Raw genomic sequence first — 284294 nt, forward strand, 5'->3', positions numbered from 1 at the left:
TTACCCACCTCCAGTCTGTCCCTCCTCCAACACACACATACACACAGCCACCAGAGTGTGAGTTTCCCATCTGCGACCTGGATCCTGCTCCGGTACTGCTCTCTGCACAAAGCATTGCACACAGATTATACTCCTACCTCATCACACACAGCCTCCAAGATCAAGTCCTGCAGTTTCTCCCATGACCATCTGTCCCCTCACTCTGCTCCCACCACAGTGACCTTGCTGTGGCTCACGTATGCCCAGCTCATGCCTGCCCTGCAAGTGCATTCCTCTCTTTGGAACATTCTTTTCCTAGAACTCCCTGTGACTTCCACTTCCTTCATTCAGGTCTCAGCTCATAGGCCCCTCCCCAGAAAAGGCTTCCTGTGCACATGGTCTAAAATATACCCCACCACTCTCTATCCCCTGCCTTCTTTATTTTTCTTCTTACCAGTTAACCTCCCGGGAATTATACTGCCTAGTTATTCCTTTATTTTTACTATCTTGCTCACTGCTCACTTGCTCTGTGCCCCAAATGATGCTTGCTACATAATTGGCACTCTATAAAGAACTGATGGAGGAATAAGTAAATCAATAATGAAACGAACTGATTTAACACATGCATGTTCAGGGGCTCTTCAGTGTCAGAGGCTGTGCAAGGCACTGAGGTCTCAGACATGGAGCAAGTGGACAAGGAAGGGTTCCTGTCCCCAAGGAGGCTGATCATTGTGTTGGGGAGACATGGACCTGTGTTCGCAGGAGGCTCAGAGTGACATGTGCAGCTTGTCAAGGATGAGTCTAAGAAGATGGGGTGAGGGTAGAAGATCCATGGGTCCTTGGAGCAAGGAGTTGGATTTTAGGGGTATCAATGTCCTTTTTTTTGGAGACAGAGTCTTGCTCCATCCCCAGGCTGGAGTGCACTGGCAAGATCTTGGCGCACTGCAACTTTTGCCTCCTGGGTTCAAGCGATTCTCTTGCCTCAGCCTCCCGAGTAGCTGGGATTACAGGCGCGTGCCACCATGCCTAGCTAATTTTTGTATTTTTAGTAGAGATGGGGTTTCACCATGTTGGTCAGGCTGGTCTCGAACTCCTGACCTCGTCATCTGCCTGCCTCGGCCTCCCAAAGTGCTGGGATTACAGGTGTGAGCCACCGTGCCTGGCCCAATGTCCCTTTTCTGAAGAGCTAGCAGTTCTCTGTCCTTTCTGGTCCCTCAGCCTGTTAGGCCAACACAGGGGCCCATAATCATGATGAGGGCTCTTGGGTCCCCAGCTTCTATGAAAAGTCATGCTTATAGAGTAGGTGACAGCCAATTCTTGCCGGTGCTAGAATAAGGAAGGAGACTGACATGATTCTACTCAGAGGAAGCCGAGCCTTACCCAGTGGATGCAAGGCCCAGCCTGAGCGAGCCCTGTGGGTAACTTGGCATTCCTCAGGCCATCCTTTGGAAAACCCCATCTTCCCCACTTCCCCTTCAGCCTTCCAGCCTCACAAGGCAGGCCGTCCATGGCTGCCCACCCACTGCAGCTTAGCGTGAGTGTCGCCAGTCTTCTCCTTCTATGTAAATGGTATGATTAAGCTGGAGGGCAGAGATAGGAACCCTGAAAGAAGCCCACTTCCTCCAGGAAGCCTTCTCTGCTTTCTCAGTGGGAGTGCTTCCTTCTTTCCCTTGCCCTGTAGCACATGCCTTCCTCCTAGTTTGTTTATCCATGGGTCCATACGTCCATCCATCCATCCATCCATCCATCCACCCATCTATCCATCCAACAAACATTCATCCAGCACTTATTTACACTAGTGACCAAGAACATGGTCCCTGTGCTCCAGAGCCTACAGTCTAATAAGGGAAATAATTATTATGCAACTAGTTTCAGGTTAACAATTTAATTATAACTGTGATAAATGCTCTGCAAGAGATGTATTTGAACCCACGGGGAGACATTAGGTAGAAAAGACTTCCCTGATGAAGGAATGTTTCACCCAAGACCTCACTGTCCGCTATGGTAGCCAGTAGCCACATGTGACTATTGAGCCCCTGAAATGTGGCTAGTGTCACCAAGGAACTGAGGGTAGATGAATAATTTTATCAAAACAAAATAACTATTCTGTGGCAGGCCCTGTTAAGGCCAGTCCAAACTAGTCTGGTTGAAAATGCCAACAATTACATCTAGTTCAGCATCCACCTCCTCCCCTCACCCCAGCCCAATGCTGCCCCCGAGTCCCTGCTGAAGGATCTGGAAGGGATGGAGGTAAAGCATCCTTTTGTTCCTCCTCCTTTCCCTGAATTGAGTCTGTCTATCATCTGGTGTGTTAGGGCCTGGGAGGGAAGATGGAAAACGAGGGACCTTTTACCCAACAATGCTCTGTTCATTATGCTCTGTTCAACAATGCTCTGTTCACTATGGCTGGACTCTGGAAGCCAGCTGCCTCCTAGGGCACAGGTGTGGATTCCTAGGAGGATCCTGCATGTGTGGGTGTGCCCGTGTGTGTATGCTGTGGGGGTACACAGTCTGCTACACAGTCTCTCTTATGCATGATCTGATCCAGGTTCATAGCTCCCTGCTAGAGTCCATGCTGCAGTCTCTTACTCCTAGGCCAGTGGTCATCTCTCTTGAGTGGGATGCTCTAAGCTCAGCTCCCTCCTTTCAATGGGGATCTCTCCATGGACCTCACCCCCTTGCCACTCTGCAAGGAGGAAGCTTGAGCTGCTGCCCTGCCATCCCGTCCCTCTACCCTGCCATCTCTTTTCAGTTCCTTTTTCTCTTGCTCAGGGCAACATCAAGGTGGATCAACAAATTCACTGTTGCTTCAGGAGACACCTGGAAAAAGAGAAGCCAGCCTCCTCCTCCTGCAGGCACCCAGTATCTAGGAGTCATTTTAGGGTACCTTGCTTGGCTGGGTGGTGGTGGGGAGTTGTGAGGTTGGGGGGAGTTTCTGTAACAACCTCCCCCAGGCTGACAACTCCTCTCTATCCTCTCCCTCCACTTTAGCTGAGTGTACAGACCCCAAAAAGATGGGATGGCCGGGGAGCAGGCCAGGCTTGGCTGCTTTGTAATCATACCTGGCCCCAAAGGTTCATTTGTTATTACCGAGTATCTATTCTGTGCCCAGCACTGTGTGGCTGCTGGTTACAGCCATGAACAAAGATCAGTAGTCTTCAGGGAAAATCATTTATTTTTCATGAGGGAAGTGGATAAAAACAAATAAGTATACATCAGGGCTAACCATTGGAAAGCCAAGTAATGCAGGGTAAGTAAATGGAGAGACCAAAGGGAGAGGTTGTTTTCATAGGGAGGTCAGGGAAACTGGTGGCTGTGTTTCAAATTCATGTTTCCCCAACTTGGAGCCTAGTAGACAATTCTGGGCCACGGGTAATCCGTGCTGCCATTGTGCAAGCCTAGTGAAGCCACGAGGCAAGGGTTGGGTTTCAAAGTCTAGGGTCTTTCTTGGTTGCACGTGGTTGTGTATGTCAAGGCTCACTTCTCAACCCTCTGGGCCCATGTCTGATCCATTCTGCATTCCCAGAAGCCGTGTCTGGGTCTGGGACAGGGCAGGCTTTTGACGCTGCTTGTTCAGCATGGAGGAGCCTCCAGGAGAAGGGACATCAAGGTTCAGCCTATCAGAAGCCAGCTTTGTGGCTTGAAGCTTGAGGCAGAGCTCAACCACTTCCCTGTCTTGCTCATGGGGAATCAGAGACAGTTGGAACCCAGTGAAAGGCTCCAGATGCCTCCCTGGCTAGACACCACAGGCCTGAAGGTTTGGGGCTTGGAAGGAGGCCTTGGCCACAGTGACCACTTCTCTCACTGTGGCTCAAGCCTCTGCTCCAGGCATGGCAGGGAATGGGGTGGGGTGAGCAACTGGGAAGTATAAGGCCTGCTCCAGGCTGTCAGAGGCTGGTCAGTGGCTCCTGGGCTCTTTCAGGGCCTTATCCAGTGGTTGTCACCGGGAACAGACCAGGAGCACTGTGAGTCTCTCACCATGGCTACCACACCTGGGTGGGCCCTGGGCTCCCTCCTGCCCACCCTTCTGCTGGGACTCACAGGTGAGTCCTCATTCCTGTCCAGAGAGACCCTCAGGGCAGGCAAGGAGACCCCCAGGAATGACCAAATCCAGCCACCGTGTCTTCCTGAAGGGAGACAGGCTCAGAAGATGTGACCGAACTGTTTTCCTGCCAGTCAGGTGCTATTTTTCATCTTTTCTTCAATGTAGACCTTGTGGATAAAGGGAGTTGGTGGGAGCTGGGGGATCAGAGGAGGAAGTGAACTAAGGGTGAGGGGCTCAGGGGAGGTCAGGAGGTAAAAGGAGAGCCTACCTCCCAGTTTTCCTGATGTCAACTCTAGTCTGGGTGGCTACCTGTTCTGGATCAGAAAGGGTGTAAGGGTGGAAAAGACAGACAGAGAGAAAGAAAGAGAGAGAGAAGTTGCCAGAGTGATGGAGCCTCCAGCATTGGAGACATGGAAGAGTCCTGGACCCAAAGTCAGACCGGCCTTCTTACCCTCCTTCCTTAGCCACTGATAGGCTATGTGACCTTGAGCAAGTCACAAGACCTTTCTGAGTCTCTGCTTCCTCTTCTGAAAGTGGGGACAATAATACCAGCCTCCCATAGCTGGGATGTGGAGGAAAAGAAGCATACAAGGCTGAAAGTGTTTTCTGAACCACATGGTGCTGTGTGCAGGGTGGGTGATAAAGGCAGAGCACAGTCCAGAAGATACCAGAGCTGTGTGCTAAGAGGATGAGTTCCTATGGCCATCTGCGCTGCCCTCTGCCTGTCATCCTGCTTGTCATTGGTTGTTTATTTGCCTTTCCCCTGCACCTGACCAGATGCTTCTCAAGGGTAGGGATCCCGTCTGACTCATCTCTGTGGTCTCAGCACCCAACTCCTGACCTGGTGCAGAGCAGGGGCTCAGGGAATGCTGCAAAGACTTGGGGAGGTTCCTGCTCCAGAGCTCTGCAGGGCTGTCCTTAGGAGGAGGGGTGAGTCTCATCCTGCAGTTTTCCTGGAAAAATTCTGGGAGACAGATCTCAGGTTATACCCCAGAAGCAGGAAATATTTTGTCATAGTCCTAGCTGTGTGTGAGGGTAAATGGAGCTGCTTCTCATGGAGAGCGTTCTCTGTCACTGGAGGTAAGCAAGCAGACGACGGGGGTCTAGTGAGGTATTGATGGGAGGGACCCGAGTAGGAAGGCCAACCATCCCTGTTGGGGTGATTCTTGACTTTACATTCAAGTCCTTATAAACTTACATCCACTGTGGAAATCCTGATTCATCACCATTCCCTTCCTATCCCAACCCGGTCTTTCTCCAGTTCTTCCCATCTCAAAACGTAGAGCTACCACTCACACAGCTGCTCTAGAGAAAACCTGGGAATTGTTGATCCATAATTCATTCTGTCCCTCACCCCCTATCCTGCCCGTCACTGAGTCCTGTGGGCTGTATCTTCCAAATGTGTCTCGAGTCTCCTTTTCTCACCACCCTAATCCAGGCTACCATCACCTTGGCCTGGAGGCCTGTACCAGCTTCCCCACTGATCACCCTGCTTCCATTCCTGCCACCCTCCTTCCCATTCTCCGCACAACCCCAGTTATCCTCTAAAAAATGTACATCAGACCACTTTGCCCCTCTATCAGAGTCTCTTCTGGTTTCCCATCACTCTCAGAATAGAATCAAAATTATCACCATGGTCCCCAGGCTCTTCTCACTCTGGACCTCTTTGCCATGACACTAGGGTCCTACAGACTTCTTGGTTTCTCAAGCCCACCAAGCTATCCCTGCCTGAGGTCCTTCTCTCCTGCCATCCCTGCTGTCTGGAATGTCCTTCCTCTGTCCCTTCCCATGGCTGGCTCCTATTCATTCCTCGGTTTCAGCTCAATGATGTCACCTCCTCAAGGAATTCTTCCCCAGCTGCCCTTCTAGAATAAGTCCTCCCCGTATTCTCCATCTGTGCACTCTTTGGGTTTTCTTGAGGGCATTGGGCTCAGTCGTAACCACATTTGCATTTGCTTGTTTTCTTGTGATCAAATGCTGATGTGCTGTCTGAAGACGGAACCAGACACAGCACATAGTAGGTCCCCGGGCCTGACATGCCTCTGGTGCCACTGGTGCCTGTGGGGTGTGTGCCACCCTCAGTGTGCAGTCACAGTTGCTCTTTCCTTAGCTGGACAGCCCTTCATCTCTCTGACTGGTCCATCTCAGAGGACAAGCCCTGGAGACTCGGTGCCTTTCAACTGTACTGCTGGCCCCTTCAACTCCAGGGACTTCTCCCGGGACTTCAATGTTACCTGGTTGAAGGACAGTGATGAACATCCAGCCTCAGCTCAGCGCCTGGTGCCTGACAATGAAGGCAATGACTTCATCACCAGCAAGGCATGGGTGACACTGACCCGAAAGGATGTCTCATCTGAGATCACCTGCGAAGTCACCCACAGGGCCCTGGTAGAGCCCCTGAAAACAACCATGAATCTCTCCCAAGTGCTCCGAGGTGAATGGGCAGTTGGGTGGGGTGGACATTAACCCTGGAAGCATCCAGCTTTCAGGAGTTTTACCCAAAGCCTAATTTCATAAATGGGGAAATGACATTCCTCACTGATTTCTGATCGTGTGTATTGTGGCTATAATCGCAGGTTCCAGGGGCTCACTGTCTGGGTTTTAATCCTAGGTGTGCCACTTTACAACTTGTGGGATCTTGCGAGTTATGTGACTATTTAATGCCAGTTTCTTTATATAATAGGAATAAGATGAGGACCTACTTCATAGGTGTCCTGTGAAGATTAAATGAATTATTCCTTATAAAACACACATAATGGTGCCTGGCATGCAGTAACTTACTTATGAATGTTTCATCTTGTTATTATCTGGTCCCAGACTCCCTTTCTAAACATCTTTGTTCTATTAATGTCATTGTTACAGTTTTTTTTAATTAAAATGTTTATTATTCATTTAATAATAATGAATATCCACTGTATGCCAGACACTGTGCTCAGTGCTGGGGATGCAGCAATGAGCAAAATAAAGTCCCTGTCCTCATGGGCATCACCTTTTAGTAATTCTTAAAATTACATTTTCTGATATGAAATATTTCAAAAATACAGAATATAGCAGACACCTCTGTATCTTTACCCATATTTAATGAATATTAACATTTAGCCCTATTTGCTTTACATTGTGCATACGAGAAAAAATTATTTCTTTACAAAAAGGCGAGAGACCTTGAGGCTGGTCCCTGGGAGAGGGAAGCGTGGGTGGCCACAGGCAGGGGCTGATTTCACCAGATCTTACTTCCTATTCCTCTGTCTAGTTGTCCCCACCCTGAAGATCACCACTGAAACCTCTGGGACCCGTGTACGTGTGCAAGACAGAGTGAATCTCACCTGCCACGTCCTTCACTTCTATCCCGCCCACCTGCGACTCACCTGGATGGAGAACAGGCGCATGATTCAGACCCTGGTGTCCCCTCAGGCCACCAGAAATCGAGATGGGACATACTCTCTGGAGCACACGTGGCAGGCAGAGGTCACGCCGGAGGAGCGTGAGTTTGCTTGCTGGGTCATCCACGATGAGCAGCCCCCACTCAAGGCCAATGTCACCCTGCAAGGTCAGGTGCACAGGCAGGGGAAAGGTGGGTGCAGCCTCTGACCCAGCCCCTCTCGACATCCCCTGTGGGCAGCATGGCTGGGGAGGGTCGGAGACTCAGGGCGGCATCAGGTGATGGTGAAGGATAGAAGGATACCCTCAGCTGGTGATACAACTCTCATGTATTCGCCCCCAAACTCCACTCCTTATGCCTTTCTCCACACCCTCCCCAAGAAGAAAGGGTGGGACTCCTCTTCCCTAATTCCATGCATTCTTGATGTTGAAAGTTCTCCATCTTAACACTTGACTGAAAGAAATGGCAGAGATTAAGGACTGCTGAGCACCAAAGTGCCTTATAGAAAGGCTATTAATCAAGACTGGCACAGTTGAAAGTTTCTGGATGGCACCTTTAAAGAGAGGCCAGAATTCTGAATTCAGCTGGAAAGGAGGGTCTGTGCAGGGCTTTACATGGGGTCAGTGCAGGCCCTTACACAGGGTCAAGACAAACCCTTACACAGGGTCAGCACAGGCCCTTACACGGGGTCAGGACAGGCCCTTACATGGGGTCAGACAGGACCTTACCTAGGGTCAGTGCAGCCCCTTACATAGGGTCAGGACAGGCACTTACATGGTGTCAGGACAGGCCCTTGGAGTCAGTGTAGGCCTTTACCTAGGGTCAGGGCAGACCCTTACACGGGGTCAGAACAGATCTTCCTCCTCCTCTCCCCTTCCTTTTCCCCCTCACTTTCCTTCTCCTTCCATTCTTCTCTTTTTCCTTGTCCTCTTCACTTTCTCCCTTTTTTGAGTGTTTTTTTATATTACCTTTTTTTTGTTTGTTTTCTTGTTTTTGTTTTGTTTTTTTTTTTTTTTTTTACACTTTGATTTTAGGTTCAGGGCCCATGTGCAGGTTTTTATACAGGTAAATTGTGTGTTGGGGGAGTTTGGTGTACAGCCTCTGTTATTTTTTGACTTTTTAATAATAGCCATTCTGGCTGGTGTAGGATGGTATCTCATTGTGGTTTTTATTTGCATTTCTTTAATGATTTAGTGATGTTGAACATTTCTTCACAAGCTTGTTTGCCACGGTTATGTCTTCTTTTGAAAAGTAGCTATTCACATCCTTTGCCCAGTTTTTAATGGTGTTTTTTTTTTACTTGTGAATTTATGTAAGTTCCTTATAGATTGTGGATCTTAGATCTTTGTCGGATGCATAGTTTGTGAATATTTTCTCCCATTTTGTGGGTTGTCTGTTGGCTCTGCCGATAGTTTTTCTGTTGGGCCTTGCCTTCCGGAATCTCCTCTACCTCTGATCTCTCTCACTCTTTCTGTCCTCAAACGATTTTCCCCACAAGAGGGAGATGTCTGCTGGCAGTTCAGATTTAGAGAGCGCGGGCTGCTTTCCTTTGGTCCAGCTTGGACCAGCTTGGGAGAATGAATTACCGGTCCAGAGTGGGCCTGTTGGGTGGTGGGGGCAGACAGTGTCCGAGAGGGTGGGTGGAGGTTATTAGGATTGGCCGGGCCTGGCGAACTAGGAGTAAGCCAGCATATGGACTCACAGCTCTCCAGAACCACATGAAGCCAGAAAGGACTGTCCCTTTTGGGCGGTGAGGGTGTTTGCCTCTGTGTACGAGTATTACAGTGCAGGCCACTGCCAGAGCAAGGGTGGACGGGTGCCGGATCAGCAACAACAGCCCATCTTCCCACCAGGGCCTTCTACCTCCCCTTCTCTCTCTCCCTGACGGAATTGGCCTCTATCTGGCTGCTGTAAGAATTCTTAAGGAGAATGATCCCCCTCAGCTTTCAATTTCTCCGTGCCTTTTTGTCTGTTGTCCAGCAGAAATAAGAAAAACACTCACCCAGCAGGGCACACAGGTCTGGTTGAAAAACTGGAAACTGGTCCTTTCTGATCAGAAGCAAGTTACAATATTTCTTTATTGACTCATGCTGGGTTTTTCTTCTCTTATTTTTCTATTTTGCCTGCATACAGTCTATCTGGCCCACTGCTGCAACATTAACCCCCTGGGAGCATCCTTTTGATTATATGGCTCCCCTATGTAGCTTTGTGGGGCCCTGTACTCTGCAGGGGGAAGGGCAGCCCCTTCCTTTTCTGGCATTTAGGCCCCTTTCTATTTGGTGTTAACAAAGCATTGCAGCTATCCTTCCCCAACCTGGCTCATAAATGCCTTCATCAGCACCCTCATCTCTTGTGCACTCCCCACTCTGTGTCTCTGTTCCTACTGGCTGACACCCGTAGAGTATTTACTGCACACTAGGCATCCTCAAATATGTTATCTGAACCTACAACAGAGCCCAGAGCTAGCACAGGGACCAAGGTCTCAGAGGTTCCAAACAGCATAGCTGGGGTTAGAATGCAGGCATGTCTATTCAAAAATTCAATGTGTTTTTCTGCATTTTTCTTTCCTATCCTGCCTGAGAATACAAAGCTTAGTGTTATCTCAAGTCTCTTCTCTAATCTCAATTTTAAATGCTCTATTTCTGATATTTATTTCTTCCTGAATTGTGTGGTCTTATCTGTCCATATCGTTTAGTTCTCACAATTGGTACTTAAACTACAAGGGTGTTCTGAAAGTCCCCTAACCTGGGGTTTTATTCCATTTACACCCATCTTCCATGATTAGACTCTCACATCCTTGAAGCAGGGACTGGCTCTTATGTTTCGAGGTGGCCAAACTTTGGAGTCAAACAGATCAGTGTCCCCGGTCATGTGACCTAAGACAAAACAACTCCCTTTCTTTTTTTGAGATGGAGTTTTGCTCTTGTTGCTCAGGCTGGAGTGCAATGGTGTGATTTCAGTTCACTGCAACCTCTGCCTTTCAGATTCAAGTGATTCTCCTGCCTCAGCTTCCCAAGTAGCTGGGATTACAGGCACACACCACCACGCCCGGCTAATTTTGTATTTTTAGTAGAGATGGGGTTTTACCATGTTGTTCAGGCTGGTCTTGAACTCCTGACCTCAGGTGATCCACCAGCCTCAGCCTCCCAAAGTGCTGGGATTACAGGCGTGAGCCACCGCACCTGGCCACAACTCCCTTTCTGAGTCAAGTTTTCCTTCGGTGCAATGACAATTCTTGCACCCACCTCAAAGAGCCCTGCTTAAGATTCTTTTCCTTGACTCCTGCCTGGCATCTGGACAATAGGACCCATAGCAAGTTATCTGCAGTGACTGTAGTCTCCATAGTGCCTAGCCTAGAGCTGAGCTGCAAGCAGGACAATATTAAAGGTCATTTAATATAGAACCAACTGTGCAGAAGTAGAGGCAGCTATGAAGTAACGGAAAAAGGCCTTGACTTGGAGTCAGAACTCCTGGGTTACAGTGTCAATTCTGTTCACTGTGAGGCCCTTGGATGAGTCACTAACCCTCCCTGAGCCTTTTCTTTATCTGTTAATATTAAAAATACGATTAATAATTCCTTGGAAGGTCATTGTGAATATATGGTGCTGATGGTTACCGTTTATATAGTGATTACTGTATGCCACATATTCTACTTAGTTACATCCCTTAATTTATTAATTAACTCTTAGAGAAATGCAAATCAAAACCACAATGAGATACCATCTCACACCAGTCAGAATGTCAAGTATTAAAAACTCAAGAAATGACAGATGCTGGCGAGGCCATGGAGAAATAGGAATGCTTTTACACTGTTGGTGGGAATGTAAATTAGTTCAACCATTGTGGAAGACAGTGTGGCGATTCCTCAAGGATCTAGAACCAGAAATACCATTTAACCCAGCAATTCCATTACAGGGTACATACCCAAAGGAATATAAATCATTGTATTACAAAGATATGTACATGCGTATGTTCATAGCAGCACTACTCACAATAGCAAAGCAGTAAAATTAATTCCTTGACACAGAATCAACCCAAATGCCCATCAGTGATAGACTGGATAAATAAAATGTGGTACATATACACCATGGAATACTGTGCAGCCATAAAAAGGAATGAGATTGTGTCCTTTGCAGGGACGTGGATAAAGCTGGAAGTCATTATCCTCAGCAAACTAATGCCGGAAGAGAAAATCAAACACAGCATGTTCTCACTCATAAGTGGGAGCCGAATAATGAGAACACATGGACTCAGGGAGGAAAACAACAGACACCAAGGCCTTTTGCAGCGGGTGAGGGGAAGGAGAGCCTCAGGACCAACAGCTGATGTATGCGGGGCTTAATACCTAGGTGACGGGTTGATAGGTGCAGCAAACCACCATGGCACATGTTTACCTATGTAACAAACCTGCACATTCTGCACATGTATCCCAGAACTTAAAGTAAAATAAAATTTATAAAAAGAAAGAAAAGAAAAATATACTTCTCAAACCTAATGGCTAAATAAACAAAGGAAGTCTGAATTTAATTATACTCCAGATATCAAAATGAGATGAATAATTGTTATAAAATTTAAGCCATTCTTCTTCTTTAAAAAACAAATCATCCCCATTTTGCAGATGAGAAAACTGAGACTCTGAGGGTTAAGTTGCTCGGGCTCCAGTGGAGAGCTGGAAACGTAAACTTGGGTTGAGTGAGATCCTAAAGCCTGTGCTCCTAACTTTTCTCTATGGTTCTAACGTCTTCTCCATGACCTGGCCTCTGAGAAGTGAGGTTCTTTTCCATTTTCAAAGACCGAGGGTATGGCTGAGTGACAGTAAGGGGTGCTGACCGTGCAGCCTGATTACCTGGCTAAGATCCTAGCTCTGCCACTGACTAGTGGACCTTAACAAGTTATTTAGCCTGTCTGGCCTCAGTTTCTTCATCTGTGAAATGGGAATAGTAACAGCTCCCACTTCTGAGGGCTGCTGTGAGAACTCAGTGACTTAGGGAAGAGCCTGTAGGCAGGGTAAGTGCCAACTGAGTGTCCACTATGCAGTATCTGTAGGAGTTTACCTCCTTACAAACTGCTGTTGCCCATTCTACAGTTTCATTGGCCTCTGATACCAGATTCGGAAACTGGTTCCTATCAGAACATAACCTTTACATCTTATGAAAGAGGAAGCAATGGGCTTTTTGGCAGATGCTGTGTATTTGTTCACACTGGGGTTCAGGCACTTCTGTGCCCTCTCATGGGAGGGGTCTATCCTTGCAGGCCGGAGTGTGCAGCCTTACAAGTTGCAAGGCCCCCTTCAGCGATCTGAGCCCGGCACAAGGATCCGATTGACCTATACGTCCTCAGGGTTTGCAACACACCAGGTTACTGTGACCTGGCTTAAAAACAAACATGAGCTCCCAAACCCCCAGACCAGCATCCAGTACAGTGGACACACCTACAATGTGACCAGCAGTGTGCTTGTCCTGCTGACGGATGATGATGTATTCTCCCACGTCATTTGCCATGTTGAGCAGAAGTTGACGCTGTTTTTCCAGAAAACCATTGGCCTGGACCAGTACCTCCGGGGTAAGATCTCTCTCTCTGCTCAGCTGAGGCAGTGCAGAGATGGGGTGGGGACTTCTCTGAGCCTCAGTTTCCTCAATGAAAAATGAGGAAGAACCCTCAAAGATAAGCAAGCACATCCCTTGTTTGATTGAGGCAAGAATTTAGTGAAATAATACCTGTAAAGTGCTTAAGACAGTGCCTTGCTCATACTAACTACTCAGAAGTGGCAATTGTTGTTGTTAATTGGTATTATTAATTATAGCACTTCTCAGAACTCACTTCTTTCATCTGTAAAATGGAGACAGGATATCTTCTGGGAATTCAATTTTATTATTATCATTATTTTATATGAAGAAGATTTGGAGGGCTTGGGAAACTAAATTCTAGGGCCTATGATGTCTTTAGATGGTTTGAACCAATGCTTGGCTGACACGAATTCCATGAGGTCATAAGGTATCATGCCTAGAAGAAATCTTAATGCTCATTCCATTGTTCTGACAACTGTAAAAGTCAGAGAAGGCAAGTGAGTAGTCCAAGCTTGCATAGCAGTAAAATTAATTCCTTGAAAGTATATTGGACTTTAAAATCTACAAAATATGTCTCTCTTCATTTTCTCGTTCACAAAATAGGGGGAGAAGTGTGCTATTAGGAAGTAAACACATCTTATTACATGGAGGAAGATATTGGTAGTAATGTCTCAAACATTTACAGCTCACAGACAGTAAAGCACACTCGTGTGAATGGACTTTAATGTGTAGAACTGCCCTATACTGCTTGTGCCATTTGTGGGTTACAGAAGGTAACCGAGGCTCAAAGAAGTGAAGGCTGCTTAAGGTTGTAAAGCTGGTGAGTGAGAAACCTTGGCATGAATTCCAGCTTCCAACTCTGCTCTATTTACCAGTTATGGGATCTCCTGCAAGTTGCTTGTTTTCCCATCCTCAGTATCTTTGTCTGTAAAATAGAGAAATGATAGTTCAGGGATTCTTCCTTATCTGAGTACTTATTATGTAATTCTCTGGAGCTAGGACAATTGTGTTGAGAAGCAAAAGTTATAGAAAATACAAATTTTCAAAAATAATTGATTACATATAAAATTAGCTCCCACTCCAAGCCCTTCCCTATTCAACACTGCATGCATCTCAGGGCTGTGCTTCCTCTCATGGAAATATCTTTGCGGCTGTCTTTATTTGAATTCTCCTGAAAGCAAAGCCTGAACCCAGGACTTGGGGGCAGGTGGTTGGAGGGTGATGCTGAGAGGTTGGGATGGGGGCAGGGGCAGGGAGAGAGATACTAGCTTTGCAGGGAGTCAGCCAAGAAAGAGTGAGTTATTGAGCTGGGTGCCCCTGTGGACCACTGGGGCCCAATGACACTGGATACCCTCTGAAGAACTGGGTAGAATATGCCTGAGAATTGTCTCATGAAGGAGGAGAGGTGGGGATATGCCTGCAGTGGGGAGGTGGCATTTCATGTTTACAGAGAGAAATCCGAGGCGGAGAAGAGGAAAGGGTTTTGGAAGCCCAAGGTGGGACTCAGTGTGAGCGGCACTGCTTTGCACCACTGCAGTGAGGTCAGGCAGCTGGGAGAGGAGGCGTGGAGCCCAGAAACCCTCTGCCATAGGGTTGGTCTTGCCTTGATTGAAGTGTGGCAAACCTCACACTATCTTGTGCAAATTGAATCCATATTCATTGCAAAGTGCAATCTGAGATCTTGCAAAAGTTGTAATTCAAGAAGTTGAGGCAGGTGATATTGGGGAGCTGCAGGGATCATAGGCAAAGCCTTTGACTGTTAAAAATGGAAACATAATAAGAAAAAATTCATGATGCTAATGATACTGTGGGCACTTCAAAAGAGAGCATTTCGATGAATAGAGCCCCCTATGAAAATCGATAGGACACTCAAATAATTTCAAATGATTTTTCAAAATTACTCTTTAATGATTGTGTGAGATTTGAAATGAAGGATTTGTTGGTACTATAGTATAAATTCTGAGAAAAAACCATTCCAGCCTCCGTCCACTCCTAACACTTATTCTTCTAAGAGTTGGTGCCTCTTGGCAATTATATTCTATATTTATATGCAAATACACATTAAGTAAATTTTTAAAAATTTAAATGCTTTTCAAGATGACGTTCCAACCAATTCCTTTTTTACAATTTCTATGAAATTGAGGCCTAATTTTATATAGGCTGCTTCTAAGTGGAACTTTTTTTTTTTTCTGATACCAAGTAGCTTCAGTGTTTACATTATTTGGTTTTGTGAGAATTAAGTAAGAAAATGCATGCACACTGCCTCAGACATTGACATTCAGGGGATGGGAGCAGTTGTCATCAGCTGTGCTCAGGCCTTTGTCCTCCCAACACTGGCCCGGACACCAGACAGCCAGGAAAACTCATTGGTGGTTGAAATGGGCCATCTCAGCCTCTTATCCGTTTTTATATTTTTTTGGTCCTTGCCACCTTCTAGAACCCATGGCAGTTGTGTGGAGGCACCTTACCCTGCCCTCTTCTCCACGGGCACTACCCCAGTTACCAAGATTTCAACACCCGGAGTCCTCCATTCTCAGGCCTTGCTCTTTTCTTCGTGAGATCCCTGTCCTCTCCTGGTGTGCTGAAAGGGAAAGACTAAGTTCAGGTAATAAGCTCAGGGAGGGTGTCTGCCTCAGCTGCCATTAGCAACATCACTGATAAAATTTTACAAGTCTGGATAGGTTGAGGATGAGAAAATAATATTTGGGAGTTGGATTTCTGTAACTCCTTCAAATTGCACTACCAAAAGAGTTGCTTCCTCTACCTGAGACCAAGAGCTGAAATCTCTCTTAACTAGGCCCATGAGAGCTGATCTGACCTCAGAGAATTTCATAATTTTAGAGTCTTAGAAACAGAGGGAAAGTGACTGGCATAGGTCTCACAGTTGGCTATGGTATCAGTGCAAGGACCAGAATCCGGATCAACCAACCCTTAGTTTAGTGTTAGAGCTGCATGGTGTTGTGTGTTCATAAGAAGTCTACTGAAATATTTAGTGTTTTATAAGATTTCGAATTTGTCCAGTTTTCCTTATTGTGAATACATTCTATTGCATAGCTGAAAATCTGGTTGAAAAAATTCTAGAAGTCATGAGATCATAACTTTGGAAGCCTAGAATCATAAATGCTTATAGCCTTGTAGTTTGGGTGTTAGAACAGCATAAAGGTAAAACCTGCTGTCTCTGGTGTAAACCCACCTTTGCTACTTGTGCCCTCAGGCAAGTTACTTAACCTCTCTAATCTGAAGCTCCTTCCTATGTGCAATCTTAATATGTTGGATTCTAAGACTTAGAGTCTGTGAATCTTCAAATCTTAAATTTATCTAGTCATAGAGTAAGTTAAATGATTTGTAGCTTCTTCAGTGGAATTCATACCTCATCTTTTCATCTTTAATGGTCAAAGTGAAAAAGAAAAGAAAGATTAAATGGCTTTCATCAATCCCATCTAACCATCCACTCATCCATCCATCCATCCATCCATCCATCCATCCATCCATCCATTCACTCATCCATCCACCCACCCATCCATTCATCTATCCATCCATCCATCCATCCATCCATCCATCCATCCATCCATCCATCCATCGCATGCATTCACTCATGAATTTGCACTGTCATTCAATCATGCATTTCCTTATATGTGCATTTGTTAACCAATACCTAAAATATTCCTCTGTGGCAGGCTCTGGTTAGGCCTAGGCAGATGACTTCATCCTCAAGGAGCTTCCAGGCACCTACAGATGGCTTCCCACAATAACTATTTGTTTTCTCTGGGCTTTGTCAGTTCCCCCTACAGTGACAGTGTTCCAGTCTTCCACCTCCTCCAGCTTGGTGGCCGTTACTTGCCTCGTGCAAAGATTCTATCCACAAAACGTGCACCTCACCTGGCTAGAGGATTGCCATACACTCAAAGGCACTGAGCAACCGACATTCAAGAAGAATGATGATGGGTCTTACACCCTGGAAAACCTGCTGCTGGTGAATGCATCAGTGCAGGGGCCTGAGCGGGTGCTTACCTGCATGGTGGAACATGAGGGACAGCCTCCCAAACGGGCCAACCTCATACTGTCCACAACAGCCCACACCGCTTATAAGCCCATTGGGAGCACAGGTAAGTTCATGTCTTCTTCTATGAGCACCTGGGGTCACTTCTGTATCCTGAGTGGATTTCAGAAGGTACTGGGAGGAGGGAGAGCTTGATAATCAGTGAGGTCTTATCCCACTTGAGAGTCTGCGTTTCCTTAAATAACCGGAATGGTTTCTGGCTGGTGGATTCCTTTAAATCTGGCCATCCTGAAAAGTTCTTTAATTTCTGTGGAAAGAGTGATCTCCTGGCTCGATCTCCTTCAAAATTCCCAAGAGAGAGTTCAGCTTAGTGCACTCACTACTGGTGCTTCTGAGGTGGTTGTCAGCAAGGCTGTCTTGTTTAAAATATTTGTTTCAGTTATATGGAGGTGAGCTTGCCTGCACATAAAACCTGCTTGCATGATGTCTGCTTCAATGGTAGAATAGGCTCTTCGACTTGATTCTTGCACAGGCACTTCACCCCTGTGTGCTTCAGTCTGCTTATCTGTAGATAGCGTCTAAAAAAGGTTCCTAATTCATCGTCTTTATGAAGATTAAATGAATTAATACATGTAAACTTTACATACGGTCTACAATAAATGTCAGCTATTGATACCTATTATTTGAATTCAGGTAAGATTATTTTAAAATTTAGTTTCCAGTAGTTACAGCTTTATAAACTTAGGCAGCTGAGTCAATTACCTTCCCATAACCTCAGTTTACTCATCTAGAAAATGGTGCTAACGATACCAAACTCTTAGGATTGTAGCAAAGTTATATTAAATGACCACAGGCCTTTGGGACTTGGAGCTGATTATATTATACTTAGGTTTGTGCCTCTAAGGCCTTGCACAGTGGCTGATATGTGTCAGATATTCAAATCAGCATTTGTTGAGCCAAATTCAAGGTAAGGCTTATAGGTCAAGGTCAACTCTTATTTCCAAGAGAGAACTAAATGTAGAGAGAAGACATGGGTTTGGAATCAGATTCAGGTGCCACCTGCAAGCTCTGGAACTTCTTGACTACATGACCTCAGAGAAGGCATTTAAACTCACAGAGCCCCCATGCGATGGCTCCTTTTATCCTTTGGCATTTAGGTCCAGAGATGCCCGCCCTTATCTTTGTGGTTTTCCTCCTGGGCCTCAAGGTGCTACTGGTGATGAGTTTCACAGCGACCTACATCTGCAGGAGGTGGAACCTGTGACAGGTAAGCATAGGATGGGCCTTAGTCTTCAGGAGTGGGTGACAGGCTGGCAAGAGGCCTACAGGGCAAGCCCACAGTCACTGGGGCCGTCAAGAGTGATCCAGCCTCAAGGGAAGGTTGTGAACACTCTTTATTTTCTCCAAATGTTTTTTGCGATTCCCAGAGTCTTTCAACTCCATGCATTGTGTAGTGCCTTGGAGGTGGAAAGGTTTCAAATTCTATTCTTTGGAACCATGGAGATGGGGGTAGGGGAGATCCAAGGTGTGGTAGTGGTATGAATGTTGAGACCCAAACTCCAGAGTCCCCCAGTACACCGTTACATGTTTCAATTTTCATATGATATATTTTGGGGATGCTAAAATCAATGAATAGAACCTATTCAAGGGACTTGGAGGTTCTGACTAGTGGCAAAGATGAATGTGGATATGGGAGAGAGTTTAGAATCCAGAAAGTGGCGTTGGGGTGTAATGAGTAGGGGCCTTACTTCTGATCTGTGCCACGAATCCAGACCAAGCAGAATACCTGCCATATAGTAGGTGCTCAATAAATATTTGTGAAATTAATACATGAATAAACAAACACATGAATGAATGATTTTTTTTCTCTACAGCCCCTGCATGCCCTGTGATACATTACTTCCAGCCCTCTTGAAGGGGTTCAAGCGGGGAGAAGCTGCAAGGACTTATAGGTCACTAAAGACCCCTTTATTCCGTCCCTGCCACCACCATCGCAGACACGCTCCCTTCCGCACACCCTTCTGATGTTCCTTCCCTCAGAGCTTTGGAGCTGAGTCAGGGACGGATTTACTTCATAAGGATTCCAGGGATGTCTTGACCCTCATGTACTGAGCTTCAAATTGGCCCTGCTTCCACACAAGAGAATTAAGCTGATCAAGAAAAGAAGTTTCCATTCTACCCTGGTCATGAACAATCCTTAATTTTCAGAGCAGTTTTTACTTTTGTGCAGGGTTTTTGAAAATATGATTTCATTTGAACACACATATATTTTGAAATCACTGGTAAGTTGCATGAGCATTTTTATCTTCTGAAATGTACAGAAAAAATACAAGCCATACCCAAGCACCTACCATCCTATCTTTTAAAAATAGTAACATTTGCCATTGTAATCTTCAGTTCTAAAAAAAAAACACTGTTCTGAATTTGTTTATCATTCTCAAGCATGACTTTATAACTTTATAACATATGTATAAATCCTCAAGCAATGTATAGTATAACTTTTATATTTTTAACATTATATAAATGCTATGATACTGTACACAGCACTCTGGAACTTTATTTTTTATGCTTAACACAGTTTGTGAGGTTTCTTCCTGTTGATATGTGGAGCTACATTTTATTCATTTTGCACTGTTCTGTGGTCTTCTCTTGTAAGAACATGCCACAATGTATCAGTTCTTCTCAAGATAGATGTTGAAGCTTCATTCAGTGCTTTGCTAGTACAACTTTGCAGCCAACATTCTTATATTTGTTTCCCTGGGGATGTGTGGGAGAGTCCGCCTTGTTCCTCTAGCTTGGTGCACAAAGCTGCAGTATTGGTATGATTTGGGAGCTTTTGTTACATAAAAAAATTTTCCAATTGTTGCTTAAGTTTTACTCTTTCCATTTATCCCTTTCATCTCGCTATATCTGTCTCTCTCTCTCTCTCTATATATATATATAATATTTTTGAATGTTTATTACATTTTTAAAATAGATACCTTTTAGGAAGTTAAAGAGTTAAGGAGTTTTCCTTTCTTCCATGCTGATATTAACATCTTTTAAAATCAAACAAAAGCAAAAGAAATCATCACCAGCAGACTTGAATTATAAGAAATACTAGTGGACACCCTACAGGCACAAAGAAAATGACACCAGGTGTAAATCTGGATCCACACAAAACAATGAAGAACAGAAAAAGTAAATAGATGCATAAATGTAAAAGACATTTAAACAAAACTCTATAGATGGTAAGTGAATGTTTAAAACTAAAAATAATAATAATGCAATGTGGATGTTATGATAATAACGCATCAATATCATATAATACCTGAAACAATGGCACAAAGGCTGGGAGCGGGAGTTGGATGTACACAGCCAGAGTATTCCTGTACTATACACACAGTGGTATAAATATGGGGACTTCTTTTTCAGGATCACTGTATAATTTTATATTTTTCATGTTGTCTTTTATGCCATTTACAAACAGCTTTGTCTTTTTAATATAAACCTTGTGCATTTTTATTAAATTTATCTTTTTAAGACTTAAATGTAAGATCTGGAATTACAAAAAGAAGAAAACTTGGGAAAAGCTCTTCTGGACACTGGCTGAGGCAAAGACGGAGTCTCACTCCATCGCCCAGGCTGGGGTGCAGTGGTGTGATCTCAGCTCACTGCAACCTCCACCTCTCAGGTTCTAGCAATTCTCCTGCCTCAGTCTCCCAACGAGCTGGGATTACAGGCACGTACCACATCTCACTATATTTTTCTGGTGGTGTGTGTGCACACATGTGTGTATGCATTACAGATGGTAGGAATCTTATGTGTTTTACAGGTGGTAGGAATCTTATCTTTTTTCTAGAAGGATTAATTATCCAGCACTCCCTGATGTCCACTACCACCTTTGCTGTATAGTGAGTGTCTATAAATCTGCGCTTCCTTTGATGAGCTCTTTGTTCCGCTGATCTACTTGTCTAGCTCTCTGTCAATACAGGCAAATTAAATTGTGCTTCACTTTACTGCACTTCACAGATACTGCGTTTTTCGCAAATTGACGGTTTGTGGCAACTCTGCATTGAGCAAGTCTATTGGTGCCATGTTTCCAACAGCATGTGCCCAATCCGTGTCTCTGTCACATTTTGGTAATTCTTGCAATATTTCAAATTATAATAATTATTATATCTATTATGATGATCTGTGATTAGTGATCTTTGGTGTTATTATTGTAACGGTTTTGTGGCTCCACAAACCACTTCCGTATGAAACAGCACACTTGATGGAAAAATGTCTTGTATGTTCTGACTGCTCCACCTACTGGTCGTTCCCCCATCTTGCTCCCTCTCCTCAGGCCTCCCCACTTACCCTGAGGCACAGGAAGACACAGTGACCCGAAATTAGGCCAATTAACAACCCTGCAACGGCCTCTAAGTGCTCAAGTGAAAGCGAGAGTTGCAAATCTCTCACTTTAAATCAAATCTAGAAATGATGAAGCTTAGTAAAAAAAGGCTTGTCCAAAGCTGAGACAGGCTGAAAGCTAGGCTTCTTGCACCAAACACTCAGCCAGCTGTGAATGCAAAGGAAAAGTTTTTGAAGAAAATTAAAAATACTACTCCAGTGAGCACATGAATGATAAGAAAGCAACACAAACTTATTGCTGATGTGGAGAAAATTTCAGTGGTCTCGATAGATGATGGAACTAGCCACAACATTCTCATGCAGTATCTCCAAGGTATGCTTGTATTTGACTTAGCATAGCTCTACAGTAAGTTTTGATATCTTTTGGGAAAATCATTTCACCTTTTCTTATCCAAAACTGTTGTGACTATTCTTGGCCCAAGTGCATTTTAGACTCACTTTATCAAGTTTCATGACAAATCCTTTTAGATTTATTATTTGATTCCACGGAATTCATATATTATTTTGGAGACATTTACATTTTTCCAGTATTAAGCCTTCCCATTTATGGGTGTGGTATACTTCTATTTATTTAGGTTTTCTTTTATGAAGTTCAGTTTACAATTTTACAGTTTTTTTCTCTATAATGGTCTTATGCATCGTTAGCTAGAGACGCCTTTAATATTTTCTAGTTTATGGAATCTTTAAAATTTATTATTACTTTTTTCAGTGGTTGTTGACTACTGAATAGGATCGCAATTGAGTTTTGAACATCAATCTTATAGCTGAAAAGCTTATGAAATTCTCTTACTAGTGCTAATAGTATGGATATTCTTTCTATATATAACTCCCCCCCCCTTTTTTTTAGATGGAGTCTCTCTTTGTTGCCCAGGCTGGAGTGCAGTGGTGTGATCTTGGCTCACTGAAACCTCCGCCTCCCAGGTTCAAGCGATTCTCCTGTCTCAGCCTCCCAAGTAGTCGGGATTACAAGCGCATGCCACCACACCAGGAGACAGGGTTCCACTGTGTTGGCCAGGCTGATAGTGAACTCCTGACCTCTAGTGATCCACCCTTCTCACCTACCAAAGTTCTGAGATTACAGGTGTGAGCCACCACACCTGGCCTTTATGTGTAACTCCTATAACATTCATCTAATGATCTAAATTAGTGTTTATCTTTGTCAAAGTTACATGTACACACTATTTAAGAGTCAAATAAATAGTATATAAGTTTTACATACAAAAATTGGAGTCTCCCTAACATCCAACCATGTTCTATCTCCCAGAAGCAACTATTCTCAACTTTTAATGGATTATCTTAGATTGTTACTGCCATATCTCATATAACATGTTTATATCACCACTTCTTCATTTTTCTGTAATAGGCATTATTTTTGACCTCCCATGATTGCAGATGGTAATATAATGCTCCATCATTGCTGATTTAATGCCATACATGAGCACTTTCTATTCCCCATCAACTGAATATGATTATATAGTAATTTGGGATACTTTAAGAGTCAATGTCTATATTGTAATAACTGTTTGGATATTCTTTCTGTCTCTTTCTTTCTTTCTTTCTTTCTTTCTTTCTTTCTTTCTTTCTTTCTTTCTTTCTTTCTTTCTTTCTTTCTTTTTTTCTTTTTGAGATGGAGTCTCACTCTGTCGTCCAGGCTAGAGTGCAATGGCATGATCTTGGCTCACTGCAATCTCTGACCCCTGGGTTTAAGCAATTCTCCTGCCTCAGCCTCCCTAGTAGCTGGAATTATAGGTGTGCACCACCACGGCTGGCTAATTTTTGTACTTTTAGTAGAGATGGAGTTTCACCATGTTGGCCAGGCTGGTCTCAAACTCCTGACCTCAAATGATCCACCCACCTTGGCCTCCCAAAGTGCTGGGATTACAGACATGAACCTCCCTGCCCAGCTGAACATTATTTCCAGCTGAGTCTGGTAATATTCCCAGCTTTTGCTTATGTTCAGTCTCTCTTGTGGATGTTTGTGTAATCACCACTATAGTCAAAATACAGACAATTCCATAACCATAAATGTCTCCCTGGTGCTACCTCATTATAGTGATACCCACCCTCACCATACTAAGTCTGGCAAATGCTAATCTCTTCTATATCCCCATAATTCTGACAATGTTATGTAAATGGGATCATACAGTATGTAACATTTTGAGTTTGAGTTTTTCACTCAACATAATACCTTTGCGATCCTTACAAGTTGTTGCATATATAAATAATTTTTTTTTTATTGCTGAGTGGTATTTTACTGTATGAATGCATACTGTTTGTTAGCCATTCACTTGTAAGACAAATTTGTCTTACACTGGTTGTTTCTAGGGTTTTGCTGTTACAAAAAAATCTGCTACAAACATTTGTGCACAGTTTTTTGTGTGTACATAAGTTTTCATTTTTCTGGGACAAATGCATGGGAGTGCAATTACTGGTTCATTTGTATAGTGAGTGTATGCTTAGTTCTTTTTAAGAAGTTGACAACCAGTTTTATAGAGTGGGTGTATTACTTTACATTCCCACTTGCAATGCATTAGATATTCAGTTTCTCTGCATCCTAGCCAGCATTTGGTATTGTCACTATGTCTTACTATAACTGTTCTATTAGGTACATAGTAATAATATCTCACTATGATCTTCATTTGCATTTTCCTGATGGTTAGTGATGTAAGCATCTTTTCATGTATTTATTTTCTATCTGTATATCCTTTTTGGTAAAATATCTCTTTATGTCTTTCACCCATTGTGATATTGTGAAATATATATTTGGTCTTCAACCCTGTTTCCCACCAGGCAACTCCTAAAATCCTTAGACTCTCCAAAAAGATGTCTTTTTGTGTCCTAATGAATTGACTGATGGCTGGGAGCACCTATGTAGCTTCAGGATGGGGACTGGTCACCTGAAAGACCAATTTTTAAAGAGACAGGGGACCTGAAGAGTAAGCTGATCAAATGATTTAATCAATCTTGCCTACATAATGAAGCTTCTGTAAAAACCCAAAAGGACTGGATTCAGAGAGCTTCTGGACAGCTGAACACATGCAAGTTCCTGAAAAGTGCTGCACCTGCGGAAGTCATGGAAGCTCCGTGTCCCTTCCCCGTTTCTGTCCCTATGCATCTCTTCATCTATATCCTTTATAATAAACCGGTAAACTCAGTGTTTCCTTGAGTTCTGTGTGCCACTCTAGCAAATTAATTAAACCCAAGGAAGAGGTCATCAGATCTCTGATTTATAGCCAATGAGTCAGAAGCACGTTCCTTGCAATTGGCATTGGAAGTGGGGAGAAGTTCCATGGGACTGAGTGCTCATCCCCGTGGTATCTGACGTTACCTCCAGATAGATAGCATCAGATTAGAATTGGATTGAGGACACCCAGCTGGTGTCTGCTGCAGAATTGATTGCTTGCTTGTTCGGGAGGAAGAAATCTCCCACATTTGATCACAAAGTCTTCTGTGTTGATTGTTGCTGTATGAGTGCAGAGGAAAAACAGTTTGAGTTTTCCCACCTTTAGCCACTTGCAATGGAAGTTTTTGTCTTGTTTTGTTGTTTTTAATTGTTGAGTTTTGAGAGCGATATCCTAGATTTGAACCCTTTGTCAGATGTGTGGTTTGCAATATTTTCGCCTGGTCAGTAGCTTTGTTTTCATCCTTAACATGGTATTTTGGAGAGTGAAAGTTTTAAATTTTGATGAAATCCAATTTATCAATTTTTAAAATTGATCATGCTTTTGATGTAAGGTCTAAGAATCTGTCATCGGGCCGGGTGCGGTGGCTCACGCCTGTAATCCCAGCACTTTGGGAGGCCGAGGTGGGTGGATCACGAGGTCAGGGGTTCGAGACCAGCCTCACCAACATGGTGAAACCCCATCTCTACTAAAAATACAAAAATTAGCTTGGCGTGGTGGTGGGCGCCTGTAATCCCAGCTACTCAGGAGGCTGAGGCAGGAGAATTGCTTGAACCTGGGAGGTGGAGGTTGCAGTGAGCCAAGATCACGCCACTGCACTCCAGCCTGGGCAAAAGAGTGAGACTCCATTCAAAAAAAAAGAATCCGTCGTCAAGCCCTAGATCCTGAAGATTTTCTCCTAAATGTTTTGTAGTTTTGTTTTATCTTTGAACCTATGATCTATTTTGAGATAATTTTTGTGTAAGGTATGGTATGAGGTTTAGGTTGAGGTTCATTTTTTGTTTATGGATATCCAGCATCTTTTGTTGAAAAGACTTTTTCACTTGCGGAATCAATCTTTCCTCCATTGAACTGTTTTTGCCACTTTGAAAAATCAACTGTCTGTACTTGTATGGGGCTGTTTCCAGGTTTTCTATTCTGTACTATTGATCTATGTGTCTGTTCCTCCGCCAATATCACAAAGTTTTGATTACTACGTCTTTGTCATGTCTTAAAATCAGGTACATTGATTCCTTCCATTTTATTCTGTTTTGACTTTTTAAGTTCTCTTTTTTTACCGTTTGTTCATATAAATTTAATAGTCTTATGTATATTTACAAAAATATGTCTAGAAATCTGATAGAAATTGTGTTAAACCTGTATATCAATTTGGATATAATTGACATTTTTATTATGCTGAGGCTCCCAGTCCATGGATACAGCATGTCTCCCTGTGATGGTTAATTTTAGGTGTCAACTTGATGAGTTAAGGGATAGCCAGATAGCTGGCAAAACTTTATTTCTGGGTGTGTCTCTGAGGGTGTTTCTGGAAGAGACTGGTGCTTGAATCAGTGGACTGAGTAAGGAAGACCTGCCCTCTTCTAGTGAGGACGGACACCATTCAATCAGTTAAGAGCCTGGATAGAACAAAAAAGCAGAGGAAAGGTGAATTCGCTCTTTCTTCTGCAGCTGGGACACCAGTCTTCTGCCCTGGGATATCAGAACTGCAGGTTATCTGGCCACTGGACTCCAAGACTTATACAAGTGCTATGAGATTCCCCAGTCCCAGTCTCTACCTCTGTAGAGTCTGGGGCCTTCAGCCTCTGACTGACAGATATGCCAGCAGCTCTCCTGGTTCTCAGGCCTTCAAATGCGGGCTGAGCCACTCCACCAGCTTCTCAGGTTCTCCAACTTGCAGACAGCATATCGTGGAACCTCTCGGCCTCCATGATCTCACACGAGTCAATTCCCATAGTAAATCCCACCTCATCCATCTATTGATATACATATCAATAGATATATATAAATCACATCTCATCCATCTATTGATATATATATATCTCCTATTGGTTCCGTTTCTCTGGAGAATGCTGACTAATACATTCCTCTTTATTTGAATCTTCTTTGATTTCTTTCATCAGTGTTTGCAATTTTCAGCATGCAAGTCTTATATATGTTTTGTTAAATTTGTACCTATTTCATTTTTGAGCAATTTAAATGGTATTATATTTTAAATTTTGGTTTTCATGGGTTTATTGCTAGTATATAGAATTAAAGTTAACTTGGCTGGGCATGGTGGCTCATGCCTGTAATCCAAGAACTTTGGGAGGCCAAGGCGGCTGGATTACCTGAGGTCAGGAGATTGAGACCAGCCTGGCCAACACGGTGAAACCCCGTCTCTGCTAAAAATACAAAAATCAGTTGGGCATGGTGGCATGCACCTGCAGTCCCAGTTACTCAGGAGGCTGAGGCTGGAGAATCGCTTGAACCCGGGAGTCGGAGGTTGTGGTGAGCCAAGATCGTACCACTGCACTCCAACCTGGGCGACAGAGTGAAACTCCGTCTGAAAAAAAAGAATTAAAGTTAACTTTTTGCATGTTGATCATGTAGTCTATCACCATTCTGAACTCATTTATCAGTTCTAAGAGTCTCTTCTGTAGATTCTGTAGAATTTCCCACAAAGGCTATTATGCCATCTACAAATAGAGACAGTTTTATTTCTTTCTTTCTGATATGTATGCCTTTTATTTCCTTTTCTAGCCTTATTGCCCTGGCTAGGACTTCCAGTACTGTACTCAATAAAAGTGGTGAGAGAGGAAGAAACACTGACTGAGAAGTCATGGTGAGGCCAGGGCCTATCACTACCACTGCTGCCACTGAACATCAGAGAAAGTCAAAAGGAACTTCAAGTGCCAAACACTGAGCCTTATCTAAAAGCCAAAAATAAATGCCCAAATCTACCCAAGAGAATGTTATCAATCATGCTATTTTGCCTGTTAAAGCATAAGGCCCATCAGCATTAAGCTCCAGGCCAGACCAGGCAATATTACAAGGTCCCAGAAGCCAAAGTTGGAGCCACTAAAACTGGGCCAAAGGCTGATTTCAGGATGTGTTTCTTCTAATACAAACCATAAGCCTCCAGGGGTGTTGACAGCGGCACAAAGCTGGATCATTCACCATGGAAGAACTGTCAAGAAAACTCATGGGGTCACTTAATGCACAGGATTTGAAGACTACAAAGCAGCAGTTAACATATCAAGGAATGCTAAGTGTACAGACTCCATAGGAAACACCTGCACTGAAAATTAATCTTTGGTTAGCTTTCTGAAAGAGATTAATGAAGAGAATTTGCCTCATACCTTGTCAGACCCTAAGAGGAAGCCAGATTCTCAATTATGTACCATAAAGAAGTTAAAGAATAACTTTCATAATTGAACCAAGAACAATTTGGTTCCTAAACAAGCCATGGGCAGATATTGAGTGACTAGTGCTGCCATGAAAGACAGAGTTAATAAACAATTTGTTAGAGAAACACAAGTCAAGTTTCTATCAGTAAAGCCATAGCAACTCTCCCAAGGAGATCTTGCAAGACTTGGAGAAAAGACCCCAAGACAGTTCCCTCTGTCTTTGTTCAGACCCTTAGTAGGACTCAAGCATTAAAAAAAAAAAAAAAAAAAAAAAAAAAAAAAAATTAATGGTCAAGGGTACAAAGGTTAATAGGGTTAATTATTAAAAACCGTGTATAAGTTAGTGAACAGGAAGTCAAACATATCAAAACCAAGACATACTCCAGTTTGTTTCAGGGAGGATATAGTAACAGACATTTAAACATTAAGCAAAATCAGCAGTCCATTCAACATTGTTTTGGGCGTTGGTCGTGTGTACTGCAAAAATCAAAAGCCACAAGCCAGAGGCCTAGTTTGACAGTTGGCAGCTTAAATTCAGTCATTCTCAGCACTCATGGCATAAGAGCAAATGGAACTAATGGGGACAAATGCCACAACAGCTTACAACACAAAGCACAGGCGTTGGACTTCCAGTTGAAAAAGGCTCTTCCATTTTCTAAACAAGAGAGCTCCCCAAACTCAAGCTGGTGACACAATCATGAAGGGAAAAGGAGTCTCAAAAGAGACCCAAATGAATCCAAATACTGAAAAGAAGACAATAGCAGAGGATCAAAGGAAACAACTGGAAGAATAACAGAAATCAAAGGGGAAAATTTGTAAGTGGCCTCCTATAACACGTAAAACAGAAAGAAAAATAATAGAGAAAATAAATATGCTGGAAGAGCATTGAAAAAGAAGAGGAAGAAAAGAAAGCACAGCTTCAACTGCTCAATAAAACTAACAACACTCTGACGGCATATGTGCAGCTCATTGAAAGGGGTGTGGTTTTTAATGAAATATTTGCCATATTGTCCAGTATTCCTGAGGCCAAAGAACTGCTAAATTCTGGTTCTACAAAGCAAACTTGTTAGCCAGTCAAGGCACCTACGATGCTATTGGGCTATATGAAAAGGCCATTACAAAGGGGGCAATACCAACACAAGTGTTACAGGAAGTTGTTCTTAATATTTTGCAAGATCCAAACAAAACCGTGGAAGGAATTACCTCTGACTTTTTAGTTGCTAAGACTGATATGACATCAACAGAAGAGTTGGCCAAGAAGATGGAATCTGGAAAGTCTTGTTCCTTTCCAAAACAGAACCAAACAAACAAAAAACAAAGCAACAGGTTATAGCAACACCCCCAATAATGAAGGCATAACAGGATAATCATCCTGGTATCAAATTGTAGATCGCTCTAACCCTGGAATAAGTGAAGTGGCAGAATTGCAAGACATGAAACTTATCACTCCTGTATGGTGTTCGGTGGAGATGAAACAAGCAGTATCCAACTAGCTGGAAAGACTGCAGCAATGCAATTTAGTAGTGACTTCCCTTGACGAGCTATTAGGAGTGAAAGAAACACAGCATTTTATGTTTTATAAAAGTGAGATTTTGCCTGTAACATTAGAGTTTCAAATCCTTGAATCATAATTTCTGGAGGCTTTTTTTTTTTTTTAAAGGTGTTTTAGACCCTCTGAGCTAAGAAATGCCCTTGTTCAAGTGACCTGGAAAAGAATGTATAATAGGGAGGCATAATGGATGCAGAAGGTTATGTATGGCCTCTCAGGATTTCAAGTAATTCACCTGGCTTACTCAGGTTTTCTATACCCACAGGAAAGTCTTTGGTATATGTGTTTAAGACCCGTAGTTTGCCACAGTTTTAGAGTGTACATAAATTTCAAACTATTGAGAATCAATTTATCCCATAAGTATGGTAAAAATTTGTACTTTGTTGATGTACTTTAACCCCAACATAGTTCTTTTTTATATTAGAAGGTTGGTGCCACAGTATGATGGTCTTTCCTTTCTGCATCCACCTTAGCAGGGAGGGTAAGTCCTTTCAGGGTGGAAGAACTGAGCTTTCACACTGGCTTGCCAGGCTAGGTGGGACATAACAGACCACCTGGTTCAAATCTCCTCACTTGCAGATTAATTTATACTAGGTTTGTCTTTGCTCAGAGCCTGCAAATGACATTTATGTATGATCTTTGATTTCTGTCACAGTATCCCTGTAGATGAACCGTAATCCTTTCTGTGCCAGGTCTCCTGGAATGAAATGCAATCTTGAATTGGGGTGGTCATCTGGCTCTTTTGGTTTATATTCAAACCTAATTTTGCATTTATTATTCAGAAATGCTCAAAATAAAAACAAAAGGGGCAAGAGAGAGAGGTGAGGAGGAGAAAGGGGTGAGGACACTGCTTCTTCATTTCAGTGCTTTGATCTGCCAGGGGACAGTGGCCCGAGAGGTAATGCAGGAGACTGTTATAAGTTATTTTTTCTGAGCAACTGCTCTAGGAAAGGTAAAATCAGAGTCATCATGGTAACATAATATATAGAAAACCCTGGTCAAGATATTTTAAATTTTAACTTTGTGAATATTTAAGTATTATCCTTTAAACAATCATTAGTATTTTGTTTATTCCTGCTTTTAAAGAGTGATGAAAGAAAACATTCTTATCTGTGTCCTACCTAGGGAGAAAGGCTTCGATCTTTCATCATTAAGTACATTAGCTGTAGCATTTTGTTTTTGTAGATGTTCTTTCTTTAAAAAAATTTTAGTTGACACATAATAATTATACATATTTATGGTACACAGAGTGATATTTTGAAATATGCATACAAAGTATAATGATCAAATTAGGGTAATTAGGATATCCAGCATTTCAAACATTTATCATTTCTTTGTGTTGGGAACATTCAAAATTCCTTCTACTCTCTTTTTAAAAAATGCAATAACTTATAGTTTACCATATGCACCCTACAGTGCTGCGGAACATCAGAACTCATTTTTCATATCTAGCTGAAATTTGTAACCATTCACAAACTTCTCTGTATCCTCCCTACCCCTCTACCCTTCCAGCCTCTGATAACCATAACTCTCTACTTCTATAGGCTCTTTTTTTTTTTTTTTAAGCTCCCACATATAAGTAAGGACACGTGGTATTTGTCTTTCTGTGCCTGACTTATTTTACTTAACAATGTCCTCCAGGCTCATCTATGTTGCTACAAATGACAGGATTTCTTTCTTTCTTTTTTTCTTTAATGGCTGAGTAGTATTCTATTGTGCATATAATACCATATTTTTTAATTCAATCATCTGTTGATGGACATTTAGGTTGATTCCACACCTTTACAATAGTGAATAGTGCTGCAATAAACATGAGCATCCCTTTGAGAAACTGATTTCCTTTCCTTTGGATAAATACCCAGTAGTAGGATTCCTGGATTGTATGGTAGTTCTTTTTTTAGTTTTTAGAGAAGGTCTTTATACTACTTTCAGTAATGGTTCTACTAGTTTACATTCCCACCAACAGTGTGTAAGAATTTCCCTTTCTTCACATCCTTGCCAGCATTTGTTATTTTTTGTCTTTTTGATAATGACCAATCTTAGCTGGGGGGAAATATCTCATTGTGGTTTTGACTTGCATTTCCTCATGATCAGTGATGTTGAACACCTTTTCCTGTATTTGTTGCCCATTTATTTGTATGCCTTCTTTTGAGAAATGTCTAGTTAGATAATTTGCCCACTTTTAAATTCGGTTATTTGTTTTTTGGTTAAGTTGTTTGAGTTCCTTGTGTATTCTGAATATCAGTCCCTTGTTGGGTGAATAGTTTGCAAACTTTTCTCCCATTCTACAAGTTGTCTCCTCACTCTGCTGATTGTTTTCTTTGCTGTGCAGTAGTTTTTAGTTTGATATAGTCCTATTTGTCTGTTTTGTTGCCTTGTTGCCTGTGCTTTTGAAGTCTTAGCCATAAAATCTATGGCTATAACAATGCCCTGAAGCAGTTCCTCTATATTTTCTTCTAGTAGTTTTACAGCTTCAGGTCTTACATTTAAGTCTTTAATCCATTTTCAGTTGATTGTTGTGTATGGTAAGAGACAAAGGTCTAGTTTCATTCTTCAGCATGTGGATATCCAATTATTCTGACACCATTTATTGAGAAGATATCCTTTCTCTGATATATGTTTTAGGTGCCTTTGTTGAATGTCAGATGAATGCACAGATTTGTCTCTGGGTTTTCTATTCTGTTTCATTAGCTTATGTGTCTATATGCCAGTACCATGCTGTCTTGGTAACTGCAGCTTTATAGTATGTTTTGAAGTAGGGTAGTGTGATATCTCTAGCTTTGATTTTTTGCTCAGCATTGCTTTGGCTATGTGGGATCTTTTGTGATTCCATACAAATTTTAGGATTTTTTTTTCTATGTCTGTGAAGAATGTCATTGGTATTTTGATAGGCATTGCATTGAATCTGTGGATTGTTTTGGGTAGTATGATCATTTTAACAATATCAGTTCTTACAATCCACGAGCATGGGATGTTCTTCCACTATTTTGTGTTCTCTTAAATTTCTTTCATCAGTTTTATTGTGGAGGTCTTTCACCTCCTTGGTTAAATGTATTCCTAGATATTTTATTTTATTTTTATAGCTATTGAAAATGGGATTGCTTTTTAAATGTGTTCTTCAGCTATTTATTGTTGATGTATAACATACTACTAATTTTAATGTTGATTTTGCATCCTGCGACTTTACTGAATTTGTTTATTAGTTCTAAGAGATTTTTTGGTGGAGTCTTTAGTTTTTTTTCTATATATAAGATCATGTCATCTGCAAAGAGGGACAATTTGACTTTTTCTTTTCCAATTTGGATCTTTTATTTCTTTCTTCTGCTTGATCATTCTGATTAGGACTTCCACTACTATACTGAATAGGAGTGGTCAAAGTGGGCATCTTTGCCTTGTTCCAGTGCATAGAGAAAGAAAGGCTCTTGGTTTTCTCCATTCAGTAGCTGTGGGTTTGTTATATATGGTCTTTATTATGTTGAGATATGTTCTTTCTGTGCCTAATTTGTTGAGAGTAAGCTTTTATTTTGAAGGGATACTGGATTTTATTAAATCCTTTTTTCTGCATCTATTGAAATGATCACATGTTTTTTGTCTTTCATTCTGCTGCTGTGATGTATCACATTTATTGATTCATGTGTGTTGAACCATCCTTGCATCCCTAGGATAAATTTTATTTGATCAAGATGTATTATCTTTTTGATGTGTTGTTGGATTGGCTTACTAGTATTTTGCTGAGGATTTTTGTATCTATGTTAATCAGGGATATTGCCTGTAGTTTTCTTTTTTGTTGTTTCCTTGTCTGGTTTTGGTATCAGGGTAATGCTGGTCTCATAGAATGAGTTAGGAAAAATTCCCCCTTCAATTTTTTTGAGCAGTTTATGAAGAATTAATGTTAGTTTTTTATAAGTTTGGTAGGATTTAGCAGTAAAGCTTTTCTTTGTTGGGAGAGTTTTTTATTACTGGTTCAATCTTGCTACTTGTTACTGATATGTTCAGATTTTCTGTTCCTTTCGGGTTCAATCTTGGTGTGTTGTATATGTCCAGGCATTTATCTATTTCCTCTAGGTTTCCAATTTGTTAGCATATAATTGTTCATAATAGTCTATGATGATCCTTTGTATTTCTGTGGTATCAGTTGTAATGTCTCCTTTTTCATTTGAGGATCCAGTCTCACTCCCCTACATGTGGCTTGCCAATTATCCCAGCACCGTTTGTTGAATAGGGTGTCCTTTCTCTACTTATGTGTTTTTGTTTGCTCTGTCAAAGATCAGTTGGCTGTAAGTATTTGGCTTTATTTCCTGGGATCTCTATTCTGTTACATTGGTCTATGTGTTTATTTTTATACCAGTACCATGACCATTTTACCTCTTTTTATATTTTTTGACTTAAAGGCTATTTTGCCTAATATAAATAGAGTTACTCCTACCTGCTTTTGGTTTCTATTTGTGTAAAATATCTTTTTTCATCCCATCAATTTCAATCTATGTGTCTTTACAGGTGAAGTGAATTTCTTGTAAGCAGCCTGTAGTTGTGTCTTATCTTTTTTATCCACTCAGCTAGTCTATGTCTCTTAACTGGATATGTAAACTGTTTACATTCAAGGTTGTTATTGATAGGTGAGGTTGTACTCCTGTCATTTTCTTATTTGTTTTTGATTGACTTGTACATCCTTTGTTTTTTCTTCCTTTCTTACTGGTTACTTTTGTGATTTGGTGGTTTTCTGTAGTGACAACATTTTATTTCTTTCTTTTGTTTTTTCATTTGTCTATCTACTCTACCAGTGATGTCTATACTTTTGTGTGTTTTCATGATGGTAGACATTTTCCTTTAACTTCCAAATGTAGAATTCCTTTAAGCAGCTTGGGTCTTGAGAGGTGAGTGAGATCAGTGTGAATTTTCTCGCTGAAACAATGTAGTCACATGAACAACAGGCAGCTCCTATACTAGGCTTATGGCCTGTAAGGGCCAAGAGGTTCTCCTGTGGCTAGGATTACAGGTGTCCACGGTAAGAATGTGCGTCACCATGAATTTCTTGCTTACCATTTTCCCACAATGGGGAGTTCTTCCTGGAACTGAGCTGATCCCAGCCAGGCCAGCTGCTCACTTCCCTTTCCTTCAGTGCCTCAGAGGGTTCCTGTCACTTCCCTGATGAATTCCAATGTTTTCTCTTAGACACTCTATTCAATATGTGGTTGTCCACTCTCTGTTTTGATCTTTCTTTGTGAAAGAGGTGAGTGTTGGGCATCTCTAGTCAGCCATGATGTCTCCTTGGTAGATGTTATTTATCACGTTGAGAAAGTTCCTCTATAATATCTAGCTTTCTGAGTTTTTAATCATGAAAGGGTGTAGAATTTTGTCAAATGTTTTTTCTAATAACTTAATAGAGTCATCTGATTTTTCTGCTTTAGCCTGTTATTGCAATGAACTATACTGACAGATTTTCAAACATAGAATCAGCCATGCATCTTCATTCTGCTCGTTTGGGGTTTATTTTGCTATTTTTTCCTAGGTTTTTATTTTATTTTATTTTTTTGACACGGAGGCCCACTCTGTCACCCAGGCTGCAGTGCAGTGGCATGATCTCAGCTCACTGCAACCTCTGCTTCCTGGATTCAAGTGATTCTCCTGTCTCAGCCTCCCGAGTAGCTGGGACTACAGGCACCCACCATCACGCCCAGCTAATTTTTGTATTTTTAGTAGAGATGGGGCTTCACCATATTGGCCAGGCTGATCTCAAACTCCTGATCTCAAATGAGCTGCCCACCTCCAAAAGTGCTAAGATTACAAGTGTGAGCCACCGTGCCCAGCCTCTTTCTAGCTTTTAAAGGTGTGAGCTTCGATTATTGATTTGAGATCTTTTTTCTTAATGTAAGAATTTAGAGATTGAAATTTCCCTCTCAGCATTTCTTTAGCTGTATCTCACATATTCATTTGTGTGTGTGTGTGTGTGTGTGTCTAGATCACAAGAAATTTGAAAATAAATAATACGCTGCTAAATAACCGAAAGGCTTTTGTGCAGACACATTTGTTTTTATTTCTCTTGGGTATTCTCTAGGAGTGTAATTGCTGGATCATATGGTAATTCTATGTTTAAACACCTGAGGAACTGCCAGATTATTTTCCAAAGCAAAAATACCATTTTAAGTTTCCACTACCGTATAAGGGTATCTCATTGTGGTTTTATTTGCATTTTCCTGATTATTCATAACATGGAGGATCTTTTCATATGATTTTGTAGAAATATCTACTTAGATACTTTCTCTTTTTGAAAATTGAATTATTTGTATTTTTATTATTGAGCTGTAAATGATTATCTATCTATCTATCTATCTATCTATCTATCTATCTATCTATCTATCATCCATACTAGTTCCTTCTCAGATATTATAATTTGGAATATTTTCTCCCATTCTGTGAGGTATTTTTTTAACTTTATTATCCAAGGTCATGAAGATTTATCCCTACATTTTCTTTTAAAAGATTTATAGTTTTAGCTCTTGCATTTAAATCTTTGATCCACTTTGAGTTAAATTATTTATATTGTATATGTATGTGGCTATCCAGTTGTCCCAGAATCATTTTGAAGAGACTATTCTTTCATCATTGAATGGTCCTAGCATGCTTGTTGAAAATCACTTGACCATACATGTGTGGATTTGTTTCTTGACTCTCAATTACATTCCATTGATATGTATGTCTATTTTTATCAGTACTGAATTTTCCTGGTTACTATTGCTTCATAGTTAAGTATTTCTTTGGATATACCCAATAATGAGATCGCTGGGTCAAATGCTAATTCAATTTTAAGTTCTTTGAGAAATTGCCAGACTACTTTCCATAATGGCTGAACTAATTCCCATTAGCAGCATATAAGTATTCCCTTTTCTCCACAACCTTCCTAGCATCTATTTTTTTAACCTTTTTAATAGCAGCCGTTCTGATTGATGTGAGATGGTATCTCATTGTGGTTTTGATTTGCATTTCTCTAATGTTTAGTGACAATGAGCATTTTTTCATATGCTTGTTGACTATGTGTATGCTTCTTCTGAAAATTGTCTGTCCATGTCCTTTGCCTACATTTTCATGGGGCTGTTTGTTTTTTGCTTGTTAATTTGTTAAAGTTTTTGTAGATCCTTGATATTAGGCCTTTGTCAGATGCATAGTGTGCTAATATTTTCTCCCATTCTGTAAGCTGTCTGTTTACTCTCTTGATAGTCTCTTTTGCTGTGCAAAAGCTCTTTAGTTTAATTAGGTTCCATTTGTCAATTTTTATTTTTGTTGCCGTTGCAACAAATGAAATATTTACCAGGCCCTATATCCAGAATGGTATTTTCTAGGTTATCTTCCAGGGTTTTTATAGTTTATAGTTTTAGATTTTACATTTAAGTCTTTAATACATCTTAAGTTGATTTTTGTATGTAATGTAAGGAAGAAGTCCAGTTTCAATCTTCTGCATATGGCCTGCCAATTATCCCTTACTAGGCAGTTTTTGTATGAGTTTGAGTCAATCTAGTTATTAGATGAACAGTACCCTAAGTTTGGGTACTGTTAATGCTGCATTTACTTTCAATGCACCCAGGCTTCTAATTCCTCTGTTACCTTGTGTTCTGGATGGGCTTGTTTGCAGGAGATTTTTCTCAATGGGTGCTTTACCCTCTGCTTTAGGTCTTTCCTTTGCATCTCCCCTTTGTCCTTCTTTTTATCTCCCCTTTATCAGTAGTAGACTGCTGTTACTTATTACTCAGGACCTGTTAACCTGGTTAGGGCGGGGTGTGTGTGCACAGGGAGCTCTGTTGTTATGATTCAGTCATAGTCTTAGTCACTATGGTCCAGGGTTGCAGAAGTGGAGACCTCTCAGTGGTCCTTCCCTTGGGCATCTCAGTAGGAGATCTCTAATGGTTTAGGCCCAGGACATTTTTCTATCCTTTCCCCAGTGGTACAAAAGGATTTTCTTTCTGCTACTTTATCTGAGGAAAAGCAGATTTGCTGTTCTTTCCAGCTGTTTAATGTTTTGTTCCATATGGGAGACAGTTGTGAAGGGTCTGGGAGGAGCTTCGGGCTTTTTCCAACAGTAGCTGTTGCTCACATCCCCTAGGTCTGTACCATGAAGGAACCTTTCTCTGAACTCTCATCCTGATCCATCCTTTCTGAGAATCCAGTAAAGTCTGTGGAGAAGAGCCTGCATGTACATGTAAATTTCTTTTATGTCCATGGCTCTCTGGGGTTCTGTATTCTCATGTTAGCCCACACATAGTCACTTCAGCAATTTGGCAAAAAAACTTTGAATTTTTCTTACCAGTTTATTTGGTGTCCAGCCTCTGCCCCAGGGAGGCATTTGCTCAAGTCTCACGTCTTCTTGGAGGCATCTGTTTTCCTTTAGATTTCAGGTTAGCTAATTGCCCTGCAACTTCAGCTCTGTGATCTGTTCAAGAAAAGATTTTATTTTGTAGATTATACAACTTTAAATTTTTGTTGTGAGAGTGGAGATGACACTCTTTCTGAATTTTATCATCCTAAGCAGAAGCTGAATTTCCCTGGATGTATTTTTAATATAGAGCTCATAGGATTTGCTAATCTATAGAGTGAGAGAGAGAGAGAAGTCAGGGATGTCCCCAAGATTTTGAGCCTAAGAGACTGGAATAATATATTGCCGTCAAGTGTGTTAGAAAAAGCAGCACATGGAACACCTTTGGATGGGGAGATCAGGAGTTTAATTTTGAACATGTTGAGTTTTAGGGCTGTAATTGGAAACCCTGTTGTCTCTCATAATACTTCTGTTTCTGAGTGTGATGCTTAAAAATCTTCTCTGTTCTTCAAAGCTCCACCTTTAGATAAATAGCATATTTTCTAAAGGAAAGTCTCCCTGCACTTCCAACAGGATTGCAAATGAATAATAAGGGTCTCCCCCATCTCAAGAAGGAAGAATAATGAGGACCTTCAGACATGCATTCATGAAGGTGGCACATGTTTCTAAGGACAGGAGTCTGGTTTCTTGAATATTTCCTCAAGAAGATAAGTTGCTATGTGAATAGTGAAATTTTGTTAGAAGCAAATATTTCTATTGTCTTCACAAGTTGAGAAGGTCAAGGATAGTTGAGCCCATGGCAAATACCTCCAGGACCTTAGACCACTTAAGCAGAACATGGGAAGAGGCTACAAAAACAAGTTGTGCCTGCATTAGCAACCACCCACCTCCAACCTACATAAGAAGTTGAAAAGTACAGAGAAGCAGGGAAAGGAAAGATCTTTGGAAGGAGTCGTTAAGGGCTGTAGCAATTTTCCTCCCGTCCTCAGGGTTAGGAGTAAGGGGGAAGCACCTGAAACCAAGCAAGAGAACGTTCGGACAACACTTCAGAGATTTTGACACTTACACCAAGGGTTTGGGAGAGCAGAAGGGTTTGTACTGGAAGCTGTAGCTCCAATGGCCTAAGGCAGCAAAACAAAGAAAGAGGCAGGGCTGCACTGGGGGCAGCTGCACTTCCTCCAGTGGTGAGAAGTTCAGAATTCATTTGTAGAAGTTCCATCTCATTATACATGACTCTTCTATAAATACTGAGAGTCTCCATCATTCAGCACAGTTTTCTGTGATGTCTGGCCACATCCCAGTCACTTCAAGGAGTCTGATCCATGTCGTTACAAATATCCCAGTGAAGGGCAAAATACAGCTTAGTTCATGATTTTTGCAAGTGAGAATGGAGTAAAAGCTAATCAGATCCAAGGTTTGGTTATCATTTGAACTCAACATTATGTTCTTGTCAACTGAAAAAAGAAAAGAAACTGATAAAAGACAACTGATAAAAGAAAAAGAATTTAGGCATGCATCTTGCCCAAGCAGAACTAGTTTGGAAGGCTTTCAGGGAAAAGGCTTCTTAGAAGCATGAGACCAGAATGGGGAGCACTTGTGTATACATTTCCACTTACGTTTTTCCATTTTCCTTCTCTAATATCTTCTTTTGTATCATAATTGCTTCTCTTTATAGGCACAGACTCAAAGATTAGTCATTACCTTGGACTTAAACTTTTTTTTTTCAAATGTATACATTTATAGGTTACTACCATTTTTCAGTGGCCTGAGGAAATCTATTTTGAAGTAAAGTAATGCCATAGAGTATTTTATGTACCTTCATTGTCTTTTACTGCCTTGATGAAGCCAGTCACGGCCCCAACCCACTCTTATTTTTTTTCCTTAAGCAGATGAAAGGAAAGCTGCCCTTATTTTTTCTGGAAATCTATCTTCTTCTGACATGTTGGAGGGCTTATGTATTTTGTTTTATTCTTGTTCAAAGTCTTTAGCTTAAGCTATGTCAAGGCTGTCTATAGCAGCTGACTTCTGCTTTCTGCTGGGTCTTCAATTCCTGTTCCTCCTGCCACAAAGAATGGTTGCTGATGCTACTTTAGAAAGTGAAGTCATTTGCCTTTTCAGATAAAATAAAGACAGCCCTGAGGAGACTGCAGAATCTTTTCACATGGTGAATATAATAGGAAGAAAGGAAGGGAGGGAGGGAGAAAAAAAAAGAAAGGAGGGAAGGAAGGAAGGAACAAGAGAAGAAGGAAGGACGGAGGAAAAAGAAAGAAAAAAGAAAGAAAGAGAAAGAAAGAAGAAAGAAAGAAAGAGAAAAGAGAGAAGGAGGGAGGGAGGGAAAGAAAGAAAGAAAATGAAGGAAGGAAGGGAAAGAGAAAGGGAAAAAGAAAGAAGGAAAGAGAGAAGGAAAGGAAAGAGAAAGACAAAGAAAGAAAGAGAAAGAAAGAGGAAATAAAGAACTAGAACTTTCTGTCTGATAGAAATAGACACTGCTCAAGGAGGCCTGGGTGTGACTGTGACACAGGCTCTGGAACCACAGGATAGACCAGTGAACTCCTTTTTCTTGCCAGGTGAAGTCTGTAAGATTTTGATTCATATATGAGCTGGAATAGAATTGTGCCTTCAAATAAGTGACTTTTCTAACTTTAGGTTATACATGGTGTGATACTAACTTAAAAATAAGTGCATTTTCCTTCAAAGAAACTGTTTCTTACATACAGCAATTTGTAGCTTAACAACAGTGGGGTTCTTGGGTGTCTTGTTTTGCATTCCACAGGTAAAGAGAGCTGAATTTAACACTGGTTGCAAGAAAAAAATGCACAAGTGCATTTTAATTTCTCAAATTTCTTTTCTTGGATATGTAATTTTAAGTATATATGACACCAATTTAATAAATATCCTATACATTGCCTATATATAAGGCCTCTTCTGGGGAATTTGGAAGTTACCGATGTTTTTAAGCAGCGTCAGTTCTCATGAATGAAATAGCTTGTGTACAGGATGATGAGCTATTCATTAAACATAATCATTGTGCAGGGAAGTAGCAGGGGTGGTGTTTTGTTCAGAGTTTGTATCAAACTACCCATTCTCTTAGGCTTAGTGTTCTCAACAAATGACTATATTTATAACATAAAATGTGAAGTTGTTTTGTAATTGGAAAAGGGGACAAAAACATGTGCTGCCATTAGGAAATATCCTTTCGTGTTCAGCTCTGTCATAATTTTTTTTAGCTCAATTAATCTAACTGTATAAAATCTTTGTAAATTATGACAACTGTACCTTCTGTTTCAAGTGGTGGAATGGTGCAGCTTATTTGGATGCAGTTATAAATCAGGCACACGCAACAACCAAGTCCAAATGCATTTCTCGTCACAGGTTTCTTAATTTAGTAAGAACATTATTTTTATCAATATAAGTAATTTTACCTTAAGTGTTGCACTTGTCAACTGAATTCAATATTAATCACAATAATGTCAAATGCTTAAACTACCAGAGTGAATTTCCAAAAGACTCTTGATTTCATGAATTAAATGAAAAAAATTAAATCATGATTTTCTATTTGAATCTCCTGATGGCATCATTTAACTGTTGACTTCTCTTAATGGAGCCAACACATTAACAACCGTTGCATCACTTTTCATGTGTGCATAAAAAAAACTTGGAGAAAGTAATGAGTATAATTAACTTAGAAGAACCGTCTTTTGATCTAAATGAAGTCATGCTTCATAGAGTAATATGTAGGCTCACCTTTTGTAGCCCTCATTTTAATCATTATCTTTTAGCACCATCTTCTTAATGTAGCTATTAACTTTTGAAGTAGATGCTGATGGTTCTCGTGATTGGCAATCTGTGTCTTCTGATTTCCATCTAATCAAGCTTTTCCTAGGCTGCTGGCATGAGACTGCACTTTGCTTTATCATTGAGTGCCCCTCATGCTGTTCTCAAAAAGGAGGGTTAGCTACACTGTGACCAACTGCTAAAAAAAGCATTTTGCTCACTACACATATATCTCACAGCCTGTAAGGTGAGAGCATGGCAGAAGCTGCAAGTACAAAGTGGAGGTTTACTAAATCCACCCCAGCTTCATTTAATGCAACTATTGACAATAATACTCTGTTAAAACAACAACAAAAAGGACAAATACCCAAACAAACAAAACATGAGGACAACAGGTATAACCCGAAACTGTTCCTGTGAAACCAAGGCATAGGCTGCTCCATAGCTGATGATAAGGATGCCAGCTCTGTGGATTAACAAGTGGGAGGGACCAAAGGAATCCCAGAGGGAGAGGTTGGCCTTGGAGAGGCAAGAGAAATTCTACAATACTGGATAAGAAAAAGTGTCAGTAGGTCCACAGCACCTGGAAAAGCCAGAGATCAGTGATAGACAACATGCAGTAAGATTCATTCAATGCTTAGCAATTTCCTGTTGTTTGCCAAGCATCAGGTATGACAATCAGTACCATTTATTCAGCATCATTACATAACAAACACTTTATTTTATTTAATCTCCACAAAGGAGTGCAAGGTAAGTATGGCCACTTCTGGTTTACAGGGGATAAAACTGAGTCCAGGAGGGGCCAACTGACTTGCCCAATTCCTGGCCACTCCCTCCTGTTCTGGGCATTTCTCCTCTGCCTCTCCCCATTTCTCTGCCTACATGAGGAGCAGATGGGAATGGTGACCTCACATGTTAAAGGGCTTAAAATCTGTGTGACTGTCTCTCCCACAGAGGTCTGATCATCGTTTTCTCCTCCCGTCAATTCTCCTCCCTTTCCAAATGACCCCTCCAAAAACACATCCTTGTTTAACTAAACCCATTTCCTCTACTGTCAAGAGAGAGGAAATGGATTTTGATCATGTTGCAAAAACGTCAGGGGTCCACAGCATACTTTGCATCTGATTCAATTTTATGTTTTATCATTTTATATTACTAGAGAGACTTTGTTTTTACTTTTTTTTTTTTTTTTTTTTTTTTTTTGAGGCGGAGTCTCGCTCTGTCGCCCGGACTGGAGTGCAGTGGCCGGATCTCAGCTCACTGCAAGCTCCGCCTCCCAGGGTTTACGCCATTCTCCTGCCTCAGCCTCCCATGTAGCTGGCACTACAGGCGCCCGCCACCTCGCGCAGCTAGTTTTTGTATTTTGTTTAGTAGAGACGGGGTTTCACCATGTTAGCCAGGATGGTCTCGATCTCCTGACCTCGTGATCTGCCCGTCTCGGCCTCCCAAAGTGCTGGGATTACAGGCTTGAGCCACCGCGCCCGGCCCGTTTTAAAGTATACTTTAAGTTCTGGGATACATGTGCAGAACATGCAGGTTTGTTACATAGGTATACATATGCCATGGTGGTTTACTGCACCCATCAACCCATCATCTACATTAGGTATTTCTCTTAATGCTATCCCTCCCCTAGCCCCCCAGCCCCCGACAGGCCCCGGTGTGTGATGTTCCCCTCCCTGTGTCCATTTGTTCTCATTGTTCAACTCTCACTTATGAATGAAAACATGTGATGTTTGGTTTTTGAACAGTTAGTTTGCTGAGAATGATGGTTTCCAGCTTCATCCATGTCCCTGCAAAGGACATGAACTCATTCTTTCTTATGGCTGCATAGTATTCCATTGTGTATATGTGCCACATTATCTTTATCCAGTCTATCATTGATGGGCATTTGGGTTGGTTCAAAGTCTTTACTATTGTGAATAGTGCTGCAGTAAACATACATGTGCATGTGTCTTTGTAGTAGAACGATTTATAATCCTTTGGGTATGTACCCAGTAATGGGATTGCTGGGTCAAATGGTATTTCTGGTTCTAGATCCTTGAGGAATTGCCACACTATCTTCCACAATGGTTGAACTAATTTACATTGCCGACAACAGTGTAAAGGCGTTTCTATTTCTCCATATCCTCTCCAGCATCTGTTGTTTCCTAACTTTTTAATGATCGCCATTCTAACTGGTGTGAGATGGTATCTTATTGTGGTTTCATTTGCATTTCTCTAATGACCAGTGATGATGAGCTTTTTTTCATATGTTTGTTGGCTGCATAAATATCTTCTTCTGAGAAGTGTCTGTTCATATTTTTCACCCACTTTTTGATGGGGTTGTTTTTTTCTTTTACATTTGTTTAAGTTCCTTGTAGGTTCTGGATATTAGCCCTTTGTCAGATGGTAGATTGCAAAAATTTTCTCTTATTCCATAGGTTACCTGTTCACTCTGATGATAGTTCCTTTTGCTGTGCATAAGCGCTTTAGTTTAATTAGATTCCATTTATCAATTTTGACTTTTGTTGCAATTGCTTTTGGTGTTTTAGTTATGAAGTCTTTGCCCATGCCTATGTCCTGAATAGTATTGCCTAGGTTTTCTTCTAGGGTTTTTATCATTTTAGGTCTTACGTTTAAATCTTTAATCCATCCTGAGTTAATTTTTGTATAAGGTGTAAGAAAGGGGTCCAATTTCAGCTTTCTGTATATAGCTAGCCAGTTTTCACAACACCATTTATTAAATAGGGAATCCTTTCCCTATTGCTTGTTTTTGTTAGGTTTGTCAAAGACCAGATGGTTGTAGATGCATGGTGTTATTTCTGAGGCCTCTATTGTGTTCCATTGGTCTATATATCTATTTTGGTACCAGTACAATGCTGTTTTGGTTACTGTAGCCTTGTGGTATGGTTTGCAGTCAGGTAGAGTGATGCCTCCAGCTTTGTTCTTTTTGCTTAGGATTGTCTTGGCTATGCAGGCTCTTTTTTGGTTCCATGTGAAATTTAAACTATTTTTTTCTAATTCTGTGAAGAAAGTCAATGGTAGCTTACTGGGAATAATATTGAATCTATAAATTACTTTGGGCAGTATGGCCATTTTCATGATATTGATTCTTTTTATCCACGAGCATGGAATGTTTTTCCATTTGTTTGTGCCCTCTCTTGATTCCTTGAGCAGTGGTTTGTAATTCTCCTTAAAGAGGTCCTTTACATCCCTTGTAAGTTGTATTCCTAGGTATTTTATTCTCTTTGTAGCAATCGTGAATGGGATTTCACTCATGATTTGACTCTCTGTCTATTATTGGTGTATAGGAATGCTTGTGATTTTTGCACTTTGATTTTGTATCTGGAGACTTTGCTGAAATTGCTTATCAGCTTAAGGAAGTTTTGGGCTGAGACTATGGGGTTTTCTAAATATACAATCATGTCATCTGCAAACAGAGACAATTTGACTTCCTTTCTTCCTGTTTGAATACTCTTTATTTCTTTCTCTTGCCTGATTGCTCTGGTCAGAACTTCCAATACTATGTTGAACAAGAATAATGACAGAGGGCATCCTTGTCTTGTGCTGGTTTTCAAAGGGAATGCTTTCAGCTTTTGTCCATTCAGTATGATATTGACTGTGGGTGTGTCATAAATAGCTCTTATTATTTCGAGATATGTTCCATCAATATGTAGTTTATTGAGTGTTTTTAGCATGAAGTGGTGTTGAATTTTATCAAAGGCCTTTTCTGCATCTATTGAGATAATCATGTGGTTTTTGTCATTGGATCTGTTTATGTGATGGATTACTTTTATAGATTTGTGAATGTTGAACCAGGCTTGGATCCCAGGGATGAAGCTGACTTGATTGTAGTGGATAAGCTTTTTGATGTGAGGCTTGATTCAGTATGCCAGTATTTTATTGAGGATTTTCGCATCAATATTCATCAAGTATATTAGCCTGAAATTTTCTTTTTTTGTTGCATCTCTGCCAGGCTTTGGTATCAGGATGTTGCTGGCCTCATAAAATGAGTCAGGGAGGTGTCCCTCTTTTTCTAGTATTTGGAATAATTTCAGAAGGAATGGTACCAGCTCCTCTTTGTACCTCTGATAGAATTTGGCTGTGAATCCATTCGGTCCTGGGCTTTTTTTGGTTGGTAGTCTATCAATTACTGCCTCAATTCCAAAATTTGTTATTGGTGTATTCAGGTATTCAAGTTATTGATTTAGTCTTCGGAGGGTGTGTGTGTCCAGGAATTTATCCATTTCTTCTAGATTTTCTAGTTTATTTGTGTAGAGTTGTTTATAGTATTATCTGATGGTAGTTTGTATTCCTGTGGGATCAATAGTAATATCCTCTTATCATTTTTTATTGTGTCTCTTTGATTATTCTCTCTTTTCTTATTTATTAGTCTGGCTAGTGGTCTATTTTAATCTTTTCAAAACACCAGCTCCTGATTCATTGATTTTTTAAAGGCTTTTTCATGTCTTTGTGTCCTTCAGTTCTGCTCTGATCTCAGTCATTTCTTGTCTTCTGCTAGCTTTTGTATGTGTTTGCTCTTGCTTCCCTAATTCTTTTAATTGTGATGTTAGGTTGTCAATTTTAGATCTTTCCTGCTTTCTCATGTGGGCATGTAGTGCTATAAATTTCCCTCTAAACACTACTTTAGCTGTGTCCCAGAGATTCTGGTACATTGGGTCTTTGTTCTCATTGGTTTCAAAGAACTTATTTATTTCTGCCTTAATTTTGCTATTTATTCAGTAGTCATTCAGGAGCAGGTTGTTCAGTTTCCATGGAGTCACGCAGTTTTGAGTGAGTTTCTTAATCCTGAGTTCTAATTTGATTACACTGTGATCTGAGAGACTCTTTGGTATGATTTCTATTCTTTTGCATTTGCTGAGGAGTGTTTTACTTCCAATTATGTGGTCAGTTTTAGAATAACTGCTATGTGGTGCTAAGAAGAATGCATATTCTGTTGATTTAGGGTGAAGAGTTCTGTAGATGCCTATTAGGTCTGCTTGGTCCAGAGCTGAGTTCAAGTCTTGAATATCCTTGTTAATTTTCTGTCTCATTGATATAATATTGACTGTGAGGTGTTAAAGTCTCCCACTATTACTGTGTGGGAGTCTAAGTTTCTTTGTAGGTCTCTAAGAACTTGTTTTATGAATCTGGGTGCTCCTGTATTGGGTGCATATATATTTAGGATAGTTAGCTCTTTTTTGCATTGATCCCTTTACCATTTTGTAAAGTCCTTCTTTGTCTTTTTTGATCTTTGTTGGTTTAAAGTCTGTTTTATCAGAGACTAGGGTTGCAACCCCTGCTTTTTTTTCTTTCCATTTGCTTGGTAAATCTTACTCCATCCCTTTATTTTGAGCCTATGTGTGTCTTTCCATGTGAGATGGGTCTCCTGAATACAGCACACCAATGGGTCTTGACTCTTTATCCAATTTGCCAGTCTGTGTCTTTTAATTAGAGAATTTAGCCCATTTACATTTAAGGTTAATATTGTTATGTGTGAATTCGATCCTGTCATTATGATGCTAGCTGGTTATTTTGCATATTAGTTGATGCAGTTTCTTCATGATGTCTATGGTCTTTACATTTTTTGCAGTGGCTGGTACTGGTTTTTCCTTTCCATATTTAGTGCTTCCTTTAGGGGCTCTTGTAAGGCAGGCCTCATAGTGACAAAATCCCTCAGCATTTGCTTGTCTGTAAATAATTTTATTTCTCCTTTGCTTGTGAAGCTTAGTTTGGCTGGATATGAAATTCTGGGTTGAAAAATTTTTCTTTAAGAATGTTGAATATTGGCCCCCACTCTCTTCTAGCTTGTAGGGTTCCTGCAGAGTGATCCGCTGTTAGTCTGATGGGCTTCCCTTTGTGAGTAACCTGACCTTTCTCTCTGGCTGCCCTTAACATTTTTTCCTTCATTTCAACCTTGGTGAATCTGACGATTACATGTCTTGCTCTTCTCAAGGAGTATCTTTGTGGTGTTCTCTGTATTTCCTGAGTTTGAATTTTGGCCTCTCTTGCTAGGGTGGGCAAGTCCTCCTGGATAATATCCTGAAGTGTGTTTTCTAACTTTGTTCCATTCTCCCCGTCACTTTCAGTTAACCAATCAAATGGTGTAGGTTTGGTCTTTTCACATTGTCCCATATTTCTTGGAGGTTTTGTTCATTCCTTTCAATTCTTTTTTCTCTAATCTTGTCTTCATGCTTTATTTCATTAAGTTGATCTTCAATCTCTGATATCCTTTCTTCCACTTGATCAATTCAGCTATTGGTACTTGTGTATGCTTCATGAAGTTCTTGTGCTGTGTTTTTCAGCTCCATCAGGTCATTTATGTTCTTCTCTAAACTGATTATTCTAGTTAGCAGTTTCTGTAACCTTTTATCAAGGTTCTTCTTTGCATTGGGTTAGAGAACATTCTCCTTTAGCTCAGAGAAGGTTGTTATTGCTCACCTTCTGAAGCCTACTTCTGTCAATTCATCAAACTCATTCTCTGTCCAGTTTTGTTTTCTTGTTGGCAGGAGCTGTGATATTTTGGACGAGAAAAGGCACTCTGGTTTTTGGAATTTTCAGCACTTTTGTGCTGGTTTTTCCTCATCTTCATGGATTCATCTACTTTTGATCTTTGATGTTGGTGACCTTTGGATGGGGTTTCTACTTGGGCATCCTATCTGTTGATGTTGATATTATTGCTTTCTGTTTGTTATTTTCCCTTCTAACAGTCAGGCCCCTCTTCTGCAGGTCTACTGGAATTTCCTGGAGGTCCGCTCCAGACTCTTTGCCTGGGTATCATCAGCAGAGGCTGCAGAACAGCAAAGATTGCTGCCTGCTTCTTTCTCTGGAAGCTACATTCCAGAGGGGCACCTGCCAATGTCAATTGGGACTCTCTGTATGAGGTATCTGTCGACTGCTGCTGGGAGGTATCTCCCAATCAGGAGGCATGGGGGTCAAGGACCCACTTCAGGAGGCAATCAGTCCCTTAGCAGAGCAGTGCTGTGCTGGGAGATTCGCTGGTCTCTTCAGAGCTGGTGGACAGGAAAGTTTAAGTCTCTCGAAGCTGTGACCACAGCCACCCCTTCCTTCAAGTGCTCTCTCCCAGGGAAATAGGAGTTTTGTCTATAAACTCCTTACAGGCTGCTGCCTTTCTTTCAGAGATCCCCTGCCCAGAGAGGAGGAATCTAGAGAGGCAGTCTGGCCACAGTGGCTTTGCTGCGCTGTAGTGAGTTCTGCCCGGTTCGAACATCCTGGCGGCCACCTATTCAAGCCTCAGTAATGGCAGATACCCCTCCCCCAACCAAGCTCGAGTGTTCCAGGTCAACCTTAGATTGCTGTGCTGGCAACAAGAATTTCAAGCTAGTGGATCTTTGCTTGCTGGGCTCCATGGGGGTGGGATCCACTGAGCTAAACCACTTGGCTCCCTGGCTTCAGCCCCCTTTCCAGGGGAGTGAATAGTTTTGTCTCACTGGCATTCCAGGTGCCACTGGGGTACAAAAAAAACCTGGAGCTAGCTCAGTGTCTGCCCAAGCAGCCGCCCAGTTTTGTGCTTGAAACCCAGGGCCCTGGTGGTCTAGGCACCCGAGGGAATCTCCTGGTCTGCCGGTTGTGAAAACCATGGGAAAAGCATAGTATCTGGGCCGGATAGCACCGTCATGGCATAGTCTCTGGTAGCTTCCCTTGGCTAGGGGAGGGAGTTCCCCAACCCCTTGTGCTTTACAGGTGAGGCGACACACCACCCTGCTTCTGCTCACCCTCCGTAGGCTGCATCCACTGTCTAATCCGTCCCAATGAGATGAGCTGGGTACCTCAGTTGGAAATGCAGAAATCACCCACCTTCTGTGTTAGTCTCACTGGGAGCTGTAGACTGGTGCTGTTCCTATTCAGTCATCTTGCCAGCTGTTTCCCTTTGTACTTTCAACGTGGTGAAATCTCTGCAAAAGTTCCTTCTATGTGAAGATTGTTGCTGGCGTCACATTCTCTGGGACACCAACACTTTGTTTGTCACCACTCCTGTTTCATTTATTTCATTTATGGTAAGTTTGCCTTTTCTAAGTCCCCCTGGTGCCCATCTGAAGTCTCTTGAATAGTAACAGGGTCTACAATGCCATTGTCAGCTATTTATACTTCTATAACTCCACTCACACTCAATTTGACCTTCACGTCTAGCATTTTCACTTTTCATTTCTTCACTGCATTTTCATCTTTGTTGTCAAATCTCTCTTTCAATTATTTGTTTCCCTAAAATGTTATGTGGACTCATCACTGGCAGAAGAGGTCACAGTCTTGTTAGCCTGTGCCCCCAGAATGGCTCCAGGGGACTGGAGTTGGGTCCTTCCCTTCCCCATGTTAGGCTTTGATCAAACCCCAGCAGGCTAGGCTCTGGTAAAATAGTTTCTCCTGGGAACTGGGCATGGTAAGAATGAAGAACACTCTGGTGTATTTCAAAATGCTTCCTTGTTCCTCCCTGGAAACACAGGTGAGCGTTTCTCTCATATTCACTTAGAGGCCCTAATCAAGCTCCAGGAGGTAAAACTCACAGAAGCGTGGGACCCCCTGTGTTTGGGTCCTCCTGGAGTTTGTCACTCAGACTGATCCACACCAAGCTCTAGCAATTCTTCAATTACAATGTAGGCTTTCCTACCCCAGCACTGGTTTCTATGGAGGTTTTGGATTTAGGAGATTGTGATTTTTTATATCCTCCTGTCTAATTTCCAACCTGGGGGACAGTGGTTTGCCCTGTGACCTCATTTCACTGATAGATTTTAAAAGAATTGTTGTTTGTGATTTGCTCAGCTTGTTACTTGTTGGCTTGAGGGACTTTGTGCAGGGGTCATCCAGGAGTTTGGGTTCCATTCCGAAAAGCAGCTACAGCAACAGAGCCTCAATCTTCCCGCACCTAGAATCAATCTCGGAAGATCCAAACTCAGTCCTTAGGTGCAGCGCTTTCTGGATCAGGGCTGTCAAATGAGGAGGGGCCACAGGACACCTGGCATGAGAAGACTGCCTCTGGGACAGGCTTTAGGTTAGTCAGCCTTTCTCCAGTATTGGCTTGAGCTCTGCAGGCCTGGGAACTGCAGACACAAACATCAGCAACTTCCCTGCAGTGGCAACCATGTCTGCTTCCTCTTTCACAATGGAGGACTGCACCAGTCTCACGGCCGTTAGCTCCCACAGCAACTTCCCTCCTCGGACATCATGACAGGCAAGGTCCAGATCACAGAGGACAGGGCGTCTCCATGCAGATATTTGAAGAGAGCAGGCAATGTTCATTCTTGTCTCCCAGCCCACCTGGACAACCCCTGCCTCATTCTATGCTACTGGGACTCACAGGTGAGTGCAGCCTGCTCTACACAGGTGTATTTCTACATGGTGTCTTCTCACTCTCTCAGCCCATCTCACCTGTTCCTATAGATTTCCATTTAGGAGGACTTTCTTCTCTCCCATCCTTGCATGAGACAAGATTCAGAGCTCCTTTTCCATTAATGTCTGTGTAGACACTTACTGGGATGAGACTCGCTCTAGTTATAGTGATTCCCCTGAGGCCAAGCCTACACCATGACCCTGGTGCTAATAATGACTTTGTGGTTATAAGGCTGGACACATGACCCACACTCATTATGTGGTGGTACCTGCACACCCCCCAGCCATTGACCAGGGTTGTTGCACTGCATCATAAATCCTTGAGGGCAGAGAGTCTGTTTTTTAAAACTATTACTATTACCAAAACACTACCTAATAAGAATCATATCTAACTTCTGGAACACAGTCAGCTGTTATTAAGTGACTTGCATATATTAATCCATTTTATGGCCGTAACAAACCTATGAAGTTGATATGATTATTATTTCCATTTTAGGGAACTGAAGAAACAGAGATGTTAAACAAGTTCCCGTAGGTCACACTGCTAGGACTGATAGAACTAAATTCAAACCTAGAAGTTCTGATTCCTAAGCCCATAAGCTTAAACTGTGCTCTTCTCAAACATCCACCAACTCCTCACTTGTCCCACAGCCTTATCTCATTATCTACACCTTGTGTCATGAGTGCAGGGCTAAATTTGGTGGAAGGAGAATTTTAGCTCATGGTTTCCCAGCCTCCTGTTTCTCTTAAACATTCAGGCTGTATCTGTACTGCGCAAAGTCAACTTAAATTTGACACTCAATTATCCATATGATTTTCACAAAATTGTTTCACTCATATAAGCATCTGTGCATCTAATAGATCTTTATTGAAAGACTGGAGTTCACAGGAAGTTGCTTTGCTGCTCCAAGTACAGATTCTGCCAAATTATTGAAACTATTCTATCAATATTTGAGTCATATATTCCAAATTATAGTTTTGGAGGTATAATATTTTGTGACTCATATCTTCCAGGCTAGCTGTTACTTTCATAAAAGGAAATATTCCTCTTTCAACCATTTGTACTTTTTGCCTCAAATTATACTTCTTAAGATATTAGTATTTCTAGCACAACATTTGCAAAGTATGTTATGGTATTTCTTTTGCTATTGCTATATTTATACCTGTTCACATTACTTTGTTTGGGTGTGTCTCTCTGTGCTGGGTCCTAGGAGATGGCCCCTGCATGATGACCCAGCTCACTACTTACTACTCATTTATGTATAGTCAGCTGCTCAACTGATATGGTCTGGTTCTGTATCCCCACCAAATCTCATGTAGAATTATAATCTCCAGTGTTGGAGGTGGGCCTGGTGGGAGGTGATTGGATCTTGAGTGTGGATTTCCCTCTTGGTGCTGCTCTCATGAGATCTAGTTGTTTAAAAGTGTGTAGTACCTCCCTACTCTCCCTATCCCTCCTGCTCTGACCATGTAAGGTGAGCCTACTTCTCTTTCGCCTTCTGCCATGATTGTAAGTTTCCTGAGACCTCCCCCGAAGCCGAGGAGATACAAGCCTCATGCTTCCTGCAGAGCCTGTGGAACAGTGAGCCAACGAAACCCCTGTTCTTTATCAATCACCCAGTCTCAGGTATTTTTGTGTAGCAATGAAAGAGCAAACTAATACGTCAACCTATTTATTTTTAAAAACCTATATATATGTTTTCAATCCTCTGCTTTGTTACATTTCCAAGATACCTGTTGTACTTCATGTCTGCCTATTCTTGTTTTATACATGGTTTGTTTTGTTTTATGGATTTGCTTTTTTTGTCACGTTTATAGGTTATTAAATATTCTAATCTTGAAAACCTTCTCATTTTATTTTATCACGTGTTCTCAGGTGTGAAGTTCTTTTTATTACTGTTTTATTGTTTTTGAGTTATTGTTCTTGGATTGGTTAACTATCCCTCATGGTGCTGCTGTCCCCCAAATCTTTAGTGATTTCTGCTTGCACTGCTGTCTTTGCAGGAATAATTCCCCACGTGTTCATGGGTTATCAGGGCTTTGTGAAGCATGGCACCTGCCCCAACCTCACTGTGGGGACTGCTTCTGAGTCTATGGCTTCTTCACTGCTTACTTCTACAGGGATGTCCCTGTAGAGGACATCCACTAGATGTCCTCTAGTGCAAACATTAAAAGTGAAGGCTGTGGAATGTGACAGCCTATGTCTCAGTCGAAAAGCTGAGTGATCTTGGGCAAACTTGCTATTCTCTGTGTGCTTCGGATTTTCTCACCTCTAAATGAAGGTTAATGGTAGCACTTACCACAGGGTCAGAGTGTTGAACTAATGAGGTGACTGACATAAAATGCTGGATACCATGTCTGGTGTCCAGGACATCTGCAAAAAATAATAGCTGCTACTATTCCTTCATGGTATATAGAGACTACTTTCTTGTTTTAAAGTGTAATTAGACATTGATTAAGGTAATTTTATCATTTTTTATATTCATTTCTGTGGGTATGAAACAGGAGGTGAAGATTTCACTCTCTGCACATCTGCCACATAGAAAAAGAAATTTGGATGGAAATATGATAATTTGGATAATTTCATTTGACAGTTAATTCTGAGAGATGAAGGACTTCAAACCCAGTGTGTGACGGGGAGGGTTCCATGTGGGCCTTTCTTAGTCATAGATGATGAAGGAGAAACCAGTTCTCCTAACAGGGTAACTGTTCTAAAGGACAAGTGTGGCAGAGAAGCAGTGAATGCTTTCTGTACACAAAATATTAATATAACCATAATTTTTTAGTTATAATTAATTATGAGGTGAGCATTCAGTATGGTTTATATTATTCTTACCATATATTTACGAGGTACATGTTATAACCTCTATTTACATATAATCAAACTACGGCTCAGAGAACTTAGGTGTCTTGTTTAAAGTCACACAGCTCGACATTGTGAGAGAGGAATTCATTTATGCATTGACAAGAAGCAGAGTGTAGAGAATCCAGAGGGAGCAACTGATCTCAGAGTGGCAGGGATATTTCAAGTACACCATATAAGCCAGGTCTCAGCGGCCTGGAAATCTCGGAGAAAGCCACTGGTGGGAAACTCAGCATGCAGTAGGGATCCATTAAAAAAAAATTGAGTTCCTTCTCTTCACCTGGCTCCATGGTATCAATAATGACCTACTGGGTTTCATGTGTGGTATAGTCATGATCTCCTTTAACATCCACAAAAACACAGCAGTGAAAGACTTATCATTTGCAATCTGGAGAGCAAAACTGAGCCTAGGAGGGCCCAGTGACTTCATCAAATCCTTAACACACCCTCTTGGTTGGAGTATTTATTCTTTCTCTCTCTTCACCTCCAATCTGAACGCAGTGTTGGATGGAATAGGTGCTCTGTGTGCCAAACAAAGACTATTGATGTGACTGCCCCAGGAAATTGCCTACCATATTCTCCCCCCATCATAACCCTATCCCCTCTCCATAAACCATAACCTATAACCCATAACCCATAATTCCCACCTCAGCCCACAAAGCATATCCTTATTAACCTAAACCCACTTCCTCTTCTGGAGGAAGTCAGGAGATGATTCCTTCTGCTGGATGCAGGCACATGAAAGTGCTAAGCTCCCAGATTAGACTGAATTTGGGCTAAGTTTTGCCAGTTATATTGATAAAAGTTTGGAATAGGGAACAATTTCAGAAACAGACCTGGTTCCTCTCAAATATTGAGCAGTAGGTTTTGTGAACCCTTCTCCTGCCCCAAACTGAGTAGCACTTGGTTGAGGCTGGTGCAGAAGAAGACAACAAGCCAGCAACATCCTAGGGTCTTGAGATGGAAAGTTTAGAAAACAGTTCCTAATCACAGGTCCTTCTTGGACTAATAGCCCCAAATGGTGAATCACCAAGAAGACCTGAAGATGATGTTAGGAGCCATGTGGAGAGAACATATGGTCAAGGTGTGCAGGAAGCACTATTTCTGCTAAGCCTGTCTGATTCTCCTGAGAATGGAGCATGAGTAACTGTTTGCGTTGTAACTGCCTACTGTGCCTGATTTCTATTTCACTGTTGTACTCTATCACTGCCACTTCCTCTTGAATCAAGGGAGGTAGTGCTTGTTTTCTCTCCTCAGAGCAGTTTGAGATCTCCCCAGCACAGATGTTTGGACAGAGCAGGCTCCTGAGGTCTCCAGGACACCCATCCCAGCCTCCTGGCCCCACCCTCCTGGTCCTTTCCTGCTGCTGATTCTGCTGCTGGGACGCACAGGTGAGCACTGCCTTGAGCTAGAACCCTTTCTGTCTGCCTGCAGGGCCATAGCCTGCCCCTGGGCTTTCAGGGATTCCAGACAAACACAAGTGCTGCCAAGGTAGGCCAAGGACTGGGCATTGTCTGAGAGCAGAAGATCAGGAAGCTTGAGCACTTCCTCTGTGGATCTGCAGCTGGCTATCAAGGGATGGAATCAGGTGATCCTTCAACCAGCACCATAATTAGTTACATTTTTTATAATATTTCATTTGACAAACACAGAGGAATCATTATTTAAATCCTTACCAGTCTTGAGGCTCCAGGACGCAAAGCCATCTCCCCAAGGCCACAGAGTGAGCTGAGAGACAGCCTGACAGGGTGTGTGGCTCCAGGCCCAGCCCTCTGTTCAGCACCCTGAGGATGTGAAGTCTGAAACAGTGCCTGAGTTGGGCAGGGGAGCAGTGTTTCCCGGGGATATTCAGCCACTGTCCTTCTTCAGGATGCTGCATACTTTGCCCTCTGTTCCCCCTGCTTCCCACTCCTCTGTAATCTCAGTGTTACCACCCACTTTTTTTGTGCCCTCTTCCTCTTTAAGAAGGAATTTGCTGCTTACTGGGCCCTGTAATCCTTTCCTAGGGCTTGCATAACAAAGTACTACAGACTGGGCAGCTAAAGTTACAGACATTTACTTCGTGCACTTTTGGAGGCTAAATGCAATATCAAGGTGTTGGCAGGGTTAGTCTGCACTGAGGTCTCTCTTACTGGCTCGTAGATGGCCATCTCTGTCTGCTCTGTGTCTTATTACGTGGTCTTCCCTCAGTGTGTGTCTGTGTCCTCATCTCCTTTTCTTCTGAGATCACCAGTCATATTAGATTAAGACCCACCCAAATGATCTCATTTAACTAAATTGCTTCTTAAAGACTCTGTCTACAAATGCAGTCAAATTCTGAGGTTCTGGGGACTGGGGCTTCAACACATGCATTTTGGGGGACACATTCAGCCCATAACAGGTAACACAATCTATCTTGGTTCTCTCTACTTTACCATGGGGAATTTATTTTCCCTTCCCCAGGACAGACAGGATTGGAGGACCTTTCCTGGTACAGCCTGAGAGAACCTGGCTCACAGCTCACAGACAGGCTGCCTGTCCTCATGTCCCACTCAGGCCATGGAGCTGACCCCAGAATCATAGGACTGGGCACAGCAGCCTCCCTGCCCCCCACTGGCCCCTGCTGTGAGTCACCTCACAGGTCCTAGAGGACAGGATTCTCACTTTTCAAATTATTTTTCTTATGTATACACTTTACCCAAATGACAGTGGTAAGAGTTCAGCAATTGAGCTCTTCCTACTAGCTAGACATAGTTCTTAGCATTTTGTGTATTTTAACTCTACTAATCCTCACAACATCCCTATTTGAAAGCTACACCCATTAACTCCTATTTGCAAACAGGGAATCAGGCAGAGGGAGGAACTTGTCCATTGTCCCCTACCACAGTCAGTGGAGCAGCTGGGTTTCAAGTCCAGGTCGACCAGCTCCAGAATTCATTCTTTTAGCCATGTTATGCTACTTGTAGACATATTAGCACATGCAGGGAAGTAAACATAGGATTAATCATCACCCATCACACCAGTCAGAGATACTCAGAGTTAAAACTCTGGTGTATATACTCCCAACATACGTTACAAATGTGTTGGATGACTTCTATGTGCCAAATATTTTACTGAGATTTTAACAGGTTTCATAATTTTATTTAATGTACAAAACATCTTTATATACTATAATGACAGAACAAACTTTTATATATATTTGTGAATGCGTGTGTATATATACATACATGTGTGTATAAGTGACTGTAAGTGTACATACATGTACATAAGATTTTGCTTTTATCATTGTCTTTTTATTTGCAATGAAATTTTTCAGAAAAGAAATTTATTTTTATTTGAAAAAAGCATATGTACTTATCATGTACAGCATATTATAAAATATGTGTACATTGACAAATGACTAATTTGAGCTAATTAACATATGCATTACCATACATATATATCACTTTTTATAGTGAGAACTTATGAACTCTGCTGTCTTAGCAATTTTCAACAATGCAATTCGTGTTATTCACTCTAGAAACTATATTGTACAATACATCTCTTAAATTTATTTCTCTTATCTAAGCTAAAATGTTGCATCCTTTGACCAGTATCTCCCAACTACACCCACTCCCCTGCCCCAGGTAACCACCACTCTACTCTCTACTTCTTCTTTTTTTTTTTGAGACAGAGTTTCACCCTTGTTGCCCAGGCTGGAGTGTAATGGTGAGATCTCAGCTCACTGCAACCTCCACCTCCCGGGTTCAAGCAATTCTCCTGCTTCGGCCTCCCGAGTAGCTGGGATTACAGGTGCCTGCCACCATGCCCAGCTAATTTTTTGTATTTTTAGTAGTGATGGGGTTTCACCATGTTGGCCAGGCTGGTCTCGAACTCCTGACCTCAGGTGATCCACCTGCCTCAACCTCTCAAAGTGCTGTGATTATAGGCTCTACTCTCTACTTGTATGAGTTCAACTTTTTTAGATTCTGTGTATGAGTGAGATCATGTGGTATTTGTCTTTCTGTGCCTGGCTTATTTCACTTAGCATAATATTCTTCAGGTTGGAAATGACAGAATTTCCTTCTTTTATAATGCTGATCAGAATTTCATTGTGTATATATACCACATTTTCTTTCTCCATTCATCTGTTGACAGACACTTAGGTTGATTCCATCTTTGTTACTGTAAATAATGCTGCAATGGACATGGGTGCAGATATTGCTGTGACATGCTGATGTTATTTCCTTTGGATATACACCCAGAAGGGAGATTGCTGGATCTAATGATAGTTCTATTTTTAATTTTTGGAGGAAACTCCATACTGTTTTCAATAATGGCTGTACTAATTTACATTCTCGTCAACAGTGGGCATGGGTACTCTTTTCCCCACATCCTCTCCAATGCTAGTTAAATTTCCTCATTTTGGTAATAACCATTGTAACAGGTGTGAGATGATACCTCACTGTGGATTTAATTTGCATTTCTCTGATGAAAAGTAAGATTGGATTTTTTTATATGCCTACTGGCCATTTTAATGTCTTCTTTTGAGAAATGTCTATTCAGATCTTTAGCCCATATATTAATTGAGTTGTTGTCTTATAATTGAGTTTGAGTTCTTTATATGTTTTGTATATTGACTCCTTATCAAATGTATAATTTGCAAATATATTTTTCCCATTCTGTATGTTGTCTCTTCACTCTGTTGATTGTTTTCTTGGCTATGTATGTAATCACACATTCATTTCTATATCCACGAGAAACGCACATGCAGAAGCTTTTTAGTTTGTTGTAATTCAATTTGTCTACTTTTGCTTTTGTTGTGTGTGCTTTGGGGCTCATATCTAGAAATTGATTGCCTAGACCAGTGTTACAGAACTTTTCTTCTAGTACTTTACAGTTTCAGATCTTACATTTAAGTCTTTAATCCATTCCAAGTTGATTTTTATATGTGATATGAGATGAAGGTCCAATTTTATTTCTCTATACATGGATATCCAGTTTACTCAATAACATTTTTGAAGAAATTGACTTTTCCCTATTGTGTATCCTTGAAACTTTTATCAAAGGTCAATTAACTGTAAATGTGTGAGTTCATTTTTATGGATTTGTCCCATATGGCATTTATTATGTTGAGGAACAATCATCCTATATGTAATTCATTGACAGTTTTTATCATTTAAAAATGTTGAATTTTGTCATATGCATTTTTGGACCCTGTGTTGAGATGGTCATATGGTTTTTGTCCCTCATTCTGTTGATGTAGTGTATCACATTGAGAGATTGCTGAATGTCTAACCATCCTTGCATTCCTGGGATAAATCTCACTTGACTATGTGAAACACACACAGGATTTTTAAAATACTTTTCCTATTATTCCCTTCTAACCTTTTTTTAGTCTATATGAAATGCACATTAAAGAGATGTTTGGTTTTCCCTGTTGCCCACACTCTCTCTTCTTTTTTACTTCTCTGATCTTACCCCTCAAAGTCCCCCAATCTGTTAAGGTAAGCAACAGACAAGCAAACTTCTGTCTTGGTGAAATGCATAGTCCCTCAAAATAGAACTTCTGTGCATTGCTGTATTAGTGTTCCCACTTTCATGAAGGGTAGGGGTGAGGAAGAAAGAAGTGGATAAAGTTACAGAAACTTCTGCCTATAGCATCTATGTCTATGTAGTAACTATATCTATAGTTTCCTGAAGCTTCCAAACTTCAGGAAATCTACTGAGTAAAAATTTTACTTTCCTTTTTTTTTTTTTTTCTGACTCAAGGTCTCACTCTGTCTCCCAGGCTGGAGTGCAGTGTTGTGATCTCAGCTCAATGCAACTGCTGCCTCCTGAGTTCAAGCAATTCCCATGTTTCCACCTACTGAATAGCTGGAACCACAGAGATATGCCACCACCCTCAGCTATTTTTTTAATTTTTATTTTTAGTAGAGATGGGGTTTTGCCCTGTTGGCCAGGCTGGTCTGAAACTCCTGACCTCAGGTATCTGCCCACCTCAGACTTCCAAAGTACTGGGATTGCAGGCTTGAGCCACCATGCCTGGCCAACTTTATAATTTTTGAACACCCTCCACGTGGCAGACACTGTTGGAAACGTCTTACAGCTCTTACCTTCGATGATCATCATATCCAAGGTAGAGATTCTTGTCACCCCCTGCCCCCCACCACACATACACATAGATAAGGAAAGAGAAGCACAAAGCATTCCAAGGACACTCATTGGTAACTGGCAGAGCTATGATTTGAGCTCAGGCACTCTTCATCTAGAGATCACAGGTTTCATCATTACTCTTCCCGAACACTTCTGGCCCTAATTCTATTCCATGAAATTTCTGCAGCTGCTGCTAGTGTGAGTGTGTGCAGGGGTGTGGTATGAGGAAGAGGATGTCTTGTTTTCTTCTCCTGGGCTCTTCTGCTTTCTGTGTGATTGCAAACTGATTTTTTCTTCACCAACTCATCTACATGGGAAATTTATTTTCTCCAAATTCAACTGGAAACAATCCATTTAAAATAAAAGATTTCAGTCTCCTAAGACAGTATCCCACTGAGCAATTCACACATTATACACATATTTATTGGATATCTACTGTGTTCCAGGACCTGACATAGAAATGTGGGATGCACTGGTGAATAAAATAGAAATAGTGGTTTCCCTCTTGTTCCTTATATCCACTGGAGAATGACAGTAACCAATATCCATGATAAATAGGTAAATAAAATAGTAAATCAGACAGTGAATAGTAAATAGATAGTGCAAAAAACAAGAAAGTATGAGTATATATTTTTTATAATTTTGAATGTTTTCATACATTCCTTTTATTGATTATTTTTCTCATAGGAAGATAGCCACATCTGTCAAATGCTTTTCTGCATGAAATGAGATAATCATGTGTTTTTCTCTTTATTCGATAAATATGGCATATTACATTGTTGTCATTTATTTACTGAAATATCCTTGGATTGCAGGAATAACTACTATCTGCTCATGGTATATCATCCTTCTACTATGCTATTCAATTCAGTTTACTAGTATTTGGTTGAGTATTGTTGCATTAACAAACCTAGTAGCAATAATGCCAACTGTCAACAGAATGGTGTGCAGCTGCACCTGGCGGTGATTTAATTTTGTGTTCTAGTGGAAGTTTACGTTCCAATGGGCTTCATATCAGATAAGCAAAGCCTGGATGTGGGACAATTTACGGTTAATGATTGCAACAGGAAAGTATGCCTCATAGAGCTGTACTCCAGACCAGGAGATCCCAGTAGGTAACCAGACATTCATTGTTTTAATAGAGTATAGCATGAGGCCAAGTGGAGCATTATTTTTGCATCAAAAGCCCTGGAGAAATTGATGGCTATCATGAGTGGTGAAGAGACTCCAACAGACATGAAAGAAGTTGATGAAATTTATATAGTGTAGGTATTTTTGTTTGTTTGTCTATTCGTTTGAAGGCACTAACAAGAGTATTGTTTTTGATGATGTATAAAAGAATATGTTGCCACTAGCATTTAACAGAAACTTCAAGGTGTTGGATTATATGACATTAATAAGTATGTCAAATGAATCTGCTTTAAAAATGTTGATACCAATGTAATGTCATCTCTGCGCTCCTGAAGAAAGGTGGATGCCATTATTGATATTGAGACATGATCCCCACTTTAGGATGGATAGTCTTGGTAGCATTCCCAAAAGGCAACACAAAGCTGAAGAAAGCAGAGTACAAGAAAGCCATCAGGGTAATAGCTCTTCCAAGTGGTAGAGCCCATCAGAGTAGCAAATTAGCAATCCATGAGCATTCAAAAGTTATCTCTTAGGAACTTTCCACCCTAGCTTAGAATGATGCCATTCTCATTGCCATTAGTGTTGAAAATGGTAGAGTAAGTCCTGCTGATTGGGTCTACAAAGAACACTCTAACATGGCTGTGAAAACTTCATTTGGAGAGGCATATGAAGATGAACAATTTATTCTACTCACAGTTCCCAGAGACTGGGGTATGGCATGCCAGATAGGAAGCCATATGCAAGGAGCTTCCAGGAAACAGGCTCAACCAAGCAGATGGGGAAGCAAGAGAGATTGGAACCCCAGGCAAGTGTCTTACTGGGAGTTAGGGTGGAGGACACAAACAAAAACCATGATGGGATTTACTGGTATGTTTTAATGTCACTACTTTACTAGGTCACAGTAGAGGAGGACAAAAAGGGGAATTGTGGCAGGGACCAGTTTTATCACACTGCTGTACCTGGTCATTTGGTAGGATGCTCACAGCTTGTTTCAGGGATGTTGAGGCATCAGAAAAATATGAATTTTTTTAATGTACACCTAACTAGACATCTTTGTTTCTTCATACTTTGAGTGCCCTATAGCATCCTTTCATTTCCACCTGAAGCACTCCTTTTAGCATTTCTTGTAAGTAAGGTTTAGCGGTCATAAACTCTCACTACACCAATTGGGTGTGGTGGTGGGTGCTCGTTTTCATGACCTGATGCCACCCCTTCTACAGATCAGGGAAGTTTGGGCCTGGAGACATCATGCTATTCACTTAAGGATCCATGGCTGAGGATTTATCTGAGAATATCTTAGTTTCTCTCTTGTGTTTGAAGGACAGTTTGCCAGGTGTAGAATTCTTGGTTGATAGGGTTTTCCTCTTTCAGCATTTTAAACATATCATTCCTCTGTCTTATGACCTCCAGTGCTTCTGATAAGAACTCAGCTGATAATCTTATAAGGATCTCTCGTGTGAGAGGAATCGCTTCTCTTTTGCTGCTTTCAGAATTCTTTCTTTAATTGTTGACAGTTGAATTATAATGTGTCTTAACGTGGGTTTCTTTCTTTCTTTTTTTTTTTTTTTTTTTTTTTGAGACGGAGTCTCGCTCTGTCGCCCAGGCTGGAGTGCAGTGGCCGGATCTCGGTTCACTGCAAACTCTGCCTCCCAGTTTACTCCATTCTCCTACCTCAGCCTCCTGAGTAGCTGGGACTACAGGCGCCTGCCACCTTGCCCGGCTAGTTTTTTGTATTTTTTAGTAGAGACGGGGTTTCACCATGTTAGCCAGGATGGTCTCGATCTCCTGACCTCGTGATCCACCCGTCTCGGCCTCCCAAAGTACTGGGATTACAGGCATGAGCCACCACACCCAGCCTAACGTGGGTTTCTAAGACTTTATTGTTGAGTTAAATTTGGGTGTCCTTGGCATCTTAAGCTTGTAGATTCATGTATTTTATCAAGTTTGGGAAGATTTTGTTCACAATTTCTTCCAATAATCTTCTGCCCCTTTCTCTCTTCCTCTTTTCCCTGCTAGAACTCTAGTAATGTGTATTTTTATCAGTTTGATAATGTACCACCATTCCCTTAGATTCTATTATCTTTCATTTTTGTTGTATCTATACCTCACTCTCAATAATTTCAATGATTTCATCTCCCAGTTTCCTGATTTTTTCCCACCTGCTCACTTGTTGGAGAATCCCTTTAACAAACTTTTAGTTGTAACACTTTCAACTATTAAGTTCTCGTTTGATTTCTTTTTATAATTTCTCTTTATTAGAGTTCTTATTTTGTTACTGTATCATAATTCTGAATTATTTTAGTTGTTTGTCTATTGTTTCCTTTAGCTCTTTGAACATGTTAAAGACAGTGGTTTTAACATCTTGGTCTAGTATCAGGGTGTGCCCAATGTATCACATGAGTCCTTACAAGAAGGAAGAGGCAGGAGATTAGGAGTTAGAGAAGCACATGTGAGGATGCAAGCCAGAGGCTGGAGTGATGGGAAGATGTAACTATGAGAAAAGAAATGTTACCAGCCTCCAGAATTAGTAAAGGCAAAGAACAGAGACTCCAGAAAACATATAGCTGTACTGATACCTTTTTAAAAATTGTGTATATCTGAGGCAGGAGAATGGCATAAACCCGGGAGGCGGAGCTTGCAGTGAGCTGAGATCCAGCCACTGCACTCTCCAGCATGGGGGACAGAGCGAGACTCTGTCTCAAAAAAAAAAAAAAAAAAAAAAAAAAAAAAATTGTATATATGTAAGGTGTACCACATGATGCTTTCATATACATATACATAGTGTAATGATTATTATAGTCAAGCAAATGAACATATCCATCATCTCACATAGTTACCCTGCATGTGGGTGTGTGTCAAGAGCCCGTGAAATATACTCTTTAAGCAAAAATACTAAACTCAATACAATATTATTAACTCTAGTTGTTGATATATGGCATGTTCAATCTCTGGACTTCCTCATCCGACCTATCTTCAATTATGTATCTTTTGACCTGTATCTCACCATTACCTCCCTGCACTTCACCCTGGTCACTATCATTTTATTCTTCACCTTTACTTACTTGACTTTTCTTCTTTTCTTTTTGACTGTAATGCAGTCACACAACTTTGGGCTTCTGAACTCCAGAACTAAAATATGATATATTTCTTTTGTTGTAAGACACCAAGTTTTGGTAGTTAGTCACATCAGCATTAGGAAACTTACGCTATGGGTGAAAAACTCCCAGGGGCTTAAAACAATGTTATTTCCTTTTAAGCTGCATTTTCATTGTGTATTGGGGATTTTGCATGTCACTGTCGTTCAGGAATCCAGGCTGATGGAGCAGACCCCATTAGAGCCTTGTGGGTCTCTGTGGAAGGGAGAAGGTGATCCATAGAGGTTCTTGCATTTGAATGCCCAGTCCACATATTATACCCATCATTTCTACTTACAACTCAATGGTCTAAAACAGTTACATGGCCTCAGTCAATGAAATGGTTCAGAAAGTGAAACACTCCATATAGCCAGAAAGTGATGGCAAAAATATTTAGCAAAGCATGACACTTTCAAGGAGGGCTCAGGAGCTCCATACGGGTCCTCAACCCAAAGCTGTATCATAAAATCGAACCTCTCTATGCCTCATTGTCCTCACTTCTAATACAGTCTCATGTTACAGGCTTGTTGTGAAGGTTAAACGAGATAATATATGCAGTGGGCTGAGCTCAAGCCCTGCTCCTGATGTGCACCCAATCAATGAAAGTCTTTGATACACATGAGGAAACACACAGGATCATGTAAAGATGAATAAATGACTGCTTTGTTGTGAAAGTGAAAGCTAAGGAGGAGTTGCAGGTGATTCAGCCTGAGAAGTTCATGTCAGTCGCAGCTGGAGAGACGTCCATTCTGCACTGCACTGTGACCTCTCTGCTCCCTATGGGGCCTGTCCAGTGGTTCAGAGGAGCTGGACCAGGCCAGGAATTAATCTACAGTCCAAGAGAAGGCTGCTTCCCCCAGGCAACAACTATTTCAGACTAGACAAAGAGAAACAACACGGACTATGTTCGAGGAGCTAAATAAAAGCTCCTCAAACAGAACCACTGACCAGAGAGCCGGCATTTCTCCTTTTCATCAGTTTCCCAAAGGCTCAGAATGCACCGCATATTCAGACACTAAAGCCCATTGGTGGTTGGAAAAACTCTTCCAAACACAAGCCCTATCATTCCTTATTGATATTCCATGTCAGGACATAGAGAGTTGTTCCACTCTTTAACAGCTGCAGAATACTCCAATTTATGAAAATATCAAATTCGCTTTACAGTATTCTGTTGATAAATATGTAAGTTGCTCCCAATATTGAGCTATTAAGACAATCCTGCAGTGGGTGACCTTGTACATGTGTTATCCTACTCAGGTGACAAATGCCCACTGGAAGTGGCATGGCTAGGTCAGAGGGTGTGTGTGTTTTCATATATAAGAATACTACCTAATTTCCTTCCTAGATGATTAGCAATCAAGGCTCCTAACAACCCTTAAACACAGATGGAGAAGGTAGCTTTATCCTGGTTTTGCACTTATTACAGATAAAGACACAAGTTCCCAGCTGATGTGTTCCCACCCTAGGCAATCACGTCTAGTAAGTGGCTCAGGTGTGACCCCAATCTGCTACCTCCTAGTAAAGTGCTCACTCCTCTTTGTCTTATTATCAGCCTAATTGATGCCCTGGATGAGAAAGGAGGGAGGCAGGAGGGAAGCAGGGAGCAGCAGCTGTGCCAGAGTCTCCTTATAACCAGTGCTAGGAAGGAGGAGCCATTTGTTGCTTCTTTTAACCCATTTAGAAAGAAAAACAAAGTGCAGCTCCCTGCCAGAGCTCATTTAATTTTACATAAACATGCTCTCTGAGGTTGAAGTAAATCTGACTGATATTCAATGTGAAAATAAAATATAAAAACTGTTCTTGGAGTTATTTCTAAACAGAACTTGTCTCTAATTCTAATGTAACATTATATACATTTCTGTTACATTAGGATTAGAGACAAGAGTATTCTTGGGGCAAACAGAGTATGGGTTAAAGATGAGGCACTAAAGCTCAGAGAGGACACCTGAGAGGTGAGCAGGTCAGGGAGCCAAGGTCTGATCCCCACCAGTCTGACTCATAGCCCCTGTCTCTGCAACCCTCAACTATGCTTTTTAAAGTGTGAAGAAATGCTCCAACCTCATTCTAAATTCTTGCATTGCTCTGTTCTACAGCAAAAAGCATTCAACACAAAACAAAACAAAACATAAGTCCTGTAGGGGTAGGAGGGGCTGGCTTTACATTCTCTTCAGAAAAGTTCTGCAGATGGCTCATTCTATGTCAAGCCTGTTCCTAAAGGACAGGTCTCAGCACACATGAAGTATTTAGGACTCTTCCCGCGTGTTGTGCTGTTTCTCCTTCACTGAGCAGCATCTGTGGAGAAAAGTCAGGCCTCCTGCAGCCCAGCAGAGCATGTGCCCATCCCTTCTTGGTGCTGAGGACTAAAGATGAGGAGATGAGGTATTTTGTAGTGGGTGAGTGGGGCCACTGTGAGCAAGAGTTTCCATTCTCCCCTCGGGCTATCAGGAGCCCACAGTGTTTTATGGCTACAGGGTATCTGGGACTGGGTATCCAGGAGGCAGGCTTCTCTCTAGAATTGCATGAAGTCAAGAATCTCAAAGGGACAATTAGGTGTGCGGTCAGTGTTGGGACTCAAGAATTCAGGGCACTTACTTGCTCTGTTAATGGACATAAGTGATTGGTGGGACACAGGAGGTGCCCACTGGGACACACGGAGGACAAGGAGGCAGTGCCTTCATTTCTCTCAGCCTCAGTTTCCTCATCTGTAAAATGGTGATCATCACGACTCCTTTAGGAAAGGGGATAGGATTTGAGGTTCTCTCTGTAAATCACCTAGCACATTGTAGGCACCCCTAAATCAAGCTGTTATTTCTTGTTGTCTTGGGCCACTCTTGCCTTCCCTTGAGTCCTCAGTTTCCCCATCTGTGCAATGGTGATAATCATGCACCAAACCCCCTCTGGGTTCTGTGAAGATGGAAGAGGATGTGCACAGCGTCCTGAATGGTGGTGGTGTTCAGGTTATTACTGAGTTTCCGCAGAACAGTGGTTAGTGCGGGGCAGACAGGAGCCCAACTGCCTGGGCCACTTCCGGGCTCTGGTACTTCCTGGCTCTGTGACCTGGGACAAGGTGCTCTACCACAGTGAGTCCCAGTGTCTGCACCTGTTGATGATGACACTGACCTCACAGACTGGGGACAGAGACTGGAGGAGTGAAATCCTATTCAATGCTCATAGCAGCACCTGGAGTGCAGTAAATGTTCCATAAATGTGAACTATGTGATGCTGAAGCTATGAGACCTCAGATGGGTCAGTGCTCCTCCAGGCCTCAAGGATATATGGGGTTTGGGGTGGGGTCTGGCAGCTTTCGATCTTGGCTGCTCGTTAGAATCATCTGGGAAATTTGAAAAATAAAAATTTAATCCAGCCCAAGGCTCCCTCCTTAAAAAATGCCAGTTTAATTGGTCTGACGTTAGCCTGGGCATCCAAAGTTCTTAATGACTCCAGAAGATTCTAATACACAGCCCCCTAGCAAAAGTGGTCCCCCATTTTGCTGAGCATTGAGAGCAGTTTTTCTGGGTGTGGATGCTTCAGAACAACATGGGCCAGAGACATCTCAGAAGGCCCCAGTGGCCTGGCCAGGACCCGTCCCATGGAGCAGGCCATAGGGGCTGAGGAGGAGAAGCCTGGTTTAAGCTTCAGGTCCCAGCCTCAGTGTTGGGAACAATTTCAACATGTTTGTGTTTAAACAAGCACTGGAATCCCAGCAAATACTCACTCCTCAGCCCCAGGATCCTCCCTGCCCCCCACATACCAAGATGTCATGGAGAAGTCTGTTCCCTATGCCTTCCAAAATGCTTCCAGCTTCTGTAAATAGTTCCTCTGGAGAGAGGCATCTGTGATGTTGTTTGTGTTTTGAAAGCCAATTTGCCAAACTTGTTTCCTGAGGGGACTGTTCAGTAAAGGGGAGAGAATCCTCACTCGGTTTCTGCTCCTATTGTCATTTGGGTTTGTCATGAGCTGCAGGGAGCAGGGTTTCTTTGTTCTTCTGCCTAAAGGATAAATGTGTAGATTCAGAAGCAGTAATGACCAAACCTCCTGATAACAGTCACAGGGGTCATTTGTTAAGCACCTACTACATGCCAGGCTCTGTGCTTTTCATTTGTCTTCTCTTATCTTACCAGGGTGGGGTTTGTATCCACTTTTGGCCCTTGGCCAGCCAGGCCTCCTCTCTGAGCCTCATCCTATAAAGGGGCTCACACGAGGAGCCCCTCACATGGATGGAGGGGGATTAAAAAGATTAAAGAGAGGTATAGAGGCAGCAAGCGGCATTGGGCTCCCATAATTGGAAATTGATTACAGCCTGTCATCCCGCTAGGGTCCCCATGCTGGTGGTGTCTTGATAACTTCTCTTGTTCAAGTGACACCCTCCTTCCTGTGCCCTCAAAATGTTTGACACATGTTAGGGAGCAGGTTAATATGTGCAAAGGCAAATATGTGTGATATATGCTTCCTGGTGATTGTTGTAGAAGAGGTAGGGTAGTAATTAGCAATTTGGAGATGCCCTTTAGGACCTGTCTATGGAAAGAAATTGCCCTCATTTTTCTGATTCTCTAATCTGTGTGCTTTCAGGACGCAGGATGGGTTCCTGCCTGCTTAGATGGCCTGGGTCTGTGTTTCTTGTAATTAACTAATGATGAAAAAAGTAACCACCTTTGGCTTTCTCAGTACTCAGTGATCTTGTTTGTCAATCCAAACCTGACCCAACTGAAGACCCAGATTCCAAAAATGCTCCGTCTTTTGAAAGGCAGCACTTGGCACAGATTAGGCCTGCTAACAACAACAACAAAAATATTGGCAGAAAGGCCCAAAGAAATAGCATTTATTCGAGAAATAAAGAATTGTACTTTGTGTACACAGTCAGAGAAGCGCTGAATACAGTCTCATACGGCGGTGCAGGAAAGGTTTTGTATAGGGGATTTTCAAAAAAGTTGGTTTTAGAGAGAGTTCATTGGCTGGGCAAAAATTCTAAACTGCAAACCTGTTTTCATTGGTTACTTAAAGTACTCCAGGATGAGAGAGATCAAAATCCCACGTACCTTGACTTCAGTTGTTATTCAGATCTACAGCAACATCCTGTGGCTTGACCTTTAGCAGGTGTAGGTGCAATGCTCTTACAAACTCTTGGCTCTACATTAAAGCTTTAGCCTTAATTACTTCATTTTCTTTCACAGATCCTGCTGGAATATTTGTGAAAAGTATGAACTATATGGAACACATTAATAAATACCTAAGAGAGATCTCTGTGTATTCATGAAATTTGGGTTAAAGATAGAACTTTGTTCACTTATATGAAGCATCCTCTGTGTTTGATCCAAAGCAAACAGTGCCCCATTTAATCCTCACTGCATCCTGGGAAGCAGAAATGCTGTCCTATTTTACAGATGAGGAGCTGGGTGTGTCAGGCCACCTGTCTCCTGGGCTGAGCAGCCTGGTTCCAGCTCTCACAGTGGCACCACTTCACCATTGTTCCCTGTATTGGCTTCTGTAAATGCCTCTCTTGTTGGAAACAGGCCCCCCAAAATCTGGCTGTAAACTGGCCCCCAAACTGGCCATAAACAAAATCTCTGCAGCACTGTGACATGTTCGTGATGGCCATGATGCCCACACTGGAAGGTTGTGGGTTTACCGGAATGAGGGCAAGGAGCACCTGGCCCACCCAGGGTGGAAAACAGCTTAAAGTCATTCTTAAACCACAAACAAGAGTATGAGTGATCTGTGCCTTAAGGACATGCTCCTGCTGCAGATAACTAGCCAGACCCATCCCTTTACTTCGGCCCACCCCTTTATTTCCCATATGGAATACTTTTTGGTTAATCCATAATCTATAGAAACAATGCTTATCACTGGCTTGCTGTCAATAAATATGTGGGTAAATCTCTGTTCAAGGCTCTCAGCTCTGAAGGCTGTGAGACCCCAATTTCCCACTCCACGCCTCTATATTTTCTGTGTGTCTTTAATTCCTCTAGTGCCCTGGATTAGGGTCTCCCCAACCCAGCTGGTCTCGGCACTGTCTGAGATTGGTGAACTCTCCAGGGGAGGCAGGCTAGGACCAGTCAATACACAGAGGGAGACTAATCAGTAACTTTGTTCCTGTGCCCAGATTGGTGGAAGTCACCCTGTTTAGAGAGAACTTTCTCCAGGGGAGGCAGGCTAGGACCAGTCAATACACAGAGGGAGACTAATCAGTAACTTTGTTCCTGTGCCCAGATTGGTGGAAGTCACCCTGTTTAGAGAGAACTTTGAACTCAAGTCTGGACTTCCTCACCTCTCACAGCCTTTCCAGCCTGGTTTGTAAAATGAGGACACCGCCCTCTCTGTATTATTAGAAGGATTAAAAACTAATGTCCATGAAGGTTCTTAACGTGTCACACGCTCATCATTGGTGATGGTCATCTCAGTCATGTCTCCTGTTTTTCGATGCTCCTTTTGTAGCCAAACCCTTTGCTCCCGTGGTATCATGCACTGCAGTGAGGACCACAGCTGAGCACACAGTGAGCTTCACCTGTGAGTCCCACAGCTTCTCCCCCTGAAACATCACCCTGAAATGGTTCAAAAATAGGAATGAGCTCTCGGGCTTCCAGATCAATGTGGACCCTGCAGGAGAAAGTATGTCCTACAGCATCTGTAGCACAGCCAGGGTGGTGCTGGCCTCTGGAGACCTTTGCTTTCAGGTCATCTGTGAGGTGGCCCATGTCACTTTACGGGGGGCCCTCTTTGTGGGACTGAAAACTTGTCTGAGGCCATTCGAGGTAGAGAACCCTCACTCCTAGCCTCACCCCATATCTGGCTGCCAAGTCTGCTCCTCCCCTCTGGCTTTTATTCCAGGGCGTGGATTTCCTGGAATCTAATTCCTAACTGTGCTGGTCACCTTCCATGCACCTAGATGTACTGGTCACTTACTATCATTGTCATGGCAGCAGCTAGATGTCTACCCACAAGGTGCCAAGCTCTGTGCTAGATAGTTTCATTTATTTCACCAAGAGCAACTACAATTAATGAGCACCTGCTATGAGCCAAGCTCCTACGTGCTTGGTGATTTCATTGATTTTGCTGCAGTTATGACATTTCAACTGTATGCCAGGGGTTGTGCTTGTAGATTTCACTTATTCTTAGCCTAGTAGGAGCTACCAGTCCTTGAGCACCTACTATGTGCTGGGTGTTATGCTTAATAATTTCACTCATATGCAAAGAGCACCCTCAATGTCTGAGCACGTGCTGCCTGCCTAGCACTGTCCTGGTGATGCCCGCACTGTGGTGGTGGGAGCTACATTATGGAGCCCTCCCTGTGATCTGTCTGTGCCACAGGGTCAGAGCTTCTGCCCTGTCCTCTTTCAGTTCCACCCTTCTTGGATATTACTCAACAGCCCATAAAGGCAGGGAACCAGGTGAACCTCACCTGCCAGGTGAAGAATTTCTACCCCTAGAACCTACAGTTGACTTGGTTGGAGAACAGAAACGTGTCCCAGATAGAAACAGCCTCCACCCTCACTGAGATTAAGGATGGCACCTACAACTGAACAAGCTGGATCCTGGTGAACATATCTGCCCACAGGGATGATGTGCTCACCTACCAGGTGGAGCATGGTGGGCAGCTGGTGGGCAGAAAAGCCTTGCCCTAGAGGTCTCAGCCCAACAGAAGGAGCAGAGCTCAGAGGCCACTCTTGGTGAGGTTACTCCTGGTTTTAAAATTTTGTCTGTTTCCTTCATGTTAACAGTAATAGTCATGCTTATTATAAAATAACCTAGAAAATGTATACATATAGAGTAGCTTTTTAAAGTCAGCTGTCTACCCCAAATCTCACACTCCAAGAGTCGCCATTACTAAGAGTTTGATGCACAACTTGGTAGATCTTTTGACACAAACATATATTAAAGGAGGAAGAGGGATACAGGGAGATCATCTGTTCATGGAGTCCTGTGTTTTGCCTTCTGTCTCAGACGGTTACTTATGTTCTCCATTCCTTGTCAGATCAGCCTTCCTGCTGTTCTTTCTCTGCCTCATTTTTGTTCTGTCCTAAACTTTTCCATCACATCTGCGACCTCATCCCAGCAGACTCTGGCATCTGCTGTGTGAAAATCAGAAAAGGCATTTAAGACTGGACCAGGCCCCATGTGGACCATGACTGGTCACAGCATGAGCCTCTTCTGTGTCCTGATGCTGATATTTGACTAATAATAATCACGACATCCCTCTGCACATTTACTACGTGCAAATTTCTGTTCATCTATACTCTCCTTTCCTGCTTCAAACATCCAGTTTTTTGAGACTCTGTCTCAAAAAAAAAAAAAAAAAAAAAAGAAAGAAAGAAAAAGTTTTACCAAAGGGAAACTCAGAGCTTGAGGAGCAATGGGAGATGTTGAGACGTTGTTGAAGATGTCTCCTCATTAGACCAGGAGATTAGTCTAAACGAATCAAGGTAAATCTGAGTCGCTGAAGACAGGGCCAGTATCAGCCTATACAGCAAAACTGTGCTAATTAGAGAAATATTCCCTTCTGCTAGGCATTGTCCCAAGGACCTGAAGTTGGCCGATACTCCCCTCTCTTTGACCAAAATATGTCCTGTTTCCCTCTCATACAATACCAGGAGGGGTCTCTGCTCCAGAAGACTTTTCAAAGGCTCAGATTCCTCCTGCATGCCCTAAGGCATTAGCCTCATCTGCTGGGTCCATGCTGGGTCACTGATTTGTCCATGTCCCTGCCTGCTGGAAGAGTGAAGACAGGAATTGGAGGACAAACAATTTCCCCTATAATCAGAGATGCATGGAAGGTGCATAGTCACGTCCACTGCTCACTCAGTCATGCATGCACCTGCAGTTGCAAATGGAGTCCATCCTGGGTGATCTGATGATTGAGGACGTTTTCCTACAAGTTCAATATTGTTATCACAGCTAATAAAATTAACAAAAATTTCCTGATATCATCTAAATTGGGTATATTTTACAATTTTCTCAAATCTCCTTCATTCCTGTTTTGTGTGTGTGTGTGTGTGTGTGTGTGTGTGTGTGTGTGCTACAATTGGTTTTAATTCCTCTTTAATTTTTTGGTAAAATATTCCTGTGAAAGGCCGGGTGCGGTGACTCACGCCTGTAATCCCAGCACCTTGGGAGGCTGAGACGGGTGGGTCATGAGGTCAAGAGATCGAGACCAGCCTGACAATATGGTGAAACTAAAAATACAAAAATTAGCTGGGCATGGTGGGCACATGCCTGTAGTGTCAGCTACTCGGGAGGCTGAGGCAGGAGAATCGCTTGAACCCAGGAGGCAGAGATTGCAGTGAGCTGAGATCATGTCACTACACTCCAGCCTGGGCGACAGAGCAAGACTCTGTCTCAAAAAAAAAAGAAAGAAAAGAAAGAAAAAGAAAAAGAAGAAAAAGAAAGAAAGAAAGAAATATTCCTGTGAAAATATCTGGTCTTCAAGAAATATTTTCAGAAGTGTTAAAATTATCAATTCAATTTCCTTAACATGTTCATGCATTTCATAACGAGGGGGATACATCCTGAGAAATGTGTCATTACCTTGAGGGAGGATAGGTGGTCAAAGAAGTGACCATGTTCTCATGATGCAGCAACAGTGGTGGTAGAACAGTCAATACAGTAAGACTCAGCACTGGCATTCTAACTGAGCTGATTAAAACAAAGCTATCTATAGTAGGGATTTCCCCTCTGTGCATTTTGATTTTACCTGTCCTCAAACTGACCCTTTTCTCATTATAATAGTAAAAAACACATCCCTGGGTGGAGTTTTAAGATGCTAATGAGCTATGCAATGTATGAACAAGCATGTACAGCTACTGCTCAGGTGCACCCAGAGGACTGCCCAGAACATGCTTACTTCTAACACCTCTTTCCACCTCCTTATGAATAATCATTGAAGACTCCCATAAAGGGAGCCTCGCTGGTGCCAGTCTTTGCTGTCTTATCCTTATGAACAGCCCATCTTGAATCCTCTCTCTCTCTCAGTAAGTACTGTCTATTCTGCACCTTTCAAAATATTATTTTCCTTTTGCAGTAAATTACTCTATGCTGCATCTCCTTTGCTGTGTGTCTCTTGTTTAAATTCTTTCAGACTCAGAAGACAAGAACCAAGGTCTCACAACAGCTTTCAACAAGCTAATTTGCTTTTGGTGTGACCATCACAGAGTGTACTTACACCAACCTAGAAGGGATAGCCTACTATACACCTCGGCCATATGGTATGGCTCCTTGCTCCTAGGCCACAAACCAGTACAGCATTTTACTGTACTGAATACTTAGGCAATTAGAACACAGTAGTATTTGTGTATCTAAACATTTCTAGCCAGATATTTTGGCTCACACCTGTAATCCCAGCACTTTGAGAGGCTGAGGCAGATGGATGGCTTGAGCCCAAGAGTTCGAGATCAGCCTGGGCAACATGATGATACCCTGTCTCTACAAAAAAAGATTAAAATTAACTAGGTGTGTTGATGCACACCTGTAATTTCAGTTACTTGGAAGGCTGAAGTGGGAGGATCACTTGAGCTCAGGAGTTAAAGGGTGTGGTGAGCCACGATCACACCACTGCACTCCAGTCTGGGCAACAGAGCAAGTCTCTGTGTCAAAAAAAAAAGTAAGTAAATAAATATTTCTAAACATTAAGAAGTGCAGTAAATGTATGGTATAAAAGACTTTTTTAATAATTTTTTAAAAGATTTTTAAGAATGGTGCACCTGTATTGGGCACTTCTCATAAATGGAGCTTGCAGAACTGGTTGCTCTCGTTAAGTCAGTGAGTTAGTGGTGGATGAATGTGAAGTCCTAGGAAATTACCCTGTGTAGACTTTATAAACACCATACACCTTGGCCACACTGAAAGTATATACATTTTTTATTTTTAATTTTCTTGAAGAGCTGGGGTCTCACTGTGCTGCCCAGGCACCACTCACAGGTATGACTCCACCGCTGATCAGTACGACAGTTTTCACCTGCTCCGTTTTTGACCTGGGCTGGTTCACTCCTCCATAGGCAACCTGGTGCTCCCTTCTCTTGTAGGAGGTCAGCACATTGATTCTGAACTTAGTGTACACACTCAGTCCAGAACTTCTGGGCTCAAGCAATCCTCCTGTCTCAGCCTCCTGAGTAGATGGGACTACACACACGTGACACAATGCCTGGTCTAGGCTATGCTAAATTGATTCTTTAAATATTTTGCCTTGTTCAATAATATATTAACCTTAGCTTGCTGTAAAATTTTTATGTTATAGTTTTTAATTTTTTAACTTTTTTACTTGTTAGTAACAACACTCAGCTTAAAACAAACACATTTTATAGTTGTACAAAAATATTTTTTTTTTACATCCTTATTCTATGAGGCTTTTGCTAGTTTAGAACTTTGTCTTTTGGTTTTCTTTTTTAATCTTTCTTTATTAAAAACCAAGACATCCCACATATATTAGCCTGGGCAAACACAGGGTCAGGATCATCAATAGTGCTGTCTTCCACCTTCGTGTCTTGTCCCACGGGAAGGCCTTCAGGGACCACAACCTGCCTAGAACTGTCATCTCCTAGGAGCACAATGCCTTCTTCTGGAATCCCTCCTGAAGGACATGCCTGAGGCTCTTCTTGAGGAGGCATCACTCCTTTCAGAAACAAGTCCATGGCTTCCTTGCATTGTATGAATACCTGAGTACTAGCTCTCTCCGCCCTCTCCTTCCAGTAGGAGAGCCTGGCACTGGGAGATGGGATGACTGGGAAGAAGGAGCCTCTTTCCCCAGCTTCTGCCTTGGGTTGGATCCAGGGCAGGACTCAGATTCAAAAGTTTTGGAGCCTTGTTGGGTGCAGGTAGCCTTGAATGGGGTAAGTGGAGGTCTGTCCCAGGTGGCCCCTCTCATGGCTCCTCCTGTCTCATGATTTCTAGGACTCATGCCAGCTCCTACTACCCCACTCCTTGTAGCTCTCCTCCTGGACCCCAGGGTGCAGCTGGTGGTTGATGTCTCTGCCATCTAACATCCACTGAAGCAGAGGACTGACTATAAGTGTGGGGACAGAACGGCTGGCCAAGGGTTGCCCCATAAGGGCAAGGCCAGCCGGAGAGCCCAGCTCACGTGCCATGCAGCATCAGGTTCAGTGGAGTTTAGAGAAGGTAACCGAGCTTCCTCCACACCCTCAGGAGTCTCAGGAAACCCTCTAAGAGGCTCCCAGCCCCAGGAAGTGTGTGGGTGCTGCAGGAAGTGGGTTACAGCAAGGCTGTTCAAAGGTGTCCACAGTGCCTTAGAGGCCTATGCGGGAAGTGAGAAGAGGGTGCCAAGTGAGGGGCAACTCTGTGGGTGGTCCCTGACAGGCCGTCTCTAGATTATTTGATGCTGAACTCCATTCTAAGGAATCCCCACTGTAATGTTGAGAAGCCCCAGATGGGCAACTCTGAAAGCTGTTGCTGCTCTGATCCTCTGAGTGCCTGCGTGGAAAGGATGCGGGAAGGGGCGCCAGGACTTAGGAGGAGGACTGAGCTGGCACAATCCTATCTCAGAGCTGCCTGTCCAACCACCACAGACCTCTCAGGAGGAGACCAGCACCAGGAACATAACAGGCTCTCCGGAAACATTTCTTGAAGGATGAGCAGATGATTAAACGTGGACGTGTTTCCCACAGCTCCTTCCTTCCTCCCCTGCCACGTGGAACCCTCAGTTTCTGCCACCTTGATGCCCTAGAGTGCAGTCTTCACACATGGTACTGAGAAGGGGCCAAAGAATGGGGCTCTGGGCATTGACTCACAGCATCCCCCTAGAATGTGAGAAACACACTAAATCTGAACGCACCAGGATTCCTCGCATCCATCACTTTGAGACAGGCCATAAACCAGACTCTCTCCAGCCTTTCAGTAGTTACTCTGTCTTCTGGATTCCCGCCTACTCCATCTCCCCAGCCTTGTTGAGGTTCTCTATGTCCCCTGAATACCAATGAACCCCCATCCCAGTTTTAAGGAAAAAGACAATTCTCTTTCCTCTTTGTTTAAGCATCCAAGATAGTTTGAATATTTGTTTCCTCTAAATCCCATGTTGAAATTTAATCCCCTATGTTAGAGGTAGAGCCTGAAGGGAGGTGTTTGGGCCATGGGAGCAGATACATCATGAATGACTTGGTGCTGTCTGCAGTAATAATTGAGTTCTTGCTCGATTAGTATTCACAAGATTTGATTGTTACAAAGAGCCTGGCACCTCCCTCTTCTCTCTCTCTCTTTCTTCCTCTCTCACCATGTGATGCCCATTCCTCTTTGTCTCCCACCATGAGTAGAAGCAGTCCAAGGGCCTCATCAGAAGCAGATGCTGATACCATGCTCTTGTACAGTCTGCAGAACCACAAGCCAAATGTATCTTTTCTTTATAAATTACCCAGCCTCAGGTATTTCTTTACAGCAACACACATGGACTAAGACAGTGTCCTACTCCTCCCACCTACAAAGAAAGCAGTTCTCCCTCCTCTCTCTGGGATGGAAACACTAGTTGTTTCTGACAATCTGCAACTTTCCTAACCCTGTTGCTTATGGCAGGAATGCTGTGACAGTCCAAAAGCTTTGGAGTCCTCCTCGATTTCGTTTTCATTTACATGCAATATTCATTTCTGCTTCAAAATGCTTATGTCCACTGGTGAGATGACAAACGTATAACAGTTGACTCTTCAAAAGGATAAAGAAGGCTGATTTATAACGCTTGCCAATTTTGGTAGTGTAAATACTCCCAATATGGCCAATTTCAAGCTTCCAACAGTTTAGCAACCGGATTGCAAAATTCCTGAAAGTTTGACAATTGGCTCTCTTGAATCAGCCCAAGCCTGCTCCAGTATACCACTGAGTTGTGTTTATAACCTGTGTGCTTCTCACCTCCATCACTCCTTCCTGGTCCCAATCAGTATCATCTCTTTCAAACTGTTGCTATCGTCTCTACTGGATTGCAATTTTCAGTCACAATGATTTTTTTTGGAAAAGTCAAATCGTATCATTCCTCTGCTTCTTCCCCAAAACAGCTACATGGCTCACTCTCTTCTTTCCTTTAAGTAAGTTTCTGTTCAAATTTCACTTTATTAAAGACACATTTTGTAAACCACGGTTACGAAAAATAGTCATTTTCCTCTCTTATCCTAGAATTTCAGTTCCTCTTATCCTGATCAGTTTTTCTACTTAGCACTGTATTATATTACCACGTGTGCTTATTCTGCATGTTCTTACTTTGCATGGCAGTGCAGGACTGTAAAGATAACTGGAAGCCATGAAGTCCTGGAAAACAACTCTACATTCAATGGGAAAAATAATGGTTGTTCTGTGATCCTCATAATTTTTGTCAAAATATTAGAAACTGTCCTATTGTCAGTTAGAAATGTAGCAGGAAGTTCAAACAAATATTTAGTACACTATAATTCAAAGCATTAGAAACATTGAGTGTCAAATTGTTTTATTTCTTTGTAAAAATGTATCCACAGTAATTGGAACAGTGTTGCCTTTGTCTTGTGTATTTACTATATGGAACAAGCAAAAGAACAACAGGACACTCTGGTATATTTTTAAATGATTGCTTTTCCTCTCCATGTCCTGGGAGCACAAGTGAGTATTTCTCCCATATTCACTCTGAGGAGCTAATCAAGTTCCCAGAGGTAAAACTCACAAAAGTGTGGGAGACCTCCATTATTGGGTCCTCCTGGAGTCTGTTTCTAAGACTGGCCCACACTGAGCCTCAAGAAATTCTTCAATTGCAGTGCAGCTTTTCCTCCCCGGTACTGCTTCCCACAGAGGCTTCGGCTTTAGGAAGTTGTGATTCTCTATATCACCCTGCCCAGCTCCCCAGTTGACAGTGGTTTGCCCTGTGACCTCATTTTTTCTGACAGATCTAAGAAGAATTGTCGTTTTTGATTTGCTCAGCTTGTTCCTTGGTGTTGGCTTAAGGGACTTTTGCAGGGGTTGTCCAGGGGATTTGGTTTCATCCCAGAAGGTTACTACAGCCACAAGCCCTCAAATGTGCCACACCTGGAATTATGGTCTCTGAAGCTGCAAGCTCAGTCCTTAGCTGCAGAGCCCTCTCGGTCTGGGCTGTCAATGAGGAAGGGTCATGGGACCCCTGGCATGAGATGAGTGCCTCTGAAACAGAGAGCAGGCTCTGGAGCAGTTGACCTCTCTCCAGTACTAGCTAATGCTCCCCAGGCCTGGGAACCCCAAGCGCAGACATTGACAACTTCCCAGAGGTGGCAACTGTGTCCGCTTCCTCTTTCACAATGGAGGATGGTCTCAGTCTCATGGTCCTTTCTCCCTACAGCTACCTCTCTCCTCAGACAACATAGCAGGTGAGCAGATGCCCTCCTTTCCTGCAGAGCAGAGTCTGGGTTCTCTCCATGAGACACAGTCTGACAGGGCAGGCCATGTCCATCCCTGTCTCCCAGCCCATCTGGACAACCCCTGCCACTTCCTCTGCTGCCAGGACTCACAGGTGAGTGCAGCCTGCTCTACACGGGTGTATTTCTACATGATGCCTCCTCACCCTCTCAGCCCATCTCACCTGCTCCTGTTGATTTCCATTTGGGAGCATGTCTTCTCTCCCATCCCAGCAGGAGACAAGATTTGGAACAGCTTTTCCATGAGCATTTGCGTAGACCCTTATTGGGGTCATATTGATTCCCCAGACATCATGCCTGTACCATGCCCCTGGTGCTAGTAATGACTCCATGATTCTAGGGCTGGGCACATGACCTCAGCTCATTATTGTGGTACTCCACCTCTGCCAGCCACTGGCCAAGGTTGTCACACTGCATCATAAGTGCTTGAGGGCAGAGGATCTGTTTTTTAAAATTGTTGCTATAACCAAAATACTACCTAATAACAATAATGTTTAACTACTATCTATAATGATAAAGGTAATACTGAATACATAACTTTTGGGGGACAGGGTCAGATAGTATTAAGTAATTTGCATATATTGGTTCATTTAATTCCCATCACAAACTTATGAAGATGGTATGATTATTCTCTCCGTTGTACACTTGGGGAAACTCAGGAAACAGGGAGGTTAATAGTGACCCCAAGATCACACAGCTGGGACCTGTTAGAGCTGGATTTCAGACTAGGAAGTTTTGATTCCTAAGCCCACAGTCTTCCGTCTTTAGTCTTCTGGGGCATCCAGCTCCCAGTTTCTCATGTGTCCCACAGTCGTCCCTGGTTATCTGCACTTGCTGTGAGTCGGGGTGAAACATGGCAGACAAAGAAGAATTTTAGCTCATGGACTCCCAGGCTCCTGGTCCTCTCAAACATTCAGATTTTATCCATGCTTCCCCAAGTTAGCCTAAATGGAAAACTCAATTCTCCACACGATTTCCACAAAAATTGTAAGCATCTATTTACTTAGTTGATCTTTACTGAAGGATTGAAGTTCACAAGAAGGCATTTGCTGCTCTAAGCACAGATTCTGCCATCTTCCTGACACCATTCTATGTATTTTTGAGTCTTATATTCCCAATTCTTATTTTTGGAGACATAATACTTTATGACTCACACCTCTCAAGGTAATGTAGTAATGTGGCTAGGTAAAAATAGAGCAATAGGAAAAGATATACCACAGTATTGTGGTATATTTTTACCTATCCACGTTACTTTGTTTGGTTGTCTCTGTGCTGTATCACAGGAGATTTCCCCTACATAATCACCCAGTTTACTAACTTACTATTACACTTATTTATGTATAGTCAGCTAGTCAACCTATTAAGTTTTTTTTTAAATGTCAGCACTGATTGTGTTTTCATTTCCAAAGTCTGTGTTTTGGTATTTTTTCAAGACGATTGTTGTTACTTCATGCCCGCCTATTTCTGTTTCATATTAACACATGCCTGATGTTGGTTTATGAATTTACTTCCCTCTTCTTTTCCTTATAAGATCGTTAAGTATATTAATTTTAAAGAACTTTGCACATTTTATTTTTTCATATTTGCTCAGGTGGGAAGTTCTTTTGATTGCTATTTGTTTTTGAGTTACTGTTTTTCTTGAATTTGTTAGCTGCAGTGCTGTTCCTCAAATCTTTGGTGATTCTTGTTTGCACTGCCATCTTCCCAGGAATAATTCCTCACGTGATCATGGATTGTCAGGGCCTCATGGAGCATTGCACCTGCCCCAGCCTCACTGTGAGGGCTGCTCCTAATTGAGACTATGGCTTCTTCTCTGCTTTCTTCCTGAGGGATGCCTCTCCCTTCCTATGAGAGGTATCATAGTACAACCATTAAAAGTGAAGGCTGTGGAGTGTGGCAGCCTATGTTCCAGTTCTAAAAGCTGGGTGATCTTGAGCAAATTCATTACTCTCCATATGCCTCGGGTTTTCTCACCTGTGAAAGGAAGTTAATCGGTTGAGCTTACCTCATGGGGTCAGAGCAATGATTTAATGACATTACCAATGGAAAAATGCTTGGCACCATATCTGGAGCACAGGACACTCTCAATAAATGATAGCTGTTGTAATTCCTTCATGTCACATAGAGGCCAATTGTTTGTATTCAAGTGTAATTAGACATTGATTCATATATTCTTTTCATTTTGTGTTTTCATTACTGTGGATGTGGAGAAAGAGGGGAAGATTTCACCCTGTATACATCTGCCACATTAAAACAGAACTTTCAATTAAAACATGATAACATTTACAATTTGATTTGACAATTATTCATGACAGATTAAGGATCTAAAACCCACATGTGAAATAAGGATTCTGGACAGGTCTTTCTTAGTCATAGATGCTGGAAGAGAAATCATTTATTTTAACAAGGTGGCTTTTCTAAAGCACAACCGTGGCAGAGAACCAGTGGACTCTTACTGTACACAGAAAATAATTATAGCCACTTTTTTTGCTTATAATTAATTATGATTAAAGCATTCAGTATGGCTTATATTATTCCTACCATAGCTCTACAAGGTGCATATTCTAACCTTTATTTACATATAATCAAACTAAGGCTCAGAAAAGTAGTGTCTTTTTGAAAATCATACAGCTGGAAATTGTAAGAGGAGTAATTAATCTATGGATGAACAAGGAGCAGGATTTAGAGAATCCAGAGGGAGAAATTGATTTCAAGGTGGCAGGGGTAGTCCAAATATACCATATAAGCTGGGTCTCAGGAGGCCTGGGTTGCTGGGAGAAGGCCACTGGTGGGCAACTCAGCATGCAGTAGGGATCCACTCAAAAACAACATTTGAGTGCCTGCTCTTCACCTGGCACCGTGAGCATCAATAATGACCTACTGGGTTTCAGGCATGATATAGGCATTATCTCTTTAATCGTCACTAAAACACTGCAAAAAAAGACTTACTATTCCCAGTTTAGGAGATTGAAACTGAGCATAGAAGGGCCCAGCGACTTCCCCAACTCCTTGGTACACACTCTTGGTGCGAGCATGGATTTTTCCTTTTTCCTCATTTCCTATCTGAACTCAGTGGCGAATGAAATAGGTGCTCTGTATGTAGAAGAAAGGGTATTGAAATTGATGTGACAGCCCCAGGAACCTGCCCACCATAATCTTCCCTCATGATAACCTTATCCCCTTTCCAGAACCCACAATCCCCACCTCACTCCACAAATCAGTTGATTATTACCCCAAACCCAGTTTCTCTCCTGGAAGGAGTCAAGAAATAATTCCTTCTGCTGGGTGCAGGCAAATGAAAGTGCTAAGGTCCTCAAGAGACTGAATTTGGGCTAAGTTTTGCCAATTATAGGAATAAAAGGTTGGAATAGAAAATCATTTCAGGAGAAGATGTGGTTCCTCTCCAGTGTTGAGCAGGTCCTGTGAACCTTTCTCCTACCTCCAGCTGAGTGGCATTTGGTTGAGGCTGGTGCAGAACGAGACCACAAGCCAACCACATCCTAGGGTCTTGAAATAAAGACTTTAGAAAACAGTTCCTAACAACAGGTCTTTCTTGGCTTAAAAGCCCCAAATGGCAAATCACCAAGAAGACCTGAAAATGGGGTTGGGGTCATGAGGAGGGAGCACAGGCCCCAGGCAGGCAGGAAGCATTATTTCTGCTAACCCTGTCTGATTCTCCTGAAAATGGAGCACGAGTAACTCCTTGCTTTGTAGCTGCCTGCTGTGCCTGATTTGTATGTCACAATCTAGAAGCAGGTTACTGTTGCACTCCATCACAGCCACTTCCTCTTGAATTGAGGGAGGCAGGGCTTGTCTTCGCTCTTCAGAGCAGGGCCTGAGATCTCCCCAGAACAGACATTTGAACAGAGCAGGCTTCTGAGGTCTCCAAAATGCCTGTCCCAGCCTCCTGGTCCCATCCTCCTGGTCCTTTCCTGCTTCTGACTCTACTGCTGGGACTTACAGGTGAGCATTGCATTGGGCTAGAACCCTTTCTCCCTGCCTCCTGGACCTAGCCTTGCCCCTGGACTTGCAGCGATTTCAGATCAGCACAAGCACTGCCAAGGAAAGTCAAGGACTGGACATTGTCCAAAAGCAGAAGATCAGGGAGCTGAGCACTTTCTCTGTGGATCTGCAGTTGGCTACCAGAGGCATCAAACCTTGTGATGCTTCTGCCACCATCACAATTACTTACATTTTTATGGTATTTTATTTGACAAACACAGAAGAATCATTATTAAATCCTTACCTGTCTTGAGTCCTCCCACCCATTTTTCTGTGCCCTCCTCCTCTTAAGAAGTTCCACATTTTGTGCTTACAGCGCCCTATATTCCTTTCCTAGGGCTTCCATAACAAAGCACCACAGACTCAGTGACTAAACCAATAGACATTTGCTTTCTTTCTTTCAGTTCTGTAGGCTGAATTGCAAAATCAAAGTGCCAGCAGGGTTAGTTTCTACTGAGGTCTTTCTCCTTGGCTTGTAGAAAGCTATCTCCTCCATGTGTCTTAACACATGGTCTTCCTCTGTGTGTGTCTGTATTCTCATTTTCTCTTATGAGAACATCAGCCATATTGGATTAAGGCTCCTCACCAATGACCTCATTTAACTAAATTGCTTCACCCGTTTATGCCTAGTGCTCCATTATTGGATCACTAAGCTTGTGGGAGTTATTTATATCCTACTGCTCAAGGGCATCGCTAAGTTCTGATTTTTCAAATTAAAAAAATTGCAACCTCAGGCATAAATGGGTTAAAGACCTTGTCACATTCTAAGGCGCTGGGGACTGGGGCTTCAACCCATTTGCTTTGGGGACACAATCAGCTCATAACAGGCACCACAAACTCCCTTAGTCATCTTGACTTTCCTCTGGAGAATTTATTTTCCCTTCCCCCAGGCAGACAGGATTGGGATGTCTTTCCCGGTGCCACTTGGGAGAGCCCTGTTCACTGCTCCCAGACAGGCTGCCTGTCCTCACCCCTTTTCAGACCATGCAGCTGACCCCTGGTCACAGGGCTGGGCACAATAGCCTCTCAGTTGCCCAGTGGGCCTCCCTGTGATGTTACCTCACAGGTCTTAGAGGGCAAGGATCTCACTGTTCAAATTATTTTTCTTACACATACACTGTACCCAAATGACAGCAGTAATAGTTCAGCAATTGCTCTCTTCCTGTAAGGTAGACACACTTATCTTTTGCTTGTATGAAGTCAACTAATCCTCACAACATCCCTGTGTGAAAGCTACAACTCTTGTGCCCTATTTGCAAATGGAGAGTGAGGCAGAGGGAGGAACTTGTTCATTGTCCCCTACCTCAGTCCATGGAGCCGTTGGGATCAAGTCCAGGTTGACCAGCTCCAGAGTTTATCACCCTTTTAACCATGTTATGCTATGTACAGAAATATTAGAAAATGCAGCGAAGCAAACATTAGATTAATAGTCACCCATCACGCCAGTCAGAAACAACCAGAGGTAAAACGCTAGCATATGTATGTATTTCCAAAATGTTGTTAAAAATATGTTGGAATATTTCTATGTGCCAAATATTTTACTGAGATTTTTAAATTTGTAATAACTGCCATTAATGCATAAAACAACCTTACATAATAACATGATAGGCCAAACTTTTATATATATTTGTGTACACATTACATATACACATATATATATGCACATGTGCATATGCATGTACATGTACATTCACATATGAGATTTCATTTTTAATCATTGTTTCTCCAACATTTTATTTAATTTTCTGTTTTCAGTGAAATTTTTAACAAAATAAATATTTTAGTTTTATTTGACAAAAGTATATATACTTACGAACAACATATTATGAAATATGCATTCATTGTGGAATGACTAATTTGAACTAATAAACATATGCATTACCTTATATATTTATCATTTTTATTCTGAGAACTCGTAAACTCTGCTATCTCAGCAGTTTTCAAGAATACAACTCACTAAGTATAAACACCACATTGTACAATAGATATCTTGAACTTACTTCTCTTATCTAAATTGAAATTTTGTATCCTTTGACTAATATCTCCCCAACTGCACCCCTTCTCTAACTCTGGATAAATACCATTCTACTTTCTACTTCTATGAGTTCAACTTTTTAGATTCTACATATAAGTGAAATCGTACAGTGTTTGTCTTTCTGTGCCTGGCTTGTTTCACTTAGCAGAATGTCCTCCAGGTTCATCCACGTTGTTGCAAATGACAGGATTTTCCTTTTTGTAAGGCTGATTAGAATTCCATTGTGCATATATACTACATTTTCTTTCTCCATTTACCTGCTGATAGAAACCTAGGTTGATTCCATATCTTTGCTGTTGTAAATAATGCTGCAATGGACATGGAAGTGCAGATATCTCTGTGACATGCTGATGTCATTTCCTTCGGATATATGCCAGTAGTGAGATTGCCAGATCAGATAAGAGTTACATTTTTAATTTCTTGAAGAACCTGCATACTGTTTTTATTAATGGCTCTACTAATTTACATCCCCACCAACTGTCTGCAAGCGTTCCCTTTTCTCCATATCTTCTCCAACACTAGTTAAATTTCCTCTTTTTGATAATAGCCATTCTTACACGTGTGAGATGATAGCTCACTGCGGTTTTAATTTGCATTTATCTCATGAATAGTAAGGTTGGATATTTTTAATATGCTGACTTGCCATCTTAATATCTTCTTTTGAGAAATGTCTATTTGGATCTTTGGCCCATATTTTAATAGGGTTGTTTTCTTATGGTTGAGTTGTTTGACTTCCTTATATATTTTGTATATGGATTCCTTATTAGATGTATGCTTTGCAAATGTCTTCTTCCATTCTGTAGATTGTCTCTTCACTCTTGATTGTTTCCTTGGCTGTGTATAAGCTTTTTTAGTTTGTTATTAATGCCATTTGTCTATTTTTGCTTTTGTTGCCTGTGCTTTGGGGCTCAAATCCAAAAACGTATTGCCAAGACCAATGTCATGAAACTTTTCTTCTAGTTCTTATACAGTTTCAGATCTTACATTTAAATCTTTAATCCATTTTGAGTTGTTTTTGTATGCGGCATGAGAAGAAGGTCTAATTTTATTCTCCTACACATGGATATCCAGTTTTCCCAACACCACTTTTTGAAGAGACAGATCTTTCACCATTGTGTTTTCTTCATACTTTTGTCAATAGTCAATTGAGTATGAATGTGTGAGTTTATTGCTGGGTTCTCTGTTCTGATCCATTGGTCTAAATGTCTCTTTTTATGCCAGTGCCATGCCTTTTTGATTACTTTGACACTGTAGTCAATGTTGAAATTAGGCAGTGTGGTGCCTCCATCTTTGTTCTTTTTTTTTTTTTTTTTTTTTGAGACAGAGTCTCGCTCTGTCACCAGGCTGGAGTATGGTGGCACGATCTCGGCTCACTGCAATCTCCACCTCCCGGGTTCAAGCGATTCCCCTGCCTCAGCCACCTAAGTAGCTGGAACTACAGGTGTGCACCACCATGTCTGGCTAATTTTTTGTGTTTTTAGTAGAGACAGGGTTTCACCATGTTGGCCAAGACGGTCTCGATAGCCTAACCTCGTGATCTGCTCGCCTCAGCCTCCCAAAGTGCTGGGATTATAGGCATGAGCCACCATGCCTGGCCCCATCTTTGTTCTTTTTGCTCAAGATTGCCTTGACGTAGCATATCACATTTGGAGATTTATGAATGTTGTACCACCCTTGCATTCCTGAGATAAATCTCATGTGACCATGTTGAAACACACACAGGATTTTAAAAACACTTTCTTTACTATAACCTGCAACTCATTTTTTCAGTCTACATGAAATGCACATTAAAAAGATGTGTGGTTTTCTCTATTGCCCAGCCATTCTGCCTCCTTCCTATTTCTCTAATCTTACCACTCAAAGTCCCCCAATCTGTTAATATAAGCAACAGGTAAGCAAACTTCTCCTTTGGTAAAATGCATTTCCCTCAAAACTGAATTTCTGTGCATTTCTATTCTGAAATTTCCTCTTCCATGAATGGTAGAGTTGAGGAAAAAAATGTGGGGATACAAGTGACACAGATCTGCCTATATTACCTATAATTATAGTCATATTTATATCCGTATCCATATCCTTATCCTTATCCTTGTCATCTGATGTCCACTGAAGCCTCCAAGCCTTAGAAAATCTACCAGGCAATAACTTTACAATTTTTGAACATTCACCATGTGACAGACACTGTTGGAAATGCCTTACATCTTTTTCTTCATGTGATCATTATATACAAAGTAGATATTCTTGTCACATTCCCTAACATAAGAAAACAGAAGCACAAAGTGCTCCAAGCTCACTCATTGGTAACTGGTAGAGCTATGATTTGAACTTAGGCATTCTGAGGTCACAGGTTTCACCATTACTCAAACACTTCCGGCCTTGATTCTATTCCATGAGATTTCTGCAGCTGCTGCTCTTGGGAGTGGAGTGGGCGATGTGGTGTGTAGGAGGATTGTGGTTTTCTTCTCTGGGCTCTTCTACTTTCTATATGTTTGCAAATTGATTTTTTTTTTTTCATTAAGTCCTCTACGTGGGAAACTCATTTTCTGTCAAATTCCACAGACGTAAACCACCTAAAATAGAAGATTTCAGTGTTCGAGGGAAATGTCCCACTGAGCAATTCAAACATTATACACATATCTATTGGATACCTACTATGTGCCAGGATCTGACATAGAAACATGGGGTACTTCAGTAGAATAAAAAAGAAAAAGTAAGTGCCCTTTTGCTGCTTGCATCCACTGGGGAGAAAGACAGTAATCAACACACATGGTAAATAGGTGAATGAAAAAATTAATTTTTGGCAATGATCAGTACAATAAAAATAAAGTATGAGTATGTGAATGTTAATCATCTTGTGAAAGTATTCACATATCCCTTTTATTGATTGTTTTCATCATACATAGATGTACAAATTTATCAGATGCTTTTCTGCATCAAAATAGATGATCATGTTTTTATCATGATCAAAATAGATGTTTTGATCAAAACAGATCAAAATTTTATCAGGATCAAAATAGATGTTTTTTCTATTTGTTCTATAAATATGGCATACCATATTGTTTGTTTGTCATTCGTATATTGAAACATACTTGTATTCCAGGAATAAATACCACTTGCTCACGGTTTATTATCCTTCTAATATGCTGTTCAATTCAGTTATCTAGTATTTGGCTGAGGATTGTTGCATCAACAAATCCAGTAGTAATAAGGCCACTGTCAACAGAAAGGTGTGCAGCTGTACCTGACAGAAATTTAAATTTTGTGTTTCAGTAGAAGTTTAAGTTCCAATGAGAGCCATTTCAGATGAGCAGGGACTGGCCTGTGAGACAACCAGTGGTTAATGCTTGCAACAGAAAGTATTCCTCCTAGATCTGGAACACAAGCCAGTAGATTCTAGTCATTTTTTGTTAGAATGAAGTAAAGAACAAGGCAGAGAGGGGCTTTTTTGTTTTGTTTTATTTTTTGTTTTGCGTTAGAAGCCCTGGGGAAGTTTATGACCATCAGGAGTGGTCTAGAGATTCCAAGAGGAATGAAAATCATTGCCAAAGTCTCTAGAGAGAAGAGGTATTTTTGTTTGTTTGAAAGCACTAAAAGGAGTGCCTGTGATTTTAATTTGTAAGTAACATTTGTAAATGAAGGAATACATTGCCACTGGTACCTCAGAACAACTTAGAGATTCTGGATTATGTGACATTATTGTAAGTATCATATGAGTCTTCTTTGAAGAGGTTGCTATATCATCCTGTGCTCTGAAGAAATGCGGCTGTCATTATTGATATTGGAATAGGATACACACTTTAGGATAGAGAGCTTTGGCAGCACTCCAGAAGGCAGCACATAACTGTGCATAGCACAGCACAGGAAAGCCATCAGGGTAAAAAGCCTTCTCAAATTTGTGGAGCCAATAAGTAGCAAATCAGTAAGCCATGAAAAGTCAAAGTGCATCTCCTAGGAACTTTCTATCCCGGTTTAGAATAATCCCCTCTTCATTGCCACTAGTGGTGAAAATGGTAGAGTAAGTCCTGCAGGTTATGTCTTAAAGGATCACTCTACCATGGTTATGAAAATTTCATCTGGAGAGGCATAGCGGGGTAGGGCATGCCACACAGGAAGCCATATGGGAGGAGCTCCCAGGGAGAAGGCTCAACCAAGCAGATGGGGAAGCAAGAGAGATGAGAGATGGGAAGCCATTGCCTTTTCTGGAAGTCAGGATGGAGGACACAAAGAAAAAGCATGATGGGTTTTACTAAAATGTTTCAGTATCACTAGGTCACAGTAGAGGAGGACAAGAAGAGGAATTGTGGCTGGGACCAGCTTTATCACAGTGTTGTACCTGGTTTGGCAGGATGCTCACAACTTGTTTGTGGGATGTTGAGGTATCAGGTAAATACGATTTAAAAAAATTACATATAACTGGACATCTTTATTTCTTCATATAACTTTGAGTTGCCATATGGCATCCTTTCATTTCCAGCTGAAGCACTCCCTTTAACATTTCTTGTAAGCAAGGTTTTGTGGTCATGAACTATCTTAGCTTTTGTTTATCTGAGAATGTCTTAATTTCTCCCTTGTGTTTGAAGGACACTTTCGCCAGGTATAGAATTCATGGTTGACAGGTTTTTCCTCTTTCAGCGTTTTGAACACATCATCCCTCGGTCTTCTGGCCTCCAATACTTTATATAAGAGCTCAGCTGATAATCGTACTGAGGGTCTCTTGAATGCGAGGAATCACTTCTCTCCCTATTCTTTGAATTTAGTTTTTGACAGCTGAATTATAATGTATCTTAGTGTGGGTCTCAGATTCTATCCTTGAGTTAAACTTGCATTTCTTCAGTGTCTTTAAATTTGTACATTCATGTATTTTATTAAGTTTGTGAAGGTTTTGGCCGTGATTTCTTCAAATAATCGTCTGCTCCTTTTTCTCTTCCTCTTCTTTTTCCCCCTGGGACTCTAATAATGTGTATTTCAATCCATTTGATAGTGTCCCAGAATTCCTTTAGATTCTGTTCTCTATACTTTATTCCATTTTCCATCCATACCTCAGTCTCAATAAGTTTAATTATTCCACCTTGCAGCTTTATGACTTTTCTTCCACCTGCTCACACCTGTTGGGGAACCCCTCTACTGAACTTTCAATTGTTGTATTTTCAACTTCAAAGTTCCTATTGGATTTCTCTTTATAATTTCTCATTCTGGCTGTTCTTATTTTGTTAATGTGTTTATATTCCTGATGTTTTAGTTCTTTGTCCATTGTTTCCTTTGCTTTCTTCAGCATTTTTAAGACAGTGGTTTTAATACTGGATCTAGTGTCAGAGTGGACCCAATGTATCAGAAGGGTCCTTATAAGAAGGAGGAAGGAGATTAATTATTTGAGAAGGACATGTGAGGATGCAAGCAAGATATTAGTGATGGGAAGATGTGACAGTGAGAAAGGAATGTGGGCAGCCTCTAGAATTTGGAAAGGCAAAAAACAGCCTGCAGAAGACACATAGCTTTACTGACAGCTTTTAAATACACACATACACACATATATAATATATAATATATTATATTATATATAATATACATATGTGTGTGTATATATATGTGTGTGTGTATGTGTGTGTGTGTGTGTATATATATATATATATATAAACACTTCAAAGTAGAGTTCAGGAGTTCTACTCAGGTCCTCAACCCAAAGCTCTACCTTGAAATTGAATCCCTTGGCTGGGCTTGATGGCTCTCACCTGCCATCCCAGCACTATGGAAAGCCGAGGCAAGTGGATCACTTGCACTCAAGTAAGAGCAACCTGGGCAGAATGGTGTGACCTGTTTCTACAAAAATACAAAGATTAGCCTGGCATGGTGGTGTACACATGTGGTCCTAGCTACTCGGAGGCTGAGGTAGCAGGATGGCTTGAGCCTGAGAGGTTGAAGTTTCAGTGAGCCGTGATTATGCCTCAGCACTCCAGCCTGGGCAACAGAACAGGACCCTCTCTCAAAAAAAAAAAAAAAAAAAATTGAAACTCTCTGTGCCTCAGGGCTCAGTGCCCTCAACTGTAATATGACTTCATGTTATAGGCTTGTTGTGAGGGTTAAATGAGATAATACACGCAGTGTGCTGAGATCAAGTCCTGCTCCTGATTCCTGATGTGCACCCAGTCACTGAATGTCTTTGATAAACACGAGGAAATACAGGATTATGTAAGGATGAAAAAATGATTGCTTTGTGCTCCTTTCCAGAAGTGACAGGTGAAGAGGAGCTACAGATGATTCAGCCTGAGAATCTCCTGTTGGTCGCAGTTGGAGAGACGGCCACTCTGCGCTGCACTGTGACCTCCCTGCTTCCTGTGGGACCTGTCCTGTGGTTCAAAGGAGCTGGACCAGGCCGAGAATTAATCTACAATCAAAAAGAAGGCCACTTCCCCCGGGTAACAACTGTTTCAGACCTCACAAAAAGAAACAACATGGACTTTTCCATCCGCATCAGTAGCATCACCCCAGCAGATGCCGGCACCTACTACTGTGTGAAGTTTCGAAAAGGGAGCCCTGAGAACGTGGAGTTTAAGTCTGGACCAGGCACTGAGATGGCTTTGCGTGGTGAGTACAGCATGGATCTCCCTCATCCCTTGATGTGTGACAATAACTCAATAATAGCACCTTCCATTCTTTGAGCAACAATCAGGTGTGGTGGTGGGTGCTCATTTTCATGACCTGATGTCACCCCCTTCTACAGATCAGGTGAGTTAAGGCCCAGGGACATCATGCTATTGCTCAAGGTTCCATGGCTGGTAAATGATGGGAAAGACTGCATCTCCAATCTGTCTGGCTCTACAGCTCTTGTCCTTCCCAATCTGGCCCAGCCCTTTAGTTCCACGAATGAGGAAAACTGATAGATTGAGTGATTTGCCCGGGTACAGAGCCAGAGCTCACCTGCTGCCTCCAAAGAGTGCTTCTGTCTCAGGCTGGCCGAGTCTCTTCTTTATGCAACAGGCACTCACTGAGAACCCACTGTGTGCCAGACTCCACCCCGGATGTTGTGCAAACAGCAGTGAATGAAACAGCCAATAGCTCTTCCTCCACCAAGCTTACATTTTCTTCCATTCTAATGAGGAGAAATTCATCCAGGGGATGGAGAGTGTAAATCATGTTTTTCTTTATTTAATCTTCAGAAACATCACACAGGGAAGATTCCTGGGAGGCACAGATTCACTCTTCAGTCTGATGGCCTGGCGGGAGGAGATGCCAACAAGTTTGGTGTTTGCTGTGGGTCTATTTGAAGCCTTGTGTGATTTAAGGACTGAGTCACAGAGTCACTGTGGGCTCTGAGCAGAGCTGGGTCATCTCAGAATATCCCTCACCTCAGGAGAGAGGTCATACATATGGCTGGCTCAGGGGTGCCCAATTTAAGGCAGCAATAAAACCTATTTGGGGTTTCCAGCCAGAGGCCCAGAATCCTCATCCTACCTCCTGAATCCTGACATTTCAACATGGGAAAGACCTTCAGGCTTTCGGCCCAACTCCCCTTTACAGATGGGGGACTTAAGCCAAGAGATGACAGGGGCCTTGTCCACAGTCACAGGGCCAGTTATTGATGGAATCAAAGCTAGAGTCCAGGTCCAGATCAAGGCAGTCTCCTTCCTTCCCCAGCATTTGTTAAGACACTGTCTTCATAGAAGAACCTGGTGCATCACAGGTGCTAAATAAAAGCTCCTCAGACAGAACCATGGATCAGGGAGCCAGGATTTCTTTTTTCATCCATTTCCCAAAGGTTCAGCATGCACCTCACATTCAGACACTAAAACCCACTGGTGGTTGGAAAACTTCCTCCAAACATAAGCCCTGTCATTCCATATTGAGATTCCACGTCAGGACATAGAACTGCTCCACTCTTTAACAGCTGCAGAATACTCCAATTTATGGAAATACCAAAATTTATTTCACAGCATTCTGTTGATGGATACGTAAGTTGTTCCCAAACTTGAACTACTAACAATCCTACAGTGGATGGCTTTGTACATGTATCACCCTACTCAGGTGGGAGACACCCACTGGAAGTGACATTGCTAAGTTAGAGGGTGTGTGTGTTTTCATATATGAGAATATTGTCTAATTTCCCTCCTAGATAGTGTAGCAACAGGGCTTCCCACAGCCCTTGAACATAGATATGGAAGTGGCTTTATCCTGATTGTGCAGATAATATAGGCAAAGACACTGAAGTTTCCAGATGGTGCCTCCCCTGCCCAGGCAATCACAGCCAGAAAGTAGCTCAGGTGTGACTCAGATCTGCTAACTCCTAGTAGGGTGCTCACCCCTCTTTGCCATGCTCTTAGCCTAAATGACGCCCTGGATGACAAAGGAGGGAGGCAGGGAAGGGGGCCAGGGAGCTACAGTTGTGCCAAAGTCTCCTTATAACCAGCGCTATGAGGGAGGAGCCATTTGTTGCCTCCTTTAAAGATGAGGACACTGAGGCTCAGAGAGGAGACCTGAGTGGTGAGCAGGTCAGGGCGCCAAGGTTTCCTCCCCACCAGCCTGACTCACCGCCCTTGTCTCTGCAGTACTCACTCAGCTCTGGCTTTTCAAGTGTGGAGAAATGCTCCAACCTTCTCTTTGCAAACTCTGGCATTGTTCAGTTCTATAGCAAAAAGCATTAAAAACAAAACCGAGGCTGGGTGCAGTGGCTCACGCCTGTAATCCCAGCACTTTGGGAGGCCAAGGCCGGTGGATCACCTGAGGTCAGGAGTTTGAGACCAGCCTGACCAACATGGAGAAACCCCGTTTTTACTAAAAGTACAAAATTAGCCAGGCATGATGGCACATGCCTGTAATCCCAGCAACTGGGGAGGCTGAGGCAGGAGAATCGCTTGAACCCGGAAGGTGGAGGTTGCAGTGAGCCGAGATCGCAGCATTGCACTCCCGCCTGGGCAACAAGAGTGAAACTCTGTCAGTCAAACAAACAAACAAACAAGCAGACAAACAAAATGAAAAAAATAAAAAAGCCCTGAAGGGGTAAGAGGGGCTAGCTTTACACTGCCATCAGAAAGATCCTGCATGTGTCTCATGTATCAAGCCTGTTCCTAAAGGACAGGTCTCAGCACACATGAAGCATTTAGGACTCTCCCCCCGTGTTGTGCTGCTTCTCCTTCACTGAGCAGCATCTACGGAGCAGAGTCGGGCCTCCTGCAGCCCAGCAGAGCACGTGCCCACCCCTTGTTGGTGCTAAGGACTAAGGATGAGGAGATGACGTATTTCCTACGGGGTGCGTGGGGCCCATAGGAGCGAGTTTCCATGCTGCCCTCGGGCTGTCAGGAGCCCACAGTGTTTTATGGCTACAGGGTATCTGGGCCTGGACACCCAGGAGGGAGGCTTCTCACTAGAATTGCATGAAGTCAAGAATCTTGAAGGCATAATTAAGAGTGCGGTCAGTGTTGGGGCTCAAGAATTCAGGGCACTTGCTCTGTTGATGGACAGGAGTGCTTGGTGGGACACAGAAGGTGCCCACTGGGACACATGGAGGACAAGGAGGCAGTGCCTTCATTTCTCTCAGCCTCAGTTTCCTCATCTGTAAAATGGTGATCATCACGACTCCTTTAGGAGAGGGGATAGGATTTGAGGTTCTCTCTGTAAATCACCTAGCACATTCTAAGCATCCCCAAATTGAGGTGCTATTTCAAGGTTGTGTGATCTTAGGCCAGTTTTGCCTTCCCTTGAGTCCTCAGTTTCTCCATCTGTGTGATGCTGATAATCATGGCCCCCACTCTAGGTTCTGTGAGGATTGGAGAGGATGTGCACAAACCCCTAATGGTGGTAGTGTTCAGGTGATTACCGAACTCCCACAGAACAGTGGTTAGGACAGCATGGGCAGGATCCCAACTGCCTGGACCACTTCCCAGCTCTGCCACTTTCTAACTTTGCGGCCTGGGACAAGGCAACCACCACCGTGGGCCTTGGTGTCCTCGCCTGTTGATGATAACACTGACATCACAGACTGGGGGCAGAGCTGAAGGAGTCAAATCATGTAACATGCTCAGAGAAGCACCTGGAGTGCAGTAAATGTTCCATAAATGTGAGCTGTGTGATGCTGAAGCCATGACACTTCAGATGGGTCAGTGCTCCTCCAGGCCTCAAGGATACATGGGGTTTGGGGTGGAGTCTGGTAGCTTTCAATCTTGGCCACCCATTAGAATCACCTGGGAAATTTTGACAAAAATTCTTACAAGCCTGGACTCAGGATCCACCCTAAAAATGCCAGTTTAATTGGTCTGACATGGGCCTGGACATCTGAACTCTTCATGACTCCAGAAGATTCTCATACGCAGTCCCCTGGCAAAGGTCGTGCCCCCTGGGGTCGGGGCTTTGAGAACAGCTTTTCTGGGGGTGGGTGCTTCAGAAAAAAATGTGGTGGAAACATCTCAGGAGGCCTCAGTGCCCTGGCCAAGACCCCTCCCACAGTACAGGCCTCAGGACCCAAGATAGAGTTTCCGGATAAAGCCCTGCTCAGATCCAGCCTCAGTGCTAGAGGACTTTCCATCGTGAAAACATTTGTATCTAAAAAAGCACTGAAATCCCAGTACTCCTCAGCCCCAAAAGCCTCCCTGCCTCAAAACACCAAGATGTCACAGCAGGGCAGGGCCAAGATGGCTCACTGGAAGCAGTAGTAATTGGAGGCTCCCATGGAAAAGAACCAAAAAAGTGAGCAAATCCCGCAACACTAACCGAAGTATCCAAGTTCTGACATTAGAATTGACTAGGCAGCTGGCGAGACCCACGGAGAGGAAGAGCAGTGTGGTGCAGCGGCCCACCTGAGAACTGTGGGGCAGAGAAGCCCCCATCCCCTAGTCAAGGGAGGCGGTGAGTGAGCGTGCTACCTAGCCTGTGAAACCGAGCTTTATCCACATAGCTGTGCAACCCATGGATTGGAAGATCCCACTCGTGAGCCCACGCCACTGGGGCCTAGGGTCCCAACCACAGAGCCATGCAGATTCTCAACAGTCATTTAGCTAGAATCTCCTTAAGGCTGCGGAGATCCCAGGGGAAGGGGTGGCCAGGACCACAGCTGTGGCTGCCTGCTGTCTAAGCCGGCTGAGCTCCTCCGGGGATGGGCGGCAGCCAGCACTGGGACTGATCGTTGCCTAACACGCTAAGTTCCTGGGGAAAGGGAAAGGTGGCAGCCATCTCTATAGCTCCAGGCCACGGTTTTCCCCTACTGGCGCCAGGAAAGTTGGATGGCTTGTTTCCAAGAAGTATCCCCCACAGCCCAACACATCAGCTGTGGCAGACTGTGGCCAGAGTGCCTCTTCAGGACGGACCCATCCCTCCTCACTGGGTGGGGCCTCCCTGCAGGAACTCCAGCAACTCCAGAGCGGGGCTCAGGGACAGAACTCTGATCTCCCTGGGCCTGAGCCCCTATGGGGAGGGGTGGCCACAGTCTTAGTCCGGCAGACTTAGTTTTTCCTCCTGCTAGTTCTGAGAAATCTGGGCAGCCCAGATAAGTGGGTTACCCCCCACTGAAGCACACCCACTCACCAAGGGACAGTCAAAGTACTTCATTAAATGGGTCCTGCTCCCCGTGCCACGGGGTCTTGATCCCCGTGCCAGGATCAAATTCACACCTAACAATATTAAGCTTAAATGTAAATGGGCTAAATGCCCCAATTAAAAGACACAGACAGGCAAATTGGATCAAGAGTCAAGCCGCATTGGTGTGCGGTATTTAGGAGACTCATCTCATATGCAAAGACACACATAGGCTCAAAATAAAGAGATGAAGGAAAATTTACCAGGCAAATGGAAAGCAAAAAAAGGCGGGGGTTGTAATCCTACTCCCGGACAAAAGAAACTTTAAACCAACAAAGATCGAAAAAGACAAAGAAGGGCATTACATAATGGTAAAGGGATCAGTTCAACTAACTATCCTGAATATATGTGTCCCCAATACAGGAGCACCCAGATTCATAAAACGAGTTCTTAGAGACTTACAAAAAGGCTTAGACTCCCACACAATAATAGTGGGAGACTTTAACACCCTATTGTCAATATTAGATCAATGAGACAAAAAATTAATAATGATATTCAGGGCTTGAACTCAGTTCTGGATCAAGTGGACCTAATAAACACCTACAGACCTCTCCACCCCAAATCAACAGAAAATACATTCTTCTCAGTGCCACAAGACACTTATTCTAAAATCAACCACACAATTGGAAGTAAAGCACGCCTCAGCAAATGCAAAAGAATGGAAATCATAGCAGACAGTTTATCAGACCACAGTTCAATCAAATTAGAATTCAGAATTAAGAAACTCACTCAAAACCACACAACTACATGGAAATTGAACAGCCTGCTCCTGAATGACTCCTGGGTAAATAATGAAATTAGGGCAGAAATTAAGAAGTTATTTGAAACCAAAGAGAAAACATACGAGTATCTCTGGGACACATCTAAAGCAGTGTGTAGAGGGAAATTTATAGCACTAAATGCCCACATCAGAGAGCTAGAAAGATCTGAAATCAACTCCCTAACATCACAATTAAAAGAACTAGAGAAGCAAGAGCAAAGAAATCCAAAAGCTAGCAGAAGACAAGAAATGACTAAGATCAGAGCCAAACTGAAGGAGATAGAGACACAAAAAACCCTTCAAAAAAGTCAATGAATCCAGGAGCTGGTTTTTTGAAGAAATTAACAAATAGACCACTATCTAGACTAATAAAGAAGAAAAGAAAGAAGAATCAAATAGACACAATAAAAAAAGATAAAGGGGATATAACCACTGACCCCATGGAAACACAAACTACCATCAGAAAATACTATGAACACCTCTATGCAAATAAACTAGAAAATCTAGAAGAAGTGGATAAATTCCTGGACACATACACCCTCCCAAGACTAAATCAAGAAGTTGAGTCCCTGAATAGACCAATAACAAGTTTTGAAATTGAGGCAGTAATTAAAAGCCTACCAACCAAAAAAAGCCCAAGACCAGACGGATTCACAGCCAAATTCTACCAGAGGTACAAAGAGGAGATGGAACCATTCCTTTTGAAACTATTCCAAATACTAGAAAAAGAGGGACACCTTCCTGACTCATTTTATGAGGCCAGCATCATCCTAATACCAAAGCCTGGAAGAGACACAACAAAAAAATAAAACATCAGGCCAGTATCCCTGATAAACATCAATGTGAAAATCCTCAATAAAATACTGGCAAACTGAATCCCACAGCACATCAAAAAGTTTTTTTTTTTTTTTTTTTTTATTATACTTTAAGTTCTAGGGTACATGTGCATAACGTGCAGGTTTGTTACATATGTATACTTATGCCATGTTGGTGTGCTGCACCCATCAACTCGTCAGCACCCATCAATTCATCATTTATATCATGTATAACTCCCCAGTGCAATCCCTCCCTCCTCCCCCCTCCCCATGATAGGCCCCAGTGTGTGATGTTCCCCTTCCCGAGTCCAAGTGATCTCATTGTTCAGTTCCCACCTATGAGTGAGAACATGCGGTGTTTGGTTTTCTCTTCTTGTGATAGTTTGCTAAGAATGATGGTTTCCAGCTGCATCCATGTCCCTACAAAGGACGCAAACTCATCCTTTTTTATGGCTGCATAGTATTCCATGGTGTATATGTGCCACATTTTCTTAATCCAGTCTGTCACAGATGGACATTTGGGTTGATTCCAAGTCTTTGCTATTGTGAATAGTGCTGCAATAAACATACGTGTGCATGTGTCTTTGTAGTAGACTAATTTATAATCCTTTGGGTATATACCCAGTAGTGGGATGGCTGGGTCATATGGTACATCTAGTTCTAGATCCTTGAGGAATTGCCATACTGTTTTCCATAATGGTTGAACTAGTTTACAATCCCACCAACAGTGTAAAAGTGTTCCTATTTCTCCACATCCTCTCCAACAACTGTTGTTTCCTGACTTCTTAATGATTGCCATTCTAACTGGTGTGAGATGGTATCTCATTGTGGTTTTGATTTGCATTTCTCTGATGGCCAGTGATGATGAGCATTTTTTCATGTGTCTGTTGGCTGTATGAATGTCTTCTTTTGAGAAATGTCTGTTCATATCCTTTGCCCACTTTTTGATGGGGTTGTTTGTTTTTTTCTTGTATATTTGTTTGAGTTCTTTGTAGATTTTGGATATTAGCCCTTTGTCAGATGAGTAGGTTGCAAAAATTTTCTCCCATTCTGTAGGTTGCCTGTTCACACTGATGGTAGTTTCTTTCACTGTGCAAAAGCTCTTTAGTTTAATTAGATCCCATTTGTCAATTTTGGCTTTTGCTGCCGTTGCTTTTGGTGTTTTAGACATGAAGTCCTTGCCCATGCCTATGTCCTGAATGGTACTACCTAGATTTTCTTCTAGGGTTTTTATGGTATTAGGTCTAACATTTAAGTCTCTAAATCCATCTTGAATTAATCTTCGTATAAGGGGTAAGGAAAGGATCCAGTTTCAGCTTTCTACTTATGGCTAGCCAATTTTTCCAGCACCATTTAGTAAATAGCGAATCCTTTCCCCATTTCTTGTTTCTCTCAGGTTTGTCAAAGATCAGATGGTTGTAGATGTGTGGTATTATTTCTGAGGACTCTGTTCTGTTCCATTGGTCTATATCTCTGTTTTGGTACCAGTACCATGCTGTTTTGGTTACTGTAGCCTTGTAGTATAGTTTGAAGTCAGGTAGCGTGACGCCTCCAGCTTTGTCCTTTTGACTTAGGATTGTCTTGGCAATGCGGGCTCTTTTTTGGTTCCATATGAACTTTAAAGCAATTTTTTCCAATTCTGTGAAGAAACTCATTGGTAGCTTGATGGGGATGGCATTGAATCTATAAATAACCTTGGGCAGTATGGCCATTTTCACGATATTGATTCTTCCTATCCATGAGCATGGTATGTTCTTCCATTTGTTTGTGTCCTCTTTGATTTCACTGAGCAGTGGTTTGTAGTTCTCCTTGAAGAGGTCCTTTACATCCCTTGTAAGCTGGATTCCTAGGTATTTTATTCTCTTTGAAGCAATTGTGAATGGAAGTTCATTCCTGATTTGGCTCTCTGCTTGTCTGTTACTGGTGTATAAGAATGCTTGTGATTTTTGCACATTAATTTTGTATCCTGAGACTTTGCTGAAGTTGCTTATCAGCTTAAGGAGATTTTGGGCTGAGACAATGGGGTTTTCTAAATATACAATCATGTCATCTGCAAACAGGGACAATTTGACTTCTTCTTTTCCTAACTGGATACCCTTTATTTCTTTCTCTTGCCTGATTGCCCTAGCCAGAACTTCCAAGACTATGTTGAATAGGAGTGGTGAGAGAGGGCATCCCTGTCTTGTGCCAGTTTTCAAAGGGAATTTTTCCAGTTTTTGCCCATTCAGAATGATATTAGCTGTGGGTTTGTCATAAATAGCTCTTATTATTTTGAGGTACGTTCCATCAATACCGAATTTATTGAGCGTTTTTAGCATGAAGGGCTGTTGAATTTTGTCAAAAGCCCTTTCTGCATCTATTGAGATAATCATGTGGTTCTTGTCTTTGGTTCTGTTTATATGCTGGATTACGTTTATTGATTTGCGAATGTTGAACCAGCCTTGCATCCCGGGGATGAAGCCCACTTGATCATGGTGGATAAGCTTTTTGATGTGCTGCTGAATCCGGTTTGCCAGTATTTTATTGAGAATTTTTGCATCGATGTTCATCAGGGATATTGGTCTAAAATTCTCTTTTTTGTTGTGTCTCTGCCAGGCTTTGGTATCAGGATGATGTTGGCCTCATAAAATGAGTTAGGGAGGATTCCCTCTTTTTCTATTGATTGGAATAGTTTCAGAAGGAATGGTACCAGCTCCTCCTTGTACCTCTGGTAGAATTCAGCTGTGAATCCATCTGGTCCTGGACTTTTTTTGGTGGGTAGGCTATTAATTGTTGCCTCAATTTCGTAGCCTGCTATTGGTCTATTCAGGGATTCAACTTCTTCCTGGTTTAGTCTTGGGAGAGTGTAAGTGTCCAGGAAATTATCCATTTCTTCTAGATTTTCTAGTTGATTTGCGTAAAGGCATTTATAGTATTCTCTGATGGTTGTTTGTATTTCTGTGGGGTCGGTGGTGATATCCCCTTTATCATTTTTTATTGCGTCTATTTGATTCCTCTCTCTTTTCTTCTTTATTAGTCTTGCTAGCGGTCTGTCAATTTTGTTGATCTTTTCAAAAAACCAACTCCTGGATTCATTGATTTTTTGGAGGGTTTTTTGTGTCTCTATCTCCTTCAGTTCTGCTCTGATCTTAGTTATTTCTTGCCTTCTGCTAGCTTTTGAATGTGTTTGCTCTTGCCTCTCTAGTTCTTTTAATTGTGATGTTAGAGTGTCAATTTTAGATCTTTCCTGCTTTCTCTTGTTGGCATTTAGTGCTATAAATTTCCCTCTACACACTGTTTTAAATGTGTCCCAGAGATTCTGGTATGTTGTATCTTTGTTCTCATTGGTTTCAAAGAACATCTTTATTTCTGCTTTCATTTCGTGATGTACCCAGTAGTCATTCAGGAGCAGGTTGTTCAGTTTCCATGTAGTTGAGCGGTTTTGATTGAGTTTCTTAGTCCTGAGTTCTAGTTTGATTGCACTGTGGTCTGAGACATCAAAAAGTTTATCCACCACAATCAAGTTGGCTTCATCCCTGAGATGCAAGGCTGGTTCAACATATGCAAATCAGTAAACGTAATCCATTACATAAACAGAACCAATGACAAAAACCACATGATTATCTTAATAGATGCAGAAAAGGCCTTCAAAACAATTCAACACTGCTTCATGCTAAAAACTCTCAATAAACTAGGTATTGATGGAACATATCTCAAAATAAAAAGAACTACTTATGACAAACCCACAACCAATATCATAATGAATGTGCAAAAGCTGGAAACATTCCCCTTGAAAACCAGCACAAGACAAGGATGCCCTCTCTCACCATTTCTATTCAACACAGTATTGGAAGTGCTGGCCAGAGCAATCAAGCAAGAGAAGGAAATAAGGAGTATTCAAATAGGAAGAGAGGAAGTCAAATTGTCTTTGTTTGCAGATGACATGATCCTATATTTAGAATGCCCCATCATTTCAGCCCAAAACTCCTTAAGCTGACAAGCAACTTCAGCAAAGTCTCAGGATACAAAATCAATGTGCAAAAATCACAAGCATTCTTATACACCAACAACAGACAAGCAGAGAGCCAAATCATGAATGAACTCCCATTCACAATTGGTACAAAGATAATAAAATACCTAGGAATACAACTTACAAGGGATTTGAAGGACCTCTTCAAGGAGAACTACAAGCAACTGCTTCAAGGAAGTAAGAGAGGACACAAACAAATGGAAAAGCATTCCATGCTCATGTATAGGAAGGATGAATATCATGAAAATGGCCATATTGCCCAAAGTAATTTATAGATTCAATGCTATTCCCATCAAATTACCATTGACATTCTTCACAGAATTAGAAAAAACTACATTAAATTGTATATTGTACCAAAAAAAGAAGCCAGTATAGCCAAGACAATCCTAAGCAAAAAGAACAAAATTGGAGGCATCACGCTACCTGACTTCAAACTATATTACAAGGCTACAGTAACCGAAACAGCATGGTACTGGTACCAAAACAGACATACAGATCAATGGAATAGAGCAGAGACCTCGGAAATAACACTGTACATTTACAACAATCTGATCTTCAACAAGCCTGAGAAAAACAAGCAATGGGGAAAGGATTCCCTATTTAATAAATGGGGCTGGGAAAACTGGCTAGCCATATACAGAAAACTGAAACTGGACTCCTTCCTTACACCTTATACAAAAATTAACTCAAGATGGATTAAAGACTTAAATGTAAAACCCAAAACCATAAAAACCCTAGAAGAAAACCTAGGCAATACCATTCAGGCATAGGCATGGGCAAAGACTTCATGACGAAAATGCCAAAAGCAATTGCAACAAAAGCGAAAGTTGACAAATGGGGTCTAATTAAACTAAAGAGATTCTGCACAGGAATAGAAACTATCATCAGAGTGAACAAGCAACCTACAGAATGGGAGAAAATTTTTGCAATCTACCCATCTGACAAAGATCTAGTATCCAGAATCTACAAGGAATGTAAACAAATTCACAAGAAAAAAACAAACAACCCCATCAAAAAGTATGCAAAGGATTTGAACAGACACTTCTCAGAAGAAGACATTTATGTGGCCAACAAACATATGAAAAAAAAGCTCAACATCACTGATCAATAGAGAAATGAAAATCAAACCCACAATGAGATAACACCTCATGCCAGTCAGAATGACGATTATTAAAAAGTTAGGAAACAATAGATGCTGGTGAGGCTGTGGAGAAATAGGAACGCTTTTACATTCTTGGTGGGAATGTAAACTAGTTCAACGATTGTGGAAGACAATGTGGTGATTCCTCAAGGATCTAGAACCAGAGATACCATCATTACTGGGTATGTACCCAAAGGAATATTACTCATTCTACTATAAAGACACATGCACATGTATGTTTATTGCAGCACTATTTACAATAGCAAAGACATGAAACCAACCTGAACGCCCATAAGTGATAGACTGGACAAAGAAAATGTGGTACATATACACCATGGAATACTATGCTGCCATAAAAAAGAATGAGTTCATGTCCTTTGCAGGGTCATGGGTAAAGCTGGAAGCTATCATCCTCAGCAAACTAACACAGGGACAGAAAACCAAACACCACATGTTTTCACTCATAAGTGGGAGTTGAACAATGCGAACACATGGACACGGGGAGGGGAACAACACACACCGGGGCCAATCAGGGGGTGGGGGATGAGGGGAGGGAGAGCCTTAGGACAAACAGCTAATGCATGCAGGGCTTAAAATCTAGATGTCAGGTTGATAGGTACAGCAAACCCCCAGGAAACACATATAACTATATAAGAAACCTACACATTCTGCACTGTATCCCAGAACTTAAAGTAAAATAATAATAATAAAAAGATGTCACAGAGGTCTCTGTTCCCTCCTCCTTCCAAAATGCTTCCAGCTTTACCTGTGATCTTACTTGTTTTTTGAAAGCCAATTATCCAGACTTGGTGGTTTTTGCTTCTATTATCATTTGAGTTTTTCATGAGCTGCAGGGAGCAGGATTTGAGCCTTTTCTTGGTGTTTCTACTCCTCTATGTTCTGCTGCCTAAAGAATAAATGTGTAGATTCAGAAGCAGTAATGACCAGACCTCCTGATAACAGCCACAGGGCTCATTTATTAAGCATCTGCTACATACCAGGCTCTGTGCTTGCATTCATCCTCCCTCATCTTACCAGGGTGGGATTTTTATTCACTTTTGGCCCTTTGCCAGCTGGGGTCCCCTCAGACCCTGGTCCTATAAGGGACTCACACGAGGACCCCCTCGAGGCAATGAAGGGAGGATTAAAGAGCTGAGAGGTACAGAGGGAGCAGCCAGCTCCTGAGAAGCCCTCAACAAATGGGAAATGATTGCAGACTCTCAGCCCTCTAGGGATGCCCAATGCTGCTGTTGTCTTGAAGACTTGACTTCTTCAAGTGACACCCTTCTTACTGTGCCCATAAACTGTTTGCATGTGGTTGGGAGCAAATTAATATTTACAAATGCAAGTATGCCTAACACATGTTTCCTGGTGACTGCTATAGGAGGTGTAGGGTAATAATTAACAATCTGGAGACACGTTTAGGACTCATCTACAGGGAGAAACTACCCTCATTTTTCTGATTCTCCAGTTTGTGTGCTTTCAGGACCCAGGATAGATTTCTGCCTGTTGGGGTGGCCTGGATCTTTGTCTCTTGTAACGGATTAACGATGAAGAAATCACCTGCCTTTGGCTTTCTTAGAACTCAGTGATCATTGTTTTTGACCCCAAACTGGCCCAACTGAAGACCTAGATTCCAAAAAACCTTCCCTCTTTTCAAATTTGGGACTTGTCACAGATTAGACCTGCTAACCAAAAAAAATAAAATAAAATAAAATAATGATTGATAGGAAGGCCAAAGGAAATAGCATTTATTTGTGAATTAAAGAGTTGCAATTTGGGAACCCCGAGTCATGGCAGCCCTGAATAGTGCCCCATAGGGCAATGCAGGAAAGGTTTTTTACAGGGGACTTTCATAAAAGGTTATTTTTGAAAACAGTTCATTGGCTGGCAGAAATGCTAAACTGCAAACTCGTATTCTTTGGTTACTTAATTAGGACACTCCAGGATGAGAGTGATCAAAATCCCATGTACCTTGACTTCAGTGCGTTGTTATCCAGGTCTACAGCAACATCCTGTGGCTTGACCTTTAGCAGGTGTGAGTGCAATGCTCTTACAAACGCTTGACTCCATGTTAAAGTTTTAGTCTTAACTACTTCATTTTCTTTCAAAAACTCTACTGGAATATTATGAAAAGAATGAAAAATATGAAATAAATTCATAAATACACAAAGAGACAGCTCTGGGTGTATATAAAGTCTGGGTTAAAGACAGATCTGTGTTTATTTTTATGAAGCATCTTCTGACTGATCAAAAGCAAAACTTTTTCCATAGCCTCATTTAATCCTTGTTGCACCCCGGGAAGAAAAAATACTGCTGTCCCATTTTGCAGATGAGGAGCTGGGTATGCCAGGCCACCCCTCTCATGGGCTGAACAGCCTGGTTGCAGGTCTCACGGTGGCACCACTTTGCCATTGTTCCCTACTTTGACTTCTGTAAACACCGTCTCTGAGGTTGGTGAGCTCTCCTGGGGAAACAGGGTAGGACCAGTTAATACACAAAGGGAGACCAATCAGTAACTTTGTTCCTGTGCCCAGGTTGGTGGAAGTCACCCTGTGTGGAGAGGAGGACTTTGAACTCAGGCCTGGACCTCCCTCTGGGACCTTCCCCTACACTGTCTGACCTGGGGCTGGTCCTCACCTCTTCCAACCTTTGCATCCTGCTACGTAAAATGAGAATAAGAACACCGTCCTCTCCACATTATTAGAAGGATTAAAATTAATGTATCTGAAGGTTCTTAACAGTGTCACACACTCATCATTAGTGATCATCATCTCAGTCATGTCTCTTGTTTATCGATGCTCCTTTTGTAGCCAAACCCTCTGCCCCCGTGGTATCAGGCCCTGCGGCGAGGGCCACACCTGAGCACACAGTGAGCTTCACCTGCGAGTCCCACGGCTTCTCCCCCAGAGACATCACCCTGAAATGGTTCAAAAATGGGAAGGAGCTCTCAGACTTCCAGACCAACGTGGACCCCGCAGGACAGAGTGTGGCCTACAGCATCCGCAGCACAATCAGGGTGGTTCTGGCCCCCTGGGACGTTCGCTCTCAGGTCACGTGTGAGGTGGCCCACGTCACTTTGAAGGGGGACCCTCTTCGTGGGACTGCAAACTTGTCTGAGGCCATCCGAGGTAGAGGACCCTCACACCCAGCCCAAGCCCACATCTGGCTGCCATACCCACTCCCCTCTCCCCAGGCTATTGCTCCAGAGTTTGAATGGCCTGGAATCTATTCCCTAATTGTGCTGCCCACCTCCCATGCACCTAGGTGTGCTGGTCACTTACTACCATTTTATTGGCAGCAGTCATGGGACCAAGGGGACCGGTGACCTTGGCACTTGGTCACGTGCCAAGCTCTCCACTAGAGAGCTTAATTTATCTCACCAAGAACAACTACCATTAGTGAGCACCTACTATGAGCCAAGCCCCTACGTCCTTGGTGGTTGTACTGATTTTGTTACAGTTACGACATTCCAACTGCATGCCAGGGGTTGTACTTGTAGATTTCACTCAATCTTACCCTAGTAGGAGCTACCAGTCCTATGGCACCTACTGCCAGGCATTGTGCTTTGTAATTTCACTCATATGCAAAGAGCGCCCTCAATGTCTGAGCACCTGCTGCCTGCCTAGCACTGTCCTGGTGAGGCCCTCGCTGTGGTGGTGGGAGCTACATTATGGAGCCCTCCCTGTGATCTGTCTGTGCCACAAGGTCAGAGCTTCTGCCCTGTGCTGTTTCAGTTCCACCCACCTTGGAGGTTACTCAACAGCCCATGAGGGCAGGGAACCAGGTAAACATCACCTGCCAGGTGAGGAATTTCTACCCCCAGAGACTACAGCTGACCTGGTTGGAGAATGGAAATGTGTGCCGGACAGAAATGGCCTCGACCCTTACAGAGAACAAGGATGGTACCTACAACTGGACAAGCTGGCTCCTGGTGGACACATCTGACCAAAGGGATGATGTGGTCCTCACCTGCCAGGTGAAGCATGATGGACAGCTGGCGGTCAACAAAAGCCTTGTCCTGGAGGTCTCAGCCCACCAGAAGGACCAGAGCTCAGATGCCACCCATGGTGAGGTTATTCAAAAATTTTAAATTTTGTCTCTTTCTTTCATGTTAAAAGTAATATCCATGCTTGTTATAAAATAAGCTAGAAGTCTATGAATACAAAGTAAAATTTTAATGTCAGCTCCATCCCCCCAAATCCCACATACCAAGAGTCACCACTAGTAAGAATTTGATGCACAAGTTAGTAGAACTTTTGACATAAATATGTATTTAAGGAGCAAAGAGGGAGGCAGGGGGAACCATCTTTTCATAGAGTCCTTTGCCTTCCCTTATTCCTTGAGAGTTGTTATGTCCCTGTTTCTCATCAACCCACCCTCGTGCTCCCTACTTTTTCTAACTTCTGCTTTGTTTCTGTTTCATCCTAAACTTTTCCATCCACATTTATGACCTCATCCCAGTACACCCTGACATCTGCTGTGTATATATTTCAGAAAGACAAATGTAGTTTAAAACTGTACCAGGCCTGCAGGTGACCATGAATGGTCACAGAACCGAACTTTTCTGTGTCCTGATTGTGATATTTGAGCAACAATAATTACAACCTCCTCTGCAAATTTATTAAGTGCAAATTTCCATTCATCTATGATCTCTGTTTTTGCTTCAATCACCGGGTGAGTCTGGAGTTTTAAAGAAGGGGAAACCAGGACTTGGGAAGTCATGGGGGATGTTGTTGAAGACCTCTTGCCTTTAGATCAGGTGATTGGTTCAAACTAATTAAAGTAAATCTGGGTCCCTGAGGGCAAGGTCAGTATCAGCCTAAAATGCAAATTTGTGCTAGTTAGAGAAACATTCCTCTTCTGCTGGGCATTGTCCCATGGACCTGAAGTTGGCCTGTATTCCCCTCTCTATGACCAAAATATGTCTTACTTCCCACTTAGGTAATACCAAGAGGGGTCTTAACTCCAGGAGACTTTTCAGAGGCCCAGGTTCCTCCCACATACCTTATGGTGGTTAGTCTTATCTGCTGGGTCAGTGCTAAGTCACAGATTTGTTCACGTCCCTGCCTGCTGGAAGAGTAGATGTAGGAAATGGAGGGCAAACAATGTCTTCTATAATCAGAGATGTATGGAAGGCATGTGATCACATCCACAGCTAACTCAGTCATGCGTGTACACTCAGTTGCAAATGGAGTCCATAGTTGGGTGATCTTATGACTAAAGACAGCTTTACAAAACCAGTATCATTATTGTAGTTATATATATAATATATATAATATTATAATATATAATATATATTATGTTATTTCTAATTTTTAATCACTGAATTTCATAAAATTATTAAAACAATTCCCTTATATCATCTAAAATGGAGTACACATGCAAATTTTCCTCAAATTTCTATTATGACTATTTTTCTGTGCACTAAATTTGGATTTAATTCATCTTTAAATGCTTTGCAGTATTTTCCTCTGAAACACTTCGGTCTCAAGAATTTTGGGGGGTGTTTTAAAATGATGAATTCAATTTCCTCAATAGTTTAGGGTTACTCATATCACTTATTTCATATTGGGAGAGTTCCGGTAAGTGGTGTTTTTTGAAGAAGTTTGTGTCCATTTTATCTAAGTTGTCATATTTTTGTGTGTAGAATTGTTCATAATATCTCCTTGTTATCTTTTTGGTGTCTGAAGGGTCTATGGTGATATCCCCTGTTTCAACCTGATATTGAAAATATGCCATTTCTGTTTTCTTCTTCATCAGCCTTGCTATAGTTTTTTTCCCCTCATTTTATTGATCTTTTCAAAGGACCACTTTGTTTCAGTGAGCTTTTAAATTGTTTTTCTGTTTTCAGTTTATTAATTTTTTGCACTCTTCTTTGCATTAATTCCTGTCTCCTGCTTGCTTTGAGTTTATTTTGTTCTACTTTTTCTAGTTTCTTGAAGTGGTGATTTAATTGACTTGAGGCTTTTGCTCTTTTCTATGTCATTCCTTTGCCTCTGTTTATGGCTGGGGCTGGTATTGGGGGGTGGGTTCCAGGTGCCTGGCTGCAGGGCTGTCCCTCTGTCCTGAGGGCCCTAGTCAGTCTCCCTTCTTCCTCTCCCACCTTGAAATTTCTCCTATTCCTGTTCCCTGTGATGTTTCTAAGGTTCATAGTTTTACTTCTCAGGGAGGTGAAACTGCACCATCAAGACTGGATTGCATTTGCTTTTTAGTTATTCATCCACACTGGCTTGGACCAGGACCAGGGCTGCCATTTTTGGGTGCTTTCGGTTTGCCAGATGTAGCATCTTTGCTCAGGTACTAAGGCTGGATATGCATTTTAAGTTGTCTAGGCTGGCAGGTAAAGTGCAAGATGCCTTGTGATTATGTAAGTGCTGCGCCATTGGTGTGGGAGCATGGTGACAGACTGTGCACTAGGGTTAGGTGAGTGTTCTCTTTTGACTCACAGTCATTTTGCAGTTTGGCCTTCTATCTTCAAGTAATACTGAGAGCAGGGTTGTGCAGAACTTACTGTTTTGTTTTCATTTTTTATTTTGATTTGGGGAGGATATTTTGTAGAGATAAGTAGCTATGCTGCTGCAATTGTACCTGGCAGCTCCTACATCAACTGAAGATCTTTAAGTGCTTTGACCCAAATGTCCACTCCCACATCTCAGGGTCCCACAACTTCCCCATCAGGGCCCTACCCCAGCATGGCAACCGTTGAAGCTGAGATTCATCCTCCTCTGTGATTCTGCTACTCTTTTAATGATGTCCAGAGCCCAACCCTCTGTTCTTTCTGCCCTCTAGTCACAAGAGATAAGAAAGTACAGTGCTGCCAAGAAGTCCTCTTGCTTTCACAGTGAAACTTAACTCATAATCAATCACTCTTAGCTTCTCAGCATCTTTCCCCCAAAAAATTGATGCCCAGTGATAGCCATTGAACAACTTAGTCCTTATAACTACCATTTCCCAATCTGTTTCAAAAGCCTGATGCCAAGGAATTTCCTGCCTGTGGTTACACCATCCCAGTTTACTGCCAGTGAAAGTTTTATCAACTGCATCACAGCTACAAGCCATGGTGCCTAGCCCCACTCACTGCCAGCCCTGGGGTCCTCATTAAGAGCTGATGAGTATACAGGTTTCAAACTTATATTTTAGAGTCTGTTTTCCAGACCACTTACCAAGGTCAGTTTCTCTATAAGGCAGACTAGAGATGGATACAGGAATGCAGGAAGCTTCCTGAAGAGCTGTAGGGTCAACATGCCTCAGGAAATGGGGAGGCAGGACTGTAGGAGGAGGGAGGTGCTGAGCTATAGTGCAGGTAGGACAAAGACCCAGCTGCTCCTGGGGAGATCCCAAGAGCTGAGAGGGTTTTTTAATTGAGGAGAAAGGCGTGGCCCTCCTATTTTCAATTCAACCAATCTTTCTTGTGGGCTGTCCCTTAGAAGGAGGAGTGAACTTGGGCAGTGCAGCTCTCCTCAAGGGAGAAGTCCCAGAGAGCCACCCAGCCGAGAACTGCTGGCCTCTAACACCCCAGCAGCCAAAGATGCTGAGATTTCCATTTCTTCCTTAAGGACCCACCAGCACCATTTTATTTATTTAAAATACACTGTAATATCTTTAATGGTCCAAACTGCTCGTGTTAAAAATGTTGATTTTAAAAGCCCGAACTGCTCATGTTAAAAATGCAGAGTCCAAACATGTGCTTCCCCATGTGCCCAACTAACAGAAAGATTTCAGATGACACCTGCACTGGGGTGGAGGTGGCCTAGGTGACATCTGAGGCCCTTCCAAGCATGAGACCCATTTCCATGACTCACCAGGGTGTTTTCTAGCCAGATGGTTTCATTATGTCCAGCGCTCCACGGCTCCTCCAGGTTCCGAGAACACGGAGTCCTCCCCTTACTTCTGGAGCTAAACAGGGAACCTGCAACTCTCATTGTGAAGCCATCCTCAAGCCACCTGCCTACGCTTTTACAGTCATTAAAATTTCCCTGGGAAGTTGGACTTGTTTTGTTCCAAAGGATACGGTCTCATGGATCATCCTAAGGAACACTAGTGATGAGCTTCTTTAGGTTTGAATGCAAGTAACCTTGTGACCCTCCCTAAAATCCATGGGCCTCAGTTTCCCTATCAGAATGGAATGATAGTCCCTGCTCCCACAAGCTTGTGAGGGTCAAGTAAGGAACCCCGTTGCCACATGTATGAATACCTGAGTACACGCTCCCTCCACCTCTTCCCTCCAGGAGAATAAGGTGGCAACCCGGGACAGGATGAGTGAGAATGGGGAGCCTCTTTCTGTGGCTTCTGCCTTGTGCTGGAGTGAGGATAGCCAGGGCAGGATGCAGGTTCAAAGGTGGGGCATAGATGGGCCCAGACAGCCTCAGATGGGATAAGTGGAGGCGGAGGTCCCTACAATGGCCTCCCAAGTGGCCTCTCTCATAGCTCCTCCTCTTCCGTGATTTCCAGGCCCAGCATCATCTCTTACTGTGCTGCTCCTCATAGCTGTCCTCCTGGGCCCCATCTACGTCCCCTGGAAGCAGAAGACCTGACTGTAAGTACAAGGAAGGGAGGACCGACCAAGGGCTATTCCAGAAGGGTAAGGCCAACAGGGAGGCCCAGCCCACATGCCACGCAGCATCAGGGTCCATGGAGTTAAGCTCCCTCCGCACCCTGGGAAGTCTTGGGGAACCCTCTAAGAGGCTCCCAACCCCCAGAAATTATGTGGGTGGTATACGATGTGGGATGCTTGAAACGTGTTCAAAGGTGTCCACAGTGCCCTAGGAGTTTCATGGAAGCAGTGATGCGTGGGTGGTTCCTTCCAGGCTCTCTGTAGATTATTTGAATGCTGGGACTCGATGGGGTCAGAGGAATCCACATTGTAGACCAATGTTGAGAAGCCCAGATGAGAAGCTCTGAAGGCTATTTGTGCTCTGACCCTCTGTGTGTCTGAGTGGAAGGAATATGGGAAAGGGCATCAGGACTTGGCAGGATGGCTGAGCACGCAGAGTTCTATCTCAGGTCTGCCTGTCCACCCATGACAGGCATCACAGGAGACCAGCCCCAGGAACATAACAGACTCTCAGGAAACATTTCTTGAATGATGAGCAGATGACTAAATGTGGATGTGTTTTCCCACAGCTCCTTCCTTCCTCCCCTGCCACGTGGGACCCTCATCTCTGCTGCCTCCTTGCTTTCTTGAGAGGCTCAGCTTGAGAGAATGAGTCAGTGAGAAGCTTCTCTAGACTTGGCTCCAAACGCCTCCCCTCCCAAGACATCTGCCTGCCCACAGGCTCCTGTTGCTCCTTCACACAGACCTTGATGCCCCAGAGCAGGGTGTTCATTCATGGTTCTGAGCAGGGGCCATGGGACTGGGCTCTGGGCACCGACTTATGACACCTCCCTAGAATGTGAGAAACACGCCATATCTAAACACACCAGGACTCCTCCCATCCATCGCCTTGGGACTGGCCATAAACCACAGACTCTCTCCAGGCTTTCAAGAGTTATCCTGTCTTCCAGATTCCTGCCTACCCCAACTCCCCAGCCTTGTCGAGGTTCTCTATTGCCTCTTGAATACAAATGCACTCCCAAAGTGGTTTTAAGAAAATAAAAATATTCTCCTTCCTCTTTGTCTAAGGGTCCTACTCCTCACACTCAGAAACAAAGAAGCTCTCCCTGCTCTCTCTGTGATGAGAACACTAGTTCTAGCATCCTGCAGGCTTCCCAGCCCTGTTGCTCATGGCGGAAATGCTGCCACAGTCCAAAAGCCTCCTTGACTCCTGGAGTCCTCCCTGATGTCTCTTTACATCCCATATTCAAATCTGCCTTCAAAATACTTATGATCACTCGTGAGATGGTAAGTGTTTAAAAATGGACTCTCTTAAATGAAAAAAAATAAAAACTGATTTGTTGTGCTTGACAATTTCTGTGGTGTAATCACCCCCAACATGGCCAGTTTCAAGCTACTAGAAGTTTAACAACTGGATTGCAAAATTCCTGAAATTTAACGGTTGGCTTTCAGGGGCCAGTCCAAGCTTGCTGCAGGACAACACTGAGTTCCATCCCTAACCTGAACACTTCTCACCTCCACCAACCCTCCCTGTCCTGGTCAGCATCATCTCTTCCGGGAACACTTCTGTAGCCTCTATTGGCTTTCATTTTTCAGCTACAGTGATTTTTGGAAAAGTCAAATTGTTGCTTCTTCCCCAACACAGCTGCATGGCTCCCTTCATCCCTCCTTCAAGCCTCTGCTTAAGGTCACTTTATTAAAGGCACCTTTTGCAAACCACCCTGTACGTAATGTCAATTCTCCCGTCTACCCTGACATTTTAATTTCTCTTATCCTGATTAATTTTTATTTAGCATGTATTACCATAAGAATTATACCGAATACAGGCAGCCCTAACTTTTCATGGAGTGCAGGATTGCAAGAATGACTGTGCATCCAGAAACCCAGGAAAGCAATCTCCACATCCAATCAGAAAAACAGTGATCATTTTGTGACCTTTACAATGTTTTGTCAAAATATCGGAAACTCTCATACTGTCAGTTACAAATGTAGAAGGCAATAAAAAATAATAAATGAATATTTATTAGTACACCGTAATTCAAAACATTGGAAACATCGAGCGTTCAAGTATTTTATTTCTTTGTAAAAATGTTTCAAGAGTAGTTGAAAGAGTGCTTACCTCCTTCTTGTACACTTCTGATATGGAGCAAGCATCCTTTCTACCTGGGTGTTTTATCACCTTCCTAAGTTTGGATTTGTTTCTAGCACCTTAGCATTTGCATTTTCAGTGTGGTGAAATCTCTGCAAAAGTTCCTTTCACGTGAAGATTTTTGCTGTTGTCACATCCTCAGGGACACCTTCACCCTATTTGTCAGCACCCCATCCCATATCTGTTAAATTCACCTTCTCTAAGTTCTACGGGCTGCCTATCTGAAGCTTCTCAAACACTACCAGGATCTACGTTGCCTCCACCAGCTATTTATGCTTCTATAACGCCACTGACATTCAATTTGAACCTTACCTCCAGCATTTTCACTGCTCATTTATTCACTTCATTTTCACTGTGGTTGTCCAATCTGTCTTTCAATTATTTGTTTCCCGAAAATGTCACGCGGGCTCATCACCAGTTACATGAGGTTGCAGTCTTGTGTGAGCCTGTGCCCCTGGCCTGTGGATTTCACAAGTGCCTCTCAGTTTTTCCCCCTATGGTGAGACAGGATAGCTAGAGGGGACTGGAGTTGGGTGCTTGCCTTCCCCAGGTAGGTTAGGCTCTGATCAAAGTCCAGCAGATTAGGCTCTGGTAAAATAGTTTCTCCTGAGAGCTGGGCTTGGTAAGAAGAAAGAGCACTCTGGTGTATTTCAAAATGGTTCACTTTCCCCTCCCCACCCCACAGGAAGCATAAGTGAATATTTCTCTCATATTCACTCTGAGGACCTAATCAAGCTCCTGGAGGTAAAACTCACAACAGTGTTGGAGTTCCCTGTGACTGGGTCCTCCTGGAATCTGTTTCTCAGACTGGCCCACGCCAAGTCTCTAGCAATTCTTCAATTACAGTGCACGTTTTCCTACCCTGGCACTGGTTCCCATGGAGGTTTTGGCTTCAGGAAGTTGTAATTATCTATATCATTTTGTCTAACTTCCAGTGTTGGAGACAGTGGTCTGTTCTGTGACCTCATTTCTCTGACAGACCTAAGAAGAGTTGTTATTTCTTATTTGCTCATCTTGTTACTTGATGTTGGCTCTAGGGACTTTTTGCAGGGGTCATCCAGGAGTTTTGGTTCCATCCTTAAAAGCTACTACAATAACAAGACCTCAAACTTTCCACACCCAGAATTTCAGTCTCTGAAGATCCAAACTCAGTCCTTAGCTACAGGGCCCCATGGATCAGGGCTGTCCAATGAGGAAGGGCCATGGGAACCCTGGCATGAAGGGAGTGCCTCTGGGACAGACAGCAGGCCCAGAGCAGTCAAACTCTCTCCACTACTGTCCAAGGCTCCCAGGCGTGGGAACCCCAAAGTGGATATCAGCAACTTCCCAGGAGTGGCAACTGTGCTTGTTTCCTCTTTTACTATGAGGCTGCGCCGGTCTCGTGGCCTTTTCCTTCCACGGCAAATTCCCTCCTCAGATATCATGGCAGGTGGGGCTTCTCCTTTCCTGCAGGGCTTAGAGGCTGGGGTCTCCCCATGATAAACCTTTGAACAGAGGAGGCAATGGCCATAGCTGTCTTCCAGCCCACCTGGACAACCCTTGCCTCTTTATGCTATTGGGACTCACAGGTGAGTGCAGCCTGTTCTACCAGGGTGTATTTATATGTAATATATCCTCACCTCTCAGCCCATTTCACCCGTTTCTGTAGATTTCCATTTGGGAACATTTTCTTCTCTCCCATCCCAACAGGAGACAAGATTTGGAGCACCTTTTCCATGAGCATCTGTGTAGACTCTTACTGGGATGTGCCTTTCCGAAAATCACCATAGCGATTTTCCGAGGCCATGCTTGTACCATGACCCTGTTGCTAGTAATGACTTTGTGACTATAGGACTGGACACATGACCCACACTCATCATGTGGTGGTACCTGCACACCCCCCAGCCATTGGCCAGGATTGTTGCAATTGCATCATAAATCCTCTAGGACAGAAAGTCTGTTTTTTAAAGGTATTACCAAAACACCACCTAATAACTATAACATCTAACTTTTGGAGGACAGTCAGCAATTATTAAGGAATTTGCATATGTTAATCCATTTTATCACCATAGCAAACCTCTGAAGTTGATATGATTATTATTTCCATTTTATATTTGAGAGAACTCAAGAAGCAGAGATGTTAAATAGATTCCCTTAGGTCACACAGCTAGAACTGATAGAACTAAATTCAAATCTAGAAGTTCTGATTCCTAAGACCACAAGCTTAACCTTTGCTCTTCTCAAACATCTACTGACTCCTCACTTGTCCCACAGCCTTATCTCATAATCTGCACCTTGTGTCATGAGTGCAGGGCCATACTTGACAGAAAGAGAATTTTAGTTCATGGTTCCCCAGGCTCCTGGTTTTCTCAAAAATTCAGGCTGTATCTGTACTGCACAAAGTCAACCTAAATTTGAAATTCAATTCTCCACATGATTTCCACAACATTTTTCACTCGAATTGTATCTATGCATCTAATAGATCTTCAGTGAAGGATTGGAGTTCACAGGAAGTCATCTTGCTGCTTTAAGTAGAGATTCTGCCAAAGTATGGAAACTATTCTATCAATATTTGAGTCATATATTTCAAATTATCATTTTTGAAGGCATAATATTTTGTGACTCATCTTTCAGGTTAGCTATTACTTTCATAAAAGGAAACATTTCTCTTTCAACTATTTGTGCTTTTTACCTTAAACTATACTTCTTAAGATAGTATTTCTATTGCAACATTTTCAAACTATTTTGTGTTATAGTTTTTGCCATTGCTATATTTATACCTATTGTCATTAGTTTTTTTTAAATTTTTTATTATACTTTAAGTTCTAGGGTACATGTGCACAACGTGCAGGTTTGTTACATATGTATACATGTGCCATATTGGTGTGCTGCACCCATTAACTCGTCATTAGGTATATCTCCTAATACTATCCCTCTTTCCTCCCCCCACTCCATGACAGGCCCTGGTGTGTGATGTTCCCCTTCCTGTGTCCAAGTGTTCTCATTGTTCATTTCCCACCTATGAGTGAGAACATGCGGTGTTTGGTTTTCTGTTCTTGCGATAGTTTGCTGAGAATGATGGTTTCCAGCTGTATCCATGTCCCTACAAAGGACATGAACTCATCCTTTTTTTATGGCTGCATAGTATTCCATGGTGTATATGTGCCACATTTTCTTAATCCAGTCTGTCATTGATGGACATTTGGGTTGGTTCCAAGTCTTTGCGATTGTAATTAGTGCTGCAATAAACATACATGTGCATGTGTCTTTATAGCAGCATGATTTATAATCCTTTGGGTGTATACCCGGTAATGGGATGGCTGGGTCAAATGGTATTTCTAGTTCTAGATGCTTGAGGAATCACCACACTGTTTTCCACAATGGCTGAACTAGTTTACAGTCCCACCAACAGTGTAAAAGTGTTCCTATTTCTCCACATCCTCTCCAGCACCTGTTGTTTCCTGACTTCTTAATGATCACCACTCTCTCCCTTCAAAGGAACACAGCTCCTCGCCAGCAATGGAACAAAGCTGGATGGAGAATGACTTTGACGTGTTGAGAGAAGAAGGTTCCAGACGATCAAACTTCTCCGAGCTAAAGGAGGAAGTTTGAACTGTTAAAAGTGAAGGCCATGGAGTGTGACAACCTGTGTTCTAGTTCTAAAAGCTGGGTGATGTTGAACAAATTTATTATTGCCTGTGTGCCTCGAGTTTCCTCACCTGTAAAAAAGGTTAATAGTAGTGCTAATTTCCTGGGGCCAGACTGATGAATTAATAAGGTAACTGACATAAAATGCTTGGCACAGTATCTGGAGCACAGGACATCTACAATAAACACGGCAGCTACTACCCTTCATGTCATCTAGAGACTAGTTTCTTGTTTTAAAGTGTAATTTGGCATCGATTAACATGATTCTATCATTTTTATATTCATTTCTGTGAGTGTGGAGGAGGTGATGATTTCACCCTCTGTGCATCTGCCACATTGAAACAGAAATTTGGGTGGAAATGTGATGACTTTTACAATTTCATTTGACAATTACTCATGATAGGTGAAGGATTACAAGCCCAGCATGGGAAAGAGAGGCTTCTAGACAGGTCTTTCTTAGTCATAGATGATGCAGGAGAAACCATTTCTCCTACCAAGGAAGTTTTTCTGAAGCACAAGCATATCAGGGAAGCAGTGAACTCTTCCTGTACACAAATGTAATTATAGCCACAATTTTTTGGTTATAATTAAATATGAATCAAGCCTTCTGTATGGTTTATATTACTCTTACCACATCACTACAAGGTGCATGTTATAACTTCCATTTACATGTAATTAAGTTAGGGCTTAGAGAAGTCAAGTGTCTTGCTGAAAGTCACGCAGCTGGAGATTGTAAGAAAAGGAATTCATCTACAGATGGACAAGAGGCAGGGTGAAGAGGATCCAGAGGGAGTGACTGATCTCAGAATGTCAGAGGTAGACCAAGTACACCACATAAGCTGGGTCCCAGAAGTCCTGGGAAGCTGGGAGAAGGCCACTGGTGGGAAACTCAGCATGCAGTAGGAATGCATTTAAAAGCAATATTTGAGTTCCCTCTTCACCTGGCACCATGAGTATCAATAATAACCTACTGAATCTCAGGGATATATAGTCATTATCTCTTTTGATGTTCACCAAAACATGGCAGTGAGACTTATTATCCCAAGGTTAGAAGGCAAAACTGAACCTAGGTAGGCCCAGTAACTTCCCCAACTCCTTAACACATCTTCTTAGCCAGGGTATTTATTCTCCCGCCCTCCTCAGTTCCCATCTGAACACAGAGACGAATGGAATAGGTGTTCTGTGTACAGAGCAAAGAGTATTGAAATTGATGTGACTGCCCCAGGAATCTTCCCTCCAAATTCTCCCCCATAATAAGCCTATACCCTTTCCATAACCCATAATCCCCATCTCACCCCACAAAACAGATCCTTATTACCTAAGCCCACTGCCTCTCCTGGAAGAAGTCAGGAAATAATTCCTTCTTCTGGGTGCAGGCACATGAAAGTGCTAAGGGCCACCTGAGACTGAATTTGGGTGAAGTTTTGCCAGTTATATTGATAAAGGTTTGGAATAGGGAACCATTTCAAGAGCAGACCTGATTCCTCTCCAACACTGAGCAGGTCCTGTGATCCCTCCTCCTGTCCCCAAATGAGTAGTACTTGGTTGAGGCTGGTGCAGAATGAGACCACAAGCCAACCACATCCTGGGGTCTTGAGATGGAGAGTTTAGGAAACATTTCATAACTACAGGTCCTTCTTGGCTTAACAGCCCCAAATGGCAAATCACCAAGAAGACATAAAGATGGGGTTAGGAGTCATGAGGAAGGAAATCAGACCTCAGGTGGGAAGGAAGCATTATTTCTGCTAAGCCTGTCTGATTCTCCTGAAATGGAGCGTGAGTAACTGCTTGCATTGTAGCTGCTTGCTGTGCCTGACTTCTATTTCACAATCCAGAAGCAGGTTACTGCCTCACTCCATCACAGCCACTTCCTCTTGAACTCAGGGAGGTAGGGCTTGTCTTGTCTCCTCAGAGCAGAGTCTGCGATCTTCTCAGCACAGACGTTTGGACAGAGCAGGCTCTTAAGTTCTCCAGAATGCCTGTCCCAGCCTCCTGGTCCCACCTTCCTGGTCCTTTCCTGCTGATGACACTACTGCTGGGGGCACTCACAGGTGAGCATTGCCTTGGGTTAAAATCTTTTTCCCTGCCCACTGAGACATGGCCTGCCCCTGGACTTCCAGGGATTCCAGACAATGACAAGGGCTGCCAAGAAAGGCCAAGGATTAGGCCTTGACTGAGAGAAGAAAATCAGGGAGCTGAGCACTTTCTCTGTGGATCTGCAGCTGGCTACCAGAGGCACTGAACCACAGGATGATTCAACCACCACTACAATTACTTACATTTTGATATTTCAATGGACAAAGCAGAGAAGAATCATTATTTAAATCCTTACCAGTGCTGAGGCCCTAGGGTCAAACAACATTCCCAAGGCCACAGACTGAGCTCAGAGGCACCCTAACAGGGTTATGTGACTCCAAGCCCAGCCCTCTCTCTTCACCACTGTGAGGAGATGAAGTCTGTAATGGTGCTCCCTTGAGATGGCCAGTGGTGCAGTGTGTCCTGGGAATGTTCAGCCACGGTTCTACCTAAGGGTGCTCCTCACTGTGTCCTCTGTTCCCCCATGCTCCTCCCTCCCCTGTGACCTGAATCTTACCACCCATTTCTCTGTGACCTCTTCCTCTTTAAGAAGTTCCACATTTGCTGCTTACTGGGTCCTATATTCCTTTCCTAGGGCTTCCATGACAAAGACCTGCCTGCTGTGCAGCTAAAACTACAGACATTTACTTCCTTGTGGTTAGGGAGGCTGTAGTCCAAGATCAAGGTGTCAGCAGGGTTAGTTTCTACTGAGGTCTCTCTCATTGGATTGTAGAGGGCCATTTTCTCTCTGTGTCTTAACATATGATCTTACTGTGTGTGTGTCTGTGTCCTCATCTCCTCTTCTTTTGAGAATATCAGTCATGTTGGATTAAGGCCCACCCCAATGACCTCATTTAACTAAATTCCCTCTTAAAGACCCTGTCTCCCAAACTGTAACATTCAGAGGTGCTGGGGATTAGAGCTTCAACACATACATTTTGGGGAACACATTCAGCCCATAACAGGTACTACAACCTCCCTTGGTTCTCTTAACTTTCCCTAGGATAATTTCTTTCCCCTTCCCCAAGACAGGCAGGATTGGAGGCTCTTTCCTTGTGCAGCCTGGGAGAGCCCTGCTTACTGCATCCAGGCAAGTTGCCTGTCCTGATCCCTTCTCAGGCCATGGAGCCGACCCCAGAACCAGAGGGCTGAGTACAGCAGCCCCTCAGTTCCCCACTGGGCCCTGCTGTGATGTCACCTCACAGGCCCTAGAGGGCAGGGGTCTCACTTTTCAAATTATTTTTCTCACACGTACACTGTACACAAATGATAGCAGTAAGAGTTTAACAATTGAGCTCTTCCTACCACGCAGACACAGTTACTAGCATTTTGCCCGTTTTAACTCCACTAATCCTCACAACATCCCTGTGTGAAAGCTACAACTATTATTTCCTACTTGCAAACAAGGAGTCAAGGAGAGGGAAGAACTTCTCCATTCATTGTCTTCTACCTCAGTCAGTGGAGCAGCTGGAATTCAAGTCCAGGTCGACCAGCTCCAGAGTTCATTCTTTTAGTCATGTTATGCTACTAGCAGAGATATTAGAAAATGCAGGGAAGTAAACGTAGAATTAATTATCGCCTACCACACTATTTAGCAACAACCAGAGTTACGATTGTGATGTATGTACTTCTAAGTTTGTTAATAACGTGTTGGATGCTTTCTATGGGCCAAATATTTTCCTGAGATTTTAACGTGTGTTGTGATTTTATTTAACACACAAAACAAACTTATATACTATCACAATGGGTCACACTTTGATATATATTTGTGAATGTATCTATATGTGTGTTTATACATATGTATATATATGTATGTATGTATATATATTTGCAAATGTGTGTATATACGTGTGTGCATACATATGTATATGCATGTGTGCATATAAGTAAGTGTACAGGCACACACAGGAGATTTCATTTTTTATCATTGTTTCTCCAAGTTGCTAATGTCAATGAAATTGTTAATAAAATATTTTATTTTTACTTGAGAAAACTATATATACTTATCATGTATATCATATTAATGAAATATGTGTACATTTCAGAATGACTAATTTGAGGTAATTAACATATGAACTACCTTGCATGTATGTCATTTTTGTGGTGAGATCTCTTAAAATCTGCTCTCAACAATTTTTGAGAATACAAATCGTGCTATGAACTCAAGACTCCATATTGTACAAAATGGTGGAACTAATTTCTCCTAATTAAACTGAAATTTTGTATCCTTTGACCAATATCTCCCAAAATGCACCCTCTGCCTAGTGCCTGGTAACCACTATTCTACTCTCTACTTCTATGAGTTCAACATTTTAAAATTCTACATATGAGTGGCATTATGCAATATTTGTCTTTCTGTGCCTGGCTTGTTGTACTCAGCATAACATCTTCCAGGATCATTTATGTTGTTGGAAATGACAGGATTTCCTTCTTTGGTCAGGCTGATTAGAATTCCATTGTGTATATACCACATTTTCTTTCTCCATTTATCTACTGATGGACACCTAGGTTGAGTCAATATCCTGGTTATTATAAATAATGCTGCAATGGACATGGGAGTGCAGACATCTCTGTGACATGTCGATGTCGTTTCCTTTGGATATATGCCCAGCGGTGAGATTGCCAGATCATATGATAGTTCTATTTTTAATTATTGGAGGAGCCTCCATCCTGTTTTCGCTAATGGCTCTACTAAATTACATTCCCACTAGCTATATGCAAGAATCCCCTTTTCTCCACATCCTCTCCAAAACTAATTATCATCTTTTTAATAATAGCCATTCTAACAAGTGTGAGATGCTAGCTTACTGTGGTTTTAATTTGCATTTATCAGATGAATAGTAAGGTTGAGTATTTTTACAGGCCTGCTGGTCATTTTAGTTTATTCTTTTGAGAAATGGCTCTTAAGATCTTTGGCCCATGTTTTGGTTGGATTATTTTCTTAATATTGAGTCATTTCACTTCCTTACATATTTTGTATATTGACTTTTCATCAGATGTATGGCTATCAAATACCTTCTTCCATTCTGCTGGTTGTCTTTTCACTCTGTTGATTGTTTCCTTGGCTGTGTATAAGCTTTTTAGTTTGTCGTAATTTGTTCATTTGTAATTTGCCATTTGTCTATTTTGTTGTTGTTGTTGCCTGTGCTTTGGGATTCATATCCGAAAATTCATTGCCCACACCAGTGTCATGGCACTTTTCTTCTAGTACTTTAACAGTTTCAGATCTTACATTTAAGACTTTAATACGTTTTGAGTTGATTTTTGTATGTCATATGAGACAAAGTTCTAATTCATTCCTCTACACATGGATATCCAGGTTTCCCAACACCACTTTTTGAAGAGACTGACCTTCCTCATTGTGTCTTCTTGACATTTTTGTCAAAAGTCAATTGAGTGTAAACGTGTGAGCTTGTTTCTGGGCTCCCTGGTCTGATCCGTTGGTCCATGTGTCTATTTTTATGCCAGTGTCATGCTGTTTTGATTACTATGGCACGGTAGTCAATTTTGAAATCAGGCAGTGTGATGTCTCCAGTCTTTTTGCTCAAGATTGCCTTTTCTAGTCACAATTTTCTATGACTAATGTGAACTTGAGGATTGTTTTGTCCGTTTCTGAGGAAAATGTCATTAAAATTTTACTAATAATGAATTGAATCTGTAGATCTCTCTGGGTAGTATGTACGCTTTTAACAAAAGTAATTATCTAATCCACAAGCATGAATATCTTTCCATTATTTGTCTTCTATTTATTTTTCATCAGGGTTTTACAGTTTTTTGTGTGGAGTTTTTTTAATGTCCTTCATTAAATTTGTTTCTCGCTATTTTAGCTTTGTTGATAGTAATCATGAATGAGATTGTCTTACTGATTTCTTTTTCCAATAATGTCATAGTAATGACAGTAATATACATGATAAATAGGTCAATAAAATAGTAAATTAATCAGTCATGAGTGAAAATAAAATAAGGTATGTGTATATAACTTTTTTTACCTTAGAGAAGTTTTCATATATTCCTATTATTGATGTTTTTGTCTGCAAAAGATGTCCACATTTGTCAAATGCTGTTTTACATCAAATGAGATAATCATGTGTTTCTTCTCTTTCTTCTATAAATATGGTGTACTACATTGTTTGTCATTTGTATATTGAAACATTCTTGTATTCCAGGAATAAATACCACTTGCTCATTGTATATATTCCTTCTATTATGCTGTTGAACTCAGCTAGTGTTTGGTTGAGGATTATTGCATCAACAAACCCAGTAATAGTAATGCCAACTGGTAACAGAAAGGTGTGCAGCTCTACCTGGCAGTGATCTTAATTTTGTGTTTTCATGGAAGTTTAGATTCCAATGAGCTCCATTTCAGATAAGCAGAGCATGGCTCTGGGACAATTTATGGTTAATAATTACAACAGGAGAGTATGCTCCTCAGATCTGGACTCTAAGCCAGGAGAGCCCAACAGATAACCAGAAATTTGTTGTTGTAATGGAGTATAGCAAAGACCGAGAGGGGCATTATATTTGCCTCAAAGGCCCTGGGGAAAATGTGTGGCCATCATGAGTGGTTTAGAGACTTCAAGAGGCATGAAAGACATTGCCAAACTCTCTACTTTTAGGTTGATCATTTGAAGACACAAACAGGAGTGGTTGTTGCTTTTAATTTATAAGTAAAATTTGTAAAGAAGAATATGTTGCCACCGGCACCCCAAAACAACTTAGAGATGCTGGATTATGTGTCATTAATATGTGTATCACTTGAATCTCCTTTGAAGAGGTTGTTATCAGTTTATGTCATCCCGTGCCCTTGAAGAAACGTGGATGTCATTATCGATATTGGAATAGGTCTACACCTTAGGATAGAGTCTTGGTCGCACTCCAAAAGGCAACACAAAGCTGTACATAGCACAGCACAGGAAAGCCATCAGGGTAAAAAGCCTTCTTAAATTAAAGTAGCCAATCAAAGTAGCAAATCAGTAAGGCATGAACAGTCACAGGGCTTCTCCCAGGAACTTTCCACCCCAATTTAGAATGATTCTATCCTCATTGCCATTAGTGTTGAAAATGGTAGAGTAAGTCTTGCTGGTTGAGTCTTAAAGCATCACTCTAACATGGCCATGAAAAGTTCTTGTAGAGAGGCATATGAAATGGAATGATTTATTCTACTCACAGGTCCTAGAGGGGGTGGGGCATGCCACACAGGAAGCCATATGGGTGGAGTTCCACGGAGTAGCCTCAACCAAGCAGAAGAAGAGAGATGGGAAGCAATTACCTTTACTGGGAGTCATGATGGAGGACACAAAGAAAAAGCACGATGGGTTTTACTAGAGTGTTTCAGTGTCACTAGGTCACAGCAGAGGAGGACAAGAAGAGGAATTGTGGCAGGGACCAACATTGTCACACTGATTACCTCATCATGTGTTTAGGGTGCTCACAGCTTGTTTGTGGGATGTTGAGGCATCAGGAAAATATGATCTTTTTTAAATGTACACATAACTGGACACCTTTATTTCTTCATACAACTTTTAGTTGCCATGTAGCATTCTTTTATTTCCACCTGAAGCACTCCTTTTAGCATTTTTTGTAGGTAAGGTTTAGTGGTAATGGACTCTCTTTGCTTTTGCTTATCTAAGAATATCTGAATTTCTCCCTCATGTTTGAAGAACACTTGTCTTCCCAGGTATAGAATTCGTGGTTGACAGGTTTTTCCCACGTTCAGCATTTTAAACATATCATCCCGCTGTCTTCTGGCCTGCAATGCTTCTGAAAAGAACTCAGTTGATAAATCTTATTGAGGGTTCCTTGTATGTAAGAAATCACTTCTCTCTTGCTGTTTTCAGAATTCTCTCTTTGTCTTTGGTTTTTCAAGAGTTGGAATATGATATGTATTATTGTGGATCTCTGGGCTTGTCCTTGAGTTAAATTTGCATTTCCTCAGCATCTTAATTTCTAGATTTAAGAGTTTTATCCAGTTTGCAAACATTTTGGCCAATATGTCTTCAAATAATCTTCTGCTCCTTTCTCTCTTCCCTTTTTATTCCCCCTGGGACTCTAATAATGTTATTTTGATTCATTTGATTATGTCCCTCAATTCCCTTAGATTCTATTCTCTTTATTTTATTCCTTTTTTTCATCCATACTTCAGTCTCCATAATTTCAATTATCCCATCTTCCAGTTTTCTGATTTTTTTCTACCAGCTCACACCTGTTGGGGAAATCTCTAGTGAACTGTATTTATTGTACTTTCAAATCCTAAGTTTCCATTTGATTTGTTTTATAATTTTTATTTCTTGATATTATTTTGTTAATGCATGTATAATCCTGTGGTTTTAGTTTTTTATCCATTGTTTCCTTTACCACTTCAATGGCGTGATCTCGGCTCACCTCAACCTCCACCTCCCAGGTTCAAGCAATTATCTGGCCTCAGCTTCCCAAGTAGGGATTACAGGCATGCATCACCACACCTGACTAATTTTGTATTTCATAGAAACGAGGGTTTCTCCATGTTGGACAGGCTGGTCTCGAACTCCCAATCTCAGGTGCTCGGCCCACCTCTGCCTCCCGAAGTGCTGGATTATAGACATGAGTCACCGTGCCCAAAACCACTTCAAACATTTTGAAGACAGTGGTTTTAACATCTGGGTCTAGCATCAGGGCGGACACCATATGTAAGAAAGGTCCTTACAAGGAGGAGGAAGGAGATTAATGCCTAGAGAAGGACATGTGAGGATGCAAGCAAGAGGTTAGAGTGATGGGAAGATGTAACTGCAAAAAAGGAACATGGGCAGCCTCTAGAATTTGGAAAGGCAAAAAACAGAGCCTCCAGAAGACACATAGCTTTATTGACAACTTTTTTAAAAATTGCGCATATGTAAAGCGTAACACATGATGCTTTCATGTGCATGTATTTAGTGAAGCAATTGGAGACACCCAGCATCTCCTATAGTAACCCCGCACCTGTGTGTATGTCAAGAGCACATAAAATATGCTTTTAACAAAAATACTGAATTCAACACAACATTTTTAATTGGAGGCCTCATATTGTACCTTCATTCTCTGGACTTCTTTATCAACCATCTGCAATTTGTATTTTCTGACCTACATCTCCCCATCACCTCCCCCAATTTCACCCCTAGTCACCACTGTTTTATTTGTCATTACTCCTTGGTTGTACCACAGTAACATTATTTTGGACTCCTAACCTCTGCAACCTATAATATGATAAATTTCTTTTGTTTTATGACACTAAATTTTGGCAATTTGTCCCATCAGCATTAGGAAATTAATGTAATCTGATTAAGCTATGAGTGAGCAATCCCTAGGGGCTTAAAACATTGCTGTGTTTACATTTTAAGCTGAATGTTCAGTGTGGGTGAGGATTCTGCACGCTATGGTCATTCATGCATTCAGGCTGATGGAGCAAACAAACACCGTCAGAGTCTCCTGGGTCTCTGTGGAAGGCAGAGGTTAATCCATAGGTGCTATTGCAGTTGAATATACAGCCCACAAATTATATCCATCACTTCTGCTCACAACTCAGTGGTCTAAAGAAGTCATAAGGCCTTGTAGAATCAATGCAATGGTCCAGAAAGTACAACACTCCATGTGGCCAGAGAGTGGAGGATCATACATCTGCCAAGGCATGACACTTCCAAGGAGGGCTCAGGAGCTCCACTCAGGTCCTCAAGCCAAAGTGCTACCTTGAAATTGAACCTCTGTGCTTCCATGTCTTTACATGTAATACAGTCATATGTTACAGGCTTGTTGTGAGGGTTAAATGAAATAATATACAGAGTGTGCTGAGCTCAAGGCCTGCTCTTTGTGTGTCCGCAGTCAATGAAAGTCATTGATAAACACTTGAGGAAACACAGAGGATCATGTAAGGATGAAAAAATGATTGCTTTGTGCTCCTTTTCAGGAGTGTTGGGTGAGGAGGAGCTGCAGGTGATTCAGCCTAAGAAGTCCGTGTTGGTTGCAGCTGGAGATTCGGCCACTCTGAACTGCACTGTGACCTCCCTGATCCCTGTGGGGCCCATCCAGTGGTTCAGAGGAGCTGGACCAGGCCGGGAATTAATCTACCACCAGAAAGAAGGCCACTTCCCCCGGGTAACAGCTGTTTCAGACCCCACAAAGAGAAACAACATGGACTTTTCCATCCGCATCAGTAACATCACCCCAGCAGATGCTGGCACCTACTACTGTGTGAAGTTCCGGAAAGGGAGCCCCTATGTGGAGTTGAAGTCTGGAGCAGGCACTGAGCTGTCTGTGCGTGGTGAGTACAGCGCGGGCCTCCTTCGTCCCCTGGTGTGTGACAGTAAGTCAATAATTACATTGTCCACTCTTGGAGCAACAATCAGGTGTGGTGGTTGGTGCTCATTTTCATGATCTGATGTCACCCCTTCTCCGGATCACGTGAGTTGAGGCTTGGAGATGTCATGGTAGTCGCTCGAGGCTGCCATGGCTTGTAAATGATGGAAAAGACAGCATCCCCAGTCTGTGACTCTATAGCTCTTGTCTTTCCAAAGCTGACCCAGCCCTTTGGTTCCACAGATGAGGGAACTGACAATTTGAGTGACTTGCCCAGGCACAGGTCTGGACCTTGCCTTCTGCCTCCAGAGAAGGCTTCCCCCTCAGGGTGGCTGAGTCTCTTCTTTATGCAGCAGGCACTCACTGAGACCCCAATGTGCACCAGGCTCTGCCCTGGATGCTGTGCAAAGAGCAGTGAATGAAACAGCCCAAAGCACTTCCCCACCAAGCTTACATTCTCTTCCCTTCTAACGAGGAGAAATCCATCCAGGGCATGGAGAGGGTAAATCATGTTTTTTTCTTTTTTTAATTTAATCTTCAGAAACACCCCACGGGGAAGATTCCCGGGAGGCACCCTCACTGTTGAATCTGATGGCCTGGTGGGAGGAGATGCCAATAAGTTTGGCATTTGCTGTGGGTCCATTTGGGAAACCTTTGTGGGATTCGGGGACTGAGTCACACAGCCACCATGGGCTCTGAGCAGAGCTGCATCGTCTCAGAATGTCCCTCACCTCAGGAAAGAGGTCCCACAACTGGGTGACTTAGGGGTTCTCCATATAAGGCAGAAACAGTGCATATTTGGGGTTTCCTGCCAGAAGCCCAAGAGCCACATCCTAACTCTGAATTCTGGAATGTCAGCACAGAAAGGATCTTCAGACCATCTAGCCCAACCCCCTTTACAGATGGGAGACTGAAGCCAAGACATGTCAAGGGCCTTGTCCATGGTCACAGGGCCAGATAATGACAGAATTGGAGCCAGATTCCATGTCTGAATCGAGGCAGTCTCCTTCCTTCCCCTGTGTTAGACACAGTCTCCACAGAAGAGGCTGGTGCATCATATGCACTAAATAAAAGCTCCTCAAACAGAACCCTGGGTCAGAGAGCCAGCATTCCTTTTTTCATTAATTTCATGAAGGTTCAGAATGCACCTCACATTTAGGTGGTTTTCTTCCCCTTGACTCTTCTGATTTCTGCATGTATACAAGTTGATTTTTTTTTCACCAATTCACCCACATGGGTGAATTCACATGGGTGAATTTTTTTTCACCAATTCACCCACATTTTCTGGCAAATTTCATGAAAGCAATTCACTTAAAATACAATATTTATTCTCCTTGGAAAGTGTTCCACTGAGCAATCCACACATTACACACATATTTAATGAATACCTACTATGTGCCAGGACCTAACAAAGAACGTTGTTGAATAAAAGAGAAAAAGTACGTGCCCTTTTGTTGCTTGTCTCCACTGGGGAGAATGACAGTAATCAATATACATTATAAATAGGCAAATAAAATAGTATATTAGACAGTGATAAGTGAAAATAAAGTATGTGTATATGACTTTTATTATTTTATAGAAGTTTCATATGTTCCTTTCATTGATGGTTTTTGTCATAAAAAGATCTCCAAATTTGTCAAATTGTCTTCAGTATCAAATGAGTTAATCATGTGTTTCTTCTCTTTCTTCTATAAATATGATATATTACATTGTTTGTCATTTGTGCATGGAAACATCCTTGTATTCCAGAAATAAATATCGCTTGCTCATGCTGTATAATTTTTCTAATATGCTGTTGAATTCAGTTTGCTAGTATTTGGTTGAGGATTGTTGCATCAACAAACCAAGTAGTAATAATGCCAACTGTCAACAGAAAGGTGTGCAACTGTACCTGGCAGCGATTTTAATTTTGTGTTGTAGTGGAAGTTTAAATTCCAATGGGTGTCATTTCAGATGAGCATAGCCTGGCCTGTGGGGCAATTTATGGTTAATGATTGCAACAGGAGAGTATTAACCTTGAATCTGGACTCCAAGTCAGGAGATTCTAGTAGGTAACCAGTTGGTTGTGTTAATGGAGTATAGCCTAGGCCACAAAGAGCATTATTTTTGCATCAAGGCCCTGAGGAAATATATAGCCATCATGAGTGTTCTAGAGACTCCAAGAGGCATGAAAGACATTGCCAAAGTCTCTACAGAGAAGAGATATTTTTGTTTGTTAATTCATTTAAAGACACTAACAGGAGTGCCTGTTGATTTTAATTTGTAAGTAAAATTTGTAAATTAAGAATATGTTGCCATGGGCATCCCAAAAAAAACTTACAGATGCTGGATTATGTGACATTAATATGCATATCACATGAATCTTCTTTGTAGAAGTGTTACCAATATTATTGTGCTCTTGAAGAAAGGTGGATGTCATTATTGATATTGGAACAGGATCCTCGCTTCAGGACGGACACCCATGGCAGCACTCCAAAAGACAACACAAAGCTGTACATAGCATAGTACAAGAAAGTCATGAGGGTAAAAAGCCTTCTCAAATTGTGGAGCCAGTCAGAGTAGCAAATCAGTAAGTCATGATGAGTCAAAGGCATTCCCTAGGAACTTTCCACCCGAGTTTAGAATGATCCCATCCTCATTGCCATTACTATTGAAAATGTTAGAGTGATTCCTGCTGGTTAAATCTTAGAGGATCACTCTAACGTGCCCATGAAAAGTTCATATGAAGAGGCATACTCACAGTTTCTAGAGATGGAAGTAGGGCAGGCCATACAGGAAGCCATGTGGGAGGAGCTCCCAAGGAGCAGGCTCAATCAAGCAGCTGAGTAGGCAAGAGAGATGAGATTCCTGGGCAAGTGCCTTTACTGGCAGTCAAGGCTGAGGACACACGTAAAAACTATGATGGGTTTTACTAAAGTGTTTTAATGTCACTAGGTCACAGTAGGGGAGGACAAGAAGAGGAATTGTGGCAGGGACCAGCTTTAAAATACTGGTTACCTGGTCACCTGGGCAGGGTGCTCACAGCTTGTTTGTGGGATATTGATGCATGATTTTTTAAAAATGTACACATAACTGGACATCTTTATTTCTTCATACCACTTTGAGTTACCATGCAGCATCCTTTCATTTCCACCTGAAGCACTCCCTTTAGTATTTCCTGTAGGTAAGGTTTAGTGGTCATGAACTCTGTTAGCTTTTGTTTATCTGAGAATATCTTAATTTCTCCCTTGTATTTGAAGGACACTTTGCCAGGTAAACAATTCATGATTGGTATGTTTTTCCTCTTTTAACATTTTGAACTTACAATTGCTCTATCTTCTGGCTTTCAGTGCTTTGTATAAGAGCTCAGCTGAAAATCTTATTGAGGGTCTCTTGCATGTAAGGAATCGCTTCTGTCCTGTTGCCTTAAGGATTCTCTCTTTGACTTTAGTTTTCAACAGGTGGGTTATAATGTGTCTTAGTGTGGATCTCTGAGTTTATTTTTTAGTTCAACTTGCATTTCTTCTGTGCCTTAAATTTGTAGATTCCTGTATTTTATCAAGTTTGAGAAGATTTTTGACCACTGTGTCTTCAAATAATCTTCTATTCCTTTCTCTCTTTCTCTTTTTTCTCCCTGGAACTCTAGTAAGGTGTATGTTGATACATTTGATAATGTCTCGCAGTTCCCTTAGATTCTATGCTCTAGACTTTATTCTGTTTTCCACCCATACTTCAGTCTCAATAATTTCAATTATTCCATCTTCCAGTTTTCTGATTATTCTTCCACCTGCTTAGACCCATTGGGGGACCCCTCTAGTGAACTTTTAGTTATTATACTTTCAATTCTTAAGTTTCTGTTTGATTTCTTCCTATAATTTATCTTTCTTTATGTTCTCATTTTGTTAAGATATTTACATTCCTTTAACTCTTGGTCCATTGTTTCCTTTACCTCAGCATTTTTAAGACAGTGATTTTAACATCTGGGTCTAGTATCAGGGTGGAGCTAATACATCACAAGGGTGCTTACAAGAAGGAGGGAGGAAAGTAATTCTTAGATAAGGACATTGAAACATCCTTGTATTCCAGGATGTTTGCATGTGAAGATGCAAGCAAGAGGTTAGAGCGGTGTGAAGATGTAACTGTGAGAAAGGAATGTGAGAAAACTCTAGAATTTGGAAAGGCAAAAAACAGAGCCTCCAGAAGACACAGAGCTCTGCTGAAAGTGCTTTAAAAATTGTCAAAATGTAAGGTGTAAAACATGATGTTTTCATATACATATACATACACATACACATACACATATACATATACATACACATACATATATACATATACATATGCATAGTGAAATGATTATTAAAGTTAAGCAAAGGGACACATCCATCATCTCCCATAGTTATGCTGCATGTGTTCTATGTCAACAGCACCTGAAATGTGCCCTTTAAGCAAAAATACTGAATTCAATACAACATTATTGACTAGAGTCCTCAGATTGCACATTCATTCTCTGGACTTCTTCGTCAGACTTAGCGCAATTTTGTATCTTTTGATCTCCCCATCACCTCCCACAAGTTCACCCCCAGTCACCACTGTTTTATTCTCTATCTTTGTGTGTTTGACTTTCATCATTTCTTCTTAATTGTACCCCAGCAACACTATTTTGGACTTCTAACCTCCAGAACTATAAAATGTTACATTTCTTTTAAGACACTAAGTTTTGGTAATTTGTCACATCAGCATTAGGAAACTTACATAACTTAGGTGATTGTGCTATGGGTGAAAAATTACCAGGGGCTTAAAACAATGTTGTATTTCCACTGGAAGCTACATATTCGGTGTGTATTGGCAGTTCTGCATGCAATGGTCATTCACACATCCAGGCAAAGGAGCAGGCCCCATCAGAGCCTTGTGAGTCTCTGGAAGGGAGAAATTGATCCATAGAGGCTCTTGTAGTTAAACACACAGCCCACAAATTATACCCAACACTTCTGCTCAAAACTCAGTGGTCTAAAGAAGTCACAGGGCCCCACCCAATCCAGTGATACAAAAGTGCCACACTCCATGTAGCCACAGTTGGAGGCCATATTTGGCAAAACATGGCACTTCCAAGGAGGGCTCAATAGTTCTACTCAGGTCCTCAACCCAAAGCTCTACATTAAAATTGAACCTCTTGACCAGGCGTGGTGGCTCACATCTGTAATCCCAGCAGTTTGGAAGGCCAAGGCAGATGGATTGCTTGAGCCCAAGAGTTAGAGACCAGTCTGGGCAAAGAGTAAAACTGTGTCACTACGAAAAATATAAAAATTGGCCAGGTATGGTGGAATGCACCTGTGGACCCAGCTACTTGGGAGGCCAGGGTGAAAGGATCACTTGAGCCTGGGTGGTTGAAGCTACAGTGAGCTGTGATTGCACCACTGCACTGCAGCCTGGGCAGCAGACAGAGCAAGACCCTGTCTCAAAAAAAAAAAAAAAAAAAAAAAAAAAAAAAGAAAGAAAGAAAGAAAAGAAATAAGAAAAAAGAAAAGAAAGCAAACATAAAGAACAAAAGACAGTAAGGAAAAGGAAAGTGAACCTCTCTGCCTCAGTGTCCTCGCTTATATTACAGTCTTATGTTACAGACCAGTTGTGAGGGTTAAATGAGAAAATACCTGTAGTGGGCTGAGCTCAAGGCCTGCTCCTAGTGTGCACCCAGTCAATGAAAGTCATTGAAAAACACTTGAGGAAACACACAGGATCATGTAAGGATGAAAAAATGACTCCTTTGTGCTCCTTTCCAGGAGTGGTGGGTGAGGAGGAGCTGCAGGTGATTCAGCCTAAGAAGTCCGTATCAGTTGCAGCTGGAGAGTCGGCCACTCTGAACTGCACTGTGACCTCCCTGATCCCTGTGGGTCCCATCCAGTGGTTCAGAGGAGCTGGACCAGGCCGGGAAGTAATCTACCATCAGAAAGAAGGCCACTTCCCCCGGGTAACAACTGTTTTAGACCCCACAAAGAGAAACAACATGGACTTTTCCATTCGCATCAGTAACATCACCCCAGCAGATGCCGGCACCTACTACTGTGTGAAGTTCCGGAAAGGGAGCCCCGATGTGGAGTTGAAGTCTGGAGCAGGCACTGAGCTGTCTGTGCGTGGTGAGTACACCGCGGGCCTCCTTCGTCCCCTGGTGTGACATTAAGTCAATAATTACATTATCCATTCTTGGAGCAACAATCAGGTGTGGTGGTTGGTGCTCATTTTCATGATCTGATGTCACCCCTTCTCCAGATCACATGAGTTGAGGCTTGGAGATGTCATGGTAGTCGCTCGAGGGTCCACGGCTTATATTTGATGGAAAAGACGGCATCCCTAGTCTGTGGCTCTACCATTCTTGTGTTTGCAAAGCTGACCCAGCCCTTTGGTTCCACAGATGAGGGAACTGACAGAATGAGTGACTTGCCCAGGCACAGGTCTGGACCTTGCCTTCTGCCTCCAGAGAAGGCTTCCCCCTCAGGGTGGCCGGGTCTCCTCTTTATGCAGCAGGCACTCACTGAGACACCACTGTGCACCAGGCTCTGCCCTGGATGCTGTGCAAACAGCAGTGAATGAAAAAGCCTAAAGCTCTTCCCCACCAAGCTTACATTCTCTTCCCTTCTAATGAAGAGAAATCCATCCAGGGCATGGAGAGTGTAAATCGTGTTTTTCTTTATTTAATCTTCAGAAACACCCCACGGGGAAGATTCCCGGGAGGCACACTCACTGTTGAATCTGATGGCCTGGTGGGAGGAGATGCCAATAAGTTTGGCATTTGCTGTGGATCCATTTGGGAAATCCTTGTGGGATTCGGGGACTGAGTCACACAGTCACCATGGGCTCTGAGCAGAGCTGCGTCATCTCAGAATGTCCCTCACCTCAGGAAAGAGGTCCCACAAATGGGTGACTTAGGGGTTCCCCATATAAGGCAGCAACAATACTTATTTGGGGTTTCCTGCCAGAGGCTCAAGAGCCTCTTCCTAACTCCTGAATTCTGGAATGTCAGCACAGGAGGGATCTTCAGACCATCCAGCCCAACCCCCTTTACAGATGGGGGACTGAAGCCAAGACATGACAGGGGCCTTGTCCATGGTCACAGGGCCAGTTAGTGACAGAATTGGAGCCAGAGTCCATGTCTGAATCGAGGCAGTCTCCTTCCTTCCCCTGTGTTAGACACTGTCTCCATGAAGAGCCTGGTGTATCATAGTTGCTCAATAAAAGCTTCTCAAACAGAACCACAGGTCAGAGAACCAGCATTTCTCTTTTCACCCATTTCCCAAAGGTTTACAATGCACCTCACATTCAGACACTAAAGTTCGTTGGTGATTGGAAAGCTTCTCCCAAACTTAAGCCCTGTCACTCCATATCGAGATTCCACATCAGAACATAGAGAGCTGCTCCAGTTTTTTACAGCTGAAAAATACTCTAATCTATGGAAATATCAAAATTTATTTTACAGTCTTCTGTTGATGGATATGTAAGTTATTCCCACCTTAGCTACTAAAACAATCATGCAGTGGATGACCTTGTACATGTGTCACGCTGCTCAGGCAGGAGCCACCCACTGGAAGTGACTTTCCTAGGTCAGAGGATAGTGTGCTTTCATATTTGAGAATATTGCCCAATTTCCCTACTAGATGATGTAGCAATCAGAGATTACAGGCGTAAGCCACCACGCCTGGCTAATTTTGTATTTTGTAGAGACAGGGTTTCTCCATGTTGTTCAGGCTGGTCTCGAACTCCTGACCTCAGGTGATCCACCTGCCTTCGCCTCCCAAAGTGCTAGGATTAAAGGCATGAGCCATCATGCCCGGCCCCACTTCAAACACTTTTAAGACAGTGATTTTAACATCTGGCTCTAGCATCAGGGTGGACACAATATATAAGAAAGGTCCTTACAAGAAGGAGGAAGGAGATTAATTCTTAGAGGAGGACATGTGAGGATGCAAGCAAGAGGTTAGAGTGATGGGAAGATGTAACTGTGAGAAAGGAATGTGGGCAGCCTCTGGAATTTGGAAAGGCAAAAAACAGAGCCTCCAGAAGACACATAGCTTTACTAACAGTTTTTTAAAAAAAAATGTGTATATGTAAAGCATAAAACATGATGCTTTCATGTACATGTGTGTACATGAAAATGTGCATTGCCCAGTAATGACTGAAATCAGTTCTCCATAACCCTTCAATTTAGACATGGAAGGTGACTTTATCCTGATTGTGCAGATAATATTGGTAAAGACACTGAAGTTTCCAGGTGATGCCTCCCCAGCCCAGGCAGTCACAGCCAATGGTGGCTCAGGTGTGACTCAGATCTGCTAACTCCTAGTAAAGTGCTCACTCCTCTTTGCCATGCTCTCAGCCTAAATGATGAGCTAGATGAGAAAGGAGAGAGGTGGGGAAGGAGGCCAGGAAGCAGCAGCTGTGCCAGAGTCTTCTTACAACCAGTGCTATGAGGGAGGAGCCATTTGCTACCTCCTTTAAAGATGAGGACACTGAGGCTTTGAGAGGAGACCTGACTTGTGAGCAGGTCAGGGAGCCAAGGTTCTAACCCCCCAGTTTGACTCACAGCCCTTGTCTTTGCAACACTCAGCTGTGGTTTTCCAAGTGTGGAGAAATGCTCCAACCTTCTCTTTCTAAATTCTTGCAGTGTTCAGTTCTACAGCAAAAAGTGTTAAAAACAAAACAGTAACCCTGTAGGGTCGAGGGGCTGGCTTTACACTCCCATCAGAAAGGTCCTGCAGGTGTCTCATGATATGCCAAGCCGGTTCCTAAAGCACAGGTCTCAGCACATGTGAAGCATTTAGGATTCTCCCCCCATGTTCTGCTGTTTCTCCTTCACTCAGCAGCATCCATTGAGCAGAGTCAAGCCTCCTGCAGCCCAGTAGAGCATATATCTGCCCGCTCATGGCGCTGAGGACTAAGGATGAGGAGATGAGGCATTTCCTAGAGAGTGTTTGGCGCCCATGTGAGCAAGAGTTTAGGTTCTCCCCTCCGGCTGTCAGGAGCCCACTGTCTTTTGTTTATGGCTGCAGGGTAAGCAGGCCTGGGCACCCAGGAGGGAGGCTTCTCCCTAACATTGCATGAAGTCTAGAATCTCAAAGGGACAATTGAGGTGGCAGTCAGTGTTGGGGCTGAAGAAGTTAAAACACTTGCTCTGTTAATGGATGTAACTGCTTGTTGGGACACAGGAAATGCCCACTGGGACACATGGAGGATGAGGAGACAATGCCTTCATTTTGTTCAGCCTCAGTTTCGTCATCTGTAGAATGGAGACAATCATGGACTCCTTTAGCAAAGTGGAAAGGATTTAAGGTTCTCTCTGTAAATCACCTAGCACACTGTAGGCACCCCCAAAGTGAGGTGTTATTTCAAGATCATGTGATCTTGAGCCAGTCTTGCCTTCCCTTGAGTCCTTGGTTTCCCCATCGGTGCGATGCTGATTATCATGGCCCCGTTCCGGGTTCTGTGAGGATTGCAGAGGATGTACACAGAGCCCCTCATGGTGGTGGTGTTCAGGTTATTACTGAGCTTCTGCAGAACTATGGTTAGGAGAGCACGGGCAGTATCCCAGCTGCCTGGGCCTCTTCCTGGCTCTGACTCTTCCTGGCTCTGCCACCTGGGACAAGGCACTTTGCCACCATAGGCCTCGATGTCCTCACCCTTTGATGGTAATGCTGACCTCACAGGCTGGGCAGAGTCTGAAGAAGTGAAATCGTGTTAAATGCTTAGGACATCAACAAGCACATAGTAAATGCTCAATAAATGTGAGCTTGTTAGGGTGAAGCTGTGTGACCTCAGACAGGTCAGGGCATCACTAGGCCGCAAGTATAAATGGGGTTTGGGTTGGGGTCCAGTGGCTTTCAACCTTGGTTGCTCATTACAATCACTGGGAAAACTATAAAAAAAAAAAAGTTAACAAAGCTGGACCCAGGATCCCCCTAAAAATGGCAGTTTAATTGGTCTAACGTGGGCCTGGCATCTAAAGTTCTGAATGGCTCCAGAAGATTCTCACACACATTCCCCTAGCAAAAGTGATGCCCCAGGTTCTGGGGCTTTGAGAACAGCTTTTTGGGCCATGGGTGCTTCAACACAGACATGCTGGGAACATTCTGGGAGGCCCCAGAAGCCTGGACAGGACCCCTCCCATGCTACTGGCCTCAGGGCCCAAGATAGGAGACTGGGACAAAGCCTCGCTCAGATGCAGCCTCAGTGCTGGGGAACCTTCTGTCTTGAAAACGTTTGTATCTAAGCAGGTGCTAGAGTCCCAGCAAATCCTCACTCCTCAGCCCCAGAAGCCTCCCTCCCTCAGCACTCCCAGATGTCACTGAGGTATCTTTTCTCTCCTTCTTCCAAAACGCTTCCAGCTTCACCTGTGATCTTACTTGAAAGCCAGTTCACCAAACATGGTGGTTGCTGCTCCTTTTATCATTTGGGTTTTTCTGGCAGCTGCAGTGAGTAGGGTTTGAGCCTTTCCTTGGTGTTTCTGCTCCTCTTTGTTCTGTTGCCTGAAGAACAGCTATGCAGCTCCAGTAGCAGTAATGACCAAACCTCATGATTACAGTCACAGGGGTTATTTATTAAGCACCTACTACATGCCAGGCTATGCACTTGGCATTTACCCTCGCTCATCTTCCCAGGGTGGGGTTTCTATCTACTTTTGGTCCTTGGCCAGCAAAGATCCTCTCAGAGTCTCGCCATATACAAGGGCTCACATGAGGACCCCCTCTAAGAAATGGAGGGAGGATTAAAGTGCTGAGAGGTACAGAGAGAGCAGCCAGCGTCAGGCGGCCAAGAAGCCCTCAATAAACGGGAACTGAAGACAGCCTCTCAGCCCTCTAGGGACACCCATTTGCTGGTCTCTCAAAGACTTGACATCTTCAAGTGACACCCTCTTTACTGTGCTCTCAAAATATTTCACGCATATTAGGGAGCAAGTTAATATTGGCAAAGGCAAACATGTGTAATATGTGCTTTCTGAGACGGCGGCAGAAGGTTCAAGGTAACAATTAGCAATTTGCAGACACCCTTAAAACTCATCTACAGGGAGAAACTGCCTCATTGTTCTGATTCTCCAATTTCAGGGCCCAGAATAGGTTTCTGCCTGTTGGTGTGGCCTAGGTCTTTGTCTCTTGTAATTAATTAACAATGAAAAAATTAATCACCTTTGGCTTTCTTAGTACTCAGTGATCCTTAGTTTTGACCCAAACCTGATCTAACTGAAGATACAGATTCCAAAAACAAATTTCCTCTTTTCAAATGTAGGACTTGAGCAGATTAGAGCTACTAACAACAACAACAACAACAATGATGGTTAGGAAGGCCAAAGGAAAGAGCATTTATTGGAAAAATAAAGAGGTGCAATTTTTATTGAGTCAGCAAAACCCTGAATAGTGTCCTGTATGGAAACGCAGGAAAAGCTTTTTATAGGGGATTTTTCACAAAAGGTTGTTTTTGGAAACAGTTCATTAGCTGGTCAAAAATCCTAAACTGCAAACTGTTCTCATTGGTTATTTAATTAAAGTACTCCAGATGAGAGAGATCAAAATCCCACGGACCCTGGCTTCAATTGTTACCCAGGTCTACGGCAACATACTGTGACTTGACCTTTAGCAGGTGTCATTCCAATGCTCTTACAAACCGTGGGCTCTACGCTAAAGCTTTATCCTTAATTAATGCCTTTCATGTGACAGAATGAAATATTTGTGAAAAGAATAAAAATATGGAATGATTCATATTTGTATAATACCTAAAGAGAGGCCTCTATGTATCTGTAAAGTCTGGGTTAAAGATAGATCCATTTTTTTTTTTTTCTCCATTGCACTTTTATTTGAATGTAATTTTTGGGACAATTATTCAAAAGGGCCAATATTTCCCAATTTAATCTGAGGTCATAATAAAACAAGCAACAAAACAGTGTTTAGGATTTCAGTTTCTCACCCTTATCATCAAGACTCACTGCCTCCCATCATCAATATTTATTGAGCATTTACAGTGTACTCGGCACAATAGAACATACAGAAAACATTGTCCCTGCTCTTGAGGAGCTTACATTCTAAAAGAAAAAATACACCTCTTTTAAAATGGCATTTTTGTTTGGTGTTTTCTGCAAAGTACTGAGGAAATATTTTGTTAAAGTGAGCTTTGGGTATAACTTAGCCCCATCATTATTTAGAGAAGAGAGGAAGAAGAAAGAGGAAGGATTTTAAAGGCAGACAATGACAGACCATTCAGGATAGGTAGGGTTTTAAAGGGAGATAAACACAATCTCATCAACTAAGGAGAGATTTGCTGCAGTAAATAGGATGAGGGAAATAGTCTGTGGGGTGCAAGCAAAGGAAGCAGGGTGCCTTAGACATTGAGTGGAGCCAGAAAGATCATGCGGCCTTTTCCCAAGTACATGACCACCAAGTAGGAATGGTTGGTGACAAGACAGAAGGCTAAAAAAGGAAGGTAATCTTGTGCACCTGACAAATAGAATAAAGGATCAAAATCGAAGGCAGGCTGTAAGAGTATCAAGAAATTCTTAAACAACAAAAAGTGATTTGGAAGCACAAAACTTAGAGTTAATGCTACCCAGTGTCATGATGGGCCAAGAACATTGTGGCTTCCTAAGTTAGAAAATGCCATATACCAAAATTTTAAATGGAATTCCAATCAATCTCTCCCTCTCTCAGAAAAAATAGGAACTCATTTTTTTCAGGGTGGAGAGGAAGAGAGGGGATCATGGGACATGGAAACAGTAGTTATATTAGTATTTTTGTTATGATAAATTTCGTGTTTAAACTTGGTAAAAGCCCATTAGCTGCCAAGAGGGAATAAGGAATAAATTTCAAAAAATGTACAATTTCCTTTAGAGAAGTTTCAGAACCAAAAGACTAATTTACATGAAAAGCTAGTACAGAAAGTAGTTGAAAAGTCCATTCATAAAACTTTTATTCCACTTACATGAATTTAATACACGTGTTCTTAACAATTATTCTTGGATTGTTCATGAAAATTTCATAAGACATTAAACAAAGCTAGCCATCATCTCAAGTTATTTCCCTGTTAACTATTTTTACAGCACATGCATGTTAGGCAAGTATCAAAAAAAAAAAAAAAAATCACGAAAGCAAAAAACCTAAAAAAAAGTTAAATACATGGGTTTTTGTTTTACTGCTGTGCTTGATATACATGAAGTAATGAATACCAAGCAATTCATTTTTACTGCATCTTTACTTTTACATTTGTTCTTAGGTTGCCTAAAACATTTAAATACAAATAAAATAAGTGTAGCAAAAATAATGAAAGCTAACAGCAGGTAACTTTACAAATAATGGAATGTGAACCATTTCTGCCCTTATCCAGAGTAAAATGGGTCACAACTTTGTCTAAAGGAACACGTCTGCAGCTGTAGTCAAAGGTGTGCACATTGAGACTGAGTGTTCCACAGATACACATGGTTTAAGCTGTGGTGTCCATGGAGTGTGTTTCTACCACAGCCTTCTAAGTGCTCCAGACCTTAAAGTACCCACAATTACTACATCTGTGACTGGAACCAATGATCCCTTTTATTCCCCACCAGGACAAACCAATATGTAGGCAGTTTTCTTTGCTTAGACATGGAAGCGGTTTTACACTGGCCCTTGTGAAGCCACAATGTACCAAAAGTACTATGCCAAACATTTATAACTTGTATAAAAATTCCACCCCATATTGGCCACCTCAAGATGAAAACAGATAACTCCCTAAATGTTAACTGGCTCTACTCCCCTAATATTAAACATAAAAACCACATGGGAAATATAGAAATTCAAATAGAAGCAACATAAACCTGTCATAAATCGTAAACAAAAAACTATTTGTGGGACAGCATGGATGACAAATGGTCTACTGTGTAAATTTTAGAATGAGGCAGACAAAAGTTGGAAGGCCGGTTAATTTTCCCCTCCTTCTCCTGCTTCAGCTTCGTCTCCTTGGGTATCCGATGTCCACAATGTCAAGTTGTCTCTCAGTAATTGCATTATTAGCATGCTGTCTTTGTATGACTTTTCACTTAATGTATCAAGTTCAGCAATGGCTTCATCAAAAGCTGTCTTTGCAAGAGAGCAGGCTTTCTCTGGGGAGTTCAGAATCTCCTAATAGAACACAGAGAAGTTAAGGGCCAGACCCAGTCTGATAGGATGTGTTGGTTGCATTTCCTTTTTGCTGATTTCAAAAGCTTCTTGGTATGCTTGTTGTGACTGATCCACAATCCCTTTCTTGTCATCACCAGCGGCAACCTCAGCCAAGTAACGATAGTAATCTCCTTTCATTTTCAAATAGAAGACGTTGCTTTCTGCTTGTGAAGCATTGGGGATCAAGAACTTTTCCAAAAGAGACAGTACATCATTGCAGATATCTCTTAGCTCCGTTTCAATTTTCTCTCTGTATTCTCGAGCCATCTGCTGTTTTTTCTCAGCACCTTCCGTCTTTTGTTCAATACTTGAAACGACCCTCCAAGATGACCTACAGGCTCCTACAACATTTTTATAAGCAACTGAGAGAAGATTCCTCTCCTCGTTGGATAATTCAGCTCCTTGCTCAGTTACAGACTTCATGCAGGCTGCCATGCCATCATATCGCTCAGCCTGCTCGGCCAGTTTGGCCTTCTGAACCAGCTCATTTTTATCCATGACTGGATGTTCTGTGTCCGGAGTGGGTGGTGGCGGCGGACGGACAGGGGCTCAGCAGTCAAAGATAGATCCATCTTTAATTTTGAGAAGCATCTTCTGTGTTTGATCCAGAGCAAAACTGCTTCCATCGCCCCATTTAATCCTGGCGACATTCCAGGAAGTAGAAATGCCGTCCTCCTGTTTTGCAGATGAGGAGCTGGATGTGCCAGGCCACCCCTCTCCTGGGCTGAGCAGCCTGGTTGCAGCTCTCACGGTGGTGCCACTTTGCCATTGATCCCTGTATTGGCTTCTATAAACGTCCTCTCTGAGGTTGGTGAGCTCTCTGGGGAAAGCCAGCTAGGACCAGTTATTAACAAGGAGGGAGCCCAGTCAGTAATTTTGCTCCTATGCCCAGACTGGTGGAAGTCACCCTGTGTGGAGAGGACTGTGAACTCAGGCCTGGACTTCCCTGTGGGACCTGCCCCTACTCATTGTCTGACCATGGGCTGGTTCTCACCTCTCAGAGCTCTTGTGGCCTGAGCTGTAAATTGAGAAAAGGAGACTGCCTTTCTGACATTATTAGAAAGATTAAAAACTAACGTCTCAGAAGGTTCTTAACTGTGTCACACGCTTATCATTAGTGATGGTCATCTCAGTCATGTCTCCTGTTTATCGATGCTCCTTTTGCAGCCAAACCCTCTGCCCCCGTGGTATCGGGCCCCACAGCGAGGCCCACAGCTGGGCACACAGTGAGCTTCACCTGCAAGTCCCACGGCTTCTCCCCCAGAGACATCACCCTGAAATGGTTCAAAAATGAGAATGAGCTCTCAGATTTCCAGACCAACGTGGATGCTGCAGGAGAGTGCGTGTCCTACAGCATCCGCAGCACAGCCAGGGTGGTGCTGATCCCCAAGGACATTCTCTCTCAAGTCATCTGTGAGATGGCCCATGTCACCTTGCAGGGGGACCTTCTTTGTGGGACTGCCAACTAGTCTGAGGCCATCCGAGGTAGAGGACCCTCAAACCCAGCCCAAGCCCACACTTGGCTGCCAAGCCCACTCCTCACTCCCCAGGCTATTGCTCTAGAGCTTGAATGGCCCGGAATACGAATCCCTGACGATGCTGCCCACCTGCCATGCACCTAGGTGTGCTGGTCACTTGCCATCATTTAAATGGCAGCTGTCAGGGAGCCAGCAACCATGTGCCAAACTCTATGCTAGAGAGTTTCATTTATTTCACCAAGAGCAACTACAATTAGTGAGCACCTACTAGGAGCCAAATCAATATGTGCTTGGTGATTTCACTGATTTTGCTACAGTTCTTACCTTCCAACTGTATGCCAGGTGTGGTGCTTGTAGATTTCACTCATTCTTAGCCTAGTAGGAACTATCAGTCCTTCAGCACCTGCTGTGTGCCAGGCACTGTGCTTAGTAATTTCATTCATATACAAAGAGCACCCTCAATGTCTGAGCATGTGCTGCCTGCCTAGCACTGTCCTGGTGAGGCCCTCGCCGTGGTGGTGGGAGCTACATTATGCAGCCCTCCCTGTGATCTGTCTGTGCCACAAGGTCACAGCTTCTGCCCTGTGCTGTTTCAGTTCCACCCACCTTGGAGGTTACTCAACAGCCCATGAGGGCAGAGAACCAGGCGAACGTCACCTGCCAGGTGAGCAACTTCTACCCCCCGAGGCTCCTGCTGACCTGGTTGGAGAATGGAAATGTGTCTCAGACAGAAACAGCTTCAACCCTCACAGAGAACAAGGATGGTACCTACAACTGGACGAGCTGGCTCCTGGTGAACACCTGTGCCCACAGGGATGGTGTGGTGCTCACCTGCCAGGTGGAGCATGATGGGCAGCAAGTGGTCAGCAAAAGCCATACCCTGGAGATATCAGTGCACCAGAAGGAGCAGGGCTCACATGTCACCCATGATGCGGTTACTTCCCATTTTTAAATTTTGTCTTTTTCTTTAAAGTTAAAAGCAATATTCATGCTTGTCATAAAATAAGCTAGAAGTCTATAAATATAAAGTAAAATTTTAAGGTCAGCTTCATGCCCCCAAATCCTACACTCCACAGGTCACCACTACTTAGAAGGTTCAAGGTAGCAATCGGCAATTTGCAAACACCGTTAAACCCATCTACAAGGAGAAACTGCGTCAAGAGTTTGATGCACAACTTAATCGATCTTTCAGCGTAAATATACATTAAAGGAAAAAGGAGAGAGGGACACGATGCATTTGTCTATGAAGTCCTGTGTCTCGCCTTCTTCTGCATGTCTCATCAGTGCACCACCTTCCCCTTCACACTTTGTAACCTCTACCTTGTCTCTGTTCTATTCTAAACTTTTCCATCCGCATCTGTGACCTCACCCAGCAGTCTCCGGCATCTGCTGGAGAAAGACAAGTGACGTTGAGGCCTGGAGCAGGCCCCCAGGTGACCTGGTCACAGCACAGGCCTCTTCTGTGTTCCGATGGTGATATTTGACCAACAATAATCCCAGCCACTCTGCGCATGGACCATGTGCAAATTCCTGTTCATCTCTGATCTCCTTTCCTGCTTCAAACACCCAGTGACTTTGGAGTTTTACCAAAGGGGAAACCAGGACTCAGGAAGTAATGAGGGATGATGTTGAAGACTTCTGGCCATTACATCAGGTTATTGATCCAAACTAATGATGGTAAATCTAGTCCCTGAGGACAGGCTCACTACCAGGCTATCATGTGAATTTGTGCTAATTAGAGAAACTCTCCCCTTCTGCTGGGCTTTGTCCCAGCGACCCGAATTTGGCCAGTGTTTACCCTCTCTATAACCAAAATATGTCTTATTTCCCTCTCATATAATACCAGGAGGGGTCCCTCTCCTCCAGTCGAATGACAATCTTTGCGTGCTTTGACCCAAATATCTCCTCCCACATCTCAGGGTCCCACAGCTTCCCCAACAGGGCCCTATCCCAGCATAGAAGCCACTGAAGCTGAGATTCATCCTCCTTTGTGATTCTGCTACTCTTCCAATGACGGCCGGGGCCCAATCTTCTATTCTTTCTGCCCTGAGGCGCCAGAAAATAAGAATAAGGACTCAGGTTCCTTCCAAAACACCCTGTGATGTTTGCATCATCTCCTGGGTCAGTGCTGAGTCACTGATTTGTTCATGTCCCTGCCTGCTGGAAGAGTAAAGAGAGGACATAGAAGACAAACAATGTCCCCAATCATCAGAGATGTGTGGAAGGTTCATAGTCACGTCCGCTGAAAACTTGCTCACGCACGCACCTGCAGTTGCACATTGAGTGATCATGTGATCAAGGACATTTTTCACAAAACCAATGTCATTGTCTAATTAAATTTTAAGCATTTAAATTACTGTTTCATAAAGTTATTAAAATAATTTCCGCATGTTATCTAAAATGGAGCATGCATTCAAATTTTACCAAAATTTTTTAGATCCGTTTCCCTGTGTATTAAATTTGGTTTTAGTTTCCCTTTAAATGTTTGTGTTTTCCTGTGAAAGATCTGGGCCTCGGGAATATTTTTGGACATTTTATAATCATAGATACAATGTTGTTAATAGTTTAGGGGTATTCACATTTTTCGTTTCCTATTCAGTGAGTCCTGGAAAGTTGTGTTTTGCATAATTTTTGGTCCTGTTTTATCTAAGTTGTCACATTTCTGTGTGTAGAATTGTTCACAATATCCTCTTATAACCCTTTTGGTGTCTGCAGGGTCTGCAATGGTATCCCACATCTCATCCTGATACTGAAAATGTGTCATTTCTCTTTTCTTTTTCATCAGTCATGCTAGAGTTTTTTCCCATTTTGTTGGTGTATTCAAAAGATCCACTCTGTTTCAGTGGGTTTTTGTATTGTTTTTGTGTTTTCAGTTTTTTCAGTTTCATTAATTATCTGCTCTCTTCTCTTTCTTTCTTTTTTTTTTTTTAATTACTATCACCTGCGTGCTTTGGGTTTACTTTGCCCTACTTTTTGCAGTTTCTTGAAGTGGGGTTTATATTTATTGACTTGAGACTTCCTCTTTTCTGTGTCCTCCCTTCATGACTTTCCATAGCTGGGGGCTGGTATCTGGGGGTAGAGTCCCCGGTGTCTGACTGCTGGGCTGTTCCTCAGTCCTCAGGTTCTTAACCTTGCTCTTCCACCTTGGAAGTTCTCCTATGCCTGCTCCTCATGATATTTCTCAGGTTCACAGTTGTACTTCTTAAGGAGGCACAGGATGAGATGATTCTGTACCATCTGGACAAGGTTGAATCTTTTCTTAGACTTTGATCCACCCACTGGCACTCAGACCAGGGCTGCCATTTTTGGGTGCTTTCAGTGTGTCTGACATAGCATCCTGGCTCATATGCTAAGTCTGGAAATGCATTTTAGGTTGTCTAGGCTGGCAGGCAAACTGCAGGATGCCTTCTGTGACGTGCTGCATCAGTGGCGTGGAAGCCTAGTGAGAGACTGTGCACTAGGGTTAGGTGAGTGTTCCCTTTTGACTCACAGTCAGTTTGCAGTTTGGCCTTCTCTCTTCAAGTAATATTTAGAGCCTGGATTGTGTAGAGTTTACTTTTCCTTTGTTGTTTCTTCTTTTGACTTGGGGAGGATATTTATAGAGACAAGTAGCTATGCTACTGCAATTGTCCCCAGCAACTCCTAAGTTAACTGACAATCTTTGAGTACTTTGACCCAAATGTCTCCTCCCACATCTCAGGGTCCCACAACTTCCCCATCAGGGCCCTACCCCAGCATAGCAGCCATTGAAACTGAGATTCATCCTCCTCTGTGATTCTGCTACTCTTCTGTGATGCCCAGGACCCGATCCTCTATTCCTTCTGCCCTGTGGCTCCAAAAAATAAGAATCTACAGTGCTGCCAAGAAGTCCTCTGGCTTCAGCACTGAACCTTAACTGATGATGAATCACTCTGACCTTCTCATTGTCTTTCTCACAAGGATTGATGCCCAGCAACAGCTGACACCTTAGTTCTTATAACTACCATTTCCCAATCTGTTTTCAAAAGGCTGATGGCAAGGAATTTCCTTCCCGTGGTTACACTATCCCAGTTTACTGCCAGTGAAAATGTTATCAATTGCAACACAACAGCAAGTCAGGGCTTCTCCAGCTCCACTCACCACCAGCCTTGGGGTCCTCATTACCAGCTGATGAGTAATCAAATTGCACACACACTTACATTTTACAGTCTGCTTTCCAAACCACTTCCCAAGGTCAGTTTCTCTGAGAGGCCAACTGGGGATGGATAAAGGAATGCAGGAAGCATCCTAGAATGCTGTCAGGGTCAACATGCCTCAGGGAATGAGGAGGCAGGAGTGTAGGAGGAGGGAGGTGCTGAGCCACAGTGCAGGCAGGACAAACACGGAGCTGCTCCTGCAGAGAGGCCAAAGGCTGGAGGGTCCTGTAGAGTTCTTTTAAATTGAGGGGAGGGGCTGGCTCTTCATATTCCCAATGCAGTCTATCTCTCATGTGCGCTGCCCTCTAGAAGGAGTAAACTTGGGCAATGCAACTCTCCTTAAGGGAGAGAAAGCCCCAGCTGAGAACTGCCGGCCTATAACACTCCAGCAGTCACAGTTGCTGAGGTCTCCATTTCTTGCTTAAGGACCCACCAGCACCATTTTTTTATATATATAAAAAAATCAATACCTTTATTTGTTGCTTTTAACATCCAAATCCCTTTACTTAAAAAATGCAGACAGTCCAAACATGTGCTTCTGTAGATCTGATTCTCTGTGTCCAACAGAAAGATTTCAGATGACATCTGCACTGGAGTTGAGGTGGGATAGATGATGTCTGAGGCCCTCCCAAGCATGACACCCATTCCCTGACTCACCAGGGAATTTTCCAGCCAGCAGGTTTCATTGGGTCTTGTCCCTGGAGGGCTCCCTGAGATCATGAGAATATGGAGTCATCCCCATACCGCTGAGGCTAAGAAGGGCAGCGTGCAACTCTGTCACTATGAATCCATCCTCACACCACCTTCCCACCCTTTCCTAATCATTCTTATGACCCTGGGGTGTTGGACTTGTTTTGGACTCAGGAGTCACCCTTGGGGACATAATGATGGGCTCCCCTAGGTTTGGATCCCACTAATCTCCTGGCACTCCCTAAACTCTCTGGCCTCAGTTTCCCCATTAGAATGGAATAATAATCCCTGCCCCACAGGCTTGTGAGGATCAAGTGAGGAACCCAGTTTCCATACATATGAACACCTGAGTACACACTCTCTCCACCTTTTCCCTCCAGGAGGATAAGCTGACAGCCTGGGACACGGTGAGTGAGAATGAGGAGCCACTTTCCCTGGCCTTTGCTTTCGGCTAGAGTCTGGGAAGCCAGAGCAGGATGCAAGTTCAAAAGCTTCAGAGCATTTTGGGCCCAGGTAGCCTCAGATGGGGTAAGTGGAGGCCCCTGAGATGAGCTCCCAGGTGGCCCCTCTCATGGCTCCTCCTCTTCCCTGATTTCCAGGCCTGGCACTGGCTCCTACTGCTCCACTCCTCATAGCTCTCCTCCTGGGCCCCAAGGTGCTACTGGTGGTTGGTGTCTCTGCCGTCTACATCTGCTGGAAACAGAAGGCCTGACTGTAAGTGTGGGAGAGGGAGGACTGACCAAGGGCTGCCAAGACGGGCCAGGCCAGCAGGAGGGCCCAGCTCACTTGCCATGCAGCTTCAGGGTCAGTGAAGTTTACAGAAGGTGACAGGGCTCCCTCAGGATACTCAGGAGTCTCAGGGAACACTGTATGGGGCTCCTAACCCCAGGAGGTGTCCAGGAGGTGAGATGTCTCAAGGGTGTTACAGGAGGTGGGATGCTCAAGGGGGTTCAAAGGTATCCCCAGTGCCCTAGGAGCCCCATGGAGGAGGTGGACAGAGGGGTCTAAGCGAGGGACAACTGAGTGGGTGGTCCCTTCCAGGCCACTGCTGGGACTCCAGGGGGTCAAAGGACTCTCTACTGTAGAGTAATGTTGAAAAAGCCCTGATGGGTTGCTCTGAGGGCTGCTCTTGCTCTGACCCTCTGTGTGCCTGAGTGGAAGGGAGGGAGGAGGGAGCATCAGGACTTGGGAGGAGGGCTAAGCTGGCAGAGTCCTATCTCAGGCCTGCCTGTCCACCCACAACAGGCGTCCCAAGAGGATACCAGCACCAGGGACATATCAGGCTCTCAGGAAACATTTCTTGAATGATGAGCAGATAACTAAATGTGGATGTGTTTTCTCACAGCTCCTTCCTTCCTCCCCTGCTATGTGGGACCCTCAGTTTCTGCTGCCTTTTTCCTTTCTTGAGAGGCTCAGCCTGAGAGAAGGAGCCAGCAAGAACCTTCTCTAGACTCAGCTCCAAACGCCTCCAATCCCAGGACGTCTGCCTGCCCACAGGCTCCTGTTGCTCCTTCACAAGACCATGATGCCCCAGAGCAGGGTCTCCATTAATGGAGACCTGAGCAGGGGCCATGGGATTGGGCTCTGCGCACTGACTCATGGCACCTGCTAAAATGTGAGAAACACGCTCAATCTAAACACACCAGGACTCCTCCTATCCATCACCTTTGGACTGGCCATAAACCATAGACTCTTTCCAGGCTCTCAAGAGTTATCCCATCTTCCGGATTCCTGCCCACTCCAACTCCCCAGCCTTGTTGAGGTTCTCTGTTGCCTCCTGAATACACATGAATCCTTATACTATTTTTAAGAAAGAAAAAAATGATTCTCCTTTCTCTTTGTCCAAGCGTCCTTCCCCTCACACCCAAAGAGAAAGAAGTTCTCTCTTCTCTCTCTGTGATGGGGACAGTATTTCTTCTAGCATCCTGCAGTCTTCCCAGCCCTGCTGCTCATGGTAGAAATGCTGCCACAGTCCAACATCGAGGAGTCCTCCTTGACTTCCCTTTACACCTCGTATTCAGCTCTGCCCCAAAATGCTTATGTCCACTTATGTGAGATGGTAAATGTTTAACAACGGACTTCATGAAAGGGAAAAACCAAAACCTGTTCTGTAGTGCTTGCCAATTTCTGTAGTGCAATAGCTCCCAACATGGCCAGTTTCAAACTACCAACAGTTAAACAACCAGATTGCAAAATTCCTGAAATTTAAAAATTGCTTTTCAGCTCCAGTCCAAGCCTACTGCTGGACACCTCTTTGTTACATTCCTAATTTACACACTTCTCATCTCCACCACCAGTCCCTGTGCCAGCTAGCATCATCTCTTTGGGGACCACTCCTCTGGCTTTCATTTTTCAGCCACAGCGGTTCTTTGGAAAAGTCACATCATATCACTTCTCTGCTTCTTTCCCAACACAGATGCATGGCTCCCACTCTCCCTCCTTCAAGTCTCTGCTCAATGTCACTTTATTAAAGGCACCTCATGTAAACGACCCTGTAGAAAATATCATTTCTTTTCTCTATCCCGGCATTCCGATTTCTCTAATCCTAATTAATTTTTAGCCGTTATTTCCATAAGTATTATGCTGAATACAGGCACCCCTCACTTTTCACGTAGGTGCAGGATTGCAAAAATGACTGTGCAACCTGAAACCCAGGAAAGTAGTCTCCATATCCAATCAGAAAAACAATGATCATTCTGTGACCTTTACCATTTTCTGTCAAAATGTTAGAAATTCACACTCCCAGTTAGAAATGCAGAGGACAATGAAAATATAATGAAATAAATATTTATTTGTGCACTGCAATTCAAACTATTAGAAACATTGAGAGTTCAAGTGTTGTTTCTTTATAATAATGTATCAAGAGTAGTTGGAAGAGTGCTTGCCCTTTTCTTATATATTTCTGATATGGAATGATATGGTTTGTCTCTGTGTTCCCACCCAAATCTCATCTGGAATTATAATCTGCGTGTGTTGTGGGAGGAGCCTGGTAGGAGGTAATTGAATCATGGGGTCAGACTTCCCCGTTGCTGTTCTTGTGATAGTGGTGATAGTGGGTTCTCGTGAGATCTCAGTGCATTCTCAAGAGATCTGGTTTTTTGAAGTGTGTGGCATTTTCCCCTTCGCTCTCTCTCTCTGTCTCTCTCCTGCCACCATATGGAGAAACTCCCTGCTTCCTTTTCTCCTTCCACCATGATTGTAAGTTTCCTGAGGCCTCCCAGTCATGCTTTCTGTTAAGCATGTGGAACTGTGAGTCCATGAAACATTGAAGTTGAAAGTGACAATTTACAGTATCTGTTGAAAGAAACTTTCTAAGCAGCAAAGCATTCCAAAAGTGAGCTGGCTGCTTCTAACAGCCTAATTCATACATGTAAGCACAGAAATGACTTGAAACTCGAACTTATATTTAAAAGGGAAGCAAAGCATAAAAGTTTGGAAAATTTGCAGCCTGGCCATGTGGTAGAAAAGAAAAGCCCATTTTCAGGAGAGGAATTCAAGCAGGCTGTGAAAATAGCATAAGTAAAAAGAAGCCTAATGCTAATATCCAAAACAATGGGAAAAGGCTTTAAAGGCATTTCAGAGACCCTCTCATTACAGGCACAGGGGCTTAGAACAGAAGAATGGTTTTTAGGGCCTTGCCTAGGACCCGCTGCCCTGTGCAGCCTTGGGACATGGCTCACTGCATCCTATTCACTCCAGCTCCAGCCTTGGCTCAAAGGGGCTCCAGTATATCTTGGGCTGTGGCTTCAGAGAGTGCCAACCATGAGCCCTGGTGGCTCCATGTGGTGTTAAGCCTGCAGATATGCAGAGTACTAGAGTTGAGGCTTGGAAACCTCTGCCTAGATGTCAGAGAATATATGGAAAAGCCTAGATATCCAGGCGAAAGCCTGCAACAGGAGTGATTGTATTTTGCAATGTTATAAGGACATAATATTTGAAAGTGGGCAGGAGAAAATGTTGGAGGTAGCACCTGGTGGGAGGTGACTCGGTCTTTGGGTCACATTTCCCTATTGGTTTTGTTCTCATGATACTGAGTTCTTATGATATCTGTTTGTTTACAAGTGTGTGGCACCTCTTCACTCTCTCTTTCCCTCCTGCTCTAGCCATATACCATATGCCCACTTCCCCTTCACCTTCTGCCATTTTTGTAAGTTTCCAGAGACCTCCAAGAAGCTGATACCATTATTATGCTTCCTGTAAAGCCTCTGGAACCATGAGCCAATTAAACCTCTTTTCTTTATCAATTATCCAGTCTCAGGTATTTTATTAAAATAATTATAGCAAGAACGGATTAACTCATCAACCTATTTATTTTTTAAACAACTTAGCACTAATTATATTTTTTCAAAATTCTCTGTTTTGTTACTTTTCTCAGATACCTGTTGTTACTTCATGCCTATCTATTCTTGTTTCATACATGACTGACGTTGTTTTATGAATTTACATTCCTTTTGTTATCTCTATATGGTTACTAAATATGCTAATGTTAAAAACCTCTTCATATTATTTTCTGAGATATTAGTCTCATTGCTGTTTTTGTTTTTGAGTTATTGTTCTTGAATTTATCATTTATCTTTCATGATGCCACTCTTGACCACTTGTTTAGTGATTACTCCTTTCACTGTCATCTTTCCAGGAATAATACCCTGAGTGATCATGTGTTGTCAGCACTTTGTGGAACATGGCACCTATCCCAACATTGCTGTGGAGGCTGCTCCTAATTGAGATTATGGCTTCTTCTCTGCTTCCTTCCTGAGAGATGTCTCTCCCTTCTTATGAGAAGTGTCATAGTACAACCATTAACAGTGAAGGCCATGGAGTATGACAACCTGTGTTCTAATTCTAAAAGCTGGGTGATGTTGAGCAAATTTATTATTGCCTATGTGCCTCAAGTTTCCTCACCGGTAAAAGAAAGTTAATGGTAGTGCTAATCTCATGGGGTCAGAGTGAGGAATTAATGAGGTAACTGACATGAAATGCTTATTACAGTAACTGGAGCACAGGACATCTGCAATAAACAATAGCTGCTACTACTCTTCATGTCATATAGAGACTAGTTTCTTGTTTTAAAGCGTAATTTGACATCGATTACCATGATTTTATTATTTTTATATTCACTTCTGTGGGTGTGGAACAGGAGGTGATGATTTCACCCTCTCTGCATCTGCCACATTGAAAAAGAAATTTGGATGGAAAGGTAATGACGTTTAAATTTTCATTTGACAATTACTTGTGATAGGTGAAGGACCGTAAACCCAGCCTGGGAAAGAGAGATTTCCAGACAAGTCTTTCTTAGTCATAGATGAAGGAGGAGAAAACCATTTCTCCTAACAAGGTAATTTTTCTAAAGCACAAGCATATCAGGAAAACAGTGAACTCTTCCTGTACACAAATATAATTATAGCCACAATTTTTGGTTACAATTAAATATGAATCAGGCCTTGTGTATGGTTTATATTACTCTTACCATATCACTACAAGGTGCATGTTATAACATACATGTACACATATTTAAATTAGGGCTTAGAGAATTCAAGTGTCTTGTTGAAAGTCACACAGCTGGAGATTGTAAGAAAAGGAATTCATCTACAGATGAACAAGAGGCAGGGTGAAGAGGATCCAGAGGGAGCAATTGATCTCAGAGTGGCAGGGGTAGTCTAAGTACACCATATAAGCTGGGTCCCAGAAGTCCTGGGAAGCTGGGAGAAGGCCACTGGTGGGAAACTCAGCATGCAGTAGGAATACATATAAAAGCAATATTTTTAGTTCCTCTCTTCACCTGGCACCATGAGTATCAATAATGACCTACTGAGTCTCAGGCATGTGTAGTCATTACCTCCTTTGAAGTCCACTAAAACATGGCAGTGAGACTTATCCCAAGGTTAGAAGGCAAAACTGAACCTAGGAAGGCCCAGCAACTTCACCAACTCCTTAGCACACCCTTAGTCAGGGTATTTATTCTCCCACCCTCCTCAGTTCCCATCTGAACACAGTGATGAATGGAATAGGTGTTCTGTGTACAGAGCAAAGAGTATTGAAATTGATGTGACTGCCCCAGGAATCTGCCCTCCATATTCTCCCCCATAATAAGCCTATACCCTCTCCATAACCCATAATCCCCACCTCACCCCACAAAACAGATCCTTATTACCCTAAGCCCACTTCCTTTCCTGGAAGAAGTCAGGAAGTAATTCCTTCTTCTGGGTGCAGGCACATGAAAGTGCTAAGGTCCACACGAAACTAAACTTGGGCAAAGTTTTGCCAGTTATATTGATAAAAGTTTGGAATAGGGAACCATTTCAAGAGCAGATCTGATTCCTCTCCAACACTGAGCAGGTCCTGTGATCCCTCCTCCTGTCTCCAAATGAGTAGCATGTGGTTGAGGCTGGTGCAGAGTGAGACCACAAGCCAACCACATCCTGGGGTCTTGAGATGGAGAGTTTAGGAAAGATTTCATAACCACAGGTCCTTCTTGGCTGAAGAGCACCAAATGGCAAATCACCAAGAAGACATAAAGATGGGGTGAGGAGCCATGTGGAAGGAAGTCAGACCCCAAGTGGGAAGGAGGTATTCTCTCTGCTAAGCCTGTCTGATTCTCCTGAAATGGAGCGTGAGTAACTGCTTGCGTTGTAGCTGCTTGCTGTGCCTTTTTTCTATTTCACAACCCAGAAGCAGGTTACTGCCTCACTCCATCACAGCCACTTCCTCTTGAACCGAGGGAGGCAAGGCTTGTCTTCTCTCCTCAGAGCAGAGTCTGCGATCTTCCCAGTACAGAAGTTTGGACGGAGCAGGCTCCTAAGGCTCCAGAATGCCCATCCCAGCCTCCTGGCCCCACTTTCCTGGTCCTTTCCTGCTGATGAATCTACTGTTGGGGGGACTACCAGGTGAGCATTGCTTTGGATTAAAGTCCTCTTTCCCTGCCCATTGAGCCATGGCCTGCCCCTGCACTTCCAGGGATTCCAGACAATGACAAGGGCTGCCAAGAAAGGCCAAGGATTAGGCCTTGACTGAGAGAAGAAAATCAGGGAGCTGAGCACTTTCTCTGTGGATCTGCAGCTGGCTACCAGAGGCACTGAACCACAGGATGATTCAACCACCACTACAATTACTTACATTTTGATATTTCAATGGACAAAGCAGAGAAGAATCATTATTTAAATCCTTACCAGTGCTGAGGCCCTAGGGTCAAGCAACATTCCCAAGGCCACAGACTGAGCTCAGAGGCACCCTAACAGGGTTATGTGACTCCAAGCCCAGCCCTCTCTCTTCACCACTGTGAGGAGATGAAGTCTGTAATGGTGCTCCCTTGAGATGGCCAGTGGTGCAGTGTGTCCTGGGAATGTTCAGCCATGGTTCTACCTAAGGGTGCTCCTCACTGTGTCCTCTGTTCCCCCATGCACCTCCCTCCCCTGTGACCTGAATCTTACCACCCATTTCTCTGTGACCTCTTCCTCTTTAAGAAGTTCCACATTTGCTGCTTACTGGGTCCTATATTCCTTTCCTAGGGCTTCCATGACAAAGACCTGCCTGCTGTGCAGCTAAAACTACAGACATTTACTTCCTTGTGGTTAGGGAGGCTGTAGTCCAAGATCAAGGTGTCAGCAGGGTTAGTTTCTACTGAGGTCTCTCTCATTGGATTGTAGAGGGCCATTTTCTCTCTGTGTCTTAACATATGATCTTACTGTGTGTGTGTCTGTGTCCTCATCTCCTCTTCTTTTGAGAATATCAGTCATGTTGGATTAAGGCCCACCCCAATGACCTCATTTAACTAAATTCCCTCTTAAAGACCCTGTCTCCCAAACTGTAACATTCAGAGGTGCTGGGGATTAGAGCTTCAACACGTGCATTTTGGGGAACACATTCAGCCCATAACAGGTACTACAACCTCCCTTGGTTCTCTTAACTTTCCCTTGGATAATTTCTTTCCCCTTCCCCAAGACAGGCAGGATTGGAGGCTCTTTCCTTGTGCAGCCTGGGAGAGCCCTGCTTACTGCATCCAGGCAAGTTGCCTGTCCTGATCCCTTCTCAGGCCATGGAGCCGACCCCAGAACCAGAGGGCTGAGTACAGCAGCCCCTCAGTTCCCCACTGGGCCCTGCTGTGATGTCACCTCACAGGCCCTAGAGGGCAGGGGTCTCACTTTTCAAATTATTTTTCTCACACGTACACTGTACACAAATGATAGCAGTAAGAGTTTAACAATTGAGCTCTTCCTACCACGCAGACACAGTTACTAGCATTTTGCCCGTTTTAACTCCACTAATCCTCACAACATCCCTGTGTGAAAGCTACAACTATTATTTCCTACTTGCAAACAAGGAGTCAAGGAGAGGGAAGAACTTCTCCATTCATTGTCTTCTACCTCAGTCAGTGGAGCAGCTGGAATTCAAGTCCAGGTCGACCAGCTCCAGAGTTCATTCTTTTAGTCATGTTATGCTACTAGCAGAGATATTAGAAAATGCAGGGAAGTAAACGTAGAATTAATTATCGCCTACCACACTATTTAGCAACAACCAGAGTTACGATTGTGATGTATGTACTTCTAAGTTTGTTAATAACGTGTTGGATGCTTTCTATGGGCCAAATATTTTCCTGAGATTTTAACGTGTGTTGTGATTTTATTTAACACACAAAACAAACTTATATACTATCACAATGGGTCACACTTTGATATATATTTGTGAATGTATCTATATGTGTGTTTATACATATGTATATATATGTATGTATGTATGTATATTTGCAAATGTGTGTATATACGTGTGTGCATACATATGTATATGCATGTGTGCATATAAGTAAGTGTACAGGCACACACAGGAGATTTCATTTTTTATCATTGTTTCTCCAAGTTGCTAATGTCAATGAAATTGTTAATAAAATATTTTATTTTTACTTGAGAAAACTATACTATATACTTATAGTATATATATATAACTATACTTATACTTATACTTATAAGTTATACTTATACTTATAAAACTATATACTTATCTTGTATATCATATTAATGAAATATGTGTACATTTCAGAATGACTAATTTGAGGTAATTAACATATGAACTACCTTGTATATATGTCATTTTTGTGGTGAGATCTCTTAAAATCTGCTCTCAACAATTTTTGAGAATACAAATCGTGTTATGAACTCAAGACTCCATATTGTACAAAATTATGGAACTAATTTCTCCTAATTAAACTGAAATTTTGTATCCTTTGACCAATATCTCCCAAAATGCACCCTCTGCCTAGTGCCTGGTAACCACTATTCTACTCTCTACTTCTATGAGTTCAACATTTTAAAATTCTACATATGAGTGGCATTATGCAATATTTGTCTTTCTGTGCCTGGCTTGTTGTACTCAGCATAACATCTTCCAGGATCATTTATGTTGTTGGAAATGACAGGATTTCCTTCTTTGGTCAAGCTGATTAGAATTCCATTGTGTATATACCACATTTTCTTTCTCCATTTATCTACTGATGGACACCTAGGTTGAGTCAATATCCTGGTTATTATAAATAATGCTGCAATGGACATGGGAGTGCAGACATCTCTGTGACATGTCGATGTCGTTTCCTTTGGATATATGCCCAGCGGTGAGATTGCCAGATCATATGATAGTTCTATTTTTAATTATTGGAGGAGCCTCCATCCTGTTTTCGCTAATGGCTCTACTAAATTACATTCCCACTAGCTATATGCAAGAATCCCCTTTTCTCCACATCCTCTCCAAAACTAATTATCATCTTTTTAATAATAGCCATTCTAACAAGTGTGAGATGCTAGCTTACTGTGGTTTTAATTTGCATTTATCAGATGAATAGTAAGGTTGAGTATTTTTACAGGCCTGCTGGTCATTTTAGTTTATTCTTTTGAGAAATGGCTCTTAAGATCTTTGGCCCATGTTTTGGTTGGATTATTTTCTTAATATTGAGTCATTTCACTTCCTTACATATTTTGTATATTGACTTTTCATCAGATGTATGGCTATCAAATACCTTCTTCCATTCTGCTGGTTGTCTTTTCACTCTGTTGATTGTTTCCTTGGCTGTGTATAAGCTTTTTAGTTTGTCGTAATTTGTTCATTTGTAATTTGCCATTTGTCTATTTTGTTGTTGTTGTTGCCTGTGCTTTGGGATTCATATCCGAAAATTCATTGCCCACACCAGTGTCATGGCACTTTTCTTCTAGTACTTTAACAGTTTCAGATCTTACATTTAAGACTTTAATACGTTTTGAGTTGATTTTTGTATGTCATATGAGACAAAGTTCTAATTCATTCCTCTACACATGGATATCCAGGTTTCCCAACACCACTTTTTGAAGAGACTGACCTTCCTCATTGTGTCTTCTTGACATTTTTGTCAAAAGTCAATTGAGTGTAAATGTGTGAGTTTATTTCTGGGCTCCCTGGTCTGATCCGTTGGTCCTATGTGTCTATTTTTATGCCAGTGCCATGCTGTTTTGATTACTATGGCACGGTAGTCAATTTTGAAATCAGGCAGTGTGATGTCTCCAGTCTTTTTGCTCAAGATTGCCTTTTCTAGTCACAATTTTCTATGACTAATGTGAACTTGAGGATTGTTTTGTCCGTTTCTGAGGAAAATGTCATTAAAATTTTACTAATAATGAATTGAATCTGTAGATCTCTCTGGGTAGTATGTACGCTTTTAACAAAAGTAATTATCTAATCCACAAGCATGAATATCTTTCCATTATTTGTCTTCTATTTATTTTTCATCAGGGTTTTACAGTTTTTTGTGTGGAGTTCTTTCATGTCCTTCGTTAAATTTGTTTCTCGCTATTTTAGCTTTGTTGATAGTAATCATGAATGAGATTGTCTTACTGATTTCTTTTTCCAATAATGTCATAGTAATGACAGTAATATACATGATAAATAGGTCAATAAAATAGTAAATTAATCAGTCATGAGTGAAAATAAAATAAGGTATGTGTATATAACTTTTTTTACCTTAGAGAAGTTTTCATATATTCCTATTATTGATGTTTTTGTCTGCAAAAGATGTCCACATTTGTCAAATGCTGTTTTACATCAAATGAGATAATCATGTGTTTCTTCTCTTTCTTCTATAAATATGGTGTACTACATTGTTTGTCATTTGTATATTGAAACATTCTTGTATTCCAGGAATAAATACCACTTGCTCATTGTATATATTCCTTCTATTATGCTGTTGAACTCAGCTAGTATTTGGTTGAGGATTATTGCATCAACAAACCCAGTAATAGTAATGCCAACTGGTAACAGAAAGGTGTGCAGCTCTACCTGGCAGTGATCTTAATTTTGTGTTTTCATGGAAGTTTAGATTCCAATGAGCTCCATTTCAGATAAGCAGAGCATGGCTCTGGGACAATTTATGGTTAATAATTACAACAGGAGAGTATGCTCCTCAGATCTGGACTCTAAGCCAGGAGAGCCCAACAGATAACCAGAAATTTGTTGTTGTAATGGAGTATAGCAAAGGCCGAGAGGGGCATTATATTTGCCTCAAAGGCCCTGGGGAAAATGTGTGGCCATCATGAGTGGTTTAGATTCAAGAGGCATGAAAGACATTGCCAAACTCTCTACTTTTAGGTTGATCATTTGAAGACACAAACAGGAGTGGTTGTTGCTTTTAATTTATAAGTAAAATTTGTAAAGAAGAATATGTTGCCACCGGCACCCCAAAACAACTTAGAGATGCTGGATTATGTGTCATTAATATGTGTATCACTTGAATCTCCTTTGAAGAGGTTGTTATCAGTTTATGTCATCCCGTGCCCTTGAAGAAACGTGGATGTCATTATCGATATTGGAATAGGTCTACACCTTAGGATAGAGTCTTGGTCGCACTCCAAAAGGCAACACAAAGCTGTACATAGCACAGCACAGGAAAGCCATCAGGGTAAAAAGCCTTCTTAAATTAAAGTAGCCAATCAAAGTAGCAAATCAGTAAGGCATGAACAGTCACAGGGCTTCTCCCAGGAACTTTCCACCCCAATTTAGAATGATTCTATCCTCATTGCCATTAGTGTTGAAAATGGTAGAGTAAGTCTTGCTGGTTGAGTCTTAAAGCATCACTCTAACATGGCCATGAAAAGTTCTTGTAGAGAGGCATATGAAATGGAATGATTTATTCTATTCACAGGTCCTAGAGGGGGTGGGGCATGCCACACAGGAAGCCATATGGGTGGAGTTCCACGGAGTAGCCTCAACCAAGCAGAAGAAGAGAGATGGGAAGCAATTACCTTTACTGGGAGTCATGATGGAGGACACAAAGAAAAAGCACGATGGGTTTTACTAGAGTGTTTCAGTGTCACTAGGTCACAGCAGAGGAGGACAAGAAGAGGAATTGTGGCAGGGACCAGCATTGTCACACTGATTACCTCATCATGTGTTTAGGGTGCTCACAGCTTGTTTGTGGGATGTTGAGGCATCAGGAAAATATGATCTTTTTTAAATGTACACATAACTGGACACCTTTATTTCTTCATACAACTTTTAGTTGCCATGTAGCATCCTTTTATTTCCACCTGAAGCACTCCCTTTAGCATTTTTTTGTAGGTAAGGTTTAGTGGTAATGGACTCTCTTTGCTTTTGCTTATCTAAGAATATCTGAATTTCTCCCTCATGTTTGAAGAACACTTGTCTTCCCACGTATAGAATTCGTGGTTGACAGGTTTTTTCCCACGTTCAGCATTTTAAACATATCATCCCGCTGTCTTCTGGCCTGCAATGCTTCTGAAAAGAACTCAGTTGACAAATCTTATTGAGGGTTCCTTGTATATAAGAAATCACTTCTCTCTTGCTGTTTTCAGAATTCTCTCTTTTTTGGTTTTTCAAGAGTTGGAATATGATATGTATTATTGTGGATCTCTGGGCTTGTCCTTGAGTTAAATTTGCATTTCCTCAGCATCTTAATTTCTAGATTTAAGAGTTTTATCAAGTTTGCAAACATTGGCCGGACGCGGTGGCTCAAGCCTGTAATCCCAGCACTTTGGGAGGCCGAGACGGGCGGATCACGAGGTCAGGAGTTTGAGACCGTCCTGGCTAACACGGTGAAACCCCGTCTCTACTAAAAAATACAAAAAAAACTAGCCGGGCGAGGTGACAGGCGCCTGTAGTCCCAGCTACTCGGGAGGCTGAGGCAGGAGAATGGCGTAAACCCGGGAGGCGGAGCTTGCAGTGAGCTGAGATCCGGCCACTGCACTCCAGCCCAGGAGACAGAGCACTCCAGCCCGGGAGACAGAGCAAGACTCCGTCTCAAAAAAAAAAAAAAAAAAAAAAAAAAAAAAAAAAAAAAAAAAAGTTTGCAAACATTTTGGCCAATATGTCTTCAAATAATCTTCTGCTCCTTTCTCTCTTCCCTTTTTATTCCCCCTGGGACTCTAATAATGTTATTTTGATTCATTTGATTATGTCCCGCAATTCCCTTAATTCTATTCTCTTTATTTTATTCCTTTTTTCATCCATACTTCAGTCTCAATAATTTCAATTATCCCATCTTCCAGTTTTCTGATTTTTTTCTACCAGCTCACACCTGTTGGGGAAATCTCTAGTGAACTGTATTTATTGTACTTTCAAATCCTAAGTTTCCATTTGATTTGTTTTATAATTTTTATTTCTTGATATTATTTTGTTAATGCATGTATAATCCTGTGGTTTTACTTTTTTATCCATTGTTTCCTTTACCACTTCAATGGCGTGATCTCGGCTCACCTCAACCTCCGCCTCCCAGGTTCAAGCAATTCTCTGGCCTCAGCCTCCCAAGTAGGGATTACAGGCATGCATCACCATGCCTGACTAATTTTGTATTTCATAGAAACGAGGGTTTCTCCATGTTGGACAGGCTGGTCTTGAACTCCCAACCTCAGGTGCTCGGCCCACCTCTGCCTCCCGAAGTGCTGGATTATAGACATGAGTCACCGTGCCCAAAACCACTTCAAACATTTTGAAGACAGTGGTTTTAACATCTGGGTCTAGCATCAGGGCAGACACCATATGTAAGAAAGGTCCTTACAAGAAGGAGGAAGGAGATTAATGCCTAGAGAAGGACATGTGAGGATGCAAGCAAGAGGTTAGAGTGATGGGAAGATGTAACTGCAAAAAAGGAACATGGGCAGCCTCTAGAATTTGGAAAGGCAAAAAACAGAGCCTCCAGAAGACACATAGCTTTACTGACAACTTTTTTAAAAATTGCGCATATGTAAAGCTAAAACATGATGCTTTCATGTGCATGTATTTAGTGAAGCAATTGGAGACACCCAGCATCTCCTATAGTTACCCTGCACCTGTGTGTATGTCAAGAGCACATAAAATATGCTTTTAACAAAAATACTGAATTCAACACAACATTTTTAATTGGAGGCCTCATATTGTACCTTCATTCTCTGGACTTCTTTATCAACCATCTGCAATTTGTATTTTCTGACCTACATCTCCCCATCACCTCCCCCAATTTCACCCCTAGTCACCACTGTTTTATTCTCTACCATTGTGTATTTTTCTTTCGTCATTACCCCTTGGTTGTACCACAGTAACATTATTTTGGACTCCTAACCTCTGCAACTATAATATGATAAATTTCTTTTGTTTTATGACACTAAATTTTGGTAATTTGTCCCATCAGCATTAGGAAATTAATGTAATCTGATTAAGCTCTGAGTGAGCAATCCCTAGGGGCTTAAAACATTGCTTGTGTTTACATTTTAAGCTGAATGTTCAGTGTGGGTGAGGATTCTGCACGCTATTGTCATTCATGCATTCAGGCTGATGGAGCAAACGAACACCGTCAGAGTCTCCTGGGTCTCTGTGGAAGGCAGAGGTTAATCCATAGGTGCTCTTGCAGTTGAATATACAGCCCACAAATTATACCCATCACTTCTGTTCACAACTCAGTGGTCTAAAGAAGTCATAAGGCCTTGTAGAATCAATGCAATGGTCCAGAAAGTACAACACTCCATGTGGCCAGAGAGTGGAGGATCATACATCTGCCAAGGCATGACACTTCCAAGGAGGGCTCAGGAGCTCCACTCAGGTCCTCAAGCCAAAGTGCTACCTTGAAATTGAACCTCTGTGCTTCCATGTCTTTACATGTAATACAGTCATATGTTACAGGCTTGTTGTGAGGGTTAAATGAGATAATATACAGAGTGTGCTGAGCTCAAGGCCTGCTCTTTGTGTGTCCACAGTCAATGAAAGTCATTGATAAACACTTGAGGAAACACACAGGATCATGTAAGGATGAAAAAATGACTGCTTTGTGCTCCTTTTCAGGAGTGTTGGGTGAGGAGGAGCTGCAGGTGATTCAGCCTGAGAAGTCCGTGTCAGTCGCAGCTGGAGATTCGGCCACTCTGAACTGCACTATGACCTCCCTGATCCCTGTGGGGCCCACCCAGTGGTTCAGAGGAGCTGGACCAGGCCGGGAATTAATCTACAGTCAGAAAGAAGGCCACTTCCCCCGGGTAACAGCTGTTTCAGACCCCACAAAGAGAAGCAACATGGACTTTTCCATCCGCATCAGTAACATCACCCCAGCAGATGCCGGCACCTACTACTGTGTGAAGTTCCGGAAAGGGAGCCCCGACGTGGAGTTGAAGTCTGGAGCAGGCACTGAGCTGTCTGTGCGTGGTGAGTACAGCGCGGGCCTCATTCGTCCCCTAGTATGTGACAATAAGTCAATAATTACATTATCCATTCTTAGAGCAACAATCAGGTGTGGTGGTTGGCTGCTCATTTTCATGATCTGATGTCACCCCTTCGCCAGATCACATGAGTTGAGGCTTGGAGATGTCATGGTAGTTGCTCGAGGCACCACAGCTTATGTTTGATGGAAAAGACGGCATCCCCAGTCTGTGGCTCTACAGTTCTTGTCTTTCCAGTCTGACCCAGCCCTTTGGTTTCATATACGAGGGAACCGACAATTTGAGTGACTTGCCCAGGCACAGGTCTGGACTTTGCCTTCTGCCTCCAGAGAAGGCTACCCCCTCAGGGTGGCCCAGTCTCTTCTTTATGCAGCAGGCACTCACTGAGACCCCACTGTGCACCAGGCTCTGCCCTGGATGCTGTGCAAACAGCAGTGAATGAAACAGCCCAAAGCACTTCCCCACCAAGCTTACATTCTCTTCCCTTCTAATGAAGAGAAATCCATCCAGGGCATGGAGAGTGTAAATCGTGTTTTTCTTTATTTAATCTTCAGAAACACCCCACGGGGAAGATTCCTGGAAGGTATATTCACTGTTAAATCTGATGGCCTGGTGGGAGGAGATGCCAATAAGTTTAGCATTTGCTGCGGGTCCATTTGGGAAACCCTTGTGGGATTCGGGGACTGAGTCACACAGTCACCACGGGCTCCGAGCAGAGCTGCATCATCTCAGAACGTCCCTCACCTCAGGAAAGAGGTCCCACAACTGGGTGACTTAGGAGTTCCCCATATAAGGCAGCAACAAGGGTCATTTGAGGTTTCCTGCTAGAGGCTCAAGAACCTCGTCCTCACTCTTGAATTCTGGAACGTCAGCACAGGAAGGAACTTCAGACCATCCAGCCCAACCCCCTTTACAAATGGGAGACTGAAGCCAAGACATGACGGGGCCTTGTCCATGGTCACAGGGCCAATTACTGACAGAATTGGAGCCAGAGTCCATGTCTGAATTGAGGCAGTCTCCTTCCTTCCCCAGTGTTGGATGCTGTCTCCATAGAAGAGCCGGGTGCATCATAGGTGCTCAATAAAAGCTCCTCAAACAGAACCACAGGTCAGAGAGCCAGCATTTCTCTTTTCATCAGTTTCCCACAGGTTCACAATGCACCTCACATGCAGACACTAAAGTCTGTTGGTGATTGGAAAACTTCTCCCATGAAAATCTTTCCATATGGAGATTCCATATCAGGACATAAAGGCTTGCTCCATTGTTTAAAGCTGCAGAATACTCCAATTAATGGAAATATCAAATTTTATTTTACAGTCTTCTGTCAATGGATATGTAATTTATTCCCAACTCTGAGCTACTAGAGCAATTCTTCAGTGGATGACCTTATACATGTGTCACCCTCTTCAGATGGGAAATTCCAACTGGACGTGACTTTCCTAGGCCAGAGGATATGTATGTTTTCATATTTGAGAATATTGCCCAATTTCCCTCCTAGATGATGTAGCAATCAGGGCTCCCCACAACCCTTAAACATAGGTGGGGAAGGTGGCTTTATCCTGATTGTGCAGGTATCACAGGCAAAGGCACGGAAGTTTCCAGGTGGTGTCTCCCCAGCCCAGGCAATCACAGCCGGTGGCTCAGGTGTGATTCAGACTGGCTAACTCCTAGAAGGGTACTCACCCCTCTTAGCCATGCTGCCGGCCTAAATGATTCTCTTGATGAGACAGGAGGGAGGCAGAGGGAGGCAGAGGGAGGCCAGAGACCACCAGTTGTGCCAGAATCTCCTTAAAACCAGTGCTATGGGGGAGGAGCTATTTGTTGCCTCCTTTAAAGATGAAGACACTGAGGCTCAGAGAGGAGACCTGAGTGGTGAGCCGGCTGGGGAGCCAAAGTTCATCTCCACCAGACAGACTTACAGCCCCTGTCTCCGCAGCACTCACTCAGCTTTACTTTTTAAAGTGTGGAGTAATGCTCCAACCTTCTCTTTCCAAACACTTGCATTATTCAGTTATACAGCAAAAACTATCAAAAGCAAAACAGACTGAAATATTGGTGAAAAGAATAAAAATACGGGATAATTCACAAATACCTAAAGAGAGACCTCTGTGTATCTGTAAAGTCTGGGTTAAAGATAGTTCTGTGTTTATTTTTGAGAAGCATCTTCTGTGTTTGATCCAAAGCAGAACTGCTTCCATTGCCCCATTTAATCCTGGCTACATCCCAGGAAGTAGAAATGTTGTCCTCCTATTTTGCAGATGAGGAACTGGGTGTGCCAGGCCACCTGTCTCCTGAGCTGAGCAGCCTGGTTGCAGCTCTCATGGTGGTGCCACTTTGCCATTTTTCCCTGTATTGGCTCTATAAATGCCCTCTCAGAGGTTGCTGAGCTCTTCGGGGGAGGCCGGCTAGGACCAGTTATTAGCATGGAGGGAGACCAGTCAGTAATTTTGTTCCTATGCCCAGACTGGTGGAAGTCAACCTGTGTGGAAAGGACTGTGAACTCAGGCCTGGACTTCCCTCTGGGCCCTGCCCCTACTCACTGTCTGACCATGGGCTGGTTCTCACCTCTCAGAGCTGTTGTGGCCTGAGCTGTAAAAGGAGAATAAGGAGACTGCCTTCCCGACATTATTAGAAAGATTAAAGATTAATGTCCATGAAGGTCCTTAACATGTCACACGCTTATCGTTAGTGATGGTCATCTCAGTCATGTCTCCTGATTATCGATGCTCCTTTTGCAGCCAAACCCTCTGCCCCCGTGGTATCGGGCCCCACAGCGAGGGCCACAGCTGAGCACACAGTGAGCTTTACCTGCGAGTCCCACGGCTTCTCCCCCAAAGACATCACCCTGAAATGGTTCAAAAATGGGAATGAGCTCTCAGACTTCCAGACCAAAGTGGACCCCGCAGGAGAGAGCGTGTCCTACAGCATCCGCAGCACAGCCAGGGTGGTGCTGACCCGCGGGGACGTTCGCTCTCAAGTCATCTGCGAGGTGGCCCATGTCACCTTGCAGGGGGACCCTCTTCGTGGGACTGCCAACTTGTCTGAGGCCATCCGAGGTAGAGGACCCTCAAACCCAGCCTAAGCCCACTTCTGGCTGCCAAGCCCACTCCCCTCTCCACAGGCTACTGCTCTAGATCTTGAATGGCCCGGAATCGAATCCCTGACGATGCTGCCTACCTGCCATGCACCTAGGTGTGCTGGTCACTTACCATCATTTAAATGGCAGCTGTCAGGGGACCAGCAACCACGTGCCAAGCTCTGTGCTAGAGAGTTTCATTTATTTCACCAAGAGCAACTACAATTAGTGAGCACCTACTGGGAGCCAAATCCCTGTGTGCTTGGTGATTTCACTGATTTTGCTACTGTTCTTACCTTCCAACTGCATGCAAGGGGTTGTGCTTGTAGATATCACTCATTCTTAGCCTAGTAGGAGCTACCAGTCCTTCAGCACCTACTGTGTGCCAGGCACTGTGCTTAGTAATTTCACTCATATGCAAAGAGCACTCTCAATGTCTGAGCACGTGCTGCCTGCCTAGCACTGTCCTGGTGAGGCCCTCGCCGTGGTGGTGGGAGCTACATTATGGAGCCCTCCCTGTGATCTGTCTGTGCCACAAGGTCAGAGCTTCTGCCCTGTGCTGTTTCAGTTCGACCCACCTTGGAGGTTGCTCAACAGCCCATGAGGGCAGAGAACCAGACGAACGTCACCTGCCAAGTGAGGAAGTTCTACCCCCAGAGACTGCAGCTGACCTGGTTGGAGAATGGAAATGTGTCCCGGACAGAAATAGCTTCGACCCTCATAGAAAACAAGGATGGTACCTACAACTGGATGAGCTGGCTCCTGGTGAACACCTGTGCCCACAGGAATGGTGTGGTGCTCACCTGCCAGGTGGAACATGATGGGCAGCCAGCGGTTAGCAAAAGCCATACCCTGGAGGTCTCAGCCCACCAGAAAGAACAGTGCTCAGATACCACTTCTGGTAAGGTTACTTCAAATTTTTAATTTTTATCTTTTTCTTTCATGTTAAAATTAATATTTACGTTTGTCATAAAATAAGCTAGAAGCCTATAAATATAAAGTAGAATTTTAAAGTCAGCATCATTCTTCCAAACCTCACCCTCCAAGAGTCATCACTATTAAGAGTTGGAGGTACAACCTGACAGACTTTTTGACATAAATGTATACTGAATGAGGGAGAAAGGAGGCAAAGGGATCCTGTGTTCGTCGCATTCTGCATCTTGCTTTTTACCCCTGACAGTTATTACATTCCCGTTTTTCATCAGCCTCCCTGTCTCCTTCCTACTCCTTCTGACCTCTACCTTGTCTGTTCCTTCCTAAACTTATCCATTCATATCTGTGACCTGCCACCAGCAGACTCCCGCATCTGCTGTATGAATTTCAGAAAGACATGTGGAGTCTAAGCCTGGACCAGGCCCCCAGGTGACCATAAGTGGTAAAAGCATGGGCCTCATTTGGGTCCTGATGATGATATTTGACCAATAACAATCACAACAGCGCTCTGCAGATTTATTATGTGCAAAGTTCTGTTCATCTATGATCTCCTTTCCTGCTTCAACCATCCAGTGAGTCTGGAGTTTTACAGAAGGGGAAACCAGGACTTGGGAAGCAATAGGGGATATTGTTGAAGACAATTAGAGCAAGGCATTAGACCAGATGACTGGTCCGAACTAATCAAGGTAAGTCTGAGGTCCTGAGGACAGGGTCACTACCAGCCTATAATGCAAATTTATGCTAGTTTGAGAAATGTTCCCTTTCTGCTGGGACACAAATTGTCCCAAGGGTGTGAATTTGGCCAGTGTTCCCCCATCTATGACCAAAATAGATCTTATTTCCCTCTCATATAATACCAGGAGGGGTCTCTATTCCAGAAGACTTTTAGAAGGCCCAGGTTCCTTCCCACATACTCTATGGCATTGGGTCAATGCCGGGTCGCTCATTTGTCCATGTCTCTGCCTGCTGGAAGAGTGAAGACAGGAAGTGAAGGACAACAATGTCCCCTATAATCAGAGATGTATGGAAGGTGCATAGTCACGTCCACTGCTCACCCAGTTATGCGTGCCCATGTAGTTGCAAGAGGAGTCCACAACTGGGTGATCTGATAATTGAGGACATTTTTTACAAAAACAATATCATTATGAACTTAATAAAATGTGAAATTTTATACCATTAAATTTCATAAAATTGTTAAAATAATTCTCTCACATCACCTAAAATGTAGCATACATTCAAATTTCCCCAAATTTCTTTTGTAACCATTTTTCTGTGCACCAAATTTGGTTTCAATTTATCTTTAAATGTTTGGTAGTATTTTTCTATGAAGTATCTGTACCTCAAGAATATTTTGGGGTACTTTGAAATTATGAATTCACTTTCCTCAATAGTTTAGGGCTATTCACATTATTCATTTCATATTGGGTGAGATCTGGCAACTTGTGCTTTTCAAAGAGTTTTTGGTCCATTTTATCTATGTCATCATATTTCTGTGTATAGAGTTGTTTATAATATCCCTTATGATCCTTTTGATGTCTGCAGGGTCTGTAGTGATAGCCCTCGTTTCATCCTGATATTTAAAATGTGCCATTTCTTTTTTCTTATTCATCAACCTTGTTATAATTTTTCCCATTTTATTGATCCTTTCAAAGGATCAGCTGCTTCAGTTGGTTTTTGTATTTTTTTTATATTTTAATTTCATTAATTTTCTGCTCTCTTCTCTTTTTATTAATTCTTATCTCTGGCTTGTTTTGGGTTTATTTTGCTCTACTTCTTACAGTTTCTTGAAGTGGGGGATTTATATTATTGAATAGAGACGTTTTCTCTTTTCTGTGTCTTTTTTTTGGGTCATGTTCTATGGCTGGGAGCTCATACTGAGGGGATGGGTCCCAGGTGCCTGGCCTCAGGGCTGTTCCTCAGTCCTCAGGTCCCTAACCAGTCTGCCTTCCTTTTTCACCTTGGAAGTTCTCCTATGCCTGCTCCTCATGTTTCCAGAGTTCTTAGTCTTGCTTCTCGAGGCGGAGCGGGAAGACATGAATCTGCACCATCTGTCTGAAGCAGAATTTGCTTTTTAGACTTCCATCCACTCACTGGAGCTCTGACCAGGGCTGCCATTTTTGGATGCTTTCAGTGTGCTGGATGTAGCATCCTTGCTCAAGTACTATGGCTGGAAATGCATGTTAGGTTGTCTAGGCTGGTACACAACATGCAACATGCCTTATGTGATGTGCTGCACCAGCAGTGTGGCAGCCTAGTGAGATTGTGCACTAGGGTGTGGTGAAGGTTCTCTTTTGACCCACAGTCATTTTGCAGTTTGGCATTCTTTGTTCAAGTAATACTCAGAGCCAGGTTTGTGCAAAACTTACTTTTCCTTTTTTGCTTTTTCTTTTGGTTTGGGGAGGTTAGTTATAGAGATAATTAGTTACGCTGCTGCAACTGTCCCCAGAAACCCAGAAGATGACTGATGATCAAAAGTTCTTTGACCCAAACATTCCCTCCCACATCTCAGGGTCCCGCAACTTCCCCATCAAGGCCCTAGCCCAGCACAGCAGCCTGTTGAAGCTGAGATTCATCCACCTCTGTGGTTCTGCTACTCTTATAATGATCCGGAACCCAATCTTCTATTCTTTCTGCCCTCAGGCTCCAGGAGATAACAATCTACACTGCTGCCAAGAAGTCCTCTGGTTTTCACACTGGGCCTTAATTCATGATAAGTTACTTTTAGCTTTTCATCATCTTTCCCCAAAGAACTGATGCCCAGCAACAGCCATCAAACATCTTAGTCCTCATAACTACCATTTCCCAATCCAGTTTCAAACGGCTGATGCCAAGGAATTTCTTCCGACTTCACTGCCAGCGAAAGTTGTATTAATTGCACCATAGCTGCAAGCCAGGGCCAGCCCAGCTCCACTCACTACCAGCCCTGGGGTCCTCATTGCCAGCTAATCTTGATGAGTGGTCAGTTTCCAAACTTACATTTTAGAGTCTACTTTTCAGACCATTTCCACTGTCAGTTTTGCTAGGAGGTCAACTGGAGGTGGATACAGGAATTCAGGAAGCACGTTAGAGAGCTGTCAGGGTCAATATGCCTGAGGGAGTAGGGCAGAAGTGTAGGAAAGGGACGTGCTGAGCCACAGTGCAGGCAGGACAAAGACCCAGCTGTTTCTTCAAAGAAGCCAAGGGCTGAGAGAGTCCCTTAGAGTTGTGTTAATTGAGGAGAGCGGCGTGGACTTCCTATTTTCAATTCAGCCAATCTTTCTATGGGCTGCTCCATAGAAGGAGGAGTGAACTTGGAGAGTGCAACTCTCCTCAAGGGAGACAAAGTTCCAGAGAGCCACCCAGCTGAGAACTGCCGGCCTCCAACATTCCAGCCACAGATGCTGAGATCTCCATTCCTTCCTTAAGGACCCACCAGCACCATTTTATTTCCCAGAAAACATACATGAAAACAGAAGTAAACATAACTTCATTTGTTTGCTTTTAACAGCAAAAAAATGCTCATTGTAAAAATGCAAAGAATCCAAATGTGTGCTCCCCCAGACCTGACTGTCTGTCCAACAGAGAGATTTCAGATGGCACCCGCTCTGGGGTCGAGGAGAGCTTGATGTCTGAGTCCCTTCCAAGCATGAGAGTCATGCTTTGACTTACCAGGGTGTTTTCTATCCAACACAGTATATTAGGCCCAGCCCCTCAAGGGCCTCCCCAGCTCTCAAAAACACGGGGTCCCCCCTCACTGCTGGGGCTAAACAGGGCAGCCTGCAAATCTTTCACTTTGAAGCCATCCTCATATAAACAAAAAGCATGTTAGTTGCTTGCTGCATGTAGAATCCAATCAAGGAGAGTGAGGTCTGATACAAAAAAAAGTGAATTTATTCCAAAGCTAGGCTGGGGAAAGGGCACAAAGTGTCCTGCCTTTAAATGTGCCACTTCCCCTTTGGAGCAGAAAGCAGACACTTTCATAAGGTAATGGGGATGGGACCAAGGGCAGGGGTCCCTCTGCTAGTGCCTGGTGACTTAGCTACCCGACAGTTGAGTTGGCGCCATCCTGGGCAGAAGTCAGTTGTAAAAGTGGCCAAGGGGGCATGCTTTCCATATGCCCTCTTGGTGGATGAAAGTCTGGAAGCTACCCCTGGAGGTGAAGTTTCCGTGGTGGGTATGCTTTGGTGTGCCAACTTGCCAGGAGAGATCTGTCTTGGAGCACACAAAAGAACTTGCCCTGCAGGGAATATCTGGTGAGGGGTAGGTGAAAGGTTATATTTGCATTTCTGAAGGGCTAATTAGGAAACTGGGAGCAGGGGGAAACGGGAAAGAAAACAAAGAGAAAATAAACTACCTCTTAGCAAACTGGGGGTACTCGGTTATACTCATGACCCCTACCTGCCCTTTCATAATTGTTCCTATGACCCTGCAAAATTGGACTTGTCTTGTTCAAAAGGACACAGTCTCAGGAATCATCCTAAGGGACCTAATGATGGGCTTCCATAAGTTTGGATGCAAGTAACCTTGTGACCCTCCCTAAATTTTCTGAACCTAATCTCCCCATCAGAATGGAATAATAAACCCTGCCCTACAGGCTTGTGAGGATCAAGTGAGGGACTCAGGTGCCACACATATGAATACGTGAGTACACATTCTGTCCATTTTGTCCCTCCGGGAGGACAGCCTGGCAGCCTGGGACAGGGTAAGGGAATGAGGAACCTCTTTCCCTGGCTTCTGCCTTATGTTGCAGCTAAGGCAGCCAGGGTAAGATGCAGTTTCCAAAGATTTGGAGCAGTGACAGTCCCAGGTAGCCTCAGATGGGGTAAGTGGGGTCCTCTGGGATGGCATCCTGGGTAGCCCCTTCCTAACTTCTGTCTCCTGATTACCAGGCCCAGTACTGGCTCCCACTGCTCCACTTCTCATAGCTCTCCTCCTGGGCCCCAAGGTGCTGCTGGTGGTTGGTGTCTCTGTCATCTATGTCTACTGGAAGCAGAAGGACTGACTGTAAGTGTGGGGGATGGAGGCCTGACCAAGGGCTGCCCCAAAAGGGCAGGGCCAGCAGGAGGGCCCAGCCCACATATCATGCAGCATCAGGGTCAGTGGAGCTTAGAGAAGGTGACAGAGCTCACTCCACATCCTCAGAACACTCAGGGAACCTTCTAAGAGGCTCCCAAACCCCAGTAAGTATGTGGGTGCTTGAGGAGGCATAAGCCAGGGTGTTCAAATGTTTTTACAGCACCCCAGGGGTCTCATGAGGAGGTGAGAAGAGGAGCCTGAATCAGGGGCTACTGAGTGGGTGGTCCCTTGCAGGCCATCTCTAGATTATTTGATGCTGAACTCCATGGGCCCAAAGGAATCCCCAGTGTCAAGTAATGTTGAGAAACCACAGATGGGCAGCTCTTAGGGCTGTACCCGTTCTGACCCTCTTTATGCCTGAGTGGAAGCAATGAGGGAAGGAACCAGGACTCAGGAAGAGGGCTGAGCCAGCAGAGTCCTGTCTCAGGGCTGCCTGTCCACTTGCAGTAGGCATCCCAGAAGGGGACCAGCACCGGGAATATAACAGCCTCCCAGGAAATGTTTCTTAAATGATGAGCAGATGATTAAATATGGACATGTTATCCACAGCTCCTTCCCTCCTCCCCTGCCTCATGGGAGCCCCAGTCTCTGCCGCCTCCTTCCTTCCTTGAAGGGCTCTGACTGAAGAAGGGGCTGGTGAGAAGCTTCCTCAGACTCAGCTCCAAATGCCTCCCCTCCCAGGACATCTTCCTGCCCACAGGTTCCTGTTGCTCCTTTGCAGAGTCCTTGATTCTCCAGAGCAGTCTTCATTCATGGTCCTGAGCAGAGGCCATGGGATGGGGCTCTGGGGAGTGACTCATGACACCTCCCTAGGATGTGGGAAACACGCCAAATCTAAACCCATCAGGACACCTCTCCTCCATCATCTTGGACTGTCCATAAGCCACAAACTGCAGTTCAGATTCTCAAGAGTTATTCTACCTTCTGGATTCCTGCCTACCCAATTACCCAGCCTTGTTGAGATTCTCTATTGCCTGCTGAATACAAATTAACACTCATCCTGGTTTTAAGGAGAAAAAATGATTCTCCTTCCTCTTTGTTTAAACATATGATATAGTTTGGATATTTTTCCCCTACAAATCTCAATGTGAAATTTCATCCCCTACGTGGGAGGTGGGGTCAGGTGGGAGGTGTTTGGGTCATGGGGATGGATTCATCATGAATGACTTGGTGCTATTTTGGTCTATTAGTACCCACAAGATCTGATTGTTTATAAGTGCCTAGCAGCTCCCTCTTCTCTCTTTCTCTTCCTCTCTCCCCATGTTATGCCAACTCCACTTCACTGTCCACTGTGAGTAGAAGCACTCTGAGGCCCTCCTCAGCAGCAGATGCAAGTACCATGCTTCTTGTACAGTCTGCAGAACCAAAAGCCAAATAAACCTCTTCTTTATAAATTACCCAGCCTCAGGTATTCTTTTATAGCAACACACATGGACTAAGACAGTGTGCTACTCCTCACACCTAGAAAGAAAGCAGCTCTCCCTCTTCTCTCTGTAATGGAAACACTACTTTTTCTATCATCCTGCAACCTTCCCAGATCTGTTGCTCATGGTAAAAATACCGTGACAGTCCTAAAGCCGTGGAGTCCTTCTCGATTTCTTCTTTGTTTATACCTCATATTCAGTTCTGCTTCAAAATGCTTACATCCCCTGGTGAGATGGTAAGTGTTTGACAATTGACTCTTCGAAAGAACAAAGAAAGCTGAATTGTAGTGTTTGTCAATTTCTGTGGGGTGAATACTCCCAACATGGCCCATTTCAAGCTTCTAACACTTTAACAACTAGAATACACAATTCCTGAAAATTTAACAGTTGGCTCTCCTGAGCCAGTCCCAGCCTGCTCCGGCGCACAAAGGAGTTGTACACATAACCTGCACACCTCTCACCTTCACCACTCCTGCATGGTCCCAGCCAGCATCATCTCCTCCTGGACCACTTACAGAGCTTCTGCTGGATTGCATTTTTTAGCCTCAGTTATTTTTTGGAAAAGTCAAATCCTGTCATTCCTCGGCTTCCTCCCCGCGACAGCTGCATGGCTCACTCTCTTCTGTCCTTCAGTTTATTAAAGGTAACTTCTGTAAACCACCCTACATAAAATATCCATTTTCCTCTCCACCCTAGCACTCCAATGTCTCTTAACTTGATTAGCTTTTCTCCCTAACACTGTATTATATTATTATATATATTATACTAAATATAGGGCAGTCCTTACTTTGCATGGCAGTGCAAGATTATAAAAATGACTGAAAACACTGAGACCCTGGAAAACAACTCTACATCCAAAGGGGAAAATAATGACTCCTCTGTGATCCTCATAATATTTATCAAAATATTAGAAAATACAATACGTCAGTTGCAAATGTAGACAGAAGGGAAAAATATTTAGTTCATGGTAATTCAAAGGATTAGAAACATTGAGGATTAAATTATTATTTCTTTGTAAAACATAGCAAGGATAGTTGGAACAGTGCTTGTCTTCTTGTATATTTCTGATGTGGAGCAAGCATAAGATGATGAGAACACTGGTATATTTTGAAACGGTGCCCTTTCCCCTTCCTCTTCAGGAAGCACTACTGAATATTTCTCTCATACTCACTGTGAGGACCAATCAAGCTACTGTGGGTAAAATTCGCAGAAGTGTGGGAGCTCCCATGACTGGGTTCTCCTGAGTTTTTAACTCAGACTGGCCCTCACTGAACTTACAACAATTCACCATTCACGGTGCAGGTTTTCTGACCCCAGCAGTCATTCCCGTGGAGGTTTCCAATTCAGGAAGTTGTAATTCTCCATATCACCCTGTCTGTCTCTCTAATTTTTGCCCTGTGACCTCATTTCTCCGACAGATCTAAGAGGAGTTGTTGTTTTTTGATTTGCTCAGCTTGTTACTTGATGTTGGTTTGAGAGACTTTTTATAGGGGTCACCCAGGAGATTTGGTTCCATCCCTAAAGGCTTCCATAGCCACAAGCCCTCAAATGTGCCACACCTGGAATTATGGTCTCTGAAGCTGCAAGCTCAATCCTTGGCTACAGAACCCTATAGGTCTGAGCTCTCAAATTAGGAAGGGTCACGGGACCCCTGGCATGAGATGAGAGTCTCTGGGATATAGAGCAGGCTCTGTGGCAGTCAACCTCTCTCCGGTACTGTCCAAGGCTCCCAGGTCTGGGAACCCCAAGCACAGATGTCAGCAACTTCCCAGCAGTGGCATCTGTGTCCACTTCCTCTTTCACAATGGAGGATGGCCCCAGTCTCATGGCCTCTTCCTCCCACAGCAACTTCCCTCCTGGGGCATCATGGCAAGGTGGGGCTTCTCCTCTCCTGCAGAGCACAGAGTCTGAGGTCTCTTCATGACAATCATTCAGACAGATATCCCCAGCCCTGTGGCCCAGCTAGCCTGGACAGGCCCTGCCACCTCCTCTGCTTGTAGGACTCACAGTTGTGTGCAGCCTGCTCTACACAGGTGTATTTCTATGTGATGTCTCCTCTCCCTCTCAGTCTATCTCACCTGTTCCTCTAGATTTCCACTTGGGAGCATTTTCTTGTCTCTTATCCCAGCATGAGGCAAGATTTGGAGCACTTTTTCTATGAGCATCTATGTAGGCTCTAATTAGGATGCACCTTGCTCTAGTCATAGTGATTCCCCCAGAGGCCATGGCTGCACCATGACCCTGGTGCTGAGCACACGACCTCAGCACCCATGATTCTAGGGCTAAGCACATGACCTCAGCTCATCACCATGGTACCCCCACCTCCCCTAGACACTGGCCGAGGTTGTCACACTGCATCATAAATCCTTGAGGGCAGAGGATCTGTTTTTTAAAATTGTTACTATTACTAAAACTCTACCTAATAACAATAACGTCTAACTAATATCTATAATAATAATAGCAAAACTGAATATCTAGGTTTGGGGACACAGTCAGCTATTATTAGGGCATTTTGCATATATTAGTTCATTTAATTCCCATAACAATCTTATGAGGTTGGTGTGATTATTATGTCCATTTTACAGCTGAGGAAACTCAAGAAACAGAGAAGTTAATAGTATCCCCAGGGTCACACACTTGGGAGCTGGTAGAGCTTGATTTCAGACTAGGACGTTTTAATTCCTAAGCCCACAGTCTTAATCTTTAGTCTTCTGGAGGAAGCATCCATGGGCTCCCAGTTCCTCATGTGTCCCAAAGTCTTCTCTGGTCATCTGCACCTATTGTCGTGAGTCGGGGTGAAATATGGTAGATGAAGGGAGAATTTTAGCTCACGGATTCCAGGCTCCCAGTTCTTTCAAGCATTCAAATTTTATCCATGCTGTACCAAGTCAACCTAAAGTTGAAACTGAATTCTGCATGTGATTTCCACAAAATTTTTTACTTGAATAAGCATCGATGGATCTAGCTTATCTTTATTGAAGGATTAGAGTTCCTTGAGAACTCCTTGACAGTTCCTTCCTTGGGAAGACAACTTGCTGCTCCAAGCACAGATCCTGCCATCTTCTGACACTATTGCATCAATTTAAAAAAAATTTTTTGTTGTTTTTTTTTTTTTGAGACGGAGTTTTGCTCTTGTTGCCCAGGCTGGAGTGCAATGGCGCAATCTTGGCTCACTGCAACCTCCACCTCCCGGGTTCAAGTGATTCTCCTGCCTCAGCCCCCTAGTAGCTGAGATTACAGGCACGCGCCACCGTGCCCGGCTAATTTTGTATTTTTAGTAGAGCCACGGTTTCTCCATGTTGGTCAGGCTGATCTTGAACTCCTGACCTCAGGGAATCCACCCGCCTTGGCCTCCCAAAGTGCTGGGGTTACAGGCGTGAGCCACTGCACCTGGCCTATTGTATCAATTTTGGAGTCCTATATTCCAAACTATGATTTTTGGAGGCATGAAACTTTATGTCTCAAGCCTTCCAAGCCAATTGCTATTTTCATGGAAGGAAATATTCCTCTTTCAACCACTGGTGTGTTTTACCTTAAATTATGTATCTTTAGATATTAATATTTCTGGGTTTTTCTTTCTTTTTTGCTTTGTAAACAGTAGACTTTTATACAAATATAAACTTTTGCACCTTCAAAGTTACCACTCCAATAAAGACACCTGTTAAAATCAGCAAAACATCTTGAAATATATTTTAACAATGTACAAATGTATTCACAACATAATATCCTGATTAAGAGACTCCACTAAGTTTATAGTACCTACAACACAATTTACAGATGCCTACAATAGTTTCTAGGTTGGTTTGGTTTATAATTAAATCTACTACTTTAAGAAATACCATTAATACAAATGCATAATCTATAACATTCTCATTATAGTAAGAAAAAATATAGATTCATGAAACAAAATGTCTTTACCCATTATGTGAAGTATGTAAATGATTATTCTCATTAAAATATAAGAATAATGTGTTTTGAGTAATAAAAGATAAATTTCATTAGGTCAAAGAGCATTAAAGAGCTCCAGGAGGTTCCAAAGTAAAATCTGGTTACCCTCTTATAAAATAAATAGAACAGCACAATTTCTGAGTATTTCTTAAACACAAACTATGATAATTTCATTTATATTAATTGGGCCTTAAGTAAATTACTTCTTACAAATGAAAATAAACAAAACTTTAGAAACTAGGTAATATCAATTCACTAAATTTGGTTTTTACTCATTTGTGTATGTCTAAGAAATTTTACCATGAAGTACATGTTAAAAATTAACAATTATTTCTAATTTACACATAAGCCATTGTGCTCACTCGTACCATGGAAACAAAACTTGCTTCTGAAAACCATCTACAGAAATAATATGTAAACACATAAAGTTTTGAGATACACTAAGAACATCCTATGTTCTATGGATCAAATAGCAAAGGCCTACATTACATATATCAATAAACACACTTTGGTTAACTTGGGATATATTGATATTACATGACCTTGTGCATACCTCTGTATACCATTAAATAAATTTGGACATTTGTAGTGACAACACACTTTCTAGCCCCCAGTGCTGGAAAGAAAATAAAAACTTAATATGAAAACTACTTTCATTTGTTTCAAATAAAGTTATCAAGTGAGAAAAAAAAAAAGCCAATGCTTTTTGTTGCAATATAAACTGAGATCTAAAAGGTTCAGACTCAAGAATCTCTTAGGTTGCACCCCAACATCATAAAACACATAAGCTTTCTCCCTCTATTTAAGAAATCCGATCATGTCTAGTGTTTACTCTGAAGGAGAAGAGGGCACTGTATTAGTCCGTTCTCACACGACTATAAAGAACTACCTGAGGCTGGGTGCAGTGGCTCACACTTGTAATTCCAGCACTTTGAGAGGCTGAAGTGGGAGGACTACCTGAAGTCAGGAGTTCAAGACCAGCCTGGCCAACATGGTGAAACCCTGTCTCTACTAAAATACAAAAAGTAGCCAGGCATGATGGTGGGTGCCTGTAATCCCAGCTACTCAGGAGGCTGAGGTGGGAGAATCGCTTGAACCCAGGAGGCGAAGGTTGCAGTGGGCCGAGATCATGCCATTGCCCTCCAGCCTGGGTGACAGAGTGAGACTCCATCTCAAAAACAAGCAAAGAAGCAAACAAAACTACCTGAGACTGGGTAATTTATAAATAAAAGATGTGTAATGGACTCACAGTTCTGCATGGCTTGGGAGGCCTGAGGAAACTTACAATCATGGTGGAAGGTGAAGGGGAAACAAGGAATGTCTTACATGGCAGCAGAAGGGAGAAAGAGCAAGGGGAGAAATGCCGAACACTTTGAAACCATCAGATCTTGTGATAACTCACTCACTATCATGAGAACAGCATGGGGGAACCACCCACATGATCCAATCACCTCCCACCAGGTCATTCCCTTGACAAGTGGGGATTGTAATTTGAGATGAGATTTGGGTGGGGACACAGAGCCAAATCAAATCAGACACTAAAGGCAAATATCACTCACAGCATGGACAGGCCATTAGTCCCAACCAGAAGATTCTTATTTCAGCCTCTAAGACAGTTTTACTCTCTTAAGAGGATGCCTCCCAAGACTCAAATGCCCGATGGCCCTTTCCATTGTCGTCAATGTGATTCCACCAACATAGTCCAATCATTACTCTGCCGGTCACATTCTTCACTGCACAAAAGCCACCTGACAAAGAGATCATTGTCACCACACAGTCAAGAAAGCTACTTCTGGGCAGTTCATGGAGAAAATAGATGGTGATTGCACTGACTCAAAATAATTAAAGAAAAAGCGATGCCACTGGATATCTGGGTTTAGATTTCCTTGGTCTATTAGTTGTCTACCCTTCTAAATCAAACAGTGAAATATCTTCAGTATAATCATTACTGTGCCTTCAGAGCCAGCCCTGGGCACCGCCACCCTCTCTGCAAGCGCTCAACTCCTCAGTTGTTTCTGGGAACTTTTTTGACACGTTTTGTGAGATATCTTTTGTTATTCCTATATTTACACCTATTTACATTACTCTCTTTAGGTGTGTCTGTGCTGAATCCTAAGGGATTGCCCCACATGATCCCCCAACCCAATAACTTACTACTTACGTATATATTGTCACCTAGTCAACCTATTACATTTTTTAAAACTGTCTTCAGTAATTACGTTTTCATTTCCAAAGTCTCTGTTTTGGTTATTGCTCCAAGAAACCTGTTACTTCATGCCTGATTATTCCTGTTTCATACATGCCTGATGTTGTTTTATGGATTTACTTCCCTTTTGCTATCTTTATAAGGTTACTATGTATACTAATTTTAAACACCTTTTTATATTTTATTTTTTCATATGTTCTCAGTTGTGAAGTTCTCTTGATTGCTGTTAATGTTTTTGAGTTATTGTTGTTCTTGGATTGGTTAGCTATCTCTCATGGTGCTACTGTTCCCCAAATCTTCAGTGATTCCTTCTTGCGCTGCCGTCTTTCCAGAAATAATGCCCCACCCCATGTGATGGGGTTTTCAGGGCCTCCTGGAGCATGGCACCTGCCACAGCCTCACTGTGGGGTGGGGGCTGTTCCTAATTGAGGCTATGGCTTCTTCTCTGCATCTTCCTGAGGGATGTCTCTCCTTTCATATGACAGATGTCGTAGTGCAAACATTAAAAGTGAAGTCTGTGGCATGTGGCAACCTATGCTCTAGTTCTAAAAGCTGAGTGTTCTTGAGGAAATCCATCACTCTCTGTGTACCTCAGGTTTCCTCACCTGTGAAAGGAGGTAGGTTAGTAGCAGTGCTTACCTGATGGAGTCAGAGTGATGAATTAATGAGGTAACTGACATAAAATGCTTGACACCATTTCTGGGGCACAGGACATCCTCAGTAAATGATAACTGCTACTATTCCTTCACGTCACATGAAGACGATTGTCTTGTTTTTAAGTGTAATTTGACATGGATCAACACAATTTTATCCTTTTTCATTTTCATTTTTGTTGGTATAGAGTAGGATGGGAAGATTTCACCTGTGCACATGTGCCACATTGAACAGAACTTTGAATGAGAATATGATAACCTTTACACTTTCATTTGACAATAACAGATGAAGGACCTAAAACCCAGCAGGTGACAGGGAGGCTTCCAGACAGGCCTTTCTTAGTCATAGATGATACAACCATTTCTCCTAACAAGGTGGTTTTTCTAAAGCACAACTGTGGCAGGAAAGCAGTGAACCCTTCCCATAAAAAAAATTATAGCCGCATTTTTTTGGTTAAAATTAATTATGAGTCAAGCACTCATTATGGTTTATATTATTCCTACCACATTTCTACAAGGTACATGTTGGTGCATGTTATAACTTCCATTTACATACAATCAAAATAAGGCTCAGAGAAGTCAAGTGTCTTCTTGAAAGTCACACAGCTGAGAATAGTGAGAGAACAAATTAATTTGTAGATTATAAGGAGCAGGATGCAGAGAATCCAAGAGAAAGCAATTGATCTCAGAGTGGCAGGGATAGTCCAAGTACATCATATAATCTGGGTCTCAGGAGGCCTGGGTTGCTGGGAGAAAGCCACTGGTGGGCAACTCACCGTGCAGTAGAGATCCATTCAAAAGCACCAATTGAGTTCCCGCTCTTCACCTGGCACCATTAGCATCAATAATAACCTACTGGGTTTCAGGCATGGTACAGTCATTATCTTCTTTAATTGCCACTAAAACACTGCAATGAAATACTAATAACGCCCAGTTTAGAGACCAAAACTGAGCGTAGGTGGGTGCAATGACTTCCCCAACTCCTTAGTACACCCTCTTGGTCAGGGCAATTATACTTCCTCTCTCCCCATTTCCCATCTGAACACTGGTGAATCCTGTAGGTCCTCCGTGCAGAACAAAGGATATTAAAGTTGATGTGATGGCCTCAGGAACCTGTCCGCCATATTCTCCCCCAATCATAACCCTATCCTTTTTCCATAACCCACAACCCTCACTTCACCCCACAAAACAGATCCTTAGTAAACTAAAACTACTGGCTCTCCTGGAAGAAGTCAGGAAATGATTTCTTCTACTGGATTCAGGCCCATGAAAGTGCCAAAGTCCAGATTAGACTGAATTTGGGCTACGTTTCGCCAGTTATATCAGTAAAAGCTTAGAATACCCGGGCGCGGTGGCTCAGATCTGTAATCCTAGCATTTGGGAGGCCGAGGCGAGCAGATCACGAGGTCAGGAGATCGAGACCATCCTGTCTAACACAGTGAAACCCCATCTCTACTAAAAATACAAAAAATTAGCCGGGCGTGGTGGCGGGCGCCTGTAGTCCCAGCTACTCCGGAGGCTGAGGCAGGAGAATGGTGTGAACCTGGGAGGCAGAGCTTGTAGTGAGCAGAGATCGGGCCACTGCACTCCAGCCTGGGCGACAGAGCAAGACACCGCCTAAAAAAAAAAAAAAAGTTAGAATAAAGAATCATTTCAAAAGCAGACCTGTTTCCTCTCCAACATCAAGAGGGTCCTTGGGATCCCTCCTGCTGCCCCTTGCTGAATAGCACTTGGTTGAGGCTGGTGCAGAAGGAAGCAACAAGCCAACCACATCCTAGGGTCTTAAGATGGAGAGTTTAGGGCACAGATCACAACCACAGAACTTCTTGACCCAAGACCCTCAGCTGGCAAATCACCAAGAAGACCTGAAGATGGGGGAGGGGGCCATGTGGAGAGAACACAGGCCTCAGTTGAGGAGGGAGCATTAGTTTTGCTCAGCCTGTCTGATTCTCCTGAAAATGGAGCATGAGTAACTCTGTGCTTTGTAGCTGCCTGCTGTGCCTGATTTCTATGTTACAATCTAAAAGCAAGTTACTGTCCCAATCCATCATAGCCACTTCCTCTTGAATCGAGGGAGGCAGGGCTTGTCTTCTTTCCTCAGAGCAGAGCCTGACATCTCCCCACCACAGACGTTTGAACAGAGCAGGCTCCTGAGGTCTCCAGGATGCCTGTCGCAGCCTCCTGGCCCCACCCTCCTGGTCCTTTCCTGCTGCTGACTCTACTGCTGGGACTCACAGGTAAACATTGCCTTGGGCTACAACCCTTTCTCTCTGCTGCCGTGGCAATGCCCTGCCCCTGGACCTTTGGAGATTCCATACAACCACAAGTGCTGCCAAGGAAGGCCAAAGATGGGACCTCAGAGCAGGAAATCAGGAGGGAGCTGAGCACTTTCTCTGTGGATCAGCAACTGGCTACCAGGGGCAGCTGGCTACCAGAGTCACGGTTGGTTGAATCACTACCACCACAATTACTTACATTTTGATCTATTTCATTTGACTAACACAGAACAATCATTATTTAAATCCTTACCAGTTTTGAGACTCTGGGGCCAAACAACCTACCCAAGGACAGAGCAAGCTCAGAGACAGCCTGAGAGGGCTGTGTGACTCCAGACCCAGCCTTCTGTATTCAACACCCAGAGGAAGTGAAGTCTGAAATGGTGCCTTCTTGAGTTGGGCAGAGGTGCAGTGTTTCCCAGGGATGTTCAGTCACTGTCCTCCCTAAGGGTGCTCTTTACATTGTCCTGTGTTCCCCCGTGATCCTTCCTCCCCTGTGACTTGAGTCTTACCACCCATTTTTCGGTCGCCTCTTCCTCTTTAAGAAGTTCTGCATTTGCTGCTTATTGGGGCCTATATTCCTTTCCTAGGGCTTCCGTAATAAAGAACCACAGATTGGGTGGCTGAAACTAGACATTTACTTCCTTGCAGTTGTGGAGGCCAAAGTCCAAGATCAAAGTGTTGGCAGGATTAGTTTCTACTGAGGTCTTTCTCTTTGACTTGTAGAAGACATCTCCTCCCTGTGTCTCAACCTATGGTCTTCCCTCTATGTGTGTGTCTGTGTCCTCATCTCTTCTTATGAGACCGTCACTCATATTGGATTAAGGCCCACTCCAATGACTTCATTTAACTGAATTGCTTCTTAAAAACCCTGTCTCCAAATACAGTCATATTCTGAGGTACTAGGGTTGGAGCTTCAACACATGCATTTTAGGGGACACATTCTGCCCATAACAGATACCAACACACACACACACGTGTGCAGTTGTCCCCAATCTTTTTGGCACCTGGGACTGGTTTCATGGAGGATAATTTTTGCAAGGACCTAGAGTGGGTGGGTGGGGTGGACGGTTTTGGGATGAGACTGTGGCACCTCAGATCATCAGGGATTAGTTAAATTCTGATAAGGAGCACACAACCTAGATCCTTCACATGCACAGTTCACAATAGGGTTGACACTCCTATGAGAACCTAATGCTGCTGCTGATGTGACAGGAGGCGGAGCTCAGGCAATAATGCTCACATAGTGGCTGCTCACCTCCTGCTGTGCAGCCCAGTTCATAACAGGCCACGGTCCTGTACCCAACCACAGCCTGGGGGTTAGAGATCCCTGCATGTGTACATATAAGTGATTGTAAGTGTGTACACACACACACATGAGATTTCATTTTTTATCAGTTTCTTCAACTTTAATTTCAATTAAAGTTTAAGAAAATGTTTTTTATTTTGATTTGAGAAAAGTACACTTCTCATGTACAACATGTTATGACATGTGTACATTTCTGGATGACTAACTTCAGCTAATTAACATATGCATAATCTTACACACTGACAATTTTTATGGTGAGAACTCCTAAAATTTATGCACTTAGCAATTTTGAAGGATATAAATCATCTTATTAACTATAGACTCCATATTGTACAGTAGATATCTGGAGCTAATGTCTCCTTTCTGAACAAAAATTTTGTGTCCTTTGACTAATTCTTACCCAGCTGCACCCCTTGTCTAGCCCTGGTAACCACCATTCTACTCTAGTTCTTTGAGTTCAACTTTTTTAGATTCCATATATGAGAGAGATCACACGGTGTTTGTCTTTCTGTGCCTGGCTTGTTTCACTTAGCATAATACCGTCCCGGTTCATTCATATTGTTGTAAATGACAGGATTTCCTTCTTTTGTACAACTGATTAGAATTCCATTGTGTATGTATGTAGACCACATTTTCTTTATCCACTTATCTGTTGATACACACCTAGGTTGATTCCATATCTTGGCTATTGTAAATAATGCTGCAATGGACATGGGAGTGCAGATATCTCTGTGACATGCTGATGTCACTTCCCTTGGATATACGCTCAGTAGTGAGATTGCTGGATCCTATGATAATTTTATTTTTAAATTTTTGAGGACACTCCATACTGTTTTCACTAATGGATGGCCTAATTTTCATTCCCACCAACTGTGTGTAAGGGTTTCCTGTTCTCCACATACTTTCCAACACTAGTTATCATCTTTTTAATAATAGTCATTCTAACAAGTATGAGATGATAGATCACTGTGGTTTTAATTTGCATTTATCTTAAGAATGGTGAGGTTGGATATTATTTATATGTTGACTGACCATTTTAATGTATTCTTTTGAGAAATGACTATTTGGCTCATATTTTACTCCGGTTGTTTTCTTATGTTTGAGTTGTTTGACTTCCTTACATATTTTGCATATTAACTCTTCATCACATGTATGGTTTGAAAATATCTTCTCCCATTTTGTAGGTTGTCTCTTTACTTTGTTGATTGTTTCCTTGGCTGTGTAGAAACTTTTTAGTTTGTTGTAGTGCCATTTATTTATTTCTGCTTTTGTTGCCTGTGTTTTGGGGTCATATCCAAAAATTCATTGCCCAGACCAACATCATGGAACTTTTCTTCTAGTACTTTTACAGTTTCAGATCTTACATTGAAGTCTTTAATACATTTTGAGTTGATTTTTGTATGTGGCATGAGATGGAGGTCTAATTTCATTTCTCCATACACGGATATTCAGGTTTCCCAACACCCCTTTTTGAAGAGACTGACCTTTCCCCATTGTGTCTTCTTGACCTTTTTGTCAAAAGTCAGTTGAGTGCAAATGTGTGAATTTATTGCTGGGCTCTCTGGTCTGATCCATTGGTCCATGTGTCTCTTTTTGTGCCAACGCCCTGCTGTTTTGATTACTATGGCACTCTAGAAGATTTTGAAATCAAGCTATGTGATGCCTCTAGCTTTGTTCTTTTTGCTAAAGCTTGCCTTAGCTATTCATGGTTTTCTATGGCTAATATGAACTTAAGGATTGTTTGGTCCATTTCTGTGGAATTTCATTGAAATTTTGCTGATATTGAATTGAATCTGTGGATCTCTTTGGGTAGTATGAACATTTTACAATAGTAATTCTCCAATCCACAAACATGGGTATCTTTCTGTTATTTGTTTTCTATTTTTTTATCTGGGTTTTATAGTTATTCAGTGTGCAGGTATTTCAGTTCCTTGATTAAGTTTATTCCTAGCTATCTTACCCTTTCTGGTAGCAATTGTAAATAAAATTGTTTTACTGATTTCTTTTCCCAATAATTTGCTATAAGTGTATGAAACTACAGATTTTTACTCATTGATTTCATATGTTATATCTGTGGCCTATTTGTTTGTTGATTCTAAAAGTTTTTAGAGATTTTAGGGTTTTCTCTATGTAAGACAGTATCATATGCAAACAGGGACAATTTATTTTCTTCCTTTTTGATTTGAATGACTTTTATTTACTTCTTTTGTGCAATTATTCTGGATAGAACTTCTGATACTATATGTTGAATAGAGATCTTGAGAGTGGACATCTCTGTTTTATTCCTGATCTTAGAGTAAAAGCTGACAACTTTTCACCATTGGGTATGATGTTTGCTATGGATATGTCCTGTATGGCCTTTATTGTGTTGAGGAACATTTATTTGATATCTAATTTCTTGAGAGTTTTTATCATTAAAAAATGTTAAATATTGTCAAATGCTTTTTTTGCCTGTGTTGTATGGTCATATGGTTTTTGTCCCTTGTTCTGTTGAAATAGTGTATCACATGTAGAGATTTATGAATGTTGTACCATCCTTGAATTCCTGGGATAAATCTAACTTGATCATGTGGAAACATAGAGCAGTAGTAGTACTAGTAGTAGCAGCAGTAGTAGTAGTAGTAGTAGTAGTAGTAGTAGTAGTGGTAAGACTTCCCTTACTGTAATCTTCAACTCATTTTTTAGTCTACAGGAAAGCACATTAAAGAGATGTTTGATTTTCTCTGTTGCCCAGTCATTCTCCCTCCTTTCTACCTCAGTCACCTTACCCCTGAAAATCCCCCAATCTGTTAAGCTAAGCAACAGGTAAGCAGGCTTCTTAGTAAATTACACTTTCCCTCAAAACAGAACTTTTGCGCATTCCTCTCTTGGAGTTTGCTCTTCTATTAATGGTAGGGGTGAAGAAGAAAGAAGGGGATAAAAGTAACAGAGAATCATGCTTATATTATCTATATCTATCATTATACTCATATCCATGTCCATATCCATATCATCACCTAATGTCCATTGAAGCCTCCAAGCCTCAGGAAATCTACCAAGTAATAACTTTACAATTTTTGAATACCCACCATGAGCCAGATACTGTGGGAAATCGCTTACATTTCTGACCTCGGGTAACCATTATATCCAAGTTCACCCTCCAACACAAATAAGGAAACAGAAGCACAAAGTGCTCCTAGGTTACTCACTGGTAACTGGTAGAGCTACGATTTGAACTCAGGCACTTTGACTCTAGAGATCACAGGTTTCACCACTGCTCTTCTCAAACACTTTTGGTCTTGATCTTATTCCATGAAATTTCTGCAGGTGCTGCTCATGAGGGCGAGAAGGTGATGTGGTGTGAAGAGGGTTTGTGGTTTTCTTCTCCTTGACTCTTCTGATTTCTGCGTGTATACAACTCAATATTTTTTCACCAATTCACCCACATGGGAAACACATTTTCTGGCAAATTTCATAAAAGCAATTCACTTAAAATACAATATTTAGTCTCCTGGGAAAATGTTCCACTGAGCAATTCACACATTATACACATATTTAACAAATGCCTACTATGTGCCAGGACCTAACAAAGAACATTGTTGAATGAAAAAGAAAAAGTATGTGCCCTTTTGTTGCTTGTCTCCACTGGGGAGAATGACAGTAATCAATATACATGATAAATAGGCAAATAAAATAGTATATTAGACAGCAATAAGTGAAAATAAAGTATGTGTATATGACTTTTATTATTTTATAGAAGTTTCATATATTCATTTTATTGATGGTTTTTGTCATAAAAAGATCTCCAAATTTGTCAAATGGTCTTCAGTATCAAATGAGTTAATCATGTGTTTCTTCTCTTTCTTCTATAAATATATATATTACATTGTTGATCATTTGCGCATGGAAACATCCTTGTATTCCAGAAATAAATATCGCTTGCTTGTATTGTATAATTCTTCTAATATGATGTTCAATTCAGTTTGCTAGTATTTGGTTGAGGATTGTTGCATCAACAAACCAAGTAGTAATAATGCCAACTGTCAACAGAAAGGTGCGCAACTGTACCTGGCAGCGATTTTAATTTTGTGTTGTAGTGGAAGTTTAAATTTCAATGGGTGTCATTTCAGATGAGCATAGCCTGGCCTGTGGGACAATTTATGGTTAATGATTTGCAACAGGAGAATATTATCCTTAAATCTGGACTCCAAGTCAGAAGATTCTAGTAGGTAACCAGTCAGTTGTTTTAATGGAGTATAGCATAGGCCACAAAGAACACTATTTTTGCATCAAGGCCCTGAGGAAATATATAGCCATCATGAGTGGTCTAGAGACTCCAAGAGGCATGAAAGACATCGCCGAAGACTCCACAGAGAAGAGATATTTTTGTTTGTTAATTCATTTAAAGACACTAACAGGAGTACCCATTGATTTTAATTTGTAAGTAAAATTTGTAAATATGTTGCCACGGGCATCCCAAAAAAAACTTACAGATGCTGGATTATGTGACATTAATATGCATATCACATGAATCTTCTTTGAAGAGGTGTTACCAATGTTATATCTACTTGTGCTCCTGAAGAAAGGTGGATGTCATTATTGATATTGGAACAGGATCCTTGCTTCAGGATGGAGAGCCATGGCAGCACTCCAAAAGGCAACACAAAGCTGTACATAGCATAGTACAAGAAAGTCATCAGGGTAAAAAGCCTTCTCAAATTGTGGAGCCAAACAGAGTAGCAATTCTGTAAGTCATGAGGAGTCAAAGGCAATTCCTACAAACTTTCCACCGGAGTTTAGAATGATCCCATCCTCATTGCCATTACTATTGAAAATGCTAGAGTGACTCCTGCTGGTTGAATCTTGGAGGATCACTCTAGCATGGCCATGAAAAGTTCATATGAAGAGGCGTATTCACAGTTCCTAGAGAAGGGAGAAGGGCAGGCCATGAAGGAAGCCATGTGGGAGGAGCACCCAAGGAGCAGGCTCAATCAAACAGATGGGTAGGCAAGAGAGGTTGGATTCCTGGGCAAGTGCCTTTACTGGCAGTCAAGGTGAGGGACACAAGCAAAAACCATGATAGGTTTTACTAGAGTGTTTCAATGTCACTAGGTCACAGTAGGGGAGGACAAGAAGAGGAATTGTGGCAGGGACCAGCTTTAAAATACTGGTTACCTGGTCACCTGGGCAGGATGCTCACAGCTTGTTTGTGGGATATTGAAGCATGATTCTTTAAAAGTATACACACAACTGGACATCTTTATTTCTTCATACAACTTTGAGTTACCATGCAGCATCCTTTCATTTCCACCTGAAGCACTCCCTTTAGTATTTCCTGTAGGTAAGGTTTAGTGGTCATGAACTCTGTTAGCTTTTGTTTATCTGAGAATATCTTAATTTCTCCCTTGTATTTGAAGGACACTTTGCTGGGTATAGAATTCATGATTGACATGTTTTTCCTCTTGTAATGTTTTGAACTTACCATCCCTCTATCTTCTGGACTTCAGTGCTTTGTATAAGAGCTCAGCTGAAAATCTTATTGAGGGTCTCCTGTATGCAAGGAATCGCTTCTGTCCTGCTGCTTTAAGGATTCTCTCTTTGACTTTAGTTTTCAACAGGTGGGTTATAATGTGTCTTAGTGTGGATCTCTGAGTTTATTTTTTAGTTCAACTTGCATTTCTTCTGTGCCTTAAATTTGTAGATTCCTGTATTTTATCAAGTTTGAGAAGATTTTTGCCCACTATGTCTTCAAATAATCTTCTATTCCTTTCTCTCTTTCTCTTTTTTCTCCCTGGAACTCTAGTAAGGTGTATGTTGATACATTTGATGATGTCTCGTAGTTCCCTTAGATTCTGTGCTCTAGACTTTATTCTATTTTCCACCCATACCTCAGTCTCAATAATTTCAATTATTCCATCCTCCAGTTTTCTGATTATTCTTCCACCTGCTTAGACTCATTAGGGAACTCCTCTAGTGAACTTTTAGTTATTGTACTTTCAATTCCTAAGTTTGTTTTATTTCTTCATACTAATTTCTCTTTTTTACATTCTCATTTTGTTAAGACATTTATACTCCTTTAGTTCTTCATCAGTTATTTCCTTTACCTCTCAGCATTTTTAAGACAGCGATTTTAACATCTGGGTTTAGTATCAGGGTGGAGCTAATACATCACAAGGGTGCTTATAAGAACGAGGAAGGAGATTAATTCTTGGAGAAGGACATTGAAACATCCTTGTATTCCAGGATGTTTGCATGTGAAGATGCAAGCAAGAGGTTAGAGTGGTGGGAATATGTAACTGTGAGAAAGGAATATGAGAAAACTCTAGAATTTGGAAAGGCCTCCAGAAGACACATAGCTCTGCTGAAAGCTCTTTAAAAATTGTCAAAATGGAAGGTGTAAAACATGATGCCTTCATATACATATACATATATATGGTGAAATAATTATTAAAGTTAAGCAAATGGACACATCCATCATCTCCCATAGTTATGCTGCATGTGTTTTATGTCAACAGCACCTAAAATGTGCTTTTGAAGCAAAATACTGAATTCAGTACAGCATTATTAACTAAAACCCTCAGATTGCAAGTTTATTCTCTGGACTTCTTTGTCAGACTTACTGCAATTTTGTATCTTTTGACTTCCCCATCACCTCCCCCAAGTTCACCCCTAGTCACCACTGTTTCATTCTCTATCTTTGTGTATTTGACTTTTATCATTTCTTCTTGATTGTATCCCAGTAACACTATTTTGGACTTCTAACCTCCAGAACTATAAAATGTTACATTTCTTTTAAGACACTAAGTTTTGGTAATTTGTCACATCAGCATTAGGAAACTTAGGTAATGTGATTATGCTATGGGTGAAAAATTACCAGGGGCTTAAAACAATGTTGTATTTCTACTGAAAGCTACATATTCAGTGTGTATTGGCAGTTCTGCATGCAACGGTCATTCACACATCCAGGCAATGGAGCAGGCCCCATCAGAGCCTTGTGGGTCTCTGAAAGGGAGAAATTGATCCATAGAGGCTCTTGCAATTGACTGCACAACCCACAAATTATACCCATCACTTCTGCTCAAAACTCAAGGGTCTAAAGAAGTCACAGGGCCCCACCCAATCCAGCGATACAAAAAGTGCCACACTCCATGTAGCCACAGTTGGAGGCCATATTTGGCAAAACATGGCACTTTCAAGGAGGGCTCAATAGTTCTACTCAGGTCCTCAACCCAAAGCTCTACACTGAAATTGAACCTCTTGGCCAGGCGCAGTGGCTAACGCCTATAATCTCAACAGTTTGGAAGACCAAGGCAGATGGATTGCTTGAGCCCAAGAGTTAGAGACCCGTCTGGGCAACATGGTGAGACTGTGTCTCTACAAAAAATACAATAATTGGCCAGGTATGGTGGAACGCACCTGTGGTCCCAGCTACTTGGGAGGCCAAGGTGAAAGGATCACTTGAGCCTGGGAGGTTGAGGCTACAGTGAGCTGTGATTGAGCCACTGCACCCCAGCCTGGGCAGCAGACACAGCAAGACCCTGTCTCAAAAAGAAAAGAAAAGAAAGCAAACAGAAAGAGGAAAAGAAAATAAGGAAAAGGAAAGTGAACCTCTCTGTGCCTCAGTGTCCTCACTTCTATTGCAGCCTTATGTTACAGGCCAGTTGTGAGGCTTAAATGAGATAATGCATGTAGTGGGCTGAGCTCAAGACCTGCTCCTAGTGTACATCCAGTCAATGAAAGTCATTAATAAACACTTGGGGAAACACACAGGATCACATAAGGAAGAAAAAATGACTGCTTTGTGCTACTTTCCAGGAAGGTTGTGTGAGGAGGAGCTGCAGGTGATTCAGCCTGAGAAGTCCGTGTCAGTCGCAGCTGGAGAGTCAGCCACTCTGAACTGCACTGTGACCTCCCTGATCCCTGTGGGGCCCATCCAGTGGTTCAGAGGAGCTGGACCAGGCCGGGAATTAATCTACAGTCAGAAAGAAGGCCACTTCCCCCGGGTAACACCTGTTTCAGACCCCACAAAGAGAAGCAACATGGACTTTTCCATCCGCATCAGTAACATCACCCCAGCAGATGCCGGCACCTACTACTGTGTGAAGTTCCGGAAAGGGAGCCCCAGTGTGGAGTTGAAGTCTGGAGCAGGCACTGAGCTGTCTGTGCGTGGTGAGTACAGCGCAGGCCTCCTTCGTCCCCTGGTGTGTGACAGTAAGTCAATAATTACATTATCCATTCTTAGAGCAACAATCAGGTGTGGTGGCAGGCTGCTCATTTTCATGATCTGATGTCACCCCTTCTCCGGATCACGTGAGTTGAGGCTTGGAGATGTCATGGTAGTTGCTCGAGGCTCCATGGCTTGTAAATGATGGAAAAGACGGCATCCCCAGTCTGTGGCTCTACAGCTCTTGTCTTTCCAAAGCTGACCCAGCCCTTTAGTTTCACAGATGAGGGAACTGACAATTTGAGTGACTGGCCCAGGCACAGGTCTGGACTTTGCCTTCTGCCTCCAGAGAAGGCTACCCCCTCAGGGTGGCTGAGTCTCTTCTTTATGCAGCAGGCACTCACTGAGACCCCACTGTGCACCAGGCTCTGCCCTGGATGCTGTGCAAACAGCAGTGAATGAAACAGCCCAAAGCACTTCCCCACCAAGCTTACATTCTCTTCCCTTCTAATGAAGAGAAATCCATCCAGGGCATGGAGAGGGTAAATCATGTTTTTTTCTTTTTTTAATTTAATCTTCAGAAACACCCTACAGGGAAGATTCCTGGGAGGCACATTCACTATTGAATCTGATGGCCTGGTGGGAGGAGATGCCAATAAGTTTGGGATTTGCTGTGGATCCATTTGGGAAATCCTTGTGGGATTCAGGGACTGAGTCACACAGTCACCATGGGCTCCGAGCAGAGCTGCGTCATCTCAGAACGTCCCTCACCTCAGGAAAGAGGTCCCACAACTGGGTGACTTAGGGGTTCCCCATATAAGGCAGCAACAAGGGTCATTTGGGGTTTCCTGCCAGAGGCTCAAGAGCCTCTTCCTAACTCCTGAATTCTGGAACGTCAGCACAGGAAGGAACTTCAGACCATCCAGCCCAACCCCCTTTACAGATGGGGGACTGAAGCCAAGACATGACAGGGGCCTTGTCCATGGTCACAGGGCCAGTTAGTGACAGAATTGGAGCCAGAGTCCATGTCTGAATCGAGGCAGTCTCCTTCCTTCCCCAGTATTAGACCTGTCTCCATAGAAGAGCCGGGTGCATCATAGGTGCTCAATAAAAGCTCCTCAAACAGAACCACAGGTCAGAGAGCCAGCATTTCTCTTTTCATCAGTTTCCCACAGGTTCACAATGCACCTCACATTCAGACACTAAAGCTCATTGGTGATTGGAAAACTTCTCCCAAATGTACACCCTATCACTCCATAGCGAGATTCCACATCAGGACATAGAGAGCTGCTCCAGTTTCTTTACAGCTGAAAAATACTCTAATCTATGGAAATATCAAATTTTATTTTACAGTCTTCTGTTGATGGATATGTAAGTTATTCCCACCTTAGCCACTAAAACAATCATGCAGTGGATGACCTTGTACCTGTGTCACGCTGCTCAGGCGGGAGACACCCACTGGAAGTGGCATTCCTACGTCAGAGGATAGTGTGTTTTCATATTTGAGAATATTGCCCAATTTCCCTACTAGATGATGTAGCAATCAGAGATTACAGGCGTAAGCCACCATGCCTGGCTAATTTTGTATTTTGTAGAGACAGGGTTTCTCCATGTTGTTCAGGCTGGTCTTGAACTCCCGACCTCAGGTGATCTGCCCACCTCTGCCTCCCAAAGTGCTGGGATTACAGGCATCAGCCACCGTGTTCGCCCTACTTCAAACATTTTTAAGACAGTGGTTTTAACATCTGGCTCTGGTATCAGGGTGGACACAATATATAAGAAATGTCCTTACAAGAAAGAGGAAGGAGATTAATTATTGCAGAAGGACTTGTGAGGATGCAAGCAAGAGGTTAGAGTGATGGGAAGATGTAACTGTGAGAAAGGAATGTGGGCAGCCTCTGGAATTTGGAAAGGCAAAAAACAGAGCCTCCAGAAGACACATAGCTTTACTAACAGCTTTTTTAAAAAACGTGTATATGTAAAGCATAAAACATGATGCTTTCATGTACATGTATGTACATGAAAATGTGCGTTGCCCAGTAATGTCTGAAATCAGCTCCTCGTAACCCTTCAACTTAGACAGGGAAGGTGACTTTATCCTGACTGTGCAGATAATATTGGCAAAGACACTGAAGTTTCCAGATGGTGTCTCCCCAGCCCAGGCAATCACAGCCAGTGGTGGCTCAGGTGTGACTCAGATCTGCTAACTTCTAGTAAAGTGCTCACTCCTCTTTGCCACGCTCTCAGCCTAAATGATGAGTTAGATGAGAAAGGAGGGAGGCGGGGAATGGGGCCAGAGAGCAGTGGCTGTGCCAGAGTTTCCTTGTAACCAGTGTATGAGGGAAGAGCCATTTGCTACCTCCTTTAAAGATGAGGACACTGAAGATCAGAGAAGAGAACTGACTTGGGACTGGGTCAGGGAGACAAAGCTGGAACCCCCCCAGCCTGACTCACAGCCCTTGTCTCTGCAACACTCAGCTGTGGTTTTTCAAGTGTGGAGAAATGCTCCAACCTTCTCTTTCTAAACTCTTGCATTGTTCAGTTCTACAGCACAAGGTGTTAAAAATAAACCAATAACCCTGTAGGGGTAGGAGGGGCTGGCTTTACACTCCCATCAGAAAGGTCCTGCATGTGTCCCATCATATGCCAAGCTGGTTCCTAAAGCACAGGTCTCAGCACACGTGAAGCATTTAGGACTCTCCCCTCATGTTATGCTGTTTCTCCTTCACTCAGCAGCATCCATTGAACAGAGTAGAGCCTCCTGAAGCCCAGCAGAGCATATATCTGTCCTGCTCATGGCGCTGAGAACTAAGGATAAGCAGATGAGGCAGTTCCTAGAGAGTGTTTGGCGACCATGTGAGCAAGAGTTTAGATTCTCCCCTCTGGCTGTCAGGAGCCCACTGTCTTTTGTTTATGGCTGCAGGGTAAGCAGGTCTGGACACCCAGGAGGGAGGCTTCTCCCTAACATTGCATGACGTCTAGAATCTCAAGGGGACAATTGAGGTGGCAGTCAGTGTTGGGGCTCAAGAACCTAAAACACTTGCTCTGTTAATGGACGTAACTGCTTGTTGGGACACAGGAAATGCCCACTGGGACACATGGAGGATGAGGAGACAATGCCTTCATTTTGTTCAGCCTCAGTTTCCTCATCTGTAGAATGGAGACAATCAAGGACTCCTTTAGCAAAGTGGAAAGGATTTAAGGTTCTCTCTGTAAATCACCTAGCACCCTGTAGGCACCCCCATAGTGAGGTATTATTTCAAGATCATGTGATCTTGAGCCAGTCTTGCCTTCCCTTGAGTCCTTGGGTTCCCCATCGGTGTGATGCTGATTATCATGGCCCCGTTCCGGGTTCTGTGAGGATTGCAGAGGATGTGCACAGAGCCCCTCATGGTGGTGGTGTTCAGGTTATTACTGAGCTTCTGCAGAACTATGGTTAGGAGAGCACGGGCAGTATCCCAGCTGCCTGGGCCTCTTCCCGGCTCTGACTCTTCCTGGCTCTGCCACCTGGGACAAGGCACTTTGCCACCATAGGCCTCGATGTCCTCACCCTTTTAATGGTAACACTGACCTCACAGACTGAGCAGAGTCTGAAGAAGTGAAATCGTGTTAAATGCTTAGGGCATCAACAAGCACACAGTAAATGCTCAATAAATGTGAGCTTGTTAGGGTGAAGCTGTGTGACCTCAGACAGGTCAGGGCATCACTAGGCCGCAGGTATAAATGGGGTTTGGGTTGGGGTCCAGTGGCTTTCAACTTTGGCTGCTCATTACAATCACTGGGAAAACTAGTTAAAAAAAAAAAAAGTTAGCAAAGCTGGACCCAGGATCCCCCTAAAAATGCCAGTTTAATTTGTCTAACATGGGCCTGGCATCTAAAGTTCTGAATGGCTCCAGAAGATTCTCACACACATCCCCCTAGCAAAAGTGGTGCCCCAGGTACTGGGGCTTTGAGAACAGCTTTTTGGGCCATGGGTGCTTCAACACAGACATGCTGGGAACATTCTGGGAGGCCCCAGAAGCCTGGACAGGACCCCTCCCATGCTACTGGCCTCAGGGCCCAAGATAGGAGACTGGGACAAAGCCTCGCTCAGATGCAGCCTCAGTGCTGGGGAACCTTCTGTCTTGAAAACGTTTGTATCTAAGCAGGTGCTAGAGTCCCAGCAAATCCTCACTCCTCAGCCCCAGAAGCCTCCCTCCCTCAGCACTCCCAGATGTCACTGAGGTATCTTTTCTCTCCTTCTTCCAAAACGCTTCCAGCTTCACCTGTGATCTTACTTGAAAGCCAGTTCACCAAACATGGTGGTTGCTGCTCCTTTTATCATTTGGGTTTTTCTGGCAGCTGCAGTGAGTAGGGTTTGAGCCTTTCCTTGGTGTTTCTGCTCCTCTTTGTTCTGTTGCCTGAAGAACAGCTATGCAGCTCCAGTAGCAGTAATGACCAAACCTCATGATTACAGTCACAGGGGTTATTTATTAAGCACCTACTACATGCCAGGCTATGCACTTGCATTTACCCTCGCTCATCTTCCCAGGGTGGGGTTTCTATCTACTTTTGGTCCTTGGCCAACAAAGATCCTCTCAGAGTCTCGCCATATACAAGGGCTCACATGAGGACCCCCTCTAAGAAATGGAGGGAGGATTAAAGTGCTGAGAGGTACAGAGAGAGCAGCCAGCGTCAGGCGGCCAAGAAGCCCTCAATAAACGGGAACTGAAGACAGCCTCTCAGCCCTCTAGGGACACCCATTTGCTGGTCTCTCAAAGACTTGACATCTTCAAGTGACACCCTCTTTACTGTGCTCTCAAAATATTTCACGCATATTAGGGAGCAAGTTAATATTGGCAAAGGCAAACATGTGTAATATGTGCTTTCTAAGACGGCGGCAGAAGGTTCAAGGTAACAATTAGCAATTTGCAGACACCCTTAAAACTCATCTACAGGGAGAAACTGCCTCATTGTTCTGATTCTCCAATGTGTTTGCTTTCAGGGCCCAGAATAGGTTTCTGCCTGTTGGTGTGGCCTGGGTCTTTGTCCCTTGTAATTAATTAGCAATGAAAAAATTAACCCCCTTTGGCTTTCTTAGAACTCAGCGATTCTTGTTTTTGACCCAAACCTGACCTAATTGAAGATCCGGATGCCAAAAACAAATTTCCTATTTTCAAATGTAGGACTTACAGCAGGTTAGAACTACTAACAACAACAACAACAACAACAACAACAACGATTGTTAGGAAGGCCAAAGGAAAGAGCATTTATTGGAAAAATAAAGAGGTGCAATTTGGGTACAGTGAGTCAGCAAAACCCTGAATAGTGTCCGGTATGGAAACACAGGCAAGGTTTTTTATAGGGGGCTTTCACAAAACATTGTTTTCGGGAACAGTTCATTAGCTGGTCAAAAATCCTAAACTGCAAACCTGTTCTCATTGGCTATTTAATTAAAGTACTCCAGGTGAGAGAGATCAAAATCCCACGGACCCTGGCTTCAGTTAGTTGTTACCCAGGTCTACAGCAATGTACTATGGCTTGACCTTTAGCAGGTGTCATTCCAATGCTCTTACAAACTGTGGGTTCTACATTAAAGCTTTATCCTTAATTAATGCCTTTTATTTGACAGAATGAAATATTTGTGAAAATAATAAAAATATGGAACGATTCCTATTTGTATAATACCTAAAGAGAGACCTCTGTGTATCTGTAAAGTCTGGGTTAAAGATAGATTTGTGTTTAATTTTGAGAAGCATCTTTTGTGTTTGATCCAGAGCAAAACTGCTTCCATCACCCCATTTAATCCTGGCGACATCCCAGGAAGTAGAAATGCTGTCCTCCTATTTTGCAGATAAGGAACTGGGTGTGTCAGGCCACCCTTCTCCTGGGCGAAGCAGCCTGGCTGCAGCTCTCATGGTGGTGCCACTTTGCCACTGTTCCTGACACTGGCTTCTATAAACGCCCTCTCAGAGGTTGGTGAGCTCTCCGGTGGAGGCCAGCTAGGACTAGTTATTAACAAGGAGAGAGACCAGTCAGTAATTTTGTTCCCATGCCAAGATTGGTGGAAGTCACCCTATGTGGAGAGGACTGTGAACTCAGGCCTAGACTTCCTTCTGGGACCTGCCCCTACTCACTGTCTGACCATGGGCTGGTTCTCACCTCTCAGAGCTCTTGTGGCCTGAGCTGTAAAAGAGAAAAGGAGACTGCCTTCCTTTATTAGAAAGATTAAATTATTAGAAAGATTAATTATTAGAAAGATTAAAAATGAACGTCTCAGAAGGTTCTTAACGTGTCACACACTTATCATTAGTGATGGTCATCTCAGTCATGTCTCCTGATTATCGATGCTCCTTTTGCAGCCAAACCCTCTGCCCCCGTGGTATCGGGTCCCACAGCGAGGGCCACAGCTGAGCACACAGTGAGCTTCACCTGCGAGTCCCACGGCTTCTCCCCCAAAGACATCACCCTGAAATGGTTTAAAAATGGGAATGAGCTCTCAGACTTCCAGACCAACGTGGACCCCGCAGGAGAGAGCGTGTCCTACGGCATCCGCAGCACAGCCAGGGTGGTGCTGACCCGCGGGGACGTTCACTCTCAAGTCATCTGTGAGGTGGCCCATGTCACCTTGCAGGGGGACCCTCTTCGTGGGACTGCCAACTTGTCTGAGGCCATCCGAGGTAGAGGACCCTCAAACCCAGCCTAAGCCCACTTCTGGCTGCCAAGCCCACTCCCCTCTCCACAGGCTACTGCTCTAGATCTTGAATGGCCCGGAATCGAATCCCTGACGATGCTGCCTACCTGCCATGCACCTAGGTGTGCTGGTCACTTACCATCATTTAAATGGCAGCTGTCAGGGGACCAGCAACCACGTGCCAAGCTCTGTGCTAGAGAGTTTCATTTATTTCACCAAGAGCAACTACAATTAGTGAGCACCTACTGGGAGCCAAATCCCTATGTGCTTGGTGATTTCACTGATTTTGCTACAGTTCTTACCTTCCAACTGTATGCCAGGGGTGGTGCTTGTAGATTTCACCCATTCTTAGCCTAGTAGGAGCTGTGTGCCAGGCACTGTGCTTAGTAATTTCACTCATATGCAAAGAGCATCCTCAATGTCTGAGCACATGCTGCCTGCCTAGCACTGTCCTGGTGACGCTCCTATCACTGTGGTGGTAGGAGCTATGTTATGGAGCCCTCCCTGTGATCTGTCTGTGCCACAAGGTCACAGCTTCTGCCCTGTGCTGTTTCAGTTCCACCCTTCTTGGAGGTTGCTCAACAGCCCATGAGGGCAGAGAACCAGGCGAACGTCACCTGCCAGGTGACGAAGTTCTACCCCCAGAGACTACAGCTGACCTGGTTGGAGAACGGAAACGTGTCCCGGACAGAAATGGCCTCAAGCCCTCCAGAGAACAAGGATGGCACCTATAACTGGACGAGCTGGCTCCTGGTGAATGTATCTGCCCATAGGGATGATGTGAAGCTCACCTGCCAGGTGGAGCATGATGGGCAGCCAGCGGTGAACAAAAGCTTTTCCCTGAAGGTCTCAGCCCACCGGAAGGAGCAGGGCTCAGATGTCACCCATGGTGTGGTTACTTCCCATTTTTAAATTTTGTCTTTTTCTTTAATCTTAAAAGTAGTATTCATGCTTGTCATAAAATAAGCTAGAAGTCTATAAATATAAAGTAAAATTTTAATGTCAGCTCCATGACCCCAAATCCTACACTCCATGGGTCACTACTACTTAGAAGGTTCAAGGTGACAATTGGCAACTTGCAGACACCCTTAAAACCCATCTACAAAAGAAACTGTGCATCAAGAGTTTGATGCGCACCTTGATCAATCTTTTGGCGTAAATATACATTAAAGGAAAAAGGAGAGACGGACGCGATGCATTTGTTTATGAAGTCCTGTGTCTCGCCTTCTTCTGCATGTCTCAGTCAGTGCACCACCTTCCCCTTTACACTTTCTAACCTCTACCTTGTCTCTGTTCTATTCTAAACTTTTCCATCCGCGTCTGTGACCTCACCCAGCAGTCTCCGGCATCTGCTATATAAATTTCAGAAAGACAAGTGAAGTTGAAGCCTGGAGCAGGCCCCCAGGTGACCTGGTCACAGCACAGGCCTCTTCTGTGTTCCGATGGTGATATTTGACCAACAATAATCCCAGCCACTCTGCGCATGGACCATGTGCAATTCCTGTTCATCTCCGATCTCCTTTCCTTCTTCAAACACCCAGTGACTTTGCAGTTTTACCAAAGGGGAAACCAGGACTCAGGAAGTGATAAGGGATGATGTTGAAGACTTCTGGCCATTACATCAGGTTATTAGTCCAAACTAATGATGGTAAATCTAGTCCCTGAAGACAGGCTCACTACCAGGCTATCATGTGAATTTGTGCTAATTAGAGAAACTCTCCCCTTCTGCTGGGACTTTGTCTCAAGGACCCGAATTTGGCCAGTGTTTACCCTCTCTATAACCAAAATATGTCTTATTTCCCTCTCATATAATACCAGGAGGGGGACCCTCTCCTCCAGTCGAATGACAATCTTTGCGTGCTTTGACCCAAATGTCTCCTCCCACTTCTCAGGGTCCCACAGCTTCCCCAACAGGGCCCTATCCCAGCATAGAAGCCACTGAAGCTGAGATTCATCCTCCTTCGTGATTCTGCTACTCTTCTAATGACGGCCGGGGCCCAATCTTCTATTCTTTCTGCCCTGAGGCGCCAGAAAATAAGAATAAGGACTCAGGTTCCTTCCAAAACAGTATGATGTTTGCATCATCTCCTGGTCAGGGCTGAGTCACTGATTTGTTCATGTCCCTGCCTGCTGGAAGAGTAAAGACAGGACATAGAGGAGAAAAAACAGTCCCCAATCATCAGAGATGTGTGGAAGGTGCATAGTCACGTCTGCTGAAAACTTTCTCACGCACGCACTCTGCAGTTGCACGTTGAGTGATCATGTGATCAAGGATATTTTTCACAAAACCAATGTCATTGTCCACTGACATTTTAAGCATTCAAATAACTAAATTCATTAAGTTATTAAAATAATTTCCTCATATCATCTAAAATGGAGTATACATACAAATTTTACCAAAACTTTTCAGCTCCATTTCCCTGTGTATCAAATTTGGTTTAAATTTATCTTTAAATACTTATGTTTTCCTATGAAAGATCTGGGCCTCAGGAATATTTTTGGGTATTTTAAAATCATAGATTCAATTTCCTTAATAGTTTTGGGTTATTCACCCTTTTCATTTCCTATTGACTGAGTCCTGGTGAGTTGTGATTTGCATAATTTTTGATCCATTTTATCTAAGTTGTCACATTTATGTATGTAGAGTTGTTCACAATATCCTCTTATAACTCAATGGTATCTGCAGGGTCTGCAATGGTATCCCACGTTTCATACTGATACTGAAAATGTGCCATTTCTCTTTTCTTTTTCTGCAGTCATGCTAGAGTTTTTTCCCATTTTATTGGTGTTTTCGAAAGATCGACTCTGTTTCAGTGGGTTTTTGTATTGTTTTTGTGTTTTCAGTTTCATTGATTATCTGTTCTGTTCTCTCTTTTTTTTTCTTTTTCTTTTTATTAATTCCTATCACTCCTGCTTGCTTTAGGTTTACTTTGCCCTACTTTTTGTAGTTTCTTAAAGTGGGAGTTTATGTTTATTGACTTGAGACTTCCTCTTTTCGGTGTCTTCCCTTCATCACTTTCCATAGCTGGGAGCTGGTATTTGGGGGTTGGCTCCCTGGTGTCTGGCTGCTGGGCTGTTCCTCAGTCCTCGGGTTCTTAACCTTGCTCTTCCACCTTGGAAGTTCTCCTATGCCTGCTCCTCATGATATTTCTTAGGTTCATAGTTGTACTTCTCAAGGTAGCACAGGATGAGATGATTCTGTACCATCTGGACAAGGTTGAGTTTTTCCTTAGACTTCCTACCACCCACTGGCACTCAGACCAGGGCTGCCATTTTTGGGTGCTTTCAGTGTGTCTGACATAGCATCCTGGCTCATATGCTAAGTCTGGAAATGCATTTCAGGTTGTCTAGGCTGGCAGGCAAACTGCAGGATGCCTTCTGTGACGTGCTGCATCAGTGGCGTGGGAGCCTAGTGAGAGACTGTGCACTAGGGTTAGGTGAGTGTTCCCTTTTGACTCACAGTCATTTTGCAGTTTGGCCTTCTCTCTTCAAGTAATATTTAGAGCCTGGATTGTGTAGAATTTACTTTTCCTTTTTTATTTTTTCTTTTGGCTTGGGGTGGATATTTATAGAGACAAGTAGCTATGCTACTGCAATTGTCCCCAGCAGCTCCTAAGTTAACTGACAATCTTTGAGTACTTTGACCCAGATGTCTCCTCCCACATCTCAGGGTCCCACAACTTCCCCATCAGGGCCCTACCCCAGCATAGCAGCCATTGAAACTGAGATTCATCCTCCTCTGTGATTCTGCTACTCTTCTGTGATGCCCAGGACCCGATCCTCTATTCCTTCTGCCCTGTGGCTCCAAAAAATAAGAATCTACACTGCTGCCAAGAAGTCCTCTGGCTTCAGCACTGAACCTTAACTCATGATCAATCACTCTTAGTTTCTCATTGTCTTTCTTCCAAGGATTCATGCCCAGCAACAGCTAACACCTTAGTTCTTATAAGGACCATTTCCCAATCTGTTTTCAAAAGGCTGAGGGAAAGGAATTTCTTCCTGGGGTTACATCATCCGCCCCACTCACCACCAGCCCTGGGGTCCTCCTTGCCAGCTGATGAGTAATCAGATTCCAAACTTATATTTTAGAGTCTGCTTTCCAGACCACTTTCCAAGGTCAGTTTCTCTGGGAGGCCAACTGGGGATGGATAAAGGAATGCAGGAAGCATCCTAGAATGCTGTCAGGGTCAACATGCCTCAGGGAATGAGGAGGCAGGAGTGTAGGAAGAGGGAGGTGCTGAGCCACAGTGCAGGCAGGACAAACACGGAGCTGCTCCTGCAGAGAGGCCAAAGGCTGGAGGGTCCTGTAGAGTTGTTTTAAATTGAGGGTAGGGGCTGGCCCTTCATATTCCCAATGCAGTCTATCGCTCACGTGGGCTGCCCCCTAGAAGGAGTAAATTTGGGCAGTCCAGCTCTCCTCAAGGGAGAGAAAGCCCCAGAGAACCACCCAGCTGAGAACTGCCGGCTTGCAACACCCCAGCGGCCACAGATGCTGAGGTCTCCCTTCCTTCCTTAAGGACCCACCAGCACCATTTAATTTAAAAAAGAGAGAGAAAAAATTAATACCTTTGTTACTTTTACCAGCCGAAACCCCTTATTTAAAAAATGCAGAGTCCAAACATGTGCTTCTGTAGATCTGACTCTCTGTGTCCAACAGAAAGATTTCAGATGACATCTGCACTGGAGTTGAGGTGGGATAGATGATGTCTGAGGCCCTCCCAAGCATGACACCCATTCCCTGACTCACCTAGGGTCTTTTCCAGACAGCAGGTTTCATTAGTTCTTGTCCCTGGAGGACTCCCTGAGATCATGAGTATATGGGGTCATCCGCCTACCCCTGGGGCTAAGAAGGGCAGCGTGCAACTCTCTCACTCTGAATCCATCCTCACACCACCTGCCCACCCTTTCCTAATCATTCTTATGACCCTGGGGTGTTGGACTTGTTTTGGACTCAGGAGTCACCCTTGGGGACATAATGACGGGCTCCCCTAGATTTGGATCCCACTAATCTCCTGGCACTCCCTAAACTCTCTGGCCTCAGTTTCCCCATCAGAATGGAAGAATACTCCCTGCCCCACAGGCTTATGAGGATCAAGTGAGGAACCCAGTTGCCATACATATGAATTCCTGAGCACATACTCTCTCCACCTTTTCCCTCCAGGAGGATAAGCTGACAGCCTGGGACAGGGTGAGTGAGAATGAGGAGCCACTTTCCCTGGCCTTTGCTTTCGGCTGGAGTCTGGGAAGCCAGAGCCAGATGCAAGTTCAAAAGCTTCAGAGCATTGATGGGCCCAGGTAGCCTCAGATGGGGTAAGTGGAGGCCCCTGAGATGAGCTCCCAAGTGGCTCTTCTCATGGCTCCTCCTCTTCCCTGATTTCCAGGCCTGGCACTGGCTCCTACTGCTTCACTCCTCAGTAGCTCTCCTCCTGGGCCCCAAGGTCCTACTGGTGGTTGGTGTCTCTGCCGTCTACATTTGCTGGAAACAGAAGGCCTGACTGTAAGTGTGGGAGAGGGAGGACTGACCAAGGGCTGCCGAGAAGGGCCAGGCCAGCAGGAGGGCCCAGCTCACTTGCCATGCAGCTTCAGGGTCAGTGGAGTTTACAGAAGGTGACAGGGCTCCTTTATGACACCTAGGAGTTTCAGGGAACCCTGTGTGGGACTCCCAACCCACAGGAGGTGTGCAGGAGTTGGGATGTTTCAAGGGGGTTCAAAGGTGTCCCCAGTGCCCTTGAAGTCTCATGGAAAAGGTGGACAGAGGGGTCTAAGTGAGGGGCAACTGAGTGGGTGGTCCCTTCCAGGCCACTGCTGGGACTCCATGGGGCTAAAGGAATCCCCACTGTAGAGTAATGTTGAGAATCCCCAGATGGGCTGCTCTGAGGGCTGCTCCTGCTCTGATCCTCTGTGTGTCTGAGTGGAAGGGAGGGAGGAGGGGACATCAGGACTTGGGAGGAGGGCTGAGCTGGCAGAGTCCTACCTGAGGCCTGCCTGTCCCCCTACAACAGGCATCCCAAGAGACCAGCCCCAGAAACATAACAGACTCTCAGGAAGCATTTCTTGAATGATGAGCAGATGAATAAGTGTGAATGTGTTTTCCCACAGCTCCTTTGCTCCTCCCCTGCCATGTGGGACCCTCAGTCTCTGCTGCCTCCTTCCTTTCTTGAGAGGTTCAACCTGAGAGACGGAGCCAGTGAGAAGTTTCTCCAGACTCAGCTCCAGACGCCTCCTCTCCCGTGACGTCTGCCTGCCCACAGGCTCCTGTTGCTCCTTCACAAGACGTTGATGCCCCAGAGCAGTGTCTCCATTCATGGTCCTGAGCAGGGGCCATGGGATTGGGCTCCGGGCACTGACTCACAGCACCTCCCTAGAAGGTGAGAAACACGCCAAATCTAAACACACCAGGACTCCTCCCATCCATCGCCTTGGGACTGAACATAAACCACAGATGCTCTCCAGGCTCTCAAGAGTTATCCCATCTTCCGGATTCCTGCCCACTCCAACTCCCCCAGCCTTGTTGAGGTTCTCTATTGCCTCCTGAATATACATGAACCCCTATACTGATTTTAAGAAAAAATGATTCTCTTTCCTCTTTGTCCAAGCATCCTTTCCCTCAAACCCAAAAAGAAAGAAGCTCTACCTTCTCTCTCTGAGATGGGAACAGTATTTCTTCTAGCATCCTGCAGACTTCCCAGTCCTGCTGCTCATGGAAGAAATGCTGCCACACTCCAACATCGACGAGTCCTCCTTGACTTCCCTTTACAACTCGTATTCAATTCTGCCTACAAAATGCCTATGTCCACTTACATGCGATGGTAAATGTTTAACAGTGGACTTCCTGAAAGGAAAAAACCAAAAGCTGTTTTGTAGTGCTTGCCAATTTCTCTAGTGTAATAACTCCCAACCTGACCAATTTCACACTGCCAACAGTTAAACAACCAGATTGCAAAATTCCTGAAATTTAACAATTGGTTTCCAAGGGCCAGTCCAAGCCTGCTGCAGGACACATCTGAGTTACATCCATATCTGCACACTTCTCACTTCCACCACCACTCCCTGTCCCAACCAGCATCATCTCTTTTGGGACCACTCCTCTGGCTTTCATTTTTCAGCCACAGCAATTCTTTGGAAAAGTCAAATCATATCACTTCTCTGCTTCTTACCCAACACAGCCGCATGGCTCCCACTCTCCCTCCTTCAAGTCTCTGCTCAATGTCACTTTGTTAAAGGCACTTTCTATAAACTACCCTGTAGAAAATATTATTTCTTTTCTCTGTCCCAGCATTCTCATTTCTCTTATCCTAATTAATTTTTCTTTAGCCCTTATTTACGTATTATGCTGAATACAGGCAGCTCTCGCTTTTCATGGCGGTGCAGGATTGCAAAAATGACTGTGCAACCTGAAACCTAGGAAAGCATTCTCCATATCCAATTAGAAAAACAATTATCAGTTTGTGACCTTTACCATTTTTTGTCAAAATATTAGAAACTCTCACACTCTCAGTTACAAATGTAGAGGACAATGAAAATATAATGAAATAAGTATTTATTTGTGCACTGCAATTCAAAGCATTAGAAACATTGAGAGTTCAAGTGTTATTTCTTTGCAAAAATGTATCAAGAGTAGTTGGAAGACTGCTTGCCATTTTCTTGTATATTTCTGATGTGGAGTGATATGGTTTGGCTCTGTGTCTCCATCCAAATCTCATCTCAAATTGTAATCTGCATGTGTTGTGGGATGGGCCTGGTAGGAGGTGACTGAATCATGGGGGTGGACTTCCCCCTTGCTGTTCTCGTGACAGTGAGTTCTCGTAAGATCTCAGTGAGTTCTCATGAGATCTGGTTTTTTGAAAGTGTGTGGCATTTCCCCCTTCGCGCTCTCTCTCTCTCTTCTGCCACCATGTGAAGAAGGTCCCTGCTTCCTTTTCTGCTTCCACCATGATTGTAAGTTTCCTGAGGCCTCCCAGTCATGCTTCCTGTTAAGCCTGTGGAACTGTGAGTCAATTAAACCTCTTTTCTTCATAAATTATCCAGTCTCTGGTAGTTCTTTATAACAGTGTGAGAGTAGGCTAATACATGGAGCAAGCATCATTTCTTTTTATTTTTTATTTATTTTTTTATTTTTTTTGAGATGGAGTTTCACTTTTATTGCCCGGGCTGGAGTGCAATGTTGTGATCTTGGCTCGCTGCAACCCCCACCTCCCTGGTTCCTGCGATTCTCCTGCCTCAGCCTCCTGAGTAGCTGGGATTGCAGGCATGCATCACCCAGCTAATTTTGTATTTTTAGTAGAGATGGGGTTTCTCCATGTTGGTCAGGCTAGTCTCGAACTCCTGACCTCAGGTGATCCACCTGCCTTGGCCTCCCAAAGTGCTGGGATTATAGGCATGAGCTGCCATGCCCAACCAGGAAGCATCATTTCTATTATACCTTCGTGTTTTGCCATCTTTCTAAGTTTGGACTAGCTTCCAACATGTTATCCCTTGCATTTTCAATATTGTGAAATCACTCCAGAAGGTCCTTTCATGTGAAGATTTTTGCTGGTATTTCAACCTTTGGGACATCTTCAGCCCTTTTATTACCACTCCTCTCCCATTTGTGGGAGTTTGTCTTTACTACCTCCCTCTGGCTGCCTATCTGAAGTTCCTGCGTCAGGGTCTACATTGCCATGGTCAACTATTTGTACTTCTAGAATTCCACTCACATTCAATTTGAACTTCACTTGCAGCATTTTCACTTCTCATTTCTTCACTGTAATGTCATCTTGGTTGCAAAATTCCTCTTTCAATTATTCATTTCTCTAAAATGTCATATGGGCTCATCACTGGGACACAAGGAGGCAACCCAACTATAGGCTTTGTTGTATAAGTAGGAGATTCATAAGGACCAATCACCAACAGACTTTGAAAGATGCAACATGACTGGTTACTGATCATGACAAGCTTTTGTTATTTCCATGGTGATTTGTGGACTGAAGAGCTAGCCCAGAAATTTGCATTCTATGCAAATTACAGTAAATTTACTATGGCACCTAAATTTTGAGACTTGTGTTGTGGGACTGATGTTACTTAACTAAACTATGGTAAGTGAAATGCATGCATGTCAGCACCAAAGTGAGAGCTGCCTGTATTTGTCTATCTTACACAAATAGAATGTCAGTTCTATCATGGCGGGTTGGGGGTGGGGGAGGATTATCTGTATCCTCAGTTGCCAGAACTGTGTCTGCCATATAATAGGCTGTCAATTTTTTAAAATGAGTGAATACATCATTGAGACCCTTGGTTTCTACTAGGTGTTGGATTTCAAAAGAAACACTTCTCTTCATTTGATCACTTGGCTTGTGTGCTGTATTCTCAAGTTATTTCTTTAAAGACTACTCTCTCTTCTTTCTGTTTAAAACATTCCATCAAAAATTAAACATCCTCTAGAAAGTAAGAAAGTGCTAAAAAGAAAACAAAGTCAACCCCAAAACCAAAACCCACGGTGACTGGAGTACATCAAAGGGGCACAGGAACCAACTGAAAGAGCTCCCAAAGGACAAAACTGGAACACTTTCAGCAAAAAAATAAGTAAAGTAGTAATGAGTTATAATCCAAAGTATAAAATAAATATCTGAGTCCATACCGATATAAATAAATGATTGAATAAATTAATGGGGAAGAAGAGAAGAATCTCCAGTGCAGAAAAGTCCCAGATAATTTATTTATACACTCCCCCCTAAAGGAGGTGGAACATAACTTCCACTCCAGAAGTGTGGGCTGTGCGTTGTGACTTCTTTGCAAAGAGTACAGCATGAAAAAAAGGAGAAAAAAATAACTTTCCAGTGGAAAAACCTGACAAATACAGCTTCAGCCAGGTGATCAAGAGTTCATCAACAGTTATAAATCAACATTAACAATCATAAATCATGTCACTAATATGTACCTTTAATATGATGTGATGAAGATGACACTTTTCCTCTGTTACCTTCCCCCCAAAACTCACAGCCCCAATCTAATCATGAGGAAAACATCAGACTAATTTCAATAAGGAGGTATCCTGCAATATCGGGCCCAGAACTCCTCAAAATGGTCAAGGTCATCAAAATCAAGGAAAGTCTAAAAAACTGTCATAGCCAAGAGAAGCTTGAGGAGATATGACAAGTAAATGTAACAGGTATCCTGGATGGGATGCTGGAACAGAAAAAGGACATTAGGTAAAAAGAAAAGATCTAAATAAACTATGAACTTTGATTAATCATAATGTATCAATATGGGTTCACTGATTACAATAATTTGTCATACTAATGTAAGATGCTAATGATAGGGCTCAATTTTTCTGTAAATCTAAAACTGTCCTTAACAAATTAAGTCTATTTAAAAAAATTAACGTCTTGTCCTCAGCTAGGTTTTATTTGCCTCTTGCACCCCGTGGGGAGCAATGCAAAGAAATGTGTGGTAGGGAGACTTTGTTAATATTCCAAAGTTTTATCTCACTTCACAAGCCTGAGGTTTCCTTTCCTCTCATCCTTCCTCTGTCCCCTACCAGAGCTCACCCCAGACCTTGGCACTCAGATCCCAGAGGAAGTGGCTTCTCAATCCCCCATGATGCTCACCCTAAACTTTTCCCATTAGTAAAACCCAGGTCAGACCATGTGAGATCAGAAAACTCTGGGTTATGTGAGTGAGCTGGGATAGCTCTGAGGACCTGACTATGAGTGAGTGAATAATGTCCTGAGCCCAAGTCTTCACAGGAACAAGTTGTTCCCAAGAGGAGTGTAATGGATGCTGAGAGGCACCTGGCTGTGGAGATGGTCCTCAGCATCAGCCCTATTGGGGATTGTCTCAGCTGAAGGGAGCACCTTTGCTTAGGTCATATCTGGGAACAGACCACATCTCATCGGACTCATCAACCTAGTCGTATAAAGGCCCAGCTCTCTTATCCTAACTCAGAGCAACTCTGGAGGAACGTCTTAGTACCAGGCTCCATGCAAGGACAGCTGAGGTCTTCACTGGGACTTCATTGCAGCCCACCTTCTTTTTCTACCCAGTCCTGCTTCCCTCTTCTCCCATTCACAACTGTTGATCCTAAAAGTACTCCCTGAAAAAAAACCTACTTGCTCATCTTCACCCCAGAGTCTGTCTCCCAGGAAAGCCAGCGTGGGACAGTGAGGCTGTGCTACATATCAGAAAGGTGGGGATCCCTTCATCTCTAAGGGAGCAAGTCAGTCATGGAAGAAGGCCTTGTTTATAGTACCTCCAGGTTAATGAGAATCCACAAACATGTTTATTCAAGAGAGGGACATAATTAAATCTATGTTGTAAAAAGACCAGTCTGGCTGAAGAAGGAGAAGGAGATTATAGGGGGCAAATAAAAATGGGGATACTCTAGTAAGAAGGCAATTGTTTTATTCAGGCAAGAGATGATGATAGAGATGAAGAAAGAGATTAATTCAGAAGGGATTTAGGAGGTAAATCCAATAGGGCCTGGCAGGAGCAAGATATGAGTGTGAAACTATGCCCCCAAAGAGTTAAAAAAAACCAATTACTAACAGAAATTCTTGAGTTTACAGGATCGCAGATAAGAAAAAAAAAAAAAAAAAAAAAAGCTTGCTAAACTGCTGAAACTTCCTCCACTTGTAAGATAACAAAACTGACTAAAATCTGTTGGAACCAATATGGCCAACTGGATTTTGCTCAGAATGAGCTTGCTGATGTCACAGCCTGAATTTCTACCACATATTTCATAATAATGCCCCAGGGTTTTGCACATGGGACCTGTGAAGAGGCATGGAGAGATAACCGTACCTGCCCAAGCACTTTCCAGACCTCCCCTTTCCTTTCATAAATCATACTAATCCCAGAATCCATGCCCTCAACTTTTTCTAATAAAGCTACTGCCTTGAAGCTAGCCCATGGAGCTAGATTTGAGCTAGACTCCTGTCTTCCTGTTAGTCAATTTGCAATAAAAATATTTTCGTTTCTCAAAAGCCTGGTGTCACAGTATTGGCTTCTAGCACATCAGGAAGCGACCCCCTTTTACTTGGTAGCAAGTGGATAAGTGAGGGTATAGAGCATGAGTCCCTTCCTGGTCTGACAAACTGCATAGACGATGGTACCAAACACCAAACAGGCATGGTGTGGGAGAAGATAAGGTTTGTGAGTGCAGATCTGAAACTCAAACTTGAATATTTAAGGTATACAAAGGGGCCAGGCGCAGTGGCTCATACCCTCACACCTGTAATCCCAGCACTTTGGGATGTCGAGGCAGGTGGATCACCTGAGGTCAGGAGTTCGAGACCAGCCTGACCAATATGATGAAACCCTGTCTCTACTAAAAATACAAAAATTATCCAGGCATGATGGTGGGTGCCTGTAGTCTCAGCTACTCAGGAGGCTGAGGCAGGAGAATTGCTTGAACTCAGGAAGCGGAGGTTGCAGTGAGCCGAGGTCATACCATTGCACTCCAGCCTGGGCAACAAGAGCGAAACTCCATCTCAAAAAAAAAAAAAAAAAAAAAATAAATATATATATATATATATATATATATACACACACACACACACAAACACACACACACACACATATGTATATATACACACACACAAATGAAGATGTCAAGATAGTTACAGGATATACAGGCCTACATCATGGCCCCAAGATTACTCAGCTCCTAGGGGGTGGATTCAGGATTTTAACCTAGATTATGTCTGATTCAAAAGCCAGCACTCTTGGGTACTGACCTGTGAGTACTGACTCTCCAAGGAACTTAGAGTCTAATGAAAGGTGAGAAGATTCGTCAGAGTAGGGGAAGGGGAGGATGAAGGAGGCTGGAGGAATGTTCCTGTCTAGTTCCAAGCAGGGGCCATGGATTGGAGTTCCTTTGTGGAATTCATCATTTCAGGACAACGGGATAGGATGATGACATCACCAGGGGATGGGGAGTTTTGTCATCTCAGAGAGAACGTGCCAGCCTGGCTTTGCTTTCTTTTCCTAGAGGGTCTAACACCTCTCCTGGCCCTGACATCTAGCTGGTCCCTGAGGAGGAGGCACAAGTCATGAGGAGGCAATGGGGAAACAGGATGGCAGCCAGTGCCTGCCTATGGATGCTTGGACATTAAAGGGTCACCAGCTGAGTGTGGGCTGAGGGTCCCTGAACACAACCTTTGTGCTTAGGGAGAACCCATTCCAGAGCTGAGAGAGAAGGATGTCAACATGCTGCTTCCTCCCTCTTTCTGGGAGCATTTCTTCTGCCCCTCCAATCCCATCCCTGAGAGCTGGTCCCAGGTCCAGCCCAAGCAGGAGAGGCAGCCCTCACCTTCCCAGGTGTTTGTAGGCATGTTACTCTCCCTCCTAGAGAGCGTTCCCCACAGCTCCGCCTTCCCTGCAGGCCCCGTCCATCCTCTAAAGCAGAAATCATCATCACCTCCACAACTTGAATCTTTCTCAGCCATGCCTGATTCCTCTGCAGGAAGGAAAAAGGAAGCAGTTCCTAGTAGTGTATGGAGGGACCTACAGAAAAACCAAGAGCCCACAGCAAATATTGCTTGTTTCTTTACCTCTGACAACTCTGGAGTGGAAGAAAGGGCATCCATTGTAAAGTTCAACTCTTATCACGTGGGTGAGGCTATAGACATCTTGTCTCTTTCTTCAGCTGTGCAGCTCAGAGAGGCCCAGATGTTGAGCTCATGCAGGAGCTAGACCCACACATGCCCATCATGAGGTTGCGGCCTTGGTCCAGCCTGTTTGTCTGAGGCTCCTAGATAGGCAAAGACCATGAAGTTGGGGAGAACCTCTGAGATGGGATAAAAGTCAGGAAGGAGTATAAGTCTGTGGGTGTCAAGCCTCCCAGCCCCAGCAATGCTAAATATTTCCAGCAGCAACTTCTTAGCTTGAAGCAATCTTGTCTGTTCAATTTTATAATCACAAAGGAAAAAGTGTCCCAATCCCCTGACCTTTCCTCTCATCACAATCCCCTTCCTCTGACATCACAGAGGCAAGAACTGTCCTCTTTGCTCAGAGAACTGAGTCAAGGGCGTCTCCAGGACAGACATTCAGGCAGAGCAAGCTCCAGGTTTCACCACAATGCCCATCCCTGCCTCCCCACTCCACCCACCTCTGCCTTCCTTACTGCTGTATCTGCTGCTTGAACTGGCAGGTGAGTGGGGCCTCAGTGTGTGTGTGTGGTGGGTTCTCCCCTCTTCCTGTTTAGTGAACCCTCCCTCACCTGTTCCCATAAAATTTCCGTTGGGAGGGTTTTCTCCGTCTTATCCCAGAACAGGCAGAACTCAGAAGACTACACTGGGATGGCCCCCAATTCTGACAAAATCTCCCAGTGGCCATGTCTGTTGCAAATCTCTTTGTTCAGGTAAAGGACTCACACCTATGGTCACAGGGCTGGGCACAGCAACCATCTCAGCTCTCACCCTCCAGCCTCTGGAATCAAAGGATGTGTAATTTATTTTATTTAATTTTATTTTATTTTATTTTATTTTATTTTTATTTATTTTTTTGAGACAGGGTCTCACTCTGTCACCTAGGCTGGAGTGCAGTGGTGCGATCTTGGCTCACTACAACCTCCACTTCCTGGGCTCAAGTGATTCTCATGCCTCCACCTCCCAAGTAGCTGGGACTACAGGCACGTGCCACCAAACCCAGCTAATTTTTGTCTTTTTTTTGTATAGATGGGGTTTCACTATGATGCCCAGGCTGGTCTCAAACTTCTGAGCTCAAGAGATCCACCCGCCTCAGCCTCCCAAAATGCTGAGATTATAGGCATGAGCCACCACGCCTGGCCCCTGGCACGTTTTACACTTCTTTCTGTGAAATTCAGTTTTTTATTTCTCTGTGGCCACTGTATTTGGCTACTCTTAAAAAGTACTGCAAACTGGGTGGTTTAAATTACATAAATTAATTTTCTCACAGGTCTGGAGACTAGACACTCAAAATCGAAGTGTGGGCAGGGTTGGTTCTTTCTGAGGATTGTGTTCTATGTCTCTCTCTGAGCTTCTGGCAGTGGTAGCCTCAAACATTTGTTGGATGGCAGGTGGCACCACCCTCCCTGTATCCTCACATCATCTTACTCCTGTGTATGTCTGTCTCTGTGTTCAAATTTCCACTTCATATAAAAACAACCACCATATTGGATTAGCACCCACCTCAATGACCTCATTTTAACTTGATTTTCTCTGTAACAACTCTATTTTCAAGTAAGGTCACATTCTGAGCTACTGGGGGTTAAGACTTCAACGTATATTTTGGAGGCATACAATTCAACTCATAATAGCCTCAACATGAAATTTTAATAACTTAGATATATTCTTTGTTGGTTTATGTACTGCATTTATATCTGTTTGTGCTTTATACATAGGAAGGGTAAGTATAAATCTTGCTCTTTTTATTCAATGCAGAGTTAAGGATGACTAAAAATATTTAGGTAAAAGCTAACTTAAGACACTTAAAGCTAGTAAAACTTACTTGAATTTGTAACTGTACTTATTGGGTGTGGTACACAGACTGTAAGATGACTCCCAACTATCCCACTCTTATGTAAGACTACACTGGGATGGCCCCCAATTCTGACAAAATCTCTCAGTGGCCATGTCTGTTGCAAATCTCTTTGTTCAGGTAACATGCTTCTATCTGTGTGTTGTGTGTAACATGCTTCTATCTGATAGAATATGGCCAAAGTGATGCACTGTCACCCCCTCGAGTATGTTAGGTTGTATAAGATCTATCACACTAGAGTTTTTCTTGCAACTGCTGGCCTTAAAGAAGCAAGGAGCCATGTTGAAAACTGCCTGTGAGAAGGCCCACGTGGCAAGGAACTGAGGGAAGCCCCTAGAAGTTGAGGGCCTCAGTCCTACAACCACAAAGACCTGAATTCTACCAACAACCTGAGTGAACTTAGAATGAACACTTCCCCAGTCAAACTCCCAGATAAGAACACAGCCCACCTGGCACCTTGAGTGGAGCTTGGTGAGACCTTGAAGCAGAGAACCCAGCTAAGCCATATCTGAATTACAAATTGACAGAAACTGTGAAGTAATTAATATGTGTTGTTTTCAGCCACTAAGTTTGTGGTAATTTGTTATTCAGCAATAGAAAAGGCATACACTGAGTAAGATTGCAAAACCATACAAAAATAAAGTCCTCCATTGTTTTGTAGAACTTATTTGTTTTTAAAGGTGTACAACTTGGTGGTTTTTTAAATTTTATTTTGGTTTTAATTGATAAATGACAATTGTATATATTTATGTGGTATAATGTGATGTTTTATACATGTATATATAGTGAAATGATCAAATCAGGCTAATTAACATATCCATCACCTCACATACTTATCACTTCTTTGTGGTAAGAACTTTTAAAATCTACTTTCTTAGCTATTTTGAAGTATGCATTAACTATAATCACCATGCTGTGCAATAGATCATCAGAACCTATTCCTCGTGTCTAACTACAACTTTATAGGCTTTGACCAGCATCTCCCATTTTCTTGTCCAACTCCCCACCACCCCAGACCCTGGTAACCACATTCTATTCTTTACTTCTTTGAGTCTGACTTTTTTGGATTCCACATATAAGCGAGATTCCACATATAAGCAAGATCATGCAGTATTTGTCTTTCTGTAACTGGCTTATTTCACACCATAGTATCCATGGTGTCATAAGTGACAGAATTTTCTGATTTTTAAAGGATAAATAGTATTTCGCTGTGTGTGTGTGTGTATAATCACATTTTTATTCATTTATACATTGATAGGCACTTCAGTTGTTTCTATATTTTGGCTATCATGAATAACACTGCAATTTTGTAGAACTTCTCTTGTAGACATTTTGTGTATCTGCCATGAACTCAATGTCAGTGTGGCTTGTGTGATACCCAAGAATATGTGACGAGCAATTAAGTACTAAGGAATAAGATTTTATTGGGTAGGATTCAGCATTGACAAACCAACCATTGTAATATCTAAGATATTCCTATACTCCAAAAACCGATTGTCATCTTTTATGGAAAATAGTAACTTCACTGAGAATGCATGCCTCAGTGTTTACTCTGGGAGAGGTGAATGAGTGGCCTTTCACACCATAGAAGACCCGGTATTGGAGGGAGCTGCCTCCATATGCAGGTCACTCCACATGCACTTCGTATGCAGTATGTTGGTTATCAACGTACTGTCCTTAGCTGGGGCCGTATCCCTGATTCTGAGACAATTAGAAAAATCTGACCCAAATTATATTTTGCATATTCTCATTTAATAAAAATATATTCATATATTTATTTAAAATATGTTTATTTAGTGCCTAATATATTTGCAGGCCATCTTCATGCCCCAATGCAGAAGGAAAGCTCCATTCTCCTATTTGTACATTGGTACCCTCCCCTTCACCTCACATGGCACCCAGCATTGTAATTTTTATATGACTGGTGCCATCACATGATGCTGAAATAAAACTATCGTATTGAGATCCCACCTTGACCTATAACCAGACCCTCAGAGCATCTTGAGCCAAGACAGAGAACATGAGAGATGATTCCACGTTTCTTTCCAGGAACTTCAGATGAAGAGTTCCAGGTGAACCAGCCTCAGACTTTAGTGTCAGTCAATCCTGGAGATGTCCTAACCCTGGCCTGCAATATGTCTGCTCTGTCCCCAGAAGGGCCTGTCTTGTGGTTCAAGAGCACTGGGCCAGGACAACAATTAATCTATAGTTTCAATGGAAGCCACTTCCCCAGAGTAACTCCGGTGGAAAACACAATGGTCGATCAAACTGACTATTCCATTCGCATCCGTGACGTGTTGCCAGAGGATGCTGGCACCTACTACTGTGTGAAGTTAAGGGTAGGACACCCTGACATGGAGTTTTTCTCTGGTCCAGGCACCATCGTGCATGTGAATGGTGAGCACAGCCTGACGCACTTTATTCCCTGGGTTTATGAAGATGAATCTTTAAAACCCTTCACCATGTACCAAATCATTACTACATACTGAATGTTGTGCTCCTTTATCCACATACTACCCTGTAGACTAGGTTTCTACCAATGGCCTTTCTATTAAGCCATTCTGGACAACCTGTGCCAAATACTGAATCAAGCTATGTTGACAAGCCACATCCTTCTCTGATGCCAACCCCACCAGAACCCATGACATAGGAGACACTTACAAATAAAAAGATACTGGGTATGCAAAGTGCAACTACATGTGTGCACGGCATGACCTAAATGGTAAGAAAACTGGGCCCTAGAAGGCTGACTGACTTCTAAGGTTCTAGGAAGAAACCTGGGCCCAGGTATATGCATTGCGTATATTATGACTTATTTCATGACCCCAAACTTCCAGTCACAGATGCTAGCAGCCACATCTTAGCTTCTGATGGAATATCAACATAGGTGAAGTTTTCCCCAAAATGCCCAGTATCTCCTGGGCCAAAACAAAGGGCCCTTCAGGCAGGTAGACTCTCTACATGCCTCCATGATCCCACTCACCTTCCCATTACCAACTGGAATGTGATTAGGGCCTGATAGCAAGTACCTGAGTGGTCACCACAGTCCAGTCTGAGATCACATTCCCATTCCCCATATGAGTCAATGAGTGGATGTGATCTCCTACCATGGCCTGGCACTGTTGGGGAATTCTCAGACCAGAAGTAGGGGTCTTGTGTATCGATCTCTCCAAAGTCTTTTTTGCAGAAAGCCTTCCCAGAGGGGTTGAGTCATTCCCTGACCCTTGAGTTTTCCTAGGTCTGTCCTGAGACTTCCACGCCCAGCCCCACTGTTCTTTCATTCCCAGTATTTTTATTCCCAGGATAACCAGTAATTCCTTCTCCTCACTACCCCTGAATTAACGTCATGAAGTACCGTGTTATTAGATGTCCCTCTATTCTTCCAGGAGAACTGACCTTCCCAGTAATGTTTCCCTTGAATCCAGACACATTCCATGATGCCCAAATGGCAATGGAAAATCCACAGGTTTCCCTTAAGTTACATAATGTCAATGCAGACTGCTTTCCCACTCTACCTCTTGGCCATGCCAACAGGGGTTCCCTTTCTCTCTAACCTGCTCCTTAGGCAGTCTGTGGTTTTGACAACCAAGCTTAATAGGAGAGATTATTACCAGGACCTGACACATTGTAGGGTAGTGATAATGACTGTGTAGGAGGGTAAAGGGTGGCTGGTTAGAACCTCCCAAATTGTAGAGGGCCCTTGAGGTTCTAATCTCTTTTTGTTGAGGAGAGGAAACCCTCTCCCTTCTTTCTCTTGAAGAGATAAGCAGTGGAACCATATGCTGTTGCCATGACCACCTCATTCTTTAATTGTTTTAACTTCTTCTCCACATCTTTCAGCATGAACTTCTCTACAAATTCAGAGAATAATCACCCTTCAGAGGAGTGAGTAAGGCCAATCCCAAACTCAGTGGAGATGTGGGGTTGAGGGACAGGACTTGAACCCAGTTCCAAATGTACCGAGTGACTCTAGACAATTAGATGGATAGGGGAACTAGTCTTTCTCCATGAACATTACCCATTGATAATTCCCCCTTCTCCCTCCCTGTCCTCCTGTTACCGTGGTTGAGGGCTGAGGAATGGAACTGAGGAGGAATACATCTGGTCCTCTGAACTAACTCCCCTCCTTCAGCACTCTGGGGAGAAGCTGCCTCCATGTGCAAAGGCCTCTCTTTACTCAGTGCATGGGCATTTATGCATGCACAATTCGTTAAAAGAATTAATGAATGAGGCCCAACCATGACCTGTACCCATGCTTAAGCCAGAGAAGGGGAAATGAGAAATGATTTCAGTTTCTTTCCAGGAGCCACACATATGTTCCATGTGCAACAAACAGAGATGTCACAGACTGTATCAACTGGGGAGTCAATCATCTTGAGTTGCAGTGTACCAGATACCTTACCAAATGGACCTGTCTTGTGGTTCAAGGGAACAGGGCCAAACCGGAAATTAATCTATAATTTCAAACAAGGTCACTTTCCCAGAGTAAAAGAGATTGGAGACACCAACAATCCTGGCAACACAGACTTTTCCATCCGCATCCATGAAATCTCTCTTGCTGATGCTGGCACCTATTATTGCGTGAAGTTCACAAAAGGGAAAGCTATCAAGGAGTACCAATCAGGTTGGGGCACTCAGGTGTTTGTTACTGGTGAGTATGTCTCCTATTCCTCATACCCCCTGGAGTATAATATCATCTCAGCAGTTACGTCTTCTATTCATTCAACAATTGCTATGTGCCAAATATTATTGAAGGTACAACATACATCTGATCTTTTTAATTCTCTCAGGAAGAAAAAAAGACTCAAAAGGTTGAGTGATGAGTGATGAGAGCTATTTTGGTTGATTTCTCAATATTCAATCCACCCCCTATGACTAACCTAAGCCAACTAGTATAATTCCATGTTCCCTGCTAGAGGTTTACTCAAATATGGGATGAACTTGGCCAGTTTGGGTCTATCAGAGAAAAATACAGGCTTGCAGAGAAATCTGGTAATCTAAAGTAATTCTTCCCCTTCTTGGCTGGAAACAAGCAATTGTGCTGCTCCAGGTTCTTTAAGCAGGCATCTTATGACCATGAGGGGAATAAGGTTGAGAAAAAGTCTAGATGAATGCAGATATGTAACCAGTGTGGATTTGACAATATGCACAACCATACTGCTCCTTGTTCCAATCTCACCTCTGGACTTCTAATAATGTGAAAGAAAACATCTCCTTGCTAAGCCAATTTGCTTAAATCAACAATGTCCTAAGGACTACAAGAATAATAAAGGCTCCATATCCCACAGTGTATTGTAGTGTGTTGAACTGCAAGTACAAATCTGTGTTTTCTGCATCCAAAGCCTTTTTCTTAGTGTTTTGCTACTTGTGGTGCCCTGTGAACTTTGGGCAATATGCAGCCTGAGAAATTATTAAATTGGTAATACAATAATGCTAACATTTATTGGGCATCTACTATATTCCAAACATTTCATCTATATTATCTACACAGCAGCATTTGAATTGCTGGATGCTTGTACTCACTGTACAGATGAGGAACCTAACTCAGGGAGATTTCAGGAGTGTACATAGTAGGGAATAAAGAGGTGGGGTTGTCTGGACCCAGTCCAGTATGCTCTATATTAGTGAAGAACATTTACTTACAAGAGAGAAGATCAAATGCATTAATTTCAACCAAAAATATGAGTTGATTGATTCTGTACCTGCAGAGAATTCTGGGTTACTCACAGAATTCAAGGCAGAACTTTTGGAACCAGGGACTAAAGCATTGGATTTAGGGCTTAGCGTTACCAAGACTGTGGCTCTCTGACATTGTCTAATCTCTTCATGGCTTTGTTCTTTCCTGCTGCATATAAACCTTCAGTATACAATAGTGAAAATAAATGCAGAAAGTGTTGATATTCATTCCCCCATCTTACAACCGATGTGGAAAGAGAACTTCTTCCTACCAACCTTCACAAATGAGTTCTAGGGAACTATCCACATTAGCCTTTTGTATGCCTTGTTGTCAACATTTTATTCATTGTTGCTAGGGAGAGGAGGTGCCATGGGAGATAACCAGTCAACCCAATGGAACAAATGCTAAGCAGGTTGAAAACAAAATATGTTCATCCACCACATGGTCCACGCCCTACCTTATCAGATGAGGAAGTTGAGCCTCTGAAAGGTTAATGGGCCTGTCTTCCAGGCTATGGGTACTGGAACCCTGGTAGACTCTTCTCAGAACGCTTTGGGTTTATGGCTTTGCCTTCTTCTTAATAAGAAGTCTCTAGTTAGAGTGGAGGTGTAGAAGTGCATGACAGCTGTTTAGAGGGAGAATACTGTGAATGAGTTCAATATCCTTATTAACATTCAAATGTTCTGAGTCAGAAATGTACCAAACTTATGCCATTTCTTAATAAATAAAAATGTATACATATATTTTTAAAATACTTAGCTATGTATTAGTTTCTTGTAGTTGGTGTAACTAATGGATACAAATTTGACAGCTTAAAACAACCGAAATAGACCATTATGGGTGGCATAACAGCACAAGGAGTTCCAAGGGCCCACTCCATGGAAACTGGTGAAAATCATTTTTAAAAAATATTTAGAGTCTCTGGAAATAGTATTAAGGGCATATCATAAATGAAGAAATAATTTTTAAACTACTAAAACTGGGGAAGAAAAGTAAAAGTCTGATATTTGAACCAAAACCTCCCTTTTCCCTGTCAAAGTCTACACCCCATGGCAAGGAAGAGGAATCAACTGCACCAAAATAATCCATCCAGTCACTCAACAACCGAACAAGCAGATGATAATAACAAGCCTTGGTGGTTGTGAGGGAGATCAATATCCAGAGTTTCTACAATATATTATGTAAAATGTCCAGTTTCAAAAAAAGTGAGACATGCAATAGAACAGAAAAATATGACACATAGACCAAAAACAAACCAAAAAAAGGTATCAGAAACTGCTTGTTATGACCATCAGATGTCAAACTTAATAGGCAAAGCCTTTGATGTAACCATTACAAATATGTTCAAAGAAACATGATTAAACAAACCATGATTAAATAAGTACAGGAAAGTAAGATGATAATGTTGCATCGAATAGGAAATATCAATAAAGAGATAGAAATTATTAAAAAGAACCAAATGGAAATTTTCTTATTCAAAAGTATAACAATTGAAAGAAAAATTGCCCTAGAGGGAATTAATAGTAGATTTGAAGAAGCAGATTTAGCAAATTTGAAATAGATTTATGTAAATCATGGAATCTGAAGAACAGAGAAAAATTTAATGAAAATAACGTTTAAACAATGAACAGCGCCTCAGAGAAATGTAGGCCATCATTAAGCACACCACATACATGTAATAGGGATAGCAGAAGGAGAGGAGAAAGAGAAAACAGCAGAAAAAATATTCAAAGAAAGAATAGTTGAAAATTTCCCAAGTTTATTTATTCAGCTGGACTGAGGATTGAAAAAGGAAACTCAAATTACTAGAACCAGAAATGAAAGAAGGAACATTATAGGTAACCTTATAAAAATAAAAAGAAATATTAAATAATACTATGAAAAAATGTGTGCCTATAAACTAGGTTTATATGATGAAAAAGACAAATTCCTAGAAGACAAAAAAATTACCAAAACTGGCCCAAAAATAATAGAGCATTTCAAGATACCTATAACAACTAAATAGATTAAATTGGTAGTAAAAAATTACCCTGATATCAAAACCAGACAAAGATATCACAAGAAAAAAACACAGACCAAATATGTCTTATGTATATGGACACAAAAATCCCTTAGAAAATACTAGTAAACTGAAACCAGCAACATATAAAAAGCATTATTTATGTTGACCACGTGGGATTTATCCCACGAATACAAGGTTGGTTTAACATCTGAATGTCAATTAATTTAATACAACATAATATCAATAAAATAAAAAAGAAAACCACATAATCCTCTCAAGATGGTAAAAAGAATTTGGTAAAATCTAAAATTCTTCTATTTAAAAAAGTACTAAAAAAACTAGGAATAGTAGGGAACTTTATCAACCTGATAAAGCACATGGATGCAAAACCCACAGCTAACATCATATTTAGCAAAACCCACAGCCAATGTCATAATTAATGAGGATGGTTAGAAGCTGTCCCTATTAGATGAAGAATAAGACAAGGATGGCTCCTGTCACCATTTCTACTCAACATTGTACCAAAAGTTTTAGTCAGGACAATTAAGTAATAAAAATAATCCAAATTGGAAAGGATGAAGTAAAACTATCTGTATTCACAAATGACATGTTCTTGTATATAGAAAATCCTAAGGAACCCACTAAAAAACTACTCAAACTACTGAGCAAGTTCAGCAAGCTTGAGAATACAGTTCAATATACAAAAATCTATTACATTTCCACACACTTGTAATGAACAGTAAAAATAAAAATAAATTTAACAAAAGAAGTGCAAATGTATACTCTGAAAACTATCAAAAAAAGTTGAAAGAAATGAAAGAAGATGTAAATAAATTGAGAATTTTCCCATTTTCATGGACTAGAAGATTTAAAATTGTTAAGATGGCATTATTCCCCCAAATTGGTCTACAGATCCAACACAATCCTTATCAGAATCCCAACCTACTTTTTTGTAGATATTGACAAGCTGATCTTAACATTCATGTGGAAATATGAAGAACCCAGAAAAGCCAAAACAATCCTGAAAAATAAAGTAAGATAACAAATGTTTTTCTTTCAAACCTTACTACAGGCTGGGCGCGATGGCTCACGCCCATAATCCCACTACTTTGGGAGGCTGAGATGGGAGGATCGCTTGAGGACAGGAGTTTGAGGCCATCCTGGTGAACATAGTGAAATCTCATCTCTAAAAATAAATAAATAAAATAGGCCGGGCCCGGTGGTTCAAGTCTGTAATCCCAGCACTTTGGGAGGCTGAGACGGGTGGATCACGAGGTCAGGAGATCGAGACCATCCTGGCTAACGCGGTGAAACCCCGTCTCTACTAAAACTACAAAAAACTAGCCGGGCGAGGTGGCGGGCGCCTGTAGTCCCAGCTACTTGGGAGGCTGAGGCAGGAGAATGACGTAAACCTGGGAGGCGGAGCTTGCAGTGAGCTGAGATCCGGCCACTGCACTCCAGCCTGGGCAACAGAGCAAGACTCCGTCTCAAAAATAAATAAATAAATAAATAAATAAATAAATAAAATAAAAATAAAAGCTTACTACAAATCCACAGCAATCAAGGTAATATGGTACTGGAACAGGATAGACCTATAGACCAATGGAAAAGAGAGAGTCCAGAAACAAGCCCACATATCTGTGGTCGTGGTCAACTATTTTCAACAAGTGTGATTATGAGGAAAGAAGCATCTTTTCAACAAATAATGCTGAAACAACTGGATAGCCACACACAGAAAACGATGAAGTTGAACCCCTACTTCACACGATACACAAAAATTAACTCAAAATGGTTTGAAAGCCTAAAAATACCTATAAAGCTCTTATAATAAAACATAGGGATAAATCTTAATGACATCAGATTTTGCATTGGCTTCTTAACCATAATATCAAAAGCATGAGAAACTAAAGAAAAAATAGATATATTAGACTTCTTAAAAATTAAAACCTTTTATGCTTCAAAGGACACTATCAAGAAAGTAAAAAGATAACCCACAGAATGGGAAAAATATTTGCAAATTACATAAAGAATTTCTCCAAAGCAGATATTCAAATTGCCAATAAGCACATCAAAAGAAACTCAGCATAATTAGTCCTCAGGGAAATGCAAATCAAAACTATAATGAGATAAAACTTTGCACCAATAACGATAGCTAAAATCAAAAATCAAATTATAACAAATGTTTATGAATTGTAACCCTCATACACTGCAAGTGGGAATGCAAAATGGTGAAGCCACTTTGGAAAATAGATAGGCAGTTCCTCAAACAGTCAAACGTAAATCACTATATGACCCAGCAATTCCACTCCTAGGTATTTACTCAAGAGAAATGAAAACATATGTTCACATAAAAATTTGTGCACAAATGTTTATAACAGCACTCACACTATCTGAAAGGTGGAAACAATCCAAACATCTATCAACTGATGAAGGGAAAAGCAAGATATGATCTATACATACAGTGGAATAGTATTAAGCTGTGAAGAGGAATGACCTACTAATAATACATGCAACAACATGGATAAACCTTGAAAGCATATGCTAAGTTAAAGAATAAAATAACAAAAGATCACTTATTCTCTCTAGATTCTTCCTCTCTGTGCAAGGCATCTCTGAAAGAAAGACAGCAGCCCCAGTCAGGGGCTTATAGATAAAACTCCCATCTCCCTGGGACAGAGCACCTGGGGGAAGGGGCAGCTGTGGGTGCAGCTTCAACAGACTTAAACATTCCTGCCTGCCAGCTCTGAAGAGAGCAGTGGATCTCCCAGCACAGCGCTTGAGCTCTGCTAAGGGACAGACTGCCTCCTCAAGTGGGTCACTGACCCCCATGCCTCCTTATGGGGAGACACTTCCCAGCAGGGGTCGACAGACACCTCATACAGGAGATCTCTGGCTGGCATCTGGCAGGTGCCCCTCTGGGATGAAGCTTCCAGAGGAAGGAGCAGGCAGCAATCTTTGCTGTGCTGCAGCCTCCACTGGTGATACCCAGGAAAACAGGATCTGGAGTGGACCTGCAGCAAACTCCAGCAGACCTGCAGAAGAGTGGCCTGACTGTCAAAAGGAAAACTAACAAACAGAAAGCAATAGCATCAACATCAACAAACAGGATGAGCATGCAAAAATACCATCAGAAGGTCACCAACATCAAAGATCAAGGTAGATAAATCCATGAAAATGAGGAAAAACCAGTGCAAAAAGGCTGAAAATTCAAAAACCAGAATTCCTCTTCTCCTCCAAAGGATGACATCTCCTCGCCAGCAAGGGAACAAAACTGGATGGAGAATGAGTTTGACAAATTGACAGAAGTAGGCTTCAGAAGGTGGGTAATAACAAACTACTTGAAGCTAAAGGAGCATGCTCTAACCCAATGCAAGAAAGCTAAGAACCTTGATAAAAGGTTATAGGAAGTGCTAACTAGAATAACCAGTTTAGAGAAGAATACAAATGACCTGATGGAGCTAAAAAACACAACACAAGAACTTCATGAAGCATACAGAAGTATCAAGAGCCAAATCTATCAACCAGAAGAAAGGATATCAGACATTGAAGACAAACTTGATGAAATAAAGTGTGAAGACAAGATTAAAGAAAAAAGAGCAAAAAGGAATGAACAAAGCCTCCAAGAAATATGGGGCTATGTGGAAAAGACCAAACCTACATTTGATTGGTGTGCCTAAAATGATGGGGAGAATGGAATCAAGTTGGAAAATACACTTCAGGATATTATCCAGGAGAACTTCCCCAACCTAGCAAGACAGGCCAACATTCAAATTCAGGAAATACAGAGAATGCCACAAAGATATTCCTGGAGAAGAACAACCCCAAGACACATAATCATCAGATTCACCAAGGTTGAAATGAAGGAAAAAATGTTAAGGGCAGCCAGACAGAAAGATTGGGTTACCCAAAAAGAGAAGCCCATTAGACTAACAGCAGATCTCTCTTCAGAAACCCTACAAGCCAGAAGAGAGTGAGGACCCACATTCAACACTCTTAAAGAAAAGAGTTTTCAACCCAGAATTTCATATCCAGTCAAAAAAAAAAAAGCTTCATAAGTGAAAGATAAATAAAATCCTTTACAGACAAGCAAATGCTGAGTGATTTTGTCACCACCAGGCCTGCCTTACAAGAGCTCCTGAAGGAAGCACTAAATATAGAAAGGAAAAACTAGTACCAGACACTGCAAGAACATGCCAAAATGTAAAATCCATCAACACTATGAAGAAACTGCATCTACTAATGGACAACATAACAAGCTAGCATCATAATGACAGGATCAAATCCACACATAACAATATTAACCTTAAATGTAAATGGGCTAAATGACCCAATTAAAAGACACAGACTGACAAATTGGATAAAGAGTCAAGACCCATCGGTGTATTGTATTCAGGAGACCCATCACACAGGCAAAGACACACATAGGCTCAAAATAAAGGGATGGAGAAAGATCTACCAAGCAAATGGAAAGGAAAAAAAAAGCAGTGGTTGCAATCCTAGTCTCCGATAAAACAGACTTTAAACCAACAAAGATCAAAAAAGACAAAGAAGGGAATTACATAATGGTAAAGACATCACTGCAACAAAAAGAGCCAACTGTCCTAAATATATATGCCCCCAATACAGGAGCACCCAGATTCATAAAGCAAGTTATTAGAGACCTACAAAGACACTTAGACTCCCACACAATAATAGTGGGAGACTTTAATACCCCACTGTCAATATTTGATAGATCAATGAGACAGAAAATTAACAAGGATATTCAGGACTTGAACTCAGCTCTGGACCAAGCAGACCTAACAGACATCTACAGAACTCTCCACCCCAAATCAACAGAATATACATTCTTCTCAGCACCATATCTCACTTATTCTAAAATTGACCACATAATTGGAAGTAAAACACTGCTAAGCAAATGCAAAAGAATGGAAATCATAACAGTCTCTCAGACCACAGTGCAATCAAATTAGAACTCAGGGTGCTGACGAGTTGATGGGTGCAGCACACCAACATGGCACAAGTATACATATGTAACAAACCTGCACGTTATGCACATGTACCCTAGAACTTAAAGTATAATTAAAAAAAAAAAAAAAAAAGAACTCAGGATTAAGAAACTCACTCAAAACTGCACAACTACATGGAAACTGAACAACCTGCTCCTGAATGACTACTGGGTAAATAATGAAATTAAGGCAGAAATAAATAAGTTTTTGAAACCAATGAGAACAAAGACACAATGTACCAGAATCTCTGGGACACATTTAAAGCAGTGTTTAGAGGGAAATTTATAGCACTAATGGCCACAGGAGACAGCAGGAAAGATCTAAAATTGACATCCTAAAATCACAAAAGAACTAGAGAAGCAAGAGCAAATAAATTCAAAAGATAGCCAAGGATAAGAAATAATTAAGATCAGAGCAGAACTGAAGGAAATAGAGATATGAAACACCCTTCAAAAAATCAATGAATCAAGGAGCTGGTTTTTTGAAAATACTAACAAAACAAATAGACTAGATTAATAAAGAAGAAAAGAAAGAAGAATCAGATAGACACAATAAAAAATGAAGAATGGGATATCACCCTGAACCCACAGAAATACAAACTACCGTCAGAGAATACTATAAACACCTCCATGCAAATAAACTAGAAAATCTAGAAGAAATGGATAAATTCCTGGACACATACGCCATCCCAAGGCTAAACCAGGAAGAAGTTGAATCTCTGAATAGACCAATAACAAGTTCTGAAATTGAGGCAGTAATAGCCTACCAACGAAAAAAAGCCAAGGACCAGATGGATTCACAGCCGAATTCTACCAGAGGTACAAAAGGAGCTGATACCATTCCTTCTAAAACTATTCCAAGCAATAGAAAAAGAGGGACTCCTCCCTAACTCATTTTATGAGGCCAGCATCATCTTGATACCAAAACCTGGCAGAAACACAACAAAAAAAGAAAATTTCAGTTCAGTATCCCTGATGAATATCGATGCAAAAATCCTCAATAAAATACTGGCTAACCGAATGCAGCAGCACATTAAAAAGCTTATCCACCATGATCAAGTCAGCTTCATCCCTGGGATGCAAGGCTGGTTCAACATATGGAAATCAGTAAGCGTAATCCATCATATAAACAGAACCAATGACAAAAACCACATGATTATCTCAATAGATGCAGAAAAGGCCTTCGATAAAATTCAACACTGCTTTATGCTAAAAACACTCAATAAACTAGGTATTGATGAAATGTATCTCAAAATAATAAGAGCTATTTATGACACAGTCAGTATCATACTGAATGGACATCAGTAAACGTATCATACCGAATGGATTTAAGAAATCTTTCCTTAATCCTTTAAATCCTGAAGACATACTCTTACATAGCTTCCTATAGTTAAGCTTTGTAGTTTTGCCTTTCACATTTAGTCTGAATCCCCATATTTGTGATAAGAGATTTTATTTTTCCCCATATGAATATCTAATTGTTCCAACTTCATTTATTTTAAAAATTTCCCTTTTCTTCACTGCTCTGCAGTGCAAACTTGTCAAAAAATAAGCATCCATATGATGGATCCGATTTGGAGCTCTCTAATTTTTTCCATGTTTTCTTTGTTCGTCCCTTCAGACACCACTATCTTGATAACTACAGCTCTGTAATAAGTTTTTGTACTTGGTAGAACAAGTCATCCCACCTTATTCTTTTTGGTTATGCTTGGCCGTTTTCATTTCCATGAAAAGTTTAGAATATCTTTGTCAAGTTCAGCACACACTCACATATGCACACACACATAATTTATGGGATTTTAATTGTGATTACACTGACTTTTTATCAATTGGGAATAATTCAAATCTTTGTATCTTCATATATGCCTATGCATACATTTCTTTATTTTTACAGTATTATTTTCTATCAATGAACATGGTATGTCTTTTCATTCATTGAGATCCTTTATAATGTCATTCAATAAAGTTTTGTAGTTTTTACTATAGACATGGTATACCTCTTGTCAGAGTGATTCCTCCATGCTTTATATTTTTAATATTATTATAAATGAGATCATTTTAAAGTGTTTTTAATTTTCTAATGTTTGTTAAAATTGAATTTACATCGATTTTGTACCTAGTAAACTTGCTAAATTTTCATATTATTTCAAAAAGTTTGTCTATAGATTCTTTTGGCCTTTCTTAAGGCACAATGGCATCATGTAGTAGTAATAACAGTTTAACGTATTTCATCGTAATCTTTATATGTTTTATATTCCTTTATGACTTCATAAGCAAACTAGAATCTCTGATAAAAGATTGGATTTAAATTCAGGTGGCAAGCCAGATTACACTGACTTGATTTCAAAGCTTTCAATGTTTTACCTTTGATTATAATGTTTGTTGTATTTTTAAAATTAGGATGAACCATATGATATTGCCTATATTCTATCATTTTTCATATAATAAAAATAGCAATTCCATATGGTTCAATCTAATGGATTATCTCTATCAGATTAATTCACCTCTATTCTTAGTTTACACATAATTTCTAAACATAAATATTAACATTTAATGTTTTTCCTGCATCTATTGAAATGGTAATATGGTTCTACTGTCTTTCAATTTGGAAATGTGATGAATAACATTATTTGATATTCTTTTTTATTTTTATTTTTATTTTTTTGAGACAGTATCTTGCTTTTTCACCCAGGCTGGAGTGCAGCAGTGCAATCGCAGCTCACTGCAGCCTTGACCTCCTGAGCTCAAGTGGTCCTCCCACCTCAGCTTCCCCAGCAGCTGGAACTACAGGCCCATGCCACCACACCTGGCTAATTTTTGCATTTTTTGTAGAGATGTGGTTTTGCCATGTTTCCCAGTCTGATTTTCTAATATTAATTCAACTTTTTATTCCTGAAATAAAACCACTCTGGTGATAGTGTGTTATTCAGTTTGCTGAAGTTTGTCTGAGATTTTTTAACGTATGTTCAGAAGTAAGATAATAATCTATGTGTTTTCTTTATATTACTCTTGTTGGAATTTTGTTGTTGAAGTTATGCTATCTTCAAAAAATGAGTTGGGAAGTCTATCTGCTTTTTCTATTTTTTAGAAAAGATTACATAAGATAAAATGTATTCATTACATAAATGTTTGGCAGATCTTTCCAGTGAAGTCATCTAGATCTAGAATTTTCATTACAGGAAAATTTTTTAAATTACTGATTGAGTTTCTTTAGTAATTTTGATACTGCCCAGGTTTCTTATTTCTTCTTATTCACTTTTGATAAGCTACATTTTTCCAGATAGTTTTTCACTTTTTCTAAATTTTATATTTTATATTGGCAAAAGCTATTCAATATATCCAATTTTTATCATTTTAATGTCTGCAAGATTTATAGTAATGCCCCTTTTGCACATCTGTGATTGTATCTCTCTCTCTCTCTCTCTCAATATTTTATTTCCTCTCTTTTCATTTTCACCAGAGAATTATATGTTTTCAAAGAAGCAACTTTTGGTTTTGTTGATCCTCTATATTTTATGCTTGCTTTTTGTTTCATTCACATTACCTTATATGTACGACTTCCTTTCCTCTCCTATTTACTGATTGCTTTTAAGTTTTGTTTATGTTTCTCATCGTGTATAATTTGACCCTTATTATAGTTACCTTTATAAATCTTTAAAGTCAACTTTACAAATCTCAATGAGTTGTGTTTTTAGGATCTTGTCTTAAAGTTCTTTTCCACCTCAAAGACATATAGATATTTCCTTATTTTTTTCTTCTTAGAGTTTTATTAAATTTTAGATTTAAGAATTTAATCTGTTTGGAATTTATTCTGTGTACAGTTGAATATAATAATTTAAAATTTTTTATTCATTTGATTTTCTAATCTGTCAGTTTTTTAGTCAGCAAATAGATTCACTTAAGTTTTTTGTGTCAGTTTACATTATATTTTTTCTTTCTTCTCAATTATTGTTTATTCATGACTTTTTGTTTCATGGCTTAGGCCAGAATCTTCAGTACATCATTGAATAGATACAATGAGAGTAGGTATCCTGTTGTTGCTGACTAAAGGACATTCTTGTAAAGTTGCACATTAAAGATATTTTGTTTTAGGATTTTTGGTAGATAAGCATTAGGCTAAGAACACTTCCTTCTATTTCTTGTTGTCTAAACCTTATTAAATGAGAATGGGTAAGTAGGAGTAATCAATACCAAGAGTGAGAAAGACATACGAATATGGCTCCTGAACAGAGAAACAGTGTCACCTGAGTCAAGATCACAGGCTGTGTGATCAGATAAACCTGTTTTCCAGTCCAGGCTTTGCAAGTTGCTAGTATTTTTAATTTTACCTCTACCAGCTTCAATTTCCTTATCTATAAAATGGACATTATCATACCTAATCACGGAGTTGTCAGAATTAAAATTTTATAAGGCACATAGAATACTTTATAGCTTACCAACACTAATTGTTTATTCATCTTCCTTCTTGTAGCTCCACCCTCTCTCCCTGTGGTAATAGGCCCCTTGGAGAGGGCCTTGCTCGGGCAGACTGTGAATTTTAGCTGCATGTCCTACGGCTTCTATCCCAAAAATGTCACCCTGAAGTGGTTCAAAAATGGGAAGAAACTCTCATCCCTCCAGACCCACGTGGTTCAGTTAAAGAACAGCAATGCCTACAAAATTGTCAGTACCACGGAGGTAGTCCTGGCTCTAGATGACCTAAACTCTCATGTTACCTGCAATGTGTACCACCGAAGCTTGCATTACCCTCTCCATGGGAAGGCTGATTTGTCTGAGACCATAATAGGTAGGTAACACCACATGTGCCCGGCTTTCATGTGTCTTTGGAGCATAGTTCTTCCCAAATTTGCTCCAGGGAACAGGCTTAAATAATAACAGGTCATTCCAACTACTGAACATCTACTATGTGCTAGGCACAGCGACATGCTAGGTAGGTGCTAAGTAAATGGCCACCAAGCAATAAGCAGATGGATCTGGTTGTTTCATGACATCTGAGCATGTGTTCTATGCTATTTCAGTTCCACCCAAGGTGTCCATTCTTCAGCACCCTGCCTCAAATAACAAGATGAATGTCACCTGCCAGGCAGAGGAGTTCTATCCCCAGGACATGCAACTGACCTGGCTGAAGGATGGAAGTGTCTCCCAGAGAGATGAGACCCTGACCCCCACCAAGGGCAAAGATGGACTGTACAGCATGCAGAGCTCCATCCTGGTGGAAAACAGTGACCATGAGGAGGACACTATGCTCACCTGCCAGGTGGAACAAGACGGATGGCAGAAGATCACTGTAAAAATGACATTTTGGGCCTCTGCTCACCTGGATAGGTCTCAGTTGTAGCCAATAGCAAGGCCTCCATGACTTATTTAAGGAGGCTCCTTCATCTTTCCATAAAACGTTCTTTTTCAGATGTATAAAAGTTTAAATTATAAAAGCAAAGCCCACTCTCTTTCTCATTCTCTTGCTGACTCATGCACTCTCACTTTCTCCTTTTCCCTCACACAAGTGCATGCGCACACACACACAACCAAAAATCGTATAGGTCTTTATCAAAAACTAAATCTCTATTAGGAATCAAGTACACCCAATCCAACTCCCTAGAGAGATCTCTTATATATTATTTGTTGCCCTTTCTTTTAAGGTCTCATCTATCCACAAACAGGATTTCAGGTACTAGGATTTTAAGGTACAAGGTCATAAGAGGACTAGATAATGTCTGAAACTCCTGCCAAGACAGGGAGTCTGTGTTTCCTTGAATGATCTTAATGGTTTCTTGCCAGGAGATTTTTTAGTGTTTTCATCATTTTCTGATTAAACCCAGGTCCTTCCTGGTGCTGAGCAGAGCAGCCTTGAAATTCTCTCAATAGGAACACATCTACGTTCCACTTACTGTCAGTGTAGACACATCCTTCTGTGCCCTGATGTGGTGGTGTTCTCCCAGGCTCCAGGCTCTGGGTGTCCCGGGTGTCTGGATCTCCTGCCCTTTCTTGATTCAGAGGGGCAGCAAGGATGAGCACAGTGTTTGACAAACATAAGTTTGATTCTCACTACCTTGTGATCCTGGAAAGTTTATAAAATCTCTGAGCCTTGACTTTCTCAGAAACATAGAAATCATAATACCCATCTCATAGGACTATGCTGAGCGCTAACAAGGTAATACAAGGTAGTTAAACGGTTGGAGCTGCCTCCTTTTTCCTAGACAAGGCCTAGCCCAGCAGTGTGAGATGCATGTGTTCTCACCTGGGCTCCTGTCTCAGGTATTTGTGCTGGCAAGGCACAGTGCAATGGGAACCGTTGTCTAAGATGGGCCCTGCGAGCCTCAGATGGGAAAGTGAAAGTCCTGAAGGATGGACTCCCTTGTGCCCTCTGATGATACTTGTTGCCCACCCTTCCTTTTGTGACTCTCCTCCTAGGCCACAAGGTGCTGCTGGTGATGGAGTCTTCACCCTCCATTCTGCAGGAAGCAGATGGCCTAACTGTAAATTGAGGGGAGGTCCAGGGAGTCAGGACAAGGTTGTGGCCACAGCCTGGTCTGGGATCAGGCTAACGTTAGGGAAGAAGTCATTCCAAGAAGAGCCCACAAGGACACATGGTGCCCAGGTTCATCTGGCAGCAAGAGAGGAGCACATCACTCTTACTTCCCCAGGAATTTCCTGGAATACATTAAGAAGCTCCATCTCACATGTGGTGATGGGGGAAGAGGGGCTTGATCAAGCATTTGCAAAAGATGTCTTCAGGAAAGGAGAGGGGATTAGGACCCAAGGAGGAGGCAATGTCTCATCTCACAAGGCTAGATATCAACTCTTTGTCCTCCAGCAACATCCATCCAAGGGAGCATCCAAAATTAAGGGTAGAACCCAGTCCTGACCAAGTGGAGATCAAGGATGAGGTAGCTGTGAGGCTACTACTGTGGTTTAGTTAATCAGTGTCAGGCTCCCAGGGTTTCCAGGGATGGGGGAGCCCCAAAAAGGGGTAAAAAGAAAGGGCAACTGTGGGATCCCCGAACAGACAGGGATCCTGTGGCATTAACGCTTCTGGGGAGAGCTAGATCAGAGACCAAACACCTGGGGTCACTGTCAACACTTACCATGAATCCACTGGCCATTTCCTCCTGGGTACAAAACACCTGTTGAGCATTCTCAGTGGGAAAGAGAGCTGAGCCAACCTCTGTTCTCACTGAGGTGTGTGCTCTAGCAAGTAAGGAAGACTTCCAACATAAACATCTGATTACAATTCTTACAAGGTACTAAGGGCACTCAGTTTATCTATAACAAGGAGGAGAAGGGAATGGTCATCTGAAGTTCAGGGAAGAGCAGCATCTTGGGAGTGAAAGGGCTGGCAGCTGAGGCTGGCAAAGCATTCGGAGCCAGATCAGTCAGGAACAAGAGAAAAATCTTCTATTATCCCTAAGAACAGTGGGAAGCCACTACCAGAGAGAAGCATGGTCAGATTTCTCTAACTTTCTAAAAGTACCACTCTGGCTACAGCGTAAGGAAAAGACTGAAATAGAAAGAGTAAGGGAGGCAAACTGGTAGCCTGTCCAAGCCAGAGATGATAGTGGAGAGAGAGATGCAGGAGGATTTAAGATCGCTATGCACTGAAGGTTTTTGTCCCCTCCAAATTCATGTGTTAAATCCTAATGCCCAGTATGACGGTATTAGGAGGAAGACTGTTGGGAGGTGATTCGGTCATCAGGGTAGAGTCATGAATGGGACTAGTGTCCTTATAAAAGAGGCCCCAGAGAGCTCTCTTGCCCCTTCCACCATGTGAGAACACAGTGAGAAGCTATCTATGAACCTGGAAGTGGGCCCTCACCAAACACCAAATCTGCCGGCTTCTGGGTCTTAGACTTGCCAGGCTTTAGATACGTGAGAAATAAATTCATGTTGCTTATAAGCCACCCAGTCTATGGCATTCTCTTATAGTGGTCCGAACAGACTAAAGATATATTTAGATTAAAGGATATGGGGAATGGGAGGAGTTATCAAAAATCAAAAATGACACCAAGGTTTTCTGGTTTAACAATCAAATCCCATCTCAGTGTATGACATACACTGAGATGAGGACACAGAAGAAAGAACTGATGGATGTGAGTGATGAGTATGCTCTGTAGTTGCTTAGTAGACAGCAGGGCATAGGCAGGTCGATGGCTTGCCCACTTCCATGCAAGTACCACCTAAGTCCAAGATTCTGACCCACTGTTCCTTCTGGCCCCAAAGCCTGCCTTTTAATCCCTGTATTCAGTGGTTCCTGCCAATAAGGAACAGCAAGTCCAGTGAAGGAGGCAGAAGCTAACGAGTGGTGGTAGGGAAAATGTTGCCAAGGGTGCTGTCTAGTTACTATTGCTGCATGGCAAAACACCCCAAAACACAAGGGCAAAAAAAATAGCCATTTTATTATGATCAGTGACACTGTGGGTAAGGAATTCAGACAGGGTACGAGAATGACTTGTCTCTGCTATATGTTGCCTGGGGTCTCGGTTGGGAAACTCACCTGGGGATGACTCAACTGCTGGGTCATCTGGAAGCTTCTTCTTTTACATGTCTGATGATTGATAATGGATATTGGCTGCATCTTAGCTAGGATGTCAGCTAGAACTCTTACATGTGTCCCTGCAATGTGATCTCTTCATGCGTGCTAGTTTGCGCTTCCTCATAGCATGGTGGCAAAGTTCCAAAAATGAGCATCCCAAGAGAGCCAGGTAGAAGTACAGGGAATTATTATGGTCTAGCCTCAGAAGTCACATCACATAGCTTCTGTTACAGTCACAGGCCTGCCCAGACTCAGGGGGAGGTAACATATGCCTACATCTCCATGGGAGGAGTGTCAAAGAGCGTGAGGGAAGAGGGACCTTGTTGCAATCAGCTCTGGAGAATAGAATCTGTCATCAGGAAGACAGAGATTAGAGTTAGAACAATGAGTGCTAAATGGAACACTCTGACCAGTTCCTTGTCAAGAAATCCCTCTCAGAAAAAATGTTTAACAAGCTAGAATAAGGTGTCGAGGGGAGAGGGACACTCATCATGCTACAGAGTAATCAAATCCTATCGCTGGTTGGCCCCTTTCATTCCACCCCTTCTCATCACCAACATCCGGTCAGCCACTGGCAAAGAGGCAGGGGTCGGGAGCAGTGGGGAAACTAAGTCACAGGAGGCAGTGTCTGGCACTGGGCCCACAGAAGTGATGAGCTCATGGCTAGAGGCTCTGGACGTGATTTCATGTGCAGGTGGCTGCTGCTCAGAAGGAAGAGAGGAGGTGCATTCTTGGTGTGAGCATTTCTACAGCTCCTCCACTCCCTTCTCCCAAGAGGTGGCCCCAGACTAGGGACAGACAAAAGAGATACCCCTCCTCCTCCCAGCTGTGTTTCTGCATGTCACTGTTTCTACAGTATGAGCACCGTAAGGCCTTTCACCTCCCGCTTAACACACACAGGCTTCTTCCCCTTTCCTCTAAAACAGAAACTATCCTCCTCCTCCCAAGATCTAACTCCTTGCTCACTCAAAGCCACTTCCCCTGTGAGTGTACTTTGAAGAGCCAAAGCCGCCCATCAGATGTGGCTTCAGGCTCATTTTCACAACTGACACCTCTGGAGTGGGGAAAAACAGGGACCCACACCTGTGAAGCTCCATTCCCAGGAGCTCTCCTCCTGACTAGCTGCACAGCTCATCAGAGCCCAGGTCTTGGACTATCACAGGAGGCTGGCCACATCCTTCTCTATGACAGACCCTGTTCCTGGGCTCCTGAATGAGGAAGGGTTACCAGCACACCTGACACAAAGTGAGGGTCCCAAAGGGCAGAGTCTCGGTACTAAGGGTGTCTGCCAGGCCCCCTCCAAGCAACTTGGGACGCTTATATCAGTAACTTCTTAGCTTTTATCTGATTCCTATTTCACAGTCTAGAAACTGGAACTGTCATAATCCCACAGCCCTTTCCTCCCATCATAGTAACTTCCTCTTATATCATGGAAGATACAGTTCTGCTTCTTTCAGCAGAGCAGAATCCAGGACCTCCCCAAAACAGACCTACAGGCACAGCAGGCTCCAGGGTCCACCACGATGCCCGTCCCTGCCTCTCGGCCCTGCCTGAGAGAAACAACAGAAACGATTTCATCCATCCCTGCTGCTGCCTCTGGCTGCTGGGACTCACAGGTGAGTGCCCCCACCCTCAGGTACCATGGTGCAGGGATGCTTTCCTGAGTTTGGCAGCGGCCATTTGGCCACCTGCAGTGGGGCAGATGAATCTCTGTTGTTCTAGGGCCTCTTTCTTTGCTGCCCCTTCCTCTTTAAGACACTTCCCTAAATAGTTTGTTTTATAACGTGTGTCTCCAAAACAAATCCCGCCAGAATTCTTATCGCTTGGAGGGGTTGCTTTCTCTCCTATCCAGGCATTTCCCCGTGACAGGGGTGCCCAGTCTCTCTCACTTCCTACACCCCTGACATCCTGTGAAGGTTCCACAACCCCATAGGCCTGACCTGCAGAACCTGATGCCATCCTGAGGGAAGAAGTAGAGGAGCAGGGTTTGACTCCTCGGTTCCCAGGAGGGAGACAGGGATGCTGTCATTAAGATGAATACACATGGATGGATAGGTGATTAACAGATAGATTAGATAGATAGATAGATAGATAGATAGATAGATAGATAGATAACAAGTACTACACATACAATGTGGAACTATTAGAAAAAAATGCTAAATCATCCTTTTTAGACTAGTAAGTCTCCCAGAATCTCAGTAACCTAGGATTATGTTCTTGATGTGGGCATTTCTCCTGCCTGTCTACTCCCTTCTTTCCAAAGCTGATCTGGACAGTCAGGAAGGGCACCCATCCTTCTCCCAATGGTATTAACATCTCAGTTTAGATTCCACCTAATAAAGTGGTGAAAAGCACAGGCATCTAAAAAAAAAAAAAAGCCAACAGGCCAGGGTTCAAATCCAAGTTTCATCATTTGTAGGCTGTTTGACTATGGATAAGTTACTCAACTTCTCTGTGCCTCTTTTCTTGTCTGTGAAATCAGGATAAATAATAATGCCTTTCCAATAAAGTTGTGGTGAGAATCAAACTAGTTAATTAATATAGTTAAGTGTTTGGAGTAACGTGTAGCACACAGAACCACCTACGTGAACTCTGGCTGTTACAGCCTTTTAGGGCTTAGGAAGTGCGAATATGAGCACATGAAAATCATCCTGCTGCATCAGGCCATTGCACCACTCACTCTGTGTCTTTGGCAAGTCTATGTCTTCACTTAGAACTCACAAAAGTCATGGGAAATGACAATAGTCCATCAGGCTTGGTAGAAGAAGGAATTGAAAGCCACAGAAGGGTGTGGGCTTTCTAGAATCACCAGGTTGTCAGGGCTGGAAGCTAGCCTACTGGACTTGTGGTTAAAAATGGAAAGTGCATTTCACAGAAGTCCTTCTATGAGCACAGTCCTGAGGGTTTCTCAAAGATTTTCAGGTTTCAGTCTCACAACAAAATTGCATGAGAAGTTTTACTTTCCACGTTGTATACATTACATAGATAAGAAATCAGAGCCTCAGGGAGGTTATTTCCATCAATGTCATCCATTTTCTGTTGCTTAGAATAGAATACACGAAACTGGATAATGCATAAAGAAAAAGAACTTATTTCTTATAGTTATAAAGGCTGAAATGTTCAAGGTCAAGGGGCCACATTTGGTGAGAGCCTTCTTTCTGGTGGGGACTCTCTAAAGAGTCCTGAGGCAGCACAGGGTATCTCATGGTGAGGGCACTGAGCATGCTAGCATACTGTACTTGGGTCCCTCTCTCTCTTCTTGTAAAACCAACAGTTCCCCTCCCATGATAACCCATTAATCCATTAATTTACGAAATAATGCAGAGTTCTTACGACCCGATCACCTCTTGAAGACCCTACCTCTCAATAATGCACATTGAGGATTGAATTTCCACAAGAATTTTGGAGGGGACAAATATTTAAACTATAGCAATCAAGCAATAGAGGAGGTATTGAAACCTGGGTCAATGGGATTCCACTAGCTCTTACTTTGACCTCTTCACTGTGCTGCTTCTATATACATCGAACTTTTAACAAAAATAGGATTACACAAAATATGGTGATTTATTTGTTCTTTTACTCAATGATAAATTGGGGATCCTTTTCCATGTAAATATATATGTGTCTGCAGCATCATCAATACATCCCCAATATATACATCAACATTATCATTTCAGTCACTACATAGTTTTCCATTTTGTAGTTGTACCATCATTTTTCTAACTCACTCCTATTCTTGGACATGGGCCTTACATCAAACTTTTCTAGATTGTAAATACTATGATTGTCATTCCTTTACAAAGCATATTCACCCTTGTCTGATGGTTTCTTTTGAATAAGGCCCTAGAAGAGGAATTACTAAGTCAAAGAGTATGAGTTTTATTGGGAAATTGCATTTCAAACATGTTTTTTGGTTTCAAAAACCATTTCCCAATAAAACGTGAGTGTCTCAATATCAGTAATACATTATCTCACCACACACAGCACAGAAGCAGCAGCAATGGACAGGGGTGACCCAAACAGATTTTGGTTAAAGTATCTCCACTTTACTTGTTTAAATATGGGTTTGTCACATGTACATAGATCATAAGATCATGACTATAATGCCGTATTGCCATCTGGAGAGATTGTGTCAATTTTTATTCCCATCAGCAGTATGTGGGAGTGCCTGCCTCACCACACCCTTAGCAACACAGAAAATTGGCAATCTTTTTCATGTTTGCTAAGCTAATATTCTAAAAATTGTGGCTGCTCTTAGCTTGCAGGAGGGAGAAATGTTTTATTTTATTTTATTTTATTTTTATTGTATTTCAGGCTTGCTGTCAAAATAATCCAAACAGGGAAGAAATGTACAAGTAAACGAGAAAAGCCCCCAAACTCATCTGGCTCCCTGGAGACAGCTACTTTTTAGGAGTTTCATTTGCCTTCTTCAAGAGAGCTTTCTTTCACTGAGATAAAATGCCAGCTTGATCGTACAGTAAATCTGTCTATTTATTTGGGTCCTGTTCTAGGTTCTCTCTTCTGTTTCATCGACCTCTCTGCTTGCCTTGGTACCAACCTGCCTCTAGTATTTATTGCAGCCTGAAAATGTGCTCTAACTTTCATATGCTGAAACCTGTGTACATCTTTTGAAAAACTTTTCCAGCTAGTCTGTCATGGAGGTTAGCAATTTGTTTGTGGTTTAACTATGCACTTCACTGGATTACCGGGGTTGTTGAACATCTTTTCTAGATGTATGTCTTCTCTTGTGACTTTCTGACTGTGTCCTTAGCAAGGGCTGTCTGTCTGTCTTGTCTCTATGTCTCTCTTGATACCCAGTTAAGAAATGTGACCATCCTAAAAGCTAATACATGATATGGAAAGAAAGAATTAGTGGGGCTTCAAATGCAATCTGAATCCAGGCACATGGACCACAGCCTCAGCCGCAGCTGGAGCTTGGAGCTGACCTGTGTTCTTCCAGGAGGGGCAGGTGAGGAAGAGCTGCAGGTGATTCAGCCTGAGAAGTCCGTATCAGTCACAGCTGGAGACTATGTCACACCTGGAGACTGGTCATTGCACTGTGACCTCCCTGATGCCTATAGGGCCCATCCAGTGATTCAGAGGAACTGGACCAGGCCAGGAATTAATCTACAGCCAAAAAGAAGGCAACTTCCCCTGGATAAGAACTGTTTCAGACATCACAAAGAAAAACAACATGAACTATTCCATCCATATCTGTAGCATCATGCCGGCAGAGCCGGCACCTACTACCATGTGAAATTCCAGAAAGGGAGCTTAACGCAGAGATTAAGTCTGGACCAGGCACCCAGATGTTTGTGTGTGGTGAGTACAGATCCCTAGAAATCCAGCGCATTGTCCTAAAACAAATTACAATCCCTGGGAGCCCAGCCCAAGGCTCCCCCTTTGTTAGCCCCTGTGCCAAGGTTATGAACAGAAGATGAGGATAGTGAGAGGTCACAGTGAAGGAGCAGGGTGAAATGTAACTCCAGGGCCATCTATCAGTAGACTTCTAACTCTTTAGAATCTTACAGCTTCCAAAGGCCCACAAAGCACAGTGGGTAAAGTAGACTACAGGGCCAAATGGCCTGGGATCAACTTCTTGCTCTGCCATTTACATGCTATGTGACCTTAATTCTATTTTTCTTTTTTACAAGGTCTCTCTGTGTTGCCCAGGCTGGAGTGCAGTGGCGTGATCCTAGCTCACTGCAACCTCTGCCTCCCAGGTTCAAGTGATTCTTGTGCCTCAACCTCTTGAGTATCTGAGATTATAGGCATGTGCCATCATGCCCAGCTAATTTTTTTTGGGTTTTTCTTAGTAGAGACGAGGTTCCACCATGTTGGCCAGCCTGATCTCAAACTCAGGACCTCAAGTGATCCTCCCACCTCAGCCTCCCAAAGTGCTGGGATTACAGGCCTGTGAGCCACCATGCCCAGCCTATGTGACCTTAATTCTTAAGATTCTTAATGTTAAATTCTCTGTGCCTCAATGTCCTTGTGTTTAAGGTAGGGATAACAATAGTATCCACTTCATAGATTTGTTATAAGAATTATAAATGTGAATGGGCTTATAAATGGAAAACACTTAGAAGAGTATCTGCTGTATAATAATAATTATATTATTATATATCATTAGTACTCAGGATACTACAACCAATTAAACTTAAAAACATAATCTTAAAAGCATGGAACCACAGATTGCCATAAGATATGAATGATAAATTTATTGAGGCAGAAAGTTACAACAATCACATGTAGATTATTGATATAGAATATGTAATTCCTACATTTCTTAAATTTTGTTCTGTATTTCTATAAGTTCCGTATATTCTTGAGTTTGATCCTGGCTGATTCAGTCATGGCCGAAGACAAACCCTGCAAGACTCTAAACAGCACTCATTAAAGGAAAGCCTGGGAAGCCCAACAGTTAATTCAGACATACTTGTATTGGTGAATTAATGATTATGATTCTTTAAAAAAACAGGTGTGATAATTTACTGTAACAGAATCATAGAAACAGAAACATACATCATGATAATTTAGGGGACTTTCAAATTTTAGCACCTTACAGCCATGGAGAAACAAAGAGAATGGTAGGTAGTCTTTGAGGACAAAGAGAATGTCATACAATTTTAAAGAGTTGAAACTAAAAAGCAAGTTATGGACAAAGCACTGTAAGTGACATCAGCACGAGACGCTTAAGGACAATATTAGACCCTAGAACACAAGGAATAGTGCCTTCAAAATTCTTAGGGAAAGTTATTTCCAAGCTAAAATAATTTACCCAGCCAATCTATGGAGTTTGCAAGATCATCGAGAATTGCTTTTTATATCCCCTTGTGCTTTACCAAAATAGGAGTCAAACGAACAAACAAACAAAAAAGGTAAGAATGAGAACTAGGAATAGGGGATTGGGAACCCTAAGATAACAGCTGTGTAGGAGGCATAGAAATGGCCACTGGGCCATTCCAGAGCAGGAGGACTTGCAACATCACTAGGGACATCTCCAAAAGATAGAATGAATAGAATACTTAAATAGTCTTCAAACTCATGCCCATCATTTCTAACAGTATTTAACATTACGTTGAAGTATTTGTCAATGCTTTTAGAAGGAGAGAGCAACAAAAATCATATTAATTGCAAAGGAAGTGGGAAAACGATCTCTCTTTGTAGATGATATGATATCTGGAAAACTTAATAGAATCAACACTAAACTACTATAAAAAACAAGATAATTTAAGTAACATAGCAAGTTATAAAATCAACAAACAGAAATCAATGACCTTCATATATACAAAGAAAAACCAGTTAGAACATACAGTGAAAAAAGACAAACACATATACAATAGCAAAATTAAATTAAATTAAATATTTGGGGCAACTTCTACCAAAATAGTGATAGGGACTGGATTTACTCTCTTGCTAAAAATCTGGGCAAATTATTTAAAACAATGGTAGACAAGACATTGGATACCAGGCAACAAAGGACAGTGATCCCTGTGAAATGGGAAACAAATGAAGTGAGCCCTAAGGCTGCCCCAAGAGTATTCTCTGAGAAGGCTTTAAGACCACCATACAGAAAGAGATAACTCAGGTGGAGCCTGAAGTTCTCCCTGAGTTGATAAGAAGGACCTGGATGTCCACAGAGGCCAAGTGGCTACAGTTTTCAGGGTAGGGCACCAAAGAGCAGAGAGAGAACTCCAAATATCTGTAAAAGGTCCCCCTTGAATATTCAGTGAAGTATTGAAAAGTGTATTATGTACATGAGAAAAGTACATGAGGCCAGAGGAGAAAAATTTCCGGAGCTTACACAAGGCTAAGAATCGTGCCTGATCTTTACAACCTGAGCGAAAAAAAACTCATAATTCATGAGACATCTGGTAGAATACACAGAAGAGTTCTGCCTCAGTAAAGGAAAAGGAATTACCCCTAGACCAAATGATGCTGGAGGCCTGCCTTGCAAAGCTTAAGTGCAAAACATGAAAAGTTCAAACCGCTTCCAGGTAATTTAACCATGTCCCAAAACAAGCTCAAGCATATTTATAGAAAGGCAAACTACCCAGTACCCAATGAAGTAAAAGTCACAATATCTGGCATCCAATAAAAAATTACCAGGCATGAAAATGGCAGGAAAATGTGATTCATAATAAGAAAAAGTAATCATTTGAAACTAACCAGAAAAGACAGATGATAGAATTAGTACACAAAGAAATTAAAGTTATTATAAGTATACTCTGTACATTCAGGAAGCTAGAAGAAAAACTGAATATGTGAAGTAGATGCATAGAAAATATTTAAAAGATCCATATTGAACTTTTAGAGATGAAAGCTGCAATGTCTAAGATGAAAAATAGACTGAGTAGGATTAATAGCAGATAAGACGTTGAAGAAAATAGATTAATGAACTTAAAGCCACAACAACAGAAACTATTCAAAATGACACATAGAGAGATAGAAATGGAATATATAAAGCCACACTCAAATATAAGACAAAAAAATTAAAAACTGTATAAAAGATAAACAGAGCATCAATCAGCAGCTATGGGGAAATTTCAAGTGGTCTAATAGATATGTATTGGAGATACCAGTGGAAGAGGGGACAGAAAGAATATTTGAAGAAATAATGGTCACATATATTCCAAATATGATAAAAACTGTAGACCCACAGATCCAAAAACTCGATGAACCCCAAGCACAAACCAAGATGCACAAACCAATAAAGAAAATATCTTAAAAGCAGCCCCCTAAAAAGAAATATTAAGTACAAAAGAACAAAAAATAAATAAGACAGGAGATTTTTCATCAAAAATAATGCAAGCTTAAGATACATCTTTAAAGCTTTTTTTTTTTTTTTTTTTTGAGACAGAGTTTCACCCTCATCACCAAGACTGGAGTGCAATGGCATGATCTCGGCTCACTGCAACCTCTGCCTCCCAGATTCAAGTAATTCTCCTGCCTCACCCTCCCGAGTAGCTGGGATTATAGGTGGCTGCCACCATGCCTGGCTAATTTTTGTATTTTTAGTAGAGACGGAGTTTCACCATTTTGGCCAAGTTGGTCTCGAACTCCTGACCTCAGGTGATCTACCCCTACTCGGCCTCCCAAAATGCTGGGATTACAGGCATGCCCCACCGTGCCTGGTTATTTAAAGCATTTTTTAAAGGAAAATGATAATTAAAAAGTCATTCTAGAATTTTTACCTAGCAAAAATATCTTTTAAAATAAATAAATTAATTAAGCATTTAATTTATTTATCTATTTTTTGAGCCAGTCTTGCTCTGTCGCCCAGGCTGGAGTTAAGTACTCACTTTGGCAGCACAGATACTAAGAGTGAAACGATACAGAGATTAGCATGGCCTGTGTACACAGATGGAATGCAAATTTGTGATGCATTCCATATATTTTCTCACTTTTATTAGATGGAAAGCATTCTAGAGATGTATAGTGGTGATGGTTGCACAACAATGTGAGTGTACTCAATGTCACTGAACTGTACACTAAAAAATGGTTAAGATGGCAGATCTTATGTGTACTTTACCACAATTTTTAAAGTGAAGAATAAAGACTTTATCAGTCATACAAAAGCTGAAAGAATTCATCATCAACAGATCTGCACTACAAGAAATGTTAAAAAGAAGTCCTTCCAACAGTAGTAAAATGATACCAGATAACCTGGATATATACAAAGAAACTAAAAGCAAGAGAAATAGTAACAATGTGGGAAAATATTTTTAAAGTACATTTAAATGTACTTAAAACATAGTCAACTGTTCAAAGCAAATATAATAATAATGTATTTGACAGATTATAACATACATGGAAAGTAGAATGTGTAAGAAAAATCGCACAAAGACCAGGAAGAGAGACATAGAAATATATTACTGTAAGAATTTTATGCTATATGTGAAGTGATATCTTATCACTCATGGTAAATAATGATGAGTTAATAATGTATGTCAGAAATCTCAAAACAAACAGTAAAATAACACAACAAAGAGTAACAGCTAATAAACTGACAAAAGAGATAAATCAGAATCATAAAAATCAATCTGAAGGAAGACAGAAAATGAGGTACACTGGAACAAAGAAGAGATGAGGCTAGTAAGTAGCAAGATCATAGATTTAGACCTAGTCATATAAATAATCATATTAAATGTAAATTGTTTAAACACCCTAATTAAAATAAAGTGATTTTCACATTAGATTTTTTAAAGTAGGACCCACTATTTACTGCCTGCAGAGAATCGATTCTCTTCAAAAATAAAGGCACAAATAGATTAAAAATAAAAGGACAGAAAAATATATGCAACATTAACAATAATTTTTTAAATATGGAATGCTTACGTTAATATCAAAGTATATTTAGAATAAAGAAACTATGAGAATATAGAATATCATTTATAATAAACTGATCAAAAATTAATCAATAAAATATACCAATTCTAAATGTTGATGCATATACCAATAGAGTTTCAAAATACATAAAACAAAATTCATAGAATTTCAAGAATATACAGAAAAATCTACAATTATGGTCAGATTTCAACACCTCTCGATAATTGGTAAAACAAGGAGGCAGAAAAACAGTAAAGATGTAGAAGACTTGAACAGCACTATAAGCCAACTTGAGCAAACTGATATTTATAGAATGTTCCACCCCAAAACAAGAGAATACACATTCTTTTTAACTACAAAAGAAACATTTACCAACATAGATTGTATTCTCAGCCATAGATAAAACTCAGTAAGTTTTAAATAAATCAACTCATGTGAAGTGTGTTTTCTGACCACAATAGAATTAAATTTATTTATTTATTTGATTTTAATTTTTATTTAATTTAACCCTCAGTAGTCATAGAAATTAAATTTAAAAAGCAAATATCTCTAGAAAATCTCCAGACATTTTAAAACTAAATATACTTCTGAGATACACATTACTGAAAAAAAAATCAGAAGAAAAATTAGAAAGTATTTTATGTATGTATGTATGTATGTATCTATTATGTATGTATCTATTTATTTATTTGAGACAGGGTCTCACTCTGTCTCACAGGCTGGAGTGCAGTGGCACAATCACGGCTCACTGTAGTCTCAACCTCCCGGGCTTGGGTGATCCTCCCACCTAAGCCTCCTGAGTAGCTGGGACTACAGGTGCACTCCACCCCGCCCAGCTAATTTTTGTATTTTTTTTGTAAAGACTGGGTTTTGCTGTGTTGCCCAGGTTGATCTCAAACTCCTGAGCTCAAGTGATCTGCCTGCCTCAGCCTCCCAAAATGCTGGGATCACAGGCATGAGCCACCACTCCTGGCCTAGAAAATATTTTTAACTGAATGAAAATGAAAGCATAGCATACCAAATTTGTAGGATGCAGCCAAAAGAGTACTTAGCAGAAAATTCATAGCACTAAATCCCTATATTAGGACAGAAGAAAGGTTTTTTTCAGACTTCAAAAAGTAGGAAAAAAATGAAGAAAGGAAATAATAAGGAACAGAGCAGAAATCAGAAATATAAAATGAAAAACTATAGAGAAAATCAATAGGAACAAAAGCTGGTTCCTTGAGAAAATTTGTACACATATCCACACAGTTAATCAGGAAAAAAGAAAGAAGATACAAGTTACCAATATCAATAATGAGAGAGGTGACACTACTACAGGCTCCACAGATATTAAAAAGATTATAATGGAACTGTATGAAAAACTTTATACCAATAAACTTAACAACTTAGATGAAATGGACAAATTCTTTGGAAGACATAGACTGCTAAAGCTCACTCAAGAAGAAATAAATAGCCTAATTATCTCTATATCTATTAAAGAAATTAAACTTGTAGTTTAAAAAGCCTCCCACAAAGAATAATTCAGACCCAGATGACTTCACTGAGGAATTCCATCAAACAATTGAGGAAGAAGTACTAACAGTTTTAGTCAGATTATTTCAGAAAATTAAAGAGGAAGTGAGGCTTCCCATTTTATGAGGTCAGCATTACAGATAAAGAATCATAGAAAAGCAAAACTATAGATCAACATCCATCATGAACAGAAAATTATTGTAGCGCTATAGTAATCATACAGTGTGTTATTGGCATCAAGATAGACAAGTGGATCAATGGAACTGAATAGAGATTGTAGAAATAGATTCATACATATGGTCAATTGATTGCTTTTAAAAAAAAGTATGAAGGCAAGTCAGTGGAGAAAAAAGAGACTTTTCAACTGTGGTGTTGGGTCATTTGAAGAGTTAATAGACCAATGGAACAGCATAGAAAAATCCAGAAATGTATCTATCTAGTTCCTCCCACCATACACCAAAATAAATTCCAAGTGGATCAGAGATTTAAATGTAAGAAATGAAACTATTTAAGTACTAAAGAAAACATATATATATATTCTTTTATAACCTAAAAATGGAGAAAACCTTCCTAACTGTAACTCAAAATGCAGAAAGATAAAAAAATTATAATTTTGATCACATTGTACAAAAAGAAACTTGTGTATGGGTATGTGTGTGTACTATTTTGCAATTTACATCATAGACAAAAAATAATTCCTAATATAGAGAAAGCTTCTAAAATTTTAGAAGAAAAAGTCATCTTTTTAGAATTCAGGGCAATAAATGGGAAAAGACAAGTTATAGAAAATGAAATACAAATGTTTCAAACATATAAAAATATGCTCAACCATCCTTGTATAGGAAGAAATGCAAATTAAAAACTACACTGAGACACAGTTTCTCACATATCTGCTTGACCAACAATCCAAAAGTTCAACACCACATTCTGTTGGGGAAGCTAAGGCAAAACAAGTACTCCATATTTTGCTGTTAGGAATGCAAAATCATATAACTCATTAAAAGGTGAACTTGGCAATATCTAGCAAAATTACCTCATGACCCAATAATTCAGCTTCTAGAAATGTATCCCAAAGATCTACCAATACACGTGCAGGATGACTTATCCTTAGGCTCTTCATCACAACACTATTTGTAAGAGCAAAAGCTAAGCTGCCTACTAAATTATGGTACAGCCGCACATTGGGTATTATGTGACTTTAAAAGGGCGTAAGGAGGAATTCAGCATACCACTTCAGAGTGACCCACAGCATATCATTAAACAGGAAAAGCAATATATAGAAGAATGTGTGGAGCACACTACCTTTTATGTTTACAAGAGTGAGAAAAACAAGCATATGGGTATTGTCTCTTGTTGTTGGGTTTTTTTTTTTTAGACAGAGTCTTGCTCAGTCACCCAGTCTGGAGTGCAGTGGTGCGATCTTGGCTTACTGCAAGCTCTGCCTCCCCGGTTCACGCCATTCTCCTGCCTCAGCCTCCCGAGTAGCTGGGATTACAGGGGCCCGCCACCACGTCTGGCTAATTTTGTTTGTATTTTTGGTAGAGACGGGGTTTCACCATGTTAGCCAGGATTGTCTCGATCTCCTGACCTCGTGATCCACCCACCTCGGCTTCCCAAAGTGCTGGAATTACAGGCGTGAGCCACCTCACCCGGCCTTGTCTCTTGTTTTTTTAGAAAAAGAGGAATAAACTAAAATCATAATTTAAAAATTTACATGTAAAGGAGAAAGGAAACAGAATGGAAGAGACAAGGGGGATGCCAGACTTCTCTGAATGTGCTATGACTTACGTTTTGACTTTGTAAGCACATGAATTTTTAAATAATTGATAAATTCCAAAATGAAAAAAAATCCTAAATCTCTAAATTACTAAATCTAAAGTAAAACTAATTAATCTAACTATATATTGATGGCTTAACTAAACAAAGACTAATTATTTCAAAGGACTTTAAAACACAGAGATAGGTTCAGTGAGAAGCCAACCCTAAGACAAGGATTTGAGTGCAATTAACACCAGCAGGAAATGGTGAAGCCAGTCAATAAAGGGCGTGTTATCAAGCCCACTACCACTGCAAGCGACTGCAGCTGAATGCAGTTGGGAAACTGGGAAATAGTATAGGATGTGGGCAATTCATCAGAGTCAATGACCTGGTTTTTTCACAAATAAATGGCAAGAGAACAAAGAGGAAGTGGAACTCCTTTAGATTAATAGAGGTTTAAAAGACATCAACAAAATGTAACATATGGCTTTAATTTGGATCTTCATTCAAACAAACCAACTGTAAAATTATATTTATGAGACAAGCAGAAAAATTTGACTATTGACAAATGTTAGATGATATTAAGGAATTACTATTAAATTTTAAGTATAATAATGGCATTTTGGTTGTTTTAAAAAAGGAATTCTTAACTCTTCTACATGCTGAAGTAGTTAAGAATGAAATAATATCATGTCTGGTATTTACCTTAAAGCAATCCAGTGTCTGGCTTATTTCGCTTAGCATAATGCTCACTAGGTTCATCCATGTTGTCACAAATGGCAAGATCTCTTTATTTTTAAGGCTGAATAATATTCCATTGTATACATATGCCACAATTTCTTTATTCATTCATACATTGACAAGCATTTATGTTGTTTCTGTATCTTAGCTATTGTGAGTAATGCTGTAATAAACATGGGTGTGCAGATACATTTACAAGGTTTGAATTCATTTTCTTTGGGTATGTACCTGAAAAAAACCTTGCTGGGTTATATGGTAGTTTTATTTTTAATTTCTCTCACTTATATGTAAAATATAAAAAACAAAACAACTCAGATATACAGAAACAGAGTAGAACAATGGTTACCAGGGATGGGAAGTTGAAAAACTGGGGAGATAGATGGAAGTCCATGAGTACAAAATGTGTTATGTAGGATGAATAAACCCAGAGATCTAATGTACAGCATGAGGACTATAGTTAATAGTGTTGTACTGTATAATGGAAATTTGCTAAGAGGGAGGATTTTAGATACTTTTACCACACACAAAAAAATGGTAACTAAGTGGGATATTGGATATACTAATTTGCTTGACTGTAGTAATCATTTCACTAAGTATATGTATAGCTACACATCATGTCGTACACTTTAAATATATACAATAAAAAATATTAACCCAGCACTTGATGGGAGAAGTGTAGACGAAACAGGATCAGCCATTTGTTGATAACTGTTAAAATGCCATGCTGAATACTTTCTCTCTGTTTTTATGTATGTTTACAAATTTATCATAATAAAAAGATGTTTTAATTCAAGTCTATACAATCCCCTGAAAAATCTTTGTGCACTCCTGAATATACATGTACCCTAAAGGGAAGTCCAGTGCAGTACTTCATAGTTTCAAGCATGAAGGAAATCTGGCAGAACGCTTGGGGATGAATTTGTCATAAGTTCATAGAAAATGAAGCAAATGAAAATTATGACACCATTAAAAGAACAACATGATGACAGTCAATAATAATTTAATTGTACATTTTAAAATAGCTAAAAGAGTATAATTCTATTATTTGTAACAAAAACGGTAAATGCCAGAGGGGTTGGATACCCCATTTTCCATGATTTGATTGTTACACATTGCATGCCTGTATCCAAACATCTCATGTACTCCGTAAATATATCCACCTACTACATACCCACAAAAATGAAAAATTTAAAAATACATGTTAAAAAATCTCATCAGAAAACAAAAAGCTGTACAAGACAGGAAATATAATTATGATATATTACATGGCCCAATTGTGAACAATGCTCATTTGGTCATAATAATATAAATGCTGAATACTGATAAAACAAAAAACCATTGTGTGTCTTTAATAGGAGGATGTGAGGAGGAGAAATGTGGATGGCGGGTAGAAGGAGCTGTAAGAGAGCTAAAGCATCATCTTCCATAGCAGTAGGTAGATCCATACTATATAAAACTGAAAAAAAATGAGAAAAGTTGAAGATAACAGTATATTAGTATCAACATAGAAATGCAGAGAGATATGCCCAAAGAATCCGCTAAAATAGTTAAAAGTTGTTGGTCTATAATACTTGCAAGAAAAAGAAACCAGGATCTGCTGTTTTTCGGGGTATACCTTATGTGACTTTTTAAACAATGTACTTTGGGAAGAAGATAGGGAGGATAAGAGGGGACAGGAGGAAGGTGAACAAGGGAATAACATGGTCAGATCTCCATTTTAGCAAGATCACCACAGTCTGATTTCCAAATGTAGGTTGGAAGAGCTGAGAGGTAAAGTCAGTGAGGTCAGTTGATTGGCCGTTATAACAAGAAGAGTAATGATAAAGTTTATGAAGAGGAGAAAACTGGAGATGAGAGATTGTGGTAGGAAGTCAAGCAGAGTGAACCATGAGGGTGATTATTGTGCTAAAGGGTAACTCTCCCTCTTCATTTCTCTCTCTTCTCTTTCCTTCTTCTCTTCACCCTTGCCTGGATCAAAGCTAAGCCCTCTCTTCCAAAGATTTCTGGCCACTCCAACAGGGATAGCCCAGGCCAACTAGTGAATCTCACCTGCACCTCAACTGGCTTCTTTGCAGAAAACATATATATGAAATGACTCAAAAATGGCATAGCGCTTCCAGCCTTTCAGAGCCACGTCTCCTCACCTGCAGATGCTTCCTCCTACACTGTCATCAGCACTGCTACAGTGACCCTTGGCTTCTCCTCACTCCACTCCCAGGTCACCTGCCAGTTGGCTCATAGTGAATTGCAGAGCCCCCTCAGAGGGCATGTGAACATCTCCCAATTTCTCCAAGGTAAGCCCCCCACACAAATAGGGCCAACCTTTTGTGACCACTGTAGGCTCCCTGCTTGAAGCATGTCACCTACATCCTCCCATTCATTCCTCACAAAACTCGCAGTGAGGTGATGATGAGGTTCCCTGTTTTATATGACCATCCTCCTTCTGCATAATGCCATGATCGGGTTCTTCTCTTTCAGAGCTCCCTTCCGTCTAACGTCTTTGGGAAGTGGAACTTCATTCACTAATTCGACAGGTTTTTGTTGAGCATCTGCTATGTGGTGGCATCATTCTAGGTGCTGGAGATTCTAAGGTAAACCAAGCAGACCTGGTTCTGCCTTGCTGAGTTTACAGTCATGTGAACCCAATCAACCAAGACGCAAACAACTGTGTGGTTATGATTCATCACATTTGCTATGAAGAGAAAGAACAAATTGTTGAAATATATGAAAAGGAGAGAAATCCAGTTTACTCAGGAAATGCCTTTTTGAAGAAATGATGTTTGAGCCAAGGCATGGAGTATGAAAAGGAGTCAGCCAAGCAAAGTGCAGTGTTCAAGGCACAGGAACCAGAGCATGCAAAGGCCCTGTGCTGCCGTGGGGAGCAAGACATGTCTGAGGAGCAGAGACGAAGCCAGTGTGGCTGAGGCCTAGTGAGAGGGTGAGTGCATGGAAAAGGAAGAGGCTGGCAAGAGAGGGGCAGGGACCTGATCACTTAGGGCTTCACAGCAAAGAAGTTTCTTCCACCTGAACTCCCCGTGGGAACTCCTAACACCATTGTTCAAACCACCATGCCACCACTGCCTTGCCGCCAGTCACCACCTTTGAAACACGCTTCTTAAACTCACCTGGCAACAGGAGAAGCAGCAAGGCAGGCTACACACACATGCCCTTTCTGGCTCTTACTTCTTAAGGACAGAGTCCATTGTTTATTTCCCGAGAGCAAGCCCAGGCTGTTGTGTTGAATCCAACTTTGCAGAAATATAGAAAGAAAGGCAAAGGAAATTATCCTCACTGCTTTTCAAGTCCATCTGCCTTTGCCTTCAAAGGGGCTTTCCCCAGGGGCCTGTACTGTCCTTTGCCCCCCACGAACCTCAGCATAGTGTAGTCTCAATCACCTCCTGCAGATGGGTGAAGTTCTTTCCAGGGGTCCAGAACTCCATCTTTCCTTCTCTCCAGCTCCAGCCAGAGAAAACCAAGGAGACCCATTAATAGCACCATAGTCTCCAAAGCAACCCCATAAGGGAGATAATTTATGGTATCATTGTCAAAAATTTAGTTCCTCGTTACTCAAACGCCTCCATCCCAAAATAGAAGTCTGTCTTGCTTAACCAAAAGATACCACAAGAGAGCTCGAGCCTGGAAAGTGAATTCTAGCCTCCACATCAATCATCCCAGAGAAACTAGAGGCAGCTGTGTGTCCTTGCTTCGTTCAGATGAGGAAACTGAGGCCCAAAAAAGTGAAGTGACTTGCCCAAGGTCACAGGGTTCTTCAGTAAGCATGCTGGAATTTGAATCCAGTGTTAAACCTCTTCAGATAACTACCTCTGATCTGCCTCCTGTAAGAACCACCTATGCAGAGATACCAGAGAAAGGCAATACCCAACCCCACTTTCCCCAAGAGTGGTTGTCTCAGTCATGGTCAGCCCAGAGATGGGCGTTGTGCTGCTCCCCCAACCCTCTCAGAGCTTGCTGCTCCTTCTGTCCTACCCATATAAGTGAAGACACTCCCCATCAACCAAGTCATCTAAGCCAGAAACCTGTTCTCACCCAACCCATCACCAAGTTCTATCAGATATCACTCCCAAATATTTCCTGAACTCATACATTTCCTTCCACTGCCACTACTTAAACTAATACTTAAGTTCAAGCCAACATCCATCTCTTACCTGAGCAATTGCAAGAGCCTCCGAATTGATGGCTAACATCCACCATTGCCCTCTACAGTCCATCCCCAAACTCCCAGCAGCCAAGGGGATTTTATAAAGGAAACCAGATCATGTCTCTCCTTTGCTTAAAACCCTACAGTAACTCATCACTTCTCTTAGGGGGAAAAAAAAATCTTACTGGGATGTTCAACTGTGATATTCAAGCATTTTTGTGCATATTTCCCTAAAATAATTGTGAAAAACCATGTAGTCTATCATATATTTTAAAGTTGACATCTAAGATTTTTCATTGTAACTTAAATAGTTGTACAGAACATAACTCCTGGAGTATTACAAATGTTACATTACTCCAAAACATATTCAGTGAAAAAAATAACATCATCATAATTTAATTTCCACCATCATCCATTTAAACATATATAAAGAAGCTCTTCTTTAATAATCAGGCATTTTATATCATTCCTTTTACTTCCTAATGCTGTATTTCCATTCTAACTCCCATGAAGAATTTTACCTTAATGTAACATATTTTACATTGGAAAATCTTTTACTGACTATAAAATCATACAGATACATATCACAGAGAACTATGAGGACACAGAACTCAAGCAAAACCACATCTATAAATTGAAATTTAAAATAAAATTTTTATGACCATAAGACTCTTAGTGTCAAAAAACATTCTTTTGGATTGAATTACACAATTGATCCAAACAATCTAAATGTATAAAAATTTTTGATAAGTAATTATTAAAATAGCCATTAACATGGTATTGGAATTGCAGTTTGGCGAGGTAGATGGGGGAGTTGATGGTGCTTTGGTTAAAGCAGGCTTCCTGGCCAGCAGTATTTGCAATGTAAAGTATTTTGCATCCCAAAGTCTTTACACTAAGGACAATGCCCCACAGCTAGATTCAGGAAGTGTGGGAGGAAGGCCTTTCTTTTGTGATACGGGAGAAGGAAAATTGAGAAACCGGAGGTAAGAAAAGAAAGTGGCCCTGATGCTCATTCTCAGGCAGATCAATATAAGTAAACAGTTTTATGAGGGTTCAGGATCTGGAAATTAATTGTATTAAAATAATGTTCCTATGCCTTAGAATGTCTTTAAGTGCCCCTAGGGCACCAATAAGTATAGCCAGCCTCCAGATTGGCTATGAATTCAGCCTCACTCATCCATCCTCTCTCTCATTCACTTTGATCTTCTTTCTAAAGTCCATGGAAACTCAGGGCCTCTGCCCAGGTCCATCCATCTGCTGAGATGCCATCCCCACCCTCACCCTCTCCCAGCACCCCCTTCCTCCTGCCCCACAAACCCTTTTGCCTAATGTTTCACAATTGTTAGGGGTATATAACCAATTATCCCCAAATTTATTCCAGTATTCCAAATTTACTCCATATTCCCTTAAATGATTATGCTTTTAGATGCTGTGGATCAGGAATTCCAGCAGGGCTGGGCAAGGACAGCTTGCTCTCTTCCATGATGGTGAAGCCTCAGCTGGACAATTCAGAGGCTGGAATCACCTGAAGACTCCTTCACTAACATGCCTGGCCATTAGTGCTGGCTATTCTTGGCATGGGCTTTTCCTTATTATCTTTCTGTTGCCAGAAAAAGAGTTCCTATTCACATTCCAAGAGGGGGTTGTTGGATCTGATACAGGAAGAAGTTAAAGGTAAGTCACAGAGTACAGTGAGAAGAGATCAGTTTATTGAAAACTACTCACTTATAGGGCGGGGTGTCCTCAGAAAGCAAGCAGAGGAATGCCTCATCTTTGTTTTAAGTTTTTCTTATAAAGACGTCTTGTCCACGTAAAAGCTAAGCTAAGCTGTGTCTACATGCACGTGAGCAGACAACATGACAAAATGTGTTATTCTATTGATTTAAAGAAAACTATCCTTAACATTCTAGAGTGTGAGTATATCAAAGAATAACTATAATGATATTGAAAACATATATTGTTATAGGTATTGGGACATGTGGACTTTCCACTGTTGTAGAAATGTGTCTTTGTAGGAATCTTTAGGCTTTTTCTTCAATTGTAAATATCCTGTAACTGTGGGTCGTGACCAGCAAGGAATGTGCCTTGTTGGTTCCAAGGTGGAGTTGAACTTAAAGTAGCATTAGTCTGGCTCTCCTAGGCTCCTGCTTCCCCAACATTTCCACATAGGCTAGTTATAGCTTGTGGCTGTGTCCCAAGTGTGTGTCCCAAGAAAGAGCTAGCTAGAAGCCATACAAGCTTTTATGACCCAGCCACAGAAGTCATACAGTGTTGTCCCTACTGCATTCTATTCATCAAAGCAGTCACAAAGTCCAGGGGAGCAGAAACAGACTCCTCCTCTAATGCGGAGTAGCAGAGTTCTGGAAGAGCATGTGGGGTATGCTGCCATCATTTTTGGAAAATGCAGTCTGCCACATAGAGTTAACTCTTACTCGTCTTTCATATTTCCACTCAAAGATTTCCACTCAAAGGTTACTTCCTCTGGAGACCCTTTCCTAACCTGCCTTCCTGCAGACCAGGTTAAGTGCCCCCATTGTAGGCTCTTGGAACTCTAGGAGGGATCATGTGACTGCTTTGTTTCCTTCCTGTCCTCCTCACCAGAGTGGGAGTTCCATAAGGCAAGGCAGGGAACATGCCTGTCTTGATTCATGCTGTATTCCAAGAACCCAGCACACTGCCTAGAAAGGTGTGGACACCCCTTGAGCATGCTTTGCATAAAGGAAGAAACGAACGAAGGCAGTGCTATTGTTTCACTTGTACCCATAGTGAATATCTCTGCACACCACCTCCTAGGACTCCAGGCTGCCATTCTCACCTGCCATGTGCAAAGGTTTTACCCCAAAGGCATTGCCTGGCTAAAGACAAATGGATACTTCAAGACCTGGGAGGCCCTTGGCCCCACCAAGAACCCAGATGGCACATTCAGCCAAGACAATCATATCCTGGTCAACACTTCAGAGTGGAAGGATAAAAAACAGTTCGCCTGCCAAGTGTGGCAGAATAACCAGGCTCTGGTCCAGGCTAGCAGGCAGCTGAGCAGACCCAAAGAAGAGCAAGGGAGTCTGGGAGAGTAGGAGCAGAATAACCAAGCAGGTAAAGGCTCAGACCTAGAGACAGACAGGCCAGGTTCAAATGCAGGCTTTACTGTGCTCACCATGTGTGACATTGGAAAAGTCACTTCACCTCTTTCTGAATCATCTATAAAATGGGACAGCAATTATGGCATCCTCTTTAGAGCATTGTGTCTCCAGTAACAAACTGCAATAAGTGCTGCTTTCATCAGCTGAATCCTGACCACCCACTCGTTTTACCAGATACTCCTTTGAATAACTAAGCTAATATGAAATATCTTTCCCCAGTTCCCACCCATCCTCCAAAAGTCATTCAGAGTCAACAATTGCTGAGCACCTATTAGGCACTTTGTTTGGGTGCTCCCATTTGATACAAAAACATTCTGAAATGTGTGTTATAATTCCCACTTTACAGATGAAGGAAACTGAGGCTTATATAGGTGAGGTGACTCTCCTCGAGACCAGGGTATAGTCTTGGGACCTGAGTCAGAGGTGGGGCTGAGCCTGCTTGGGGGTCTAATGGAAACAGGATCCAACCTCATCCTGACATTGTTCTGTCACTAGGTACCCCTGTGTGCAACTCCCTCCTGCTCCTTGGCTGGAATTTTCTGTCATCTATGTCTTTAGGAGGAGACTTTCTTCCAGGTAAGGGGGGACCCCAGATGGGATTAGGCTCCCAAAGGTGGGACTCCAGCTGACAGGGGCACTGTGAGAAGAAGCCTGTGGGGCCCTCCCATTTCTCCTGTACCTTGAATGGGTGTTGATCCAGAGGGTCTCTGAGAATTGCACCTCTATCCCCTTGACCTTCCTTTGTCTCTCGCACAGTCAGCCTGAGGATGTGCAAAGAGGCAGGTTCCCCTGGTCAGGGCAGGAGAGAGGGCACTTAGGGAGGAAGAAACAGAGAGAACTGGTATGAAGACAACACCCTTGAGGTAGACTCTAAGGAGAGGTGTGAGAAAATCATGAGCTGTGCCTCAGCCCCTGCTTCCTCTACAGGTCACAGACACTGCAAAGGCAAACCTCCACAGTGACGTAGGACCCTCAGTCCCTCCCGACTTATTCAGGAGGACTGGCCTCAGAGGAGGACCTGCCATGATACCTGTAACTGCTCCCCCAGCTTCTCTTGCCGCATCAGCCTTCTGAGACCTGAACAGCACTGAACATCCCTCCTTATCTCCTGCAGCCCCCAGAGGACGGGAGCACCTAGATTGGAAAGGTCAACAAGTGAGAGGCAGATTCTCATGCCCTACCCAGGAATGAATTTTCTGTGGAAAGTCTGACCTCAGAGTCCATGATGCTGACCAAGAAACCCAGCAGAGGCAGGATAGGTTCCAATCCTGAGAAAAATAGATACCTGCATTTCTGATGGCTCCTTCCTGGCTCATCAAGGAAAGCCCCTTGTGGGCACCCAAGCTCTGCCATGAAACCTCTACAGCCCCATCATTAAAATTGAGTTCAATGAAACACTTATGGCCAATAAACATATGAAGAAATGGCCAACCTCATTATTAATCAGGAAAAGCCACGGCAAAACCACACCGAGATGTCATTTTGTCCCTGTTCAAATAGCAAAAATAAAGAAGCCACTGGATCTTTTTTGCATTACTAGTGGGCACATAAATGGACACAGCTGTTTTGGGAAACAGATTGGAAATTTTTGTTGTGTTAAACACTCACATACCCTATAACCTGGCACTTCCACTCTCGGGTTACACCCAAAAGAAACTTGCACATGTGCACCAGGAGATATGTACAAATATGTACATGGAGGCATTGTTTAAAATTAGCAAAACCTGAGAACAATCTACATGCCCATCTACAGTACGATGTGTGATAAACTTAGTACAGTCACAGAATGGGATATCCTATAGAAAGCAAAACTAACCACAGCTGCACACAGTAACATGGATAAATTTTAGTAATACAATATTGATAGGGGTAAGCAAGCCCCAGAGATTTCATGCAAAATGGTAGTCTTTTAATAAAGCTAAAAACAGCTAACATTAGTTTTTAGAAATACACAGAAATATAATGAAACCCATATATATATATATATATTTTTTTTTTTTTTTTTTTTTTTTTTTTTTTTTTGAGACGGAGTCTCGCTCTGTCGCCCGGGCTGGAGTGCAGTGGCCAGATCTCAGCTCACTGCAAGCTCCGCCTCCCGGGTTCATGCCATTCTCCTGCCTCAGCCTCCGGAGTAGCTGGGACTACAGGCGCCCGCCACCTCGCCCGGCTAGTTTTTTGTATTTTTTTAGTAGAGACGGGGTTTCACAGTGTTAGCGAGGATGGTCTCGATCTCCTGACCTCGTGATCCGCCCGTCTCGGCCTCCCAAAGTGCTGGGATTAGAGGCTTGAGCCACCGCGCCCGGCCAACCCATATATTTTTAAAAGGAACAAGGAACACAAGATTAAAAATAGCAGTGACCTTGGATGTACGGGGGCAGAAGGATGAGAATTTGGGGTACATAAAGGTAAGTGGAAGTTATCGTGAAGGTTCTAACTTCCATGATGGATGGTGGCTTCACAAATGTTTATATTAAGATTTTTTTTTAATTGACAGGTTAACAATATAAAATTGATATAAGTATGAAGTAGATAGATGCATGGTTGATTGGAAGGGAGAGAGGGAGTGAGGGTGGATGGATGAATGGATGGATGAATGGATGGACAAGATGGATGGATGGATGGGCAGACAGATGGGTGGACAAATGACCAATGGACAGTTGTATAGATGAAGGGGTAGGTAAACAAATTAATAAAAAAGGTCATGCATTGTCAATAATGATAGTATCATGCAGCATGAATTATAATAGGTACAATTCTGTGTACTTAAGATTCAAAGGAAAAAAAATAAACGGAGGGACATTATCTAGAGAATCCCAAGTTCCCTTCCTATTGTGACATTCTACCGTTCCATATAAGGAAGAAAAACAGTTACTGGGTGCCACCACGGGCCTGGGACTTCATGTGCAGTTGTATCTCATTTCATCCTCATACCGGTTTTACAAGGTGGGCGCCATGCTCCATTTTGCAGGTGAGGGGACCTGCCCAGTGTCACTTAGATAATAAGTGGTAGAACCAAGAAATCCAGATTCAAACCCAACTCTTGTCACTGCTTTCCAAGGAGCCACATGCTCCGGTATTCTAGACACAGATAAGGTGATCTTCACCCATCCTCAATCCATTGCTTCCTGGCCTATCAGCCAGACTGTTCTACAGTGAAGTCCACTTGGTGCTATGGGTGGTGACGGGAAGGAAGATCATATGTGTGCCCTTTCCCAGGTTTGAAATGCGGTCCTGGAGTAGATCAAGGGTTCATTATAAGCACCAAAATGGCCCTGTGAAGATTTGGGAAGATAGTGTAGTCCAGAAAAGCCTTTTACAGAAAAGGCTTTTTGTGAAAGGGAAAGTATGCCCAGAGGAGATAAACATCCTGCTCTATTAGTTTTATTGTGACTTTGAACCTTTGTAGTCACAGAAACAGAGATATTCCCCCTCAGATATGCATCTCCTTTTCAAAATTTTCTACTTACAATAGAGCTGCTTCAGCTTCAATATTCCCATTCCTGGGCTCCAGTGTTGAGAACCTTGAGGATATCTTGGCTGCCTTCAATGATGAGGGTATCATGAAGCAAGAATTATAATTTACCTCCCCCTTGAAGCAGGACCAGGACTAGGATGAGGCAAAGTTCCTAGGAAACAAAAAGTAAGACACTCATTCTGAGGCCTGAGCAAGGGCCATGTCAGCATTTATAACACCTTGTGATATGGTCTGGCTGTATCCCCACCCAAATCTCATCTTGAATTGTAGTTGCCAAAATCCCCATGTATCATGGGAGGGACCTGGTGGGAGGTAATTGAATCATGGGGAAAGTTACCTCCTTGCTATTCTCATGACAGTGAGTGAATTCTCAAGAGATCTGATGGTTTTATAAGGGGCTTCCTCCCACCTTCACTCTGCACTTCTCCTTGTGGCTGTCATGTGAAGAAGCACATGTTTGCTTTCTCTTCTGCCATGACTGTAAGTTTCCTGAGGCCTTCCCAGCCATGCTGAACTGTAAGTCAATTAAACCTCTTTCCTTTATAAATTATGCAGTCTCAGGTTGTCTTTATTAGCAGCATAAGAATGGACCAATACATCTTGCGTCTACATTTTGTGCCCTAGGTGCCCTAAGTTTCCATGTCCCATTAATCCTGTCCCCTCCTGTTCATCTGCATGATCACCCAGACCCTTGTCAGTACTAACCTGGATCACTCCAACAGCCTCCTCTCAGATCTTGCTCAAAATGGCCTTTTAAAACATTTTCTTGGGGTTTCAGTGACTCACATATGTAACCCCAACACTTTGGGGGGACCACTTGAGAACAAGAATTCAAGACCTGGGTGTATTTTGCCTGGGCAACGTAGTGAGACTTGGTCTCTACAAAAAAAAATTTTTAATTAGCTGCGTGTGGTAACACACACCTATTAAGTACTCAGGAAGCTGAAGTGTGAGAATCACTTGAGCCTGAAAGGAAGAGGCTGCAGTGAGTTGTGATGGCAACATTGCATTCCAGCCTGGGCAACAGAGCAAGACCCTGTCTCAAAAATGTGTGTGTGTATATGTGTGTGTGTGTGTGTGTGATATATATAACATTTTCTCAAAAACTTTAGCTAGTTCCTCATTCCCCAAATCATGCTTCAAAAAGGACATAGAGGATGTCCCCAATCACACTTCAAGAAGGACACAGAGAATGTCCCAGGTGTTGCATACCTTGAAGCCAGAGGAAAAATGAAGCTGCCAGAAAAATCCCAGTTTGAACATAAAGATTTCTTATCCTTTTAAAGAAACCACCCATATCCTAAGCAAGCCCAGCCCAGAGTTTCCAGATGAATATGTGTTCATTGCAAAGAAGGGTAGGCCTTTGTTTATTCCACACATATTCCTGAGCACACACTATATTTCAAGCATTGTATGGACACTGAGCAAACATTAGCAAGCATTGGTAAAAGTGGTCCTCACCCTTGTGGTGAGGGTACAGTCTGATGAGGACAGATAGAAAGGAAAGAAGGGTGGGAGTGATACAGGGGAGCGAGGGAGGGAGCAAGGGAGAAAGAAAGAATTTCAAATGTGATGAGTGCTCTGAAGAAAATAAAAGAGTGCACAAAATAATGGGGATTGCAATGACAGAGATCTTCACAGAGTTAATAATTAAGTGCTGCTAACTAGACAGAATGGTAAGCTAGCAGCCTTTCTGACAAGGGAACGTTTGAGCTGATATCTGGAAGTTTCAAAGAGCCTGGGAAATACCTTCTTGTTGGAGGGAACCTATTGTGCCAAACTTTAAGGTATGAAGGAGCATGGAATGTTCAGGAAGTGGTAGGGAACAAGTGGGGCTGGAGGGTGTGGGCAATGGGACATGGGACAGTGCTGGAGGTATGGGCAGGAGCCAGATTACACAGGGATACTGGTCACAGTGGAGACTTTGGGATTTTATTTAAACAATGGGATGACATTGCAGAGGTAGAGATGCTCAGATGTCTCACTGCCCAGATTGTAAATTACACCAAGCAAAGTACAATATTTACATGTTAAGAAATCACCATGACTTCTGTGGAGCAAGTAGACAGGGGGAAAACAAATACTCAGAAAATTCAAATGTGAGGTTATTGCAGTAAATCCAGAGGCAATGGAGTGGTCTGAGCTAGGTGGTGCCAGCAGAGATGGAGAGAAATTGACTAATGGGAGGTGAGCCTAAAATTGGAAGTGACAGGACTTGCTTGTGGACTGAATATGAAAGGCAATGGAGAGGGAGGATTGGGGATGGATTCATGACAAGGTTGAGCAATGGATGAGATGATGAAGACAGGTGGAGGGATGGGTTTGGTGGTAGAATAGAACTGAATTAACAGTTCCATTTTAAACATGTTAAATATAATGTTGGTTCATCATCAAAGTGGAGCTGTTAAGTAGGCACACAGACAGATGCATCTGAAGTTCAGGAGAGGGGTCAGAGCTGGAGAGTTATTTTTGGAGTCATCTGGTCTGTTGCCAGGGCAGCCAATCAGGAGAGCTAAACTTCCCAGATTTTCCTTTTCCATCCTTCTGGTCTCCCAAAAGCCCTTTGATACAATGCAGTCTCCATGCTCTGGTGTAAAACAAGTATTAATACTTATGCAAGCATGGATTGGAAGAGAAAGCAGAAAGACAAAACGATTTTATTTGTCAAGATGGCATGATGATAGATACATTTTTCCTTTCTGTTTTCATATCTACTGAGAGTTGTTGGCATATTTATTCAACAAATCACTTTAAAAATAATAAAATATGGTCTGAACTGGTGGTAAAAAGATCTGATATCTGCAGGGGCTAGGAATGCCCCCCTAGTTCTCTGTCACCCTGGTCTGTCTTGGTGATCTTCAGTAGCCTCAATGGAAACTGGGAGAAGGTCCTGCAAAGAGAGTAACAGAGACAGAAAGCATTCAAGGTGGGCAGTGAGACATCTAAGAGCCACTGCACCTTTAGCATCACAGTCAATCTGAGCTAGTAAAGTTTTTGGTACTACTTTGTACAACCTCTTCTCCCCAGTCCTAGTTCACAAATGTGGAAGTTGTGTCCTAAAGGTATTAGGTGATATGATCAAAATAAAACAACACAACTCTCAAGCCACAATTCCAGGTATGCAGAAGTATTACTTTTTAAAAATTTTCCATAATCTAACATAATTTCTATTTTAAGCACCCTACCCATGAGCTTAATCGTGGTCAATTTAGGATCGCCTCCATCAAAACGGGGTCCCCCAGCCTCCACATCCCCAGTGTTGTCTAAGGTGCTTTGGTGACATCAGTCCTTGTAGGGTTGTAAGATGTCCACCCCCTGTGAAGCTCTTGGCAGTAGATCCACATAGGGGCTTCTAGCAATAACTTCTTTCTGATCCCAGAGCTTCTCCACACCAGTGGGTTTCAGCTCCACCCACAATCTTCTTAAGCACACTGGATAATGTGGCTACTCTGGCACGCCCAGAAAACTCTGCAAGATGGTCTGAGGTCCTCTCCCACTAAGCCGAGCATAGAGCCCATTCTGCTCCTCTGCTGCCAGGCCAGGCTGGGAGCAGGAACTCCAGGAACCATGTCACCAGGAAGGAAGACACAAGTTCTCCTAACTCCCCAGTTCCTCCAAATTTGACCTGGGGTTTGAGGGAGCAGGTTGTAGGACTCTTGTCAGGGGCCCACCCGTGTTGGTTCTCTTGAGCACTCCTCCCCTATCCCACAAACTGAGCAATGCCCCCTCAAGTAGTCAAGACGGAGGCTGGGTCAGGGGTAAGTGGTGAGGAAGAGGCTGGCTCTGCAGAGCCCATATTTTTCCAAATGTTTGCATCTTCCATCTGGATCTCAGCTTTCAAAACTTAAAGGTGCATTTGCTCTCTGTTTCTGCAGTGACAGCCTCCCATGAGGCAGATGCATCACATTTTTCTGCTGCCTGATTTGGTCACTGAAAAACATACAATACTGAAGGAAAGGTATCGTTGAAAACTGCAGTGCCAGAGCTCTGCAGTGACACCAGCAGGCATGTTTTATAACGATGCGTCAGAAGCCTCTACCCGCTCAAGTTGAGTGAATCTCAACCCTGTGAATATACTCGAATTTTCAAACTATACATTTTATATGCATGAGTTATATCTCAGCAAAGCTAGAAAAGAAAAAAAAAAGATGCTTACATTAACCATGCAAAACACACCAATTCCCTGTGTGCCTTATCCCTATAAATTTCTGATACTCTTCCATTAGTAAAATGTGGGAAGAGAGAAAAGAATGAGTTTCATGAAAACCATTCAGAACCCTCATTTTTTTCCCAGAGTCCCTAATGGAGGTGATCTCAGTCTTGGCAAGAAAAAGCAAAAAAGTCAGATAGAAGGAAAGTTCAGACTTATTTATTATTTATTTACCTGGTTCTCAGAACCTAAAGCTCAAAATCCCCAGTCTGTAGTTTCTGTGATGCTTTTAATAAAGGTAGTATTGTACTCATCCATATACAAGGGATTTTTCTTTGTTTATTTGCGTGTTTGTCTGTTTTACCATCTTCATTTTCTGTGCACAGAGACAGTGAGCTACTGGAATTTTTCCCCCAGAGGCCTCCAGGCAACTCCCCTTCACATCTGATTGGCCAGAATCTCAACTTGTATCCCAGCCTCAGGGGACTGGCTGCCTTAACTGGCTTGGACCAATGAAGATTCATCTCCTGGGGGTGGGCAAGGGCCTAGGTTTCCCTGAAACCATTGCTGGGTGGAATGGCTATTCCGTTAGCAAGGCAGAAGGAACATTTGGCTGTGCAGAGGCCCAAACAAGGGTATCTTCCACAATGGATGGTGAATTCAGTGAGCTGTGGAAAACAGCACCCTGCTAGGATGCAAAGCCCTAGACATTTCCAGACCTGTAAGGTATTGAATTCATGCCAGAGAAGATTTTGGCTTCAAGCACCAGAGCTTTGGGAGGTTCATCAAATATCCCCAAGAAAGAACTTGTCATAGAAAGACTGAAGCAGGCAGCAGAACTGGCCAACTTCAAATTGGCCAGTTAGGCCTGGAAAAAAAGAACAATGGCCATAGTGACCCATAAAGACTGAGAACCAGAATTCGTCCCATTTGTCTTGGAAAGCGACAGCCCCGGTGCCATGATGCAACCCAAGAATGGAGCGGGGAGCTATAGAAAATAGCTACTATTCACTTTCTCTCCAACCGTGGTAAGGGCACGTGCTCAAACTGAATTTCATAGGATTAAGAAAAAAATCTTAACATTACATACTTATTACAAAGGAAAAAAGAATACAGTGGAGATGCCTAGAAGACATCACTAAGTAACAAAGTGAACATGATTAGTAAAGGGACCAATTGTGCGACTTCTAACTGGAAGCAATGAGAACACAGCATCACTTCCATATATTCCTGCCAAGACTGCCAAAACCTGACTCTCGTCATGAAGAAGGTATCAGAAAAACACAAAATGAGGGACATTCTACAGAATAACTGACGTATACTTTTAAGAAGTGTCAGAGTCATAAAGGAAAGGAGATATTTTTTCTATATTAAAGAAAACTAGAGAGATATCACAACTAAATGTAACTAGATCCTTTCTCTATAAAAACATGTTATTGAAACAATTGGCAAAACTTGTAGGGAATCTTAAGATAAGATGGTAATAATGTGCCTATGTTAATTTCCTGATTTTGATGGTCTGGGGGTCATGCAAGAAAATGTTCTTATTTGTAGGAAAGATGCAATGAGATATTCAGGGATGTCTTAGTCCATTTGGGCTGCTATAACAAAATGCCATTAGCTGGGTAATTTATAAACAGCAAAAGCTCACATCTCACATTTCTGGAGGCTTGGAAGTCCAAGATCAAGGCACCAGCAGGTTCACTGTCTGGTGAGGGTTTGCCCTGTCTTCCAAGATGCCACCTTGCTCCCTGTCCTCACATGGCAGAGGGGATAAACGCTGTGTCCTCACATGACCAAAGACGGCTAAGGAGCTCTCTTCAGCCTCTTTTAAAAGGGTACTAATCCCATTCATGATGGTGGAGTCCTCATGACTTAATCACTTCCCAAAGGCCCTACCTCTTACTACCATCACATTGAATATTAGGTGATAACTTATGGATTTGGGGAGATACCAACATCCAAGCCATAACAAGGGACAGTAAGGCAATATGTCAGCAATTTATTCACAGATGTTTCTGAAAAGAAGTTCTTTATCCCACACTTGTAACTTTTCTATCAGAGGGAGATTGTTTCAAAAAAATATTTTAGGTAAGTAATATTCAGGTATCATGGAACAATTCATATCACTGCAAAACAGATAGACAGCTAACATACACCGAAAGCTTACTGCATGTCAGACTATTCTGAGTACTTTCCATGTGATAAACTGCTTTACTCTCATAACAACTAGATGAGGTATAACCTATACTTACCTTAATTTTGAAAATTAGAAAAAATGAGACAAAATTTTATTGACTTGTCCAAGGTTGCAGAACTCCTAAGTGCCTTGTTTCTAACTGCCACATACTCTCTTCTGATACTTTTGTCCAGTCCAATGGCCTTATATACCATTGAAATATAGTTCAAGAACTCAAATTTATTTATCCAGCTGGGACTTCCCCCATGAATTTCATGTCCATCTGTCTACTCAACAGCTCCATTTGTCTGCCCAATAATATCTCAAAGGTTACATCCCAAAATCTGGCCTTCTGCTTATCCCCCAAAAATCTTCTCCACCCACAGACTCCCCCATGTCAGCTGATAGAAACTCCATCTCTCCAGCTGATAGAACCAAAAACCTAGGAGGTATGCTTAATTCCTCTCCTCTCTTATCCCACACCCTTTATGTCAGGAAATTATGTTAGCTTTAACATACATTCGAATCTGACTACTTCTCACTATCCCCATTGCCAAAAATCACCTTTCATCCTCTCGTTCCTGGATTGCTGCAATTAGCCCCTCACTGGTCTCCCTATAGCCAGCATAGGAATTCTTTCAAACAAACACCAGATCATGTCCCTCCTCTTCCCAAAATCTTGCTATAGCTGCTCATCTCACTGCAAGTAAAAGCCAAAGTTCTTACCTTGGCCCCCACAGCCCCTCACCACCTGCTTTTCCCAAGCCCCTTTCCCTGCTCTATATTTCTTTCCATAGGACTTATCACTTTCTAAGATACTATATCATTAACTTATTTGCTTTATTTATTATTGTGCATCGCCTGCCTCCCCAGTTGGGATGTATACTTCGGTTAATAAGGACAGTGAGTTTTGTCTGTCTTATTCACTGATGTATCCTAAGCAGCAAAAATAGTTCTGGTACATAGTGCATGCTCATTATTTGTTGAATGAATGAATGATTACACCCTAAAATCTCTCATATCGGGGTGAGAGAAGAAATGAAGAGAAGGATGAATAGAGAGCAGAAGACAGAGGGGGGAAAAGAAGAGAGAGCCCCTAGGTCTGGGGCTGCAGAGAACATTCCTTAGTCCTGCCAGCTCTAATAGCTGGTCCCATGATCTGTGGCTAGAAGTTATCACAATATTTATGAAAATCATTCTTTGGGAAGGTAGCAATGAATACTGGGTAGTAAGGAGGAGTTTGTGCACTTGTTCTGGCCTCAAACCCAGGGCTGATCAATGTCTATCATTTCCCTGGCTCCTGAGAGATGCGTTCTCTGATGTGGGGCATTGTCACGTGTCATTACCAGGTTCCAGGGAGGGAAGGTGAAGAAAGAGCTGCCCTTTGCTTCACCTCTTCTGAGTAATAGGGTTGAAATTCTCTATCTTCTCTCTGGCTCCAAGCACTCGCCTGCCCTGTCCCTGCCTTCTTAGGATAAATCCAGTTATCAGAGCCTGAGGCCCCAGGCACCATGACTGGCCACATCCAGTCCACCCACATCAGCGGCCCCTGGCCATCTTTACTGCCGACCCTACTTGTGGGACCCTCCTGTGTGTAGGATAAAGTACACAGAACAAGGTGCTGGGAGGCTGAACCCAAAGGCCACTAACATGGCAGACCAAGACAAGAGGGAGAAAGGAAAAGCCTATACAAAATAACACAACCCTCCCCAATTTCTATGTAAGTCAAGCTTATCCAACCCTGTTGAACAGTCTCCCTTTGTGTTCCTGTCCCTGTAGCCAGTTTATTGAACATGCTGGACTCAGTAGGGTTCAAGCAGAAAGCTGCTTCATTCTTCTTCACCACTGCCCTTTCAAATCTGCCAAATCATTCCTCCTAAGAGGCAGCGATGGTACCTATTATTCAGGTGATAAAAATTACAGTCTCTCATTCAATATGAGTGATGGTGGACTTCTTGGCCATTTTCCACGTTGCTCTTCCGTTCTCCCTTTCTCTCATGACCACCTCTGGAGCAGAGGAAAGGGGAAACTAAGGACTAAGGCTGGCATGATTTATGACTTGCCCACATTCTTGCCACCTCATCAGGCCAAAGGCAGGATTGAAACCCAGATCCACCTGACGGGAAGCAGAGGTCTTTCTACTCCATCACAGCTTTAACACACTTCTCTCTCTTTCCCTCTCTATAACACACACTCGCCATAACACACTTATCTCTCTCTCTCTCTCACACACACACACACACACACACACACACATGGGGTGGGGAAGGCATTTAGGTCCTTCCTAGCTAGACATTCTGCTGTCAAAATAATGATGCCTGAATATTTGGTGAGAACAAAAGCGCTGCATACACGGGCATGTCAAAATGAAGCCTAAAAATATTTAATCTGACCAGCCCAGCTCTATAACAGACAAAAGAGAAATAGTTGGAATCCAGGTGTTCAGGGTGCTTTAGGGAAGTGTTGCTTCCCAGGGTGACGGGAGACTACCAGATCGATGCTCACGAAACAGCACAGCTCAAATCAATCACATCACGTAGAAAACTGGACAGAAGAGGACAGAAAACTGGACAGAAGATATTGCTTCCTTACTGATAAGAGACCTAAGACTAAAGCTGACCTTGACCAGGGGATACAACCAGGGTGATTGAAAGAAATTGAACTCCAAGTGGAGCCAGGCTACATAGGACCTGGGGTGGAAGATAGATCCAAGGAGCAGGACGGAGGGACCTAGCTCCAGTTTCTAAGTCCTGGACAACGGAAATCTGTGTCACTGTGTTGTGCACTAGAAACTGCTCAGCTACATTGAGTAATGAAGTAAAAAATGAAGTACCAATTTAATGAAAGTATCCAGCATGGCTCTAAGAAAGTGCAGTATTTTATTGGGAAAAAAACTACTTTGGTAAATATTATAAGGTGCTCAGTATCAGTAATGATCATGCAAATTGTGGAGAAACCGCAACTCGGGGCTTCTCCTTGGGAGGGGAAAGGAGTGGAACATTGATCCAATGTTTTGACTTTTTGGGGTGCTACCCAAGGACTAGTTTCCATCTTGCCTGAGTTTAAATGCTGACGGGAATGACGGCCAGGTTTGAGGCCACTGAAAACAAAGATGATCAACATGGCTTGGTCTAGCACCAAAATACACAGTATTACAGATAAATAATAGGTGGAGCTATTGATTTGGTCTAGCATCAGTCTGCAGTGTCACAGAAAGAAACTAGGTGGAACTTCAGTACCATGGCTTACTGCAGCACCAGCCAGCCCGCAGCATCATAGGCAGACACTAGAGGGAGCGCTTGAACAGAAAAACCTCTTCAGTTAGGTGCTTACACACGTAAGCCCCAAAAGGGCGCATTCCCAGAGAAGGCTTGACAGGTCTCCAGATTCTCTAGCCAGGCTGACTGGAGAAAGTCCTCCCTGTAGAAAACCAGACCACAAAGACTGTGAGGGGTAGCTGAGTTTTCAAATACCAAAGTACCAAGAGAAGATAAGAAGACATATAAAGGAACAGGAAAACATGGCCTATTCAGAGAAACGCATTACATCTCTAGAAACTGACCCCAAAGAAATATATGAATTATCTGACAAAAAATGCAAAATAATACATCTTTAGAAACTGACCCCAAAGAAATATATGAATTATCTGTCAAAAAATGCAAAATAATAGTCATAAGAATGTTAGATGAATTAAAAGAGAGTACAGACAGACAACTAAATGAAATCAGGAAAACAGTGGATGAACAAAAGGAAAATATCAAAAAAGAGATAGAAACTATGAAGAAGAACCACACAGAAATTCTGGAATTGCAGATACAATAACTAAATTTAAAAATCCACTAGAGGAGCTTAGCAACAGATGTTAGCAAGCAGAAGAAAGAATCAGCAAATTCAAAGACAGGACTTTTGAAATTACTGAGACACAGGAGAAAAAACAAACTAAGAAAAGTAAAATGAGCATAAGAAACATATGGGACACTATGTGGAACATCATGGAACAACCTACACACTATGAGAATCTAAGAAACATATGAAAAAGAGAAGGCACCACACAGCCTATTCAAAAAAAATAATGGCTGGAAATTTTTCTAATCTGAGGGAAAAAGTAGACATACAAATTCAAAAAGCTCAATAAACTCCAACTAGGATGAATCTAAAAGCATTTACACCAAGACAATTAAACTGTCAAAAATTGAAAAGAGGCTGAAGTAGGAGGATCATTTGAGCCCAGGAATTTGTGGTTACAGCAAGATGTGATCATGCCACTGCACTCCAGCCTGGGTGACAGAGAGAAACTTTGTTTCAAAAAAAAGACAAAGAGAGAATCTTGAAAGCAGCAAGAGAAAAGCAACTTGTCACATACAAAGGAGTTCCTATTAAATCATCAGCTAAAGTCTCAACAGAACCCTTGTAGGCTAGAAGTAGTGGGATGTGATGAGACAAAAAAGTAGCTGCCAACAAAGAATACTAAATGGGACTAAACTGCCTTCAAAATGAAGGAGAAATGAAGACTTTCTTGGATAAACAAAGCTGAGGGAATTCATCACCATTGGACCTGCCCTGAAAGAAATGCTGAAAGGAATCCTTCAAGTTGAAGTGAAAAGATGATGAACAGCAACACAAAGCCATACAAAAGTATAAATCTACCAGGTAAACATAAACATAGAGACAAATATAAAATCTGGAAGTATTGTAACATAGGTGTATAAATCACTTTTGAATTTGGTATAGAATTTTAAAAGCAAAAGCATAGGAAGCAACTAAAAGTCTATGTTGATGAATACACAATATAAAAAGAGGTAATTTGTTTTATTACAGTAACATAAAGGGGGCAGAGATGTAAAGAAGTAGAGTTTTTATATGCAATTTAAGTTAAGTTGTTATCGGTTTAAAATGTCTTGCTATAACTTGAAGTCTCATTGTGTAGTTGCAATGGTGATGACAAATAAAATATACATAGAATACCAAAGCTCTTCAACTTATGATGGAGTAACATACCAATAAACGTATCAGAAGTCAACAATATTGTAAGTCAAAATTGCATTTAATGCTGGCAACACAGCATACTGTCCCTGACTTGCGTCCAACTTACAAATTTTCAACTCTATAATTATGCAAAAGTAATACACATTCAGTAGAAACCATAACCCCATTGTAAGTCATAGGAACTTTTTATCTTATGCTGCGTTTACATTCAGGTACTGTCTGTATACACAAACAGAATTGAAAAGAGAATCAAAATATGTCAGTACAAAAACATAAACACAAAACAAGCAGCAAAGGAGAAAAGAAGCAAAAACCACTGGACAAGACATATTAAAATATATTGAATGTCTTGTCCATATATGTGGACAATTAACAAAATGGAAATAGTAAGTCCTTCCATGTCAGTAATTACTTTAAACACAAATAAATTAAATACCTCAATTAAAAGAGATAAATGAGAAAACATTAAAACAGCAGAGCAAGATGATAGAATAGAAGGCCCCACCAATCATCTCCCTCCTAGCTCCAGGAAGGACACTAATTTAATAACCGTCTACACACAAATAAAAGAGTCTTCACAAAAACTAAAAATCAAATGAGCAGTTACAATTCCTGGTTTTACTTCATATCACTGAAAGAGGCACTGAAGTGGTAGAAAAAATAGCCTTGAATTGCCAACACCACCCGTCTCCTAACCCCTGGCAGTGGCAGCATGGTTTGTGGAGAGCATTTCTGTGCACTGGGGAAAGGGAGATCACAGCAGTTGTGAAGCATTGAACTCAGTGCTGCCCTATTATAAAAGAAAATAAAATGAGACCAAACTCAGCTGACACCCACCCACAGAGGGAGCATTTACACAGCCTTAGCCAGAGGGGAATTGCTAATCCAGTCTCAGTGATCTGAACTTCATTTCCTGCAAGCCTTACCACTGTGGGCTAAAGTACTCTGGGGCTCTAAATAAACTTGAAAGGCAGTCTAGGCTCCAAGGGCTGCAACTCCTGGGCAAGTTCTAGTGCTGAACTGGGCCCAGAGACAGTGGACTGGGGGAACATGCAACCTACTGAGGCACCAGCCAGGGCAGCTAAGAGGGTGCTGGCATCACCCTTCCCCTAACCTCAGGCTGCACAGCTCATGAAAGAGACCTCTTCCCTCCACTTGAGAGGAGAGGGAAGAATGAGGAGGACTTTGTCTTGCATCTTGGATGTTGAGAATAATGCTCAAAATCCTAAGGAAACTGAACTCTCAAACAAAGGATTCTTAGCAAAGCAATTTTACTTCTGCGCAGAGGGGTGTTTCTCCTTGGCCAGCCACCATGAGCACACTTGAACAAAGGGTCATAAGAGCCTTTATTCCTAACACAAGTCCTGCCCCTGTACCCTTTCCCCATTGGCTGGGGTCGGGCTGTACAATCTAAACTAATCCCAGTTGGATAACATTTGAACTTGTTTTCAGATAAGGAGGGTATGTAAGGAAGAGAGGGGAAAGGGGATGGGGTATCTGCAATGAGCTAGAGAGCAAGTCTTCTTTCCAAATAAGGAAAGGAACGTGAGCTGGTACTGATAACGCCTGATACTGTGGCATGTCTGGGCATGTAACAAAGGCAGAAAGGAAGAAAAAAGAGAAAAGGGAAAAAGGGGTGTGGGGGTACTACGAATTAAAGAATAAAGGATTAATCAGGCTATTTGAAGAGAAACCTCATCTTATCCCACATGGATGTCAGCTCAACCACAGCAGGATAGGGCACCATGAGGCCCCTTTTTAGGTCCTAGCTCCAGGATCATATTTCTTGACACACTCTGGGCCACAAGGGAACTCACTGCCTTGAAGGGAAGAACCCAGTCCTGGTAGCATTCATCACCTGCTAACTAAAGAGACATTGTGCCCTGAATAATCAGCAGCAATACCCAGGTACAACGTTGAGGGACTTGGGTGAGACTTTCTGGCTTCAGGTGAGACTCAGCACATTCCCAGCTGTGGTGGCTATGAGGCAAGGTTCCTTCCACTTGAGAAAAACAGAGGGAAAAAATATGGGGGACTTTGTCTTGCACGTTAGGTACCAGCACAGCCACAGTGAGATGGAGCATTAAGTAGGCTTTTGGAGTCCCCAATTCCAGGACTTCGCTGGTGAATAGCATTTCTAGACCTGTCCTGGGCCAGAGGGAAGCCCACTGCCCTAAACGGTGAGTTCCAGGCCAGGCAGCATTCACCACAAGCTGACTGAAGAGCCCTTGGGCCTTAAAGGAACATTGGTGGTAGTCTGGCAGTACTCCCAAAAGGCTTGTGGTGGTCTTGGTCATGGGATGAGGTTCCCCTGCATTTGGAAAAGAGAAAAGAGTAGGAAGGACTGAATCTTGTGGTTTGAGTGCCAGCTCAGCCACAGTACAATAGAACACCAGTAGATTTCTAAGGTTTTCAACTCTAGTTCTTGGCTCCCAAATGGCACCTCTGGACATGCCCAGAGCCCAAGGGGAACTTGCCATCCTGAAAGAAAGAACCCAAGTCTGACTGGCTTTGCCACCTTCTGATTATAGGGCCCCAAGGCATTGAGTGAACATAGGGCATAGCTAGGGAGTGGTTACAGCAGGCCTTGGGATTCAGTACTGTTCTGGCTTCAGGTCTGACTCAGCACAGTCCTAGTGGTGGTGACCACAGGCTGCTTGTGTCACTCCACTCCCAGCTCCAGGTGACCCGAAACAGATAGAGAGACGCCATTCATTTGGGAGAAAGCAAGGGAAGAGAACAATAGTCTCTGCCTGGTAATCCAGAGAATTCTTTTGGACCTTGTCCAAAGGAAGTCATCAAGACAGTATCTCTACGGGTCTGCAAGAACCAGAGTGTTACTGCGCTTGGAGTGCCTCTTAAAGCAGAAATAGATGAGATCATAACACCAAGTCTTTTTTAATATAGTGAAGCCTTCCCAAGAAGAATGGATACAACCAAGCTCAGACTGAGAAGACTACAATAAATACCTAATTCTTCAATGCCCAGACACCAAAGATGCATTTACAAGCATCAACACCATCCAAGAAAACATGACCTCACAAAATGAACTAAATAAGAAACCAGGGACAAATCCTGGAAAAAAGAGATATGTGACCTTTCAGACAGATGATTCAAAATAGCTGTTTTGGGGAAACTCAAAGAAATTCAAGACAATGCAGAGAAAGAGCTCAGTATTCTATCAAATTTAACACACAGACTGAAATAGTTAAAAAGAATCAAGTAGAAATCTGGCACTGAAATATGCCGTTAGCATATTGAAGAATGCATCAGTGTCTTTTAATAGCAGAACTGATCAAGTAGAAGAAAGAAATAGTGAGCTTGAAGACAGGCTATTTGAAAATACACAGTCAGAAGAGACAAAAAAAATTAAAAACAATAAAGCATGCCTATATGATCTAGAAAATAGCCTCCAAAAGGCAAATCTAAGAATTATTGGCCTTAAAGAGGAGGTAGAGCAGGAGATGGGGTAGAAAGTTTGTTCAAAGGGATAATAACAGAGAACACCCCAAACCTAGAGACAGATATCAATATCCAAGTACCAGAAGGTTATAGAACACCAAGAGGATTTAACCCAAAGAAGAATACCTCAAGTCTTCTTTTAATAATCATTTAATAATCAAACTCCCAAAGACATTTAATAATAAAACTTTTTCCAAAGATAAAGAAAGGATCCTAAAAAGCAGCAAGAGAAGAGAAACAAATGACATTCAATAGAGTTCCAATACATCTGGCAGCAGATTTTTCAGGGAAACCTAACAGGTCAGGAGACAGGGGCATGAGATATTTACAGTGCTGAAGGAAAAATAGCTTTTACCCTAGAATAGTATATCTGGTGAAAATATCCTTCAAATATGTAGGAGAAATAAAGACTTTCCAGACAAGCAGAAGCTGAGGGAATTCATCAACACCACACCTGTCCTACAAGAAATACTAAAGGAGTACTTGAATCAGAAAAACAAAAAAGAATGTTAATGAGCAGTGAGAAATCATCTGAAGGTACAAAACTCAGTGTTAATAATAAGTACACAGAAAAACACTGAATATTGTAACACTGTAACTGTGGTACATACACTATTCTGATATTAAGTAGAAAGACTAAATGGTGAACCAATAGAAAATAATAACTACAACAACTTTTCAAGACATGGTACAATAAATGTAGTTAGAAGCAACAAAAAGTTAAAAATGGTGTGGGGAGAAGTTAAGGCATAAAGTCTTGATTAATTTTCTTTCTGTTTGTTTATGCAAACAGTGCTGTTATCAGCTTTAAAAATGGGTTAGAAAGTAGTATTTGCAAGCCTCGTGGAAACCTCAAGCCAAAAAACATACAACAGATACACAAAAAATAAAAAGCAAGAAACTAAACCATATAACCAGAAAAACTCATCTTCACAAAAAAAAAAACTGACAAACAAAGACAGGAAGTAAAGAAAGAAGAAAGAGAAAACTACAAAACAAAACAACCAAAAAGCAAATAACAAAATGGCAGGAATGAGTCCTTACTTATCAATAATAACATTGAATGTAAATGGACGAAAACCTCTCCAATCAAAAGATACAGAGTGGCCGAATGGATTTTTAAAAAAACAAGGCCTGCCAGGCACAGTGGCTCATACCTGTAATCCCAGCACATTTGGAGGCCAAGGCCTACAAGAAACCCATTTCACCTATAAAGACAGGTGTAGACTGGAAAGACAAAGAAGCTCACTATGTAATGATAAAAGGGTCAGTACAACAAGAAGACATAACAATTTTAAATGCATATGCACCCAACACTAGAGCACTCAGCCATATAAAGCAAATATTACTAAAGTTAAAGAGAGAGATAAGCCCCAATGCAATAATAGCTGAAGATGTGAAAACCCCACTTTCAGCACTGGACAGATCTTTCAGACAAAAAATCAGCAATGAAACTTCGGACATAATGTACACTACAGACCAAATGGATCCAACAGATATTTACAGAACATTTCATCCAGCAGCTGCAGAATAACTTTTTATTTCTCAACACATGGGTCATTCTCAAGAACAGACATGTTAGGTCACAAAACAAGTATTCAAACATTCAAAAAATTGAAATAATATCAAGTATCTTCTCTGACCACAATAGAGTAAAACTAGAAATTAATAACAGGAATTTTGGAAGCTATACAAACGCTTGGAAGTTAAATAATATGCTCCAGAATAACCAGTGGGTCAATGAAGAAATTAAGAAGGGAATGGAAAAATGTATTGAAACAAATGATAACCAAAACAACATACAAAAACTTGATATAGCAAAACCAGTATTAAAGTTTATAGCTATTAGTGCCTACATCAAAAAAGAAGAGAAACTTCAAATAAACAACCTAATGATGCATCTTAAAGAACTGAAAAAGAAAGAGCAAACCAAATCCAAAATTAGTAGAAAAAAAGAAATAATAAAGATCACAGCAGAGGTCAGGCATAGTGGCTCACACCTGTAATCCCAGCACTTTAGGAGGCCGAGGAGGGCAGATCACCTGAGGTCAGGAGTTTGAGACCCGCCTGGCCAACATGGTGAAACACCATCTCTACTAAAAATACAAAAATTAGCCAGGTGCGGTGGTGGGTGCCTGTAATCCCAGCTACTCAGGAGCTGAAGCAGGAGAATGGCTTGAACCTAGGAGGTGGAGGTTGCAGTGAGCCGAGATCACACCACTGGACTCCAGCATGGGCAACAGAGAGAGACTCAGCCTCAAAAAAAAAAAAAAATCACAGCAGAAATAAATGAAATGGAAATAACATTTAGCTGGACTAAGAAAAAAGCAAGAAGATCCAAGTAAATAAAATCAGCAATGAAAAAGGAGACATCACAACTGATACTGCAGAAATTCCAAGCATCATTAGGGCTTCTATGAGCAACTTTATGCCAATAAATTGGAAAATCTAGAAAGAATAAACAAATTCCTAGACACATACAACCTACCAAGATTGAACCATGAAGAAATCCAAAACCTGAACAGACCAACAGCAAGTAATGAGATTGAAGCTACAATAAAAAGACTCCCTGTAAAGAAAAGCCCAGTACCCAGTGGCTTTACTGCTGAATTTTACCGATCATTTAAAGAAGACCTAATACCAATCCTACTCAAACTATTCCAAAAAATAGAGGAGGAGGGAATACTTCCAAACTCATTCTATGAGACCAGTATTACCCTGATACCAAAATCACATAAAAACACATCGATAAAGGAAAATTACAGGCCAATATCTCCGATGAATATTGTTGCAAAAATTCCCAACAAAATTTTAGCATGCTGAATTCAACAATACATTAAAAAGCTCATTCATCATGACCAAGTGGGATTTATTCCTGGGATGAAATGATCAAGGATGGTTCACTTACACAAATCAATAAATGTGATACACCATATCAACAGAATGAAGGACAAAAACCATATGATCATTTCAATTGATGCTGAAAATGCATTTGATAAAATGTAACATCCTTCAGGATAAAAATCCTCAAAAAAAAGAAAAACTGGATTTAGGAGGACTATACCTCAACATAGTAAAACCCATATATGACAGACACACAGCTAGGATCATACTGAATGAGGGAAACTGAAAGCCTATCCTCTAAGACCTGGAACATGACAAGTGGGAAATGACCCACTTTCACCACTGTTATTCAGTGTAGTAATGGAAGTCCTAGCTACAGCAATCAGACAAGAGAAAGAAAAAAGGGCATCCAAATTGTAAAGAAAGAAGTCGGATTATCCTTGTTTGCAGATGATATGATCTTATATTTGGAAAAACCTGAAGACTCCAAGAACAAGCAAAACCAATCTATGGTGATCGAAATCAGAGGTGGTTACCTCTGGGGCCAGAGATTGAATGGAACGAAACAAGAAGGAACTTTCTACATCTTGGGGTGGTTATCACACAGAAGTGTACAGGTGCAAAAGTCTAAAAATTCACCGAACTGCATATTTAATGTTTGTACCTTTTTCTGTGTGTAAGTCAGACCTTAATAAAAACTTAAAACAAAAACACCAAAAAGCACACCATGGGATTTGACATGAAATAGGAAAAGGGAGCAAGAAAGGCAAACCAAGCCATTAGGCAGGACAAATTGCCAATAGCAGAAAATCAAGTTCAAGGACCTTAGAGGCTTTAGTATTGAGACACCAAACACTTCTTCCTAAATGAAAAGAAGGGAAGAAATGAGGCTGGATGACTTTCGTGTTAGGTCATAAAAAGCCAAGCTTTGTTCTCATGGGACTTGTGGCATTTGGTGCTTACAGACCATTGTAAATGCTCACTGCTTTGTCTCCCAAGTTCACTGGTAGCTCTTGGAAAATCAGGAATCTGAGAGACTCACAGAAATTGCCACTAATGATCCCAGCTGCCTGTGCTTTCGAGGTGATTTATAGAAGACAGGGAGCACTGCAAAACCTCACATTTCCGTAAATTAAATCCACCAATTCTCACGTATCTGCCCCCTCTTCATGGCTAGAGAAGCAAGCATGCCTCTCCTTTTACCTTCCAAATCTAAGCAAGAACCTCTCCTTGGTAGAACCTCTAGAATAATGATGGTAAGGAGTTACAGAAAATGTAGTTCCCAGGCTTTTAGAACCTCCAAAAAAGAGGAGAGCAGAGAAAAAGTGGAGATAGATGCTGACTGCAAAGACACCAGTATTGCTCTTTTTAAAATTGGTATTTACTTGATTGCTGCTAAGGTTGAATGCTTTCCCTGTGAAAAACATAGTATGTTTTCCATTTTATGGTAAACAATGAAAAAGCTGTTGTTTTAACAAAGTTCCATTTTTGTAGTAGAAGGAAGAAAAGCTTTATGGGTAGACTTGTGTTCTATATATACCTCGGGCGCTCTCGTTGAGGATAACTTAACTCAGGCTAGTAATAGACACCACGGTTCGTGTGACAGCACACTGACCAGGAGGAATACCACTGTTCCTGGTTACTGAGCAATTACTGGGAGCCAGCGCTTCACACGCAATCGCATTTCATGTGTTTTATAGATGATATGACAGATATAACATTTTTAACTATTTCCTTTTGCGTTTTTCCACCTCACAGTAGTTTAATTCCTTCCCTGGAAGCTCTTTTTTCCTATTCTAAAGCTGGAGTGTGAGACTTGTTGTCTTGAGAAAGGAGCAGGAGGGATTCCATCTAGAACAAAGAAGTCCAGCTGTTAGGAAGATGACTGAGGTTAGGAAAGTCCCTACCAGAAGGGAAAGAAGGGGAACTCCTCCCCTTATGACTTGGTGAGGTAGTAAGAAGAAGGGTTGAGATGCTAGAGTCCTGCCAACCCCACAGTCCTGAGGTCCAAATGCTGGGGTGAGGTGGGAATGGAGTTTAGGGATTCCTACAGCACAAAGGATCATGGCCTGGCTTCCCAGGGTGTTCATAGTCCACGACATCACAAAGAAACCATGTCCAACCTGGTTTTTGAGCACTAGATCAGAAACAGTAGAGAAATTGAATGTCTTCAAAAACTGGTGACTGCGGTTAACCCTAAGGAAAGTAATGTCTGGAAGCCCTATAAATGAGACACTGAGACCTCTGAATTTTGTACTCTGCAGATGCCCATGGCAGATAAATCACAAAAATGTCCACAATTCTATACCCTCTCTTTGTATCCACACCTTTTGCAATTAGGCTTTGCAGTTCCTCCTAACAAGAGGCAAAGTCTATTTTCCATTCCTTGAATCCTGTCTGGTCTTGTAACTTGCTCTGGCCAAAAGAATATGGCAGAAGTTTCATTGTACCTTGCACTGTCTCTCAAAACTGCCCCTTTCATGTGAACAAGCCTAAGTGAGTGCCCTGGAGGATGAGAGACCACATAGAGGACAGCTGAGGTACCCAGGTTAACAATCAGTCAGCTGCAGTAACAAAGCCACCTAGCCAACCTGCAGCTGACCTCAAGTGCATGAACATTCCCAGCCAAAATCAGCTGAGATGAGAAGACCCGACCATCAAACTGAGCCCAGACTGAATTGTCAACCCACAAAATCGTGAATTAACTAAACAGTTTTTAAGTTTCTAAATTTTGGGGTGGTTTGTTATGCAGCAAGAGTTAACCAATACAATGCCTTGCCTATTAAAATAAATAAAATTATTTGTAAGTAAAACTTTAGAAAAAAACAAATAGCTGAGAAAGAAATCTGCATAGATGAGCAGGTGATTCCGAAGTTTCCGTGTAAGAATGACATGGAGGTACTGAGGGTCTGGTGGAATCATCTAGACTTGTGACGCTTTCAAAGAAGCTTCACTATATACATCTCATTGACAGGAGAACAAGTAGAGGGAGTAATGGAATTGAGCAGGGGTATCAATGCAAGGCCTCAAAAGTCTAGAAAAGACCAGTCACAGACCCAGTGCAAAGTCCTTGGGGACCAAGCCAGACTAATCTCCTCATAGTAGACACCAGACCCCTGGGACCCATGGGACATACTCAGATCCAAGGCCTGCCACGCTGTTGCAGGAGAGAATCTTCAGCTTTCTCTGCACCCAGAACCTTCTGAAGCATGAGGGAGGAAGTGAAATAATGAAAGACTGAGTTGTTCTTGTATTTTTCCCTGAGTTAATTAAAAGACTGAGGTAACCTAAAAGACAATGGTGAAAGCCTATAGAGTGCTTACTGCACCCCACACATGCTACCATATTTTTATTCCTGTTTTACAGATGAGGAAACTGAGGCACAAAATGGTCAAATGATTGCTCTAAGGTCACACAGCCAGACTGAGTAAAGCCAAGATTTGAACCCAGACAGTGTGGCTAAAGAGACTGCCTAGATTGCATGAACTGGCAAGGTTAAGCTTTTTCTTCTCCATAGCCAGCACCAGGAGGCTCCTGAGGAAGTTCGGATCACTTACAGGAAACAAAAATGCCACAAACACAAATGTTAGTACAATCTGGGTATGTTTCACTCGGACCCCAGGAAACAGAAGCTGAGAGAGTTGCTCATGATTATACTTTTAGGAATTAGTCTTGTATCCTCCCTGCAGTGCTAAAAGGAGGCCCCCGGCCGGGCGCGGTGGCTCAAGCCTGTAATCCCAGCACTTTGGGAGGCCGAGACGGGCGGATCACGAGGTCAGGAGATCGAGACCATCCTGGCTAACACGGTGAAACCCCGTCTCTACTAAAAAAATACAAAAATCTAGCCGGGCGAGGTGGCGGGCGCCTGTAGTCCCAGCTACTCCGGAGGCTGAGGCAGGAGAATGGCGTAAACCCGGGAGGCGGAGCTTGCAGTGAGCTGAGATCCGGCCACTGCACTCCAGCCCCGGCTATAGAGCGAGACTCCGTCTCAAAAAAAAAAAAAAAAAAAAAAAAAGGAGGCCCCCATGGGGCTTGCTTTATAATAAATCCTTCTTCTTAAGCAATGTCACCTCCTCTATTTTCTGCATATCATGAATAATAATGGTTAATATGACCGGGCACGGCAGCTCATGCCTGTAATCCCAGCACTTTGGGAGGCCAAGGCAGGCAGATCACGAGGTCAGGAGATGGAGACCATCCTGGCTAACACGGTGAAACCCCATCTCTACTAAAAATACAAAAAAAAATTAGCTGGGTGTGGTGTCAGGTGCCTGTAGTCCCAGCTACCAGGGAGGCTGAGGCAGGAGAATGGTGTGAACCTGGGAAGCAGAGCTTGCAGCGAGCGGAGATCGCTACAGCACTCCAGCCTGGGCGACAGAGCGAGACTCCGTTTCAAAAAAATAAGCAAATAAATACAAATGGTTAATATGTTTAGCATTTACATCGTTCTGTGCCCTCGCACACATTATTTCTCATAGTCACACCAAAACTTCTCTAAGAGGGGATTGCTGCTGTTCCTATGCTGCAAATGAAGAAACA

The 284294-nt window shown here is 42.3% G+C and overlaps 5 protein-coding genes, 4 long non-coding RNA genes, 1 other non-coding gene and 1 pseudogene across 28 annotated transcripts; 8 read left to right on the forward strand and 3 right to left on the reverse strand.

The window, feature by feature from the left end:
- Positions 1–2868: 2868 nt before the first annotated feature.
- LOC115892650 (tyrosine-protein phosphatase non-receptor type substrate 1-like) lies at positions 2869–19795 on the forward strand. 2 transcript variants are annotated; one of them, XM_030913994.1, is made up of 7 exons: positions 2869–6458; positions 7275–7595; positions 12657–12965; positions 15408–15575; positions 16750–17076; positions 18128–18237; positions 18845–19795. In XM_030913994.1, the coding sequence occupies exons 1-6, from the start codon at positions 5999–6001 to the stop codon at positions 18232–18234; spliced, it is 1692 nt and encodes a 563-aa protein (XP_030769854.1). In that variant the 5' UTR covers positions 2869–5998; the 3' UTR covers positions 18235–18237; positions 18845–19795. The 2 variants fall into 2 exon arrangements, with proteins under 2 accessions (XP_030769854.1, XP_030769855.1); XM_030913995.1 differs by lacking the exon at positions 15408–15575.
- Positions 14175–39112, reverse strand: LOC115892652. Its single transcript, XR_004052517.1, has 3 exons — positions 38854–39112; positions 37779–37904; positions 14175–15551 (listed from the first exon to the last, which is right to left on the reverse strand). It is a non-coding gene; the product is annotated as an uncharacterized LOC115892652 (long non-coding RNA).
- A 15847-nt stretch (positions 39113–54959) lies between these two features.
- Positions 54960–70255, forward strand: LOC115892651. The gene is made up of 3 exons (XR_004052516.1): positions 54960–55139; positions 61005–61127; positions 70228–70255. It is a non-coding gene; the product is annotated as an uncharacterized LOC115892651 (long non-coding RNA).
- Positions 70256–83264: 13009 nt separating this feature from the next.
- On the forward strand, positions 83265–113542 carry SIRPG (signal regulatory protein gamma). Of its 2 annotated transcripts, none has more exons than XM_030913999.1 (6): positions 83265–83425; positions 91722–92078; positions 106594–106911; positions 107518–107850; positions 112235–112319; positions 113406–113542. In XM_030913999.1, the coding sequence occupies exons 1-5, from the start codon at positions 83353–83355 to the stop codon at positions 112315–112317; spliced, it is 1164 nt and encodes a 387-aa protein (XP_030769859.1). In that variant the 5' UTR covers positions 83265–83352; the 3' UTR covers positions 112318–112319; positions 113406–113542. The 2 variants fall into 2 exon arrangements, with proteins under 2 accessions (XP_030769859.1, XP_010358817.1); XM_010360515.2 differs by lacking the exon at positions 113406–113542 and adding an exon at positions 112907–113392 and having other exon boundaries at positions 83266–83425.
- Positions 92612–109000, reverse strand: LOC104660211. The gene is made up of 3 exons (XR_747686.2): positions 108788–109000; positions 105755–105899; positions 92612–95066 (listed from the first exon to the last, which is right to left on the reverse strand). It is a non-coding gene; the product is annotated as an uncharacterized LOC104660211 (long non-coding RNA).
- SIRPB1 (signal regulatory protein beta 1) lies at positions 113520–175085 on the forward strand. 11 transcript variants are annotated; one of them, XM_030913986.1, is made up of 9 exons: positions 113520–113624; positions 120026–120164; positions 128105–128458; positions 134250–134603; positions 164257–164610; positions 167363–167680; positions 168269–168601; positions 173502–173616; positions 174238–175085. In XM_030913986.1, exons 1-8 carry the CDS (start codon positions 113607–113609, stop codon positions 173612–173614), a joined length of 1983 nt encoding a protein of 660 aa, XP_030769846.1. In that variant the 5' UTR covers positions 113520–113606; the 3' UTR covers positions 173615–173616; positions 174238–175085. The 11 variants fall into 11 exon arrangements, 9 of the variants coding, with proteins under 9 accessions (XP_030769846.1, XP_030769845.1, XP_030769847.1 ...); XR_004052510.1 differs by lacking the exon at positions 113520–113624 and adding an exon at positions 118078–118195 and having other exon boundaries at positions 171274–173616; XM_030913985.1 differs by lacking the exon at positions 113520–113624 and adding an exon at positions 118078–118195.
- On the reverse strand, positions 140276–143187 carry LOC104676555 (annotated as a pseudogene). The gene has a single exon (XR_004052515.1). The product of XR_004052515.1 is annotated as a 14-3-3 protein zeta/delta pseudogene (transcript).
- Positions 175086–183979: 8894 nt separating the features above from the next.
- On the forward strand, positions 183980–208083 carry LOC104676557 (signal-regulatory protein beta-1-like). 6 transcript variants are annotated; one of them, XR_004052513.1, is made up of 8 exons: positions 183983–184156; positions 193299–193652; positions 199989–200306; positions 200877–201209; positions 203663–203757; positions 205482–205615; positions 205702–205817; positions 206420–206434. XR_004052513.1 is itself a non-coding variant. In XM_030913996.1 (6 exons), the coding sequence occupies exons 1-6, from the start codon at positions 184084–184086 to the stop codon at positions 206552–206554; spliced, it is 1329 nt and encodes a 442-aa protein (XP_030769856.1). In that variant the 5' UTR covers positions 183980–184083; the 3' UTR covers positions 206555–208083. The 6 variants fall into 6 exon arrangements, 3 of the variants coding, with proteins under 3 accessions (XP_030769856.1, XP_030769858.1, XP_030769857.1); XR_004052512.1 differs by having other exon boundaries at positions 205482–205817; positions 206420–206452; XM_030913996.1 differs by lacking the exons at positions 203663–203757; positions 205482–205615 and having other exon boundaries at positions 183980–184156; positions 206420–208083.
- Positions 208084–214329: 6246 nt separating this feature from the next.
- On the forward strand, positions 214330–241514 carry SIRPD (signal regulatory protein delta). Its single transcript, XM_030914000.1, has 4 exons — positions 214330–214448; positions 220101–220448; positions 238472–238627; positions 241326–241514. The coding sequence occupies exons 1-4, from the start codon at positions 214376–214378 to the stop codon at positions 241340–241342; spliced, it is 594 nt and encodes a 197-aa protein (XP_030769860.1). The 5' UTR covers positions 214330–214375; the 3' UTR covers positions 241343–241514.
- A 212-nt stretch (positions 241515–241726) lies between these two features.
- Positions 241727–257168, forward strand: LOC115892875. Its single transcript, XR_004052777.1, has 4 exons — positions 241727–242333; positions 253337–253651; positions 253836–254295; positions 256946–257168. It is a non-coding gene; the product is annotated as an uncharacterized LOC115892875 (long non-coding RNA).
- LOC115893017 lies at positions 246309–246412 on the forward strand. The gene has a single exon (XR_004052977.1). It is a non-coding gene; the product is annotated as a U6 spliceosomal RNA (small nuclear RNA).
- Positions 257169–284294: the final 27126 nt, after the last annotated feature.

This window comes from Rhinopithecus roxellana, chromosome 13 (genome assembly GCF_007565055.1).
Source record: "Rhinopithecus roxellana isolate Shanxi Qingling chromosome 13, ASM756505v1, whole genome shotgun sequence".
Classification (NCBI taxonomy): Eukaryota; Metazoa; Chordata; class Mammalia; order Primates; family Cercopithecidae; genus Rhinopithecus; species Rhinopithecus roxellana.

What these genes read in the sequence shown, in the direction of transcription:
- LOC115892650 (XM_030913994.1), top strand. Translation starts at nt 5,999, where the DNA reads ATGCTGATGTGCTGTCTGAAGACGGAACCAGACACAGCACATAGTAGG. An exon ending in TCTCTCCCAAGTGCTCCGAG is followed by an intron (nt 6,459 to 7,274) that starts GTGAATGGGCAG and finishes TCCTCTGTCTAG; the next exon opens with TTGTCCCCACCCTGAAGATC. An exon ending in AAGGGAAAGACTAAGTTCAG is followed by an intron (nt 15,576 to 16,749) that starts GTAATAAGCTCA and finishes GGGCTTTGTCAG; the next exon opens with TTCCCCCTACAGTGACAGTG.
- SIRPB1 (XM_030913985.1), top strand. Translation starts at nt 118,097, where the DNA reads ATGGAGTGTGACAACCTGTGTTCTAGTTCTAAAAGCTGGGTGATGTTG. An exon ending in ACTGCTGGGGGCACTCACAG is followed by an intron (nt 120,165 to 128,104) that starts GTGAGCATTGCC and finishes GCTCCTTTTCAG; the next exon opens with GAGTGTTGGGTGAGGAGGAG. An exon ending in CACTGAGCTGTCTGTGCGTG is followed by an intron (nt 164,611 to 167,362) that starts GTGAGTACAGCG and finishes CTCCTTTTGCAG; the next exon opens with CCAAACCCTCTGCCCCCGTG.
- SIRPG (XM_030913999.1), top strand. Translation starts at nt 83,353, where the DNA reads ATGCCTGTCCCAGCCTCCTGGTCCCATCCTCCTGGTCCTTTCCTGCTT. An exon ending in TCTACTGCTGGGACTTACAG is followed by an intron (nt 83,426 to 91,721) that starts GTGAGCATTGCA and finishes GCTCCTTTCCAG; the next exon opens with AAGTGACAGGTGAAGAGGAG. An exon ending in CACTGAGATGGCTTTGCGTG is followed by an intron (nt 92,079 to 106,593) that starts GTGAGTACAGCA and finishes CTCCTTTTGTAG; the next exon opens with CCAAACCCTCTGCCCCCGTG.
- LOC104676557 (XM_030913996.1), top strand. Translation starts at nt 184,084, where the DNA reads ATGCCTGTCGCAGCCTCCTGGCCCCACCCTCCTGGTCCTTTCCTGCTG. An exon ending in CTTGTCTGAGGCCATCCGAG is followed by an intron (nt 200,307 to 200,876) that starts GTAGAGGACCCT and finishes GTGCTGTTTCAG; the next exon opens with TTCCACCCTTCTTGGAGGTT. An exon ending in TGGAAACAGAAGGCCTGACT is followed by an intron (nt 205,818 to 206,419) that starts GTAAGTGTGGGA and finishes GTTTTCCCACAG; the next exon opens with CTCCTTTGCTCCTCCCCTGC.
- SIRPD (XM_030914000.1), top strand. Translation starts at nt 214,376, where the DNA reads ATGCCCATCCCTGCCTCCCCACTCCACCCACCTCTGCCTTCCTTACTG. An exon ending in TCTGCTGCTTGAACTGGCAG is followed by an intron (nt 214,449 to 220,100) that starts GTGAGTGGGGCC and finishes GTTTCTTTCCAG; the next exon opens with GAGCCACACATATGTTCCAT. An exon ending in CACTCAGGTGTTTGTTACTG is followed by an intron (nt 220,449 to 238,471) that starts GTGAGTATGTCT and finishes TTCTTTCAGCAG; the next exon opens with AGCAGAATCCAGGACCTCCC.